The sequence below is a fragment of the Ochlerotatus camptorhynchus genome, unplaced genomic scaffold, assembly GCF_037179485.1.
Source record: "Ochlerotatus camptorhynchus isolate MF236.1 unplaced genomic scaffold, CSIRO-AGI_Acam_v1.1 ptg000109l, whole genome shotgun sequence".
In the NCBI taxonomy this organism is placed as follows: domain Eukaryota; kingdom Metazoa; phylum Arthropoda; class Insecta; order Diptera; family Culicidae; genus Ochlerotatus; species Ochlerotatus camptorhynchus.
This window is the reverse complement of record NW_027040599.1, coordinates 448705-695935: the sequence shown is the minus strand read 5'-3', so window position 1 is coordinate 695935 and position 247231 is coordinate 448705. Positions and strand designations below refer to the sequence as shown.

At 37.9% G+C, this 247231-nt stretch overlaps 5 protein-coding genes across 22 annotated transcripts; 2 read left to right on the top strand and 3 right to left on the bottom strand.

Moving 5' to 3' along the window:
• Positions 1-3953: 3953 nt before the first annotated feature.
• Positions 3954-136648, top strand: pyd (polychaetoid). 18 transcript variants are annotated; one of them, XM_065219729.1, is made up of 16 exons: positions 3954-4281; positions 32229-32286; positions 57063-57603; positions 103156-103325; positions 103401-103737; positions 107085-108860; positions 111539-111769; positions 117780-117954; positions 118014-118470; positions 118589-118722; positions 118781-118919; positions 119479-119686; positions 119774-120113; positions 122839-122971; positions 127841-129816; positions 135824-136648. In XM_065219729.1, the coding sequence occupies exons 1-16, from the start codon at positions 3981-3983 to the stop codon at positions 136045-136047; spliced, it is 7200 nt and encodes a 2399-aa protein (XP_065075801.1). In that variant the 5' UTR covers positions 3954-3980; the 3' UTR covers positions 136048-136648. The 18 variants fall into 18 exon arrangements, with proteins under 18 accessions (XP_065075801.1, XP_065075798.1, XP_065075803.1 ...); XM_065219726.1 differs by having other exon boundaries at positions 122821-122971; XM_065219731.1 differs by lacking the exons at positions 3954-4281; positions 32229-32286 and adding an exon at positions 55638-56163 and having other exon boundaries at positions 122821-122971.
• Positions 136649-176892: 40244 nt separating this feature from the next.
• Positions 176893-181809, top strand: rtp (retinophilin). Its single transcript, XM_065219751.1, has 3 exons — positions 176893-177222; positions 178133-178152; positions 181465-181809. Exons 1-3 carry the CDS (start codon positions 177037-177039, stop codon positions 181730-181732), a joined length of 474 nt encoding a protein of 157 aa, XP_065075823.1. The 5' UTR covers positions 176893-177036; the 3' UTR covers positions 181733-181809.
• Positions 181810-181831: 22 nt separating this feature from the next.
• On the bottom strand, positions 181832-185945 carry Mms19 (MMS19 nucleotide excision repair protein). The gene is made up of 5 exons (XM_065219742.1): positions 185679-185945; positions 184878-185611; positions 183123-184808; positions 182209-182376; positions 181832-182145 (listed from the first exon to the last, which is right to left on the bottom strand). Exons 1-5 carry the CDS (start codon positions 185764-185766, stop codon positions 181942-181944), a joined length of 2880 nt encoding a protein of 959 aa, XP_065075814.1. The 5' UTR covers positions 185767-185945; the 3' UTR covers positions 181832-181941.
• Positions 185946-194847: 8902 nt separating this feature from the next.
• Positions 194848-207642, bottom strand: Tango9 (transport and golgi organization 9). Its single transcript, XM_065219718.1, has 5 exons — positions 207307-207642; positions 207085-207232; positions 206708-206861; positions 195583-195870; positions 194848-195523 (listed from the first exon to the last, which is right to left on the bottom strand). The coding sequence occupies exons 1-5, from the start codon at positions 207381-207383 to the stop codon at positions 195048-195050; spliced, it is 1143 nt and encodes a 380-aa protein (XP_065075790.1). The 5' UTR covers positions 207384-207642; the 3' UTR covers positions 194848-195047.
• Positions 207643-226156: 18514 nt separating this feature from the next.
• On the bottom strand, positions 226157-227246 carry Ddrgk1 (DDRGK domain containing 1). The gene is made up of 3 exons (XM_065219713.1): positions 227097-227246; positions 226526-227025; positions 226157-226457 (listed from the first exon to the last, which is right to left on the bottom strand). The coding sequence occupies exons 1-3, from the start codon at positions 227191-227193 to the stop codon at positions 226191-226193; spliced, it is 864 nt and encodes a 287-aa protein (XP_065075785.1). The 5' UTR covers positions 227194-227246; the 3' UTR covers positions 226157-226190.
• Positions 227247-247231: the final 19985 nt, after the last annotated feature.

Here is a 247231-nt window from a genome sequence, read left to right as displayed (position 1 = left end):
AAGCTTCTTCAGCTAAAAAATAGCTTGTTCAGCAGTTGATCAACTCAAATTGTTTGTTGGGAATGCTTCTTTTTTTTGAAAATTAGCAGTTCTTTTAAGTTGTACTGATTTTATAAATTTTCAAATTATAAATATTTTTGAATTATAGGAATGTTTCCTCTTTTTAAATATGACCAGTTCTTTCAAGTTGTGCTGGTTTCAGAATTTTTTAAATAATTATTATTTTTGATTTATAGGAATGATTCCTTCTTTTAAACATGACCCATTCGGCGAAATGTTCTTCGACGAAATGTCCTTCGGTGAAATGAAACAGCCCCGCTTATAACATGTTATCAGATATTATGTAGATCAAATCTGCTGATCCACAAGATTAACCGAAACGAAATGAAACACGCAGAGGATTTTTGTCAAGTTGTAAACTTATTTTGGATAAATTATTTTTGCTGTTCGGCCCATTCTTACTTAGAACCTAATTATTTGTTAGGGTGGGGGGTCTAAGATTTTAAGACTAGCAATGCATTAGGTATAGGAAAAACGTCACGATAGGGGGGGGGGGGAGTAAATTTCTCCTCAATTTAGCGTGACATAATTAATGCATTGGCCCTTTTCAAATTGTTTTTCAATTCAACGAACAATATTGTATATGTAAAACAACTATACAATCAAATTAACTATTAGAATTAGAAACTAAACTATAGGGGAAATGTATGTAATGTCGGCCTAAGTGTCCCTAATTTGGGCTCATACATAAATTCAGCAATCGACTAAATTTTCAATAGCAACCAAAAATATCCATTAGTACCGTCCCAATGACGCGTTCATCTAGATACAATTGATAAATAGCAGATTTTTAGCGATGGGCCCAATCTTAGATCCATAGGCCAACATTAGAGCCATTTCCCCTATATCCGTTCAAATCAGTTGATAATATCCAAGCGCAGAATCCAAGTAAACATGAAATCATAATTGCAGAGCTCTGTGACGTATGCATAGTTGAATGAACCATCTGAGTGCCGATGAATGCTCCGAGCGCGTATTTTCTTTCTTTCAACATGAGAATATTGTGGTAGAGTTAATTAAAGTAGAAATTTTGTTGGATCGATAAATTTGCTAAAATATTTTAAACTTTCGGATCTGGCCATTGAACAGTTTGACAGTGTACTCACTGTGAAATGAAGTATAAGTATTGTTTTCAGATAGCAATTATTAATCAAACGGCTACGATATTCATCGAACATTATTGTGCGGGAGGAAGTGGAAGTCTTGCTCCTGCAGCCATTACTAGCAGACAGAATGAAATCCATTGATGGACTGAATAAATGGAATAAATGACGAATGTCATTCATTGAAATTAATTCTTTTTATCAATAATGTTTTATAATTAATAACGACTTTCTGGGTTTGTGAACCTAAAAAAGGAATCAAATATTGAAGAAATTTAAGAAAAAAATACCAAAAAACGAATAAAAAAAACAATCATTATCCACTATGTAAATGCATATAAGGGAGCTGCAATTTGAAAAAAAAAACCGTTAAATTTCTTATGGCCACCCTCCAGTTTGATTCATATCCCCAAAATATGAGCCAGTGCGAAAAAAAGAAAGGTAAAGATTTATGAAGATTTCGAAGTCGCACTCAAACCATTTGCGCAACTTCGAAATCTTAATTTATATGGAGATTTTGGTGAATTACTATGGGAAATTATTAAATTTTTCTTGCACCGCTCTAATTTCGATTTGTTTTTAAAGTGTGTACAAATATCAGCTTGTATTGATAGTAGGATTTGAAATTTCATTCTATTGCGATTTCAAGCAGCGATGAACGTGAAAATGGACCATGTCATAAATCTGTGTTATCTTCTAGAAACTGAAATCTCCTCAAAAGATTGAAACATTTATTTTCTGCAACATTATAGAGGTACAAAGGAACCATGCTTGGAAAATCCGTTCAATATCAGAGCTTAGATGCATCGCCAGGACTCAAAAAGTGCTGGAACTGAAGCGTGCGTGCCAGCTGTGGTTAACTTTCGTGACAAATGTGGCTGATAATTAAGGTAAAGTTCTCTGTGGGTAAAGGGAGAGAGATTTGAATTAAAGTATGTTAGGGGAAATGGATGTAATGTCGGCCTAAATGCCCCTGATTTGGGTCCATAAAATAAAAATAAATAAATAAATTGATATATCTGTATCCCCTATATCTGGAATATACTGATATCACAAATTCATGCAAGCGTTCAATCGTTATGACCATTTTTAAAAGTGACAGTTATTCCGAATCACCCTATAAGCACAGAGAACAGCCGTTGAGGCTCGAACAAAATGTATCTAAAAACTAGTGTAAAGATTCCTATACGACTAATTTAATACATACTAATACATTCAAACAGAAGCATTTAACGGGGCTCAATAAACTGCAGTGATTTGAAAAGTTTATTGGACTTAAAATCAACAAAAATGTTGTTGACTCACGACTAACAATATTATTTTTATTGATTCAATAATTTTTGACAATGTTTTCAACAATAAATATAGTTGAAATAACAAAACGTACAATATCAATAATCAAACATCATTAGCCCTGAGCCAACAATATATTTGTGGAATTTTCTCTGCGTCTAAAATTAGAATTTAGATGTTTAAACCTAAATCTTCTTAACATATTTAGTAACCGTCACTCGACGGAAATTTGTCAGAGCGGATTTTTCGTTTCGATTTCGTATTCCATGAGATCCTAAATTTTTCACCAGATAGCGCCCGATGTGATTATTCCCATTTTCATGCTAATGTCGCTATCTTGTGGCAGATTCGTAAGGCCATAGCCTACAGTGTGTAAGTTGAAAACACTTTTAGATCTCAGACATAAAAAAAATATATTCCAAATTTTAATAAGATTCTGAAAATCCAATATACTAATGAATATTGCCCCTGCGTAATAACATACATAATGCAGTGTCTTCCAGTTTTTGGCAACATATTTTGGCTTCTAGAAAATCCTTTATTGGGTTTCTGATTTCACTAGACGTTGGAAATCACCTTGGAGATCCTCTCTACTCGGTATTCCATCAAAAATTTCCGCTAAAATGTGAGGAATGCATTCAAATTCAAAGGCCATGTTACCAAAAATGGGAAGGCCCCACTCAGAGTAGTGGATTTTATTTAAATTCATAAAAAATGTTGTTTTTTTATTGGTTCAACAATATTTAACGGACAATTTCAACAATAAATTTACTTGAAATAACAAAACGGTTGTGGTATCAACAAATGTTTTGTACGTTCAATATTTTTGATTCAATAATCAAATATGAAAGTGCCTGAAAATTTGATTCAATAATCATTTGTAGAAATTGAAATTGCTGATCGTCACTCGACGGTAATTACGGAAATGTGTCAGAGCGGTATCTTTGAGAGATTTTTCGTTTCGATTTCGTATTTCATGGGATGTTAAAATATTCACCAGGTTGCGCTCGAAGTGATTATTTCCATTTTTCATGCTAAGGTCGCCATCTTGTGGCAGATTCGAAAGGCGTGAGAAGTGAGAAAATTCATCATATGGTGTGAGTTTAGTTTGATGGGGTGTGTTATGAATGGAAGCGTGTGGAGAACAACGTTGTAGAGTGAGTTGAGTCAGTTGTGTTGATGGGATTATGTTTCTCTCGTTCGTAGGTCGTTCCACAACACAACACCATAGAGCGGGATACGAAACGAAAGGGGATGCTAATCTAATGCCAGCTCTGCTTAATGTTGTTGGAGCGTATCGATGCTGCATCGACAGGCAGAGGGTAACCGGGCAACATTAAACGTAACATAAATACAGAATAAAAAGTGCTTCGTCGGAAGGAAATTGTTTACAAACAGCAGACGAGACGCTCATTGCGAGTGTGTTGGTTATGCCGTGTGGCGATGTACGACGGCTGTGGGATAGAAGTCTGAGCAGAGGGTCGGTCGTTCAGTGTTCAGTTTTGTTTGTAGCATCCATCGTATATGATGGCCGACGAGTCGGAAGAGGTGCGCTCGTTGCTTTCGAGGCACCGTTTGACCATAGTGCGGGAATTGGTCCAGACAAACCTAGTGCAGATACTGGTGAAAAATAGTGTAATCAATGTCGAAGATGAAGAGCTAATCAATGGTGAAAGTGATTTAGAGAAAAAGTGCGATCATTTGATCGAGATCGTCGCGAAACATGGCTTCGACAAGTTCAAACAGTTTTGCTACGCAATCGAGAATGAATGCAGCCAGCTGATTTCAGATCTGATCAACGACAAACTGTCTCAAAGTGGGGAAGGTAAAGAAGAAGATTCTATCAAATATGGAAATCATTCATTTAGCTTATTAATTTATTATCCATTTGTCGTATTCTCCGTTCCATGAGATCTAAATTCCCATCCTCTTTATTAGTGTTTGTATCTGAAACGAATTCTGACTCATAAATTTATTATTCTGTCTGTGACGTTTTCCTTCAATCATCATCTTTGACCACTTTCAACGCAATTTTGGCTTTGGCTCTCCATCGGCTCAGTAGGTACCTACTTTATACCTATATGTTTCTGCGAGCATTTTTTGGTAGAAACAAGTTCGTCAAGGAAAATTGGCTCAGCTGAAATATCCGAACCAAGTAGTGCAATTTGTGCGTTTCTTTCTCTTCGTTGTTTCTTATATGTGGGTTCTGTGGTTGATCTTGCCGTTGGAATAGTAACAGCAATACAGTCACTGTTGGGTCATTGCCACTACTTTGTATGATGATCTTCTACTCAATGGATTGTTTGTAAGTTAGATTTCCTTGGAAGTTCCAATGAGAAGGTTTTCAAACTAATGCAAACTATCCTACCTTGAATTTCAAAATTCGATTTTTACAATTATTGCCTTAACGAGAACGTTCCTATTTTGGACCTATCTCTTAAAATCAGGTATTTTTATTTAATCAGATTTAAGTTCAGTTAGACTCTAATGTGTCGATGCCAAAGAGTTTGTATAATCATTCGATACTAATGAGAAATTTTTGTAGGAAATTTAAACGGAAGTTGCTGCAAGCCCGCATTTGAGCCATTAAAGGGGTAGCTTTGCTTCGGAAACAATCATATAGGAAATTAAATAATGATTCTTCAAAGTAAATTAAATGTGTAACTTTGTTAATTATGTGACAAACATAATCATGCTCTATACCCAGGGAAGTCGAAAAATTATCATCCCAAAAATTTCCCCGAACGGTGTTGGTTTTGTTAGTTTTGGTGACATTACTTACTAGGACATAAAGATCTCATAACCGATTCAGTTCCAATTGTCTCTACGGTTCTTTAGCCCTTAAATGCATGATTTTTTATTTTAAGGTAATTTTTTTTCTTGTGATATATATTGCGCTTACTATTAAAATGATGTTTCACCATGTTTAAAGATAAACATAGGTATGTTGCCAAATGGCAACACTATGCATTTAGGAACTAATAATATTTTACAAATTTTGCTTTAATCAGAGGCGTAAGACTTTTATTACGCACAAAAATACCCGGGCAGGACAGTGAAAACGATGTCCCCCTATGACTTTGTTGAGCCAAACAAAGATTATTTATGGAACTAAGATTTATTATGATTCATTAAACAATAATTTTCATATGTTTATCAGCTAAGTTTGAACACATTGCTGCACATCATGAAAACTGTTCTGGAATACATACCGAAGCCCAACACGATTGAAAAAGTGTCAAGAATTTGGGAAAATTACCTGCCTCTTTTGGAACAGTTGCAAACCTTAACTTTCAAGGTCCTATACGGAAACAGCCAGTAGCCTGTTGTGTGCAACTTTAAATGGAAGAGGTTAAGAAATGTTTTAATTTATAGATAATCTTTCACGAGGGATTTAAAAACCATTATCTTCACTTTACAGACACAGTTAAGCGGATTTTGATACATAGGTCATGACGATGATGAACATTTTCTTGAAATTGGAGAACTTGATCAGCACTGATACAGAACAACGTGTGAGTTTTAACTCAGTACTCTACAAATGCTGATCACCTGACACAAACCTCAAAATTCTCAGGGTCTTTTGCGTGAAATGTAAGGCTCTGGACGAATTAATAACTTATATAAGAACACATTAGGTTTCTGAAACCGATAAATTTCATAAGTTTCAAACAAAGAAACGAAAGAACGAGGACCATACACGAACTATTTTAGAAATGATGCAACCATATCACATACAGTTGAAGTGACACCCAATTGGTCGTTAGACGCTTTTTATGGTTATTTTATGTGTGGGTGTTATATCCCAGTAACTTCGTGCTCTGCTGAAAGATCTTTTCCAGCAATGAAACATAACAATACGGAATGCTGAATTGCATTGATCTAAGATAGACTGAATCAATGAATGAATATCAATGTCCTACCAAAATAACTGAAGTGGATGCGCCTCTAGCTATAATAGTTAAATATTAAATATGAGAAATATTCGGAGAGATTTTTTTGATTATGTCTAGGATGTTTAAATTTGTTTGAAAATCTGATGTTTATATTGGCGGACTAAACGTGAGCCTAAAAAATACGTTATCAAAAGCTTAAGAGCATTTGGTGAAATACAGAACGCCATATAAAAGGCGCAACAAGTTCTCTAAGTTGTCCGGGATGTTTAGTTTTGAAGATCAATTTGTTCATCAAAGTTTTGCTCGATATCCCAACTCGAGTCTGTAAGGCTTCGTCGAACCTCAGAAAATCACGTGAGATGTATAGTTGTGTTAACAAATTATGTTTAATGCTCCAATTTATCCTGGAGTTCAGGTCTTGATAATCAACAGCTTCAACAAGGTATTGAACTATGTCCCGAATATTTTGGTAATCATGTAGAGCGTCGTAGAACTCTATAATATCATAGTATGTAGTTACAGTACTTTGAGTTCTCCAAATTATTTTGAAGTTAGGATCTTGATGTTCTACAGACTACGATGTCCTGATTTTTTGAGCTTCTTAGGACCTCTATTATTTTATGTATAATTGCGTAGAAAAAATATTTTATAATCTCCAAATCATCCTAAAATTAAGATCTTGTATTCTACAAGCTCAACAAGGTTCGATTGTCCGATGTCTCGACAAAATTTTTGAACCCGTTTAGTTTCTTAATAATCATATGGGATTTCCAATTGTAACGACAAAGTACTTCGGGTTCTTCAGTATTTACCAGACTTAATGCAGAAGTTTCTTCTGACTGCTACAAGGAGATTCTTGCAATTTATCCTGCAAGTTCCTGCTGACTTCTCCCATGAGTCCTACTGACTTTAACCGAAAGTTTCTTCCGCCTTCCTCCGCAAGTTTCTCTAAACTTGCTCTGAAAGTTTTTTAAAACTTTCTCTGTAAGTTGCTTCCGACTTTTCCCAAAAGCACTTTTACTTATCCTGGATATTGATCTGTCAGTTTTCCCTGGATGATTCTTCCTACTTTCTCGGGAAGTTTTTTTTCTGGGAGTTCTTTTAAACCTCTAAAAAAATCCATTAGCATCCATTGGAAATTTTTTGTTCCTGGTCTGTGTGCTCTATTTTCAGTGAAAATGTATATGCCTTTTTTTGGCATTTTTTTTCCAAAATATTAAACTAGCTTTCCTAGAATTTTGGGATCGTCATTATGCCTGTTTGTCACTGGAAGGAAGCACAGGCAGTCTATTGTAAAATGTATAGCTATGATCAATTTTTAAAACTTGAAATTTGGTTTGCACGAACTAGATTTTATGGAACTTTTATTAAATTATACAGAAATCTGTTTAAATACATTCACACAGAAGTATCAAAATGTAACGGATCTCACTAAATTGTAGTGGTTGTGAAAGCTTATTAGACTAGTATTGCTTTAAAATCGTGTGAAAAATTTCAAAATCATGTTGGGATTACAATTCTGCTTAAATAACATCTATTAGTTTTGTTTTGTTTTTCTGTTTAGAAAAACGATTTGAATTTCTAATTATAAAACAAATTGCGGAATAAATAAATAAATTTCCAATCAAATTGATATAAGCATTTAAATATTACTGTATAAAATTTATAATCCCAAGTAACCAACAAGCCCGCTAATTCGCCTTTTGCAATATAATGCTAATACACGACTAACATAGGGCATGCTAAGCTTTATGTTAGCCGCATATTAGCCTTATATTGCAAAAAGGTGAATTCGTGGGCTTGTTGGTTACTTGGGATTGTTGGCAACAAACATAATTTATAGAACTTGGAAATTTTCGAATTATTCACCAGGAAAATGGGGAAAAAATCTAGAATTTAAAAATTGGAATTCAGTTGCCACATGATGCAATGAAGTCCTACAAAGTTCCACGTATTCGTCCAAGAAATCAGTTATTAAAGTTATTGACATAAGAGGTAAAATATCAAAGAATAATACAAAAAAAAAAATACATGCAAAATACTTTGTAAATAACAACGAGATATTCGTTCCTGCTCGGGCAGTCAGTGACAAACATGCGCATGTTTTGTTTGACGCTTAATTTCTAACAAACTTAATTGAGTTAAACAAAATAAATCCATCGATCCGTTGAAGTAGACATGCATCTACGTCCTCAACTGCATGAATAACAATAATGTGAATAGGAATTCTGAAAATTACACTTTTTTTAAAAATCTTGGAATCTTTCAGTGACAATGACAAAACTCAGCACTGATTCGAACCCCAGGTTGATTTGGAAAACTTTCAATACCATGTTTGTCTTGCTTACAGTGTATCTCAGAAGTAAGCATACATTTGTATGGACATTTTTTTGAAACACTGTGAATATATATAGATTTTCGAAGGCTTGGCTGTTGATTGAACAATTACAGGGTGATTCGGAGTAACTTTCACTTAAAAAAATTGTCGTAACGATTGAACGCTTGTGTGAATTTTTGATATCAGTATCAGTATCAAATCTCTCTCCCTTTACCTTAATTACCACACACATTTGCTACGAAAATGGATCACAGCTGGTCCTGCTACTATTATAATACTGCGAAAAATAAATGTTGCATTCACTCGAAGAGATTTTCACGTCCACAAACTGTACAGAATTCACTTTAAAACAAATATACTTGAACATATAAGTGTCAACATTTCAAAGGGGTGTAATTAATTTTATAAACACTGGCTTTAGCCATCGATTTCTTGCGAATAAAAGCTAACACATGAAAATTAATGAGACCAACAGGTAGAGCAATGTGTCCTCTACAAACTAGCATTATTAATTTGGAGGAGTGAACAATTCGCGAGAAATCCACAGCTAAAGCCATTGTTTACAAAAGCAATTACGCCCCTTTGAAATGTTGACACTGATATATTCATTTTACCTATTGAAAATTGCAAACATGTGAAATCGGTGACATATACTCCGAATCACCCTGTATTTATTGATTTATCGCTATAGTCTTAGACTTTATTGGTAGAGCCTGTATGAAGTTGGAGTAATTTTAGTAAAAAGCTCGATTTTCCTTTTTTTCAGTAGACGGATTTTATTAAAATTACTCACATATTGAAGATTTTTATTATGACTACAAATGAGCAACACTTCAAAAACTTTAATTAATTGTATTTCAAGGAAATGTATTTTTTTGGGAAAAGGCCTTTTTCTATAATAGTTCTAATTTATTACACATTAAACCAAATAAGTCCAATACTATACCGATAACCAATAAATGTTTGATGAGCCAGCAGCCAAAAACTAAAAAAATCTTTATTTTTAAATTGTGCTCATAGATGAGAGCAACAAAATTTTTCCTAAATCAAACATTGGATTATTTTACGAATATTTTTGTTTTTATGGATGTTCCAAGAAAATGATTTTTTGGTTCTGCCCATGCTTCGATTTCCTTTTTTTTTCTTGATTTGTTTATCATAGATCTTGTTTTCCGTACTGAGTACCAATGCTACCGACGCTAGGGAGGCAGCTCCTACACCTGGACCCTACCTATCGACCCATCAACTCATGGACCGGAATCCAACGGCTTTATCATAGAGGTAGCTCTAAGACCAGAAGGTCCCGAAGAAACGAGCTCAACTTTTTGGCTCAGCTCTGGTACTATCTTCGGTCCCAAGCTAATCGATGCACCGCTCGAAACATAGGAAAATCCACGAGCCCCTCATTTTATCTGTCAAACTTTCATAGCGAATCAAAACAAACATAGTTTAGTACAACTAGAATTTCGACTGGAATGGTTTACGTTAATCGATTTGCTTGGGACCAATAGGCTAGTCAAGTAGTGAGCCAATTTAAAATCGTTACACCGGTTGGCAGAGATTTAATGCCTCAGAAAATCCTGGCGGCGCAGACTGGGATGGAACCCAGGTCTTTTGAGGTGAGAGGTAATCACGCTAACCACTACACCACCGGTGCCGCTATGCTTCGATTTCCTACACTCAAAAAATTTCACACGTTTGATCGAAGTGTTTAAACACTTGATTTTCTAAATGCACAATCACATTTACTTTAAGTGTATTTCACCTTGGTTCAATGTGTTATACACGTTAATTTATAGTGTTTCAAACTTTGAAATGTTGAAAATCTTTCACTATCTATTCAAGTGTATTGCACATTGAATCACGCTACTGCTCAAAACAGATGGATTTAAAGTGTTTTGCATTTCAATACGATGTGAATTGCTTGCTCAGAAAGGTAAACATCTATAACAAGAGTTGTGACTTTATCCTATCAACCTGCCTCATATATGAGAACAACCGTGGCACAGTGAGATCGAACGAAGACTCCGGCAGCAGCATACCCCAACAGTCCATGATCGAATCCCAAATCAGACCCATTAAAAATATATGTGAAAGCTCTGGCCTCTGGCAGTTTTGTTTATATATTTGTCGATTCATTTTTAGAGTCGGTAAAGTAGAATTCGATAAAGTAGAATATTGTAGAATATTGAACTATGGTGTGCAAAGCTTTTGATATCACCATATGAGGCACCTAGAATCCAAGTGTGTCACAATTCAAATCCATAGTGTTCAGGCATGGTTCATAGCATAAGATTCACACATGAAATGTATGTGTTTCACAATATGCGCAAAATTAAGTGTGAGGCACATGATGATGACGTGTGGAATTTTTTAAGTGTACCGGGCTCCAATCCAGCGCTTACTTTGTTTGTCACCCGCAGATTTTGTTACCGCCCCTTCGAAGTGTGTGGTCAACCTACCTACCTACGCTTACATTCTCGAGTGTCTGTTGATATCGACTTCTGATGACATCGACGATAAAGTTTAGCATTCAGTTTACTGGTCTGCATAACATTCAGTTTGCGTATTACACGAATAAGGCGTAATATTAGCATTGTGACAGGCAATACGAATGTTTCGTATAATTGACGATAAATAGTTTTAGCTACGAAACCCATTTTTACGAAAAGAGCTTAAGACAACTACCAAAAACATGTTATTAGTGTAGAGATTTTGTAACACTGGTCCAAATAATGTAAACCAAAAATTAAAAAATCTTTATTTTTAAATTGTGCACGGACAGCTGTTTTTTCATAAATTTAAGTACAGTTGTAGGCAAAATGTTGCGAAATAACGTACACACTTAAATTTTTTCGCCGAGATTCCCACTGCCGAGTAGTTCTGCAATTTATTTTGCTGAGATTCAGTAAAACAAGTGCCGAGACTCAGCTAACAAATAAGATTTTGCTGAGATATCAGCTAACAAAAAGATATTTTGCAGACATATCAGCAAAAGTAAATGCCGAGGAAATCGGCTGTTGGAGATTTTACCGAGCTAGATTAAGTGTGTAGGTCTCTTGTATTGATATATGTATTTATCAATGTATAGAAACAACATTTAGACTGATTTTTAATAGAAAACTTGTTGAATTGATGCGAGTTAATAATCTCACGAGGTTTGGGAGATTAAGGTGCACAACGTGCTCATAGAAATTCTATTTCATATTTTTTTCCTATAAAGTTGATGTATTATAGAAAAGTTTTGCTGAAGGATGTTCATGATTATCTCTAAACGGTGAACTTTGGCAGCTGATATTATCTGGCATTTAATGTTGGTGTTTTTAGTGATGACATTTTTTATAAAAAGCTTTCAGTAAACCTAGGAGCAACTCGATATACTTTGCTATTTTGCAAAGTCAATTTAACAGACTATGTTGTACCTTAGCTCGATATTAAACAATCCTTCCTACTATTGTGTATCTAATTAAAAATTATCTGTACTTCGCTGATAAATTGATTTCTGACGTGACAGGCAACATTGCAAAAGAATTGTAATTAGTGTCAGCTATAACAACAATAAAAAATGCAAAAGTTATGATTTTCGAAATCGTTGGAAGAAAGGTCGGAAGTCGGAAGTCAAACTTCCTAACTTTAATTTAGTGCTGTCGACACATTACTTTAAAGGTTAAATATCCAAAAATAATCCATTCTTCATGGACTCTTGCAAACTACTACAATGGCTGTGACATTCAATTCTGGCTATGGAGTCATATAAACGACACAAAACAATGAAACAAAACGTTACGCTCCGATGCACATTCAACTTGTACCTACAAAGTGCGACCAGTTCGCTTCACATCATGAACCTTCGGCTACGACTCTACGAGGAACCGAGCGTTTTGTCGAGAGCGTACAAACAAAAGACCCAGTGATCCATAACTGATTGGATTTTTGATGTTTGCTTCTTGATATCGATTGATTGGCTGCAATGTTTCAAACCACAACCCGTTGCCAAAAAGTTTTGGTCAATTTGTGTTTAGAGGAAATGTTGCATGCCGGGACCATCAGTCCAAAACATTATATCAGCCGAAGGGGTGAATCGAATTTTATTTCAAGCAATTGCGATAAGAGTTTGATTGATGGTTGGTTGGAATTCTTTTAAACGTTACTCATGGGATCAAGGGAAGCTCGTAGAACCAAATAGAATATACATAGCAAGAATTCCGATGCTCTTCTATGTGGAACAGTTGGCTCCCTACCAACTTACCACTTGAAGCCTCTTCAGCTCATGTTTCTTCATATCGTTTCTATCCACTTGTTTCCACTGCTTTGGAGAAGAAGCAACAAAACCCTTGGCCATTCGAAACAGGTTTTCTTTTTTCTATACTGTAATTAAACACTTCCTCGACGGCACTTCTCTTATGCTATTCTTATGTTGAGACTTGACTTTATCAGATTTTTTTTTTTTTTTTTTTTTTTTTTTTTATAATGCGTTTATTTTTCCAGGCTCATTTGCTATAGCTTTGCGGAGCCAATATTCATTGATTAGATTACAAAATTACTTAAAACTAACGTTAGTAAAGCGGGGGCCGATTACTCGCGGCTATCTCGAGGTTAGGGGTGACAAATTGTAACAAATGGATGGCAGGGAAGGAATTGTGAACACAAGGTTTGGAGAGCAATGTGCTCTTGATCTCGAACTAAGCGACACTCTGATGAAAAAGTCAAACATGGGGGTACACCGATGGGCAGCTAACAACTTGGGAGAACACAAGATGACACTAACTACTAAATCCTCAGATCTATCCGTTTTAAAAACACATAAATTAAATTCAAATAGTCGAGATCTCGGCTCGCCAAGACATCTCTAACGGGTATCGCGGGTTGTTTTCCTCGGGCCCTGAGGGATGTGGATAACTCAAATCTGGCAACACGGTGTAAAGTACACGACCAAACAACATGCTCGATATCGTGATAACCACTGCCACACGCACATAAATTGCTGCCTGAGAGCCCAATTCGATAGAAGTGCGAGTCTAACGAGCAGTGATTGGACATAAGCCTTGATATAACTCGTATAAAGTCGCGGCTCATGTCCAACCCTTTGAACCATGGTTTGTTCGACACCTGTGGGAGAATAGAATGTAACCATCTTCCCAATTCACCATCATTCCATTTGTGTTGCCAACTGATGAGGACTTGCTGACGAGCAATGGAGAAAAATTCGTTGAAGGCGATTTGTCGCTCAAAAATATCGCCTTCCATAGCGCCCACCTTAGCCAACGAGTCCGCTTTCTCATTACCCGGAATTGAGCAATGAGATGGGACCCAAGCTAAGGTGATAGTATAGGAGCAGTTAGATAAAGCACTCAGTTTAGATCGTATTTCAGGCAGGAAATACGAGGAGTGCTTCATCGGCCTCATTGAACGAATAGCCTCCAATGAGCTAAGACTATCCGTAAAAATGAAATAATGGTCAGAAGGTAGTGAGGCAATTCGCTCTACTGCGTAAAATATAGCTGCGAGTTCCGCAACGTATACTGAGCATGGTTTCTGCAGTTTATAAGAGGCGCTATGAAATTGATTAAATACACCAAATCCAGTGGAAGCATTTATGGTTGACCCATCTGTGAAAAATCTTTTATCGTTACTTACATGGTGGTACTTGATTGCAAAAATTGAGGGAACAACCATCGACCGATGGTGATCTGGTATTCCATGGATTTCTTGCATCATGGTCAGATCAAAATTTACAGAGGAACTATAGAAGGCTTGAAAGCAATCACGATTGGAGATTAATGAAGAAGGGCCAACCTCCAGCGTCATGTACTCATAGTACAAACTCATGAATCTTGTTTGAGGATTTCGGTCGAGCAGCTTCTCAAAGTTTTCTATTATCAATGGGTTCATTACTTCACAACGGATAAGAAACCGGAAGGACAGTTCCGCGAAACGATCTGTCAGTGGGAGAACACCCGCGAGTACTTCGAGGCTCATCGTATGTGTCGAGTGCATACAGCCAAGCGCGATTCGGAGGCAACGGTATTGAACCCGTTGTAGCTTCAGGATGTGTGTTTTTGCCGCGGATTGAAAGCAGAAGCTACCGTACTCTAGGACCGACAAGATGGTTGTTCGATACAACCTGATCAGATCTTCCGGGTGTGCTCCCCACCAAGTTCCAGTAATTGTACGAAGAAAATTGATTCTTTGTTGGCATTTTTGTTTCACATACGCAATATGTTTTCCCCACGTGCTTTTGGAATCGAACCAGACACCTAAATACTTGAAAGATATACTTTGAGTGATTGTTCTACCCTTTAGTTGAAGCTGTAACTGTGCAGGATGATGCTTCCTAGAAAAAACAACCAACTCAGTTTTCTCCGGAGAGAATTCGATACCCAGCTTCATAGCCCAAGTAGACAAATTGTCTAAGGTATCTTGCAATGGTCCTTGCAGGTCCGGTGCACTTGGCCCTATAACGGACACAACCCCGTCATCTGCAAGCTGCCTTAGCGAACAATTTTCATCAAGACAACCATCAATGTCTTTTACATAAAAATTATAAAGAAGGGGGCTTAAACATGAGCCCTGGGGGAGACCCATGTAACTAATTCGTGAAGTTGTCGAGTTTCCATGAGAAAAGCTCATATATTTCTCAGACAACAAGTTGCTCAAATAGTTGTTCATAATTGGTGAAAGCCCACTATCGTGGAGTTTATCCGAAAGGACATCGATACAAACAGAATCAAAAGCCCCCTTAATGTCCAAGAAAACTGAACCCATTTGCTGTTTTTGCGCATAGGCCAGTTGAATTTCAGTTGAAAGCAACGCAAGACAGTCGCTCGTTCCTTTGCCTCTCCGAAATCCAAATTGCGTATCTGAAAGTAAACCATTCGACTCGACCCATTTGTCTAGACGAAAAAGAATCATTTTCTCCAACAATTTCCGTATACAGGACAGCATCGCGATGGGACGGTACGAGTTATAATCCGACGCGGGTTTACCGGGTTTTCGAATGGCGATAACTCTTACTTGCCTCCAGTCATCCGGAACAATGTTGTGCTCCAGAAATTGATTGAATAAGTTCAACAAGCGTCTCTTCGCGACGTCTGGGAGATTTTTAAGCAAGTTGAACTTGATTCTATCCATTCCTGGAGCTGAGTTGTTACATGAGAGGAGAGCAAGTGAGAATTCCACCATCGAAAACGGGGAATCTATTTCGTTACTACCCGACGGACGATCACGAACGTTGGTTTGAACCGACACCGAATCCGGGCAAACTTTCCGCGCGAACCTGAATATCCAACTGTTTGAGTACTCCTTGTCTTCGTTGACCGGTGATGACGCGTTTCGCATTCTCCTGCCGACATTCCAGAGTGTTCTCATGGAAGTCTCTCGCGACAACCCATCGACGAACCGACGCCAGTAACCGCGTTTTTTGGCTTTAATCAAGCCCTTAAAAGTTTTCTCGAGGTCGGTGTACCGCTCGAAATCCCCGACCTTACCGTGTCTGCGGAAGCGTTTAAACGCGGCGGACTTCTCGCTGTTCGCGTCGGTGCAATCCTTATCCCACCACGGAGTGGGAGGTCGTTTGCGAACGGAAACACCCGGAACACGTTTCGTCTGTGCTTGCAGCGCACAATCGATGATTAGACGCGCGAGAAAGGAGTACTCATCCAGTGGAGGAAGTGTTTCAATCGATTGACTGGCATCAATAACCGCGGACGCAAATTTTTGCCAGTCAATGTTTTTCGTAAGATCGTACGCGATGTCAACCGAGCGAGTAGAAGATGAACCATTGGTAATATAAATTTTGATTGGCAAGTGGTCACTACCGTAGGGATCTTGGATTACTTTCCACGAGCAATCCAACGATAGTGAGCTCGAACAGAGGGAGAGGTCTAATCTACTTTCTCTTGCTGGAGGTTTGGCTACTCGTGTTACTTCCCCAGTGTTTAGAATTGTCATATTGAAGCTATCGCAAAGGTCGTATATCAACGTTGAGCGGTTGTCATCGTACAGTTCCCCCCAGCCTGTACCGTGGGAGTTAAAATCTCCTAATATCAACCGAGGCTCATTCCTAGTTGAACACTCAGTCGGTTAACAACGTCCCGGTCTCAGTCACGCGGCATCTAGTTTTTTTCGGAGTTTTTTTCCGCCCGAGCGGTTTTTTCACCCCCCATTGGGTGCCCCAAGTGACCAGTGTGCAACAGAGGAAGTGGAATTCCATGGGCCGAGCCCCTTGGAGTTGCCATCCAGCTTTAATTCACCCCGGTAATCCATCCGGTCGTCAAGCCATTTTTTCATCATCGTGCCGACCCACCAACACCAACATCACCACCAGCAGCAGCAAACGGACCATCTAGCTGCACCGGCTGATAGGTTGTTTACAACCGGCATAAGTATTAGACAATACATTTTGCAAGTCCATTGCCTCCCTATTGTAGTTAAATTTTGCCTCGTGGCGCGTGACTCTGTCTCTCACCCCTGGTAGGGGAGTATGGGTCATAGTAAGACAACTTTTTGCAAGTAGATATAAGTTTTTTTTTTGTTTTTTTTTGTTTCGATTTTTTTTTTTTTCTTTTTGATTTGTTCGTACGTCGGGCAAAAAATTTAATTACTAGTAATTAAAATTAATTAATTAGTGAAGGTTTTAATTTTTTTCCTTCTTAAGTGGTTGCGCACCGCTTTTGCGCAACACTTATGGCATCTTCCGATGCCTACGTTACGCGAACCAGATACTATGAACCGTCTTCGAAAGGACCATGGGTTGTCTTTTTTCGGCCCAAAAATAAACCTTTGAAAACTCTCGACATAACGAGAGATTTGCTGCGTAAGTATCCGGGAATCTTGGTACACAAAGAAAGATTCAACAAACTGCGTGTAGAAGCACCGACTTATGATGTGGCAAATAAAATTGCTGATCACGAGCTTTTTAGTGTTGAGTATAACATCTACATCCCTTCTCGAGATGTGGAGATAGAAGGCGTGGTCTCCGACGCGAGTCTGACTGTCGAGGACTTGAAACATGCCTCGGGAACGTTTAAAAACTCGACATTCGCTACCGCGCTAGTGAAGATACTGGATGTAAGGCAACTGCATTCAGCATCTTTGCTAGACGGTAAAAAAGTTTATAAACATTCAGACTCGTTCCGGGTGACTTTCGCAGGTTCAGTTCTCCCAAACTTTGTTAAAATTGATGGTGCTTTTTTTCCGGTGCGGTTGTTTGTACAGAGGGTATATAATTGTACCAACTGCAAAAGGCTGGGACACTCGGCCAGCCATTGCGGCAACAAAACTCGTTGTGGCAAATGTGGTGAAAACCACAAAGAGGATTCTTGCCACAAAGAATCAGTAAAATGCGCTTACTGTGGCGAGAATCCTCACCCCTTGCAGGAGTGCCCGATGTACAAACAGCACTCCGATAAAGTGCAGCGTTCAATCTCTGGACGCTCCAAGCAGACATATGCTCAAATGTTGAAGGCTGCATCAGCCGTCCAAGATGCAAACCAATTTTCGGTTTTGTCAGTTGAAGAATCGGACTCTGACTCATCCGATGAAGGTGATTCTACGGTGGTACACGCACCTTCAAAAATGGACGGTTCCTCAAAAAGAAAATGCCCCTCCCCGAAAGTGCGCCGTAAGAAAACTAAAGTCACCTCCAGACGATTGCCAAATTCCCAGGGTAATGGGGATGAAAAAACAAAACCGAAGGCTCCTGTTGATCCAATCCCTGGATGCAGCAAGAATTTTCCGCCATTGCCCAACAAAGATAAAAAAAATAAAAAAGCTGCTCCTCAAACTTCTCAAAATAAATCCAAGTCCGAACGAGGTTTGCTAGCTTTTTCGGACATTGTGGAATTCATATTAAACATGTTCAACATACAAGACCCTCTAAGAAGCTTAGTTTCTGCCTTGCTTCCAACATTAGAATCATATCTTAAGCAATTGACTGTTTCATGGCCCCTCCTTGCATCAATCATATCTTTCGATGGATAATTCGTCGAACGAGGTTGAAGATATGATCACTGTGCTACAGTGGAACTGCCGTAGTCTAGTGCCTAAACTAGACTCGTTCAAATTTTTACTTCACAATTCTGATTGTGATATATTTGCTCTCTGTGAAACATGGCTTTCTTCCGATAAAGAACTCAACTTCCACGATTTTAACATTATACGCCTGGATAGAGACGATTCTTATGGAGGAGTACTTTTAGGGATCAAAAAGTGCTACCCTTTCTACAAAATTTCCCTTCCTGCTCTATCCGGCGTCGAAATCGTTGCTTGCCAAATAAATGTGAAGAACAAAGATCTTTGCATAGCTTCAGTATACGTTCCACCAAGAACCTCCATTAGCCGTAGTCAACTCTGGAATCTAGTTTCGATTCTTCCATCCCCAGTATTAATTCTGGGTGATATGAACTCCCATGGTACTGGGTGGGGCGATCTATATGACGACAATAGAGCGGCTATTTTTTACGATTTATGTGACGATTTCAATTTGACTATTTTGAACACTGGTGAAGCGACACGTATAGCAAAACCTCCGGCTCGAGAAAGCCGACTCGACCTATCTTTGTGTTCAAGATCGCTATCATTGGATTGTCAGTGGAAGGTTATCAATGATCCCCATGGTAGCGATCATTTGCCAATCATCATTTCAATAAAGTGTGGCCCTCACTCTGCAGAACCATCTCGGGTTCCATTTGATCTTACAAGGAACATCGACTGGCAGAAATATGCAACGGCGGTGACAATCGGTGTCGAATCAATAGATGCGCTTCCACCATTGGAAGAATATCGATTCCTAGCCGATTTGATTTACAAAAGCTCACTGGAAGCACAAAAAAGAAAAGTTCCAAGTGCACCCTTTAAAAGGAGACCAGCCACACCTGGTTGGGACGAAGAATGCACAAAATTGTATGTAGAAAAATCTGATGCTTTCAAAGCTTTTCGTAGACACAAAACCTCCACTTACTTCGAGGAATATTCAAAGCTTGAGACAAAGCTGAAACAATTAATCAAAGCAAAAAAACGCGGTTATTGGCGCAATTTCGTCGAGGGACTCTCACGAGAAACCTCAATGAACACCTTGTGGAGGGTGGCTCGCAACATGCGTAACCGCTCATCTTTCAATGAGAGTGAAGAATACTCCAACCGATGGATATTCGATTTCGCTAAAAAGGTCTGTCCGGACTCAGTTCCAGCACAAAATATTCTTCGAGAAGCGTCTCCTAGTGGCGGCTCTCTGGATAGACCATTCTCAATGCTGGATTTCTCTATGGCTCTTCTTTCATCGAACAACTCCTCACCGGGAAGCGATATGATTAAATTCAATCTTCTGAAAAATCTCCCAGATATCGCTAAAAGACGCTTGCTAGATTTATTCAATTCCTTGCTAGAAAACAACATTGTACCGCCTGAATGGAGACAGGTCAAAGTAATAGCCATTAAAAAACCTGGCAAATCAGCGTCTGACCATAACTCATACCGTCCGATTGCTATGCTTTCGTGCATTAGGAAATTGATGGAGAAAATGATCCTTCGGAGACTCGATCACTGGGTCGAATCAAATAACTTGCTATCAAATACACAGTTTGGGTTCCGCAAGAGCAAAGGAACAAACGATTGTCTAGCGCTGCTTTCCACAGATATTCAACTGGCCTTTGCACACAAGGAGCAATTGGCTTCAGTATTCTTGGACATTAAGGGGGCTTTTGATTCAGTTTCCATTGAAATTCTGTCAGACAACCTGCACAGATGTGGACTTTCTGGAATTTTAAATAATTTCTTGTACAATTTGTTGTCAGAAAAGCAAATGAACTTTTCCCTTGGACAACTGACAACTTCCAGAATTAGTTACATGGGCCTGCCCCAAGGCTCATGTCTCAGCCCTCTTCTTTATAACTTTTATGTCAAAGATATCGACAACTGTTTGGCAGAACAATGCACGCTAAGACAACTTGCAGATGACGGTGTGGTTTCCGTAAGAGGTCCACATGCCGTGGACTTGCAAAATTCCTTAGATAACTTGTCTTCTTGGGCTATGAATCTAGGGATCGAATTCTCACCGCAGAAAACTGAACTGGTAGTGTTTACTCGAAAGCGGTACCCAGCCCAAATGCAACTTAATCTTTTAGGCAGAAACATTACTCAATCATTGTCTTTCAAGTACCTTGGGGTCTGGTTTGATTCAAAGTGCACTTGGAATGCCCATATTACGTATTTGAAGCAAAAATGTCAGCAGAGGATGAACTTTCTCCGTTCAATTTGCGGCACATGGTGGGGTGCTCATCCGGGAGACCTCATAACGCTTTATAAAACAACTATTCTCTCTGTTCTAGAGTACGGCTCTTTCTGCTTTCTCTCGGCAAGAAAAAGTCACCTAATAAAATTGGAACGAATTCAATATCGTTGTCTGCGTATTGCTCTAGGCTGTATGCACTCAACGCATAACATGAGTCTCGAGGTTCTGGCAGGAGTAACACCCCTCCAGAACCGTTTCTGGGAGCTCTCTCTCAGAATACTAATCAAATGCGGAGTGACGAACACACTTATAATTGCTAATTTTGAAGAAATTCTTGGGCTGAACACACAATCTCGATTTATGAGAATCTACCACCACTACATATCATCAGATATGTGTCTTCCTTGTTATACTCCAGACCGTGTTCACTTCACCAATCGCAGTTCCTCAATTGAATATGATCTGACCATGAAACAAGCAACTCATGGGATTCCCGATCAACTTCGACCTATTATTATTCCGCGTATTTTTACTGAAAAGTACCAACAAGTCAATTGCATGAAAAGATATTTTACAGACGGGTCCCGTCTCAATGGATCCACTGGCTTCGGTGTCTTCAATGAAAACTCTAGCGCCTTCCGCAAACTTCAGGAACCTTGTTCCGTTTTTGTTGCTGAGCTGGCAGCAATCAACTTCGCATTGGGGATGATTTCCAACATGCCCGCAGACCATTACTTCATCTTCTCGGATAGTCTCAGTTCCATTGAGGCTATTCGGTCGATGAAACCAAGTAGGCACTCATCTTATTTCCTTTCAAAGGTAAGGGAGCAGATGTGTGTGCTGGTCGAAAGATCATATATGATTACCTTTGTATGGGTCCCCTCACATTGCTCAATCCCAGGCAATGAGAAGGCGGACTCTCTCGCAAAGGTGGGCGCGCAGGAAGGCGAATTGTATGACAGGCAAATTTCACACGATGAATTTTACCATTTAGTGCGTCAGAGTACCTTTTCGAGTTGGCAAACCGATTGGGACACTGGAAATCTTGGACGGTGGTTACATTCAATTATTCCTAATGTTTCTTCGAGAGCGTGGTTTAAAGGCTTGGGCTTAAGTCGTGACTTCATTCGCGTGATGAGTAGACTTATGTCCAACCACTACTCGCTAGATGCTCATCTCAATAGAATAAACCTCGTGGACAGCAACATCTGTCGGTGTGGAAACGGTTACGATGACATCGAACACGCAGTTTGGCAATGTACGGATAATGACGCCGCCAGAGAGCGACTTTTGAATACCCTCGAGGCCCAAGGAAGACAACCCTATGTTCCTATCAGAGACGTGTTGGCAACCCGTGATCTCTGCTATATGCAGTCCGTTTATGTTTTTCTTCAAATGTCTAGTATAAGAATTTAATTCCTTTTGTCTTTTGTCTCTCTTTATTAGTTTTTGTTTGTCTTGTCCCCCCGTCTCGATGAGTCTCATCGTCGCCCACTGGTCACCCACCACAGCCGGTCGAACTCCGGACGAAGCTAGAACAGCACTACCGTTCATACTGGCGACAACGCTCTGATGAGACAACGAAACCCTACCCCAAGCTCCTCCCCTGATCCTATCCTTCAAAAATGTACCCTTCTAACCTCGAGTAAGCCGCGAGTAATCGGCCCAACTCCTACTAGACATAGAATTAAGTGAATCTTGTTACACACAGTGAACAATGAATTATCGGCTCCGTAAAGCTAACGCGATTGAGCCTTCCAAATAAACGAACTAGATAAAAAAAAAAAAAAAAACCGAGGCTCAGGTAAAACTGAGCAGATATCTGAGAAACCTTGGCGAGAAATCGCAGTTCTCGGAGGAAGATATACTGAGGCAATACTGAGACTTTTACCTCGAACATTTACCTGACATGCAACTACTTCAATGCCTGTCACGGAAGGCAGATCGATTCTATAAAAGGAATGGAGTTTGTTGATCCCGAGAAGCACCCCTCCATACGAATCTGCTCGATCAAGGCGAATAATGTTAAAATCGTGGAAAGGAAGATTTGTGTCTGAAGAGAGCCATGTTTCACAAAGAGCAAATGCATCACAAAGTGAGGAGTGAACTAAAAATTTGAATGCGTCAAGTTTTGGTATAAGACTTCTACAGTTCCACTGCAGAACTGAGATCATATCCCCGACCTCATTTGGAGAATTATCCATCAAAGGATATGATCGATGCAAGGAAGGACCACTTGGAAGCTAGTTGCTTCAAAAGAGTTTTCACAATTGGAAGCACTAAATTAATAATGTTCCTCGTTGAGTCAGAGACATTGAATATATTGAAGATGCTCTCCACAATTCCAGAAAACGTGAACATGGGAGCATGTTCTTGCTGATTTTTCAGCTGTTCTTCTGGCTGAAAAAATGGGATATCTGGGGTTTTAGATGATCCCGGAAGTGGCGGAAAGTCTTTGTTAAAATTACAAACTTTAAATCCCGGTGGTGGGGGTTTTGGTACATTTCCGCTACCTCTTAAATTTGTCAAGGTTGGTTGAGAGTCCAAACGAGAGGCCTTACGAGGTTTTTGGATGACGTTTGTTTTGCATCGCTTCCTCGGGTTGCCGTTAAAGACAAAGGGACGATCCTCACCAACCTCTGAATCAGAGCCCTGATCATCATGTGGCAGGAGGTGGAATGTGTTGTTGCTTTTTTGGGTAGTTTGGGAAGATGAAGCGGTCATTTTCAAAATTTCTGCTAGTGAACGCTTAGAGCGAGCTTCCAATGACCGCTTAAGTTTTTCTCCCTGCTGTTTGTACTTCGGGCAATCACTCAGAGCATGCGGAGTATCCTTGCAGTAAACACATTTTGGGGTAGCACCACAAGGACCTTCCGTATGCACCTCCCCACATTGATCGCAGCGCGGTTTGTTTGAGCAATAGTCTGCGGTGTGACCTAGTTGCTTGCATTTTAAGCAATTCATTACCCTCGGTACAAACAAGCGTACAGGTAGTCGAACCTTCCCAATTGTGACGTAGTCAGGTAATGCCGATCCTGAAAAGGTCACACGAAACGAGTCTGATAAGGTATACCTTTTTTTCGTACCTATGAGCGACACTGACTGCAGTTGAGTGCAGTCCAGTATCTTGACTCTTGGGAGGCAACGATTTTTGAAGATGCCGAAGGATTCGGCGTGCAAGAAATCTTCGCAAGTTAGACTCGCTTCGGTGACCACTCCTTCAATTTCTACATCACAACTGGGGACGTAGACTCGATATTCTATCGAAAAACGCTCGCATGCAACGATCTGGTTGGCCTGCTTCCGGTCGTCAACGGTAACTCGCAGTTTGTTTGGCGTCACCTTAAAAATGTCGGTAACGGCCGAGAAATGTGTTGTCAGATCTTTAGAAATCCGAGTAATATTCAAAGGTTTTTGTTTGGGCCGGAAAAATACAACCCACGGACCTTTCGAGTCATCAGGGTATGCCTTGTGGCGGGGGGTCGCAGAAGTTTTTGGGGGAACGGGTGGAGTAGGGGGAACAGGTAGACGAGGTGGCGATGGTGGAGAAGGGGGAGTAGGAGGAGAAGGAGGCAGTGGTTTGACACTCCCTTTAGGGTAGGCTCCAGTGTTTTTGTTGGTGAGCAAATCAAGTGATTCTTCAAGGATATCCATTTCCTCAGAAGAATCGAGCTTTTCAAATGAAGGAGACTTAATTGACTCATCATCTGAGATGTCAAGCGACAATCCCCCGCCTTTATTTTTGTCATCCATTGCGGTGCCTTAAGGTATCACCGCAATGGAATGTATAGAAAACTTTGATGTTAATAATTCAAATATTTTCCTTGCCACAAATTTGAAATCAATCAATAATTAAAAATGAAAAAAGAAAAAAAAAAAAAGAAGTATATGGGATAGAATCTACCGCACTCTCGGTAAATTGCTCAGCAAAAAAATTAATAATAATAAAAAAAAAACAAATAAAAACAAGGGAAACTAATGTATATAAATTAAATAATAAGCAAGAAAGGGTAAGCAACGCTGTAGGGGAATTAATCAGATCTTAAAAATCGAAAAACAAACCAAACAGAGAAAAAAAAAAACTTCTGATGAAAAAAAAAAATTACTTATCTCCCTATACCGGGATGGCGCGTCTTCCCAACGGAGAAGAAATCCACTATGCGATGAAGCAGTGGGTATTCTATAGATGCAGGCAAAAACACGTGCTGGCTAACAAAGGGCCCGCTTCGATAGCCCGAATCTGTTGTTGTGTTGTGGTACGGCTGATGACCTTGCTGTTGAACGATGCAAATGTGATGGTGCGATCGGATGATGGGATGACTCGGTTGATGGCGTTAAAGTTGGACGGGCGAACCTCCGGTCTCGCCGAGGCCGCTGCTTCCAGAGTAGAGCGTCTTGGTCCGCTAGTGGTACTTTTTGCTTTAGTCACTAGCAGGGGTGTGGATCAAAAAAACCCCGTTCGGGGAAAAAATCCAATATACACAGCGCAGAAAAAAAAACTTGTGACGATGGAGAGTAGCACAAAGTGAACTTGATCAGCCGAACGTTCGACAAGGAATGACTTTATCAGATAAAACAACTGTTTATGTGAAGGTCATTTCCAGCAGTCAACTTTAATTGTTTTTCTAAGCGAAGCGACAGGAGGCCAACCTGCTTGTTTCAAAGCGAAAAGAAGTCTAGAGATGTCGCGATCCAAAATGATTTGCTAATTACATTTTCATGGTACGACAGCTGAGAACAATACAGCCCGTCCAGCGCTTTCTACGAATGTCTGGTCGTCTGAAATTCTCACGAGTTCATCCAATCTCGGTGTGGCGTCGGGTAACTAGCGTTGTTTTTTTGTAGTTTAAAATAGATGGCAAAATAATAAATTATGCACAGAAAATCAAGAAAATATGGAATTATAAGAAGATTTAAGGTAACTCTATTGTTTTGACACGCACTGTATATGCAAACGACTACATGACATTACCCCAAATTTCGAACATTTTCAGTTGGGTTGTTCAAAAGCTTTCATCTTTCAAAGAACTGCTTATGATCCAAAGAAAAAGTCAACTCCAAGAGAATCAAACGACTTATGAACATTGTCAGTTGGTTTGTTCAACAGCTTATACCTGTCAAAGAACTGTTCATGATAAAAAGAAGGAAAATGAACTCTGATACAGATAAATGACTCGTGAGCAGTTTCAGTTGGATTGTTTAATAGCTATTATCTGTCAAAGATCAGCTCATGCTCATGATGTTTAGAAAGCAATCAACGCTAAGAGGGGTAAATAACTTTTTAAAAACTTCAGTTGAGTTGTTCAAAAGTTTTTATCTTTGAAAGAACAGCTGATATAAAGAAGGAGTCAGCTCCAAGAGATAGTAGTGACTTGTAAGTATTACAGAAGTTGAATTATTCAAAATTTGTATGTCCTTTTGTAAACAACGGCTCCATCCACGTATTTTTTGCCACGGAAAGCTCTCCCACGCAATTTATCAGCTCGAAAATAAATTTAGCTACCATGGTGTCACAATGTTTCACTAACAGATGCAATATGCGTGAGTCTTTCTCAGCTGATATCCACTATTATAAACTAGATCTGTTTTCATATTAATGGAACACAGGGATACTCAATCATTCGGAGTAGTAGCATTCGGTGTAATTACATTCGGGGTCATGTTTTTCATGAACACGTTGAAGACCATGATCTCCAAAACCCCATGGAATTATGAATTTGCATGCAATCAAAGAGCTTTCATCAAATAACGAGCCTAAATGTTGTATCTGTATGTTGAAAAAAACATATTGCAATACAAGAGACATCAGCATATTTCAATACAAGAGAAACGCGGTATTAAAAGTTCTCCAAATCATCGTGGAGCTTAGATCTTGAAGTTATACAGGTTCAACAAAGCATTGTATCTTTATAGAGTTTTTTTTTATTATATTTTGACCCTTAGGGGTTAATGAAATTTAATGAAATTCTACACAGCTAAAATTATTTTGTAATTTTACATGAATTTCCATGCACATAAAAAGAGCATGCATATTCATGTAAAATTTAACTTTAAATTTACATGCATGTAAAATTAAACGTCACTTGAATTTAACATGGATTGTTTAGATGGGCTCACCTTGTAATCTTACAGGACAATTAGAATTACGCGCACACGGGAAAAAATCCCATCTCCGAAATGAGAAAAATGACTCATGATTTCATGAACACAGCGTATTTTCATGTTATGAAAATACACCATGAATAATATTAATGATATCATGAGCAACTTTTGCGTAACGCTGCAAACATTTCCAAAATCATGAATAATCCGAGTTGAAATCATGAGCTAAATTCATGGGTTTAACTTTCAACCAAAAAACGCAAAAAGAATAAAATAAAGCATCAAACTGGATTCGAACCAAGAACCTTGAGATCATTGGATTCATACTTTGACCACTAGACTATCAGTACTTGTATAAAATGGAAGACAAAAGGCGTATAAGAGATACCTATGTAGTGCGGTTTATGAATACGGTTTTTCAAGTACGTGTAACGCTTGTAGCGGTCTTGATTCCACTGCATTATGAAATCATGAATTTCCATGACGAAATTATGAATCATTGTTACGATTTCATGGGATGGCAAGTTTTTTCATTTCATGATTTTTTATTCATGAAAATGGAATCGGATTTATTTCCGTGCATTCACTTTTTGAACGAATTTGCAGAAAATCGAACTGATTGTCAAGTACGCGGAATTATCACCCACGCGGAATAACCTGTCTTCATGGCACAGTACATACCCTACATCACTGCACCCCACCACTGCATCAAAACGATCAGTAAGGAGAAAAAAGGAACCACGAGCGCCTTTTGGGAATGTTTTTCTACTTTTCCATATCCAAATTTTTGATTTTCTGAACGAACTAAAGGTGCTCTCTGTATAGAACCGCTTAAATCAATATTTTGTCTGTCATCCATTTTCTATTTGTGGACGCGCGTATGCACGATAAATCGTTCCACATAACCAAAACTGAGCGCACAAAACAAAACAAACCGAGCGTCCGCCATATTAGCTTTCTCAATGTTTGTTGATTTGAATTTACACGAACAGGTAAATTTATAGGTTTTATCGTTGAAAATCCGATGATCTTCGATAAGTTTTTACATCGCGTGGAGAATAATACACTGCAAGAGAAAATAAATCGGATAAACGTGTAATTTTATGAGTTTTATCATGCTCTTTAAATGTGCATGATTTTTAATGTAAAATTAAATTCAAAGATAGCTTAAAGCAATGTAATTTTAAAATGGTTTTCGTTTACATGTCATGTAAAATTCCTTATTTTTTGCTGTGTATGGGACACATAGTTGTGTTGACATAATGTATTAAGTTCATAACATAATGCGAAGTATATAGTTGTGTTATGACAATATCTCTGAATCTCCTAATTGTCTTGGAGTTGAAATCTGGATATTTTACAGGCTCATCGAAATCTAATTTTCAAAATCTTAACTCCAGGATCCTTTAAATAAGCCTCAGAAAAAATGTGACAGAAACGGTTAATCAGATTTAATCTTTAAACTCTAGCTTTCAGAATCATAATGGCATAACTGCAACGACCGATCCTCTCATCCATAAAAACATTTTTTTTTCGTAAAACAAACACTGGATTGTTTTACGAATATTTTTGTTTTTATGGATGTTCCAAGAAAATGATTTTTTGGGTCTGCCTCACCCAACCGGGGGATGTAAGATTCGCTTACAATTATGTGGGATTCATCATCAGAGGATGTTAGTGGAGACCGCATGAACCGAGGATGCGATATACCTAACTGCGGTCCAATGCAAGAAAATTGGAGACCGAAAAATGTAGAGTGTATTAGTGAGGTAAATTAGTTATGTCGAAAAAAATAGGACTCGAACCACGATTATGCGATTATCAGACCTGTGCTTTCTCCACTGCTCTCTCCATGCTCCTGAATATGGATAGCCTAAAAGCAAAGATGAAGCGATCATTTTCTCGCATACTTGACTTCGTATGCTTTTTCTGCTGGAGAGATTCGGTGCAAGTGTGTGCGTCGTTCTACAATGTTCTACAATGTGCGTCGTTCTACAAGCTTACTGGTATAGTCGAAAGCGTAGATATAACACGAAATAAAAAAGACAAAAAACCATTACATTGCCTGCATGTTCAATTTCTAACATTCGTTGCGATGTTCATGAACAGAGGATGATAGGAAATGGAACTAACATTCATTGTAATAGATTTTTGGTTTGCGTGTATGCTTCGATTTCCTTTTTTTCCTTGATTTGTTTTCCGTCGATCCGATGCTAGGGAGGCAGCTCCTACACCTGGACCCTACCTATCGACCCATCATCAACTCATGGACCGGGAAACAACGGCTTGCCTCAGAAAATCCTGGCGGCGCACACTAGGATGGAACCCAGGCCTTTTGGGGTGAGAGGTAATCACGTTACCACTACACTACCGCTATGCTTCGATTTCCAGCCGGGTTCCAATGCTTACTTTGTTTGTCACCCGCAGATTTTGTTACCGCCCCTTCGAAGTGTGTGGTGGACCCACCTACGCTTACATTCTCGAGTGTCTGTTAATATCTGATGACATTGACGATGGAGTTTAGGGGCTATTATGAACCGTAGACCGATTTTAAGAAAATTTTTAGAATCCCCCCCCCCCCCCCGCGTAGAAAATTGTCCATACATTTTTTTTGGAAATTTGTATGGACCATTGTGCCAAATGACACGCAATACGAATGTTTCGTACAATTGACGATAAATAGTATTAGCTACGAATCCCATTTTTATGAAAAGAGCTTAGAGGCTGTTCATTAACTACGTAGACAGTTTTTTGGGATTATTGACCCCCCCCCCCCCCTGCGTAGACAATTGTGCATACAATCAATTTTAAATTTGTATGGGCCGTGGATGATTGCCAACCCCCCTAAGCTGTCTACGTAGTATATGAACAGCACCTTAAGATAACTACCAAAAACATGTTTTCAGTGTAGAGATTTTGCAGCACTGCAAAATGTAAAAGCCGTTTTTTATCCAAAAAAGTGAATTAGCTATTATATGTTTACATTTATGCAAAAAATATCACGGCTCCTACTTTCCGTTGATATTCGTCGTCCTGCTTCCAGTTGGTATCCGTCATCTCATTGGTATTCGTTCTCCTGGTTCCCTTTCAAATCCATCCTTCTGCTTCCCGTTGGTATTCGTCCTTCTGCTTCCATTTGAAACTCCCTTCCTTTTCCATTGGTATTCGTCTTCCAGCTTCCCGTTGTTATTCGTCCTCCTGCTTCAAATTGGTATCCGTCCTCCTGCTGCATCCCGTTGGAATTCATCCTCCTGCTTCCCATTGATATCCGTCCTCCCAGAATGAAACTAAGATTCACAAGAGAAAATTTTTTTTTAGTCAAATTTGGGTGAAATTAATTATTTATTGATTTGGTTGTTCGACTGGTTGTATTACCATGGAGGTAACTCTAAGACTAGAAGGTCCCGAAATAACGTGCTCAACTTTTTGGCTCAGCTCTGGTACTCTCTTCGGTCCCAAGCTAATCGATTCACCCCTCGAAACATAGGAAAAACCAATAACCCCTCATTTTATCTGTCAACATTTCATAGCGAATCAAAACAAACATTGCGTAGTACTAGAATTTCGACTAGAATGGGATACGTTAATCGTTTGCTGGGGACCAATAGGCTAGTCAAGTAGTGAGCCAATTTAAAATAGTTAGATTCGTATTGATTGTTGGTATTACCCTAGACTGAGAAAGCCATAAAAACGAAAAATTAAATATTCAGTTTACCCAAATGTGGGTACATGAAGAGAACCTAACTTTCGTGTAATAGGGAAAATGGCTCTAATGTTGGCCTATGGATCTAAGATTGGGCCCATCGCTAAAAATCTGCTATTTATCAATTGTATGCATTTAAGTAAGATGATCAAGGCATTCTACATGGTGATGATGCACACGTAAATTTGGAATTCTCTCACTACATGGTGCTAGTGTACATGTGAACTTCCTATATCTATAAGCTACACGCAAACCAAAAATCTATTACAATAAATGTTAGTTCCGTTTCCTATCATCCTCTGTTCATGAACATCGCAACGAATGTTAGGAATTGACCATGCAAGCGATGTAATGGTTTTTTGTCTTTTTTTATTTCGTGTTAGCGTGGATATTTCGACTATACCAGTAAGATTGTAGAACGATGCACGTTGTAGAACATTGTAGAACGACGCACACACTTGCCTCGAATGCCTCTATTACAATGAATGTTAGTTCCGTAATGGTTTTTTGTCTTTTTCATTTCGTGCTCTATCTACGCTTTCGACTATACCAGTAAGCTTGTAGAACGACGCACATTGTAGAACATTGTAGAACGACGCACACACTTGTCTCGAATCTCTCCAGCAGAAAAAGCATACGAAGTCGAGCATGCGAGAAAATGAGCGCTTCATATTTGCTTTTAGGCTATCCATATTCAGGAGCATGGAGAGAGCAGTGGAGAAAGCACAGGTCTGATAATCGCAATGGTTCGAGTCCAGTCGGCAACCAAAATTCCTATTTTTTTCGACACAATAAATTTACCTCACTAATACACTCCACATTTTTCGGTCTCCAATTTTCTTGCATTGGACCGCAGCTAGGTATATCGCATCCTCGGTTCATGCGGTCTCCACTTACATCCTCTGATGATGAATCCCACATAATTGTAAGCGAATCTTACATCATTTACATTAAGTATAACACAGCCAGTCAATTTTGATTTCTGAGAGTCACTATCAGAAATTTTCTGATCGCTATAATTTTTCTATTAAACAAAATATGAAAAAAAAAACATCTAATGATTTCAAAATTCCGATTTTTTTAAATCTGAGTATTTCCAACCTTGCTAATTGCCATCCGTATTCCGCAACCTACGACATGTCTGGTGGTTCGCAGCTAAGCTCCGCAAAGCCCTGAAGAATTAAATTCCAAAATGAGACTGATATGCCGTAACAATGCATGATGGGACAATTTCATGATTAAAGTCCTTGGATTTATCACTCAATGTGAAAGTAGATACCAATTGGTAGTGCAACGTGGTGTTATCTCAAAATAGACAGAAATCCATATGGGATTGATATGTAATTATTAGATCAAATGTAATGTCAAACACAAATATTTATGCCATACTCACATTATTCCCTGCTTAGCTACAGACGGCGCATAGCTTTAGGCTTCATTCACACAACTAGATTACATTCACGATCGTAATCAGCTATTTGTTGTTGTTCATTCACATTTCCAGATTCCAACGAGAACGCTTCCATACAGGCGAACGACGACTCGTCGATCAAGAACGGAAGGTAAGTGTGTCATTATGCATGAATGAAGTGAAGGGGCGGTGTGGTGAGAATAAATGGACATAATTGTGCTGTCGGAAGAACTGGTTTAATCTGTTACATATATCCGGTCTTGTACGGTCGTTTACTAGTAGGATACGGACATGGTTGCAGTTTGCAACGTCTGGTTTGTGGGACGGAACTGTTGTTTGATTTTTGTATGGCTTCATTATGATTCTCTACATATTTTGTTTGCTGCAGATGAAGTACCTAGATTGAAAGAGTGAAAATTATTAAATAAACGATAATTTCATTTTCTTCTTCGTGGCTACGATAGTCTTATCTGAAACATCATCTTAATGCCGTGGATACACTTGTATGATCTACTATGAGCGTGAGCATTATTTGTATAATAATTATTAGCGCTGTACAACAACTATACACAAACTATTCAAGTATTTATTATGCAAATAATACTCATGCTCATAGTTTGTCATCCAAGTGTATACGCGGCATAACAATTATTATTTGATCACTTATACAATTGTTAATTGGGAGCTTTCATAGCCTATATTATTATTTTTTCAATCGTCTACTGTATGCCCAGGGAAGACAAGTAATTTCCAATCCGAAAATTTCCTAGACCGAATCGAAAATTGACCAACCACCTATGTTGTTGCTTTCTAGCTGCGCCTATACTAACTAACTACCCATTCGATATTTTTATGTGCACCGAAAAGAATAGATTCTTTAACGTATTAAATGCGACTAGAAAAAGGAATCATTAATTTACATGTTTTATACTTCCATAGCTTTCCAAATCTAGAGCAATGCATGCTCTCCAGACGACAATCCAGCAAATGTAGGTCTCTCGTGCTTATCATGTCTTTTGTAGAAAAATACTAACCACATGCTTCATTATGTATTCATTGCTTTTTCAATGAATGGCGTGCCGTGAATAAGATGCTTTGTAACAGGATTGATGAAAGTCAAACATGTATGCTGTCTTAGAATTTGTCGTGTCAGTTCAAACGATTTTTTTTTATTTCAATTGAAATAAGAAGTTTATTTACTACCAGGCTTGTAATAAATATAAAATTAGGTTAAATTCGATATACCTCATACATATAACTTGACTGCAACAATCTCATGGCTTTATATGAATTTTTATCTATGCAGTGTACGCTGTCAAAAATTCTACACATTTTTATTGGAAAACTTTCATGTTGATATGATATTCATGCGTGCCTGGTAGCAGGTTACTTTTTTGTAACTTGGTCACTTATCAAGCCGGTCACTTTCTTCAGCTAAGAGCCTTTGACTCCGTTTAAATCTTAAACCAGCTTTACCCATATAAAGGTTTTCTATTAAGCGTTTCCTATCTTTAAAGTTGAATAAAACAAACTGTGTGTGAGATATGGACGAGATTTATTTTACGATTGAAAGGCCTATCAATAGCATTATGTATGGAATATGACATTGTTTAAATGGCCGCCTCGGTTTCGCTTGGTGGCGTGCATCCGAGAGGCCCAATTTTCCATGACTCTGCGCACAAATCGGGCTGAATCTCGTTGATGGCTTGAGTAATGTTAGCTTTAAGGGCATCGGTGGTTTGCGGCATAGACCTGCGAATTAACACAACCCCACAAGAAAAAGTCTTTTGGGGGGTTAATTCACACGATCTTGGTGGCCAGTTGACATCGCCATCGTAAAATACACTGAAGTCTTTTTTTATACGGTTTTTTTTTTGTGTACACGAAGAAAACGAGATCATTTCCTTGTTTAAATATTGCATCCATTTATTTTCTTCATTCATTGTTTTCGTTTCGTTATCGAACTGACATTTGCATAGTCAGATTCTAAAACTATATGCCCTACTAATTCTTTTTCGTCACAAATTAGATCAGATCCCAGAGCGAACCAGAGTAGCTCTGAGCAACTCTGAGTAAAAGAGGTACTCAAATGAAAGCCGTCTTCACCCTCGGTTGGACGTTATAGCTCTCCATTGGAATTTGGCAAGACACACTGAATAAATGACAGCTAATTTGACACTTTTAGCTTCAACAATATGGCCGCAATACTTACTTACTTAAGGGTCCTGTGCACCACCAGCGGTGCAAAGGGCCAACGTGAAAGACTTCCATCCTGGGCGGCTGCTCGCTTTTGCCTTGGCCCAGGTCAGATTTCTATCGACTTGCTTAATTTCCTTATTGAGGCTCCGCCGCCATGAGCCCCTGGGTCTGCCTCTGCTGCGATGTCCTGCTGGATTCCAATCCAGTGCTTGCTTGCAGATTTCGTTTCCGCACCGTCGAAGTGTGTGGCCGACCCACCTCCACTTTCGCTCTGGAATTTCTGTTGCTATCGGCTTCTGATGACATCGACAATGGAGCTCGGCATTCGAGATCCAGTTGTGAGGCCACCAGGCACGAATTATATACCGCAGGCATCGGTTGATGCAGACCTGCAGCTTTTGAGTGTTCTCCGCTGATACACACCACGTCTCGCTGGCGTATAACAACACAGATTTCACGTTCGAGTTGAAAATTCGGATTTTGGTGCGTTGACTTATCTGGTTGGATCTCCATACGTTTCGTAAACTCGCAAAGGCAGCCCTAGCCTTCTTGCTTCGTGCACCTATGTCGCTCTTGGTCCCGCCGTCCGACGCTATTTGGCTGCCAAGATATTGGAAACTTTCGACCTTCTCCACTGCTTGCCCCGCTACCGTAAAGTTGGAAGGGTTGCCCGTGTTGATATCCAACGATTTGGTCTTGTTGACGTTGATGGTGAGACCCGCCGCAGAGGAGCGATCGGCTAGGTCATTGAGTTTACTCTGCATATCAGAGCGCCGTTGTGCTAGTAAAGCAACATCATCAGCCAAATCGAAGTCGTTGAGATGCTCCATGGTGATAGGCTGCCAAAGCAGCCCACGGTTCGGTACACGGTCAATTGCACCTACCATGATCTCGTCGATTACGATGAGAAACAGTAGTGGTGATAGTATACATCCTTGTCTCACACCAGCGACTACCCGGATAGGGTCGGACAAGGCTCCGTTATGCAGAACTCTGCACGTGAAAGCCTCATACTGCGCTTCGATGAGGTTGACGATTTTATCCGGGACTCCCTTGCATCTCAGGGCGCCCCACAGATTCTCGTGATTGAGACGGTCGAAAGCTTTTTCGTAGTCAATGAATACCAAATAAAGGGACTCTTGGAATTCATTGACCTGCTCTAGGATGATGCGGAGCGTGACAATATGGTCCACACAAGATCTTCCGGCACGGAATCCTGCCTGCTGCCGTCGGAGAGTCACGTCGATCTTCTCCTGTATCCGATTCAGGATAACTTTGCACAGAACTTTGACAACAATACACAGTAACATGATGGCCGCAATGAACTGTCAAAATTAGGAAATCCCTATTGGAAAACTATGGCTCTATGGCTTAATCGGAGGTGAAGAAATCACCCCCAAAATAATCTAATTTTTTTTAAGAAAATTGTTACTCAAGTTCCCTCTATCCGTTTTCAAAATAAGTTTGTTTGTATAGAGCAATTCTCGCTGAAACCTGCCACTTCATGTTCAAGGTTCTTAAACCACCATTTCTTCCGTACATATTCGATTGCTCTGGTTGTGAACTTGGATAATTCGTTATACAGCATATTGAATCGATGGACCCCTCGTTAACTAGGGGCTCGAACAGTTAAGAAAAAGATCTTTTTTCTTGCAAATTCTTGGATGATCTAAAACACCTAAAATTCTAGTAAAAATCCTAATGTTTCCATATAATTCGAAGGGAAATACCAGGGCTTTCATTTGGCATATTTGTAATTTTAGCGGTCATATTCAATTTAGCCACTATATTGAATTTTTTTGAAGAAATAATTTTTTCATAAACATACCTCCCACTAATTAAAAAAAAATGAAATACATGAAATGCATGGGATTGATGATTGAGGCCTACTGACACTTTTCATTTGATTTCTGTCTAAAAATCGCGCTGGAGGAATATTTAAAAAGCTAGCATCAGAAAATAAGGTTTACCGATAGTTTCTAATAAATAATCGGAAATATACCCTCAATACCTACATAAATGCTGATAGCTTCTAACTTAACAAGATGTTTTCTGATTTTCCATAAACAATAAGCATTGTTTAAGCAGAATCGGGATGATGTGAGCACCCCTCATATTTCAAACATTTTCCAATTGTGCATTGTTTGTTCCTTTTCAAAATGTGACTTTATTTAATAAAAACACGTTTTGAAGCAACTGCTCAATCAATTATAGGACTGATAAAAATGTGGTCTTTAGTGTCGTTTGACAGACAACAAGCCGACCCAATCTTGATACCCGATCCAGGTTGGAACTGAATCAAAAACAAATTCACTGTTAGAATCTCGATAATATTATTTAATTTTGGTTATGTATTACTCGATAGGTCGGTAGGATCTAGACAAAGACCGCTGTCCTTGGTCTAAAGCCTCTTTTGTTGGCTTAGCTCGAGACTTCCAAGGTCGGCTGTAGACAAAGGGTGGGGCTCTGACGCTGATCAGGGCAAAATACTGCTCGGTTAATCGACCCCCTCTATTACTAACTTTGGTAAAGAGTTCTTCAAGTCGGATCTCACGAACACTACGCTATAATATAATTTTACACACACTAATTGTCATGGTACACGGAAAGTAAAAATAAGTAAAATTTAACCCATTTTCAATAAAAGTGACACTACTCATTAATGATTTATTTATTATACCTATTAATAAGTAACTATTAGCAGCCACTCATTAATTGTTAATATAATTTACTCGTTAATGAGTAGAGCAACTTTTACTGAAAATGAGTGAACTTTTATGCAACCAAAACTAGCCATACAAAGGTTTTATAAACTGTTGTAGAACATGTGTGTTGCTTTTATTAGGGTTTATTTTCGTTTTTTGTTTTGTTTTTTTATTACGATTGACAATTCTAACAGCTACTAAAAAATTTCTCATAGCTAACAAAAAATTTAGCGACGTCTCATGACGCTCGAATGAACAGGCTAATGGGTCCTAAGACGGAAATCAGTAGGGAGCTCTCACTTTAGGGATACAACTGGGCATGCGAGTGCTAGGATTGTTTTTATTCGTTTTGGCTTCTAAAAGCGCGACATTTTTCCACTAAATTAACTCCAATGGCTTCACAAGAGCACTCACTTCGAATTATGTGAACTCTTTAACTTATCATTTGGACTTTTATGGACTATATTTCGTGTAATGAGATCTATCGTCAGATAATGCTGAATTGGAAAAGACCCTCCTAGTCAGCCTCAGTAGTGACCCCGCATCTTCCAATTTTGGACCATGATCGCTGTTTCTACTCGTGTCATCCTTTCATTTATTTACTTTTTATTTACTACGTCTATCATTACTATACTGGGGGTCACATTACGAAATCTAAAATGAAGCATGTAACGAAAATGTGGAAGTTTTCAAACGCATATTTCTGAAAACCATTAATAGGAAACATGTGATGCAATATATGAAGAATTTATCCAGAAATTTTTTGGAAAAAAGTACATGTAGCGAAAATAGCTTTAAAAAATTAAAAAAATTTACGAACAAAATACGAACCTTTCGCAAACCAATCATAAGATCAGACGGATAGGAAAAATCTATATTCTCTCGCACGGACATCACTTTCGAGCCCATGCACAAATTTGACTCCCACAACGCTTTTTGGCAAGATAGTCTATCTGATCGGAGCTCGGTTATAACGCCAGAATAGAGAAAGAGGAAGAGCAACGGTCACAAATGGGTTTGCCAAATCGCTACCACCATCAGTTGCTGCCAGACAGTCGAGCTGGTCGGAGCTAGCAGCTAACGTAGAGAGTAGAGGGAAAGGAAGAGCAGTGTTCAGGAAGCTAGAAAAAAAAGCACAAGAAATTAATGTGCACAATTCTGCTCCAACTTTTTTGTGCAGTATCTCACGATCAGAATAGTTTAGCGATAAATCCCTCCAATAAATTCTCGGTAGGTACATCTTTTAGCTACTGAATGAGCAAAAAAGGCTTTTCTTAGATTTCGTGCGTTTTTAGACTTCAGTACTAAGCATTGATACAACCGTACGGTACCTCTATTTACATTTTTTACACCACGGCTCGAAATAATAGAATACGTGCGAGTGCAGACTCGTTCTGGATCCACACCCTAAGCTTTGTTACATCCGTTTGAGGACTCATACACATAGCATATACAATTGCTGACAGGTTGCTAAAGCAGATCAATTTGGGTAATTCAATTCAATCCACCGAATTTCACAGGTTTCCGGTATCACATGCAACGCTCATCAAACATATGTGTGTTTATTATATGATACTGTGACATAATAAATATGTCTGAGAAGAGGCACAGGGCGCATATTTATTTTGCTTTTCTCACATAAAAACCTGTACACCAAGTGAGAACAGGCGCACGATCATCATCATCATGACCACCGTCATCAACAGTGTGTCAGAGATCGCATTTCGTGAAGAGCTCGTCCAAATTAGAACACCACCTCGTCAACGGTTTTTGGTCGTGCGCGCAGCTATGTCTGTCCTGTCTGTCTACCACAGCCGAGAGTCGGGAGAATTTGGGTTGAAATTCGCGTGAGAGTACTTTGGGACGTTTGGGACACGGGATTTTCACTGGCAACCGCCTTTGTCGATTCAGTTCGAATCCTAGACTTGATCGTGATGCACACGCGTTGCCTCTTCTAGTACAATCCGAATGTGCGGACCGCGTTGGTCATCAAATCGATCGAATAGCGCAGTGTTGTCACATCAAATATTAGTTTGCGTTTGTGAGTGAATTATCCCAGTGCGGAAGATGTGGTGGTGGTTACTTGAAACGGTAACCCCTTTCGAGTATTTATGAATGGGACCAAAGATCTGTCGAGTGACGTTCGTTAGTGGATTTCGGTGTGAACGGTGGTTGTCCTCAAACGAGAACAAATACTGAGAAGAAATGATTCATGCGGCGAAGAAAGTGAAAATTTTTGGATTATTTTTGTCCTTCTCATGCAAATATGAATTGTCTACGAAACACAAATTTCACACACATAATCAGATGATTTTTTTAACAATAACACCAAACAACTTGAAATTTCCAGAGATGATTCTTAAGAGTTCTCTACATGAAAAAAATATGTCATGGGTCAACGATTAACTTAGACACTTTATTCAATTAAGAAAACAAAAAGGTGGCTTTCTTATTTTGTACAGTTGTGGAAAAGTGCATTTTGCTCATTTTTACTAATTCGTTGCATTCTTTGTTCAACTTCGTTTTACTGGAGAATATTGTTTGACGATGTTATTGATAATGGGGATAAATCTACTTCATAAGCGCTGCATAAAACTCCTTCAAGAAAACGTTGCTTCACGCATGTTTAATTAATCTTATTCATGAGCACAATAGATCAACAATGTTTCTGTCAACATTGAGGCAAACAAATTGTTGCTCGCGCAGCACGGTGCGTCTTCTTGTTCAAGAATTCTATAAAACCTCGAGTGAAACCCATAAAATTTCATGTTGGTTTAACCCTTTATCTGTAACATGGGGTCAATATGACCTCAGACAATTTTTGAAATCTTGATTATTCATCAAAACGATGTTTTCTCTGACATTTTTGCATTTTGAAGTCTTCTTGATATGTCTGCTTCTTAGTCTAGACATATTATCGAATTTTATTTCATACCCGTTTCTTTTCAGAAGTACGGAGAAAGGTTTATTGGAGAGTGAATAGTTTTGTATTGTGCAATATAATTGTATTTAATAATAATTGACCTTGTTTGATACTAGGTTCACTTATTATTCATTTATCAAAAAAAAATGGCGATTTGGTGATGCTTCTGCAATGAAAAGTTGGTCGTCATACTTCCATGAAGGAAAGTTGATCGGAAATATTGTATAACATATCTGTCAACAAAATGCTGAAGAATTATTTATTATCCAGGTATATGTAACCGAAGAACATCAAGAAGATTGGCAACTCTTCCACTATGAGACATACACAATTGCGTCATCTGCCGCTCAAAGGTAAATATTTCGAACGATTTGATAGCAAAGATTACAACCTCAGAAGAAAGGTTTGTGTATTTGCTAATTTTTCTATGCAGCACTTCCACCTTTGCTTGAGCGAAGCGCTATTGTATTTGTCGCTTGGATTCTGGCAGAGTTGCCAGTTTTCTTGATTTGATGTCTTCGATGTAACTCTATAAGCCATTATTTATTGAAATAATTTGTGATTTTTTAAATTTAATTTATTAATAATCTTTTGATTTTGCCTTATTTCTATGGTGATTTTGTTTTATTTTTCTTCGTTCGTTTATATTTCAAATTTCACAGGTAATAACATATCGTGATGAATAACTTTAAGAACTTATATTGATTCCTACTCAATAAACTACTCATCACTCAAAATTGTTGTTTGGTTCTTGGTATCTGAACTTTCAATTAAAGATATACTGCCCATACGAGCATATCAGTCCCATCTGAAAAAAACAGCAAGTTGAGAAAAACGCTGTTGAACATTTATTTTTTCGTATACTCTTCTGGACAACCTTGGACAACCTATTTTGGGTATTTTTACGATATTTCTTGAACAAAACATGTAACTTTTAGTGCACTGTGTAAAATGCCGATAGTTTAAAATCCATATGGGACTGTTATGCTTTTATGGGTAGTATTATCATAGAATGTTTTATGATGTTTTATTTGAGATTTGTTTTATATGAAGCACACAGCGGTTCATCATTGAAAGGAAAATGTTTACTCTTGAAATGTTCTTCATGAAGCATCGAATAAATCTTTACATTATTCATGTATTATACACAGAAATACACGTTGAATGAAACCTAACAGTTTTAAGTTCATTAATTTATTTCATAAGACTCAATCGAATTAACTTTACAGAGGATTTTTGTTCACTATACAATACATCTTAAAACTATAGTCAAAAGGTACATTTTATCTTCCGCTATCCAATAAGCCTCCTCCACCAGAACGGTATGGCAGATTCGCCAACGGGAAGCAGAGCGCTTCCATTGCAGCAATGGACGCAAAGCGTGGCAGTATTCACACATTCATCACGAAACGTTTGCTTTTCAAAGTCGACGACTGAAAGAACTGCTGATGAAGAACAATGAGGAGGACCACACAATGGTTGCTGAACTGTGGGATAGTTAAGTTTTAAGCCTGGTTTTAATGGATTGAACTAGGGGAAATGTTGGCTTCGGTAATACCTTAACCTATTATCGTCAGGGGGTAAACTACGTCCTTGAGATCTCAATTTTGGCATGTGGATACATTGTGTTTCAGAGCATCAATTGGCCAAATTTGAGTGCTCTAGAACTTTGTTTACCCTCTGACGAAAAAACATTTCCCATATATACTTTCCTCAAGATGATTATAAATTTAATGTTCTTACTTGGGTGTGGCATTGGTTGGCTCTTTAACGCTCAGCGATCTATTTATAGATCAGAATCATGTTAAGAAACTTGTTCACTAGACTATTCCCTTGAAAATAATGTACAGTTTAGTTTGGAATTGATGGTTATGGGTTAATAACTGTGGAAGTGTCTCAAAAAACTGAGTTATGAGCCGACAAATCGCTGTCAAAAGTAGCGTAGAAATCCAAAAAGAAGAAAAATATACACTCCCGATCATAAATTTGGGGTCACCTCCAAAAAAGCATGCAAATGTTTTCTGTTCATATCTCTGCCATTTTACGTAAAATTTTCATTCTCTAAACGTAATTCGAAAGGTAAACTAACTTCCTAGGTATTTTGATACATATTTGTTTAAAATGTTATATACTAGAAATTTACCTAAAGTTACAGCATTTTCCAAAATTAACACTGTATGACATATTTTCTCATAATTGGTTTGGCCAAATTTATGTTAAATCAATAAAATGATGATTCAAGTCATCGATCATATGTTTTGGGCTCATCCAACAGTTCGGTGTATGTATCGCTCAAAAGTTTGAGGTCACCCTAAAAAATAACCTTTAAATAATTATTGTTCATATTAAATATGTGGTATGTGGTATGACTCAACATATTTTTTCATGACTAAATTAGTCCACCAGGTTTTCGCTAAAGTTCCTAGATGGATATGGAATAACGATTCTACTACAACTTTATTTCAAAATTTGGCCGATCTAGTTCTGAGAAAATCAATCATGATTAATTAAGTGTGAATTTTGGAAAATAGCTTTAGGTGAAGTTTTAGTACATAAAATTTGGCGACGATAGTCAACGATCTACTCAATCCGTTTTTGGCCCTTCATACAGCGACATGTTGAGTACAATCAGAGGTTATTAAGCTTGATGAAGACAAACAGAGAAGAGAGCTCACTGCTGTCGGACTTAGTTTCCGTGCTACAATGGGTGGTAAACCACTATCATGCATCATCATAAAATTTGAAAAATATATTGAGCCAAATACCTACGAAATAAGTTTAATTCAATATCTTTCAAATGACCTTTAGAGAATTTCCATATTTTTTTAGAATTTCTTCTTTTCTTTATTTAACGTCGGTCTCTGTTCCGCAATCTAGTGCCAATCACCGACGAACATCGATTGCCATCCATTGACGGCAATCGAATGTGCAGGAAGGCAGCTTCCACACCTGCGTAGGATATCGAACTCATTCAACACACATGAGCCGGGACCAACGGCTTTGCTTCCCTTCCGAAGCAAGACGTGACCAGAGATTTTTATGCCTCAGAAAAATCCCACCGACCTCGGCTGGGATTGAACCCAGACCCATTGGGATGAGAAAGCAGTCACGCTTACCACTACACCACCGGCGCCGGCTATTTTTTTTAGAATGACCCCAATCTTTTGATCGAAAGTGTGCGTTGAAAGGTATGTGTCACTGACAGGTGGATTAATTTGGGCTTTAAGGGGACGACCCCGGCGTAGTGGTTAACATCCATATCTCTCACGCCAAAGTCACGAGTTCAAATCTGATCCCCAGACAAGTTTACGAATAACCCAACAGCGTTAAAGTGAGACTATAATAATTAAAACGATTTAAAGCTTTATGCTGTCCTAGTTAAACAACTAACAAATCAAATGGCCATTTTGGTTTTCTCATGTGATTTACCTTTTTATAATCGTAAAAAAAAAACTGCGGCGTAGTAAGATACTTTAGCCCTATGGTTATTTGTATTTTTGTATAAGGAAAAAAAAATCAAAACCCTGAACCTTTCGCCGATTTTTCTGCACAAACATCTGCTTCGAAAATAGAACAACGCTTTTGATCGAGCGGCGCGGTATGATGTCAACGCAGACGCTGCGAGTGAATCGCGTGCAAAGCGACCGAGATGTCTGAAAATTCGATGAAAATATTTTACTCGCACTGCTGGGCACCATGGGCTGAAATTAAAATTTTGCGACAGAATCAAAAAAGTTTTTTCTAACCAATCGGCTTTTTTCTACTACTCAATCAATCTTAGGTTACCGAAATTAATTCTGGTGTCATTTTAAAATTAACTGTGCAACAACAACTTTTCTGAAGACATCAATATCAGAGTAAACAGTTTGATCGTGGCGCCAACTTTGCGTATGAGTTACGAACTATCTGTTTACGCCAATAGTCTTAGATATAACGAGAAACTTCTTCGATAGTACCAATCCTTGGAAATGGTTCGACATTGGGTCTGCCGTCCAAATTTCATTTGAGACCCAGTGTGCACTGTTGTGCTTCGGTACACCATGTCCACACCGGTTTTAGTTTCTTTCTCATATTATGCTAACATATGTTCTTGAACATATCGACAGACTATTTTCTTCTATCAAGTCTGTGTATTAGGATGAGTTCTATCAAATCTTCTCGGATAGATTTTTCCAACTTGTTTTAGAGTTAAAACATGGCTATTGATAGTTTTTTTTTTATGAACATAACCTTTACTATGATAGTCAGTTAGTGTTCAACATCTGCATTGAAAGTGGTACCTATACCTTACTCAGAATATCATCATTTTCAGTACCTCAATGAAACTATTTTCATCAAGCATGATAACATTTGGAAAAATCAACACCCTTGAAAGAGCAGCAAGGAAATTTTCCGCTCAAAAATAAATTAAATTTAAAAATTATACTGCTGATGAACCATTCTCTGTCAATGAATAAAACGCTAATTGGATCAATAACCATTAGAACACAGAATCCATTTTGGGATATTTATCTACAGCTGTAGTAAATAGTGCACATGAATGCGTCCGATTTGCGAGTTTGTGTGTTGTGATTTACGAGTTTTCCCTGGTAGCCGCAAATGATGCCAAACGCGCCGGTATGTCGTCGCATCGCATCATACGTAGTCCGGTTAGCTGCCGCCGTGTGTCATTTTTCATTTTATTTCTTTATTTTTATCGTGATGCGTCGTGATGGTTTTACAGGAAAAAATATAGTAAACAATTGCAATATATTTTTGCTAAAATAGCGCTACTAGAAATGGGGTTACTGTGCAGGTGGTTTCTGGTTATGATTTAATGCTTTATTTTGGCTTAATTACGTTTGCTGAGTTGATCTGTGGGACTGGTTGGTTATAATTTTCTGAACTGAAAGTAATTTGGATGGATTATTTGAATGAATTGTTCTATAAATCGTGTGCACTATTTTTACCAGCCAAACGTATTTTATCATAATAAATATTCAAATGGACGAAGAGAAATCGTTCGATATTCTGTAAACACATCCAGCGAGATGTGAAAGATTTTTTCATGGACGAAACATTATTGTAATCCCCCCACCCCCAGAATGCATTAATTACTGCTGCATTCACCCGTAAAGGCCCTTCCCAAATGTGATCCGGTTGCTACTTGAGCGGGAAAGTTGTTGATTGCTCAATTCCCATCAGCGTGGTGCGCTGGGTGCGCTCAGCTAAAAACCCAAGCACTACTCACCAGCACCAGCATCATCATCAATTTTCCGACCCTGATGAGATTATACTTTGTCGTTTTCCTCGTTGGCCTCACTCGTCGTTAGTCAGTATAGAAGGTATGGACCAACCACAGGAAGATCAGTGGCCGTCCATTTTCATCGCTGGCTGCAATAAATAAACCCCTTCTTTTCCATCCGTGTTGGACTCGATGTGATGGAACCCGTATGAGATTCCAGTTGATGAAGAAAATTTCACACTTTTACGGTGGGGAGATGGAAATGATTGACTATAGTTAAAAATTGTACGATTATTAATGTTATACCCAGACAAATTCTACGCATGGTCAGATTGAAGAAGGAGGCAAATATTTATTCTAAAGGGAATTTTGGAATCGCCATACCCTACATTCCGCAATATTCCAAAAGTTGTTTTTACAGGGTGGTCAACTTTTTAGTGGTTAGGACAGTAGTTCAAGTAAATAACTAGTCACTATTTCTTAAAACTTAGTCACTAAAGTCACTTTTTTACGACGATCACAGATTGATTTGGTAACAAATTTGAGGTAGAAACATTCATTAAAAATCAGCGTGCAAAGTCTGACAAGAAGAGTAGTGAACAGACAGGGACATTAACCGTCCAATTGATGTTGACGGAATCACTTATATTTGTCTAGATCATAATTTTTCAATTGTTTTCCCTTTCCTGTGATCTCGACATTGTCATGAACTATCAAAAATTTTCTGAGGTTTCGACAAAAAATGCTAGACCCAATATCGAGAAAATATTCATCGCAGGCAGAATTTTCAGTTCCTCTTCAGCCAATTAAATTGTATTTTATTTTTCCCCGGAATTAATCGTAATTAGGAATAAAAAAAAATCTACGTCCTGGTTTTAGAAAAAAATATTTTTGGTCGCTATTGAAAATTTAGTCGATTGCTGAATTTATGTAAGAGCCCAAATTAGGGGCATTTAGGCCGACATTACATCCATTTCCCGTATATTTTGACATATATCTACAGAAATAAAACCATGAGCTGATTTTAGATGCAGATCTCGAATTGGTGATTACATTTTAGCACAGAGAACAGACGTTGAGGCTCGAACAAAATTTCTGTAAAAACTTGTGTAAAGATTCCTATTTGACTTAAGCGCCACCAACGCCGACTTCCCCACTTAAAAACCCTCTTTGACAACATGATGATGCTGGCGTTGCACAACTTACACTTGACACTTAGTGCTGGTAGTGCCGAGTGGTAACGTGCCCATTTATATTTACACAAGTTTCTGGTGGAAGTTGGACGTCTGTTCTCTGTGGTAAGAGGAAGACAGAGGAGAACGAAGATCATTGCGAGCTGTGCGATGAAGACGAGGCGTCTGACGGAGGACAACAGACATCAGCTAAAGGGCTACTGAAGAAAATCGTGCAATGGAGAAGTCCGGAATGGTTGATTATCACAGTCAAGCAGACCAGTTTTGGTGGAATCATTCTATTTTTATCGATAAATTAGGAATTTTGGAAACATTGGAAGGCATTTGGTTAGATCCTTCAATTATACTATATTTGGATTCACTCTTATATGGCTCGGAGCGTTTGGTACAGTATGTCCACGCATCCTTCTAACCTAACGCGTTATCTAACCTAATGATTTTCCAGGATGCTTTCTCGTACTGGCTGCGTTTGTGTTAGATTAGATTAGATTAGATTCAGATTGCTGTCGATCTCGATGGAACCTTGAAGACACCTCAGCGGGAGTTCTGAGATGCCATCCTTCGAACATATCATCTATCGTACATGTCATCTATTATCTTGAATCTGTTAACTGTATTGCTTCCATTTGAATAATGATTTATTGTTGAAATTTGTAATTGATTATGATTCGAGTTGAAAAGACATAGAGGTTTTGTGTCTACGGGAGAAGAGGTAGTAAAATTATTTTCACTCTCGCGAGTTTTCCCATCAATCAATAAAAAAATGATAAAACACAGCATAATTCCTTCCTTTTATGTAGCTACGGTTGTGACAACGATGGTGAGTTCACCATGTTATCTTCATTTTATTTCAGCAACCTTATCTTCCAGTAGACGAAAAAAATCTACATTTGCCAGCAACACTGACTGGATGTATCCTATGGCTTAACTTTCCTACTAACATAATTCCTAAATTCCCGAGACATTTATGAGGGGTCGCAGAGTTCTCTGCATCTCTCTTAAGTAAATGTTGGATTAACATACCTGTCCTATCCCTACCAGTTGTAAGGACGTGGCCAGGACAATCCTTAACTGTTGGAGCGGGATATGTCTTTATCTGGGAGATAGTAATTATTTCCTACTTACTATCTGTCCAGTAATAGCTATCCACCTTGCTTTTTTTTTTGTTTTTTAATTCTTTATTTGTTCCAAATTTAAAATAAATTACATCTTATTTTAACTTAGGTGCTCCAGTTACTACAGTAACTTACCAGCCTTAATTGTTATGATATGTAGCAAAGTGTTTTTACATTGTTCCTGTCTTGGCAATTCAGTATTTTAAACAGGTTTTTTAAACCTGCATGTCAGTATAACAATTGATATATTAAAACTAAAAACTAAAACTAAATCTTATCTAAGTATAAAAGGAATTAATCGTTGCAATTGAGGATTGCAACGATTTTTGCCTGAAATTATTAATTATTTTGTTGGACATTTGTTCTAAAGTCTCAACATTCGAAATTCTATGTACTTCGGTAGTACTGTACCAGGGAGGCAACTTCAAAATCATTTTCAGAACTTTGTTCTGCATCCTTTGAAGTGCTTTTTTCCTGGTAGTGCAACAACAAGACTATATTGGCACAGCGTAAAGCATGGCCAGTCTAAAAACTTGTCCATCTTGCTCTTAATAGTTTTGAATTCATACCCCCTACGATATTGTGCAACTTGTTCGATGTTAATGCTAATGCTAATATTTTGTTGTGAGGCTCTATGGTAAATGAGTTCTAAATATTACCTTTTTAATTATCTGAAACAGACCAGCACATTGTTCGACAAATTTGCAGAACTCTTAACTTGAAGTAACTTTGATTTTACTCCTGCAGCACCACACTTAAAATTGAGTTGAAACTTTATTTCAATTATGTGTCGGATTCTATTTATCCTAGTAGGCTAGTATTCTTTCAGTAGAGCAACTGGTCGACATTAGGTCAGAGGTATTAAGCAGAAAAGTTAAAAAAAAGTAGATGATGATAGCATTGGATCACGACTTTCCTCAGCTACATTTTACTTTTTTCACTTGGTATACACTTAGTCCGGTCTGACTTAACACCAACCAATTAAAAATTCAACCATGGAGCATTCTCTTAGATATTTTATAAGATTTAAGGGAAAATATGAAAGTAAAAATAATGTATGTTGCTTAAACGGCTTTAAAACCCAAAAATTAAAAGAACAATCGTATCCGCCACCATGTAACATGAACAATCACACCATAAGAACACAGTTCAAGTTGTGTAAATTTCAGTTATTATAATGCACATAAATGGAGCGTCATATATCATACAAGTTTACATTTTAGATCGTAGAAAGCTATAATCCAAATATTGTATGCAACCATCCATCTTTATAATCATACAAGTACAAGTTAAATGTTTCACATGCATGGATGTTACCAGTTAAATTCAGATTTTTTTTGGAAAAGGTACCAAGATAAAAACGTCAGAAATTCGTGATTTTAGTTTAGTGCTTGAAGAGTTAAGAAACATTTTTTCAATCCATAAACCCTTAAAAACATTATACTTTTTATCTATTGTCCATTATTATCCATTGTTGATTTTTTATCTATTAAAGCATGGTCCACTTAGAATGGGAACATTTGGGTATATTTCGGATTTGAAAACGGGTTTCACTCAAGTGCATACTATTCCTTATATTTAAAGAAAAAAATGCGAAATGGTTTCGAAGGAATTCTCGAACTTTTCCCTTAATACGACCCATCAAGCGGCGCGCAACGGTCTCGTCCACTGTTTTGGCGATTTTATCCCACCATATTTATAATTGCCCAGTAGTTTTCAATGGGTGTGAACTGGGGACAATTGGGCGGATTGAGGGTTTCCGGAACAAACTGGACTCCGTTGTCATTGTACACCATTAATGTACTTCCCGGCTGTAGTGACAACTCGCAAGATCCGGCCAAAATGTCACCATCATGTAACTGGATAAGTTTTCTCAATGACGAAAGCCTTTGTCTTCTGGCCGCAGCTGCAAATTTCCTGCCATATCATATATTTGCGTTCGAATTTATCCGCAAAAAAAAAATTTGAATCTGCCAGGGACACCTCATCAAGCCTTCGCCTTGTAAAATTCTCTGGTTCTGGATGCTTTCCAAAGTCAGCCTTTACATACTTAGGTTTCATCATCCATAAGTATTAGACCTGTTCATTTTAAACGAAATGTTCGGAATGTAACGGGTCAACCGTGATTACTGTTCGTCATGTTAATTTGAACTTTTGTGCAAATTTTCAGCAAAATCGGTGTTGATTTAGAGGTGCTTCTAGTTAATTTTATGTTTTCAAGGTAATTTACGGCTTATAATATTTGTATCTCGAGACTGAAACAACGAAAGCTGCTGTAACAACTTTCATAGCAAAGCTTAATGTGTTATCTACCAACTTTGTAACCAAAGGTTGACTATTCGAAGTGATTTTATTGAAGTTTGACTTAGTTTCACGATCGAAGATATCTTAAAAAGTGAAGAATTTTAAAGTATTTGTTCTACGAATTTTCCACCCATATGATATAAAAATGTGTAGTGTACGGCATAATGTTCCTCATATTGTTCTAGAAGTTTCGTTCCAACATAGCACAGACAAACAGACGTAACTCTTTGAAAAACTTGTTCTTGAAAACATAGTATCTCAAAACATATAACCTCAGTAACGACATCTATCTGGCTTCTCGCGGAAAACAAGCTTGCTCGCTAACTCGTATACAATATTGCATAAAATTTCTATAGAATATATAGAAACGTCAAAGTGATCCGATGCCAGCGCTGCGGCGAGTAGTTCGCGGAACTGATAATATTCAAATCAACCGTTAAATGCATGAACGAAGATACACAATGAAGAGTTACGTCTGTTTGTCTGTGAACATAGTTTTCGTGTATATTTCATAGATTGAGAGATAAAAATCAGAAAAGAGGCCGTTTAGCTAAAATTCACAAGACAACAGAACTAATAAAAGTCAATTAGATTGACAGAACATAGTTGCATTGCTTTTCAATGACGACCGATGACTGTTTCATTGATATATGATTTTTTCATAAATATGAATCCTCAGTAGACGTGTTTTTTATCAAAGGCAAGTGTCACTCGAACCATAACAGCAATTTATAAAATAACGAACATTTTGAATGGCTCGAGTGACACTTGCCTTTGATAAAAAACACGTCTACTGAGGATTCATATTTATGAAAAAATCATATATCAATGAAACAGTCATCGGTCGTCATTGAAAAGCAATGCAACTATGTTCTGTCAATCTAATTGACTTTTATTGGTTCTGTTGTCTTGTGAATTTTAGCTAAACGGCCTCTTTTCTGATTTTTATCTCTCAATCTATGAAATATACACGAAAACTATGTTGGAACGAAACTTCTAGAACAATATGAGGAACATTATGCCGTACACTACACATTTTTATATCATATGGGTGGAAAATTCGTAGAACAAATACTTTAAAATTCTTCACTTTTTAAGATATCTTCGAGCATGAAACTAAGTCAAACTTCAATAAAATCACTTAGAATAGTCAACCTTTGGTTACAAAGTTGGTAGATAACACATTAAGCTTTGCTATGAAAGTTGTTACAGCAGCTTTCGTTGTTTCAGTCTCGAGATACAAATATTATAAGCCGTAAATTACCTTGAAAACATAAAATTAACTAGAAGCACCTCTAAATCAACACCGATTTTGCTGAAAATTTGCACAAAAGTTCAAATTAACATGACGAACAGTAATCACGGTTGACCCGTTACATTCCGAACATTTCGTTTAAAATGAACAGGTCTAATAAGTATGCAGTATGCACCCACCGGACTTTGTCAGCAGGTTGTCATACAGCATTCGGGCACGGGCTCTAGCTTCTACGGCATTCTGCTTGAGTGATCGATTTGGATGCCTACTGGTGCGGTATGTCTGTAAGCCTTCGCGGTAGTGAATTCGCTGCACTGTACTGCGGGCGGCATCATACTTTTTACTCAAATCGCGATAGGACATATCTGGGTTGCTACTGATGTACCTCACGACCTTCCCATAAATCTGACGGTTGGCAGTTCCACTCCGGCGTTTACATTGAGGCTTCCCTTTCGTCGTCAAGGTTTCCCTGTACGTTTTGAGCACGGTGTTTCTAGGAAAATTCAACACTTGAGCCAGCTTGGACGTGGACCACGATGGATTTTCCAAGTGACTGTGTACGATTTTTTTTCTACGCTTCTTTTGCATGGTGACTGTCTCCAAAACAAAAGCGTTTTATGAACTGAAAAAAATTAACTGTTATTGTTATTGTTGTTGTCAACAAATAGACGTCCACTAGGAGCTGTAGCAATAGAGTTTGTTCGATTACTAAATGGGCCATGGTTTATGTAATGAATTTTAAGGACTTCCGGAACTTTTGATGGCGCACATTTCTGCGATTTTTTTTATCAAAATTCGTGAACTTTCAAATTTGTTCATCCCGAGATTTCAAAATATTCCCTATAGCTCAGGACACACATTTATTTGGAATTACTAACAATACTTATTACTAAATATATAACACGAATATTTACACACAATACACAATACTGTTTTGAGACCAGGCTTAATAACGCTCATTCCACACGAAAATATGTCGGGCGGAATGGGCGTTATCAAGCCTGTCCGAGACCGGATTGACATCGTCATGTTCCAGTATGTTTCGAACGATGGCGTAGGTACAGAGGATCACCGACTTCAAAGTAGTCGGTAATTACCTCTCCTTATTCAGTGCCTTCAAGACTTCCAGCAGCTTCTTCAGCACGGTTCTGGTTGACGAGAGTACGACAGAAACAATATTCGGGATCGCCACCAATCCCCACAATATTAAGGCGTCCCCTTTACTCACTGATACAAGGTGCTGGTATCTCACAATACTGTCTAGCTTTCTAAGTGGGAGTGCAAAGTGCATAGTTTTTATGGAGTGAATACTGGGAGTAGGTAGTGCTGACTCCAAGGGGTCATCTAATACCCTTTTCTCTTCCCAGCATTTTTCAAAATACACAAGCGCATTAAGCAACGTCCAATTATGGTGTGTTATATTTACACCCAACCAGGAATATAATGCAAGGTTTTATTACAGATTTGCATAAAAAGTATACAGAATTTGCAATGTTTTCACTGCATAAACAGATTCTGTAATATGGTTTTTGGTTTGTTAAATAATTTTGTATTTTTTATGTTAGCTAAATTTTCAAACCAACTTTGTTTCCCCAAATACACTGCTGCTAGAAAATCAACTCGTAAAGTTTTTGAACGAAAATCGTAATTCGATATTTTAATGTGATTAATTTTCATGTTTTGATCTAAAATAGGAAAATATATTGCATACAGAATTGTTTCCCTAAATTTCATTACAGTCACTTGAATAGTGCGCTAGTAATTTGAAGTTGAGAGATTAGTGATTAAAAAAATATATTTTTGTTAAATATTGACAACTTCATTGTACTTTAACTCAGAACCCTTTTTATATTATCTTATATCGTCATATTTACTTCAAATATATACCAACAGTGACTATTAACATGTGAAGCTGGACTCTAAAGAATTACATATTTGCTAAATAGCCTATTTTGTTCATTTTCCAATTTTTTGAAAACCATTTTGTAGTTAAAATGGATGCGCAATGAATCAATAATAACAAATCTGTCTTATAAGATTTTTTCTCTTCTTTCATAATACGGCAATAGAATATTGCGCAAATGTGTGCTAGTTCATTATTTCTTTAATTTCTATTGGTATCTCATTATTATCGAAAAATTCGTAGATGGCCCTTACAATACTTCAAATAAACTTTTTTAAACTATACTAAATAAACTTAATTATACAGCATAATAATTTAACAGAAAACTATTTAATTTGGCATTTATCTTATTTTCTCTATTGTAAGTTTTTGAACGAGTTTATTTTCGACTATTATCAACAAATCCTTTTGTTGCCTAAAATTATTATACTTTTTTGTCCATTCGACCTTGTGTTCATTTCGACCTTTTGTCCCTTATATCTATTTTCTTTCGACCTTTTATCCTTCAAACCTGTGATATTGGACCAATGATCAAGACGATGCAAGCATATAAAAAATATAAATGCATTCTCTTTGAAAACATCACATTTATAGTTTTCAAACATGTAACCAAATTTTTGGGAACATTAAAACTTTAGTTTGTGATTCTTTGTTCAGTTATCTTCAGAAAATATTGAAAATAATAGGTCTGGAACGTAATTCCATTTCTTTATGAAAGGCGGCGAAAATTTAAAAAATCTCTTTTTAAATTTTAACTTTTATTTCAAAATTACACTAGACTTTTGTTAATTGAAATAATTTTCATTGAAAGTCCACTAACTGAAAGAAGTTTCAGTTATCGGACACTTATCTGCCAAATTTGAGCATTTTAAATGCATTTGACAGCTGGTTTGACACTTTAAATGCATTTCAGCTAACGAACGTTTAGTGTACTATATCACAGAAGCAACGCTTTGAACTTATTTTCGTTTAATCCATCTTATGTAAAATCTCATCACACTATGATGTAGGGGGAGGCTCGGAGCAGGACTAGTTGATCCTGCATCACTTTTGGCCGTAGGCTCGAAACACTCTTCTCTTTCTCTCTTCAGTGCGACCGGAAAACGTAAGAGGTTGTATCCAAGACACGACCTTAGATTTGATGTACATGCTCGGTATCAATATTCGGCGACTGTGTTAGGGAATCCACTTTTTCCCATCACGGAAACGCTTCATTTTCTGATGACATAATTACGCATTTTCGTGCACAAAACGCACAGAATTTTTGGTTTATTCAGTAGACAACAAAAAAGCGAAAATTGCTGGACGAATTTTATGCTAAAATATTCCATTCGCGAGATATTCGCGATCAATCATATCAATTCGAGATTTTTTTTTTTTGCATTTCAAGCGCCCTGGTGAAAATCCTACCTTTATTCGAAATGATTCTGGTTAATTGACAAGGTCATGTGGTATTCGAACAAGAGGTACATTATCAAAGAGTTTTAATCAGAACTTGGGCTAAGGAATAAAATGGTTAAAACCACAAAACCACAAAATGTGTACATAATTAGCATCAATTTGAAGGTTAGAGTCAAGGTTATTACCATGGATTGGACTTGGGAATATCATTACTTTTAATGGAAGCATGTAAAATAATAGTAATTTTTCAAGAAAAATAATGAAATCGATAGCAGTTTTAAAAATTTTGAAAAAAAATTGCTATGACAAAGAATATTTACCTTTGAGAAAACTGGTATCCAACACTTTTTGATTATAATTGGAATTGGAAACTTTTGATCAGTTTGGGTCTACTTACAAAAATGAAAAAAAAAACATCTTTTTTCCAAGCTGACCAACTTGTTTTGTTGTAATTAATACAATACATTAATAAGCATATTGTGTGAAAATGACAGTAATGCTCTAAGCCCAGGGAAGTTGAGAAAATTTACAACTCCAGCTTGGAAACTGACTAGGCTATCTAAGGCCCCCTGAAATAAGTCTGAAAAGTTAGTCCAAATCGGAAGAGGTTTTTTTCTCAGTCCCTTGGCTCGGAATGACCCATTTACAGATATATGCAGGCAACAATCTTCTGAAATTTTTCAGTTTGGCCCGTCACCATCAAATGAGTCTACATTACCCTACTGTTCCGGCCCCGAAGGCATCCGAAGAATCAGAATTTAGTACAATTCCGATGCCATTCTGTCGCCGCCCATGAACGTAAAATCAATGTAACGAAAACAAATCAGCACAGACTGCGACCGAGAGAATGGGAAATCCAACAAAAACAAGCTGCTTCAGTTTTAAAATAACATAAGTTTTTCCCCAAAAATAACACCGTCTGCTGAAGTGTCTACTTTGGAAAATGAGTAAAAAGAAAACTTTGAATGGCACGCAACTCTTCTCTCGACTTGGCGTGCAGTAATTTGATGGGAAGCGGCTATCTCCCAACAACACTCGGGACCAGTTTGGGAAGCATTTTCCGTCGCCATCAGTGCGTAGCGTGAGTGTTTAGTCGAGAAGTGTTCTGCTCGGATGCATTTTAAGTTGCCAGTGACGATGGTGAACCGATGACGTTTTGAGTATTTGAAGTATTTTCTCCTAGTACCAAGCTAAGTACGATGTAATTTTATGGTTGGCTTCTTTTCTTTATCTCCATCGTATTTATTTGAAAAAGTTTTAAAGCTATAGTGGCTGTGAAAATGTTCTAGACACTAATTTATCACTGATGGCCGTCAACCTGTGAAAAGCGCTTGACACGTGCCCCGTTTCTAAACCGCGTGAAGAGGCTTGAAAATAAAGCAACCAAGATAAACAACAGTTTAGTGCATTGAAGAAAATCGGCTAGAACTAACGATTGCCGTATGTTTGTTGTATCAACACCGAGTGTATTCTGGTGGTGATGATGGAATATCAAACGACCATGCAGCGGCATCAATTTCACCACCAACAGCAGCAGATGGTCATGTCTAATTCCGGTATGGGAATGCCGTGCTATACGGTGCCGGAATGTGTCGGAGACGACGAAGATCTTGATGATGACAAGTGGAATGGCACTGTAACGACTAGCACCACAACAACCGAAGAGGAATATGGGGATGAGACACCGATCCCTACTCCAACGGCAACGATTGGAGCATATCATCCACCAAATAATGGCCCTCCTCAGTTGGGATACTTTGTGCCATTGACACCGGTGTTTTTCAGAAGTCCACAATTCCGTAAAAGGTAATTGATTAAGTGCGGTAAAATTTTCACCTACTTATATTTATATACTAAACAAAAGTTGTCATATTGCTTTCATGTGAATTTTGATGAGATCACATGACTCGAAACCCTAACAAAAAATCTTATCCTAGAATTCATATGATCAGTTAAATATTATTTTAAATTCAGATTAGGGATGCCAGGTTTATCTTCAATGAGATTGACGAAATGTCTTAACATGCCTTCATCTTCGAATTTATAAATCTGAGTCTACTGAATCACAGAAGTTCAGATTCAGGGTCTTAGACTTAGAAGTCAAGGAAAATTCTTAGCAGGTAAAAAAACATTGTTCGATTTCAGAGAACTTCGTGTAAGTTTAGGGAACGTTGTAGGATTTCAAGGAACACGCGGCCGGCACTGGTATTGCCTAATTTAGGATCACCAGTTTTTGTTGGTCATGCTACTTGGGTTTTGTAGTATCACCATAATTTTCAGATTATTATTTTGTTATCAATATTATTTGGAGGCTAGTACTGTTTCAATAGTGCAATTATAAAGCGTGAACAGCGTGCATTTTATTAGCTATGTTTATATGCATTCACGGTAAAAATTAAAGGTTAAATCGACAATGCTAAAACAGCTTGTCAATCATAAACAAGTAATACCTATTTACGAATACCCTTTCCAACAACGTAAAAACACGAACAATCTGTTTAAAATTACTGAACACATATTACAAAATTAGTGAAAAGTGTGATTTAGGTTTGGTTCTCGAAGAGTAAATTTAATTTCCTGAAAGTTTCAAAATAATGGGTTGATAGGCTGATTATTGATGAATAATGTTGTGCACCTAGCAGCCAAGCATGTAAAGTGAAACATACATAACACACACACACTTTTTTTTCTCTTCTATCTTCCAGAGATACGATCGACTCCAACCGTTCTCGTAGATCTACAAGCTACTGCGGCTCAGCTACCCCGACACTAATCAATAACGGCTCGTCCCGTCGTTCGTCAGTGGCATGTACGAGTCCAGTACCTCTCAATCCCATACCACCACCGATTCCTCAACTGCCTGTGAAGCCTCTTCCAGCAACCAACAACAATGCAAGTGATTATAGTAGTAACAAATCCAACAACTATGACCGTTATAGTGAAAGCAAATTCAGTGTGTCCAATAGCAATTTCAACCATGTGGGTGGCAATCAATCAAGCGACACTTCTAGCCCACCGATGCAGAAAACTGTTCGGTCAACGCAACCGTCACCATATTCCTACTTGAACCCCAAGCGGTTCAGCTCTCCTCCTTTCAGTGATTTTTGCTACGACAAAGGTGTGAATGTAAAAAACCGAAATTCCAGCATAATTCGCAGCAAATCCAAGAAAGAACAACGCAATTACCATTCGATGAACGAAACCATCGAAGTGCTAGCGGATCAGGTCGTCGAGGATGAGCGCATTGTGAGTATTGCTTGTTGGTTTCAAATAGGAGATAATCTTATATATTGATAAAAATCAGATATTCATTCATGTATTTAACTGGGAATTACGCGCTGGGTTCTGATGAGGAACACGTGGAAAAAATCAGCAATTATACATTCAAAGTGCTCATTTCCTATAAGGTATGTCTAAAGATGCTGATGCTCTATTTTGTTCTCAATGTAATGTTACACAATTAGAATTTGTTGACAGTTTGAATTACGGAAATTCTGAAGCGTTCTTATTAGAAGCAATATGAAATAACAAATCCGGCTAATCAGAATCCAAGCGTGTTTATAGTACAGCAAGGGTCCGATTTTGGCAACACAATATTTTTTATTACATGTTAATAATTACAAACCTGAATATTTTACGTCCATAAAAATTCGAAACTATTCATTAGCAGGAATAACCAGCTGATGTTGTTGTTAGGATCAACATAGGACCCAATAAATGTCTTGGCAAAAGCCGGTGTCTTCAAAACTTCTCCACATTGTGATCAAACTAAAAGAACTTTGGAAACGAGGTTCAAGGAACACAACGCTGAGGTACAATGCTAAGAAGGAGTTGGACAAAGGACCTCATTATGACTTCAGATTTAAGATTGCAGAGCATATTTTCTCACAAAATTAACAAAGGATACCATTGGTATCCTGCGGAGTGTATCTTCGCCTTGTAAACTCGACGTAGCAGAAAGCTTAGAAATCTTCAAACATAATCCATCCGCTTTGCTTAATAGGGATCAAGAAAACGGTTATGAGGCTTTTTAGCAGACTACCTAACCATAGGCGTAGTCAGAGCGGGACAGGGGGCAACTTCCCCCCCCCCCCTAAACTCAGCAACACAAAGGTTTTCGGTGAAATGGCGTTCGGTGTAATGGCTTTCGGCCAAATTTTCCATAGTATTTTTTTTTGCCCCTCCCTAGCTCGAAACCTGGCTACGCCCTTGTATCTAACACACAACGTGGTAGCCTGTCTAAAACTAGATTTTGTAGGTAGAACTTGTTTAGGTTAACATCATGTCATGTATAAATTAAAAAAAAATAAAGTGCCTATATTAGTATATATCAGGCATAACATTTGATAACGGCACAAAAGCATTTGTAAACAAACTTTCTAAGGCCCTTTACACGTGAACCAAAGTACGCCCACGCAAACCAATAACAATTTCGAAAAGGTGATAGTTGCCCCTATCCGATGATGTTGTTGGTTTGCGTGGACGTACTTTGGTTCGCGTGTAAAGGGCCTTAGAAAGTTTGTTTACAAATGCTTTTATGCCTGATATGTAAGTTGTTTAGATACGATGGATTCTTCAGTGGTGCTTGAGTAATTGTAATTCTACAAGCAGTGCAGGAAATACGCGTATCTGTCAAAAGATGAGCAATTATATCGGAATTAAAAATAATTAACTCAACCCCCTCAAAAGCTTTTTATAAGGAATTCCTTTAAGTGGTTCCCTATCAATGAAAAAAATCAATTTTTTTAATCTTACTCATTCTTTTTCAATTATTTTGCATCCCTATTTGTTTCTAAGTTATATTCGAACTCGCTGTCATATGGCCGCCATCTCGACTTCGGTCCACCAGCTTAGATTGAAATATACCATATAATAATAGATCCCTGATACCAAATATTTCCAACATTGCCATTGGCGTAGGAAACGGGGGTTCAAGAGGTGCTATGCAAAATAATTCCCAGCAAATACAAAATGGAACAACGTTTGCATTGAAAAAATACATAAAATGAAATAGGGGAAATGTTGGCTTCGGCAATACCTTAACCTATTATCGTCAGGGGATAAACAAAGTTCTAGAGCAATCAAATTTGGCCAATAGTTGCTCTGAAACACAATGTATCCACCTGCGAAAATTGAGCTCTCAAGAACTTTTTTACCCCCTGACGATAATAGGTTAAGGTATTGCCGAAGCCAGCTTTTCCCCTAATCCATAAAGTAAAACTTGGAAAAATGTTCATTTACTTCATAGCTACTCAGATACTGTCGTGTTTTTTTTTAGTCAGTGGAGCGGAGCGACGGGAAAGCGTCTATATTTATGTAACTACATCTTTATCTATGCTGCACAGACTTTGAATCACTTAAATAAGTATGTTAGCTGTCATATTCTAGTTTTAAAACTATTTCTACTTATATTGAAGTCAAAAAATTCGGCATCATTCAACAACTTAAAACATGTCTCAAGTATATGGTTTTGCCCGAACACGGTGTGATGTCTAGAAGCCCAGAATAACGAACGTCGTTTAAGATATATACGGCACAGAGGTTCCAGCCTTATCAATCGACATCGATGTTCGTAGGGAGGCAACCTGAGCCGATCATTCCAAGCTAATCTCCGTAGGGCGAATCGAACGCATTCTTTCAATTCGGGCAATATGGGTTTCGTGGTGAGAGATCCAGATTTGCACAACATACTCAAGAAGACTTCGAACAAGTGAACAATACAGACTCTTCAATGCATACACATCACGGAACTCAGATGCATCTCGGCGCATGAAACCAAGTAGGGTAAACGCTCCTATAGTTGCGGTACGTTAGCAGTATTATGTTCCTATAGTTGGTTATGGAGTCTCCATTAGCAATTATAGGAACCTAACGCTTCTAACGTACCGCAACAGAAGTGTTTACCCTACGGCGAAAGCTTTCGAAGTGGTCGTTGCGATGTGTTCGTTGAAACTTAGCTTGCCTTGAGATCATTCCAAGATGTCTACAGAGTTGCTTTCACAACTCCTCTGAATAATAATGATTATATCTGACATTCCTTTGAAGTTTTTAACTATAACAGCCTTCGTAATTCTCGGCATACCACTTTAGAAATCCAATTGCCTTAGTATTCTTAATAATTCTCGCGAAGAACCGCTTAAGTTTGTCTCCATAATTAACTTGAATAGTTACCCTTTACACATTTACGCATGAATTACTCTTAAGAATTCACTGAAATAATGTAATTCTAAACAGCATTTTCAGGTTTTTTTTTTCAGAAAACATTCGCATTCCCAAAGCATCCTCCCAAAATTTATATTAAATTTTCAACAGAATTCATTTGAAAATCTTCTAAATATTCCGTTGACATTCCTCTCAAAATTTGTCAACAACTCTCCTAGGAATTTATTATAAATTCTTTAATGAATTTCCTTGAAACCTACAGACTGCAAGGGTCCAAAGTTATCCGAAATAATAATCTTAAATATCAGTTTTGGTTTTATCGTGATCTTGTAGACCTCGCTCTTGTAGAACCTTGTACAAACTTGTAATGGTATTTGGAGTGTTTCAATCAAACCGGGAAAATTATGTTAAACAACCGGGAAATACCGGGAATTTAAATTCTTTAATCCGAAGAAGAACCTTCTAAAGGAGAAGGTTCTTGAGAAAATTCTAAAAAAAAAGGTGCTTTGAGAAGTTCATTCTAGAAACTTGCCCGTCGCTTCGCTCGTCTGACTAAAAGGGCACGGGCAGAACAGTTAATATGAGTAGCTACGCAGTAAATGAGCATTCTTACAAGGTATATGGAGCATTTTTTCGTTTTAATATTGTGTTTCCATAAATGCCTACTCAGAATAAGCCTGATTTTTAATTTTCTAATTTTAGAATATAGTAGAATTTTTCCAATGCTTTTCAAACCCCACTTTGATTTGATTAGACATGCAACAGTAAACTATCAAATACTCTTCAATCATTTAAATAATCTTAGAAATGAAAAAATTTCTTCGTATGAATGGCAGAAGACTTATAGGTACAAATAAGTAACGATGTAAATTACATTATCACTGTTTTATGACTTAGTATATTTTAAGCAGCATCTTGAAAATTGTTATTTTTTTTTGTTCCTGTTACTGATGGCGTTGATGTGCTGAGTTTTGTATGTTGAAAAAAATGCTGGTGCTTCTGTCGTCGTCCTGCTCATATTTTATACAATCGTCAAGTTGATGTTGCAGTTAATCTGGTGCAGGGAAGTCATTTTTACGGAATTGAATGGAGGCTATTTGCAAAAAATGGCCGCCTTCCATCACATGATTCATCGGATGCAGACTTTCTCACTCAGCGAAACAGGAATAGCGAGACTCAACAAATACAAGGAGACCACATTCCAGGCAATCATCGATAAAAAAAAAGTGAAAATTCTGCAAAGGAGATTATTTACAACAGCACCTGAACCCTTGGAACAAGTGTCCGTTCCATTTGGTCAAGATATTATTTGTAAGTTAAGGGTTAGATTTAGTTTTCAGTTGTGGACAGTTAAAATCACTATTAGGATCCACTAATGACCCAGTTAATGTTTTAGGTAAAGCAGTTGTATATAAAATAAGCTGTAATCAAAAATTGTTGGTGTTTTCAGAAAAGTTGCTTATTTTGATGTTATCTAAGTCTTGTTAGAACATGTTGGCTTGATCAAATATGAATAAAATACTAAATAACAAAAAAAAAAAAAACTAGTTGTAAGGTAGTCATAAGAGAAAACCAATTATATTTATTTAGGGTTAAGATGTAAAAATTTGGTGTCTTTAGCAAAATTTATCAAAATCTAATTTGTACGACTTTGTCCAAGACATAAACAGGTTATCTTTTTTTTTTATCTTTATTTAAGAGATTTTTAGCCATAGGCTAGTTCATCTCTGAAACAGTTTATCTAAAAATATCAGAAAGTTCAAATTTGAATGTGTAATACGAACTTTATAAAAATTCTGGTGACTATTTCAAGATATGTGGAGTAACATTTTAAGCAACTTGTTAGAAGATGTCTTACCTATAAAACGTAAAAAAAGTGTGGAAAGTTTTTGGAGTAAAATGGTTTACTAATTCCAACAAGAGAATTAATGCGAAATTCACTAGCTAGAAAAAGCAATGTAGATGATTGAATTTGATAGTTCCTTTAGCGTACTGTGAAAAAATGTATTGAAGTTGAAATTGATCCAGAACTATTTGAATGACAGTACGAATCAAGCGGGCTCAATTTCAACTTTTATACAATTATTAACACTGCTGGACTCTAATGGGTCTATCAAATTCTATGCTCTTCATAACATTCTCTAGCTAATAAATTTCGCACTATGTCTCATGTTGACATTAGTAAAGCATTTTCCTCCTAATTCTGTAATCGTGTGATCTGATTAGAAAGTAAGAAAGAGGTTTTGATTGTTTCTTTCCGGAACAACTCCCCATTGTGCGCAGCTCTGGAAATATCGAGAGTATTGAAAGTTTCTAAGCCACCTGGAGCTCAATATTTCAAAGATCCTGAAATATGATCCAAAAGGGATGATCTAGAATTCTACAGAATAAAAAAGCTTCCGAAAAATTCTGAATTCTCGAAACACTACCCAAGTAACAATTTGGGCACAGACAAACAGACATAACACTCGTAAGTTGTTCATCGAACAAGCATTTAACTGTTAATTTAAAAGTATCGTAGTTGGTAGTACCGCCACCTGTGGCGCGCATAGTCATTTTCCTTGCGTTTGACGTTTATACACTACCGCCATCTGTTCAGTGTACTACCCACCACAGTGTACTCAACAGATGGCACTAATGTTTCAGCGACGATGTTTTACAGTGAGAAATATTCAATGTGTTATGTCTGTTTGTCTGTGATTTGGGTTTTATGAAGGATATGTAGACCATTATCTAGACTTGTAGAATGCTATAAAACCTCGATAAAACTTGAAATGTTACTTGGGTATACTTCTTTTAGTCAGGATTTTCAAGTATTTTAGTCAGAAGAATATTTCCGGGAGTTTAATATTACCATAGCTCTGAAGTTCCTAGAACTCCTTGAATTTTCCAAAGCTTTCTTAGATCTAAAGCTCTAACAACTTTTAGTACCATGAAATCTCAAACAACTACGAGAAATAAGTCTAAACATCTTTCGAAATTGCGAGCTCCTTCAAAGTCTTAGAAGTCTCCAATTTTACTAGAAGTATTTAAGTAAATAACTCTAAAAACTATCAGCATTCTCGTAATACCTATTATCGCAATTCCTGTATACTTTTGGAACCCTAAAAACCATCAAAACTTCGAGAATTTTGTCTTGAGAAAGCTAGATGGAACATTTGACGTATTTTTAGGAGCTCATGGTACTCCAAGTAACTAACTTTTGAAACTCCGGCAAGTCCAGTAACATTGAGAAAACCTAGAACTTAGACAACTGTCGATGCTTCGGAAACTTGCAGTACTCTGCGTTTGAAAAATCTTACTACGCCAATGGTTACATAGATATTCCTATGATTCGGTTATGGCGTTTAACATTCCACCAAGCGTATCATATATTAGACCCCACTGTTATCCAAAATAACTTTCAAGTCCCGATCCTATCAATTCATGGAATTTAATTGAAATGAGCATATCCATCATATGCAGGATTCGTTAAAAAATACCATAAACAACACCTTTGGTCTGCTGTTGGGCATCGCAGACATCCTCTGACGTGAGTCTGTATCGTTGATCGTCGCCGGTAGCAGGCGTTGATATAATCTGTTTTTAAATATATTCATGCTTCATTGGTGAACGATAAATTAATTGCCAAGCTGCACATAATACCACTCGTTTGTAACGGCTCGGGAACTCGCATATCCGGAAACGATGCGGAACAGGACGATGGAATAAGAAAAAAAATAGACGTCGTCTAACCCAAATACATTCATAAAACACCGAGCGGAGAGGACATTCAACTGTGCAATGTCATTTTACACCTCAGCATACTTACTTGGAAAGATGCCGCTTTGGCTTGATTCCATCTAGTGGCGTTTACACCCCAACAAAGTACGGAAGCGAGAATACAACGGTAACGGTAAGGAACAGGGGGAGGGTTTTTGGCCTGGCGACAGCATTTTTTCGCCTTTGCCTCCAACAACAGTCTCAGGACATGAGACGAATGAATTTACTACAATGGGGTAGAATGAAAACATTTGGAATGCGCATGCCGATGGCATTGGTCCGATAATGTGATTATTGGTACACCGGCGGTTGAAATATCTGGATGGTTAGACCAGTAGGTAGGTACAGCTATTCAGATTCCTAGGGGTTTTGCAGGCGAAATATATCTACCCAGTTCTGAAGCTTCTTTGTGATGATGCGTTATACTTTACGCATACTAGACACACTGATATATAATCGTTGAATTGTGTTGCATGTTATGGATAAACAAAAACGTCTTAACAACATATATAATATACCGTATACACGTATTTTACAATGGACCTACATTAAGCAAAGCATTTTGCGAGCTAAGCGCAAACGCTGTAGTTAGGTGTTTGGAAGGTTCGCAAAATAAAATCGCTAATAGTTCATGACTGCAATATCCCGTTTGCCGAGTTGAATTTAAACTGGAGTTTGAAGTGGCATTTTGAAAGTTATTTTCCAAATCTCTCTGTCGATTGACACAGATTTGATAACAAAAGTAACCGTTTCTACCAAAATTTATCTTATTGCCGTGATTCGCTAAGGTGGAGTCCATTGATTATGTAACGCTAAGAATTTTCAATAGAATTATGAAAGGAAGCTTTAGTGAATACTTAGAATAATAATTTAAAATTATCTTAGGAAGAACTCCATGATTTTTGTTATGAGTGTTCTGCAAATAATTTCTGTACTATTATAAAGAATATTTCAAATGAATCCCAGAGAGATCTAAAAATTTATTTTAGAGGAATTCTGAAAAGAACTATGTAAAGAGAATGATTCATAAAATTCATGATTACTTTCCAAATAAATCCTGTAACGAGGTCTATGCGAAGTCTCATGATGGTTAAAACGTAGACAAATGTGGTTGTCTTTGTAATGACTCATTTAACCTAGTGATCCTTACGGCCCAATTGCACTCGATTTTATGCAAAATTTAAATGTTTATCGAACAACCTGGGAAGCTTTCGAAATTCCGGGAATATTTAAAAAAAAAAACCTTGAAATTTCTCATCGCGATTTTCTGGTTACCATGCAAATTTGAAAATTAATCATACAGTTAAATTACCCATTTGATTTGAATGATGCGGCCTAATGGCGTTCATAATATTGCTTGGACCCAAGTCAAGGTGATAGCACACAGCCACCCAGGATGGAAAACTCATATTGGCTCTCTGTCACAAGAAGGGAGCGTGATGGGGGTATGCTTCAGAGTTAGTTAGAATGACAGTAAGGCTTATGTTTGTGGCCATTGCTTTTCATGCTGCAGTATCTTTTTTTCTTGATTTGTTTTCCATCGATCTTGTTTTCCGTACTGAGTACCAATGCTACCGACGCTAGGGAGGCAGCTCACACACCTGGATCCTACCTATCGACCCATCAAACCCATGAACCGGTGACCAACGGCTTTACTTCCCTTCCGAAGGAAAGCGGGATCAGGGCCCATGCATTAATTATGTCACACTAAATCGAGGAGAAATTTAGACCACCTTCCCCCCTAGAGTGTGACATAATATATGCATCAACCCTCAGAGATTTTTATGCCTCAGAAAATCCCGGACGGCGCTGACTGGGATTGAACCCAGGTCATTTAGGGTGAGAGGCAATCACGCTTACCACTACACCACCGGTGCCGCTATCCTGCAGTATATTATACGCCTTCATTTAAATAAATTTATCCACAATAAATGTCTCCGACTCTGAAGGACGCTGCACGTTTCATCCTCCCACCGAGTGCAACTCGGATGTACACAAAATATGTTATCGTCGGTACCTACCCGCGATAGTATTGGCCCTCTAGTTCATATCGGACCGTTGGGCTTGTAGCATCTACTCAGCAAAAGCATATGCATCCGTTTTTTCGCCATTCTAGTTCAACAGTAGCAAGGGGTGTTTGCCCATTTCACAAATGTAATTAACTCGTGACAGTCGCGTGCCGTGCATCGCGCAGTGTGGGTGATATTGGAGGCGAGGATTTTCTCGATATTGGGGGTGGATTTTATAACAATACTCGGTGTGTTTGTGTTTGAATAGCGCTCGTCAATTAAAGGGGGTGTTGAACGAATTTGAAATTGGCTCATTTTGTGGGCTGTTCGGAAAGTTAAGTGAACGCTTGAAGGAATGTGAAAATTTAATCAACACGGAAAAGTTCAAGAGGTCAACCGTCCGCGGAAAAAATCTATTTTCGTTCCACTTACTTGACTTCGAAGGAAACGGTCAAGTTTAGAAAAACGATGCGTATGGCATAGCAGAAAAAAATCAGTTTGCGTTAATTCAATTAGCAGCATATAAGACATCACCCTTGAACGTTGGTGTCTAAATTAGAAAAACTGTTCACATCGATGAGTCAATGTGTTAAGTTAGTGTTGCCCCAATATGAAACTTCCGGAATGGATGAAACGTGGCCCCAAATCAAATGTGGGCGTAAAAAGTCTGAAGAAATCAAACAGTGTTAACAGTTATCGTGGTTCGCACCGTCACCACAGGCAGTCTAGTACATCTTCCTCGAAAGGAAAGCGAAAACGGAATTCGTATGTGTCTTCTTCGATAACAACGAAGAATTTCTATCCCGTTGAACATTTCTTCAAGTCTGGTCCAGATAACAACGGCTTTTACAATCAACATGCGAACACGCTTCCAGCCAACATGAATGGGTACAATTACCGCAATCAACTTTATCCACCGAAAACGCCTGATGGGCGTCTATACGGCAACACATTAGCCACCTCTACGTATGAAAATCTCAAATACGCTGACTTGTCTAGACCAGTTATGAACGGCATGCAGTACATGCAACATCAACAGCAGCAGCATCGCGATTTTCTTCTCAACAATCAAAATGCGAACCTCGAACAAAGAAGATACAACGATTATCAACAACACCATGTGGTGACGGGCGCCAATCCGATATCAACTATGACGATAGATCGAAGATTTACGCCCACTTTCCGGGCGGCCAATGACAATCATCTCAGTACTCTACCGAGAGCGAATCAGGCCCAATTTGGTGACCACTGGGACACTTGGAAGTACAATCAGCAACGAAAATGGTCTCTATCGGACAAGCGATCTATGATCGGTTCACCACCGCATGAAAGCCTCAATCACATGGAGCCGGGGCAGTTCTCTGCTGGAGCTCAGTTGAGTCATAAGCAGAGACAAATTATCCCAACTGCGGCTACCGGAATATGTGTCAGCAGAAATGACAGCTTCAGGCGGTACAAGATACCTTCGCCAGCAGCAATTTTAGATATGATCAATGATAAATACATAAGCAGCAAAAGGAAATCAAAGGTATGTGCTCACAAAAAGCGTATATGTATGTATGATTGAAAAGGGGTTAGTGAAATATGTTGCGGAGTTCTGGTAGATATTGTGCAACATAAGTTACGTCATTGGGTCAAATCTTTACTGGAAACACGGTGTTTTGATCGCTGGAATTTGTTTTCAATGAAACAGAAGTGACATATTGATTTTGGAGGAATGTACTATTGTAACTAATTTGGTTATTTATTTATTATATTAAAATAGGGTGGAGAACGGCTTCGGCCCCTTCGAGACCACATTCCAAGCATGGAGTAAATAGTAACTTTCAAAGCTCATTTTTTGCAGTATGATGCTTCACATCATAGAGCATCCTTTGGATAGATTTTCGGTTACTTTTCTTTAAAAAAAAAAGTGCTTGGAATAGGGGCTCGGCGCTGAAGCCGTTCTCCACCCTATGTGTAGTGTAATAAATGGCTATCAGCACTTTTGTGTCTTTATTATAAAATCAAAAGCATTATGCGTAGTACCAAACTGCGCCGAAAAGGAGGTGCTGGAAGCAAACTTGGCAACCCTTGGCAAAGTTTATTATAAAATGCTTTTATTTCTAAAATAAAGCTTTTGTTGTTTTTTTTTCAATGATGCTACGGGGATAAAACTCAAGGGCTGCTCAATATAGACGTATTAGGGAAATGGCTCCAGTGTTTGTTTTGGGACGAACAGTTATAGAGCCACAAAGTTATCTTATCGAGATACCCGTGTTCAAGTATGAAACGATGGAAACGGCTTAGGACATCATTACTATTGCGGCCACATACATGTTCAGGCCAGAGGCACGCCACAATAACAAATTTCAGACGGTCCAGTCGTGGTAGTTGAATCACCTAATTCAATATAAAAAAAAAACTGTATAAATCTTATTGCACTTTTCTGTTAAATTGTCTTTACCTTTTGGAGATCCATGGCCATGACCACCTGATTGGCAATTGCTGAATCCCCATCTGAACGGCATTTCAGCCGAGCGTGCTTTGCGTACTCTAAGTGCTTGTAATACTTAGCACATAGATCACATTCCGTGGAAGTATTATTATGTCCAGATACTTTTTGATGATTCTCTAAGAGAGATGAACCAGCCTACGGCTCCAAGTCTCTTAAATAAAGAAAACCAAACCTTGATGATTCTCTGAACTCACGCACACCTCGCATTCTTCGTGTCAAAGCTTAACAAATGCAATATTAATTTCAGTGATAACGCGTGAGTACAGAGCGTAACTAAATTTCCCATCGTGAGTAGTTCGTGCAGTTTAGGTTAAATCTGACTGGTAAAAATACATCAATTCGTAAATACATAAGATTGCATTTTCCGGAGGTCTTTTGAGGCATTTCAGTTCTTTCGTCGATTTTCCTCAGCTGCAATGTGCACATAGCTACGACTAAATACTTTCTGACCAGATGCATGTAGATTCCAGTAAGCCTTAAGAACTTTAACCTTGTCATCTCGAGACAAAAGATCAGCACATTTTTTACGGCATTTGCAATGTGGAGCCGATTTCGAATATTCATCATCAGACCATCGATCCTCAGCCAGTTCTTCATTTTTTCGGTGGTTTACGTCACATGATGGCTCGTCTGATTTTTCTCCCGGATCGAATTCCATGGATTCTTCATATTCGCTATCGTCACTTCCATACGCCCACGGCCAGCGAGTCAATTTTTTAACAAATTTTGATATCAGACTTGTTATTTACACCTTACGAGCTCGCTTACACGGCGTTTTTCGCGTCGCAGTGTAACTTCGCCTTCGACTAATGGGCCGAATCCCACAACTGTTAAATCAGTGACCACTTCATACAAGGGTATTTTTTTTGCTCATTTAATGGGTAGTCCCAGTCTTTCTCGAAAATGCTTACTTTGTACACGCTAAGCAAAAAGTACCCAAAAGTAAGTTCTTTTCACTCATCTCGGCACTATCCACCTTTCCATGCTCGGTAATGGCGGCCTGTTTGCATGAATAAATGTATCATTCACTGTGCTTTTGACACTAACTGGAGGGCATATGTTGTTCCATTTTCTTCTGTTCCTGGGAGAGGGAAAGGGAGGGGTCAAAATCCGAACCTCCAGATAGTGTCAAAAAGCACAGTGAAGGATACGTTTATTCATACAAACAGGCCGCCAATATCGAGCATGGAAAGCTGGATAATGCAGGAACCCAAAAGTCCCGGAAAAAAATAACCATACAATTACCATAAAATAAAATACAATTACAAGCAAATCTTTGCCAACAATTGATCTTATTGTGCATATATAGTACACGAAATTTTAACATATTGTTATTACAATAGATGTACAATACGTCCCATTTAGTAAGAGTTTTCAACAATAGGACAACAATACAATTAATGGTAAATGGCTCAAGTTTGTTCGGGAAAAAGTGATTTTTCGTATGGTTAAAATACATAACAACCCCCTTGTTCTATTGTATAACGCTTTAGTGGAAGTGCGTAGTTTTATTTGTATTATATTTGGATCTGGAATAAATTTTGATATAGTTATGCCATGCGTCCAAATTACCAAACAGCCATTAAGCCAAACGGCGTTCCCCCATGCTGTATTGCTCAATTATGAAAGCTAGTTGTAAATTCTAATGCAAAATATGCCTAAAACACTAAGCCTTCTTGAAATCATCATAATGATGTAGATTTTGAAATGTTGTAGGGCAAGGTATGGGAGTGAAACTGGCAAAAAACGTATTATAATAAATATTCATAATTTTTATAAATTTCGCTGGAAGTGGCTAGGATCGATAGATTTAAACTTTTTATCACTCATCAATAGCAACAATCAAATTTATTAAATAAACTTAATTCGAAAAAAAGAAGCGTTTTAAAGCTTCGCTCCCATAACTCCCCGTGTAACGTTTTAAAATCAGCATCAGGATCAGCGCGAGAGTATTTTGGTCTCTTTAAATAGTTAGGTGTTGAGCTCCATATTTACATATTAAAAGTGAAAAAATCGATAAATTTACTTGTTTTCTTTAACGAAAAAAAATAATTCTAATCGAAGTTAATGAGTCAAACTTCGTAAACTTAAATTCATTGCAAGAGGCAATACAACTGGCAACGCTTGTGCAATGATACTTTTACGTTCTTTAGCAAAGTAGTGGCCTCGAAGTGGTTTTCTTGGTGTTTTATTTCGTTCTCCTAAAGATTTGCAAAAAAGCAGTTTTTAATAATTTCGTGTATTCTATTGGGTAAAATTGTAAAATTCTACGAAGAACACAAGTAAGCAAATGCAGTGAAAGTGATTTACACAGAAAATTATCATTGTAAAATCACGAAATACTTGCTTTAAATTTTTCAGTGAATGGTGGTGGCATATCATAGAAGGAGGATCAAGTCTCCCCTAATAAGGTTATCTGCACAGCAAAAAAATAATTTTAATAGCACCTCAAAGTGGATGCACTTCAATCGTGTCGAAAATAAGGTGTAATATTACTTGCTAAAAAGGACAAATTTATCATTAATACAGTGCATGAACTGGCATTACGCTGCTTTTACTGCATTTTTTTTTTATTTTTGTGGCCATAAAAATTACATGAGATTTTCGACATGATTGAAGTGCATCTTTTTGGATGTAATATTTTTTTTGCTGTGTGCCATTTAATTCTACTTAATTAATAAAAATAATGCAGTGGATTTAAATGGAAAATAACCTTTTTTTCTGTTTCAAAGCATTTCTTTAACAACCCCCAATTTTATTACTTCATCTCCCCTATGTTTAAAACTATGTTTCTTTGCAAATTAAAAAAAAAAAACTTTCTTTTAGAAATTATATGTACATTATGTGAGAGGCTACAGAGAATAAACAAAAACATATGAAAGATCCCTGTGTCCACTGTCCCTTATGCCAGCAAAAGGGGATCAAGTCTCTCCAAATGTTTCGAAATGTGTTGAAAAAAAAACGTACTCTTGAGAATTGATCCAACACTTTAAATATTTATTTATAAAGTGGCATAAGATCAAATTTTGATTTTTTTTTTTTCCACAAGATAGGGGGAATGTCTCTAATGTTGGCCTATGGATCTAAGATCGGGCCCATCGCTAAAAATCTGCTATTTATCAATTTTATCTAGATGAACGCGTTATTGAGACGTTACTAATGGATATTTTTGGTTGCTATTGAGCATTTCCAGCCCAAATCGTTAAAAATAATGTCAATTTTGTCTCGACCCCTTCTGATGTGAATGAAACATTGCTCACGTGTTCGCTGCTACTAATGGTTGCATTTTTCATTTAAATATGATTTTTTCCTCCAGAGTAACTTTTGAAAAGGGCGTATAAAAAAATGGATTATTTTTTTTTCAAAAAATCATAACTTGAAAACTATTGATCTGATCAAAATGGCATATGAGAAGAAGTTTTAGGTAGTTAAATTATCTTTGCGGAAAAAATACACTGAAAGAAAAACTTAGTAAATTAGTATTTAAAAAAACGTAAAACGATGATTATCTCAAAACACCCCCCCTTCGATCTTTATAAATTTTTTTTTCAAGAAAACTGAAAAAATGCCCTAATTTTTAGTGAAGAGTGTATGCTGGTAACTTTCTTAAAAAAAAATCTATATTTTTTGAAATTTTTGTTGGTTTTTACAAGTTGGTGAAATTGCATATTTTTTAGTAAAATAATAATTTATTTGGATTTTAGGCATAATTTTCAAAAACTTTGCATATATAAACTTTTTTCCTTAGTCCAGCCGTTCTCAAGTTAATGCAATTTAAAAAAAATATTATGATAATTTTCTATATATTGGGCCATTTTCAAATGTTAGTCGTGATGTCCAGCAACGAGATGTTTTTCCATGAATAAATATTAAAAAAACAAACAATTCATTCTCAAATATGGTAGCTGTCAGACTTACCCGTTTCTATTTAGACGCAGCGGAAAAGAAACACGTTGATGTGGTCAAATGAAAGATTTGTTGAGATAAGAAACAGTATATATTTATTATTTTATTTTACAACTCATATTATTTGAATACATTGAATAATTTGGGTGTATCGTTTGAATTAGAGAATATTTTTACTGCAATTTGGTTGTTTGAAACTGGAATATAGCAATGATATTTTCGAGTTCCAGGAATTGGTTTCACTTTCTTAAAAATTGGATCAAATTCCGTGTAAGCCTTTTTGTATTCTTCGGTAGAAACATAACAAAATGACATTTTTGTTTGAAGATCTTCTTTACGACTATTTGCCCAGTCGTACAGTTGTTTAGGGTTCGTTATAGGGTGCTCGTGTTGCTTCGCTAAACTTGCTCTGGTTGCCATTCTCTTAAGGGTACCGCCAATCGCATCACAAGGACCTTTGCCGTGTGAAGTTGCAAAAAAATGCCATTCAATTTCTACATTATGCTTATCTTTAAATCCACAAAGGCTAGCAAAATTTTTTATGTTTTTGTATTGTGATGCTGCTCCATCTGACATAAAAATACACTTTTGGACTGTTATTTGCGACTTTAAAAATTCTAATAATTTTGAGATAAACAACTGAACTGCTACTGTGTCATGCTTTGAAATGTCCGAAATAACCACAAAACTTAAATGGTTTAGTGTACCATTATCATTAAAATAAACGACAAATGGATGAATTGTACATTGAGAATTATTCCAATGATAGCTTTGAACCTCATCTTGCAGAACAAATGTGTAGTTTTCAGAAAAGTCGCAAATAACAACGACTTCGCCATCTTCTAGTGTTTGTTTTTTTGTTTTTAAGAATTCTGCCTGCTTATTTTTTATAAAATCGTGATATATTAATTTGTCTAACTTTTCCGTAAAGAAAAATGAAAAATCTTCGGAAGGCAAAGTTTTCAACTCAATATTACACCTATCTGTCGTAGTCCACTGTTCAAATGACACTTCTAATATTTGATTCTCTTCCAATATTTCTAATAATTTTGTTTCGGATAATGACGTATCGTAACAATTCATGCACGTTCGAAGATGGCAAAAGTCTGTTCTAGATTGTAAATCGCAAAGAAGTTGTTCCATATAGATAGTGCGATCACATAATATGCGATCTTTTTTCAGGCTGTTCAACATTAGATTAACATTTTCGTGAATCGTACATACACAAACATTATGAGATCCTGATTTACTAAGAAGTTTACAATTTTTTGGTCGTAAGGCTGCAAATGAGCTAAAGCTAATATTGATATCTTTATGGGTTTCCGCAAAATGCAAGTATGTTTCTTTGAGCGACATTGTTAGTAGACGTTTTTGTATTACCTGGCGTACACCACCCGTCACTACAGAGACATAATCTCTTTGGCCCGGCATAACTCTGCTTATATCGTCATCTTCGTAGAATTTCACAACTGTATCTACTAACTCTGCTCTCAGTCCATGTCCTGCTTTGGAACGAGGGGAACATAATATTCCATCTTCGGCGACCAAATCTTTTACCTGGGAAGAAAGAAAATGAAAATTATTTTTAATTTTTCCTTTATGGTGTTTAAAAAATATATAAATCTTACCTGTGCTGCAGTATATCTGTTGACACCGAATTCATCCATGATTCTTTGTACAGGCCAAGATTTTGGTAATACGGATAATACTTGGGTCTTTTCTTCTCGAGTGCATTCCGGATCTGCGTATTTTTCCTTTAGTTGGCTCATCATTTCATCGTAATCCTTAGCCTTGCCGTTGAGGATTCCTTGGTCATCATCTTCCGAAAGATCGAATATGTGTCGCTTAACCCCATCCATGATTTCTTTGGTTTTCTGTTGAGGATAACACGCGCTTCTCAGCCTCTTTGTCGTAATCGGTGATACATGGATACCCATGATGCCTTGGTTGAATGTCTCAATATTATGGGACAAACAGATTCTATTAACAACAGAATCTGCTGAAGTCGATGAAGCCAGAGACGTAACCGATGGGATGATATTCACCATGGATTCACTCTCGATATCTATGGGTGCTGTTGAGCGTACACCACTGGTAGAAGGTTGTTCCAGATCTTGCTGCATTCCGTCATTCGAAGGCGTTTTGTTTGATGGCAAACGGTAAACTTGAAGACGACATCTACTACAAATTTTTAAAGAACTATCCAGAGGTATTTTACAGCCAAAACATTTTAATTTTTCTATTACTCCATCTGACAAATTTCTTGTATCTGAACAACACTTTTTTGATTTAGGTAGAGGTTTACAACACTTGAAATTGTTATCCATCGTAAAAAACTACTTGCTTTTTAACTTGAAACGCTAAGAGAGATGAACTGAATGGAACAGGTGAAGAACGTCCCAATATATATATATATGACATTATACCTATCTTCATTAGGTACAATTGATTATAGCAAACTTTTTTAAGTGTGAGTGTAAGAAACCTCCACGGGGTGCCTTTTTATGTAGTTGTGATATCGCGGGATGAGCTCTTAAGGCACAATATGGTATACGTCAGAGAAGTACCTAGAGAATTTATCTCAATTACATGTTTAATAACATATTTGTTTACCTGTTTATGTTTTGAGCCTCTGTTATGACATACACAATTCTATCCAGGTATACAACTAATAGAGGACAGAAAAAAGGCACATGAGTGGGTTTGTTGATTATTTGGGTATATTTGAGAGTATTTACTTATAAACTTGTTTCTTTTCCGCTGTGTCTAAATAGAAACGGGTAAGTCTGACAGCTACCATATTTGAGAATGAATTGTTTGTTTTTTTAATATATATTCATGGAAAAACATCTCGTTGCTGGACATCACGACTAACATTTGAAAATGGCCCAATATATAGAAAATTATTATAATATTTTTTTTAAATTGCATTAACTTGAGAACGGCTGGACTTAGGAAAAAAGTTTTTATAAACAAAGTTTTTGAAAATTATGCCTAGAACCCAAATAAATTATTATTTTACTAAAAAATATGCAATTTTACCAACTTGTAAAAACCAACAAAAATTTCAAAAATTATAGATTTTTTTTTAAGAAAGTTACCAGCATACACTCTTCACCAAAAGTTAGGGCATTTTTTCAGTTTTCTTGAAAAAAAAAATTTATAAAGATCGAAGGGGGGGTGTTTTGAGATAATCATCGTTTTACGTTTTTTTAAATACTAATTTACTAAGTTTTTCTTTCAGTGTATTTTTTCCGCAAAGATAATTTAACTACCTAAAACTTCTTCTCATATGCCATTTTGATCAGATCAATAGTTTTCAAGTTATGATTTTTTGAAAAAAAAATAATCCATTTTTTTATACGCCCTTTTCAAAAGTTACTCTGGAGCAAAAAATCATATTTAAATGAAAAATGCAACCATTAGTAGCAGCGAACACGTGAGAAATGTTTCATTCAAATCGGAAACACTCATGTCCAACCGGTTTGCGTTTTGGGCTGGAAATGCTCTATTGGAAATTTAGTCGATTGCTGAATTTATGTATGGGCCCAAATGAGAGACACTTAGGCCGACATTACTTGCATTTCCCCTACATTCAAAATTAAAACAGGGGATCATAAGTGTGTCCGTCCAGTCTCACCCCTACAGTACTGCAAAAGGTTGTGTTGACTAGCAAAAGGATCAGAAAACGCACCGAGAAATGTTAATCCCCTCGAGTTATTAATAAAAGGTACAATCGATGATGAAAATCAATCATCGCAGTAAGGGCCATATGATTCTTAAGGATAGAAAGTAAATGCGCGCTTATCCCATGATGAAATTTTAGATTCATCTTGCTAAACGTGTTGCCGAAACACAGCTAGTTTATACAAAGAGATATGAATGCAGTTCCGTTGAAATACATGTCCTCCACTGAACAAAAGCAAAATCAAACCATGCTTGTTTGATGTTATCGGACTAGTACCTGCTCAAAATCTTCCGAATAGCAAATATAATAAAATTTCAGTTACATTCTTGACCTTAGCACGTACGAAACCTGCACTGGTCCATGGGACCCAACAGGCATGAATCAACCGCTCGGAATGACTCACAAACACGAAAGAATGAGCAAAATCCAAAGATAAAAAAAATGCAAAAAAGAGAAAAATGTGAACATTTCCGGCTTGCTTATTATTCTTATTCTTCTAAATTGTGCTTGCTGTGCCACAAGAATGCAGCCCATAGGATGACTCCCTCTGCAGTCTTACGTATTAATAGATCCATAAAGACTATGGCCCATACCAGCATGTATGTAATCAACAGATCGACGACAATTGGTTTGTTAGCTTATTATCGTGTTTCGTAAATTGGTGAATGCTATGAAGCAAATTAAAGAGTGCTGTTAGATTAACAACAAGTAGGTATACCTATACTGTAATTCAAATGTTCTATACAAAGTTTCAATAGACACGTACGATCATTCTCGGCTTAATCCAGCAAGAGAAAAAATGCATTGGCCGCAAAGCTGTTGCAACAGCATGATTTATTTTATTTTCCTCTCTTCTGATCGCTGCTGTAAGAATTACACCTTGGTCTCGATCGATCTTAGGTCTACCTAATACACGTGTGTTTGTGCAGCATTCCAAACTTTAGCGAAAAGCAGTCGGGATTTTTCTGTCTCCTTTATCGTCGTTCCCAACCAAAGTGCCTATCTCCTTCTTGCTTTCTAGCACCGACTTTATGCCACAAAGGTCACTCACGAATACCTAGGTATGAACTGGTAACATGTGTGTGAGAAAAGCTTTTCAAGTTTCCAACACCAGTTTCGTATACATGGAATGAGCTATCATCATCAACATGTATGTCGAATGTGGTAAATGCAACATCGCAGTCGTACGACAACTTCTCGAATCAAATAAGAAACTGTGATTGTCGGTTTGAAACTTTTCAGCAACGCGCTGCGTCCAGCTATAGACGTGTATATGCGATTATAAAGCTCTTTTGGAGCGTGGAGCGTGGTGCCTAGGTGCTTATATGTGGTTCTGCTCAACAACGGCCACCAACCGTCGTTGGAATCTTCCACGCATGACGTCATAGTTGTTGGTATCTTTCAACTGGAAGATATCGCATAAAATTCTCCGCAGAAAGTCTAAATTTTACAATGAATAGAAAATGGGGAAAATCTTTGAAATAGACACAAGAACGTAGCAACACAGTTCGAAAAAGTAGTGTTAATTTAAGTTACTATGATGCACACATAAATGGAGCGTCATATATCATACAAGTTTACATTATAGATCACGTAAATTTATGAGACATGTCATGAGATATTCCATAAATTATATGCAATCGTCCTTCTTTGTAAGCAACATTTCTTGCAAGTTGCTGGTTTACGTGAAAAGGAAGTTTCATGTGTGTATGCATGGATTTTTACATCACCAGTAAAATTCAGATTTTTGTTCTGTTCACATTTCGAAATAGGGGGAGCAACTTGACAAACCAAAAAAGAATGGTAAAGTTTTTTAGCTGCTAAAGCACATAGGTTAAAAATGTATGTAATTTGATTTAAATTTGGAACGAATGAAGAAAATAATTGCGACCGTAGTCATGAATCCATGACGTGTCTTAATTGTTTCGCGGAGGCATCAAAAACAAAAACAAGCTGCCCTGTGCAATGACTGGGTTTCAACAGTTAAATTGATTATCCACATACCGTTTATATTACTCCATTCTTTCATTCTTGCCTAATGCAATGTTCACCCAGCAAACCGTGGATGGACAGCCACTTGCGCGCGTATCTCTCGGTGATCTCTCAACCATTGACTGTATAGCCATAAGGCTAACATGCTGCCTGCCAAGCATTCTTCTCGTTCTTTGGCCCTTACTTACCTACCTATATATGTTTGTATCTCCTAAATGGTCGCTCTGTGTTGATGGTGAAATCTAAAAAGCAAGAGCAAGAAAACACAGAAGAACTTTGGTTCTTGGTTTCGGCGATCGGCTACTATAGACCATAGAAGAACTGCAAGAGTCACAGTCACAGTCACGGCCCCATCTCCAACCGTTCCAGAGTGGATTGTGTTTTTGTCGCCCTTTGTCTCTTCCTCTTGGTTTTCATCTCTTCTGTGGCTCTTCGGGATGGGTCTGGAAATTTACAGCGGTTCTCTTCTGAATGTTGAGTACGGCACCCAGAGAGCACGAGTCAGGTTTATGCTGGTATTGTCGTTCGGCTCGGCTCATCAATGCTTTTTCGAGCGTTTTGAGTGTGTGTATTCCTGTGTGAAATTTCAATAATTGAAAAAAAAAATATGTATTTCTGAGGAATTTTTGTTTGCATTGAATATGTAAATTTGCGCTAATTAAATGAAGAAGAAAAGTAACGCATTCCACGAATTGCCTATTTATCATCGAAAATAATGTCCCATATTTCAAAAGAAAGAAATATTGCGACATAAATTTTAGTATGTTATGCGTTGTAAAACATTAAGGGGTTGTATCTAGGGACACAACAGCGGTGTTGACATAGGACTTTGAGAATTTCAATTAATCCTTAAATTGTTAAGCGAAATTTATGATTCCGCATCATTTTTGCATTTTCAGTACACATTAGAGGCTCCACCCATTTGTTATAGCATTCGCATTAGGAATTTGATCATCAGCATCCCAGGTGGGAAAAACGGCAAATGTATCTTTTTTTTTTGGATATTTTTGAAAAACGTTAAATTATGCAGGGATCTGGACGAGTTCACAACCGAAGAGGAGCTGAGAAGTGCGCTGATGGTGCATTGCACAGTGGGCCAGAAATAAAATCTAGCAGGAAAAAATATTAACGCTCTGCGATTACATCCAATTGAGTTGATGTCTTCAGCAAATCTTCTTGGCTTACTTTGGTCTACAATTTGGTAGATAAAAATAGTTTATATTGAAGCCGCAAAGATGGTGCAGCGATATAAACTTTATTATTTCGCAAGATAGAAGTTTTATGTTTCTGGCAAAGTTGTAGAACGTAAAATTTAATGAAAAGTTGCCCAAGACATGATATCGGTACACCTTCAAATATCTGACAAATTTGTCTGAAATTCACGTTTTTATAGTAGTTATGTATTTTGAAAATTCATTCATAAGAATACTTTTATTATTTTTCGTCGATCAGTACTGATCAATTCAATATATTCTAGATCAATACTATTATGTTTAGGGTGCTAAAAAATAAATAACACATGAAATTAAAAAAAAAATCATTGATTTTTTTAAATAAATTTTCTCAAAAATGCGCGAGTGAACGCAAAACTTCTTCAATTATTTACATTTTAATATATCAGAAGTATATAGAGGTATGATTAAAATATTTTGATTTGAATAGGATTATTTTAACGATCATAAAATTCTATTTTATGTTTATTAGTTTAATAGTTTAATAATAGGGACTCTTCGTGTAACATGATCCAACGACCTGGAGGAAGGTACGAATCGGGTTGATCATCTCTTTTTACCAAACTGGTGAGGGGTACCCCCCTGCCACCACTGAAAGGACATTCCTCAACAGACGAAATGTACGGAGAGTGAGCATGCATTGTCGGAAAATCCAGTTCGGATTCCGGAAAGTGAGATCAACGGTGGATGCTATTCGGATAGTGATCGAGGGAACCTCGAAATTGTCCAAACAGAAGCGGAGAGGAAATTGTTTTTGCGCTGTGACGTCAAGAATGCATTCAATCGCGCTAGCGGGAAAGCCATCGCCTAAGCGCTGTAAAGAATGAGATTCCATGACTACATGTGCAGGATTCTGAGAAGTTATTTCCAGAATCGGGTTCTGGTCTACGAAACAGAGATCGACGAGGATGACGGTGGGATTTCCAGAAGGCTCCATCCTTGGTCTACCGCTTTTGAACGAGATGTACATCGGCGTGCTGACGCTAAAGTTTCCCAAAGGTGTCGATGTCGTCTTAACAGATTCCCTCAAACTGGGTGAACAGAAAGGATGGAGAGGTAAAATTAGACCTGACGCAATTCTTATACGGTCATGGTTGCTTCAGGCAGTACCTACATCGGTCGGACAACCAAAATCACCCTCTGTCCGAAGTGTGGAAATGTGGAGGAAACATCGGAGCACGTGGCTTACGACTGTCCTAGATTCAAAGCAGTGCGAAGGCAAATGCCTGTCCTTAACACGGAGATTGCCGTCAATGAAATGTGCCGGGAGGTGGGAACCTGGAATGCCGTCAGTGTCAGTGCTCCATTATACCATCTGTATAAGTGGGTGCATGTCAAATGCAGCATAGGTTTCCAACGGTTGCCACGAAAATTTTAAATTTCAAACTGAACTTTTTCAACAGTAAGTGATAAATGGCGTCAATACACAAATAAATTGAAGTCGTCATAGATATGCAAATCAAAATCAAAATCATATTGTACCTTGTTTATCAACGATTTATGCAATATTATGCAAAATAGTTGATGAACAAAATACTATCATTCTTTAATTCAGGAATTTTAGAATATTGAATCATCAATAGATATGTGTTTGTGACTAAAGCACCGAAAATCATTCTACGTCATTACACAACTCAGAAACACCTGAGTATTTTTACCTGTTCGCATATTGCTGTTTTAAAATCTCCATCTCCTTCTATACACTTTCCGATCGTCTCCCTTCATCCGTCCGTCCGTCCATCGCTGCCGTCTTCTCTTGACCGAGTCTTGTGTCTTGTGTAGGACTATACGCACGGCCCCAGAGAGCAGAAGCAAAGAGCAAGTCAGGCAAATACCTATGTAAGTCAGAAAATGATTTTTAAGTTGCCGTCTTTCTCGTTTCTTCCTGCGGGCTTTTGTTGGCTGGATTTGTTGTATATTCGCTAGGCTCTCTCAAAAAGCCCGCTCCTCTCGTCAACTCTGTCGTCGTCATCGTCGCCGCCGCCGCCGTCGTCGTCGTCATCGTCGTCGTCGTTTTGGCTTAACTTTCATTCGCGTCACGAGCCACAACTTGTTTCTGGGCGTCCATTTTATTTCGAACTGTTGAGCCGTGCGCGTTTGAATTTGTAGCTGCTCCTACTCATAGTGACTGGTTGATTCGGCCTAAGCTCTTGTGGAGAAAGGTGCATCTAGTGAAATGCAATCCATTTCGGTATTAGGAATGCGTTAATCACAGAGGATCATTTTCCGAAACGTGCAAAGTAGGCGGTGAGCGTGCTGAATAATCGTGTAAATAGTAGGCTATTATTTGAAAGTGCCATTTATGAGAATAAGAGCGGTGGTGGTTCATTTCGGACAACGTGAGTCGTAGGTGTGGAATTTTGCAGCTTTATGCGCAGCGTAACCAGTTTTCCACCGCGAGTACTTGAAAGCTTCGGCATTCCAGCAACGACGTTGGCCAAACCCCTATTTCAGTAGGGATCTCCGAGTGAGTGTGCAGTGCAGAGTTTTGTGCAGTGTCGTGAGTGCGTCTCGTGTACTACGATCGAGCAATAATTTAAAATTCCATGTTCAATTTCGCAGAATGTAAAGAAATTTTATCGCTCGTTGGCTTTTCGCACAGGTACAGGCATCATCAATTAACCAGCCCACTGAGTGTATTTGTGTGAATGTTTGATTTTCGTTGTGTGTCGAAGAAAGAAGAAGAGAGATGAAAAATGTTGCGCTGAAGAATAAATTACCAATTCAAGGTTTTGGAAACACTTTTGCTGTGGTCATCGTTCTGTGAAAGAAAAAAAAATATGTTGGAATTTAAATCCGTCCCCGCATAGCGATAGTACTTCTGTGTATACGAGAGTGAGTGAGAGAGCGAAAAAGAGCTGGTTTTTAGCTCACACAAACACACAGTCGAAATACGAGAAATACGACACCCAGCATAACATCAGCAGTTTATCGAGTGCCACACGGTCCCCGTATCATATCCTCACATCTTGGCAAGACGTGAGTGAAACTAAACGAAGAAGAGCATGTTTCCAGTTTCGTTTGAGACGAGAAGCTAATCGAAAATAAAAATCAAGATAGCAGAGAGTGGCTGTGTCTGCACTGAGTGGTTGCTTGTTTACCCGTGATTTCAATGCGTGTATGGTTACTGTGAATGGAACCCCACCCTAAAGTGTGCCACATTGTACATTATCGTTCATCTCAGGCAGGAATAGCGTACTTTTCTGAGGAGCTGTGATAACCTGCCTATTTGTTAAATGGATTACCGAAAAAAATTACGCTGTTAAATCTCACCACAATGGATCTGATAGGAGCTACCAATGGACCGCAGCTACCCAACAACCACTTTCACAACGATCCTCAGGTATATAATTTTCAGTGATTAGCATATTTTGTGACTTTTGTTTTTTCGATTCGGAAACTCTCCAACTGACAATCCAGTCAGTTTTTTTTTCGAATTCATTATAGACCATGAATTTTCATTCAAAGTCGAAAGCCACTTCCTCGCTTAGGCAGAAAAAAAATTAATTCGAAATCAGATTGAACCCAACGCAGTTTTGCTCCATGGCCAAATGGAATAATTTTTATTTATCGATCAATAGAAAACGTACCCCTCCTGTTATATGCATGCATACACACACATGACAAACTAATAGATGCATTCCGTTCTCCGCCAAGCCAACCACGCAACAACAACATATGATCGAAGAGAATGTGACCTTTGAGGAATAAATAAAAGAACCAGTTTGTTGTCAGCTATGAATAAACGCAAGCTGGCAATAACTATTACCAGCTGCTGAGGGCTACCGTTCGTTTCTGTCGCAAGCGAATGGATTTTTATTGACTTCCTTCGGAATCCACTCGGTCAGTGTTTTGGCGCGAATGATAGTTTAAACTGTTTACAATCTCATTCGCCGTATCTTATTTACACTCCCTCCACAATTATTTATCAACCATTCAAAAGCTCATTTAACTATTCCGTGTAGGGTAGTTGAACCAGTAGTCGAGGAACTTATAGACTTTTGTTTTTATTAGTTTAGCTTTAAAATGTATTTAATAGTGTAGAATTTCCACAACTCGATATTTGCCAAGTCGAAACTGGTAGGGTATCTGTTCCAGTAATAATGGTATTCGTACACTGAATCAAAACATCTTCTTATCATAGCTTAGCTTGGCCTGACTGCGCATAAAAATGGTTGGTACTTCGTGATTGATCAGAACCATTGAATAATGAAACAACTGAATGGGGTTGAGAGTGACCTTCCATTCTCATTGAAAAAGTTTCAGTGACTCCAAATTTTAAAGATCAATAACGTATTAGCGTGATCTTTGTTGTTTTGGGAACCGTGTTGACCTCTGCGTCCCCAAAAAGGTCACAGAAGGGATATTTTTTTAGTAGCGTGGGTACGTTGTATCAGGATTCACCTTGATGCGAACGTAGTTTTGAAATAATGTATTTATTTCCGAAATTTGACGCGAATAAGACTTGCGACCTTAGGAATGGCTGAAAGGAAAACTATACTGTAATGTAAATGGTCCTCCGATAAAACCCACGGCCTTCTGCTCAGTAAGCAAAAACGGTTGGACTAGATAACCGAGCCTCATTACATAACATAACCAACGACGATTGTTGACGTCCGGTGGCATACAAGCATGCATATATTAACCGAGTTCTATCTCACTAAAGGTTGTCTACATACCGGTGACGACTGTGACCAAGGTTGCAAATACTCATTTCAGCTAAAATAAAGTTTTTCGGAATAATAAAACCAAAAGATGGTATGATGACATGTTTTACTTGTAACTTACAAGAAGAGGTTACAAAGTATGCATTTGAAACATAAAACCTGTAAATTTTGCTTTCTATGAGTCACAATCAGCGAGTGAGTGAGTGTGTGAGTGTGTGAAAAATCGCTGATTGTGACTCTCATGAAGTGAAATAAACAGGTTTAATATGTCAAACACATTCTTTGCAACCTCTTGTATCTTACCAATTCAAAATATTATCATAGCATCTAATTATTTCATAATTTAAAAAAAAAACATTTTTTTAGCTGAAATGAGTATTTGCAACCTTCACTGTCACAAAATAAATAACATTTAAAAAAAAACCAACAAAATCAAAGGACGATCACCTCGAAGGCTCAACCATGATTATCGAGCATTATCTTACAAATCTAGATAGAGCTGGAATTAGGGCGTAACAGCCTTTGTAAACAATGACTTCTCTCGATGATTTCTAGGAACTCAAGGCACGACCAGGCAAATCAATATAACCATCGGGTAGGGGAAGTCTTGCCCTACCCGATGGTGGTGTTGATTTACGTTGGCGAGTCTTAAATTTCTAGAAATCATCGAAAGAAGTCATTGTTTACAAAAGCTGTTTCGCCCTAATTCCAGCTCTATCTAGAAATATTGTACAACTTTTAAACGATCTCGAACGAACTCTAGTGCGTGTTAAAACATTTTTTTCTGTCAAATGATCGAGGTCATACCGGGAAACTAAATGAAATGCGAGAATAGCACACAAAGCACAAGTGAAGCAGCCATTCGAGAACAATGCGCCTAAACTATTTAATTTCATTAGATTAAACTATCGCCATGGGGTTTGAAGCTAATAAAATTCGATCCACGTTCCTTAAAATCACAACCGAAAAACTTATAACCCACTCGAGAACAAAATGCATGCGAAAAACTAATTTAAATAAATTCTCACGCACCAGGCCTGGAGCTAACACAAAACACGACCGTATCGGTCGGCTCTACTCACACCACTATGACCCATAACATCCTCCTATTATAAAATGAAAACTGTCGGCCCAAATGCCCCTGATTTAGGCCCATACATAAATTCAGTGATCGACTAAATTTTCAATAGCGACCAAAAATATCCATTATTACCGTCCCAATGACGCGTTCATCTAAATAAAATTAATAAATAGTAGATTTTCAGCGATGGGCCCAATCTTAGATCCATAGCCCAAAATTAGAGCAATTTCCCCTATCCTTTGATTTTCAATATTTTTTCCAATATTTTTGGAGACATCAAAACGTGCCAGTATTTTCCTCTAAAAAATCACACCTTTTTAGTATCATCACCGATTGTTGAAATTTTTTTACTGACGTCCACTATATCAGCTTCAAATTGAAGTGCTAGTCAGAATGGAAATTAAGTTTACATTAGTGAGATAGAGGGACTAGTGATGAGAGTGAGAAATGTCGAGACTAAATTCCAACTGCTAAATTCAATGATTATCTATTGACACGGTACAGTTCTCAGCCAAAACTCAAAATGTCCTGCCGTGTCCCGTGTGGTAAAACCGTTCAAGGAGACCCAGACGACCCAGCGGCGAGCTGGCAGTGGAAGAAAAGCGAAGACGACCGACCCCGTGTTCGCAAGGAAGGCGAGGGTTTACTTCAAGTTTAATCCGATCCAGTATGTAGCTTTTTAGCGCTAAACCTTCTGGAAGATTTTTCCCGATTGGTTATCTGGTTCCGGAGATATGTCCAAAATGATGATTTTTTTTAAGTAAAACAGTGCTACTCACACACTTATCTCGGCTATGGCTAAATTGATTTGAGTGCAACTGATTCCATTTTGTTTGTATCTATTTCCCATAGAATCTTATTGCATTTTATCTCGATTGGACATTTGGCGATGACTGAACCGATTTGAGTTCCAGTTCCATTTTGTTTTTATCGAATTTCATCTCGATCGGATGTTTGGCTACGAAAAAATTTCAAAGATATTTTGCGAAATAGTACTCACTCACCTTTCTTGGTGATGGATGAACCGATTCCATAGATCTCTAGTGAATTTCATCTCGATCAGATGCTTGGTTCTGGAGATATAACCAAAATAGTGATATTTTGTGACAAAACAGTAATACTCACTTTTTTCGGCGATGGAGAACCGATGACATTTGGGGCAATGTCTATCAGGATAATGGAATTGGGAATAATGTTCTAAAACCAAATACCTATAATACCCAACGTTTAAATGAATACCCAAGATAAATATAAATCCCTAATTTTTCTAAAAAAACGAATGGAAAAAAGACACCAGCAACCAACCGGTTTAATATTTCCCGCAGGTTTGGTGTTTTACTTTGCGTTTTACATAAACGACCCTACCCTCGCAGTCTAATGCAATCAATGCAACAAGTCAGCTTTGGTACGCAGGAATATGTATGTATGTTCATTCCTACCCGAAGGCTGTGACAATGAAGGGTGTGTGCTTTCTTCATACGAGCATATGACGTTTCTGCTGATCCTACGTGTAGGTAAGCTATTCATGCAGCTGTGGATTGATCATAGGTTAAGCAGACATGGGTAGTCAATGAGCTATCGCGAATCGCACAAGTATTCGCCAAACTAATAGGTTTGACTTGAATGCAATTCATCAGATGATCAACAATGCTCGAGGACAGCTGCAATGTTTCAAACCCGCTACCACAATGGAAGTTTCCACTTGTATTGATTGAAGGCAGGGACCAAAGGGAGATCGAAGTGTCAACCGACCATTTCCGCTTACCATCAATGTGTATTGTTGAACGGCTACTTTTGTCGTAAACAATATTTTCCTGGGCATGATGAATTGATTTGCCACATGCTAGCATCCAAGCACTTGCACGTGTCTAAATGGAAAGGAAGTCATAACTTTCTAATGATCAGTTGAAATTTGCTTTGGACACTATTAAACCAATTGAACCGTGCACCAAAGCCTCATGACAGCTCTGGTTTTTTTTTCAAAGGAAAAGAGCAATCGCCACACCGGGCTAGTCGTTCATTACAATTAGTCATGCAGAAAATCAAGCTGCGGTGGAAGCAGGGCCGATTTTGAAAGCGGCTGTGCTGTAAGCTGAAATTATTAGAAATTAAAACATTATCATTTGATCGTATTTGCACCAACATGCATCATGCTCATTTTAACCATTTATTTAATATAAGTGGATGAAAACATATGTGCGCTTCTACATGCTCTTCAGTCATGAAGAAATAAACTTAAAAACTCCTTGATTTATTGCATAAGCTTCCACTCATAACTTAACATAATAAGGTATGCAATGAAATCAAATAAGCAAGCAGTGCAATTTCGAATCTTTCGGTATCCGGGGCACTTAAGACCGTGTGCCAATATAAACGAGTACGCTGTCCGAAACACGCTCGAAGCAATTTTATGTAGCTCCGGAAATTTTGAAATAACAAAAGCAACTTATTTTCTGGCACGGTACCCTTATAGGTAACTGTTGCCAGTCGTCAATTTACATTTTCTCGTAGGCACTCGCGGTCATCGTGGAAGTTGCTGTGGCTAAAACGAAACGAGCGTAAAACCGCTGCAATTATATTGATTTGTTTTGTATTACACGATCGATGTGTGTATCTAATTTCACAACCTGCTGGAGTGCTAATGAACATGTCATTATCTGACGAGAAAATGAATTAAAGTCAACGTTTGTACCGCACGAAGGTAATGTTTATGCACACAAACACATATCTACCTGTCCCCTCATATGCGACGATCGACGACGGTCGTAGAAGTGGCACTTTCAATTTCTAAGCAATTAGGTATGTTGTGGCATTATGCACCACTACCGAAGGGGTTATGATTGACTAGCTTGCAGTTCACGGGCCATCGAGTTGTTCGTTTCTTTTATGAGTTTTCGTTTGGGATCAACATATGCGTATATTGAAAAAAAAAAAAAATACCGTCATTATGTTGTTGATGTTTCATTGACTGTTGAATTCAGTTAGAGTATTTTGCTTAGTTATAGCATAGGAATGTATTAGTAATTAATGTAGATTTTGGGATCGCGACGATCAGTGAAGCATAGGTTTTTGCATGGATATTTTTTTTTTGGGACACTGGAGATAGATTTCTGATATCTTGGTTGCAGGTTGTGGGACGAATTGGATTTTTAAAAATCTTGTACAGATAAATATAACTAGGATAGGATCGTTAGGACATCAATTTAACTTATCGTTTACGAAAACGAATCCTACGACCCAACCCTTTTATCTAACATCCTAGTGATTCCTCGTGGAAGTGCAAAGGATTTCTCGGCGTCCATCAAAGCGAGTGTCACGTCAACACATTTCTACCAATTCCTGTCTTGACCTGCATCTGGAGAGGCCGGCGCTGGTATTACCTAGTTTGAGATCACCAGTTTTTACACATTGAGGATGATTGCTAGTCCCTAGCATCGTCTATTGGTTCTCTGTGTAATTACAGATCATCTGGAAATAATTGAGTAGCATCCGCTGGCGGTTGATCACGCCATTTCCCATTGAACCCTACTGAATTTTATTCCGATCAGACATTTAGTTCTGGAGATATCTAGTCAAGTCTAGTCTACACATTCACAGTCAGTACTTGAAAGAATCCTGTAAAATTATAGAAATACATTTATCATTTTTCTTGTCGATATTAATGCATGTAGAATTCAATGTATAACGTGTCTCATATTATTAAACAAAAACAGTGGTTTACATTGTATCCACAGGAAATCATAGAGCGGACACATACCACACTAACCACTGCGAATACTCGATTAGAACATTAAACAGATGAATCGTTGGAAGTAACAAAGCTATGAACACTAATATACACTCCATCTTGAACTTCCTTAAGCGAAAAAATCCGGTAATCCTGTTCACCGGCGAGAGCATGTTTACCGTCGATCCCGTATCAAATCCCAGAACCGACCGGTATATTATTTCTTTCCGGTAAAAGACGTGGCCGACGAGCACAATATGATTTATAGATAGGGGTAAGATCTTTTCGGCCTACTAAGCACAACCCGCACTTTACCTCTCTTTTTCGAACGGGTTTTTAGACAAAATGGAATGTTTCTACTAAATATGTACCTTTGAATTTTATGAAGAGTCACAAATTGTTGATATTGTGATAACAATACAACACTGCTTCTTGATTTCAAATTCGACCTACGGGTTTAAATTTCATGCAAACACATAAGAACGTCATTGGATTTACGTCGTCGTTCGGATGAATGCAAAACTGGTATGGACAAATTCATTCGCTTGGAATGCTTTTTTGCTTCTGAATGCGCTCTTAAAGGCTTTGTGTATTCTTATTAGAGATTTGAATAAATTTTCTCTTTTACTTTACTTAAATCTTTGGTTATTATTAGTTAGGTAGGTTCCGATTCTATACGTTGTAGTTTCATTTTTATACCTGTGATCTTGACATTTTTAGCTAGGGGATGAGTACTAAAGGGGGTTAGGTTTTTCATAAGTCTTTAGTGAGAATGACACTGATGAAGACTGCACATTGTAGCCGAAATACGTATCTGTCATGGATACCAAAATAAATTAAGTGGAATTAGCAAAGTGTCTAAAGAATCATGCCCATTTCGAGGTCACTTTCTTATTGTATTCGCATGTAAACACCACCGATATCAAATGGATAAGGTTACTAAAAACAACTTTCAGATATCGAAGCATGGTATTTCTAAATGTGGCACGTAGGGGAAATGGATGTAATGTCAGCTTAAATGCCCCTAATTTGGGCCCATACATAAATTCAGCAATCGACTAAATTTTCAATAGCGACCAAAATATCCTTATCTTTATCTTTCTTTATTAAAGAGACTTTCAGCCATCGGCTGGTTCATCTCTGTCCAAAATATCCATTATTACCGTCCCAATGACGCGTTCATCTAGATAAAACTGATAAATAGCAGATTTTTAGCGATGGACCCAATCTAAGATCCATAGGCCAACATTTGAGCCATTTCCCATATTTAGTAATAGTGGGAAATACATTTTTGTAATTGATTTATAATTAGAACGAACTCACCAAACTCCTTTTTTTTCACTCTCGGTAATCAATAAAACATCTCGTTTATGGCATTACCCCAACCGAAAACATCGAAACAACAAAACGCAGTCGAAACGGGAAACATAAGAGAGTTCCATTATATGTGTACACCGAATAAAATGTAACACTCAGGCTGTGAACTATATGCCAAGTTAAATTTAAATCGTGGTTAAAAGGGACCTTTCGAAAATTATTCTCTATGTTCGAAAATCCCTGATAGAATGGCGCCATGGGCAGGCGATAGGGATTACTAAGCTTCCCCTCTCTGATGAACAATTGCATGAGAAAACCTAAGATCTAGTCTAGCAGTGATAGTATCACACTTGTTACTCCTTTGTTTGAAAGCCGCGTTGTAGTACGTATATACCCACTGACGGTGGGTGCGATAGTAGCGGGTTTTTCCGCAAATCACTCTTATTTTATTTATTTTTACGCAGATAGAGTTTTTTTTAGGTTTGCAAGGGAATTATACTATTCACAGCAAAAAAATAATTTTGATATCACGTCAAAGTGGATGCACTACAATCATGTCGAAAATATGGTGTAATATTACTTGCTAAAAAGGACAAAATTATCATTAATACAATGCATGAACTGACATTATGCTGCTTTTACTGCATTTGTTTATTTATGTGGTCATAAAAATTACATGAAATTTTCGACATGATTGTAGTGCATCCACTTTGATGTGATATCAAAAATATTTTTTTGCTGTGTTGAAATATTTCAGAAAGTGCCCAACAGTGCTCCTTCTATTTGCGTGACAAGCTTTCATTGTTGTTTTTATTGAGGTATTACTCAGGAAACGATGTTTAACACACAGCAAAAAAAAAATTTAATATTACATCCAAGAGGGTGCACTTCAATCATGTCGAAAATCTCATGTAATTTTTATGGCAACAAAAATAAACAAATGCTGTCAAAGCAGCGTAATGTCAGGTCATGCACTGTATTTATGCTAATTTTGTCCTTTTTGGCAAGTAATATTACACCATATTTTCGACACGATTGAAGTGCATCCACGTTGATGTGGTATTAAAATTAATTTTTTGCTGTGCACCATTTTTGTACATGGTATTGCAACTAATCTTATATGTGCTTCATTTTGATTTGGGATAAGTGTTTGAACTATGGCTCTGGATTTCCACTGTGGCGTGCTTCTATTGTGATATACCCATACGTATTTTTGTGGTGCGACATAGTGGAAGCGTGTGAGCATAGTTGGAGCCTTTTTTTCTTTTTTTTTTCGTCGCTTCGGTTGTTTCGCAGGGCGTTCGGAATTCGCGCGGTTTTCGCAACTTACATAATTTAGATATTTCGTTCGAAAAGGATTTAATTATTCAATCGGATTACTACGCGGATGTATCTACGCGCACACGTCACAGCATTTTTTCTATAACTATCTTGAAACAATACACACGGAATCCTGTGTTCAAGCTTCCAACATAGGTTAGTCCTTCTCCTGTATTGTCAAAGATAAAGGGTGTCCACGATGAAATTGCCACACACAAAATTGATTCGCAAAATTCGAGTTTTCATCCGATTGCCATCAAATTTTCAGGGATTGAGAAATAACTATTAAACTTCATTTTACCATTTTACTCGTATTTTATTTACAGTCCATACGCAAATGCCCGCACCTTGGCCTTAACCCCGGCCATAAGATTCTGCACAACCTGTGAATCAACCGTTTTTTGCATGTAAACCCATACTTTCTTCAGTTCCTCGACTGTCTTCACTACCTTAGGTCGTTTAAGAAGGTGCTGCTTCATAATCGCCCAGTACTTCTCGATGGGGCGGAGCTCCGGAGTGTTGGGAGGGTTGAACATTTTCGGCACGAAATTGACCTTATTGTCCGCATACCACTTCAGCACGTCCTTGGAGTAGTGGCATGAGGCCAAATCCGGCCAGAAGATTGTTGGGACGTTGTGGGCCTTCAGGAGAGGAAGCAGCCGCTTCTGGAGGCACTCTTTTATGTACACCTGTCCGTTCATCGTGTCCTGGGTCACGAAAGGTGCACTCCGCTTCCCGCACGTGCAGATAGCTTGCCAAACCAGGAATTTCTTCGCAAATTTGAACATCTTCTGAGTGCGGACATGCTCCGGAACGCTGAACTTATCCTTGGCCGTGAAAAACAGGTTGCCGGGGATCTGTTTGAAGTCGGCCTTAACATATGTTTCGTCGTCCATGATGCAGCATTCAACTTTTGTCAGCATGTTGAGGTACAACTTCCTGGCACGGGTTTTGGCGGACTTGTTCTGCTTCTTGTCGCTATTAGGGGCCTTTTGTACCTTGAACGTTCGAAGCCCAGCCTTAGTTTTGGCCTTCTGGACAAAACTTCGGCTTAGGTGCAGCTTCTTAGCCACATCCCTAACGAAGGCGTAAGGCCCCAACTACGCGGTTGTGATTTTTGGTGTTGTACGGAATACTTTTTCCTTCACTTCTGGGCTTCCGATCGGTGGTCAACCGTTCCTCGAACCGCTTAATCACTCGCGACACCGTGGAATTCGCGATTCCCAACGTTTTAGCGATGGAACGATGCGAGAGATCCTTGTTCTCGTGATGAATGCGCAAGATTTTATCACGCACGAGCTGTTCTTTCGACTCCATTTCCGCGAGTTTTGATCACAGGACTTTAAAACTTGCAGGATGTAAATAATGCACTATGAACTAAATCCACCCAAATTTTCATTAAATTCTACCCAACGGTTAAAAAGTTAGAGCAATTTCATAGTGTGGCAATTTCATCGTGGACACCCTTTAGAAGTAAAATTTATTCAAATGGGTCAAGTCTTGAAAACAAAGTTGATGATGATGGTGTAACGCAGCTCCAGCTTGATATTCAATAAAATAAAATAAAATCCCGTGTTAATGTCTGCATTGAAAAAATCGACGTTCTCGTGACGAAACAGATGTCAAAGAAAATTAAAAATGTTAATTGGGGATTGGGGAATAAATGGGGATAACATTTCTAAACTTGAGGCACTACTGTTAAAAAGAACCCAATTGAGCCATTATGTAAATATTCCTAAGACAAACTATGCAATCGTACATACAAAGTCTTGGAATCACTTGAATCGTTAGAATTTCAGTGTGTTAGATTTTTCCTATTTAGCATATTAGTGGTTTGTGGTTAATATGTGATTAGTGAGATTAACAGATGCATTCGGTACAGATATATCCATGCACATCTACATGTGCTGCAGTTGTTTTTACTGCTTTCTTTAGCACGCTTCTGGCAGACGTTTATTTAGAGCATAGACAGATATAATTACGATGAAATTAACGCATTTCACATGCACACATGTGTTCTCATCGGGGGAGATGTTTTCTTACTTCTTACATTTGTCGTTATCGCGATATTGTGGGGCTCGCTAAACAGAGGTAGCGTTTCATGAATCGTCGTATTATGCACACAGAACACCGAAAAGGAAGAAGGGTAGATATACCAGTTATGGCTATGTGTTTCTATTATGGTGTGTTATAATTATGGTATTTGGGAATTCCATAGGCCATAATTGGAAAACACCAAATACATAATATGAACTGTATCATCTACCCTGCCATCAATTGAAAAAAAATATTGTAGTAGTTAGGATCTGTTTATAATTTCTGTTTCATGCTACAAAATCTAAGAGGCTGGTCTGTGTTGTTAAGTATTCTTGTGTATTCAAAGATCCGTGAACGTATTACATCATACCCTAGAATGAGAAATGCAAATTCAAATATCGTAAAGTAAAATAAATAATTTGCCGATCGTTACTCATCGTTATCGAGTTAGACCTAGTACACCGGACATCAGCGAATTCTTGTCCTAATCCTCCAACTTCCAACTTCAAGAGAAAGTCACGATCACACTCGATCACTTGTAAACTTCTCTTCATGCGATTCAAATGTTTGTCGGCATCGGCTATCCCATCCCATCGGCGAAGTATAATGCTCAGTCTTGTGACAGCACGTGGGATCAGTAGAAGTGATACGTTATGTTTGCTTGTTTGTGAAATGTGTTTGAAGAAACGTCTATTACGTCATTGTTTACAAATAATATTAAATACCAAACCATGCAAACATTTCGAATTGCGATTGGTAAAGTTTGTTGACTTACTAACTTGAATAAAATAGACAAAAAAATTGGTGCCTAAGTGCGTTCCGGATGTAGATTGAAGATGCGACCTGCTAGTGGACACTGGAACAATGGTTTGGTTATTCTTAACAACAACATATTTACGACTGGTGCTGGTGTTGAATCTGTGGTAAACATTATTGTGAAAATAAGAGCGAACTTACCACTACATAACTTAATTAACTTTAATTGAAAGGCTTTCAATTACTCATGACCGATGTCTATCTTGCTCCGGCGGAGCACAATTATCATCCTTCTTTCACTCAATTTGACGTTTTACTCATTTAAAGAGCAGATTGGTTTGTGGCATTTTTCATTTATTTTTTATGCTTCTTCCATGTTATATCTTGTTCCGAACAGCATACATACATGTACTGCTGTATGTTTTTGCAAAGCTCTTACAACAAGCCCTTCCGGTTTCGGCATTTATTATTTTTGTTCGTTCCCTCTTTTCTTGAGAGCAAGCATTATGAAAGCAGATGAAATCATTTTCTGAGCTCTCTTCAATTTTTCCTATTCCACAAGGAGTGGAAAACTTACGCACAAAATATTACTTTCACTGCACAAAATTTAAGAGGGAGTGATGTGTTTTGCTTTTTTGCTACCGCTCGGATGGTTGCTTATTGTCTGATGTAAAATACGTGATATAGCCTAACCGTTTCATCAACATTTGCCTATTCAAATATGTACTTGATATTAATTATATTGATTTTACAGTTTTATAGTTCACATAAGTGAAAATGTAGATTATGTAAGATCACTTTGTAAGAAACACTTTTTGCTCAATACATTCACTATACAAATACATCATGAAACTGTGTGCAACTATGTCAGAATCTAACGAACAGATATAGTAGCACTGAACTTGAGCAAAAATGGAAGCAACGCATTGAAAAATAGATAAAGCCCGATTCAAAGTAAATTTGGACGCATTCAAGTGATCATAACTCGAGAATTAAACAACATACACGGTTGATCAAAACGTCAAACAAAAGGGTATTTATTCAGCTTTCAAACGATACATAACAAGTTATTACATTTCACCGTTTCGAACGAACTGTCGCACTTTACTTTCGATCGATGCCATCATGATCTGCACAGTCGCTGGTGACACTGTACCGGCGAACTTATTCCACTTTAAACGCATTTGTTTTGCATTTGTCACTTCTTTACCGCATCCTTGAAGTTTTCGCTTGACAATTGCCCAATATTTTTCGATCGGTCAAAACTCAGGGCAATTCGGAGGATTAATCTCTTTGGCGACGAAATTAACATTGTTTGTAGCATTCCATTCTAGTACCTCCTTAGAGTAGTGGCAGCTGGCTAGATCCGGCCAAAACATAACGTTGGTCTTGTGTTGCCGAATGAAGGGTAAAATCCGCTTTTTCAGACACTCTTTAATGTAAACCTTCGACGTCATTGTGTGAGATGTGATGAAAACCTTGGATTTAAGGCCACAACTGATTCCTTGCCAAATCATTAGTTTCCGAGCAAACTTATCAGCAAAAACAAATTTATACCTGGAAGGGACATCCCTACGACCAGTTGCCAGGTAAAGTTTTCGTCCGGGGATTTGTTTATAATCCATTTTGACATATGTTTCGTTATCCATTAAAATACAGCCATCAAATTTCGTCAACACTCGTTCGTATAGTAATCGTGCTCGCTTTTTGGCCACTAAATTTTGTTTCAGGGAGCGATTCGGATGTTTACTGGCACAAAAAGACTTATATCCCAATATCCTAATATCTTTACCAAATCACGTATGGAGACACCTGGGTTACTTTTCACGTACCTCAACACCTTTCTCCTCAGCTCTTTGCCCTTGTGCCACTTTTATGATAGATGCGCTGTGCTCTATCCACACTCAGAGTATCCTTGTAACGTTTGATTACAAGACTCACCGTTGATTTTGGGAATTTTAACACTTTTGTTATTTTTGAGGCAGACCACTAGATGTTTGTGTACAATTAATTTTCTTTTCTCAAGTTCCATGATCCGTAATTTCGGGATGCGTCGATCAATCGAGAAATTTCTTCGTCAATGAAACATCAACAAATGCCGGTGAAACGTTTTTTGTTCCAACCACCAGGGGCGCGGTGGTGTATTAAACCGTGCGTCCAGATTTACTTTGAATCGAGCTTTAAATACGCAAACCTTGAAATCCTTTCTATAAAATTCGATTGGAGCATTCTTGATATGTTGTTTCTTTCGCTCTGAAATGATTATACACCGTGACAAATATATTCGGTTAGCAAGTTCTCAATATGTTGCATTACCATTTTAAATATTTTACAATATTTTATAACTATTTTTGTAGTTAAACAATAAATAAATAAATGTGGTTTGTTGTATTTTGTTCATTAAGATGTATTAACACCGTGCAGTGGGTATTTGGGAAACAATCCGTTTGTTTACTCGTCTTACGAGACTAAGAATTATAACGACTCTTTGCAAGCGGCGTGCAGGTGCAAAATCGTATACAGTTTAGGTTATTTTTTCCCAAACCTTTGAAACTGAATTAACTTTGAATATTGTAGTCATTTAGTTTTGAAATTGGTTCCTGTTGGTGGGGCATGGAAACAAATATCCTGTTTTATCTCAGGTACTGCTGAAGATGTCTGTAAAAACAATTTAGTAGTTACAGGGCTGTTACAGCATGCGCGGATTTCGCGAATTTCACGGATTTCGAGATTTTCGCGGATTTGTCGCGGATTTGAACTTTCAGTCACGAAAATCGCGGAAACATTAAATGATGTCGCGAAAATCGCGAAAGGACTGATGTGCTGTCACAAAAATTGTGGAATTCATTGTTACCTTTCCGTCCCGGATTATAATTCCCTGAGGTCTGTCCAATGTGAGACATCTTCCTTTTTTCCAATATGAACATAGAAATTTTCGTTGTCAAATCATAAACGAATCGTATAAATGCGAGCGATTGCCATGTATACCGGATATTCTAGGTTCTCCAAATCGTCCTGGAGTTCAGTTGATTTGTTCTACTATATCAACGAAGACTCCAATAATGTCTGTAGTATCGAAATATGTCCAAACAGATTCAAAATGTATATGTGGATTGTAGCCGAACTATTGCTACGTATACAAGATGTTATAGGTTCTGAAATCATTCTGGAGATCAGATTATTTTTCTACTAGATCACCCAAGACTAATCCAATTTCTGTAGTATCGAAATATGCCCAAACAAATTTGTAGTGTCTATGTGGATCATGTAAACCTACTTCCGTGTATGCCAAATGTTCTAGGATTTCCAAATCGATATTTCGATACTACAGATATTATCCTAGTCTTTGTTGATCTAGTAAAACAAATCATCTGAACTGCAGGACGATTTGAAGAACCTAGTTCATCTGGTATACGTGGAAAAAATTAAATATAATCCATATAGACACTATGAATCTGTTTGGACATATTTCGATACTACAGACTTTATCCCAGTCATGGTTGATGTAGTAGAATAAATCATCTGAACTCCAGAACGATTTGGAGGACCTAAAACATCTGGTATACATGACAATAGTTCATGCATGATCCACATAGACACTGTGCATCTGTCTGGAAATATTTCGATACTAAAGACATTGTCCCAATCTCGGTTGATCTAGTAGATCAAATTATCTGAACTCCAGGACGATTTGAAGAACCTACAACATCTGGATTACTCGGAAATAGATCATGTATGATCCACATAGACACTTCGAATCTGATTGTACATTTTTCGATACTACAGACATTATTGCAGTCTTGGTTGATCTAGTAGAACAAATCAACTGATGTTCTGGACGATTTGGAAAACCTATAATTTCCGGTATAGGTACATAGCACCGAAAAGTGCTAGGTTCGTATTAGAAATAAAAAAAAATATGAAAATGTCTCACCATTGGACAGAACCCAAGGAATATCCGTGTAAATACACAACCGCGACGTGACCAACAAATGTGACTTATGAATCAAGGGTGTTTGGTTTTAATAGGAAAAATTGAGAAAACTAGAGCCAAAGTAACTACAACATTTACGACAGCAAAATACGTCAGAGACGCAAAGGTTAATTTTCAAGAAAATTTGCATTTGAAATGAAAATGCATTAATTTAAAAAAAATGTTTAATCAAATCTAGGCCGATATTATTCAATAGAATCTCATAATGTAAGGGTGTTTTATTATTTTCACTAATTACTCAGAATTCAAACTATACCGAAATAACTGAAGATGATACAATGCTATTAAAAAAAATTAAAAAGTTACAAAAGGCGCAGCTACAAAGCAAGTCCATGCTGGAGGCGACTGAGTTCGATTCCCGTCCGGTCTATTAATTTTTCGGGTTGGAAAATGTCTCTACTTTCTTGGGCATAGGATGGTACAGGCATAGAAAGCTCTCAATTAAAATGTGAAAGTACTTCAAAGAACACTAAGTTGAGAACAGGCAAAAATTCAATAAGCTTGTAATGCTATTTTCCGGCAATGAAAACAGTTTTACTGTCGCGGATTAGTACTTGAAGTCGCGGATTTCTGTTGAGAAACCGCAGATTTCGCGGATCAAATTTAGAAAATCTTTTAACAGCTCTGTAGTTATTGTTACTTATGAAATAGTTATTCAATTTATCCATCGAGCTTACTCGAAATCCATTCTTTTCACAAATTTTCACTGAACCACACTCTTGGACAAAAATCCTTGCACTTAATTGGCGGAGCATCAGGACTATCTTTTAACCAGGGCTGCGAAGTCAGGTCGGAGTCGGAGGAATATGTATTACATATAGGGTCAAAATCAGAGATATTATTTCTATTTCACCGGTAAAAACAGAATTGACAGTGACTCTTAGTACGAATCATAAAAAAAAATGCCTCCGACTCTGATCCGACACAGTCTGACTCTGCAGCCCTGCCCTTGACATCATTCCAGTTCCAGAACTCGCCGTTCAGAAGGCGCTAGGACTATCTTTTGACAAAGCATATTTGCAAAAAAAAAAAACCTTCGGCGATTGTTTGGTTCAAACTTTTGTGACAACTGACGTCAAAATTCCACAGCTTACTGTGAATGAGATATCCTCGGAAAAAACAATGGATTTTATCATTTCAGTGCCAACATTTCAAAGGGGCGTAATTGCATTTGTAAACAATGGCTTTAGCCGTCGATTTCTCGCAAATAAAAGCTCACTTATGACAAATAATGACACCAATAGGTAGAGGAATGTTTCCTCTACCATCTAGCATTGTTATTTTGAAGTAGTGAGCTTTAAGATACGAGAAATCGACAGCTAAAGCCATTGTTTACAAAAGCAATTACGCCCCTTTGAAATGTTGGCACTGATTTGTTTTACGTCTTAAACCCTGGAAATGTTCGCCCAACCGATCGAGAAAGTTATGCACCTTATCAACATTCCTAAACAAATATTTTATTTCATTATTATGTGTAAAAAAAAGCGAAAAGAATATACAAACTTCTATGTTCCATAAATCAAATGGGACCAATAAAAGGCAAGTTCACATGTTTTTCAATGCTTAGCAATTTATATCCTGAAGAGAACAATATCGAGCACAACAAGGCTTTTTTGTTACACTATGTAGAAAATAGCCGAAAATCACATAAAAAAAAACAAGATTTGATACGTTTGATTATCTTGACATTCCAAAATGTTGTCTCTTCTTGACATTCCAAAATTTTGAGGCTAGTATTTAAAAAGTCATTAAAAAAAAGTACCTTATATTTTGTATAATATTTATTTTGTTTGTCAGTCATTAAAAATTACCGGACAATCAAATGCTTTGTAAAACTAGTTTAGAGTGTAATGTTTACATGTGCAAAATCTCGTGACAATCTGTCAAGTGGTCATCGAAATGGTTTCCAAGCAAGAAGTGCTTCGACAAAAAATTATGGGATCGGTCGTGGAAAATCCAAGCCAGTCCCACAGGTGGATAGCGAAACAGTTTGGAATCGACAATTCGACCGTGTCCCGTGTGTTAAAATCGTTCAAGGACGGAGGAGACCCAGACGACCCAGCGGCGACCCTGGCAACGGAAAAAAACGAAGACGATCGACCCCGTGAACGCAAGTAAGGTGAGGGATTACTTCAAGCGCAAGCCAAACGTTTCGATTCGGAACGTGGCTAAGAAGGTCAATTCTTTCGTCTGGTTCGTCCAGCAGATAATGAAGCGTGCCGGACTTCATGTCTTCAAGGTAAGAAAGGCGCCTAACCGAACCGATAAACATAATACGTTGGCCAAATCCCACGCCAGGAAGCTGTACCGCAAGTGGTTTGTGCAGCCGAAATGCATCGTAATGAACGACGAGACGTACATTAAAGCGGACGCTAAGCAGATCCCCGGCCTGGAGTTTTTCGTCGGCAAGTCCCGCCTGGATGTTCCGGAGAAGTTCCGGAAGAAGAAGGTCGACAAATTTGCCAAGAAGTACTTAGTGTGGCAGGCGATCTGTGGGTGCGGCAAGTTCAGCAAGCCGTACATAACGACCGGCACCATCAACGGCCAAATTTATAAAGAAGCCTCTAGAAGCGCCTGCTGTCCTTCCTCCGGTCCCACGAAGGTGACACTCTGATGCCGGATCTGGCATCGTGCCATTACGCGAAACCGGTGATGGAGTGGTACGAAGCCAACGATGTTGTTTTTGTGCCGAAGGAGGCAAATCCGCCACACTCGCCAGAACTTCGAACAATAGAAAAAAAGTCTGGGCGATTATGAAGGGCAAGCTCCGGAAAACAGGGAAGGTCTTCAAAAACGACAAGGATTTGAAGAAAGAGTCGATGAAAGTGTGTAAGAAAGATGGCGCAAGTGTTGCACAGGATTTGATGGGTAGCGTTAAGTTCAAGGTGTGGGCATTTAGCCTTTTAATTTTTCTCATGGAAAATGTGTGTTAGTTGACAATTATTTCAATGATTTATGCCAGATAATCATATAACATCAGGTATAAGACTGGGATCAATAATAATCCCAAAAACAAATATTTGTTATTAACTGGTTCGTATCAAGGTTGCAAAGACTCATTTCAGCTAAAATAATGTTTTTCGGAATAATAAAACCAAACGATGGTATGATGGCATGTTTTACTTGTAACTTACAAGAAGAGGTTACAAAGTATGCGTTGGAAACATAAAACCTGTAAATGTTGCTTTCTATGAGTCACAATCAGCGATTTGCTGATCGCTGAGTGAGTGAGTGAGTGAGTGAGTGAGTTTGTGAAAAATCGCTGATTGTGACTCTCATGAAGTGAAATAAACAGGTTTAATATGTCAAACACATTCTTTGCAACCTCTTCTTGTATCCTACCAATTCAAAATTTGATCATGGCATCTAATTATTTCATAATTTAGAAAAACATTGTTTTAGCTGAAATGAGTCTTTGCAACCTTGGTTCGTATAAGGCAAATTTGTATGACTATCTTATGGTTGGGATATATTTGTTTCCACCCGTGAAAAATTTACACACTTAAAAAATCGTCGAAAACTATTCCAACATGATTATCATATAAGATGTATCTAACCGGGAGCATTTTTTTGTTTAAACTTTATCAATGAGATTTTTAGCCACGGGCTAGTTTATCTCTGCTAACCAGGAGCAATATTCATCCCAAAAACTGTTATTTGTTAACGGATTTTCTTATAGTGCATGCTTATATGACTGTACTGCGTCCAATAGCTTCTTCTTCTACAGGTCAGTTTCTAACCCCCTCCCCCCGCGTAGACAATTGTCCATAAACAATTTTTAAAATTTGCATGAGCCGTGGATAATTGTCACGTAGTTAATAAACAGCCCCTAAGTTTATTGTTATTATCTAGTTCATTTATTTGGAAGGCTCAATCGCGTTAGTTTTACGGAACGGATAATACATTGTTCATCTATTTTTTAATTCACTTATTCATATGTCTAGTAGGAGGTAGGCCGAATACCAGCGGCTTACCCGAGGTTAGAATAAGTATATTGTTAATCCACTGTAAGCAACGGTCAAATACCTATAGATTGATGATATCAATAGGAATGCTAATTAATATTCAAGTCAAATATTTATTAAAAGAAAAGTCATAAAAGTATTCAACATTTGATGAAATTCACCATTCCCCAATACATATTTCAATAACGAGCTCACCCATGCCGTCGATGGTACCCCGTCTTAAGATTCCGTTTATTGTTTTGATCATAAATCCAATCGCATTTTAAACCAACTCCTATGAGATACAACTCGCGTGCAAAGCACTACTGGGTACAAGTGCGCTACCGTTGGTTGTGTTGTTTTGGTTGTTTTTTCACCTCACCTCACCGTGTACTGTGCTGACTGAGATCAGTGTGTGGAGCAGAGGCATTTTCGCGTCTAGACACGCCGGTTGAATTATTTAAAAATTATCTCTTCTTCTCTGTTTTGGTATGGACCTACTTTCCCGCTTATCGTTGTAGTTTAAATTGGTATTTTATACGGAATGCGTACGCAGCATGGTACCTATGGCAACGAAAGTCGTGAGCTTATAAGGGAAAATCCTTTATATGCTGCATATGGAAATCACTATAAATCATTTGTACCTCAATTTTGTACCGTTGTTCGGTGATAATAATTTGTATTTTTCCTTTGTTTCACTTACACAGAGCGAGCGGACGTCATGGGACTACAGCACTGTGACACTGTCACGAGTACCCGGATATGGGTTCGGAATAGCAGTGTCCGGCGGACGGGATAACCCACACTTTGCCAACGGTGACCCATCGATAGCGGTGAGCGATGTGCTGAAGCATGGTCCAGCGGAGGGGCAACTACAGTAAGTACAAGATCGATCATTTGCTTCTTGCAGCAATAGCGTACGACGACACATGCTTGCTTACCTACTTCCCAGGGTTAACGATCGGATAATTTCGGTCAATGGAATCTCGCTGGAGAACGTCGAGTACGCGACGGCCGTACAAGTGCTGCGTGATAGTGGCAACACGGTAACGCTAGTGGTGAAACGACGGGTACCGAATCATAGCTTAATGCAACCCACGGGCGGTAACGTCGTGCCCAGTGGGGTGGGTGGCAACTCTCATCAGCACCAGCATAGTCTCAGCTCCACCGGGCTAGGGTTGGGTGCATTAGGAAATAATGGATCTCAACAGCAAATCAAAGTGATTGTTACGAAAGCGAGCAAGAAAGATGATTTCGGCATCGTTTTAGGATGTAGATTATTTATTAAGGTGAGTTGGTGACTATATCGTGAAGCAATGTGGAACTTCCAGTTGAATTGGATAAATGATCCCAGGGACAAAAGGTCGATAGTTTCGGTTTCATCAATATACAGGGTAAATACTTTAAAATCAGAAATTCTCAGTTTGGTTCTCTAAGAACTTGGTAAATTGGAACCAATTACGCTTGAATACTTAGCCTTATTTAGCAACAGATTCAAATGCATGATGGCGAAGGATATAAACTTGATGTAACGGCGCCGGTGGTGTAGTGGTAAGCGTGATTACATCTCACCCCAGCAGGCCTGGGTTCAATCCCAGCCGGCGCCGCCGGGATGTTCTGAGGCATAACATCTCTGATCACGCCTTCCTTCGGATGGGAAGTAAAGCCGTTGGTCCCCGGTTCATGAGTTGATGGGTCGATAGGTAGGGTCCAGGTGTGGGAGCTGCCTTCCTGGCACGTCGGTAGCATTGGTGCTCAGCACGGAAAACAAGATCGACGGAAAAAACAAACCAAAGGATAAACTTGATGTTTTGAGATCTCCCTTAGCTTAGTCAATTAAGGCGCAGGGTGATTTTTTTTTGTGTAATAGTCACTTTAACACTCTTGGGTCATACGTGACTTGTCCGAGGGTGAGATTTAAACTCGTGACTTTGGCGTGAGAGGTATGGATGTTAACCACTACGCCGGGGTCGCCCTCAGGCGCAGGGTTATTTCAAATCCGGGTTCAGGCAAGGGAATTTTGGTGGGAAAAAGAATTAAGGTTCATACACGTGCATTTTAAAGTCACTTTCACAAACAATAAGCCCTTTATGCATATATGTATACCACCTTAATAAAATGGATAATGGTAATCTACTCACAAAAACAAGATGTTTTGGAACCCTGCCGAAACTTTTTAGAGATAGGGGAAATGGAATTCCTTGGAATCTCTCTAGGGATTTATTAGAATCCATGTCTTCTCAGAATCTTATTTGAAATCTCAATTGGAAATTTCAAGAAACCCTTCTGGGATTCTCCGGAATTCTCCTTAGCGTTCTTCCGGAATCCCTTTTGAGATTTTCCAGATTCTCGTTTGGACTCTCAGGTGATGCTGAAGAATCTTCCTTGAGATTGTTAGGAATTTGTTCTAGGAATCCTGAAAATCACTTTAAAAACCGCTAAAAACCGGTTCCCATTTGCCTCGCGTTCTTACTTGCCCTGGTACTTCCAGGGCAAGTAAGAACGCGAGGCTAATGGGAACCACCAAAGTGATTTCTGAATGCTTAAATGTGAGAGCGTTAAAATTCGAATCTCCAGAGAAAAAATATCGTCAACAGCTGTTTTATCTCCTCACACTTAGGCATTCAGAGATCTCTGTTAGCCGTTCTCGCACCCCACGTTCTCACTTGTCTTGAGTACATACTATGTGCATAATAAGTTACCCCCCTTTTTTGTTATAATAAGTTAAATGCTACATTAAATTTTTGAGTTTGCTTCAGCGATCTTGTACTACTCCTCTTTTTGGACATTATTCTATGCAGTGTTGTAAATTCTCAAAATCAATTGAACATACTTGATGAAAGTGAGAAAAGCAGCTTTCTGCTATCAAAGGCACCTCCTTCGAATGGGTGAAATCAGTTTGCTTAGTCATTTGACGAAGGGGATCATTCTCATTTTGAGAAACGCTTGATTTAATTGAATTGAGTGCACGCAAACCAAAAATATATTACAATGAATGTTAGTTCCGTTTCCTATCATCCTCTGTTCATGAACATCGCAACGAATGTTAGAAATTGACCATGCAGGCGATGTAATGGTTTTTTCGTCTTTTTTATTTCGTGTTCTATCTACGCTTTCGACTATACCATACCAGCTTGTAGAACGACGCACATTGTAGAACATTGTAGAACGACGCACACACTTGCCTCGAATCCTTCCAGCAGAAAAAGCATACGAAGTCGAGTATGCGAGAAACTGAGCGCTTCATGTTTGCTTTTAGGCTATCCATATTCAGAAGCATGGAGAGAGCAGTGGAGAAAGCACAGGTCTGATAACCGCAACGTTCGTGGTTTGAGTCTAGTCGGCAATCTGTTTCCTATTTTTTTCGACATAACTAATTCAGGCATAACATTTGATAACGGCAAAAAACCATTGGAAACAAAATTTCTAAGGCCTTTTACACGCGAACCAAAGTACGCCCACGCAAACCAACAACATCATCGGATAGGGGCAACTATCACCTTTCCGAAAGTGGTATTGGTTTGTGTGGGTGTGCTTTGGTTCGCGTGTAAAGGGCCTTAGAAAGTTTGTTTACAAATGCTTTTGTGCCGTTATCAAATGTTATGCCTGAATTTACCTCACTAATACACTCTACATTTTTCGGTCTCCAATTTTTTTGCATTGGACCGCAGCTAAGTATATCGCATCCTCGGTTCATGCGGTCTCCACTAACATCCTCTGATGATTAATCCCACATAATTGTAAACGAATCTTACATCTCCCGGTTGGGTGTGTAATGTAAAATCTGGGTCAACCCGACACCAAGCTGACTTCTACCAGACTCCTTACCCGACATATGTTTTGACATTGGGTATGCGTCGACCTAAAATTGGCCTTACATTGATTCGACATCGGGTCGACATGTCTGTTTGGGACCATTTTTCTGAGTTTCTTCCATACTCCACTGCTGTATATCAATTGACAGTGACGATGAGGTTCGTTTGAGGCTGTTCAAATGATGGACATGAGCAAATTCGTTGCGCAGAATTGATTGAATGGTTGTATTGGTTCATCTTCAATCGAATAATAAAAATTAACAGCAATGAGTTCTATGATCTTGTAGTTTTGCCAGGCTCTTGGAAATATTCGCAACGCCAACAATTTTCTTAATCCATTATCTTGATTGACTATATTCTTCTGTACTGAAAATGTATGTTAAAAACTATCACCAAATGTCCAATACTTGGCATGTTAGAAGGCTAACACTTGACTCGACCTTTTGTCCTTTTTCGAATTGTTGTCCAGGGTTATTAATCGATAACCGTCGATATGGTCAGCGTTAACATCTGTAATGGTGAATTTGCATTGCCGACGTTAACGCAGACGTCATCGACGGTTATCAATTCGCAATCCTGGTTTGAACCTGTGATCATAGATTCATCGTCCTTAAGGACAGGGGTGGTAGAGTCCACAAATTGCCGTTTGCCTTGTAAAATCTGCCATGAGATCGACAATTTGTGGATTCAATCAATCTTGTCCTTAACAATCCCTAGGAATGAGATAACAATAAATAATATATAGAATTTGCAACACTTATCAGGATCTAACAAGGAGAGCACAATAATATTCTTGAGTAATCTATTTTTTATTCTGCCAGGAAATTTCGTCCAAGACGAAAGATCAGCTAGCTGCCAACGGTTATTCATTGCAAGAGGGCGACCTTGTAACAAGGATACACAATACCAACTGTAACGACTCGATGAGTTTAAAGGAAGCGAAAAAGATCATCGACGGTTGCAAAGAACGATTAACGCTAGCCGTGCTGCGGGACTCCACCAGTGCCACGTTGAACGCAGGTCTCGGTGGTGGAACCAGCTCCGGCATGCAATCGCCTGTCTATTCCCATACAGCTCAAGTGTCAAACTGTAGCAATATGGATGAAAACTATCTTAACGGAACCGGAGGATACTCCGGACAGAACCTGTATGTTCAACCGCCTACCAGACCTTCTGCCATGAGTACGTTACTAGTAGATGATAAAAGCAATCTGACGCCACGGGGAAGATCACGAGGTCCACTAACAGATATTTCTTTACAACAATTAGACAGACCCAGTACGCCTCCAGGGGCGACAAGTAGCAGAGTAGGTGAAGGAGCAGCGAGTGGGAGTGGACATAGTCGATCGCGTAGCACGGTTGATGAGCCACCCCGACCACCTCCCCCACGAGGGGAGGACTTTTATAGCACGAGACGGCCATTGCATGATGAGAAGCCCACTTCGGAGCCCCGATACATCACATTCCAGAAAGAAGGTTCCGTCGGTATCCGTTTGTCCGGAGGCAACGAAGTGGGTATTTTCGTCACAGCAGTCCAGCAGAATAGTCCAGCGGCTGCTCAGGGACTTGTGCCGGGTGATAAAATTCTGAAAGTAAACGATATGGACATGAACGGAGTTACCAGAGAGGAGGCAGTACTCTATCTGCTCAGCCTGCAAGATCGTATCGATCTGATTGTACAGTACTGTAAGGATGAATATGACAACATCACCGCACAGCAACGAGGAGATTCATTTCATATAAAGACTCATTTCCACTGCGAGAATCCATCGAAGGGAGAGCTATCGTTCAAGGCAGGTGACGTTTTCCGGGTGATAGATACTTTGTACAACGGAGTAGTTGGTGCGTGGCAGGTTCTACGCATCGGACATGGTCATCAAGAGTTGCAGCGTGGTGTGATACCTAATAAAGCGCGAGCGGAAGAGCTCGCAACGGCGCAGTTCAATGCCACGAAGAAAGAGATGAACGCTTCCGAATCGAGGGTCAGTTTCTTCCGGAGGCGAAGATCCACGCATCGTCGTTCAAAGTCGTTATCGAGGGAAAACTGGGACGATGTCGTATTCTCGGATTCCATATCAAAGTTCCCTGCCTACGAACGAGTTGTTTTACGACATCCTGGATTCGTTCGCCCTGTTGTTTTGTTCGGACCGGTCGCCGACATTGCCCGGGAAAGACTCGTCAAGGACTTCTCCGATAAATACACGGCTCCATTGCAAGATGATGACAAGGGATCGTCGAAATGTGGCGGTATTGTGCGACTATCGAACATCCGGGACATCATGGATCGTGGCAAGCATGCCCTCTTGGACATCACACCCAACGCCGTGGATCGGCTAAACTATGCACAATTCTATCCGATAGTCATCTTCCTGAAAGCGGACACCAAACATAGCATCAAGCAGCTGCGACATGGTTTGCCGAAATCGCAGCATAAAAGTAGTAAAAAATTGTTTGAACAGTGCCAAAAACTCGAACGCCTGTGGTCTCATGTGTTCAGCACTACGATCAACCTGAACGATCCGGATACGTGGTACAGGAAACTGCGGGATTCGATCGATCAGCAACAGAGCGGTGCTGTGTGGATGTCCGAGACGAAGGTATGATTTGTTTCAATGATTGTTTATAGAATGACATTAGTTCTCTGGTATATTGTAGCTTTTGATGTTTAATGTGTAGTTTAAAATCTTGGTTATGGTACTTTAAATGATAGCTTTGGAAAGATTGTAGACGTTAGCATTGTGTGCATTTTTACAGTTATATATTAAAGCATCATCCAACTTCTGAACGTGATCGATTCACTCTTATTCAGTGACTCAAAAAGGTGACTCACTTAGTAATCGATAAATCCATAAAGGAGGGGTTCGATCACTTTTGAAGAATTGTACACCCAAAAACTTGACTGCAGCTCTGACAGAATTTCATGCAGAAATTGAGCTTTCATAGGTGAAATGCAGAAATACATGGCTAATGGAGGAAAAAGTTTCAATCAATTTCAATTCAGTTTCAGATCGTGCTTCGTCAAGCTTCTACTAGTGCTTCGCGTATTCTCTGAAAATTGATATTTGGGAAAGTGAAATAAAGATAGTAACCATTCAACCCTCGTTGTACGATCTACCAAATCGACCTCTGGCCCTGGGCTTCACTGCCGGTGGACGTATAATTTTCCATGTGTATATGAAACTGTGTAGAATATGCGACAATTAACTGTAAAATTAATATGCGACTACCACCTAGTCTGGTAGTTCAGAAAACACACCAAAAGTTGGCAAATTTTGTTTTGGGTTGTCCTAGACCATCCAAACTATCCTCGAATGCTAACCCATGACTATACCTCTTAAAAGCACCAGGCAAAAGCCTAACTTTGTTACATACTGACCAGGGTATCAAAACACAGAGAGCAAGCTACAAATAGACAAAATACTTGCGACGATTGTCATGACAAACTCTCTCAACAGCATAGCTTAATCGGAACGGTGTAAGCAAAACGATAAAACTGTTTGCAAGTTTGCTTGCAACGCATGGAGTTGATGATACATGTAAATCAATTGGGGAAATTTATGTTATGTCATTCTACCGTTTCGATCAAGTTATGTCATCAACCGCGTTTGTTGCAGAAAAACATGCACATAATTTTATCTGCTAAGATGTTCTGCTATAAACATGAATAGCCCCATTCTCGGAAATGAACCACTTAGTGAGGCTTTAGCACTTGTTTTCCATCAGGTGCGGACGTGTGTGCCGACTTCTATCGGTACTTAAACAAAACTATTTTGCGTGAGAGTTACGCGGCCGTTGCCTTTCAAAATAACATAAATAATGCAGAACACAGCATACTGCTAAGTTGGCACAATCCCGTGTTCTAACATTTGTGCATTATCTGTGTTACAATGTGATGTACAGTGGAGCTTATTTAAATTGAAATTTCTGATTGATTCAAGTGCCATTTTTTGTTTAGGGAATATTATCGAAGCTTGCCTTGATTCAATATCTGGTCAGGATCACGATAATTCCGCAAAGTCGCGCCTCAATAATTATACAAGCCTGTTTCAATAGATCGATGCATTTCGTCAATTTTGTGGGTGTACAATCTCGAGTTTCAACAAGCATAATGTACTTCTAGATTCTGGTTATGGGACAAACAATAATTTCGTTTACTTCCTCACGTTGCTTCCTATATCACATTCAGCGGGTGGAATTCACATCGGACATATTTCTACCTTATCTTCAACCACCTTGTCCGCTATCGTGCTGCAGCTATGTGCCATCTCCTAGTAGATATGTGAACTATCCCCGTTACCCATATCGCTATTCAATGCCAGTAAATTGGCCATCTTCATCTGCTAATCAATATCCGCACCCCCAACTACATTCTGTACCCATACCAACTGTACCCACTGTGCCGTCATATCAACAAGGCGAAAATCAATTACAACATCCTAACCCTCAAAGTGCATCACAACCATCTGCTAACCCAAACAATAACTATCTCCCAATGCCCATACATAACCAATTGAGCCACGCCACTTCAATGCCAAGACTTACGAACCCAGCAAGGCAACCTTCATCACTAAGTTTGCAAACGTCATTCGGGAAGTCTTCCACGCCAAGCGTCGATCAGCTCTCTGACATTGACAATAATATACGCATTGAACGAGCTACTCCTTATTATAACAATCAATCTCCCTCAATTGCCCCTGGAACTGATTCTAACAATATGACTAACCATCCGTCGGTGTTGAATGGTGATACTAGCAATGAACAAGTAGTACAGAACTGTAGAATCACTGACATCAATCGACTTAATATCCATAATGCTAAAATTAATCCACATCGGAAGTCTAACGGTCTCGTGCATGACAAACACGGCTTTGCATACATCGATAACTGAAATTTAACTCAAATATAACGTCATATATCGTCTTAAGCTTAATTTCGTTTACTGAAATATTTTAACAGATGTACTTACTCTGCATGAATTAAAGCTAACCTAATTCTAACATCATTATAAAGCGTACATTGTTTTATCAAACGATTTTGTCCAAGGAGTCTAACAGTGTGATTTTTCTCTGTTTTATTTTCATATATTCGTCCCTGCTTTCTACAAACAAAACAAATTCAACACTAATAATAATGAAACAAAATTACACAAAATCATATTTTTCATCGTCGTCATTACTCATCTCAACCACCCGTACGTGTATTCCACCATCTCATGATTTCTAAAACCTCACTACCTCAAAATCAATTCCCTTGTATTCGCTTGTATCGCGAGCAGCCAGTAGAATCCCTGTCCGATGATTTCCTATTCCCCATGACCACCTCTCGACTGTCCTACGCCTCAAGTCCGGAATCGGACCTGGAACTGAGCCCGGGACCATCGGCCTCATTATCATTAGGCAACTTACCGCAATTGGTGAAGTCAAGCTCTGACCCTTCGATCGCCACTAATCAGGATAACTTGGATAGGGATAGAGAACTCGGTGACGGAATGCCACCACCATACACGGTAAGCTAACAGCATCCCTGTTTATTATTATATATATTCTTTTCTATTTTATCGCTCAACTGTGTTCCCCATTCATACATACATCTCATAGAATAACTGTTGAATTTGTACATTTATTCATTCGTAACATTTCACCTATTACAGTCCGTCTAAAGGCCCAAATATTCATTCGTATTCCTACGTGTACATTTAGTGTCAAATCAAAACTTGCTGAGCTTTTATATAAATAAAACATTAATCCAGCTTTCGTGCCTTCCTCGTAAGTAAGATGCGTAGAAATAAGTGGGTAAATTTAACTATTTTTGTCATATCTCCGGAACCAAATGTCAGATCAGCATGATATCCAAACATGGATCATTCCAGTTCAAGTTTATACAAAAAATCCAAAAACTGTAACAAAACCTCGCCAAAACACTCATTTTAATATGTTTAAAATCTGCCTTTTCGATTTTGCCCCAAAGGGTTTGGTTCCTTCTGGGGTACAACCATGGATTTTCGTGATTTTTGGAATAACGTCTCTAAAACACTGGGCAAACTCAATTCTAACTTTCGTCGTCGTCGTCGTCGTCGTCGTCTGCGAGGGATCTTAAAATATCCATATTGTTTGATATCTGACTTTTAACTGGACCTGAAGACACCGTATTGGATTCCAAAATAATGTCGGACATCAACGTTTGACCTCTACACGTCATTTTTGTTCCGAGGTATATTGACACATTTTCGGACATTGGCCATCACAATGACTTCTGTCTTAAATGTTCGACCTCTGCATTACACATAAATGTATAACTGTCCCATATGAATAGTTAGTCAAGCAGAGATGGGACAGTTATGCTTTTGTGGACAGTGCATTTCGTTCCCGCTCCTAAAATATCCATAAATTGTAGGGTATCTGATACATTTTCTGAAAATTTACCAAATTTACTCCAAAATTATGAGAAACATACAGTTTTCAAATGGCTCGCTAATGCCAATCCGGACCAGATGTCATAAGATTTGTTAACATACAAAATGTGTAGTCAATATGAACTGTTTATATTTTTAAGCTCGCAGAGGGGATGACTTCAAAACAGTCTAGCGCTGAAATTCGAATGAGTTCGGATGTTTTTTTTTGCAACGTAATTGTATAAGTAAGATCTTTTATGTGGTTTTAAGTTTCATTAACTTGATTACTCCCTTTTTTGTGGATTTAAAAAAGTAAATATTATACTAAAACAGATGTTTCCTAAATCCAAATCAATTAATGATATTATAACATGATGCATATATGCTTATGAATACTGATGAATCATGCTATAATCTCACGGAACACTTATTTGTGAAGAAATACGTACTGGGGAAAAACGTTTTAAAAAAAGTGCCGGAATAAGCAAGTTTACTCGATGCAAACAAAGACAAATAATAGATTTGTGTATAAACATTTTCGTGTTTTTCACTTTTGACCAATCTATCTTACATCCTCTGTGCGCCGTCTCCGTGGAGCACTTTTTATGCGAATGGGTGCTCTCCGTAACCCCAATGGGTGCCATGTCAAAGTCCCACCCATCGTTCAACACTTTCCAAACCTAGGATACTTAACGAATTGATCTCGGAGTAATCTGGCATCACTGGGCCTCTCTTAAGGGAGTAGTACACTTTTAACGTCCAAAAAGTAAGGCATTTTCGTTAATTTTTTTAAGCAATAAAACACTCAGGGAGATATGTTATAACCCATTTATTAGTCATCCTTCGAACTACAATTTGTATTTTTTGAACTCGATTGGCGTCTCCCCGTGGCCGGTGCACCAGGTCGCGCGGAAGTCGGAAAACGGCGTGGGAAAATACTCCTTTCCATGTGATCCTGGAACATAAATCGAACAAAAATCCTGATTAGCAATGAAATTTGGGTTAGAAATACGTATTCCGATTTTTTTTAAATTAATTTTTTCAAAATTTGTGGCCTTAGGAAAAAAAAGTTTTTTTTTCCCCTTAAAATGCTTACAAAATCGTGGATTAAAAATCCATTTTTGACAAAATCGAAAATGTGGATACGTATTTCTAAGCAGAATTTAATTCTGAACAAGAAAACCTAGGCGATATCCAAATTTGATGATAACTGGTTAGAGTTATTTCCCACGCCAGTTTGAAAAACCCCGTTTCGAGATAAACGCGTTTAAAGATAAAATTGCTCTCTCAGCGCGCCGGTACATGTTTTAGGAAATCGCTTCGTAAAGCGGTAAGGAATATTCTGGCGGACTTGGAGTCTTTTCTAAATTAACTTATACATCCCAAGAAACATTTTAAGCCAAAAAAAATGCATTTTTTTTAAATCAAAGTGTACTCCCCCCCTTAACGAAAATGGTACAGGCTTAGAAAGCTCTCAATTGACAACTAGAACACTAATTTAATGGCCGGCTTAAAGTCCCAAGAAGAAGAAGAAGAATGTGCCTTCTCCGTTCCAAAAATATCCATATTGTAGAATGTCTGACACATTTTGGAAAACCGGAAGTCGCATAATGGATTCCTGGATTCTTGGAAATTATCAAAACATGATATGAGTGCTGATATACATGTGTGTGTGCGGGTATTCAATCTATCCCTATAATCTATTAACGCACGCACACTAACGGGCACATCATTTTCCTTGGTTACTGTAGTAACCTCAAAATGTATAAAACTCAATCGATCGAAATTAGTGTGGCAGTGGTTTTTTTTCTGTATTTTTCTCGGATTTATTTACACGTGAGAACCTTTCATCATTCATCAGTTACCGATATCCTCAATGACCTTTGCAAAAACCACATCCTTAAACCAGCTTTGCAAAAACCACATCCTTAAATTTCGCAAACTTTCGAAACTTATCGAAAAATAATACTTTTTTTTAAACTTATTCCAACTGCTAATTCAGTTAGTTAAAAGCTGAATAAGCTTGTATTTTGCTGCATAAAGTAAAATTTGGCGATATCAGTTGTTCTGCAGTTAAAATTGTTTTTTATTAAGCTCTATCCGATACATTTTAATATTATCCTATTGTTGAAATTTATGATATCACAGAAATGCATTGTAAACTCACAGACAGTATGTGGTACTCTTATTGAGGTAATACTATGATCATGCAATACAATAGATTTATTGTAGAGATAACTGTGAACAATAGGATGTATGGTTATGTTTTTGGTTCCACAACCCACCTCCTTCTGCGGGGAATTATTGTATTCCCATCAGGGGTTTATAAAGTCAACGAAAGATTATTTTATTCATCAACATACATGTTTTAGGAGAAAATAGATGAGAATTTTCAACGTCAAACATATTTGTTTCAACTGACCCCACTGTATGGGGTAAGATGAATTAAAACACACTACTATATATTTGTATCCTTGTAAACATTTAAGTTTCTTCGTTCTTAATTATAATTTTTTTTTTCCATGATAGAAGACGCTTTCACGAAAAAACCCGGTGCCCCGGTGTACATTCCTTTCTCCTTCTTCACATTTCAAGCTTATAGCTTATCGCATATTAGCTTATTGTGTGCTCTCAACTTATTGTTCTAGATGCACTTCCACAGTTATTAATTGAGAGCTTGTGTGTACTATTTTTGTATTCGTATAATTGTGTGCCAAGTACAATTATACAATTATAACCAGTAGACTGATGCAAAATTTTAAATTTCCGCTCCACAGTGCTCAAACGGTTTCAAATTGGGCCCTGATTAGCTTCCCAAAATTTGAACTCATGTAGTGAGAAACTGACTTGGCACAAACGATTTGAAGTTTATATGGGAATTACTATAAAGAAACCATAATTTCGATTCATATCTATCTCAAAATTCACCCGTTCACTCTACTTTAGAAAACAATAGCACTTTTCGATCAAATGTAAGGAACAAAAATTATTAATGATTCAAGTCACTGATGTCTTATGATTATGCTCAATCAACTGTTCATCAGGCAACATTGGTGTTTATGGTGCGTAGAATAGAGGACAAAAATCATGGCTACTATGTCACACTGCAGAATACAGTGTTGCCAACAATACAGTTGCTTAATCTTGCCATTTTATTTGACGTTTGGCTGAAAAACGATTTTCTGCAAAGTTGTAGCTGATAAGAATAGCAATAGAATTTGTTAACAGTACAATATGTAAAAAAGGCTAGAAGACAATGAACAAAAAGTTTTGTTTTCCCATAGTAATTTCCATACAAACTTCAAATGGTTTGTGCCAAGTCAGTTTCTCACTAAATGAGTTTAAACTTTCGGAGGCTAATCAGAACCCGATTTGAAACCGTTTGAACACTGTGAAGCGAAAATTTCAAATTTTGCATCAGTCTAATAACCAGTCTTCACTGTGCAGCCTAGCAACGATGTGCAGCAGGCTTTGAACTAACATAAGCATGCACTCTGCATTCACGCGTGCACTCCATCAAACGAACACACACCTCAACGTGTGTGTTGAACGTACAATGTTTAAGTTCGTACGTCGTTTGCTGCAGCGTTTAAACATCGTCCGAGAACTCAAGTGCAGCAACCAGGCGTTGGAAATAATGAATAATATTAAAAAGAAGTATAAATGGTAACAATTCAGGCTCGAACCATGAACTTTGGGTGTATTAGACCTGCATGTTCACCACTCGTCTGTCATTCATTACTCTGAAAGACGTGTACACGGAGAAAAAATATTACCCAAAATTTGAGTTCTTTTTACTTAATATTGAGTTCAGCCTCTCACTTGCACTCTTTATTGCTGTCACAAAAGGATCGAGAGATTCGACCCAACGATATAGTTTAGTCCAATAAGTTACTTTTGAGTAAATTGCATATTCTCAAATTTACGTGAATTAAACTTAATTTTGGGTAGAATATACTTAAGAGTAAGTATTTTTTGCTGGTGTTAAATGGAAACTACTATATGTGATTTTCTCTAATTTGGGTTATTGGGCTGAACCCCGGAATTGAGGGAAAAGTACATAATTTTGGGTAGTTTTCATCTCCGTGTAGGCTAAAGGCGTATAAGAAGCGTTCATCGATTTCGTCTGCCCTTTCTGTTGCAACATAGCAAGCCTCGATGTTCACACTTCCGTACAGGTACGAAGTATCACGTTTGATTGTAAAGTACACCTGAGTTCAAACCACAACACGTGCGTTCAGCTGACGCGTGGTGAAGAAATTGGAACTCAAGCTTAACGCTGCCTGTGTTTCGTGAAGACTGATTATAACTCTATGCCCAGGGAAGTCGATAAAATTTCCAACCCGAAAAAAACTCTAGACCGAACCGGGAATCGAACCCAGCCACCTCCAGCATGATCATCTGAGGTAAGGGAGGCCCCGGTGTACCTTATCGAGTCTTATAAAGAGCACGAACCGATTCGACGCCAAAATAAGCGTGGAATTAAAGTAGGCTATCAATATCTGTAACTACACTGTAAGAAAAAAGCACCCAAAAGTAAGTTCTTTTCATGCATCTCGGCACTATAGTGCAGGAAGCCAAAAGTAAGTAAAGTGGGTCAAAGTAGTTTACATTCACTTGTGTGTAATTCGTATGGAATTTTACACTCGCTTTCTACCCAAAAGTAAGTTAGTTGTACCCAAAAGTAGGTAAATATGAATATACTGATAATGACAACATTAGAAGGAGAAAAGGAGACAAACAAGTCAAAAGTAAACGTGGGTCTTTTTTCTTAGTGTGTAGGTTTTTAAACAAATTATTTCAATAAAAATGTCGCAGGGTGAATTTTTCACCCGAATTAGATTTTATCCACATCCTCCCGGTCAGATACCTTTTTCAAATTTAGCCAGTTTGGCTAATAATGGATCTTAGTCTTGAAATTGATCGAAGGAAACCCTTTTTGGTCTTTTTCAAGGTATTTCAGAATTTGCTGTGCCCTGTTATCAGCATGAGTTTTGATAAAATGAGATATCATATCATTCATGCTCTGTAAATACCGAAGTAGCGGAGGAATACAATGAAAATTTGGGCAGATTCATGTAGTTTCTTGCAATATTTAACATTACTTTATTTACCACTTACGAAGAATCCATACGATCACTCGGCTCACCCACGGCGGATGACCGTAGACAACAAGTATGGGTTTTCGGCAAAGGGCAATATAGGAGCACCGTTACCACCTGAAGATGCCATATATGGCTCATCAAGGCCACCGCCTCCCATACAACACAATAGCTCCGTGGCGAGCCATTTCGGTCCAGGTAATACGCAAGTGGACTAAGCTCCAAAGCCATGAAGTAAATGAAACTTTCAACGTTAGTTCCAGATTTACCGCCCCGGATAGACCGTGCATCGAAGCCTCCAAATACAACCACACCCAGCACCCCAGGTTCGTCGCTTCCGTCCAGAAACTCCAGTACCGGTGGTACACTTGGTCGATCGGCCCAGGAACGGTTATTCGGTAACAAAGCGTCCACAGACAACCTGGACCAAACGGCAGATGATTATGCCACCCGAAGTCAGATGCTCGGTCCTACCCCAGAGAAACGAGGCACCATTACAAATGGATTGAGTTCTCTGGAACGAGCACAGAACTCATCACTGGATCGAACACGTTCCAGTCAGCCGCCACCACCAGGTAATCCGACCACGCCGAACAAAGCGAACGGATCATACGATAGTGTATCGAGTTATGATTCGTACAACACATCACAGCTGACGGCGCAGAATATGAGGTTAGGACCCAATGCACCCGATGATCTTAAATCGGTGCCGAAGTAAGTCTTATTACGTAATGGCGTCAGGGACGGTTTTCTTTAGGAATTTAGATAATATCAGTTATTTGCGTAATTCAATTTTAAAGTTAATGAATGTATCCTTTGTATCACTTTGCAGTGCTCGAAACGGCACCGGTTTGACACCAAACCAGTCAAACGTATCGGACTATAACCGCAGTGCAGGCAGTAATGATCTGCTTATGACGCCTCCCAGAGGTGGACACATTCATCCAGATAGGAACAATTTTAATGGTAAGGATAGGTTGATTTAATCACATATTTTACATGGTAATTCGTCATTTCATTGAAGGTGCGCATGATCCACTAACGCCAAGGAACTCAGGAGAACGCCCAGGTGGCATGAATATTCCTCAGCGTCCATCGAATTTGGCTCTTGAGAGTCCAAGAAAACATATCATTGAAACCAAAACAGATTATGGAAAATACAGGTTAGTAACAGAATAAAAAAAGGTCAACAGTTCTGCATACTCTCTATGAAAATTAAGTATGGCGAAGAGAACGTTCTGGTAAACATGGGTTTTGTCTTTTTCACGCTGCAGAATGCGACAACAGTTCAAAGAGAATCTATTCAGTAACAAATCGCAGCCAAACCTACACTACTATAGCTTATGTTGTCATAATCGTAGATTGATTTACTCTAAATATGATACCCTTGTTTGAAGTGCCTTTCACAAATACATATGCATTCCTCGAAAATCAGACGAATAAATGTTATTCACGGTGCTATCGTAGTATTTCAACCAAAAGCCCGTCCCTCTATCCACTAAAATTTACCACAAAATCTTTCTTATTGCACTATCATAAATCTCGACTTCACTTCCGCCGCATCTTTCTCGTTCACATTGTTACCCTTAGTTATTGAAAAATGTTCCCACAAGTGCATTATTGTTTTTTTGTTAATCGCATACATTATTTCGGTTTTCATCCCTTCCGTTTCATATACTATCCATACACACGCATACGACACGCAACTACCCCCAACAACAGCCGAAACAATTCTGCCACACAAGCGGATTACTCCAAGCCAAGCAAGGTTCCGCCTCCAATGCTGGGAACTCCTCCGGCAAACGGAAACAACGGAATGCCATTTAAGCCAGTGCCACCGCCAAAACCTAAGAACTACCGTCCACCAATCGGTGGCAGTAATGGAGGTCCCGGTAACGGACCGATGAGCTCCGGTCAATGGGATAATGGGGTAAGCTTATGCCTGGAAGAAATCTAGAAGAAATACACTTTACAGAACAATTTTTGAGCTAAAATTCTTCAATAACTTCCTTTCCAGGAACCAATATCCCCACGATCGCCGAATGGATTTTACTACCCATCGATGTCATCACACTACCAACAGGGTGTGGCTCATAACGTACCAAGTTCACCCAACAATAGTCACATGATGCCTGGAGGTGGAAACCATCCATCGCAAATGCATCCCTATGGCCAATATGGCGGAAATGTCTACAATGGATACAACGGTACCAGCAATGGTGCACAGTCACACTACATGGGTAATTCCGGCCGCGACATGGGAATGGGTCATAACAATGGTTATAACAGTAACGCACATCATCCTTACGGAAATAACTACATGCATAGAGGTAGCGGGGGCCCAAATCATGGAATAGGTAACACATACACACGCACACCAACATACTATACTAATCCTACTGACAAACTTGACAAATCAGTAACAACATGTCAAAATGTAAACAATGATATCGATTTTACACGAATCACAACACATCCACGCAAACGCAAGCGCAAGCTTGCAAGACATCCATTGTGAGTTTTGAGTCATCGGCGTTTAAAGTCATTGCTTACATTTCGAGTCTGGCCTTTCTGACAAGTTGTTACTGAAATATTAATTTCCAATGCACTCTCACTACATGTGTCGATAATTGCACTATTGAATATATTCATTGCACAAATTCACCAAAATACCATTAAATTCGAATAAATTAGTAGCACTCACTGTATCCAGCGCACCTACAGTGGCGTATACGTTCGTCGTGAAAAACTTCCATCCTGGGCGGCTATTTGCTTTTGTGTTGCCCTGGGCCCAGTTCAGATTTCTGTTGAATTTCTTGATTTCTTGGTTGAAGCTCCACCTTCGTGAGCCCCTGGGTTTACATCTGCTGTGATGTCCTGATGCGCTTGCTTGCAGTTTTAATTTCAGCCACTGGTAGTGTATGGCAGTCGGCTTCACTTCCATCCATTCTCGAATTTTCTGTTGATATCAGCATCAGATGTAATCGACCGTAGAGAGCTCGGCATTCGGAATCCAACTGTAAGGCCACCAAGCACGAATTATACCACAGGTATCAGTTAATATAGACCTGCAGCTTTTGAGTGTTCTCTGCTGACACTCATCATGTTTCCCCGGCGTATATCAGAAAAGATTTCTCGCTGGTTTGAGTGGGTCCACTAATATGATTTGATTTCCAGATAGTTCGTATGTTCGCAAGGACAGCCCTAGCCTTCTTGATTCGTGCTTCTATGTATGCCTTGATCCTGCCGTCTGCTTATTGCTATCGCATATTAGCTAATTGCGTGCTAGCAACTTAATGTTCTAGATGCACTTCCACAGTTATTAATTGGGAGCTTTCGATGCTTGTACCATTTCTGCATTAGTATAATTGTGTGGCAAGTACAATCATAGTCTATGCCCAGGGATGTCGAAAAATTTGCCCATACAATGTACACATACATGATGCCTATCGAATTGTCACATTGATTGGGACGTTCAATCAGACCCCTGTATCTAGTTGGTTGGAAAAGTCGCGGTGTCCCAGATATGTACTAGTCTACGTTGGTTGACGAAATAAATAAATAAAATACAGAATAATTTAAGCAACATTAGTGCAGATAGCAAAGGGGGTAAGCTTTGAGTATCTCTGCTGATATGCGATCGAACCCGGAAGCCTTGCTGAATTTCATGCTATGCATAGCTGCTTCTATCTCCTACAATGATGGAGCCTCGAAGCTGATACAAGTGATGCACCGTACCCTTGGTAGATCATGCCAAGATATTGATGGCTGCTTGGCCGTCGAAACTCGAAGAAGTTATTCGAAGTGCTCAAACCAACGCACAGTGGGTCAGAAACTCAATTTAGACGACAAATCCTCAACAAAAAGTCTCAAAAACTCTCTTCCGAGGGTTGGTACTTTCGAAGAAGTTTCACGTTATAACTAAAAAATCTATTTGTGTAAACAGATCGTTCACCACTCATCCGCAAAGATGACGCCACAATCTAACTTTTTTTCTCTGAAATTGTAGAAATTTTATGTATTTAGAAAAGTTGTATATCTTAAGAACAACTCTTCTGAAGATAGTAAAGTTCCATAACCTGCCGTTTTCGAGTTATTTGGAAAATAAAATCATTTTTTTTTTGGACATGATAAAATGGTAAGTAAAAAGTAAACTTCCATTATTTCATGATGTAGATGCATCATAATCTGAACTTTTGCTCAGGAATAATATGGTTTAAACCACAAATTTTGGAGAAAATGTTGGAAAATTCCAAAATATATCGAGATATTGTAGAGGAGTTTTATTTCTTAAGGTAGTCTGTTAAGACCTTATTTGGTGAATCTCTTCTTCGTTTACATACTTGCTGCAGTGGTTACATTTGGAAAGCGTGACGTTTATGTACTTTCCGAAATTTTTACCCTGGAAAATTTTAAGTGATAGTGCTACTCCATCAAGGATGTCCTCAAATTGCAACAACGCAAATGTCGTATGATGAATAGTAAACAATTATACAAGCTTCGGCCTGACGGAGTTTGGCCTAATTATCCATCACCTTCCTTTATTATAAGAATTAAAGTTAGCAACTATCACAACTACTGGAACAGTATTCCTATTTGTGAAGGACAAGTGTTCGAGAAATGTATACAATTTAATTACAATGTAATATTTTTCTAGCAAAACAGAGGTTGAAAGCTATAGATTTACGTATAAAAATTGCATGCAGATCGTTTATTTATTTAATAATAAATTAATTTTCTTTGTTTCTCCACTACTGGCTCACCCACCCTATTTCTCTGAACACAAACCTGATTTTAAAATTAACGATCATAACCTCAAAAGGAGGATGTTCAACCCATTTTAGTAAAATGTCTTAGAATTCCAAACTGCGATCGATTTTTAATCTTTGGAAATATTCATTTCGAAAGGATCCCGTCTAAACATCATGTTCAACGTTCTTGATGACATTAACATATGAATCGATAACATGGTGTGTTATATTTTAAAAATACGATCACTAATGAATAATAACATTTAAAATTATCATAATCATCGAAATGTCATTGAAAAGATAATTCTTATAGTTAAACCATCCACATCAGGTAACATGGCAGCACTACACCCATCGGAACGTCATCCGCTCGATTTGGCTGGCAGTCGGGAACAGAGAGGATCGGCATTCGAGTTATACCGAAAACCTCAGCTTGGTACCGCCGGGCACCATCATAACATACGGTAAGTGATTCACAAATTCAACAATCGCTGCTCCAAATACCAGCCTCTGTTTGTTTTTCCTTTTGGACAAGTTTTATGCTCTTTTTGAAACCCGTTTACTCCTAACAAAACAAAAATCATAAAACGAAGTTCCTTTAACCTTCTACAGCATGCTTTTCAACCTTCCGAAACCCGTTACGTTACCGGATAGCAAGAACAAAAACTATCATGACTTGTCCTAATTCTACTAATATGAATTATCATCTCTTTCTAACCGTTACGGAGTTTCGCTAACCTATTTAAATTACATATTGAAAAAGCTTCCCATTTCCCAAAAAAAACAAGAACACATACACACCTTTTTCTGCCAAACAAAAACAAAAACAAAAAGAATCAAGGCAAGACAAATCGCACTAACTTTTACCCTCATGTTTGTTATGGAAATGAACTTCATTGAAAATCATCGAATCAAAATTTCGTTTCGTGTGTCTAGCAAATCCAAATTGTGAAATTGATTACGTGGGACAACTCGATCTATCAACCCATTCGCTACATGGAAACATGTCATTTAATAATCGTATTTCTGGTAGAAAGGTACTACTTATTTACTAACAATTGAGTCCGCAGATATTTATGAAATCTGGTTTAACCTGTCCATGTATTAATCCCTATAATACAGCTACAGTTGATTTTCTTGGATTGAAATGTTTGAATAAACAAATGCTTCTTGCCATGGAAATATCAGATGGAACTTACTATTAAATTTAATGATTTCTGTTTGATAAAAACCGTTTGCCATGCATCATTTCAAAAGTGTATGTGCACCCTAAACCCTTCGAAAATCGCTAATTAATGTAATACTCCGGTCACACTATAGCCTTTATCACGTGATATAGAGTATATTGATATCAAACATCATACACATTATTTCTATGAAAACTAGATATACAGTGTGAACGGGGTGTAACTCTGTATACTACTGCATAGCTTCCCAGGTTTATTACCCGTGTTACTTAGTTAGAGTAGCGTAGCGACGATAAATTGAAAAAAAGTTGAACACTCGTAAACTTCTAAGGAAATTTTCGAGAAGATTATTTTAAAGACATTTTCTAAAAGCAACTTTACGAGTATTCAACATTTTTTGTTTACCCATCGCTACGCTACTATGCACTAAGTAAAACAAATTGAGACTCGGAATTTTTTGTCGGATTCCAAGAGCTTTCATCATTTGCGAGGGTTTTTCATATTCCGGACTTAGAAAATAAATTTAACAGTTCAAACTTGGATAAATATCTAAGATTCTGGAGTTTTTCAACATTTCAAGATCATTGGTTTTAATAAAAAAAAAATGGTTAAGGGAAAGTACTAGCAGCACAAATTTGAAGAATGAAATAACGGATGAGGCTGTGTTGCCAAGAACGTTTATAAATGTATATTGAAAAATCAATCTAGATTGTGGAATCTCGAGCAAGATATCCTGGTATCATGCATAAATTAGTTTAAAAAATCTTGGAATAAGATATTTTGCTAGATCTCTAGATAATATATATTCCGATAGAGTAAATAAAAAGCTGGTCCCGAAAGGGTTAAGTCAAGTTTATGATTTTTCGTAAATTTATAGTTTACGATCGTTCTGTATCCAAATTGATGTGAAGAAAAATCCTTCAACAACCCTCAAACGTTTATAAATTTTAAACTTATCAGTATTCGGCCAAACAGCATTCGACCAAATGACCTGGAACATCTGAAAACTAAGTTATACAAAAAATGTTTAAATGATTTCATTTCTGAATATCGTCAAAAGTGATAATGGAACTAATCCATAAACAATATTACCATATTTCTTTCGCAAAGTTTGTACTGTAACTTCTTCGTTTGATACATTTAAAATTGGTCCATGTAAGGGCTAAGTCAATTTTATGATATGCCGAATACTGATAAGATTCAAATTAATAAACAAAGAATGAGTTGGTTTTCTTTACTGGGTACATTGAAGGTTTAAAACTTAACATACGAAAAGAGGCTATTTGTAACATACTTCCAAGAATTTTTAAATTTATAGGGAATGACAAAAGTAGCTGAAACGACTTGAGACAACTAAATTAATTTATTTTCCGGCTCCGTGAGCTACTGCGAATGAGCCTTGTCAAATAAACAAATTAAACAAAATTAATAATTTAGTTGAACATACGATAGGGATTTTGTAAAATTCGATCAAAAACTTGATATATTTTTTTATTATTAATTTCTATTCAATAATTTAAAACAATTTAAACCTATTTTAAACCAGCTTGAATCAAGGAGTTTTCCACTCTGCACACATCAATCTGTATCAGATAGTTTAGCTGTACCAAGGGAAGTGCCGAAGTATGTCTATCAAGTTGTCAATATTCCTTGAACTAGGCAACCCTGAAATTCTCGCGTAACATTTGAAAATGTCCTATCATCTTTTGTTAACAACACTTTCAAAGCCCTTTTCACGTAAACCAAAGTACGCCCACGCAAAGCAACAATAATACCGGGAAGGGGAGAATTTCCCCTACCTTAAATTTTTTATCCTCACCGGATATTTTTATCTAAAATCTACCTACACCTTAAAAAACAAACATTTAAGCTGTTTGTTAGCCATTTGTTACGTACAAAAAGGCCAAATACTTGTATATTTTTCATGTGGACGGAAAACTGAATATTTTGTATTATATAACATTCGATGCATTTCTCATCCATGTGCATTAAATATCTGTCTGTGTAAAAAAGTGTTGTTGTTATAAAACTCTCTTGAACTTCAAAAAGATTTTCAGGGCATTATTTAAGACTTCATTGAGCCTGTAGAACTTCAAGATTTTACCACGAGAATAGTTTAGAAAGCATTAAATATCTTATTGAAACAACATAATATTGTCTAAAGGCTGCCTTGAACATCACGGACTCATAAAGATTTTTCGGACATTGTTCAAGACTTCATTGAGCCTGTAGGTATTCAAGATTTTAACTCCAGAATGCTTTTTAGAGCAATAAATACATAATGGTGCTTCTACGAACTCATACAGATTTTCAAGACTTCATTGAGCCTGTAGATGATTAAGATCTTAACTCCATAATACTTTGGAGAGTAATAAATATTTTAATGATAACATTCCATGATGTATTCCATGAATCTCATAAAGATTTTTAGGTCATTGTTCCAGGCTTTATTGAGCCTGTAGAACATCAAGATCTTAGCTTCCGAATAGTATGGAGGGCATTAACTATCTTAGTGTTACCACTATATGATGTGTTGAATAAATCGGAAACGTGTGTATAAACCCTGAGTCTATATAAAATAAAGATCTTGAACCAGGAAATTTTTGAGAACCTAGAAGACATCAGGGCCTCAAAAAGATGTTTAAGTATTACTGTAGGTACATAATACAAAACTTGTCAGATAATACAGCATAAGAAAAAAAAATATTCGTCCACCGCCTGGTATGGAGATTCCCCAGTGCACAGTGGTCCATACGGTGAAAAACGTGATCGCATGGAATTACTTCATAACCGTTCATTTTAACAACATAAACAACTCATTAGAACATGAAAAACAGATTTTTACTACCCATAATTGCATATCAGTCCCATCTTTGCTTGATTTCCTATCCATATGGGACTGATATGCGATTATGGGCAGTTAAGGGATCGTCTGTCTTCACAAAAGTTGCTTGTATTGTTATTACCTGCAACTACTGCCGAAGACATCAGAACCCTCTATTTCCACTTTACAAAAAACTTAATTTTGTGTCTCACTTTTAGGGCGATTAATCAAACAACGGATACCAGATATGGAAAGATAAGGCTTTGCAAGCCTAGAAACTTTTTTGAAGTCACTTTATACCTCAAATGAATGGTTTTGGAGTAATTCCACGCGATCACGTTTTTCACCGTTTGGACCACTGTGCAGTGATGCCATTTTATATAATTTTGTTTGTTGTTTTAACTTTTCAACGTGCCGAACAGTGTGCCACTGTCATGCTGTGTTTTGGCACAGTGTGCAGAGTTGATTACCCTACTCTGATAAATCAACAATTTCCCAAGGAGGGGTTGAAAACTAGGACATGGTTAAATGGAACACAATTTATCTAAAAACTCCAAATACCTAACTTATCCTCGTTCAATGATCTGTTGTTTCAGTTTGATTGAATTGTGTCAAAAAGATAACGGTAAAAATGGGTGTTTGATATTGTCCCTTGTCTAGTTTCCTCAAAACTTAAGTTGTAGAAAGTATTGGGACTTCTGAACCGAATATCAGACTGTTTCTATCATGGACATATCGCTAGAACTCAGGCTTAAAACATTTCTGTCCAATTCTGAAATTTAACTGAATGGATTGCTAAATATCGTTGGCATGGGAAAATTGTGGGTTTTGCCGATAGGCCCACAACAGAAACACAGACCGCAATTAGATCCATCCAATTTCGCAATGACTCAATATCTCTGATAGGATTTCATCACTTCCTCTAACCCGTTTAGCTATTTAGTAACCCCTTAATTCAAAATCGGTGCCGGTACAGAATGTGTATGAATGAGCTTTTGCAGCAACTTGTATGTGTGTATGTGTGTAGCTGTGCGAGTGCGATATTTGAACGATGTCTTTCTAATTATGAACTCGAATCTCTCACACGGTTAACATGTAACGAACGATTGAAGGAAATACAAATATAGCTTTGCGTAAGTACACTCCCATTCGCCAGTAAACTTCACGAAACCGTTAATCGAAATGGGGGAAAAGTTAGTGCATGTGTCATGCATTAATTTCATTGAGCAGATATCCCTTCCTCTTGAAACTAGCCCAAGAAATCAAATCAATCGATGTCCATAATCAAAATTTATTCCATCACCTAACGAATACTTCCGCAGCGAAATGGAGCCGATGATGTCAATACACGAGTTCAACCAACATCAACAGAACCTTATCTATCAAGAACGTCTTCGCCAGCAGCAGCAGCAACCTCTCCCTCCAATACCAGGAACATCCGGTTATGATCCGTACGTACACAGAAATATGCCTCACCCCTCACTCCCACCGGAGCTTCCGGCCAAACCGCCGAGAAAGAATATTCTCAAATCTCCCCTGAAAGCGATCAAAAATGCATTTATCAAATCAACTAGACCATTACGACGGCAAGTGAGTCTTGCCGAGGCTGACAAGAAGCTTCGACCTATATTGAAGCGGCAGCATTCCATGATGGATTCACGTTCCGCACGGATCATCGACACACGGTTCCAAGAGCCACCGTATGATCCACGACAGCAGTACTACGCACAGCAGTATTACAATGATCCGAGGCAACATATGTCGCCACCACCACCGCCACATCATATGCAGGAATACCAACGGCATGAGCCCTACTATCCCAAAGATCCGAATAGCACCTACCAAAATCTCGAAACTGATTCCATTTACGACAACTACGGTGGAGCAGGTGGATACTACGACCGAGAACAGGAAAATCTGTACGCAAACAGAGCTTTGATTGAATTGGAGCGCTCGCGACCGGCTCTAATGCCAGGTTCAGGATCAAACACGACTGGTCGAAGAATAGTCCGTCGTCACAGCATGGCTGATCGTAGCGTTCCATCGCCGAGCTTCAGCAATCTAAACCGGAGGAGAATGGGATCCGATAGATACCGTTTGGAGATGAACACGTCGTTGAACGACGAATCCATCTACCAGAGCAAAAGCGGTTCGTACATGTACAATGAAGCTCGCGATCACGTCCGGCGCTCCACTGATGATCCCGTCTATCAGAGCCGGAAGGAAATGCACAGAGATCATCTTTACCAGAGCAAAAAACAAATGCAAGATCGTATACAGCAAAGTAGGTTGGAGATGGTTCAAACTCAACAGCATGACCGTAGTAACTCACCGAGTACCTCAAGTCGCGTGAAGGAAGCAACTGAATCAAGCTCAAGTTCTCCCAATTCTCCGGCAAGTTCTACATATTCCACGCGAAAGGAAATGAAGGAAAAAGGTATCAAACCTCGCACGCAACTCAGAGATCAAATCTACCAATCCAGACGGGAGGCCATGGAATCTATGGCAGAGCCAGAGTATTCTTCGAGAAGGGAACTCAAGCACGAACCAATTTACGAATCTAAAAACGAAGTTGATGGTGCTTCCTCACTGGACTTGAGTAGTTTGCAAATAAGTGAGAACAAATTGGAGGAAAACATTACTGAAGACGATTCCGTCAATAGAACGGTTGTCAACGAGTCAGACCATGTTGAAGCTACCGAGATGAACTCCGATAATGACGAAACGACCAAGGCGCCTTTGGCAATATCGGAGGACGACGATGATGATGACACTCTCACTAGAACAAACGAGTCCGACCTTCAGAAAGCGGCCGCTGTCGCCAGTCAGATAAAAATCACCTCACCTATCAATGCACGTTCAACACACATTTCAAACTTTTTGAAACGTACGGCTCCTCTGTCGGCACCGCCAGCTTTTCAACCTCCTCCACCACCTGTATCCACAACTGACAGCCCCACAACCAGCTCAAATATACCACCGGAAGTCTACAACAGCCGCACCTCGATGGAAACTCAGTATACCTCGCAAATGAGTCTTCCGATAGGGCCCCCGAACGCTCACAGCACACCATTTGCAAGTGAAATGTCTCTGGGCCTTCCGCCTCCGAGGCAACCCATTACTCGACGAGGACTCTTTGACTCTTCCGGCGGTATCCTGGCGGATCCGATTTGGAACGTATCGCTTCAGATTCCACCGGGAGCAATCGCTCCCGGCCTCAAGCAGGAAATCTACTTCACCGTAACTGATCCACGACTGAGCGAAAGCGTTGGTGGACCGCCGTTGGACATGGAAAACGGTTGGTGTTTTTTTTTACGTCTGATACTAGGATATTTGATTTCATTATGTTTACACTTGTAGTGTTTCGTTTTTTTTTCGTATCCTTCACGTTCACAACATGTATACTCTGTTTGCCTATCTATTGAATATGTAATCATCATTTTTCGTTGTTTTCGTTTTTTGATAACATATCGTTTGTTTCGTGTTTTTTTTTTCAATTTAATAGTTCATCGTTTTCATGCTTCCGTGATCTAATTCATATTAAAAGTCTCCGACACATATAATTTGTGTATGCACTTGAGTGTGTGTGCGAGTGCGTGTGTTTGTGTGATACTGTTATTCATATGCATGTTATACTTACCTTGCCTTACCCTAGATTAGTGTAACTGATCATTTGCATTGATTTTGCGTGTCTAGCGTTTTGGTTTAGATTTCAGCTTTTTATTTCGTTTAATCTGTAAAACAACTTATAGGTAGATGCACATTTATATGCTACTCACATAAACAAAATACAAACCCTTGCTTAAATTATGCAGAAATGGCAATAACATGCGCTGACAATCTAACTAACAATTTTAGCTGCAGATTAGCCTATACCAGCAAATATTGACTTATGGTATGTAGCCATTTGGTTGAATCTCGTTTTCCGATTATCGTTTGGTCAAATCACTACGTAAATTCACATTTAAGTTTATTGCTACATGCACTATACTATCTACGACAAAAAACAAAGGGCAAAATGACGAAGGACAAAAGGTCGAAATGGACAAAAGGACGAAGGACAAAATTTAGAAATCTTCATCATTATGACGTTTTTCAAGATTTCCGCGAGAGCCAAAGTTGTTTAGGTCTATTAAGAACGCGTCAACTACAAGAGTAAGAAATAACTTACAAGTATTTTAGTTGAATTACTCAAAGTCGAACTATGATTTACTTAGTATATTGACTTTCCTACCTTTTGTTATTTTGTTTAGTTTTAGTCAGATAAAAGTAATTCGACCACTTCGACCTTTTGTACATTTCGACATTTAGAGAATTCGATCTTTTGTCCCTTTAAATTTCATTCGAAGTTTTGCGCATTTGTTTTTATTTTCATTTCTAGCTTTTGTTCCTTTAAATCCATTCAACTTTTTGTCCCACTAATTTGCATTCGACGTAATGACCATTCGATTTTTTTTATCCCTTCAAGCTTTTGTCTTTTTGCCTTTCGATCAGTTGCCCTTGGATTTTTTTTTTCAACTACAATGTAAATACAGACATTTTTAAATATGTGTACAGTCACCTCAGTATTATGGGTCACCCACAATTATGAGCCACTTCCATTTGATTAACACGCAGAGCAGACTGATCCATACTAGTACAAGCTGGCTAATACTGGGGTGACTGTATATGGATTCTAGCATGCTGGCATCAAAATCTATACGTTTCTTTTTTCCTTGATTTGTTTTCCGTGCTGAGCACCAATGCTACCGACGCCAGGCTTGCAGCTCCTACATCTGGACCCTACCTATCGACCCATCAACTCATGAACCGGGGACCAACAGCTTTACTTCCCTTTCGAAGGAAGGCATGATCAGAGATGTTATGCCTGGTGTAAAAATTACATACAAAGCGTACTTATAAAAAGTTCAAACATTTTTCATCCAAAATCTTCAAAAAATTTGTCAATTTTTAAGTGATAACGAACGATAAGTAACGAACATTTTGAGATATTTGAAAAAAAAATAGTTTTGTATGTTTAACCAAATTGCTTTAAAAATTTACCGTGTCTTAATTTTGATCAGAAGTAACGCTTTCGTGCTAAAATTTAATGAAAATTATCAAAGGCTGCATTTTGAAAAAAAAACATACAGATACAAAATGGCCAAATTTGAGCAAAAATGTGAATGATAGCCTATAATATATGGAACTGCTCAATTGAAAATTCTTCCGAATGCCTTTCAAGCAGACATGTGAATGTCTTGTAAAAATATCTACATGAAATCTTCGATTTGCTGTTGGTCTTTTTGATTTACCTACCATTGTGAGAAAATATCGAAAAGACAACATTAGAATTTATGGTTTTTAGATTTTCAGTATAATTAACTTTGATCTTGGAAAATATCCAGAAGACTGGATTGAAGTCTTCGATGAGCTGGAGATTTCTTGATGCCGTCATGGTAGAATATCTGAGAGACGTCGTTTGTATTGTTGAACAGTTAGAAATCTTCAACCTGAAGTCGCGCGATATTATTCCAGAAGACTTAACTGAAATCTTCGTCTATCTGGAGATCTTTTGAATACCTTCTGATCAAGCTGCTGGGTAGGAAGAATATCTGAGAGAATGTCCTATAACTTATACAATGCACCCTGAACATTTATAAAATTCCCTTAAGATCTATAAAATTTCTATCTATCAATGAGTTTAGTTTAGCTAGTTTTCTTTATTATCGCTCTATCTATGAAGTTCCCTGAACTTTTTTCAAGCCTCATTTTTTTCCAAGCTCTTTTAATTCTACCAATATCTCGGAACATCTATGAGCTCCACCGAACTTACGAAAATAAAAGCCTCATCATTTTCTACTCGCATTTATTCACGAACATCTGGAAAGTTTCCCAAAATTTTGAGAAAGTTCCCAAAACATCCAGGTAGTTAGCTGAGTTTTTTTGAAGTAAGATTTCTGATAAACTGCTACGAAGTTCCCTAACATGAAATAAAACTACTTATTTGCTGAACTTTTTCGATTTTTTTAAAACTTCTACAAAATTCCATGAACATTTTTAACATTCAACACGAAGTTGTATGCATCAACATCACCGATTAGGGGAAACTTCCCCTTCCCGATGATTTTGGTTGGTTTGCGTGTCGAGAAAAGTGCCTACAAAGATTTGTTTACAAAAATGCCCTTTATCATGTGGCTCTTGATGTGAAGACTTGTGAAGACATTTCGTCGATCTTGATGAAGATGTTTTCTAAATACACGTGATATCGGAAATCAACTGAGTAAGATCAAAACTAATCAAACTATTCTATACTTGAGAAAATTTTCAAGCAGTTTTCCATTGGCTTGCAAAATAAAATCAATTTAGTATGCTTGGCCACTAGGAATCGAAGCCGGAAGAAGTCATGTTTGGCCGCAGTAAAGCTATGCAGGTTATTCTTAGTGTATCCCAAATGCATTCAAGAAATAGTTAAAAGAGATAGACACAATGTCTATTTGAGGACAATTATTGATTATTTGCTACTTTATGTAACCTAACCCGGATGTTTACTTTCTCATAATACGAAGTTTGCGACACATGAGATTGATGTGAATGAAATTATTATGTGAATATTTTACAAATTGTACTTGTTATACATATATTGCCATCGATCTATTCCGGATGTTTCGAAATCCAGTTCCGGTAGCCTGGATCAAATCACATCAAGTTGATGTGAGTGAAATGAATCTACGAATATTTTACAAATTTTGCTGATGTTATGTTACCAGTTCTCGGTGTTCCGGCTACCAGTTTCGATGGTCACCAGGGATGGATCGCTCTTTTAGGATTTTTTCATTGCTTTTTACTATAGAATGCTTACGTTAAATCCAATTGAATTTTTAGTTAACCCATCTTTATATAGACAGTTTAAGAAAATCAAAATTACCCCATAGCAGAGCCACACTCTATGTTTTCACTGAAGGTACACTTTAGAGCGCTCTCGAGTGCACCTTCAGTGAAAACTCAGAGTGAGGCGGTACGGTGCGGAAATTTTGCATTTTGAAAGGGAGACTAATAGCACTAAACTATCGGTTTACGATGGGTTAACTGAAAATTCAACCAGATTTTAATAATTATATAATCAAAAGTAATGAAAAAGCCACAAAAGAGCAAACTGGTGGCCACAATGGACACCCTCGTAATACTAAATATGCAACATTAGATTGATGTCTATGAAATTATTCTGTGATTATTTTACAAACTTTTCTGGTTATATATGGTTATCGATCTATTCCGGAATCCAGTTCCGGTGGCCATAATTAACTTTTTTTATAATTCTAAGCAGGGTTGGATCGCTTTTTTGAGACTTTTTCATAGAATGCTTACGTTAAGTCCAATTGAATATTCAGTTAACCCACACTGAGGCACATAGACTTAATAATTTCATAAGGCCCGACACATATGAATTTCGGAAGCGCGACTTATGAAATTTTTTTGTCCAACATAAGGTAGCTCTTATACGCCTTTAACCCACTCCATTTCCAAGCATTGACAGACGCGTACACGTAATCGCAACGTCCATGGTTCGGTTCCAGTCTGCTCCGTTTTATTATTATTTTGTAGACATAATTTTTCATAGGGCAAATCAATGAAATTCATACCGATTTCTTGTGGCTAAAATTCATAAGTGGTTCTTATGGAATTCTTACATTCTTTTGCCTCAGTGATCTTATAATACATAGTTTAGTGCTCCCTATCAAAATTCAAGAATTATGTTGAGTAAACTACTTTACAACCGAAATTAGTCATATAAAGGTTATATAGACTGCTATAGAACATGTGTGTTGCTTGGGGTATAATAAAAAGTAATAAAAAAAGTCCCAAAAGAGTGATCCATCACTGATTCTAAGCATGTGGCACCTCAAATCACATCAGATTGATGTGTATGTAAAGGTAATGCTAATATTTTATAAATCTTTCTGATTATATGTAGCCAGCGATCATTTTTTAGTACTATCAGAAAGTCAATTATGGGCCCAAAACCGGTATCTGGAACACCTATAATAGATCACATGCCACATATTATCAGCAAAATTTGTAAAATGTCTGCAGAATAATTTCGTACACATCAATCTAATGTGACTTGATGTATCGGAAGCTTAGTATGGAGCGAAAATCGATTGTAGCCACCAAAACTGACATCCGGAACATTCAGAATAATAATCACATATAATCTGGAAAATTTATAAAATATACGGAAAATCATTTCATACACATTTGTGATTTGATGTGTCGCGTGCTTAGTATTATGGGGCTTATTACGGATGTCACTTCATGGTGAAAACTTGTCACTTGTCGTCACGGTGAAGTGATTCCCATTTGATTTGTACGGTAATCACGGCTCTTATTCTGAGTATCACTTGCTTATCACCGTGCACAGCAAAAAATAATTTTAATATCACATCAAAGTGGATGCACTTCAATCGTGTCGAAAATATGGTGTAATATTACTTGCCAAAAAGGATAAAATTGTCATTAATACAGTGCATGAACTGACATTACGCTGCTTTTACTGCATTTGTTTATTGTTGTGGCCATAAAAATTACATTAGATTTTCGACATGATTGAAGTGCATCCTCTTGGATGTAATATTAAAATTTATTTTTTGCTGTGTGTAGTGACACCCGTAATAAGGCCCTATGAGAAAGCGATTGTGGCCATCGGAACATCCGGGTTCCATAATGCTGGAACATCCGGTTCCATAATGCTGGAACATTCGGTTCCATAATGCAGGAAATAATCAGTCCTCAAATAGACATTTTTTCTATTTTTTTAAAGTGTTTTAATATAAATTTGTGATGCATGATGAATAACCTGCTGACGGCGCCGGTGGTTGAGTGGTAAAAGTAATCCCAGCCGAGTAAGTAAGGAAGTAAAGCCGTTGGCTCCGGCCCATTAGTTGATGGGTTCGATAGGTTTCAGGGCATAAATCAGCTTAAAGTATGACCAATGAGCAAAGATACAGTGGTTATCACTGCTGTACTCATCGACTATACTCAAAGTGGTGTGCCTAAACTTAGTTGGTTGGTTTTCTCTATTTAAGAGACTTTCAGCCGTAGCGTGTCTAAACTTGGTCTATATCGACTCAGTTATATCTTCTTTGTAAAACTCATACTTTCTCAAACTCAACCGAATTCATAAAAATATACTTTTTGAAAAGCATACCTAAACTCACCTGCTTTGCATGCTTCTACGAATGCCTAATCCATTTACCATCCTTGAAACAAAATAATGCTAAAATCCATTTTTGTTTTGTTTTCCTTACCATAAAAATCATCTCCAGGTGAAACAATGCTTTCGCCGCTCGTTATGTGCGGTCCCCAGGGAACGGAATTCCTGCAACCGGTGACACTCAACATTCCGCACTGTGCCGGCCGGACACCATCGCTTGGAATATCATTGAAGGCAACGGATAGCGAGAAGCATCTACAAACCGACTGGGACAACATCGAACTGCCGAGCAATGCCGCGGCCCATACCGTATCCGTCAAAGTGGACCATTTCTAAGTACATATATAGCTTTTAAGCCCTCCAACCAGAACGCACGTAAGTGAATGCTTTTTTCATATATAAGATTATTAGGATTGTACAGCAGGTTATTTTTGCAACTGTATAGCGAAGCAAATGTTTTATGTGCCTTTATTTTACTCAAACAAGCTTTTGTGCAACCGAGTGGCGAACGAACTTACACTGCTGCTATATTTAGGTGTTGCACAAACTCTACCATTTGCCATCAAACCAGTATGACATATATTGTAGCGATTTAACGTAAAACTTTCAACAACAAATTATTCCCATTGCCATTGCGTATCAAATTTGTATATATTTTCTATATTTTATGGCTCGATCAACAGGCTTGCTATTTCCACTTTTAAACGAATCTTGAAACCCCTTTAGTTCATATTCTTCGTTGAAACCTGTAGATCTTATACGTCTACATAGTTCGGGCGACATCATAAGCTGTAAAAATGTAAGACAGACTCAAATTTTTCTTTTATAGCATGCCTAGGGTGTAGGAGAAATTTCAGTAGAAATGCAATATATTCTTGTAAATTTCATTTTCAAAATGCTCCGAAAAGTGTTGAATAAAATTATTTTCTGAAAAACAAACACGGAACATTTCCTCCATTATCGCTTCGAAAATCCATAAATTTTAAATGGTTAGGTTATGAATCAGAGATTGACATTGATGACACGCAGCCTGAAGTTCTTGCACCAAGCACCGTACTCAGCGGCTGAGGAAGGTGGCATTTGGCACCCAAACATTCTTGAGGGCCGGTAAATTTGCTTGGATGTCACAGAAAGATTTCAATTTCACTAACAGGTTGTTCAGAGAGGTACCGTTGTTTGCGGATGGAGTTTTAGCCGGTATCTTTTTCTAGATTCCTTGATCCTTGTTTTTGGTCAGTATTCTTACTACCAATTTGTACCAAAGTTCAGGCAGCTAAGAATTGGGAAAAAGGAATATCTCTCTGTATGCGATTGTGCCACATTACTCCGAGTGTAAAAAGAACGAGCAGCAATCAAAAGAAAGCAGCATCTCAGTCGGGACCATTTTGGGTAATAGCAACCGGTGGAAACAAACGATTTTAAATTGGCTCACTACTTGACTAGCCTATTGGTCCCAAGCAAATCGATTAACGTACCCTATTCTAGTCAAAATTCTAGTACTATACAATGTTTTTTTTATTCACTATGAAAGTTTGACAGATAAAATGAGGGGTTCGTAGATTTTCCTATAATTCAAGGGGTGCATCGATTAGCTTGGGACCGAAGATAGTACCAGAGTTGAGCCAAAAAGATGAGCACGTTTCTTCGAGACCTACTAGTCTTAGAGTTACCTCTATGGTAATAGCGTTCGGGTGAGTAACATTCAGGGAAACAGCATTCGAGGTAAAGGAGCCATGCATTAATTATGTCACGCTAAATTGAGTAAAAAATTACCATCTCCTATTATTCGGCGCGTTTTTCCTATACCTTATGCATTGCTTGTCACATAATCTTACACTCCCTCCCCTTTTGAGCGTGACATAATAATTCACAGTGGGGTGACCCCATATAAAAAGCGTCAGTAAAGATATTTATAAAAAATCTGAAAGAAATTAAAAATCATATACTTTAGGGTAGATATAAAAATTGTATGATGGGGTTTTTTATTGCAAATATCAATTAAAGTTAAAAATAATAATGGTATCTTTTTTTTGTCGTTGCCTAGATTTCAAGCTGAACATTGCACTAGGTCCTAAGTAACATTGACAGATTCTCTTCGTCGACTTTCTCTTTGCATCCCCACGGCCATGTAAAGACATTTCCACTTATTTTCAGCTCACAGATCGATAAAAAAAGCTTTTAAGTAGCATCTAATACGTCAACCTGATCAAGAAACGGTTATGTGCTCAAGTTATGAACGAAAGAGAAAGTCGATGAAGAGAATCGATCAATGTTACTTAGAACTTAAAGCAATGTTCAGCTTGATTTGTTTCAATATCATTAAACGTTTTTAGCACTCTAGCTCAAAACTAAATTGAAATCCTAGGGTGATTACTAAATATAACCCAAAACAAATTATCAATTTTAACATAGAAGCACAAACTTGAGCAAAACTTGGATATTTAGAAGAGTCTTGAAAGCCCCTTTCAGTCAGTACAGTATGGACGCAATTGGGTGCATTTATAGATTTCTAAAAATAGTGTTCAATGTAAAAAAGTGATTTAGGCCCTGTTCATAAACTACGTAGACAGTTTAGTAATATAATAGCGTTGGTAAACTAAACTAATAACGAATTTTAGGTGTTAGTTTTCTCGTTAATGATGAGTAAAAATGATGATGGTAATACCATTGAAATTAACTATTCATATTCATTGAATTTCTTGTAAGAGTTACCATCCCTTGGTCAAAACTTTACGGTTTTTCAACGAATTTCCTTCTACGCACCTAATTCAATTCTCGTTGGATTATTCTGAAAATTTGCGTTTGAGTCTAAAATCTATATGAGAATCTGAAAAAAAATATTATAAAAATAATAATTCATAAAAAAAAAACAATTTCGACTGGCTTCGCCCACATCTGCAAGATAGAAAATATATTCTGGCAACCATGGCCCATTTCTATTCTAAACCCGTTTGGTTGATTGCAGTGAACTCCAAAGGACCATTGACGTAACATATTTTTACCTATGTTAGACCTGCCCCTCCCCCCATACGTAATACATGGCCAGTCACAACTTCTGATTTTTTTTTTTTGGCATTGCAAAATCATTTAGGAAATTCAGCTCAATTTTTGTGAATAATTAATTATTTGGGCATTTTTTAGTTATAGTTGCTTGTTTTGGCTTTTTCAGGAGAGAGGTTTTGATTCGAAAACTTAAAAATCGATTCTTTTGGCTCGATTAATGGAATTATTGAATCGATCTCAAACATACCAAAAATCGACAGGGTCGATCTTTTTTGTCGATTTTTGTTCCGGTACAAACAAAAAAAATTTTGCTTTGTATTCGCATTTGAACTATCTCAGTTTACAAACAATCGGATTTCAAAATAGCATAGAACATCGATTGTTGGGCCCATAGAAATCTTGGATTCCTAAATGACGTTAAGCATCGGCGTCCACGTTCCGAAAATTTCTATATTTTTGAATATTTGTCAGTTTTGCAAAAAACAGCTTAGAGTTTAGAAACAGGAAGCCATCATTTTGGGTTCTTATTTGGCGCCAATAATCAATTTGTCATCTCTCTTTCCAATATATCGAATCCGTATTGTAGGATATTTAGCAATTTATCTAAAAGCGGAAGTCTCCTTCATGGATTTAAGAAAATCACTAGTCATAAATGTCCGGTTTACACTTACTCTTAGTTTTTTTTCTGAAAATACCCATATTGATGCGTATTTGTCAGTTTTTCAAAAACCGGAAATCACCCAACTGGAATTTACAAAACCGGAAGTTTTTATGTTAGACTGGAAGCTGTTATCTTGCATTTCAAAATTACGTTAACCTTCACTTCCTAGCCTCTACATGTAATTTCCATTCCCAAAATACCACATTAAACATTTTTTTTTCTTAAACCGAAATACGCCATCTTAAATTGCATTGACGTTTGTAAAGCTATGCTTGGCCATTTTGGTAATTGAAGGCAAGTTAAACTATTTATTTTCGTTTTCATGATTATTTAGGGATTTCCCGCAGCCAGGTTTTTATTACCATTTCGTCGTTTTGAGGTGCTTTTCTATTTAAATTATAAATTATTATTATTTATCTTTATTAGGGAGGCTTTCAGCCTTGGGCTGGTTCGCCTTTTAAATTATAAACTGTTTCTCTTCTTCTTTTCTTTATTGAACGTCGGGCTCTGTTCCGCAATCTAGTGCCAATCACAAACGGACATCGATTGCCATCAATTGACGGCAATCGAATGTGCAGGAAGGCAGCTTTCACACCTCATTCAAAACGCAAAAATCAACATTTCGTTTTGTTAGAGTCCAACTTTTATCATGATGAGCATGAGTATGAGCATGATTTATCGCCCACGATTGCTACTCTGTTATTGCTAGACCAGCTGTAATTACACAGAGAACCGATAGACGATGCTTGGGACTAGCAATCATCCTCAATGTATAAAAACTGGTGATTTCAAACTAGGTCATATCAGCGCCGGCCGCACCCGAACACAGGTCAAGAAAGGAAGGGGTAGGAATGTGTTGACGTGACACTCGCTTCGATGGAAGCCGAGAACACCTCTGCACTTCCACGAAGAATCACTGGGATATTAGGTAATAGGGTTGCGTTAGCAGCAGGGTTCGTTTTGGTAAACGATAAGCTGAATTGATGTCCTAACGATCATATAACGCGCTGGAGCTTGATATTGAACCCACGGTCTTCTGCTTAGTAAGCAAAAACGTTTTCCACTAGGCAGATCGAGTTGCTGTTATTACCATGTAGTCATGTTAACAAATAAAACGATTGACGAATCTTGAATGTGGATGGGCTAGAGATTAGACTCATGATGTTTTGTTCAATAAGCAAAAACGGTTGCTCTAAGGCCACCGAGCCCCTCATATCACATTATACCGTTACTCAAGTTGTTATATGGTAACTATTCAAACCCGCCACCGACGTCAACGAAAAGTTTTACAAAATACACGATAAACAAGCCATACATTTTTAATATGAAAGGATCTGGGACCGCGTTTTTCTGCTCAGTAAGCAAGCCATTGCAACCGACGATCTTTCAAATCCGAAAACTAAAAGCTACGAAAGAGTACTTAGGCCTTCATTAAGTTCCACTTTCACGCGACGTTCACTGTTTCGATTTGCTCTTTACACATGGTTCAGGAAATCATAACAAGCTATGACTGACGTGACGATTGTTTAGGCCCTGGTTAAACAAGCTATTCAAATGAAATTACGTTATCGAATTTCGCTTGGTATGTAATGAACAACAGAAATACGTGATAATTCATATAGTTTCAGCGTTTTACTTCCTGCATTGCCATGGTCATCTAGGAGGAGGTTCGCGTTAGTGCTTTCCCCAGGAACCGCTCACGACCAGCAGCTACCACCCATCCAGTCTTGGGCGTATCCAACGAGGCATCCTTCAGCTTGCTCACAATCTCCGACACTGGCGAGAGACCAGCAGACGAGCACTTTTGCAAGCCGTAAACTCACTAATTCACGGCAACGTCGGCCACCGAATCATCACCAAAACTCGCGGCGGACACATTATCAGCACTTTCCCTAGCTAATTTACCAACCGTACCGTGTTCAAACTCGCACACGGTGACTCTCGATACTCTCGATAGACCTACACGCCGAAAGCGTAACATCCGAACACGGTGACCCGGCCTTCCGGTACGCAATAAAAATCACAAGCACACTTACACACCGCTGGTTACAAGAAACACACCCGTGCAAAGAAACGGATCCAATAAACGTCACTCTCGCGAAAGCAAACCCGTCGTCTAGAACGGCGAAAAAAAAGGAACTCGGTGAGCAATTTTGTGATACAAAATTTCCACTGGAAATCAGTCGGGAATGTACGAATTTCACCACACCCAATTGCGAAACACGTTCAGAAGCACTTTTGATACACTTTAGGTATCAATTTCGGTCGAAAACACTTAATTTTTTTCCGAATATAGTTGCGAGCGAATCAACATCGACACCGACCGTGCCGAGCTCTTTCACGCACCTTACAGCGCGTAAATAAACTGAAATTAAAAAAATATCACAAATAAAAAAATTATTAAAAAAATATCATATGCCACAAATTTCTGGTCCGGGAGAAAAAAAAAATCAAACAACGCAGATCACTCCAAAAATTTTCTTGATCTAGCGGTGTTTAGAACCAAACGGAATGTTATTATCACTGATGGCTTCCTAATTTATATACCTTTCCGTATGTACCGTAAGATTTGATAAAGAGAAACAAATGGTTGAGATATTGTTAAAAGTCTAACACTGCTTCTTGACGCCAAACTCGGCCTACGGATTCTAAACTTGGCCTAACACATTGAAACGCTAATGAATTCACTTCGGCCTATATCGTATGAAGATAAAAATTGATTCGGTCGGAGCGCTTCTTTTGTTTTTGGGAATAATGGGTGTACGTAATTGACTTCGTTCCGTAGTTTATTAACTAAAGTATCGTACCAAACGCATAATTTACTTGTTAACTCTGAAATCATGGATTTATTTGAAGTTTTCTGCTCGATAGGCCCAAAATGGGCGCTTAGGCCGAAATAGTTCTCAACCCTATTGTTACATGTAATTTTTGTTATCTTATGCCAATATTTAAAAAAAATAAATAATCCTAGCCAGAAAAAATTGTGTTTGGGCGCTAAGCTTCCCGTTGAAGGGACTTCCGCTCCGAAAAAAATAATTACGTTTTGATTTTTTTTTTCAAATATTGGAACAAAATACTAAATAGGGGAAATGGATGTAATGTCGGCCTAAATGCCCCTAATTTAAGCCCATACATAAATTCAGAAATCGACTAAATTTTCAATAGCGACCAAAAATTATCCATTAGTCCGTCCCAATGGCGCGTTCATCTAGATAAAATTGGTAAATAGCAGATTTTTAGCGATGGGCCCAATCTTAGATCCATAGGCCAACCATCCCCTATATAAAAAAATCACATTTTTTTCTAATTTTCTAAAGAAAATCCATGTGCAAATTTGAGTGTCATCATGGCATAAAGTTGGACTCAAAAAACCACAAAACATTTACTTTTCGGTTTTGCTGAGAGTCCATTTTTTTTTCATGATGAGATAGAAAAAATAGTTTTACATGTAATTTTTCTCAAGAATCTAAGAAAGACACTGATTTGCGTGGATTTTTAAAAAAATTCCCAATATTAAATTAAAATATTTTTATTTTAAGAGGAAGCCATTCTAGTCTTTGGGTTTAGGCAATCAAGCTGTTTGAAGATTTTTTTTTGTGATTTAACCATTATGTGCGGGTGTGAAGGAGTACTAGAGTACCCAGTCCCATTTAACACGGTATAGGAAAAGTAAAAAACCCTCACGCACAAAAGAGTCATTTTGGAGTTTTTAAGATTCAATTTACTTTGATGCATATTCGAAAAATTCAAAAACAGTTTTTGTTTAATACGTAATTCTATTCTTTTTGCTATTTTTCATAAAATGTTTTTATACAAATTTTTAAAGTGGGTCGCAGTCGACAAAAGATCACTGAACAAAATACTGAAAAGCATCTTTCCGATGTAATTTTTTACATCATTTTGGTAAGTATATTTGAAAAGATGTACACTGAAGTCCTTTTTTACACGGTTTTTCGCGATTTACACGGTACGTTTTTAACGATTTCTCGACAACAATACAACCTATCGACTTGATTCCAATCACATTATCCGTTTCAAGCTATAGGTAATCAAATGGCATACTTTAAAAAAAAATCACAATTTTTGGTGTAAAAACAGAAATTTTTAAAATATGTCTATATGAACCATAGCATGCTATAATTACAAATGGCATCAAAATCCGATTTTTTAAAAACATTTAAACATGTGAAAAATCAAAATCTTGTAGACTTGGAGACATACTTCAAGTCTCCGCGTACATCGTACGGGTTAGGCAAAAGATGTGCGTCTATCTTTAAAAACTGTCGCATTAATGGCCCTTCGCTCATTTTCAACTTCTATTCAATTTTCATACTGCCGTACTCTAACGGAACTATCCACCTACCCTCTTCTAAAGATCATTCTCTAGCTAATAAATTATCACACTAAAGCTTCATGTTAGCATTTCCAACCAACTCTGAAAATCTCGTAGTTTTTTTTTTACACGGTACGTATCCCCCGTGTAAAAAAAGACCTGAGTGTATTCCACCTTTGTGCAAGAATAATGTGACATTTAATAATGACGCTCTGAGGCATGTCACACCCAGGGGACAGAAAAACTTGTCTGAATATTTATTTATTTTTTATTTCCATTTTATTTATTTAAACTTGAAAACAAAAGTATCCGTAGAACAAACAATATTCAGCTATTAGTTCAGTATTAGTTTACAAAAATACTTAAATTATTTACTTTTATATTTAGAAATATTTGTTGATCTAAGTTGCCTTGTCCCTTGGTCACACCTTTGTTGTGGGACATGCTATCATTTTAATACAGAGCATACTGGCCCTTTGTTATAGGTGGCTTATTATATTATAGATCGAGCAATTAGCCCCGCCTATGATTCAGGTGTTTGTGTAACGAAATAATGTTAGGTTTTAAACGCTTATAACGTGGCCATTTATTGATGGATTTAAATTCTTTTCAAACCATTTGATTCAGAATTGATGTAAGATTTGTTTGGTATTAAGATTATAGTAATTTATCATTAGTTAACTAGTGAAAGTTTATCTAACTTTTAGGCCGCAATCAACCAATCCCGTGCTTGCTTGCTATGACTATCGAGAGAACAGAGAGAGACGACCGGTTGTGAGGTTATACAAAAAAATCTTACCTGTACGTTTTGCTTCAGATCGTCTCAAAATTGAGTAAGATTTCTCTCAAAATAGTAGAAAGTGAGGCAATTTTTTCTCAAAAATCTGCTTGAAAAAGTAGAAAAAATACGTCTTTTAAGTTTATGAGTATACTAGTACACGACCAATGAGATTAACTCAAAATTGAGTCGAATTTGACACAAAATATGCAAAAAAAGGGGTTAATAGAGAATGAGTAAATTTTAACTTGATTTTCTAGAAACTTCTAGAAAAAAAACATCTTGGATACCGTAGAACTCCGTTGAATAGCTAAAATTGCATTTAAACAGCGCTCACTTTGAATTTGTTTAACGAGTTTTCCTACAGTGCCCAATTGAGTTCTCCAAGCCGGATCTCACTAACACTACTCTAATAACATTATTTTTCACACACTAGCGTATACTGTCATGTGCACGATAAGAATCAAACATCCATTTATGAGTAAAAGTGAACCCATTGTCAATAAAAGTGGCACTACTAAATAATGAGCAATTTATTATGCCAATTAAGTAGTAACTGTTAGCTACTGTTAGCAGAAACTCATTGTTGTTAAAATAATTTACTCATTAATGAGTAAAGCCACTTTTATTAAAAATGGGTTAAATTTTACTCATAAAAGGGTATTTGACTGCTACCGTGCAAGCGTAGGGTTTGTTTTCGTTTTGTTGTTTATTTTTACTTTAGAATGACAGTTCTTACAGCAAACAAAAAATTTCTCACAGCTAACAAAAAATTTCATCTCACTAACACACGCAAATCGCACCAATACGAATCCGCCTGGAGAGGACTATGGCCGTACGCAATGTAATGCAATTGTAAGTTGAATACGACACAGGTATTGAGTTTTTTTTATCGGTCGTGTAGACCAGGTAATTTTTTCTCGATATTCGTCATATTCGAGCAGTGTTTTGAAGAAAATTTGACTCAGTGCGTAACCCCACTTTCACGGTTTTAAGCAAGGTGACTATATATAGGTGTTATAATGTGTCAAATTCATGATTCAGTCATGTTGAGTTTTTGTATGGGACAGCGACCGAGTTTGTTTACAATTTGCTCTAAAACCGCACTTTTACCCCGCGACCTCCTCGCCCATATAAAAGCTGTATCACCATGGTTTTAAGTGATATGTTCAGTGATGTCATGGTGGTTAGAACTGGTGACGCTCCAGGGTAACCAGTTATTGAAAAAAAAATTATCTTTATTTCCTCCAAGGGCGCTAAGGGTAATTCTAAATGAGAAACCAGTTCCAAATTTACCATGAAGTGAACCCTACACGATTGCTTTTATTGACAATAATCGTATTGTCAATACATGCTATATTGACGTCAATATATCGAGATTGACAATATTTCTGAATTCACATCATCAATATTATTGTCAATAATTCCCTTTCGCGTCAATATATTGATGCGTGTGGGGTTTGCTTGACATCACTGCGTTGCGGTGTTCATCAAAGCTGTTCAGATGCATAAGGCGTATTTAGAAGGTGAACAGTTGAGTTCAGAATTCGTCTTCGAGGTGGCACTACTAAATTATTTGCTTAACTTAACATCTTGACTAGATAACTTGCTCTCTTTGGAAAAGTTTTGGATGGTGTACATCACACTAGTATACTTTTTAACTTCTTATTGCTAGTATACCATTTCACTTCTTATTGCTTTAACTCTCGACGTCGACTAGATAGAAGGTAGTGGTCTTTGACAAAGTTGTTCTTATGAATAAGACCTATTGGATGATAGACAGCTCAGCTCAGCTCAGAATTCACTCACCATTTGACGCTAGGTACAATTTGACATCTTATTGTTTGCTTTAACTTGAAAGTACGACAAGATAGAAGTTTGCAGTCGTCAGTTCTGAATGACAAGACCTATTGTATCTCACTAACCGCTAGTGCCATTTAATGCTAATGGCTTGTTCAAGTCGACATCTCTTTTCAAATCATTTGATTCAAAATTGATGTAAGATTTGTTTGGTATTAAGATTATAGTAATTTATCATTAGTTAACTAGTGAAAATTTAGCTAACTATCATCTCGACTAGAAAGAATGTTGCTGTCAACACGACCTATTGTTTAATAAACAGCTCCAGGGCTCTACATTTTCGAAGCTCTAAAATGAGCTCGAGTTTTGTTTCTCTCATACAAACGTGTTCAACGCTTCATTTCTATAACGCCTAGCTAGTCTATCAGCAAGAAATGATAATGAAAAAGAAGCACGCTTAGAAGGAAACGCTGGCTGTGGATCTTCTCGTCTCGTCTTTCAATCCCCTTTCACGAACACTCTATCACCGCTCTTTCAATTTGTTTAAAATGCGTTATGTCCCGTTTTCGGTAATTTTTTTTAGATAAATATGTGGATGGAAGATAAATTAAACATATTACGTGTAATTTTCAAGTGTTTTCACGTGAGAAATGCTTTAAATATTTAATTTCATTTTCCGTCATATAGGGGAATTTACGTATTCTCGGCAACCTAAGCAGCGACCTTCTTTCTATAGCCTTTTTCTCTAAGGAACGCACACATATGCAGTATTGGTTTGTTTACAATCTATTGCTGCCAGCTGCTCTAACAATTTCAGTCGAAAGAATTGTCAAAAACTGTTTTGAAACGCTTTTACAAAGCTCCAATCTTCTCTAGTGAGAGCGAGTATTGTCGGCAACCAGTTTTTCTTCGGCAACCGTTCCATTTGAACTGCATGTAAATCTGCTGTTCTATTATCGGCAACTCGAAATCAGCTACAATTTGTAGTGCGTGTGTTTCAACCTTGCTAGATTGCTTTTTCTCAGTGGTAAAAATATAGTCAAATTGAAGCTGAAAGCATAAAGAATCGTTTGCATGCATTCAGCGAAGTGTTTTCGTAAGAAAATCCAGTGAAAATAGTGTTTCAATTTGGGTTGCCGAAAATAGTGTGTCATGCCGAAGCAGTCATTTCCTCTACGTCATGAAACCTCTGTTGATGTGTTTCATGAAAGAGAAAACTATCAAAGTCGAGCGCTCTTTCGCTCATCCGTTTCACAGAAGCTTGAAAGGAAGAAAGAGAGACAAGCGATTGAACATTTGTTTGTGCACGCCGACTGAGGTTCTAGAATGCTGCGAAGCTGTTCGACTTTAACAGAAAAAGAAAGCCAGCAGTCTCTTCGTCGCATCGATTTGGTCGATTGAAGCTGATATTGTGACGCCCTGAACAGCTCAGTTCGAAATTCTCACACCAGGGCAGGCGAGTATACAATTTGGCTTTTAATTACTTGCTTTAACTTGAAAGCTCAACTAGATAGGTGGTTGCTGTTTTTGATAAAGTCGATCAGATTCATAAGACCTATTGTATGATGAACAGTTTAGTTGAAAATTTCTTCACCAGTGTACGAACTGACTTGCTACCTTTGGCCGAGTTGTTCAGATGCACAAGACCTATTGGATAGTTCAGAATTCTGACATCAGGAAAGTAAACTGCCTCTAATTGCATATCAGTCCCATGTGGAAAAAATAAGCATTGAGAAAATGAAGTGCAATTCCCATATTATTATTTGAAACATCATAGTAGATTTATGAATTATATATTCAAGTTAAAATCAGTTGCAATGAACCTTGCATGTTTTGTTATATCAGTGAAAAATATGGCAATTCGATAAACAGAACTTTAACTTCAACTATGGACGATTGAATTTAAGGATGGAACTAATATGCGATTATTTTGCTTGATGGGACAAACTGACTCGATGTTGTTTTCACATTTTTCATGGTTAAAGTCCGTAGTTTTATCACGTAATAAAAAATAGATGCCAATTAATAGTGGATAGCGTTGTTGTATCAAAATTGACGAAAATCCATATGGGACTGATATGCGATTATAGGCAGTAAAGGTGGCTGTGAAATAATAATTCTTTGAATCGAAATTATGATAATTTCTTATTATTATTCATAGTTCTTACATCCCAACTGGAACTTTGCTTTTGTCTTCAACTTTAATTTCATCTGTTGTTTTGGGAGTGCCGTCGTTACTTGTGAAATACGAATGTAACGTATTGGCTTGTAATGTATTGATTTGTCAGTATACGATTTGCAACTTTCATGGCATACATCAGCGAAACAAAGCCGGACAAAGACTTATCAAAATGGTAATATAATGTTTGCAAATTTAAATACAGCCCTTGTGCCTTGCGAGGATTGAGCAGTTCAAACTAACAAAAAAATTGTTTAAATAAAACAATTTAATTGACGTTAAATTTATTGAATTACAGCGTTCGCTATTTGATAGATTTTTGTTTGAACACAGATAAAGGACAAACTCAAATGCGATGCAGTTTATCTGTCATAATTTTGCAGCATTAAAATGTAATATTATGGTTTGACGTACTTATTTGTATTTTAAACCGGTTTGTTATATGAAATGCATTTTAAATAGCGAATTTTCACTTCGGTTACTGTAAATAAACATTATTCATTAGCTACCTGAAAATTGGTTGTACATGTTTGGAACCTAATTTTGAATGGGATAGTAACTGAATTATGAAATATGAAAATTGAATTCAATTAAGGATATTGAATGTCCTCTAATTTCAGAACTTTGATTTGAATGTTTGTTTATTTTAGAATAAAATTTATAAATCAATAATTTTGCAATTAAATTATTGAGCAAAAAACAATCTCGTAGTCCTACGTCAATAATGCGGTCGTGCTTGGGACACAACCCTTATTTTTTATTATTGATTTGCGGCACTTGACAGCTGTCAAACTTGGAGTGGTCTTATTAAATATTTGGATTGCCCTTCAGTTTTGCATACAAATTAATCTTGGATTCGTATAAATGCAAAGGGGGCATTTTATACAACTAGGTACCCAAGCTGTTAAGAAAAACTCTTCGCATATTCCATGATTTCACAAATATGACTGAGATAAATATGTCGCTGTCATTGTATTGATACTTGGGCTAAAATATTTGCACCAAACCAAAGCATTAATAACTACCCCAACTATGGTGAATCACTGTTACTCAACATTTCAAATTAACGGCTTGACTCAACATACCTTCGATGGGCATAATAACATAAATTGGAATGTATAGGAATCCCCCGAATAGCGTGGTGGGTGGACTATTTCTCGGCTGTCCTTAATCCAATTGAGCTGATTTTTTGTTTGTGATGATGCTCAATCATATACTAATTATCAACCACCAAATCAGCTCAATAGGTTGGATGGCAACCAAGAAATAGCGGTGGGTAGACTGCACTACCCACCAAGCTATTCGGAGGATTCCTGTATTTCAATTAAATCAATCAAATTCAGTTGAAACTTAAATTACCGATGTGAGTTGTACCTTACTGATATGAAAGCATTTCGCACGCATGTGAATTTCAATCACCGACTTTTCGCCGTTTCTGTTTTGCTTCCTGATTCGCTGAACTCATTTCGTGTGGTCGGCAGCTTTTCAAGCAGTGCGCGCACATTTTGGTTGGTAGGTAGGTAGGTAGGATTGCTACTGCTGATCTTTTCCATCTTCATGGTCATCTCAGTGCATGCTTCATGTGGATTGTGTTTACCTCAAGCCATCGGCCATTGCCGCTTGTGCTGTAACCGCTTGTATCACTTCGAAGCAATCTTTGATTTATTATCGTTATCTCAATATTACTTCATCTACTGTGGTGATTTTGCTTTGTTTTGTTTTGTTTTTTTTTTTCGCGCTGAAAATGTGGGTCATGCTAATATATTAGGGACAACCAAAATTGGTTGAATGAACTTTTATATTTTTGTGCGGATTTTAATTTAGCATTATGCATTAATTGTAGGCTTAGGTTTAGTACTCAACAAGAACAAGAAGCGCTACACTGCCGTGAGATTACAAAGTGACTTAAACGCCAGCAAGAATTCACTAAATAGATTTACGTCACATTGTCATTTCACGGCAGTAGAGTTAGCAACAGTTTTTTCTCTTCGATCTTCCGAGAAAGGGACGTGTGGGATCAATGTGTGTTATAAGGACTAAGTTGATCAGGGTGGATCAATTTGTGTTTGTTAGTCATGTTGAATTTTAAACTCACTAACTTATGGCTTGTTTATGTTTGGAACCAGTTATACAAGGTAAGCGACGATTGTTCGAATTTGACAGACACATCCCACCCCTGGGATGATTTCCTCGAGTTTCTTGATTTCCTTGTAGAGGCATCGCCCTTGTAGTGCCCCTCAACCGTATGAAAAATTTATGTAAAATTCTGCGGTACATAGCGCATACGTTATTAACGCTAGATTTGGCGTAATTGTACATGATATTTCATGTAAATTGAGGCGCAATATCACATAAATCTGCAATATTGTATACAAGCTTGCAAGCAATTTCGATGTTTATGCCAAGTATTTGTGAGAGCGGTTAGTGAAAATCCGAGGAAAATACATAACAAACTCATTTTGACAGATCTAATTTCATACATTTTTTAGGTTAGCCAAAGGAAAATAATAAACAACTTTACACGGCGATCCACCCGCAAGTGTGCGTGTGTTAAACGTCATCAATCTCTATAGCGCAAAATTCTGTTTCATTTGTATGCGAGTCCCCCCCCCCTGCTGAGAGGGAGGGGTCTCGAACCATCATAAGAACCTTTCCTGGCCCCAAAAACCCCTGCATACAAATTTTCACGCTGATCGGTTCAGTAGTTTCCGAGTCTATAAGGGTCAGACAGACAGACAGAAATTCATTTAATCTGAACGATACTTCGTGGATATTAACAGAGTTCATTTTTAATTTGAACTTCCAGTAACCCTACTACCTCAGCCAAACAGACATAGCACATTGAATATTTCTCACTGTAAAACATCGTCGCTAAAATACTACCACCATCTGTTGAGTACACTGCGGTGGGCACTACGCTGAACAGATGGCGGTAGTGTGTAAACGTCAAACGCAAGGGAATTGACTATGCGCGCCACAGGTGGCGGTACTACCAACTACGATACTTCTAAATTGTCTGTTAAAGGCTTCTTCGATAAGCAACTTTCGAGTGTCTGTTTGTCTGTGCTACTTCCATGAGAAAAAAGAAGTTTCTGGTAACCCAATTTTATGTTTAGTTGAGTCTGCTTTCCGTTTCGCATAGTTCTATTTTGCTTCACTCTATTCCATGTTTTTTTTTCCTTTATTTAACGTCGGTCTTTGTTCCGCAATCTAGTGCCAATCACCGACGGACAACGATTGCCATCCATTGACGGCAATCGAATGTGCAGGAAGGCAGCTTCCACACCTGCGTAGGATATCGCACCCATTCACAACACACATGGGCCGGGACCAACGGCTTTACTTCCCTTCCGAAGGAAGACGTGACCAGAGATTTTTATGCCTCAGAAAAATCCCACCGACCTCGGCTGGGATTGAACCCAGACCCATTGGGGTGTTAGAAAGCAGTCACGCTTACCACTACACTACCGGCGCCGGCTATTCTCTATTCCATGTGTTAGGTGACGTTTGAGCCATTTTTAATTTGTACGATGTGCAGATTAGCGGGGTTTAAACTAAAAAGTGTTTAGATTAAGAACGGTCAGATTACCGGGGGTCCACGGTATAATCCGCAAAAAAAAAGTTAAAGAGTATCAAATATTGGTCTACGTGGATTATGAATGACCCCCAGGCAAAATAGCGATTCGTCCTTCTCCGACTTGAATGAAACTTTGCGTAACTGTTATTTATGGGCATAGATTAGCTAAAAATCGGCCATTTTGGATCTTTTAAAATTTTCAAAATGGCGTCCTGGAAATTTTCAGGACGTCTGAGAGAAAGTTGTAGAGAAAAAGTATGTCTTTCTGGGAAAAATAAACAAAATATGTATTTTATTTATTTTAAGTAAAATGATTTAAAAAAAAATGAAGAACCCAAATATCTCAAAATGTTCTAGTCCGATTTTTGATTTATTTTTATTTTGTAAATCTTATAAAAATGCAAACTTTGGATTATATAAAAAATCGTAGAACATAAACTTTGGATCGAATTTTTGAAGTTAGTACGCTTTTTTGTGTATTTTTTCTTAGAAAATGGTATAAAATGTCTCAAACTTTGTTTTTTGAGTATAAATTACTTTTTTGTCATTAGGGTGACCATATATATGTTAGAATGGTCCAAAAACTCTTAAATTCGATTTTTTTTAAATTACTGTTTTTTATTCATAACTTTTGAACCATCTACATTACCTATACGTATATCAATTTCTGATCCTACGGATCTAATACTTTGCGATAAGGAACAAAACTACCAATTTTTACGAAATTTTAAGAACCACTATGACATATTGTTTTGCTATGGACTGGCTGTATTAAGAAATGTTGTTGAAGCAACCTAAAATATGGTAGTTCTTACCATACTTTTATCTCTGTGTATTACAGAATAATTGATGCAACATTTTTGCGGAGTCAGCTTTGAATATTTCTGCTATACACTGCACAGTCTTACAGAATGCAGATTTAGGTGGAAGGATATGTTTTGAGCCTGAAATTGAAACCTTAGACTAAAAGTCCATTCTACAAAGTTGTTCCTTATAGTTAGGCCCTCATTTTTATGACAATGAATTCTAGTTGGTTCTTATTATCACTAAAATAAACAATCTAACTTTTTTGTTTAAGAAATTAAGGTAAACATTCTTTGGCAAAGTTATAGCTGAGCTAATTTGTGTGCGTAATTTGGTTCGCGTGTAAAGGGCCTTAGAAAGTTTGTTTACAAATGCTTTTGTGCCGTTATCAAATTTTATGCAGGGTTGGAAAATCATTTACATTCATTTCGTGCATTCATTTACATTCATTTGCCTCTAACTTTTTTCATCAACAGAATACCGTAAAATGATGTACATATAAAGTTTTTGTAGCTTTTGACATGAACTACAACTTTTGCTAATAACTAAAATCTTTATCTCTTATGCATGACGAAATAGAGCCGACATAACATGTTATTGTTTTTCAGTGAATGCAATTTACTTTTTTTCGCCACGAGCTGTCTTCGGGCGCGGACGCATTTGCATTTTGGTCCGCAAGTAATTTGTATATATATATATATTTTTTTTTTTACACTTCGACAACGACGCGTGTGGGTCTCGCTGGCCATTTGTACCTTATAGTATCGCGTCGAATATTTAAAACATAAGCAGTTATGCCGTGCGGTGTAATATCATGCAGCATCAACGACGACCGCTTTCTATGGAAGTGCGAATTTTGCAACAAAAAATACCATGCTGCCTGTGTCGGAGTACAGCGACAACGGGAGCATTTCATCACGGCATTCATGGTGCCTATGTGTGCTGACTGCCAGCACATTTTACGGAAGGAAGCCGACGTGAGGAAGCTGCTTCATCAACAGGAGCAACTTGTGGAAGCAATCCACTCTCAAACGGACGCGAACCACCGCATTGCTGCTGACCTAAAAAAATTCTGCTTAGTATCAGAATTATTCGACAGCATTGAGCACCTGCTAAATGACGTAAAAGAAACGTTGGCAGTAATAAATAAAAACAATAATAACATGTGCAGCGCGGTCGGCCAGCATATGAAAACGTGTGATTCACAAGCGCACGCGACAATAACCGGCATCAACGAATCAAATTCGTTGATGTCACAAAAAATTACAAAATTACTTGACGAACGGCTATCAAGCTTATCTAATGACATGGCACTTTCAATAAAAGGGGCCGAATCATCACCTCATCATCATCATCCAGAGCCGAAACTTCTGGAAATTCTTGAGGAAGTGAAATTTGTATCTGGGGCTGTTTCTAGTCTTCAGATAAATGCTGCAGAACCTCATCAGAAGACCTTGGAGGAAGAGTTAGCTGAAAGTCCTCCAGTACACAAAAATACAATATCTCCAAAAACTGACCATTCATCTCCTGGATGGCGGTTTTTAGGCAACAAATGGCACTGGAAGCAGGACTGGTCTAAATTTGACGCAAAACAACGGACTCGCAGGTTGCAGGAAAAAGCTGCTGAAAAATCCAAACGCAGCAGAAAACGACGAAAACAACAACAAATCCACACCAGCAGTACCAAAAACATCATCCAAGGAAATGAATACAGCCGCGCCAAGGGATCGGACAAGCAACTACTGGCCACAGCGAAAGTACAATTTGCTGGTCCGCCATTGACCACCGACCACCCAATTGCAGCCCTCTCGGTCCCAAAATTCATCAACTTCAGGAAGGGTGAAACCATCAACCAATACCGGACAGAAAAGCAGGTACAACACAACAACAAGACTGAAACGCCGTCATCATTGCAATCAAATACAAATACATCAAATCAAACATCTGGATGGTCACTCGACCCTATGCGCCCACCCATCGTAAGCTTGACGCAGCAATCAGCTGATGGGGACGGGCGTTTCCTGAAAGCACGACTACGGGACACAAAAATAATGTACATCGTTCGCCTTTATTTGGCATATATGCATGACAAGGAGCCATCGTTTTGCCATGAAGGAATGACCACTACTAGCATCAAAATTAATTTGGCATCCGAAGGACTACCGACTTCAGCGGAGGAACTTAGGAAAATCTTTTTCGAGGTGCATGAAGAACATGGTGTACCAAAACAGGCGGCATCTGACGATTTGGAATCCTATCGGCGTCATCTTAACAACCAGAGGATCCAACACCTGCAGCGTATAAGGGAAAGCGCCGACAAATTTCACAACCCGAATTTTCGGAAGCAATGACTCCTTTCGACGAGAAAGAGGTAAATAATAATACCAATGAAAATATTTTATCAACCGACGTACTTCCAAAGATCTCTTCACATAAACAGAATGCGACTGAAATTTTGATTTACTGTCAAAATTTCAATCGCATGAAAAGCCCAGCTAAAATGAAGGAAATCTATCAAAATTTATTATGCTCATCCTTCTCGGTCATTCTGGCAACTGAAACAAGCTGGGACGAAAGCGTGAAAAGTGAAGAAATCTTTGGAAATGCTTTTAATGTATTCAGAGACGACAGAAATTTTCATGCAACTCAGAAGAAGTCAGGCGGTGGAGTCCTTATAGCTCTTTCGGCCAATTTTAACTCAGAAATTATCTTTACACCAAAATTTACAGAATTTGAGCATATTTGGGTGAAATCACACATAGCCGGTGAAACGCACGTGTTCGCCTCAGTGTATTTTCCACCAGACCATGCTCATAAAAGCACTTATGAAGCCTTCTTCCAAAGTGCTGAACAAATTCTATCTGAGCTTCCTCCTGAGGTTAAAGTTCACATCTATGGAGACTTTAATCAACGCCATGCTGACTTCATTCTGGACTCTGAAAATGAATGTATCTTACTCCCAGTCGTTGGGGATAATGAAACATTGCAGTTCATTTTTGACAAAACTGCTAATTTAGGACTGAACCAAATTAACCACATCAAAAATCAACAAAATTGCTATTTGGACTTTTTACTAACGAATATTTATGAAGATTTCTGTGTGACCGAATCATTAAACCCATTGTGGAAAAACGAAGCGTTTCACACAGCAATTGAATATTCTTTATTTGTACACGAATACCAAAGACCCAACGACTGCGAATACGAGGAAGTCTTTGAATACAAATTAGCAGACTACGAAAAAATCAAACATAAATTAAACAGCGTCAATTGGCAAATAATTCTAAGGAATGAAGGAAATGTCGAAACTGCTGTAGACATCTTCTACCAAATTTTATCAGGAATAATTTTGGAAGAAATACCTTTGAAGAAAAAAAGACGCTACAGAAGCACAAAAAATCCAGTCTGGTATAACAGACAAATAAAAAACTTAAAAAATCGCAAACAGAAAGCACATAAACATTACAAAAAACACAATAATAGTGAAAATTTGGCTATCTATTTGGACTTATGCGATCAACTAGATTTAGCCATCAGTAATGCATTTGAAGAATTTAATTCAAAAACTGAACTTGAAATAAAGTCCTGCCCAAAGAACTTCTTTAATTACGTAAAAACCAAATTAAAATCTGACAATTTTCCATCAATAATGCATCTTGACGAACGTGTCGGGGATAGCTCGGAAAAAAATTGTAAGCTTTTTGCAATTTTTTTTCAAGAAATCTATACGACATTTTCCGATGAAGATCGCGACCGCGATTATTTTGCATTTCATCCAGAATTTTCAAGGGACATTGGCGTCAATCAACTTCAAGTGCAGGATATTTTGCAGGCTTTAAAGAATTTAGACGCCTCAAAAGGTCCTGGACCTGACGGAATTCCTCCAGTATTTTTAAAAAGTCTAGCAATGGAACTCACTGCTCCATTGTTTTGGCTTTTTAATATGTCACTGGAATCCGGAACCTTCCCAAAAATATGGAAAAGCTCATTTTTAGTACCTATTTTTAAATCTGGCCGAAAATCTGACGTACGTAATTATCGTGGAATAGCCATTATCTCTTGCATTCCAAAGCTTTTCGAGGCAATTGTAAATGAAAAATTATTTCTTCAAACCAAAAATAGAATTACTGACATGCAACACGGCTTCTTTAAAGGACGTTCGACCTCGACAAATTTACTTGAATTTATAGACTATTCATTAAATGCAATGGATAATGGAAACCACGTAGAAGCTCTCTATACAGACTTTAGCAAGGCATTTGACCGAATTGACATACCAATGCTTCTTTTCAAATTGAAAAAAATTGGAATTGAGCCAGGACTCCTGAAATGGCTTGAATCATATTTAATTAACCGCCAACAAATAATTAAATTCAACGGAAAGAAATCGACCCCAATTCAAGTCACCTCAGGAGTCCCGCAAGGCTCTCATCTGGGACCTCTTCTTTTTATTCTGTACGTAAACGACATTTCCTTCATTCTCAAAAAAATAAAATTGCTAATCTATGCCGACGACATGAAGCTCTTTTTGGAAATAAAAAATGATGAAGACATCAATATATTCCAGAGTGAAATACACATATTCTACACATGGTGTAAAAAAAGCCTATTAGAACTGAATGTAAAAAAATGCAACTTAATATCATTTAGCAGAAAAAGAACACCATCAAACATTTCAATTGCATTAGGAAATCAGAATGTAGAAAAATGTGAAAGAGTCAGGGATTTAGGGATTATCTTAGACTCCAAACTAACTTTCATAGACCATTACAATACAATTATTCACAGGGCAAATAACATGCTAGGCTTTATCAAGCGCTTTTGCTATAACTTTCAGGACCCATACACAATTAAAACACTATATATTGCCTATGTGAGGTCAATACTGGAATATTGCAGCATTGTATGGTCTCCATTTTCAATCACGCACGAAGAAAGATTAGAATCAGTACAAAAGCAATTTCTATTATATGCTCTTCGTAAATTAGGTTGGACATCATTTCCTCTTCCATCATATGAAGCACGCTGCATGCTTATAAACATACAAACATTAAAAGAGCGTCGTGAATATGCAATGGTTTCGTTTGTAAACGATATCGTTTCGCAGCGCATTAACTCAGCAGAACTTTTATCAAAATTAAATTTTTATGTACCAACTCGACAACTCAGAAATCGAAATTTATTTGCCGTAACCCATCATCGCACAAATTATGCAAAATTTGGGCCATTAAATCGCATGATGGCGTCTTACAATCAATACTGCGAAACCATTGACTTTTCAATGTCTCGGCATAAACTAAAACAATATTTTAACTCCATACGGAATCATAACTCGTAGGAAGTAAAAATATAATAGCTGACAATATATTTTTTAATATTCTTAAGAAAAACAAATTTGTATATGTATTTGTACTAGTCTACATCGGTTGATGAAATAAATAAATAAATTCAATGGTGGGTTCTTATCGCTCTGAGTAATCATGCATAAGAGATACAGATTTGAGTTGTTTATAAAAGATGTACCTAATATCAAAACCTACAAAGTTTGAAACACTATTTTATGGAATTCTGTTGATGAAAAAAGTTAGAGGCAAATGAATGCACGAAATGAAAGTAAATGATTTTCCATCCTATGCCTGATATCTCTTGTTGGGGCAAACAAAAAAAGTTTGTTAACGGCATTAGAAATTTTTGTGCAGAAAAAAATTGCGCCTTCTAAGATCTAAAAGTTATATGTAGACACTTTTGCTGAGAAATTTGAAATAAGAAAACTAGAGCAAAACAAATGTTTTCTTAGAGACACCCTAACTAAATTCAAGAAAATGGCTCTAATTCGGTCAATTTAAGAGATACAAAAAAGTTCTCTCCAACAAATTTGCTTTAAATCAGCTCAGCTATAACTTTGCTATAGAATGTATACCTTAATTTTTTTAAACAAAAAAGTTAAGTTTTTTTTCATTTTAGTGATAATAAGAACCACCAATTTATTGTCATAAAAATGAGGGCCTAACTATAATGAACAACTTTGTACAATAAACTTTTGGTCTAAGGTTTCAATTTCAGTCTCAAAACATATTCTTCCACCTAAATATGCATTCTGGACCACTGTGCACTGTGCTTGTCTTGAAATTATTTTTTTCTATAGGATGGAAAAATCTAATCATTTTTGACTATATTGGGGATCCATTTTTCCTTGATTTGTTTTCCGTGCTGAGCACCAATGCTACCGACGCCAGGGAGGCAAGCTCCCACACCTGGACCCTACCTATCGACCCATCAACTCATGAACCACGGCTTTATTTCCCTTCTGAAGGAAAGCGTGATCAGAGATGTTATGCCTCAGAACATCCCGACGGCGCCGACTGGGATTGAACCCAAGCCGGCTGGGGTGAGAGGTAATCACGCTTACCACTACACCACCGGCGCCGCTGTTGGGATCCCTTCGTTTTTTTAATCGCTTTATTATTGAGATTTTTATCACTTGGCTAGTTCATCTCATACTAGGGGGTGGAGTCTAGAAAAATAATATCCCTAATAAAAATAACCATATGAAAATGATTAATGACGTGTATCATCCAAAATATTTGTGGGATGTCACACGTCACGTTTGTCAGGTACCGTCCTCTTTATGAATTGAGATATTATTCACGACTTTTACCATTATAACAACAAAAAATCGAATAATGTTCAGTTTATTAATGATAAAATTTACAAACTACCTGTCAGAAGTTTTATGAAGCTCAGCTACTATTACGTATGATCGCTTCCCCATACTGTACGCTATAGACAGTTCCTCCAACAACGCAGTGGATAATTTCCTTCAGCATGTAGAGCGAAGACAAACGTTGGATGTTTATTTATGCCTATTTACAAGCCCACCCCGTCGACCGAGCTCGTCATACCCATTTTCCAATTCTGTTGGCCACACGCGCTTCACTCACGATCCGGCAGTCAGATCAACGCAACGTGTACACTAGACCGCGTCGGTTGCCAGTCGGTTCGCAAGAAGTCCGCGCGCGCGTGTCTCGAAGCTTCCTTCAAAAGCCACCTCCTCCTATAAGTGCCCACATACAAACAACATCACGACGCGTAACGCTCAAAACAACTCGAAAAGCTGTGCAGTTAATCGAATATGGATCGTTACATAAACTAGAATTGCCGGATAATTGGCAGCAACAGTGTAAGTGAAACTGATTTCCACGATGATAGTGAAACTCTGATGATGCGATAAACGGAGAACAGGTTCAATTCAGTGATGAAGTTATTTCATGGATTAGTGGAACATATACGCAATGGAAGTCAATTGAATCAGGAGAAACCTCAGTAATAATCAACTAATAGTGAACTGTGACATGAGATGAAACCAGGGCCCTGGTAGCCGTATTCGAATATATAGGCTTAAAAAACTTGGCCAATGAAAATTTGGCACGGCGAGGTATGGTATGATATCTTAAAATGCTTCTATTTCTCAAATAAAGCTTTGATTTTCTTCGAAGATGCTACGAAATATAAAACCCCAAGGGCTATTAAATATACGTATTCCATTAAATATTCAAAAAATTTAAACATATTTGCTGGTTATAGATAGATAGATAGATTTTGACTTTTTATCACCCATTCCTGTTCCTTATTCGAAAAATAGAAGCGTTTTAAAATTTCTCTCACATACTATGCTTCACCGTGCAAAATTATGAAATCTGCATCAATATGACGGTTTTCAAGATGGTCGCAAGAGGCCATGTTTTTAAGCCAATTTCAGTGAGTTTACGTCTCGCGGGTCATGGACATGGACACCTATCAGGTCCCTGGATAAAGCATGTCAGAAATGATGTGTAGTCTAATTGTGGTTATCATTATATCATGGGCGTAGCCGAGAGGGGACATAAGGATAAGCCCCATTCCTAATATAGTAATTAAATACTATTACTATTAAGAGTTCGATTTCGACGAGGTAGGGCCATTAGGCCGAACGCCATTAGGCAGAATGGGTAATTAGGATGCATTTTGAAAAGTAACTGATTGTACTTTAAGTATTCTTTTCTCTTTGGAAACATTTTCAACACCTTGAAATGCATTCCAAATCTCTGTCTGAGGAGGGATATTGAATAAATCATAAAATCTTAATATGTATTGTATGTATGTATGTATGTATGTAAGGTAGCCACCATCCCTTCAAGACTTGTCTTGTATGCAGCTCCACTTAATAGAAAGATCAATTTGAGCTACCGATCTGAATTCACTATATCGCTGTATGAAGGGCCAAAAACGGAGGGGTGGACCCGTAAGCAAAGACACTTACGCGAAATCCACGGGAATTTAAGAATCTCCTTCCAACGATACGCTCCAACAAATCGAATAACACAATTCGCAATACTTATTAAGCTTCCTACTGGATGGTTTGTTAAGAAGGGCGCGTCAATCGCCCTGAAACTGTTGGAGTAGAATTCACACCACCACAATCGAATCGGTAGGATAAAGAAAATGATAGTGTTTATTCCCTCCTAGACTCCGGCTGTCAATCATACCATCGTCCAGTTTCAGTTTGAATGATACCCTGATGCTCCCTCCCAACCCAGAATTTATTTATATAATAAAAATATATGCAATGGAGAAATTAAATATATCAGAACATTAAAATATGACATAATGAAATAAATGTATAATATAATATAGTTGCTACTGCAATGAAGAAGTATTTTACATATAATAAGATGCAGCTCTACACCTCCTCAGCTCACAACAGGTGGATGCAACACTGAAATGTATAGGATATATTATGCAATTAAATATATTTTGCTCGAATGATACTAACAATAATGCTAAACATTGTGATGAATAACTAACGTGACGAGAAATAACCTGCTTAATAATTATAAACATATAATATTATTTAATGTTTCTGCTTCATCAGCTTCATATTAATTTCGATGACTTGCTTGGGTAAACTGAAATATTAAGCTAAAGGTAATAGTATATCATGAAATGTATAATTTATATAATATATGTAGTGAAATGCAAAATGTATGTATGTATGCAGGTATTTCCTTAAAACACAGAAAATATAACAAAATACCAGTGGCGTCCCGTAACCTCACTATTTACCTGTGCACCAACTTTCAAAACCAGATTTAATGCCATATTCATATTCGAATCGGTTGAAAATACACTCAATCTTCTAGTTTACTCGATATCTATCTATTGCAAGCAATATATTGATTATTATTTATGTTTTGAGAGTTGGTACATAGGTAGATCGAGGTTAAGGAAACACCACTGGAAAATACAGAAAACCTTGATATTAGTCACTCAAATTCTTTACACTCAAGCTAAATATGAATATTTTAATTGCATGGTATGATTGAACTCAACTTTGCCTATTTAATGAATCCACAATTTAAGTAAAGAATCAATTTGCTAAATAATCGTGGTTGTTTGAGCATACAAGAGTTATAAAAATAAGCATCAATGATTAATTCTTGAAATAGCAAAACTCTGCAAAGGCAAAACAATTTAATAACATATGGTGATATTCAATTTATTCTCTGGGTAATCCAAATTCTGAAAACCATAGATATCATATTATATTATTATAAAATAAATGTAAATAACAATGATTTGATATTTGATACACCTTCTGTAAATGAAAATTATAGTTACAATGATATAATGAGATTTTAAATATGTGAAATAAAAATAATTTACTAGTCATGCAATATATAAAATATAATGAATGTAAAATAAACAAGTACCGTAAAACAATGAATGTTTTTCAAATTTTAGATTTTTAAAACAAGTACTGAGGATCCAAGAGTTAATTCGTTAGTAATATGTTGAACGAAAATTAAAGCATTTGCACTTTTTTTTTTAGTTTTGTGACCTAACTTCTGCATTTTGATTTGGGGTTACTTTGATAATGCTCGATGAATGTAGAAAAAAAAAATGAGTGAAACTCAAACAATTTAGTTCTTTAAATATGAAACTTTGAATGAGTATATAATCAGAAAACTTTAAAAGCAATAATAATTCAACATTGAATTTGTGATGGCTGCATCATAAAATCTTAATATGTATTGGAAAAAAATCAAGAGTCTGGATTTCTTAATACATATCATAATCCTACACTTAAAATAATAAAGCTTTGGAGCAGTTCCACGTCAACTAGAATCGATTTTATTTTTCTCTCTCCGAATTCCAAATCCTTCTATGAGCAATGAACCAAGTTTGTGCTGGAATTTCCCGACGAATTTTTTAAAATGGCGTATTCGTTATTTTTTCAATAAAGCATAACACGATAATGGCTCATCTATTGGAAATGACGTCTGAGACAAAGTTATAGGAAACTGCCTTTTTAGAAATAAATGCACACTGAAACTCAAAACTAAACTAAAACTAAAAACGTCAAAACTAAAAAAAATATTATTTGTAGGCACTTCAAAATTGACCAAAATCGTTGAATCAACTGTTAGTACAAATTTTAAACTTTTTCTACACAAATATTTCTTTGTCCATACAATCGTTTCCTGTGTGTGTATGTGTATGTGTATTCAATCTAACTTTCACCACAGACAAACAGACATAACTCTTCATTCTTGAACATCGTTCACGCATTTAACGATTAATTTGAATAGTATCAATCACTTTGACGTTTATATATATATTCTGTTTAGCTTGCATGCAACATTATTGTCGACTTAGCGAGCTAGATTATTTTCCACGAAAAGCTCGAGAGATTATATAACTTTAACACAGAACACTTTACTTGTTAATCCTAATTCTAAAATCTTTCACAAAACATATTAAAGCCTATTTAAAAGCTATCTTATCAAGCTATCTTTTGGTTACTGAAGGATTGTGGGCAGATGTGTCCGTCACATGTTTTGTTTAGTTTAATGTGAAAAAGGATGTTTTTTGATTTATTTTTAAATTAGAAACTGTCACTTAAAACAATGCAGACACTATTTTTACTATCTTTTTGACGTGAAATAAGGCGAGGCATTACGATTTTTTTCGAAAATTCTAATATCGCTACCATGCTTGGCATACACAGTTGAACACACCAACTGCTCATTTGTTAATAACTATTTACTCAGTTGTTGAAATTTGTTTTTCTTTAAATTTATTGATAGATTAGGATCATACTTACTATAGATATGCAAAAAGTAGATAAATCTTAACATTTTAATCAACACCAATGAATTTTTACTCTTAAAGTCCGAGATGTGAAGCGAGCATTTCTCACTTCAATTTTACAACGCAAAAACAAATACAGTTAATTACTAGAATTAAAATCTACTTTGTTCTATCGACTGCTTCAAAAAGGACTATGTTTCGTCAACTCTGTGTAAAGTTATAAGCAAATGAGCAGTTCGTGACCAAAACTGTGTATGCCAAGCATGATCGCTACCCTAATTTAACAACCATACAAATAATTTAAAAATAAAATCAAAAAAATATCAACTTTCATTTTTGAGGTTTTTACTAGCCAGGATCCACTGTGCACTGTTCAGCTGTGATATTATGGCAAACATTTGTTTGCAAATATTTTTAAAGTGATACCCTAGTAGCGCCCTTGTCACAAACCGGTTGAGGTAACTGCAATAGAGCTCATTTTAGTCACAATCAAGTTGCTGCAACTTTGTGTGACAGATGTGTGCTACTTGGGTACTAATGAATCATATCGTGAAGCCTTTGTCCACAGAGATGGTGGTACGAAGTAAGAAAAATCCCATACATAAATTGAGAGAAGTTGGAATAATTCGCTTTCGATGCATATTCAGGTCAAAAAAAGCTAACGACAAGCTAAAGAAATCAGTCGTTCAGTTTTTTTCGCCGACATTGTTTTTTTTCTTTGATTTGTTTTCCGTTGATCTTGGTTTCCGTGCTGAGCACCAATGCTACTGACGCCAGGAAGGCAGGTCCCACACCTGGACCCTACCTATCGACCCATCAACTCATGAACCGGGGACCAACGGCTTTACTTCCCTTCCGAAGCAAGGCGTGATGCCTCACTCAGAACATCCCGGCGGCGCTGACTGGGATTGAACCCAAGCCGGCTGGGGTGAGAGGTAATCACGCTTATCACTACACCACTGGCGCCGCTACAGACATTGTTGTTAAACAATTAAATAAAAATAATATTTTCACATTCATTTTTTACCCGCTTTACTACAAGTCCCAAGAGAGCCAAAAAATTCAAATCCAAGAGCAAAAATTTTTTTCTCAATATGCCATGTAGGGGAATTTACGTATTCTCGGCAACCTAAGCAGCGACCTTCTTTCTATAGCCTTTTTCTCTAAGGAACGCACACATATGCAGTATTGGTTTGTTTACAATCTTTTGCTGCGAGCTGCTCTAACAATTTCAGTAGAAAGAATTGTCAAAAACTGTTTTGAAACGCTTTTACAAAGCTCCAATCTTCTCTAGTGAGAGCGAGTATTGTCGGCAACCAGTTTTTCTTCGGCAACCGTTCCATTTGAACTGCATGTTAATCTGCTGTTCTATTATCGGCAACTCGAAATCAGCTACAATTTGTAGTGCGTGTGTTGCATTTCAAGAAAACCTTGCTAGATTGCTTTTTCTCAGTGGTAAAAATATAGTCAAAGTGAAGCTGAAAGCATAAAGAATCGTTTGCATGCATTCAGCGAAGTGTTTTCGTAAGAAAATCCAGTGAAAATAGTGTTTCAATTTGTGTTGCCGAAAATAGTCTATAATGCCGAAGCCGTCATTTCCCCTATATTGATTCCCTTTCACAGACTACAAAATATTGTACCTAGCCGTGACAAAATACTTTAACCCTTATTTATGCAATTAGATTTTCGCGTGGCGGAGCTTGGCAAGTTTTTTTGTCGTCGAATATGTAAAGTGTAAGATAGGAGGGACGCCGGTTGTTAATCTAATTACATATATAGAGGTATCGTAAAACGGGGTAACATTGATAGTTTTTTAAAGTATATTCTAAATATTTTTTACAGCAATGACTGTTTTTTCAAATTTTGTATTTTTAAAACAAGTACTGAGGATCCAAGAGTTAATTTGTTAGTAATATGTTGCACGAAAATTAAAGGATTTGCACTATTTTTCTAGTTTTGTGACCGAACTTCAGTATTTTGATTTGGGGTTACTTTGATACTGCTCGATGAATGTAGAAAAAAATTAGTGAAACTCAAACAATTTAGTTCTTTTAATATGAAACTTTGAATGAGTATATAATCAGAAAACCTCATAAGCAATAATAACACAACATTGGATTTGTGATGGCTTTCGAACGCCTTTGGATACGGTTGTGTGTTAAGTTCGTTCTCTGTTTTGTGCGTGCATTCGCTTTCGTAGTTTTCGGCTGCATTTGCGGGTTAGCGCTGGCACTCTGCCTCCCGGACGGTTATACGTGTGTGAGTGGTGGTTTTCTCGCTTTCCGAGAAGTTTTAGAATCGAGAAAGAAAACATGATTCATCATGTTTGCAAAATTGCAAGCATCAGAAGATTTGGCGCTGCGTGGTTTGATTGTTTCTCACGGACCAGAAATTTGTGGCATCGCGAGTGAAAATTTTAACTTCTGTTTATTTACGCGGTGTTGAGAACGGTGCTGATCTATTGTCAGGGTTTTGCGATGTGCATTGCTTTTGTGCACGGAGTTAAAGAGACTGAATTTATAAAGAGACGACATGTCAAAATTGGAACAATCGAATGTTTTTCAAAGTCATAGGAAAAGTCATTCCAATCGAGCAGAAGACCTGAGTAAGATGTCGCCTCTTTATAAATTCAGGCTCTTTACACGGAATGACTTGAAAAAGAAAAGTGATATTTGGTTGTTGTGTGGTTGGAGTGGAGGGAAAAAAATATGCGTGGAAGCATAGGGAATGCGCTCCCGGGTGAAGTGATTTGGTGAGTACGTTCCAGTTGAAGATTGTTGACAAGTGTATTTGTGGTGATGCAAATTATGGTTTAGATGACGCATGGCTTCAAACATTTTGTGTATCCAAATAAAACATATTACATACTAAATACGCACAGGGCATCGTCTGCTGACCATTGCCGCGGGTATATCGTGGGAGTCCCAGGTACCCGGTTCAAGCTTTAGTTGGCGGCGGTGGCTCTTCTTGACCTTCTACCCCCTGAGTAGTTAGTGTGAATAAGGGCGTCTATGTGATGTTTTGCTGTACCTGTTGTGGAAATTTAGTGCATCCTGTTCCCTTAACTTGTTGAGGACACCCTGTCTTGCCTCAAAAGTTACCCTTTTTGAAGTACTAGTCTTCACAACATAAAGGGCACCATTACGGAGCATGAGATTTGATCAAATTATTCGCAGTTCTACTTGTCCAACGCCCCCGGCTGGGTGAGGGATAGAGGATGACACACACACACACACTTCTTCTTCTTCTTCTTCTTCGCATTTCAAGCTTATTGCATATCGCATATTAGCTTATTGCGTGCTCTCAACTTAGTGTTCTAGATGCACTTCCACAGTTATTAATTGAGAGCTTTCGATGCCTGTACCATTTTTGCATTGGTATAATTGTGTGGCAAGTCCAATCATACTTCTATGCCCAGGGAAGTCGAGAAATTTTCCAACCCGAAAAATTCCTAGACCGGACCGGGAATTGAACCCAGCCACCTCCAGCATGGTCTTGCTTTGTAGCTGCGCCTTTACCGACTGAGCTAAGGGAGGCCCACACACACACACAACATTGAATTTGTGATGGCTGTATCGGAAAAACATTTCATAAGTGATGGTTTGAGTGCTTTTTCAAAAAGGCGAAAAACACGAAATTGGTTTTTTAATATTTTTGTAAAATATGTAACACATACTATATAAAAACTATATACCATATCAACGGAAATACCCTAAGCTACAATATGGAACCAATGTTTCTTATTTGGAAAAAGCACAGCGAGTAAATTTATTCTTTATATTATACTATCAAAGTTACCCGCATTATCAAAGATACCCCGTTTTACGGTACCATATATGTTTTGACCGCACATTTTCTCTGCTTGACCGTTAAGCAGTTCGATTTTTATTCGCTCGTTGACGCGACTGCTGTTCCGGCAGGGAAACGATCCCGATTAGACACCGCCAGTGCTCAATTGACATCGAAGAAGTTCTTGGCGAACAATCGTTACGCCATCCTGGTTCCACCGTTCTTCGTAAGAGGATTTCCGGAAGGCTTGGAGGAGAAAATCGACTATTACATCGGTAAAGGTCTCAAGTGCACCATGCGCCTGTGCACTGAAGGTATCAAGCTGATGGTTCCAGCGATGAACCACTACAAGGCCGTCGAGGTGCTGGAGTATTTAAATAGTAATAGTTTGTTGGTACCACAAAAATCGGGATATTGGGAAGGTCATTCTTGTGAAAAACGTTGATGACTCAGGGTGGCGTCTTTTGGGTACGAGGAGGGTCTGGAAGGCAGACTGGTCAGATTACGACGCGCGCAAATTACGACGGCTAAATCAACAAAAACATGCTGAAAAAGCTAGAAGGCAAAGAAAACAAAAGACAGCACGAAATTATTCTAACGTAAGGAACAACATACACAGCAACAGTTTAAATCCTCGTAATCATCGAAACATGAATTCCGACAATGGTTACAGTACCAATCACAGCAACATTTTTGGCCATCGGAGCATAAATCGACATAACAACCAGGACAACATTAACAGCAATAGCAAAAACAACAGTTCCTATCAGTTCCACATCAGAAATCATGGCAACCCCCGTTTTCTTCCACCTGATCGAGAGCTTCTTTCAGCAGCAAATTTTTTTTTTTTTTCTTTTTGGTTTGTTTTTTTCCGTCGATCTTGTTTTCCGTGCTGAGCACCAATGCTACCGACGTGCCAGGAAGGCAGCTCCCACACCTGGACCCTACCTATCGACCCATCAACTCATGAGCCGGGGACCAACGGCTTTAGTTCCCATCCGAAGGAAGGCGTGATCAGAGATGTTACGCCTCAGAACATCCCGGCGGCGCCGACTGGGATTGAACCACCGGCGCCGTTTGCAGCAAAAAATGTCTTCAACAGACCGCCGGTTAATTATCAACCTACGATGCAGTTTGAAAAAGGGGAAACCATAAACCCGTACCCAGTAAGCGGTTTTCCGAATTCACATGGTATGGCTCAGGGGAATTCTTCCTCTATATCGTGTCAGCCGTGCACATGTAGACATGCGTGTTTTCGGCGCAACTGACGCACTCATCTGAGGTAGAATATGACAACACAACTGAGCTTGAGGATCATGGCATCTCACATAACTTGAGGGATGTCGGGCAGTATGCAGCAACTTCACCCCCTGACCAGCACGACGTAAGTGATCATGTCACTAGTTTATCAAGTAGCTCTTTTTTAAATGAAACTACAGTCTATTGCCAAAATTTTAACCGTATGCGTAGTGCGTATAAAATAAATGAAGTTCAAAATAAAATAAGCGGCTGCACATATGATTGGAACAGAAACTAGTATTAATAGCGAAGAGGTCTTTGGTAGTAAATTCAGTGTGTTTCGATGTGACCGCGATTTATCATTATCAGGTAAAAAATCAGGTGGTGGTGTACTTATTGCTGTGAATGCTACATTTCAACCTGAACAAATTGCTAGTGAAAAACATAAAGAATTTGAAGATGTGTGGGTTAAAATTTTAATAAATGGTGAAAAACATCTTCTCGCTTCTGTCTACTTTCCTCCACACTTTTCCAAAAAACCACTTTACGAAAAGTTTTTCACTATTGCAGAACTGAAAATTCAAAGAGAAGATCCAAGAAGCAAAATTCATATTTATGGAGATTTTAACCAGAATACTGTTAATTTTATTCAGGATAGTGATAATAATTCTCTGCTGTTACCAATTGTAGGTGAAAACGATACTTTGCAATTCATCTTTGATAAAAGCACTAAAAGCAGCCACTTAGGACTTCATCAAATTAACCATGTTCGTAACCAGCTCAATTCCTATTTGGATTTTATGTTTACTAATTGTACAGAAGATTTTTGTATTGTAGAAGCAGCAGTTCCATTATGGAAGAATGAAAAAAATCATACGGCTATTGAATACTCAGTGTTCACAGACTCGCATCGGTCACGCCCAAGCTTTGTCGATTTTTAATTAGTTTATGATTTTAAAAATGCAAATGTTCCTGAATTTCACAGCAGACTGAATAACATAAATTGGCAAAACATTTTAAAAGATGAAAACGACATGGGCAAGGCTGTCGACATATTTTATACTACCTTATTCAATATCATTGAAGTATTCGTTCCTAAAAGACTAAAGAGAATAATGAACAGCACCAAATATCCTGTGTGGTATACACAAGAAATCAGAAATATTAAAAACAGGAAGCAAAACCCGAATTTATCCACCTATGGTGTGATCAGACCCTTCTTACTTATTCAAGTTTATTTATTGTATTGTCATTATCAGTGACCAAGCGCCCCACCCCCGTGTCATCCAGTGACGGTACGCCACTGCCTGGGGGTACCCGGAATATATCCGGGTGTAGTCTATTTGGTGAGGCTACCAATCACCTTATCATCGTATTTTAATGTGATTTAATGGGTTTTAATTCAATTCATATTCAAGCAACTCCCCCGGGGTACCCGGAACATGTCCAAGTGTGTCCAATGTGGTCTGGAACACTTAACACGACTTGCATTGATCTTATTTTTGAATTCTGTAGTAATTTGATGTGTCGCATGATGGTTTTGATACGTTTTCCGTTAAATTCAGCGTGAAGGCCCATATTCACCGGATCTTATTCCGGCCATATCTCCGGAACCGGTTCACCGATTCCAAAACCGTTCAATAACGTTCAAGACCTATCATTTGGCGCCGAGTTTGTCCAAATCGGTTGAGCGGTTGCTGAGAAACGTGAGCGCATTCATTTCGTTACATACACACACACATACACACATACACACGTACACACACACACACAGACATGTTCCGATCTCGTCGAGCTGAGTCGAATGGTATATGACACTCGGCCCTCCGGGCCTCGGATCGATAGTCGGTTTTTCAAGTGATATCTATACCCTTCTTTGTAAGAAGGGTAAAAAGCACACATGTCGTATAAAAAGTTTAAAACGTCACAAAATTTAGAAAAATACGTTGTTATTTGCAGAGAACTTGAGGCAGAAATATCGTCAACATATGAGAATTACAATTCAAAAGTAGAGAACAATATAAAATCTGATCCCAAAACGTTCTATAACTTAGCGAATGAAAAAATGAAGTCATGTACATTCCCATCACGCATGCAGTTTGAAGAGTTTGATAGCACTGATAGTGAGGATATTTGTAACCAATTTGCTCGCTTTTTTCAAAACATATATAAGAAATCCAGTAATGCTCTCGATTTGAACTATTTTTCTTACCTACATGAAGGGGAAAATGACGTATCAGTTAATAATATCACTGTTCAAGAAATTTTTATGACTCTTGAAAGTCTCGATGCCGGCAAAGGACCTGGTCCTGATGAAATATCTCCATTTTTATTGAAAAAATTGCAACTAGTTTTGTTAAACCATTGTTTTGGCTTTACAATTTATCTCGCAAAACAGGTGGTTTTCCAAAAAAATTTGAAGAAATCATTTTTAGTCCCAATATTTAAATCAGGCAAACGGTCAGACATTAAAAACTATAGAGGTATTGCAATTATGTCATGCATTCCTAAAATGTTTGAAGCAATTGTTAACCCGAAAATATTTAACCAGGTTAAGCATCGCATTTCAAATAATGAACATGGTTTTTTTAAGGTCGGTCAACGTCTACTAATCTGTTGGAATTTGTAAACTTTTCTATTGAAGCAATGGATAGAGGTAATACGGTTGAAACCTTATACACTGATTTTAGTAAGGCCTTTGACAGAGTAGACATTCCCTTACTTCTTTTTAAATTAAAACGTTTAGGTATGACAAGTACACTTTTAAAATGGATTGGATCATACTTGACAGAAAGAACACAGATGGTCAGCTTTAAAGGAAAAATATCTTCGCCAGTTAATGTTACCACGGGAGTTCCACAGGGATCTCATTTAGGTCCTTTATTATTTATTTTATTTGTGGATGTTTGTGTTAAATCGTTTAAATGTGCTCATATATGCTTCGATATATGTATAACTGTACATGGAAATCTTTGACAATTCTGATTTGCTACACATTCAAAATTAAATTGATGTTTTCTACAATTGGTGCGTTAAAAGTCTGTTGGACATTAATGTTAAAAAATGTAATATTATATCTTATTCCAGAAAACACACTACTCTAGATTTTACATGTACTCTAGGAAACCAGCTGGTTGTAAGGTGCGATAAAATTAGGGACTTAGGAGTAATTCTTGACTCGAAGTTGGCATTTGTAGATCATGTGAATACCACAATTCACAAAGCAAATATTATGTTGGGATTCATAAAAAGATTTAGTTATCATTTTAAAGACCCATATACCATCAAAACACTTACGTGAGATCAATTCTCGAATATTGCAGTGTGATTTGGGCTCCATATCATGAAACTTATATAAATCGTATAGAATCAGTTCAAAAACAGTTTTTGTTATTTGCTCTTAGGAAACTAGGCTGGACCTCTTTTCCCCTTCCTTCTTATGAGTCCCGTTGCATGTTGATAAACATTGAAACACTTAAGAAACGAAGAGAAATTTCCATGATTTCCTTTGCTAATGATATTATCTCACAACGCGTAAATTCAGAAAAAATATTTGCAAGCTTAAATTTGTACGTTCCATCACGCATGTTAAGAACTCGAAATGTGTTTCAACTGGCACCTCACAGAACGAATTATGGTAAAAATGGACCAATCAATAGAATGATGAGAGTGTATAATAATTATTGTGAGCGTATAGATCTAACGATGTCTAAAGATACAGTAAGGAGAACACTAACTGCTAGGCTTTCATCTCGTTAAGTTTAAACAATTTTTATTTCTTAGATATTTGTATATGTAATTTACATTTATTGACAATTTCAAATCAAACGTTTGAATTTAAATAGCATGTAAGGCAACAGAACTATTGTAAAACGGTCTACACTGATTGACGACAAATAAATAAAAAAAACCGCGTTGAATTTGGTATTAGCGAAGTAGAAAGATAAACTGGAGCGTTAAGCTACGATTGTTGCTGTTTTTCGGGATCTAAAACGCGCTTTTGAAACAATAGGTCGTATGAATAAAAGCGTTTACTTTACTTTTCCGGTAATAAAAGCACGGGAAAGTAAAGTACACTCTTTTTATTCATACGGCCCAATGTAAACTTACATTCTTACATATTGTAAATTATTCTACGCTTTCTTAATTTGTTTGAATTGAAGATCGCGAATTACTAAGTACCAGCATTAAAAAAAGTCCAATATCTCTAAAATGTATACCAGAATCTTGCAACTTTTTTGGAGATTTTAGGAAAAAATTTCCTCGTTCCAGAATAAGAATAATTTTTCTTAGACTACGATCCAGAATAGTTGTCTATGTTCCAGCGATATGAAAACTTGTCTATGGTTGAAGTTTTTCAGAAGTTTCTATATTCGAGATCTTTAAAATTGCTTGTCTTCAAATTGAAAAATTTGTCCAAGGCTTCGACCATTTTCTCTGCGCCTCAATTTTTTTCAATTTCAAGATTTCCTAGTAAATTTCTATGTTCATTCTTTCATATCCCGAAATTCAACCAATTTTCGATCTGAATCTAAATTCAACTTATTCAACGGTTGGTTTCCAAAAAAAACGTGGCAGAAAAATGAGTACTGTGTGACGAAATGGAGGTTAGAAATTAAACTACTGATTATCCAATAAATACTGATTTTACAAAAACAAATTTATAAGATCCTTCAACCATTTATTTTATTTAAAAGAAAACTTGTAAAATGCTCTGGTGGTTTGGGAATTTATAATATTTCTCAAAGCGGATCGCATTCAACGACAGATTGGATATCAGATTGGATCCATATCTTTATTATCTTTCCGATCAATAAATGCCACTATTGATCACTTTTTATTGTTTTAATGTCACTATTTGGTCACTTTTTTCGTTATGTAGTTGTATAAAATACCCACTACCTGCCCTGCATGTTGTAGAGGAATTCTGCTGGCAAAATTTTATCATTATCTCTAAAAGATTATTTTTGAACGCCTTTTTTTGATTAAAATGTAGATTTTTTTTTAACCGGGAAAAACGAGAATTGAAAAATTGAATTTGAATGGACACACTGCATCTGTTAAATTTCATAGTTATTCATACAGTAGTTCCAGTCATGTCCTCGAAACAAGAAATTGTCCGTGAAAAAATGTTGTACCCTTCAATCAAAATCCAGAGGCGTCCCATCCCCCATGGATCGCTAAAAAGCTTGGAATTCCAAATACAACTGTGCCTCGTGTGATAAGAACCTTCACGGAGTGTCTAAGTGCCCGAAGGAAGCAAGGGAGTGGTCGTAAAAGTGGTCCAATGGACAGTAAAATGTCCAGGATTGTTGTGCAACACTTCAAGAACCGTCCAAACATGTCAATTAGAGATGTCACTAAAAAGTCCAAGGTGTCAGTCGGTTTTATGCAGAAAACTAGAGTCGGTGTATAATGAGTCACGCCAAGAGTGAAGCCAAGTTTACCTATTAACTGTCAAACTGGCTACCTATCATGCAAAATAAATAAACATTACAATGCTATGAAAGCTACACGAAAGGTATTGCAATAAAATATAAAATTTAATCGAAGAAATGACCATAAACACGCAGTAATGATCAGTAATGAGAGTTTGTAATATATGTTGCTGATTTAATCCGACAAAATCACTAATGTAATAATTTACTGCAGCCGGTTATTTAATTTCTCGCTAGAAGTCCTTTGAAGTTGATGCAGAAGTCCTCTGTTGCCAAGTGAAAGGGAAGGGAATCTTTCGAAAACCGTGATGCGAGTTCCACTGTTTTTTTTCAAGGCGTGTCTCAGTATACACCGACTCTACAGAAAACCATGAAGCGTGCTGGGTTACGTGTTTACAAGGTGCAAAAAGCCCCAAACTGGAATGAAAAGCAAAACATCACTGCGAAAACCCGCGTCCGGAAACAACGAAGTTGCTCACCAAATCGTGTTGCATCGTGATAGTTGGTGAAATTTACGTCAAGGCCAACTTCCGTCAACTTCCTGGGCAAGAATATGTCGTTGCCAAGTCTAAGTTTGATGTTCCGGAGGATGTTCGAAAGAAGAAATTATCGAAATTTGCAAAGAAGTTCCTGATCTGGCAGGCAATTTGCGAATGTGATGAAATTAGCGCTCCCTTCATCACTACCGGAACAATCAACGGTGCGATTTACACGGAAGAGTACCCTAAGAAGCACAAGCGAAGTGACAGACGGAGCGGCTCGAAAACTTTGGTGACTAACCTGCTATTGCAATTTTTCAGTGTACCACATGGCAACACCACTACTACTGGATTGTACCACATGGCAACACTACTACTAGATTGAACTAGCATTTTCACCAAATGTACTAGAATGTTTTGGTTCTATCTCTTTCACTCTACTCAAAACTGAAATGCATAAAAAAATGACAAAATGATACGCACTCTTTGCACACTGTCAAAGAATCATTGTACACAAAATCAACTTTGTTCAAATCAAAACAAAAAAACTAACCCATCTGGTGGATGATGGCACAAGCTTCCAAGAAAATTCTATTACAGTGAACCACATTATTTAAATGGATTTCTTCGCAAGTTAGTCGTCTATCACTTCGTTTGTGCTAAGAAGCGTCTCTTGTCATTAATAAGGAAGCACAAAGGATCAACTCTGTTTTGGCCTGATCTAGCATCTTGCCACTATCGCTCGAAACGTATTGGAGTGGTATCGAGCCAACGCAGTCAATTTTGTGCCAAAAAATATGAACACACCAAATTCACCGGAACTTCGCCCAGTTGAAAAATTCTGTGCAATTATGAAGACTTCGCAAACAACCTAAAATTTTCCACAGGCCAACATCTAGGCTCGTGGCTTTTGGTGCGATAATAACTCTATGAATGTTTCAGCTGTTTTTGACGTTACAAAGCCTGGTGCGTAGAGGTGTCATTTTTCATGTATTTTATGCAAATTCCCCATACAAAATTCAAACTAAAAGCGCCAGCTCATCCTACAAATGAGCTAAGACTTTCAGTAAATGGCTTTCTAACCTAAAGGCACAAATCTAGATATTGGCCCGTTGAAATTAGAACTTTTATTATTGTGGGCCACTCCACTATACACCTATAGGATATAAACATTAAAAATGTATCACGCTTGTTCCTCTAGTCAGCCCACGGGTATCTCCGCTGAATGATAACATTGGCGAATTATAAATCTCATTTTTTTTCTCTGTAAAAAAATGTGATTCATATTTCGAACAAGACAGTTTTATTTATTATTTAATAATTTCATAATATAAAACGACATTAAACATGAATTCGAATATAACGTATAACGTATAACAATTATTGATCAGCTAAAAGCAATTATGGATCAGTCAGTCTAGCATTTTAATCAAATGGAAGTGATCCGTAATTGTGGAGTAAGTATATAATAAACGAATAAAATGAGATTATACAATCATTGCTATCGTACGTAGTTTAAAAATCCATATACAAAATTTCGTGTCCGAAATTTGAATCTTTTCTGTCCGAAATTTTAATCTCCTCAAAGACAAGTGTCCGAAGTTTGAATCTTGGTAGCCTTAGTAAAATAACACTTTTTTTCCGAAAAGTTCTGATATTTACTTTAAAATATCATCTCAGATTGCTCAATTTAAGAATACTTCACAATGTATCGAAGAAACAAAACTAAATAATGTGTTACCATAAATTATATGTCCGTTTTATGCATCACATGCCTTAAGTGTTCGAAATATGAAACAGAACGGTATACAATGCAAGTCTTCGTTCTGAGAAAAAGCCCATTAAATGATTCCCCATGAGAAATGAATTCATGTGATTAACATATCTTAAGTCAATAATCTAATTAACATGAGCAGAATATATCGAAGTTGTATCGATTTTCCCTCTAATTGAATTAACTGTCATCACCAGGAAATCATCGCGTCAAGCACAATACAACGCAGAAGAAAAACGGCCGTTCGACCACCTCTGTCTGGCTGCAGTCAGACGTGTAATGCAGTTCGGTCCGTGCAGAACGTGCCTTAAAACGCGGTGCTAATCAATATCGGAGTGACCATGATGGAAGGAATTCAAAGTGGTGTAGTCAAGTGCGGTGGGTATCGGTACGACGACGGGACGCGCTACATCGGAGACTGGAACCAACGTGGTCAGAAACATGGCATGGGCTCGATGATGTTCTCCGATGGAACGCGCTACGACGGAGCCTTCAGCAACGGTGTCTGTTCAGGATTGGGAGTGATGGTAAGAATCTAACGAAAAAGTTTATAATTAGTATCATAAGCCGTCAAATTTTCGATTTATGGCCCGGAGGGTCAAGTGTCATATAACCCTATTGATTTTGTCCCAATCGGACATTTGGATACGGGAGATATGACCAAAACATTGAAATTCATTCCGAACTGAAAGCGTGCCTTGGAAGCCATGGGCAAAAATGGCCATCGAATTTCACATGTGCACCACATTCAAAAGTTTATTTCCTCGAAAGAAGACCATGTGCAAAATTTGGGATCAATTGCAAAACAATCAAAGTTTGATTTTCTGATGGTGACCGGCAAATCTCAATTAGAATTTTGGAAATTTTCCCGTTTAAATTAAGCATAAGAACAAATGCGATTGAGCTGAAGAAATCACTAGGTTAAATGGGACATTATGCGTTCGAAGTCGTCTAAATTTTTCTATGAAAATTCGATCAAAACTTTACATGATTTTATTTGATTATTCTCAAGCATTTCCTTTAAAATCATTTCCCTTGACAGAGTTCATTTAAGACTTCTTCTAAAGTAAATTTGACATTCTCTCTAAGAATCCTTTTTAAATGTCTTCCAGAATTCTCTCATGGTGACCAGTGAATACCAAATGCCGAATCAGTTTCCCGTTTTTTCCACGGAATTTTGGAAATTTTCTCTGTGGTTCGATATATGTATCTTTCATTGGATATTTCAAAGCGATAACTTCATTGAACATCCAATGATATTTAAAGAATTTCACCATTGGCATTTATGTGAAGTGCTGCTTCAGTGTAGGCATTACTGATAAACTGAAAAAAGAAAATCAAGGAAATGTTGACGGTTTATACTGAATGTTTGTTTATCCTTAATGTAGCTTGTCACATTTGTTTAATATCTACCTATTTCTTGTTTTTTTTTTACAGTGTTTTCCCGATGGTGCCAAGTAAGCTTATTTTTGCAAATATAAATCGACCGAGAAATCGACGGTTTTTGACTCCTTTTAAGCATAATAATAACCACAGACAAACAGACATAACACAAGGAATATTTATCACTGGAAAACACCATCGCTAAACCAGTATCGCCATCTGTTGAGTGCACTGTCATGGGTAACACGCTCAATAGATGGCAGTAGTGCTTAAACGCCAAACGCCAAGGCAGATACCTATGAACGCCACAGGTGGCTATGCTACCTACTAAAGAAACTTTAAATTAACCGTCAATTGCTTATTCAATGAAAAGTAGAAATACTCAGAGGGAGAATTGGGCAGAGAAAACAGAATACAATTCGGCAGCAGGGATTTGTACCTAAATAATTTTGCAATCCTGGCTAGCTTCTGCATTTCACATGACTGTTACTTTTGATTCGATTTACGTGCAAAATAATGATTGATTACATCGCAATATTTTGCACATTTCTTTGTGCCATTAATTAACCAACTAAGATCAATTAATCAATAGAGTTAGAATATTGTTTTTTATTCAAAAATATAGTTGAATTTGAGAAACACACGAAACATAAAGGTGATTGAATTTCTGTTCGATTGCAATACTCTCAAATTTAATCTAGTAAGAATAAGAAATCCTCGGTTTTCCTAATGGGAATGTTCGATTGGCTCATATTTTGACAGTTCATTTGGGTCAAAACATTCCTTCCGCTTATCTCTCCCGCTGAGTATTTCTAATGAAAAGTATGCGAGTGTTATGTCTGTTTGTATTCTTCACTGCATACACACTAAGATTATTTTATCGAAATCTGTGAAATTTTATCGAAATCTCAACAGCTGAACGTTCGGTAAACAGTCCGGTGATTTTTCATAGACTTTTTTTTACCGAACGTTCACACTTAATCTAGTTCGGTAAAATCTCCAACAGCCGATTACTTCGGCATTTACTGTTGCTGATATCTCTGCAAAATATCTGTTGGTTAGCTGATATCTCAGGAAAATGTTATTTGTTAGCTGAGTCTCAGTATAAGAGATGAACTAGCCTTCGGTTAAAAATATCTATAACAAAGATTAAATAAAAAACTGAGTCTCGGCAATTGTTTGACTGAATTTCAGCAAAATAAATTGCAGAATTACTCGGCGGTTGGAATCTCGGCGAAAAATTTTAAGTTTGTTCAGCTCAAAGGGTACGTCACTCAGCACATTGTGCAGAAATTAGATTCGGCACAGCTTGGGCACATCCATCGGCACACCTTCGACACACCTTTGGCACACATTCGGCAAAATCTCGTAGGCGTTGGATTGTTGTAAATAAAATGGGAGCACTGCTGGACAACTGTCATTGAAGTTGTCACAACATTACGTGATGTTTGACTGTATTTTTAGGAACATCCTCTAATTGAGTATACCAGAGGAACTCCTCAGACCAGCAGTTTACTTATAGATCTAAATGTGAAATGTAGGTTCTAGAGTGGGCTCAAGAGAAAGAGGTAGTTAGTACCCTTAATTCAAATAATGCTGCAACTCACACAAAACAAACTAAAGAAGTCCATTCATCATCCTCTATAATCGGTCTCCATCAACAATTCTCCCCATCGGTTCCAACTCTTTCTGGCCGCTGATAGACCGATGCTTTTCACATCACGAAAAGCTAGGTTTCTTGTTTGCCTTTGAGGGTAGGACACAGGACTTTTATTACCCTTTCGAACACAAAACACCAAAATTTCGCACACCCGCCACTTCCCGCGTCATCCTCAATCCGATTTACCCTTGCGATTTCAAACCAAAACATTCAAGGTGTCAGAAATACCGGGTTGCCGGGATGGGTATTTTACAAACAATCGCGGCTTGCTCTATGACCGGCAGAATCTGAACACCTACGGCACATTTGAGGCACACTGACAAAAAATGACCAAAGATTGGTGTGCGGAGTGCCAATAAAGCTAATAAACTATAGAGGAAGAATAGCACTGTCGTCGCTGTCGAAACATCTTTTCCTTACATTCAATAGGGACACAACTGTCAAAGCGAGAAAAAACTATGCAGTTTGACAGTTGACAGTGACCCGGTATTATTCAACATCGGAAAAAAGGGAACACCAGCGCTATTCTTCCTCTATAGTATATTAGCTCTATTGGAGTGACCGACCCCTTGGTTCAGCTGTTGAGATTTCGGTAAAATTTCACAGATTTCGGTAGAATTTCACAGATTTCGGTAGAATTTCACAGATTTGGGAAAAATAATCTTAATGTGTACAGCGTAAATATTTACGTTTTGTTTTTAACAATACTCAGGTAATCATGACAGATTCTGACGCAGTATACTATAGGTCTCTTTTTTTTCATTCGCGTTGTTATCAAAGATAAAAATGTCATCATTAGCTGAGATTTGTCAATGATATAAATATCATGCATTGAAGAATGTCTGATAACCATTATTTTTTCAATCTTTCCGTTCCAAAAAAAAAATAAAACAAATTTTAGATGTAACCTCTCAGAATTCCATGAAACTTCGCATAATTGTTCAACCAAGTTTAGGTTGGAATTCGACCATTTTGATGGCTGTTTCGATATTTCCTAATAACTCATTGCTTTTTTAGAAAAAAATACACACGAATAAAAAAAACATTTAAAAAGAACTTAAAAACTTAAATAACAAAAAAGTACATTTTTAAGATTTATAAACTTATTTTTATTCGCTAGCCCATGTAAATTTTCTTTAATAGATGCAACGGATACTTCAAAATTGACCAAAATCGTTGAACATTAAATTAAATTTTTTGAACTTTTTTCCACAAATAATGTGTATTGGTTTTATGCAGAAAACATATTTTATCGATCTTCTATGATTTTGGTCAATTTTGTAGTGTCCGTTGTGTTCATTTCAGAAAAAGTTAGCATTTTGATAAGCTTCCAAATGAACATTGAAAAATCTTAAAAATGCACTTTTAAACAGTGTTTTTCATTTTTTAACAAAATTTGTAAATTTTTGCGCTATATATTTTTTTTTTTTTCATAGGCATTCAAGTTTCTTACAATTTTGACAATTATGACTAAATGAGCCGTTTTCGTACTATGATTTATTGAAAATATCGAATTCGCGGATTTGAAAAATTAGGCGAAAATCAAAATGGCCGAATTCCAGCACAAACTTGGTTCCCTAGTGAACAATTATGGGAAGTTTCATGGAATTCGAAGAGCGAAAGTCGATTCGTGGAACTGCTCATCTGAAAAATTACTGTACTGGAGAGTCGACCAGGTTCCATTTCGATTACCTACCCACATTTCATGCGCTATTCTCATTGGCAGATACGAAGGCGAATTCATGCAGGGCTGGTTCCATGGTCACGGGGTTTTCTGGCGATCCGACGGCATGAAGTACGAAGGTGAATTCCGTGGTGGACGTATTTGGGGCCTCGGTTTGATCACGTTCAGTGATCAAAGTCACGGATTTCCACGGAACGAAGGATTTTTCCAGGACTGCCGGCTGGTGCGTAAGAAGCGATGTCCAGAGGTGATTCAACGCGCCCAAAAAGTGGCTCTGATGGCCAGAGCGCAGTGCGATCAAGGGAACTGAAAGCCGGAATTTCAACTCAATTTCAAAAACATGCCATACGGTTTGGCGTACATACGTCAGTGTACCAATCGGATGAAGCAACGACAATGCTTTAATTAATTTTAGTTACGATTTTTATTTGCGTCTGTATTACATAATAAAGTGGTATCTTTACAATGAGCTTACATTTTATTGTCTCTAAAACCTACGAAATGCAATCAACTTAAGGTTTATTCACCGGAAGTGCTAGTCTCACCACTCCCGACCACAAACCACTGGAGTCGCGCAGCGACAGCAGCATTCCTTACCAAACGCTTATGGTCATCCAATGCTGGTTGTAACTCCAGTACAACATCTTGCTTGAACGGCAGCAGTAGAAACGGAGGATATTTGGTTGTCTGCAGAAGGCACTCCAGTGCATCTATTCGTACTTTCTGTTCAACGAAGGAAGAGTGGCATTATTCAACAGAACTTTAAATAAAGACTGTTTCACTTACCATTGATGACTTGTAGACTGTGAGTTTCAGTAGCTGAGGAATCAGGAACTGCAAGTGATCTTGGAAGAATGAATCTTGTTCTTTTATGAACCGCAATGTAATCTCCAATGTCATTTCCAAAGCTTTATCGTTTGTCAGTAGTAAGCATTTGAGCAGTATCGGACCGACCTACAAACAGATAATTCTAAATGTTCATACGTTTTGTCCTCGATTGTTATGTTATAAAAAGGAGGGATAGGGCAAATTACAGCTTTGTTTTGGCAATACCTTTAAACGGATAAACGAACTCATTGAGCGGACATTTTCTGCATAAGCATACATCATTTTTGAAAGCATTGATTGACCAAAATTGAGCACTCAAGTACTGCATAATATCCCCTTGAGATAATAGGTCCAATAAGGATTTGTGGAGGCCTCCCTTAACTCAGTCCGTAAAGGCACAGCTACAATGCAAGACCATGCTGGAGATCGCTGGGTTCGGTTCCCGGTCCAGTCTAGGAATTTTTTGGGTTGTAAAATTTCTCGACTTCCCTGGTATGATTGTCTTGAAAAATGGTACAGGCATCGAAAGTCGAGAGCACACAATAAGCTAATATGCGATAAGCAATAAGCTTGAAATGCGATGAAGAAGAAGAAAGACTGATTTGTGTTGTTGAGTACAATGAGTGTGTCGAGATTTCCAGGGCAATGGTATTACAAACTGTGCTGTAGCGGATTGAAAAGTTCAAAATTTGCGAAAAATGTCAATGTCCCTTTTTCTTAATGAAGCATACATAATAATCTCGTCGCCCTACGTCGTATCTCGGATCCAAACCCTAACTTTTTTTATGTAATTATGATTCTTTAAAAGACGTTTTTAAAACTAGGAACATCGTCAATATTAAACCAATGCTTTTCCGCAAGAAGACACCTACCTTTTTAATGTTCATTTTCAGCACCAGGTGGGGTGTGGGCTTAAATACATATACCAGGGCCTTCAGATGCGTCTCTGCGTACTGTTCTGCTGTCTGTTCCAGTTTCTTCATAACGAAAACGAACAACTTCTGCTTGAACAAATTCTTCATCAGAGGTAGATGCAACTGTGGGAATTCCGCCGACAGCACCTCGAACGCAAGTGCAGCAGCATGACCCAAGGTGGGATGGTCAAGCAGGTCTGCAATGTCTTCCACTATTTCCCCAGCTTCCGGGTGGCCCCGGGCTAATAAACCTTTTCCAATCCATGATAGGATGCTGACAACTTGTTTGTTATGACTTTTCAACTCCTTTCGAAGCATTTTCAGCAATTTGATCAAAACGTTTCGATGGTGCTCATCATCTGGCATGCGGTTAAAAAGACTACACAACAACTGCTGGCTTAGTAATTTGACATGCCCGTCTTCGTTGGCCATCGCTAGCTTGGTCAAATCATCTACTAGATTCTCGAAATGGTCCTCAATCGATACCGTTTCATCCAGATACCCGAGAATGCCAGATGTTAGATAAAGGTCATTGGTCTTGGCCAGATTCATCAATGGCAGCTGTTCGTTCACAATTAGTTTCTGCCTTTCAGGGGGCAGTTGCTTCATCATATCTTTCATGGCATTCGATAGAGCGTAAAGCAAATCAGATGAATGTGTTGATCCTTCTTTATGCGCCAAAGTTACACATTTCTCGATGAATTTATATTGGTCACACAGTTCCTCAGCAATCGGTTTTCCTTCTGGACTTTCGAGAACCATTTCCAGTGTGTTTAGCGCTAAAATCGCAATCCCCTCATGATCAGATTCGTCGAAAGCAAGATCCAAAAAGAATTTTAATATTTTTCCTTTCACACACTCTAGTGGTATCAACTTGGCCAATGCGTGGAAAACTCGCTCTGTGGATGACGAAACCGTTTCGTACTTTTTGGCAACTAGTTTGTCTACAATAACGTTCCCCACCTCAACTCCATAGTGTACGGCAAACTGATACAGGCAATCCTCAACGTTCAAGCGCTCATCACTCGAAGATAACAGCACATGGATAATGGTAGTGTAGACGACAAAGCGGTTCTCATCCACTACCGCTTCTGGAATCCTCGTTATACAGGATAACGCAATTTTCTTCAGTTCACTTGCATCGCTTTCCTGCACTAAAATCTGAACAAACTGCTTCTGAACCGCTCCAACCAATTCTTGATCCATCTGCTTCATGATGTTCTTCGCTTTGCAAATAAGCAGAGTTCGACTTAAGACATCTATCAACGAAATTTTCTCTTGTTCCGTTATCGTATCTCCATTCAACTGCGACAAAGTCATTGGCAGCAGTTTATTCGCAACGAAATGAGCTGACTCAGTGGTAGCAGCGGCGCAAACTAATGCCACTTGGATGCCACTTTCAAACAGTTTCGACGCAACGTCAGCTATGCTTCCCATTACGGTCATGAAAATTGTAGTCAAAAAGTGCTCTCCGACTTTAGGTTCCGTTTGGGTGAACGCTACAAGTTGTTTCGTCGTCTCCAATGCCAGCTCGAATATTTCTTTGTTACCACCACCAGGCATAAGCTCTAACTTTAGTGCTTTCCACACATCCTCTAGATGTTGGTTCATATCCGACAGGGCAAATGCTTGGGTGCAATTAATCTGAAAAAGGCAAAAAACAAAAAACAATCCTGAATGTTATATCTCAGTTACAGCTTGTCTGCCACATACCAACAAGCGTAGCGAATCCAGCTTGGCCACAACAAGCTCACTATCCAGTTTTTCCAGCAACAATGGGACGCAATGTTCGGCAAAGTCTTTGGAACCACATAGACATGCTTTCAATTGTTCTGCCAGCATGTCTCTTGTGATAGGTTCCGGATCGTTTTGATTAGGATAGAAATCAATCGGAAAGTAACACGCAAAAACTTCAAACATTTCCTCTTCCAGGTGGAACAAAGGATAATTTTGCAAAAACTGAGGCATATACTGGAACAAAAATATTAAATTGCGAGGATCCCGTTCACCATCGATGGCACCAATGACCCCGTAGACAAAGTCAGCTCCCATGGCCTTCAGCTCAGCCTGGTTATTCTCTGCCAGTGTGCTAATAAAGCGGAAGTATTTGGCGCGCTCGTCCTTCGCTTGGCTCTGGCAAGGAATATTCAAGAACAGCGCACTGGATAGCTTACTAGCCGAACCTTGGGGAAAATTTTTCATTGATGCCAACGTCAAGATTCCTTCCAGTATGGCTGGAATCACAGAATGGTGATCCTTCATACGATCACAGTAGAATGTCGTTAAAAATTCCAACTGATGCTCGTTCAACAAATCTGACGGAAGATCTTTCAAAATCGTTGAAAGTAGCATGGTTGCCTTCATTCGAATGCTATGATCCTCGTGAGTCAACGCAGGTCCCAGTTCTTCAATAAACTCGGAGATGTCCAACCTTTTGTTGGAGATATCTGAAAGTATTGGAAGTCTTAACGCTGTACCAAGTGCTTTGGCCGTGAAGTCTTAACAATTAGGTACCTTCACAAAGTTTATCACATGTGTGGTGAAGTTTTGAGTCACTCTTCAGCACATCGATCAGCGTCGAATGTGACCACGGGAATTTCATTGTTCACTGGGTAAATATAATTATGGATATTCAGAGACGGCTTTATCAATTCACTATTATAAATCACTTTGTACAAACGGTCAAGCACGAGGACAAAGTTGCAATAGTACGACGAACGATGCAAAAAGTAAATAACCTTCGTCAAACGCGACGATTTATAACACAAACCAGAACAAAGGAAAACAACAAACACAAAAGCTGTCATAATGCACACTGACAGCAGGGACATGTTGTAAAGAAAAATTATATACGTGGGAACACAGTGAAAATAAAAACATCGTTTCACCCATACACTGAACCAAATCATCATCCTGGGATCGAATGATTATTGTCTCGATCTAGCCCACCCTCAAATATCAAATGTTTTGCGCATTGTACCTCGCATTGTGCACCAAAGTAGACTTCAGACATTAAAAATTTCGCACATATACTAGAAACATAAATAAAAATAAATAATGTTCAACGTTCTTTCTCCAGTGGGATGTCGATTTGATGGAGTATCTCCCCGCTCATCCGACAAAATTATAACCGGGCAATCAGGGTTTAACTTCCCTACACGGATAGAAATCTCCTTATACCTTTTGGCAAATTTCTATTGCTGATTATTCATAAAATGTATAAGTCAACTAATAAGCAGACGCCTTGCAAAAAGTTAATGAAGATCATGCGTCAAATGAAATGTATAAGCGGTCACACATACCTTTTATGCATTCTTATAGGACCTATGTGGTTTGTCTTATGGGCTGATGTTTTGGCAAAAATGTATAAGTGAAACACATGGATAAAATAATTGATTTTCGTTTCGTGTAATAAAAATAATCCATAAACGAACGATAACCTAAATGATAGATCTATTCCACAACTGGTTTGGGTGATACACCGAACACGTCGTTAAGCAAAACCATAAAACCACAGACAAACAGACATAGCAAATTATTTATTTTACACTATAAAACATCGCCGCAAAAACACTACCGCCATCTGTTGAGTATACTGTGATGGGCAGTACGCTGAACGGATGGCGGTAGCATAGATGTAACTCTAAAGGTCGGGGCACAATGCATATGTTTTCGGGTTTTTCGACAGATAATGCATGGGCTAACTGTCAAAAAACCTGAAAACGTATCTATTGTGCGCCGGCCTTAAGACTAGAGGACCCTCGATGAAACGTGCTCAACTTTTTGGCTCAGCTCTGGTACTATCTTCGGTCCCAAGCTAATCGATGCACCCCTCGAAACATAGGAAAATCCACGAACCCCACGTTTTATCTGTCAAACTTTCATAGCGAATCAAAACAAACATAGTGTAGTACTAGAATGTTGACTAGAATGGGGTATGTTAATGGATTTGCTTGGGACCAATAGCAAAAACGAAGTGACAGACGACTAACTAGCGAAGAAATCCATTTAAATAATGTGGTTCACTCTAATAGAATTTTTTTGGAAGCTTGTGCCATCATCCACCAGATGGGTTAGTTTTTTTGTTTTGATTTGAACAAAGTTGATTCTGTGTACAATGATTCTTTGACAGTGTGCAAAGAGTGTATCATTTTGTTATTTTTTTATGCATTTCAGTTTTGAGTAGAGTGAAAGAGATAGAACCAAAACATTCTAATACATTTGGTGATAATGCTAGTACACCGGCAAGGGAAGTAACACGGATACGAATTTTGTTAATTTAAATCAAAAATATGAATGTTTATACCACAAACGAAGTGACAGACGGAGCGGCTCGAAAACTTTGGTGACTAACCTGCTATTTCAATTTTTCAGTGTACCACATGGCAACACCACTACTACTGGACTGTACCACATGGCAACACTACTACTGGATTGAACTAGCATTTTCATCAATTGAACTAGAATGTTTTGGTTCTATCTCTTTCACTCTACTCAAAACTGAAATGCAAAAAAAAATGACAAAATGATACACTCTTTGCACACTGTCAAAGAATCATTATACACAAAATCAACTTTGTTCAAATCAAAACAAAAAAACTAACCCATCTGGTGGATGATGGCACAAGCTTCCAAGAAAATTCTATTACAGTGAACCACATTATTTAAATGGATTTCTTCGCCAGTTAGTCGTCTGTCACTTCGTTTGTGTTTATACTCTAAACATATGAATTATTCAAAGTATATTAAAGGATGTTTAAAATTAAAATACTTATGTTTGAATTAAATTCAAAAGCATGTTTATTTCAACAATATCGAAATTTGACTGAAGTGTTTGTGTTTGACTGACAACGATCGGTTTCTGTACGTTGCGAATAAGAATGGAATCATTGGCCGGCGCCGGTGGTGTTATGGTAAGCGTGACTGCTTTCTAATACCCCAATGGGTCTGGGTTCAATCCCAGCCGAGGTCGGTGGGATTTTCTGAGGCATAAAAATCTCTGGTCACGTCTTCCTTCGGAAGGGAAGTAAAGCCGTTGGTCCCGGCCCATGTGTGTTGTGAATGGGTGCGATATCCAACGCAGGTGTGGAAGCTGCCTTCCTGCACATTCGATTGCCGTCAATGGATGGCAATCGATGTCCGTCGGTGATTGGCACTAGATTGCGGAACAGAGACCGACGTTAAATAAAGGAAAGAAGAAGAAGAATGGAATCATTGGTGGTGATAAAGGCGCAGAAGATCAAGCAGAAAACGGTAGTTCTTTCGCTGGTCATTTTGCAGGATCTGGTAGTGGTCCATGAGATCAAGAACTGGACGAAGCGACACTGGAGCTGGTGAACATTCGTTGTTACCGGGGGTTTTCCGGAAGATTACCCATCATTCGTGGTGAAGGACTGGTCTCTGGATGAAGGGCTGATCCCTGCATATACGGATGTGATTACATCCGGATCATGTGACGGCGATGATGCAAATAAAAGCGCACGATTGGTGATTTGCACTAATCGCGCACTTTTATTTATTTCATCGCACATTCGAAAATAATTTATAATATTAAATAGAAAATCGTGCTATACATTAAATACGTTTAAAAAAAACTTCAAAATCATGTTTAAAATAAAAATGTTTATTTTTGATTCCAAACCTATCAAAGCAAAAAATATTCACGTTTATTTTCAACACGAATATTTTTAAAATAAACGTAGCAATACTTAAATTGATGTCACATTACTTTAAACATAAGTTACATTTGAAATAAATCTAATTTATTTTTGTGGCCAGAGCAAACTGAGTTTACGTTTATATTTACCTGAAATATTGCCTTCCTGCACATCTAAATAGCTGCCTTCCTGCACATTCGATTGCCGCCGTCCGAGATGTTTTTAAGACAGGTGGGCAGGAACTCACGGTCTCCCAGTGTTGGTGAGTTCTTTGCCGTTAATGTTCACGAAAAGTTCACTATTTTGCCATACAGAAATTCAAAACAAAAATTTTTATCTGCGGATTTCGACTGTTTTTGACCTGTTTCGTACGACCGAAAGGTGTATGCTGGTCACGAATGCTGTGCTAAACTGATTTCCTACGCAATTAATCAATCTTTGATGTGAATTACACTAATAAACACGAGGAGCATTTCTTATAGCAAACTTGCCATAACAAAATGGGCATGGTTCATTTAAGTAAACAAACTAACACTTCTTCCGACTGTGGCACCTCTCTTACTAGCCTGGGCCGCCGTCGCCGCCGTCTGAAGTGCCGATTTTTGATCCTTAAAATTTGTCTTTGATCGGCTGTAAAAAATTGAAATTAAATGATAGACGAAATCCGAACGATCGTGGACTGCACAAAATAGTACTGAACAGAAATCAAAACGAATCGGACGAATCGAATGTATACATTTCGAGAAATTTTTGGCACCGGTTTTGAAAATATGATTCCGAGATAATCGCGTTTAAAGTTTCAAGTTGGGTTTAGTCCGAGGGGGACGACTCTATCTACGATGCAGGAAATATTGTGTTTTGCTGTGGCTAACTGCGCGTACGCTGAGTAGATAGAAAGAAGATTTATCACGATTTTGAAGATTTCCTGCAAAAAGATGTTGTGCGATGCAAGTAAATGCGAGAAATGAAAGAAGATTTTTCGAAGATTTATTCGGTAGTGTGAGATTTGTTGAGCATCTAGAATTGAGATTTAGATGTGTCGCCCCCCTCGGTTTAGTCCACTATAAGCGAATATTTTTGTACGTCGCATAACTTTCACAATTTTCATCGGATCAACTTGATCTTTTGAGGAAATATTCTTGACTTTATATACTTTCGATTAGGACAATAACAAAAATCGATTTTTTGAAAGTTTGCAGGTAGGCGTAACCCCTTAACGGTATCGAGGATTATCGAGGCGTCGGATGAGCGGAGCGATACTGTATTCTGTTGTAAAATATAGCACTATGGGGTGATGTACATATTATGTCACGCTCTAAGGGCCCATGCATTAATTACGTCACGCTAAATCGAGCAAAAATTTACCCCTCCCCCCCTATCGTGACGTTTTTCCTATACCTAATGCATTGCTTGTCACAACATCTTAGACCCCCCCTCCCTCCTTAGAGCGTGACATAATATATATATCAACCCTAAGGGAGGAAGGGGAGTTTATGGTTTTGTTACAAGCAATGCATTAGGTATAGGAAAAACGTCACGAAAGGGGGGAGGGGAGTTAATTTTTCCTCAATTTAGCGTGACATAATAAATAGATCGCCCCTATGTTACAATCAAAATGGTGAATTTTAATTATTGATGGACTGAGCGAAAACAAATCTGGGGAGTCTACTTTGGAGCAAAATGCACAATTAATTGGGTATTGTTACGAACGCGACGAAAGTGCTAAACAATATCAAATTTAAGAGTATTCTTACGAATCGTCCATCATCACTTGAAATAACAATAAAAACAAAAGCAGTAACGTTTCGATCAGATTATAACCAACAATACCACAGGAAGACGGTAATAACCGCAAAATAATACAAATCTAACTAAACTAGGTACCCTAAGGAATGTATACCTGGTAAGGTGTTTCGCTGTGAGATCCTTACTCTCGTAACCACTTCGAAACTTTAAGAGCACAAATATCAGCTTCTACTATACGTACCACAATGAAACTGTTACTCCACGTTTGCTGTACTGCAGCATACATGAAATAGCAATTTCAGGTGAAATAGGGGCATTAATTTCCGAGATGTGTGTAATTGATCAATTTAGATGGTCAAGTTTTGAACCCACCACAGCATGCTTTTGGTGCTACTGTATATGGACGATCAAATGTAAAATACTGTGGTAGCCACAGCATAGTTCAGTCAAAAACTCATCATTTTCATTGATCTACTCATTCACAAAAATAGCGTCAGGTGCTTGGTCAGGTCTAGATACAGATGCATCATAACCTTAAGACCAGAAAACACGCCGAGATAAGGAGAGAGCCATGCGTAACACTAATAGAATACCAATAAATTAATTCCAAGCTTGAGTATAGTATAGATATAGATCAATGGTATCCGGTTAGGGAGAACGCAACCTGAAAGGCCTACCATGAAAATAGAGAAACACGCGTGGGAGAGTGAAAGTAATAACATTTTGAGGCACATAGAATCAACAAAGGCGCGTTTGGACAGGATCCAAGAAAAATCTGAGCATTAGAAAAACAGGTGTCCGAGCCGGGCGTACGATTGTGGGAAAAAAGTAATAAAATTCTCTGAGGAAACTAAAAATAAGAGAAGTAAGCGCTCGAACCCGAAGCGTCAAAACAGGACTCGAATATGTACAGTCGAAATTCGCTGGTTGGGCCACCACCTCGGCCCAACTAGTTTGATTCGCTAGTTGGGCCAACTGACAGAAGGCTAAAATTTGTTGAGGGGTGTGCGCATCCTTTGTTGAACAGATTTCACAAAAAGCGGATTGAAGCAAGTTGCTTGAAGCAGAGTGGAAAAAGCAAATCATTAAGTACACAATTTTTGTTTTTGTTTTCTTCTAGAATTTTAAATGAAACTCAAATGTTTCGAGCAAATACCAAACGTTAACATTCATTACATATGATTCGCAGTCCTAACCGCATATGCTTACCCCCTGGAAGAATTTATGATCGATTATCAAATCCAATTTGACATGAGATTTTGACTTCCAGTTGCTTTTTAATTGGGTCATGGCCCAACCAACGGAGGCACAACTAAAAAGCAGCCCAAGTATTAAAAGCCCAACCAGCGAATTTGGACTGTAATGAGCTCATAGGCTGTCCATAAGGGCCCATGCATTAATAATGTCACCCTAAATAGAGCAAAACATTATCCCCTCCCCCCATATCGTGACGTTTTTCCTATACCTAATGCATTGCTTGACCCCCCTTTCCCCTTAGAGCGTGACATAATATATGCATCAACCCTAAACTACGTAGCCAATTTGGGGGAGGGGGGGGTACGTTGGCAATTATCCACGGCCATACAAAAAAAAAATTAGCTATGCATAAACAATATGTATTTTTTAAATACTTTTTCGATTAGCTTACCTAAATTAACTTTAGTGTCTTTAATGTCTACTTCATCACTTCTTCTTGTGGCGCTTGTTAGAGCTGAATAATCACTTCGAACTGATTTTCATTTTATTTTCTAATACAATTAGCTAATAGCGAAGACCTCGGCGAAGACTGGCAACTCTACCATTTTCTCATACGAACGCTATGAGATCGCGTCATCTGCCGCGAAAAGGTAAATGCTTCGAACGAATTGGATAGCAAAGATTACAACCTCAGAAGAATGGTTTGTGTATTTGCTCATTTCTCTATGCGTTACTTCCACCTTTGCTGATATGTTGTCTTCGCTAATAGGTCGTAATTACACGGATAAAAATCTCCTTATACCTTTTGGCAAATTTCTATTGCTGATTATTCATAAAATGTATAAGTCAACTAATGAGCAAACGCCTTGCAAAAAGTTAATGAAGATCATGTGTCAAATGAAATGTATAAGCGGTCACACATACCTTTGATGCATTCTTATAGGACCTATGTGGTTTGTCTTATGTAATGTATAAGCACAGACAAACAGACATAACACTCGCAAGTTTTCATCAAACAAGCATTTAACGGTAAATTTAAAAGTATCGTAGTTGGTAGTACCGCCACCTGCGGCACGCATAGTCAATTCCCTTGCGTTTGACGTTTACACACTACCGCCATCTGTACTGCGTACTACCCACCATAGTGTACTCAAAAGATGGCGGTAATGTTTTAGCGACGATGTTTTACAGTGAGAAATATTCAATGTGTTATGTCTGTTTGTCTGTGGTATAAGGCTGATGTTTTGGCAAAAATGTATAAATGAAACACATGAATAAAATAATTGATTTTCGTTTCGTGTAGCTTTGTTTCTGGCTAATATCCTCACTATGTGTTCAACCCACAGATTGAGGCATGAAATTATTCCATGAAATTAAATTGATTTGTTCTTCGATGCATAAAACATGCATGCATTTTGTCAAATTTAACATTTAACGATTTTAAAATTGGCTCAATTTAATCGATTATTAGGGGAACTAGGGCCATTATTGACACCCGGGGCAGATTTTTCAAAATATCAACATTTTTTTTTTTCAATTTAGATGCAACAGATATTTCATTCCTCCTATGAATGAGTAATTTAACGAGTGAACTAATTTCAATAATGTTCTCAATCACCGTAAATCCTGGAAAAAAACATGGGCTTGCTGTGTGCTTTTTTCACTTTAAATGATCTATATTTCTTGAATTTGTGTGGTTTACATGCATAACTTATCAAGTGACACAGATGCGTCTTTTCAACTTTAATTCCTTTGAAATTTCAATTATTATTAATTACAGTTCCTAGTCCTATCAGGCCTGTTTTAAGAATGACCACCTTGTTGGAATTGGTTTGTTTTATGCTTGCTGTGTGCTGAAAGTTATAATTCTCACGTATCACCAAATAAGATGCAGCGAGCAGATGATGGTAATTAGACTGCAATTATCGTTTGTTGTGGAATATTCAATTGTTTGTATTGTTCCCACATAATATAATTTTCGGTAGGTGCATTAAAATAATAAAAACTAACGATAAAATATCTTCTCCCGTTGGGGTAGACTTTAAGGTGTCCATACTGCCGCGTAGAGATGTCCACTTTGCCCCGCTAGCTTTACGATGCCAATGTAATGTAATAAATTTTCAAATTGTTTTTTAAGAAGAAATAAGTTTTTTTTTATTTGCCACAATGAACTGTTTAAAGACAAAAGTTTGTAGTAAATAACACATAGCGATATTTTGATTCCTATCAAGTCAAACTTGGCAAAATCCTTAGGGTGTCCATAATGCCCCTAGTTTCCCTACGTTACATCAATATACCAGGATAAATCATTGATTTTCAATCTGGTCGGTAGTAACCAAATTAAACTGGTCAACAACATATTTAATACAACTAATAAGTTCGACAAAACATTCCTTAGAATGCTCTTAAAATGCATACATTTTAGTTATACTAAACATAAAATATACACAGCGAAGTGCCTGTCAAAATAACTTAAAGAAGTATAAATTTGACGAAAAAGTATGCATAGCAAATGTAAACTCTATTTACACAAGCCAAACCAGTTCTATTCTATTATTTTATACATAGAGTGAATTAAACCGGTGAGACAGGATTTTGCATAGAAATATGTCTAAATTTACATTTTCTGTCTTTTTGAGTTTGGTGAACATAGCGACGGAGCCTCAACAAAAAGGAATCAAGAAAGTAGTTTTCTTCTAGTTTTCGGCTTATATTTGTATTGAACTTTTAAGTGCTCCTCTTTTGTATGTTTTGCATAAAAACGATTTGTAATAAGTACCAAATCTCTGTATAGAATTGATATATTACAAAGACTATTATGGAGTAATTGTTTATCGATTGTATTAAATGAATTGTATTCAATTAAATCAAGAAAGTCGACAGAAACCTAACCTGGGCCGAGGTCAAAGCAAAAGCAACCAGCCGCTCACAATGGAAGTCTTTCGCGTTGGCCTGGAGGTGCGCAGATTACTTGGCTGTGTCTCTGATCATATTGCCATTTAAAAAAATCCATTCAGAAATTCTGTATTGTGATATTACGTTAATGCATGCTTTTAATTTAAAGACAAGTAGCTTGTTCACAGTTAGTTTTGCATTTTTATTATTCATTTAATTTTAGAACATAAATCAAATTAAGTGGATCTCAAAACATAGTAACAATATAACTGTTTCGAACTCGGTACCAGATACGAAACTAAAATGATTTGTTTTTCTTAACATTTACTTCTATCTGATGTAATATAGCATATTCTCAAGCATTTATCACTTATTAGTTATTTTCAGTCTAACAATCCGGCTCATCCGCACGTCTATTTATAATAGCATCACTTTGACCATCATTTTCGCGCCTTCGAATAACAGCATTGTGGATACGGTCATATATTTGCAGAATAAGTATGTTATTGTACAAGCACATTCCAAACAGCAAACCACCAAATCCAAATATTTGCAAGTAATGGAACTTTTGCCAGGCTAGCATCAACGAAACCATCCAAATAACCAGAGTTCTTACGGAGTCCAATACCATGCGAGTGGTAGCGGATATTTCCTTCGTCACACTTATGCCTGCAAAGTTGAAAAATGCTATTGACACGACCGTTCCCATGATCGCTAGGATAAGCTGGTAATTGTTCTTCATTTGCACTAGTGCATCTAGTACATCTTCCAATACTCCACGGGCGTTGTTGTTGAAAGGAGGGCCCACATAGATGTAGTACATGGGAACAAGTAGAGTTCCAAGCACACTGAAACCGAAGAATCCTGAAATTTTAAAGATTTAACTATGTTCTACGACAAGTGAGTTCAAGCATATGCCGTACCTTCCCACCCAACGGCTTGCAGTGCCGGGATGTCAAGTCCAGCCACATAACGTTCCTCGTATACCATTTGTACTGCGGTGATAATCTGGGCCAAGATAATCAGCAAATCACCGGTGATTACATTATTCCGGGTATACGAAGAACCAGCTCCGTCATTTGATACGAAGTCAGATAGACCTACTACACCAAGTCCAACAATGATAAACAGGATGCCAATCCATTCACGGCTCACTAGGGTGCGGTTTAGGAAAGCTACGCTGAGAATCCCGACGAAAATTATAACAGAGCCTGCATAAGTAGAAATAAAAAAATATTGGATAAATTAAACAACATAAATTAGAAGATAACCTCATTCCTCGCCGATAGCTTGAAGTAGCCGGACGTAGTTTGTTCGTGTCTCCGTTGCGGGTATTAGTTTCGTAGCCGGTGGAGTTTTTTTTCCCACCATAGTGGTTTTTTTATATCGCGCGTTTTACCTACCGTGGACGAAGTTCAGTGCCCAAGGCAACCGCAGTCAGCAGAGGAAGTAGCCACCTTTAGCGACGCTATAGGTGGACTATCATCTCACCGTCATCATCTCATCACCACTCCAAAGCAGCAAGCAACAACAACAAAGCAGCAAACGGAGTGGCTGCACCAGCTCACACAGCCGGCACCGGCCGGTGTTAAGTATTCTATACAATAGTCTTCTCTAGCCCATTGCCGCGCTTTTGTTATTGAATTTTGCGCGTGGCTTTGCCCTCTCCCCTGATAGGGTTGTGAGGGCTATAGTGGTGCAACTTCTTGCAACTAATAAAAAGTTCTTTTTTTTTTTTTTTTTTTTTGATAATTTTGTTATTGTTTTGTTTGGTTGTTCATACACTGGGCAACAAAATATTAACAACTAGTAGTTAAGTAGATTAATTGGTTAAGGTTTTTTGAAGTATTTTTTTTTTCCTTTTTAAGCGGTTGTGCACCGCGTTTGCGCAACACTTATGGCGTCTTCAGATACCTTTGTTGCGCGAACTAGATACTATCAACCGTCTTCGAAAGGACCATGGGTTGTCTTTTTTCGGCCTAAAAATAAACCTTTGAAAACTCTCGACATATCGAGAGACTTGCTGCGTAAGTATCCGGGAATCTTGGTACATAAAGAGAGATTCAATAAACTGCGTGTAGAAGCACCGACTTATGATGTGGCAAATAAAATTGCTGAACATGAGCTGTTTAGTGTTGAGTACAACATCTACATCCCTTCTCGAGATGTGGAGATAGAAGGTGTGGTCTCCGACGCGAGTCTGAGTGTCGAGGATTTAAAACGAGCATCGGGTTGCTTCAAAAACTCGAAAATCGGTCAGCAGGTACAGATACTGGATGTCAGGCAACTGCATTCAGTATCTTTGCAAGATGGCAAGAAAGTTTATCAGCATTCAGACTCGTTTCGGGTGACTTTCGCTGGTTCAGTTCTCCCAAACTTTGTCAAAGTTGATGGTGCTTTTTTTCCGGTGCGGTTGTTTGTACAGAGGGTCTATAATTGTACCAACTGCAAAAGGCTGGGACACTCAGCCAGCCATTGCGGCAACAAAACTCGTTGTGGCAAATGTGGTGAAAACCACAAAGAGGATTCTTGCCACAAAGAATCAGTAAAATGCGCTTATTGTGGCGAGAATCCTCACCCCTTGCAGGAGTGCCCGATGTACAAACAGCACTCCGATAAAGTGCAGCGTTCAATCTCTGGACGCTCCAAGCAGTCATATGCACAAATGGTGAAGGCTGCATCAGCCGTCCAAGATGAAAATCAATTTTCGATTTTGTCAGCTGAAGAATCGGACTCTGACTCATCCGATGAGGGTGACTCTACGGTGGTACACGCACCTTTGAAAACGAACGGATCCTCAAAACGAAAATGCTCCTCCCCGAAAGTGCGCCGTAAGAAAACTAAAGTCACTCCCAGAGGATTGCAAAATTCCCAGGGTAATGGGGATGAAAAAATTAAATCGAAGGCTCCTACTGCTCCACTTCCTGGCTGCAGTAAAGATTTTCCGCCATTACCCAACAAAGAAAAGAAAAACAAAAAAGCTGCTCCTCAAACTTCTCAAAAGAAATCCAAGTCCGAACGCGGTTTGCTAGCTTTTTCGGACATTGTGGAATTCATATTAAATATGTTCAACATACAAGACCCTCTTAGAAGCTTAGTTTCTGCCTTGCTTCCAACATTAGAATCATATCTTAAGCAATTGACTGTTTCATGGCCCCTCCTTGCATCAATCATATCTTTCGATGGATAATTCATCGAACGAGGTTGAAGATATGATCACTGTGCTACAGTGGAACTGCCGTAGTCTAGTGCCTAAACTAGACTCGTTCAAATTTTTACTTCACAATTCTGATTGTGATATATTTGCTCTCTGTGAAACATGGCTTTCTTCCGATAAAGAACTCAACTTCCACGATTTTAACATTATTCGCCTGGATAGAGACGATTCTTATGGAGGAGTACTTTTAGGGATCAAAAAGTGCTACCCTTTCTACAAAATTTCCCTTCCTGCTCTATCAGGCGTCGAAATCGTCGCTTGCCAAATAAATGTGAAGAACAAAGATCTTTGCATAGCTTCAGTATACGTTCCACCAAGAACCTCCATTAGCCGTAGTCAACTCTGGAATCTAGTTTCGATTCTTCCATCCCCAGTATTAATTCTGGGTGATATGAACTCCCATGGTACTGGGTGGGGCGATCTATATGACGACAATAGAGCGGCTATTTTTTACGATTTATGTGACGATTTCAATTTGACTATTTTGAATACTGGTGAAGCGACACGTATAGCAAAACCTCCGGCTCGAGAAAGCCGACTCGACCTATCTTTGTGTTCAAGATCGCTATCATTGGATTGTCAGTGGAAGGTTATCAATGATCCCCATGGTAGCGATCATTTGCCAATCATCATTTCAATTAAGTGTGCCCCTCACTCTGCAGAACCATCTCGTGTTCCATTTGATCTTACAAGGAACATAGATTGGCAGAAATATGCAACGGCGGTGACAATCGGTGTCGAATCAATAGATGCGCTTCCACCATTGGAAGAATATCGATTCCTAGCCGATTTGATTTACAAAAGCTCACTGGAAGCACAAAAAAGAAAAGTTCCAAGTGCACCCTTTAAAAGGAGACCAGCCACACCTGGTTGGGACGAAGAATGCACAAAATTGTATGTAGAAAAATCTGATGCTTTCAAAGCTTTTCGCAGACACAAAACCTCCACATACTTCGAGGAATATTCAAAGCTTGAGACAAAGCTGAAACAATTAATCAAAGCAAAAAAACGCGGTTATTGGCGCAATTTCGTCGAGGGACTCTCACGAGAAACCTCAATGAACACCTTGTGGAGGGTGGCTCGCAACATGCGTAACCGCTCATCTTTCAATGAGAGTGAAGAATACTCCAACCGATGGATATTCGATTTCGCTAAAAAGGTCTGTCCGGACTCAGTTCCAGCACAAAATATTCTTCGAGAAGCGTCTCCTAGCGGCGGCTCTCTGGATAGACCATTCTCAATGCTGGATTTCTCTATGGCTCTTCTTTCATCGAACAACTCCTCACCGGGAAGCGATATGATTAAATTCAATCTTCTGAAAAATCTCCCAGATATCGCTAAAAGACGCTTGCTAGATTTATTCAATTCCTTGCTAGAAAACAACATTGTACCGCCTGAATGGAGACAGGTCAAAGTAATAGCCATTAAAAAACCTGGCAAATCAGCGTCTGACCATAACTCATACCGTCCGATTGCTATGCTTTCGTGCATTAGGAAATTGTTGGAGAAAATGATCCTTCGGAGACTCGATCACTGGGTCGAATCAAATAACTTGCTATCAAATACACAGTTTGGGTTCCGCAAGAGCAAAGGAACAAACGATTGTCTAGCGCTGCTTTCCACAGATATTCAACTGGCCTTTGCACACAAGGAGCAATTGGCTTCAGTATTCTTGGACATTAAGGGGGCTTTTGATTCAGTTTCCATTGAAATTCTGTCAGACAATCTGCACAGATGTGGACTTTCTGGAATTTTAAATAATTTCTTGTACAATTTGTTGTCAGAAAAGCAAATGAACTTTTCCCTTGGACAACTGACAACTTCCAGAATTAGCTACATGGGCCTGCCCCAAGGCTCATGTCTCAGCCCTCTTCTTTATAACTTTTACGTCAAAGATATCGACAACTGTTTGGCAGAACAATGCACGCTAAGACAACTTGCAGATGACGGTGTGGTTTCCGTAAGAGGTCCACATGCCGTGGACTTGCAAGGACCATTGCAAAATTCCTTAGATAACTTGTCTTCTTGGGCTATGAATCTAGGGATCGAATTCTCGCCGCAGAAAACTGAACTGGTAGTGTTTACTCGAAAGCGGTACCCAGCCCAAATGCATCTTAATCTTTTGAGCAGAAACATTACTCAATCATTGTTTTTCAAGTACCTTGGGGTCTGGTTTGATTCAAAGTGCACTTGGAATACCCATATTACGTATTTGAAGCAAAAATGTCAGCAGAGGATCAACTTTCTCCGTTCAATTTGCGGCACATGGTGGGGTTCTCATCCGGGAGACCTCATAACGCTTTATAAAACAACTATTCTCTCTGTTCTAGAGTACGGCTCTTTCTGCTTTCTCTCGGCAAGGAAAAGTCACCTAATAAAATTGGAACGAATTCAATATCGTTGTCTGCGTATTGCTCTAGGCTGTATGCACTCAACGCATAACATGAGTCTCGAGGTTCTGGCAGGAGTAACACCCCTCCAGAACCGTTTCTGGGAGCTCTCTCTCAGAATACTAATCAAATGCGGAGTGACGAACACACTTATAATTGCTAATTTTGAAGAAATTCTTGGGCTGAACACACAATCTCGATTTATGAGAATCTACCACCACTACATATCATCAGATATGTGTCTTCCTTGTTATACTCCAGACCGTGTTCACTTCACCAATCGCAGTTCCTCAATTGAATATGATCTGACCATGAAACAAGCAACTCATGGGATTCCCGATCAACTTCGACCTATTATTATCCCACGTATTTTTACTGAAAAGTACCAACAAGTCAATTGCATGAAAAGATATTTTACAGACGGGTCCCGTCTCAATGGATCCACTGGCTTCGGTGTCTTCAATGAAAACTCTAGCGCCTTCCGCAAACTTCAGGAACCTTGTTCCGTTTTTGTTGCTGAGCTGGCAGCAATCAACTTCGCATTGGGGATGATTTCCAATATGCCCACAGACCATTACTTCATCTTCTCGGATAGTCTCAGTTCGATTGAGGCTATTCGGTCGATGAAACAAGGTAGGCACTCATCTTATTTCCTTTCAAAGGTAAGGGAGCAGATGTGTGTGCTGGTCGAAAGATCATATATGATTACCTTTGTATGGGTCCCCTCACATTGCTCAATTCCAGGCAATGAGAAGGCGGACTCTCTCGCAAAGGTGGGCGCGCAGGAAGGCGAATTGTATGACAGGCAAATTTCACACGATGAATTTTACCATTTAGTGCGTCAGAGTACCTTTTCGAGTTGGCAAACCGATTGGGACACTGGAAATCTTGGACGGTGGTTACATTCAATTATTCCTAATGTTTCTTCGAGAGCGTGGTTTAAAGGCTTGGGCTTAAGTCGTGACTTCATTCGCGTGATGAGTAGACTTATGTCCAACCACTACTCGCTAGATGCTCATCTCAATAGAATAAACCTCGTGGACAGCAACATCTGTCGGTGTGGAAACGGTTACGATGACATCGAACACGCAGTTTGGCAATGTACGGATAATGACGCCGCCAGAGAGCGACTTTTGAATACCCTCGAGGCCCAAGGAAGACAACCCTATGTTCCTATCAGAGACGTGTTGGCAACCCGTGATCTCTGCTATATGCAGTCCGTTTATGTTTTTCTTCAAATGTCTAGTATAAGAATTTAATTCCTTTTGTCTTTTGTCTCTCTTTATTAGTTTTTGTTTGTCTTGTCCCCCCGTCTCGATGAGTCTCATCGTCGCCCACTGGTCACCCACCATAGCCGGTCGAACTCCGGACGAAGCTAGAACAGCACTACCGTTCAAACTGGCGACAACGCTCTGATGAGACAACGAAACCCTACCCCAAGCTCCTCCCCTGATCCTATCCTTCGAAAATGTACCCTTCTAACCTCGAGTAAGCCGCGAGTAATCGGCCCAACTCCTACTAGACATAGAATTAAGTGAATTTTGTTACACACAGTGAACAATGAATTATCGGCTCCGTAAAGCTAACGCGATTGAGCCTTCCAAATAAACGAACTAGATAAAAAAAAAAAAAAGAAGATAACCTACACAGTTAAGTCAAAGAACAATGCTAAGAGGAAACAGTCGGAATAAAAAACTTGCTATTTTATGTCGTTTTCGTTTTTGCGGTGTAGCTACACCGGTGCTACACTGCCGTACACCGAAATATTGTAGGGTATAGATATAGGATGCACCTTTGCTTACAAACAAATGATGTTGAGCTGTCAAAGACTCGCGCTTATTCCTGCTTACACTACATCAGTGCTACAACGCAAAAACGAAAACGACATCAGTGTCCTCTTTCACTATCCCTTGCATCCAATTGACTTCTCTACGTAAGATCTCACTAATACAACCTAGTGAGCTTAGTCGTGTAAAATCGATTTGTTTATTATTTTCAACCACAAAATCAGCTGTCAAAGTGTTCGACTTGACAGCGGTTTGTTTTTTATTTTCAACCAGTAAAAGGCATGTATTAGTGAAACTTCTCACTAATACTAACGGTGGCAGAGAACTCTATGAATACCCCCGTATGCAGGGTGTTTTTGTGCTTATGCTACCCCCTCGGTTGAGTTGACAGTAATAGCAACAATCAATACGAAACTAACAATTTTAAATTTGCTCACTACTTGACTAGCCTATTGGCAAAGATATCTAATTAACAAGATATCCCACTAATCAATTCCTCATACAAGGCATATAATTACCACCCGTATGTGATCTCAGTGCCATCTGTTGAGTGCACATTGAAACTGTTGGGATTTCCCCGCCAACTTCACCACCTGGGCTCAATAACTGACAGGTGTCAGCATGATAGATGTCAATGCGGACGTTGATGATCAGCCGAGGAAAGAGGACGATATCATCCTCGAAGTCATCATCATTATATTGCGATAGCAAGATTCTTACTTAATTACAATTACAATTGTTTGTAGAACGGCGCCGGTGGTGTAGTGGTAAACGTGATTACCTCTCACCCCAGCAGGCCTGGGTTCAATCCCAGTCGGCGCCACCGGGATGTTCTGAGGCATAACATCTCTGATCACGCCTTCCTTCGGATGGGAAGTAAAGCCGTTGGTCCCCGGTTCATGAGTTGATGGGTCGATAGGTAGGGTCCAGGTGTGGGAGCTGCCTTCCTGGCACGTCGGTAGCATTGGTGCTCAGCACGGAAAACAAGATCGACGGAAAAAACAAACCAAAGAAAAAAAAAAAAAAAAACAATTGTTTGTGATTGTTCCGATTTTCAATCATTCAATCATTAGTAATTGATGATTTGCGGAGCTGATGCTCAAAAGAATCTTAATAAGTATAGAACTAAACAAGGGAAAAGCATTCACTCTCTCTAAAGAATTATTTCAACACCCCAGTCACTGGAAATGCAACGTATCGAAATCATTGCTAAACGTAATAAAATATGTCGTCTTCTTTGGCCAACGCAGCACGCATTCTATTCAAAAATTGCATTGGAATAATCATTACTTTCCTATTTTATAACGTAGGAAGTATTTGTCAACGCCGGTGAAAGCAAACGCAAGCGGAAGAAGCCGAAGCTGAATGAAGACGCTGAGTGATGACACCGCTTCGTGTTTTGATTTGCACTGTACCGTCCGCTCAGTTGTGTGGGTTCGTACATGTATATATGTTGGTGTGTGTGTTTTCTTCCAACGCTGCAGTTCAACGTTGTCTCGTCACAAATCGTTTGGCGCTGTTATCTGTCTCTAAAAAATCCAAAGAGTGAAGGGGGTCTGCCTTTATGCAATGATTGATTATCTTAATTGATTTTCTGTTTTGTCAATAACTCAGCTGGTTGAAAATATATCGGAGCGTTTGTTGTTCTTTTTGCTAGCCAAAAGAAACTTTAGAAAAATCTCGGATATTTTTCATCTATCTGTCAATTCAAAGAGAAAACCCGATATAGATAATCGATCATTCAGGCGTAACATTTGATAACGGCACAAAAGCGTTTGTAAAAAAACTTTCTAAGGCCCTTTACACGCGAACCAAAGTACGCCCACGCAAACCAACAACATCATCGGATAGGGGCAACTATCACCTTTCCGAAATTGGTTTGCGTGGGCATACTTTGGTTCGCGTGTAAAGGCCTTAGAAAGTTTGTTTACAAATGCTTTTGTGCCGTTATCAAATGTTATGCCTGCATTGTTGTCCTTATGATTAAGAATGCGAAAAAATGCATTTGTTTGAAACATGGCTCTCAGTTTGATGTTAAAATTTCTAAAATGTGTGGGGACGCCTAAAATGAGGAGGCCCGATGGCCAGGGCCATGCCCTCGTCCCGTAGATCCGGACCTGCATACAGTCTAACATGATCGAATCCATAAAAAAGTCTATGTTTTAAATCAATAGTATTTTAATTGGTTTTCAATAGCATATCAGTTGACATAAGGACGAGAATAATGAGCACACGGAGAAGCTTAAATAAGTATTTGGGCTGTGTTCCGTTTGGTGAATTTTCACTTAAATTTGACAGATGGAAAATTTTCAAATAAACCTGCTATTGTACCAGACTTATTTCTGACAGACCAGGAATCAACAACAACAGAGGGATTTTCAAACAGTATAATTAATTTTCGAAGTATCACATTGAAGTGAAAATTCACCAAATGGAACACAGAATTAAAATTTATTGAGCGGTTTTTGGTCATTACAACATCCTTTTACTTTTGTCTTGTTTAGGATTAATTTAATTGTAAAGGGCTGACCACATGTGGACAGCTTTTGAAAGGTTTTGGATCAAATCATGCATACATTTTTTTCGAATTTGTATGGACCATGAATTTTCCGCTCCCATCTAAAGTGTCTTCGTGGTATATGAACAGCCTCCAAGAAGGATGTATATTACACAAAGGCGATGTATATTGCAGTATTTTTCTTGCATAGCGTATAAGTTACCATAGCGAATGATGAAAAATAACATAATAATAAATAACATAAATTTCGAAGGAAACAACCAAAAATATCCATTTGTATTGTTCAGATGACGCTTGTTCTACGAAAAATTGAAGAATAGGATATTTGTATCGATGGGCCCAATCTTCAGATCCATAGGCCAACATTAGCCAACATTTCCCCTACGCCATTTACATTAGGGGCTGTCCATAAATTTCGTAGACACTTTAAGTGAGGGAGGGTGGTCTTTATAAGTGTGTACGGCTCATATTATATTAGTGGCCATTTCGGTCACTAACCCCCTCAATTCCCACGAAAACATGTTTATGTTAGCGAACATTCAACTAATCTTTTTGTGGAATTTACCAACCGTTTTTCTGCGTGTATGCGTAGCATAACCAATAATTTTGAACGTATCTTGGCTTGGAAATCATTTATGCCAAACGACCATTAACCAGTTATGAAAAACCGGATTATGACAAACGTTAATATGCCAAATGGTGTAATCCCGATTCAGCCAATAATAATTGTTGGATACGCGCTCTATGTACGATATAATTTATTTCATTTATACCTACAAAGGACAGATAATCCACCGACGAAGTTAAGCGTCCAATTACTAACAAGATTTTAAAGAGCAATTCTCAAATGTATTAAGAACATAAAATAAAAAAGGTATAATTATAGCCCGTTGATTCTGAATGGTGGACAGTTTTCTGACTTGCTACTCTGATATTTGATCGATCCAGCAAAGTAAGAACTAAATTAGCCGATGAATCAGTCCTCAGCCAGTTCTATAGAACCGCCCCAGTTACTGTTGCAAAACTAATCTGATTATGCTTCGCTTCACAGAACGATGTAACAGAACACAAAATTAGTCATAGGGTTACGGTATGTAATGTGGGTCTAGTCCTTTCATTCGGCCTATCACGCAAATAAATAATTAATTAAGGAATATTACACAAAAAATAAGGAAAATATTGATCACTGATGATTGATAAATGTGTACCACACACAAATCAATTTATATCACAACATTTCAATACATTTTCAGCTCTCGTAAGTAATAAAACTGGTTGAGAATATCACTCTGTTCGGAGTTTTTAGCCGCCATGACTTCTAAGGTTAAGATGGGAAGGTTGCACTGACGATCATCAAATGGCCTGATTATGGCATTTATTGAATGGAATTACCTGATAATACACACTAGACGTAAAACTCACAGTTACTGTTTGAATATTTTATGTTTATTTTAATTGTTTAACAACGTTTTCACAAGTAAATCATGGACCCAACTTTAGGGACACATTTCTTTTCTATGTTCCTAACTTTGGCCCATGAAATTCATTTGACAGCATATAGCAATAAGAGTAACGTCAACAATGTGGTTTGCATTTGGATGATAAGGAACGAACAGGAAGGGAGATTTTTTCTGCCAAATCTGTATAATGAACATCACAATGTTTTGATTTAGATATTCTGCGGTCGAAAGACGATAAGCGAAATTTTTAATTTTTAATTTTTAACTTGAGTGATTTAATGTAGTTTTCGTAAAATTTTCTCTAAGAAATGTTTTGAGGAATGAAGAGTATTAAGTTAACAGTGATAGTGATAAAAAAAAATACATAAGAAAACGTTACCAAGAGCGTTTTTTTTGAGAATCAAACAGGATAGGACGAAGTTGCATCCATAAATAGACCCAATTTGGGGACAATAGACCGATATTACATACATTTCCCTGGTGAGTTTTTGTCTTAAAAAAAGTAAGTTTTTCAACTTTTTGCGGTTCCTGATAGCAAACGACATGATAAGCATATCTAAGCATACCATTTAGCAGTAGAATATCGTTTGCAGGTAAATTAATTGATGAGTTATGATTAAAAACGTAATCTATGGCTGCATATTAGACCGAGGTTAGGGACGTATACCCTACTTACCGCGCAACATTTGAAAGCTGGACGCATACGTGAGATTCAGTCCAACATACATGATGGAAGTTGCAATCATATCGCACATAGCCGGCACAAACAAGATGAACGGACTGAACTCTCTGTTTCCTTTTACAAGATCGTGGCGATCCTCGGCTCCATTCTGAAACGGGCAATTCGCTGGTTAGTGGGCTGAGTCTGCATATTTTGTAGATAACAACATCGATCAACCCAAACAAAACAAAGCTACAAAGCAAGACTAGATCGAGGGTGGTTTTTTATGTGTGCGCACAATACAAGCACATCTTTACTATGCGGGTCAAGAAAAATAAAAACAAAAACGAGGAAAAAAGAAAATTCGGAATAATTCTACTTCTTTCACTTACATTTTTCCTACGAAAGTGATAATAAAGAGCCTTGAACGTCAGCAAACAAAGGAATTCTCCCATAAACATGGCACATGCTTGAACAAATGGATGCTCAAATGGTCTAACTTGACCATCGGAACTCTCCGATTGGATGTTATCCGCCCATCTAGGGAAAAAAAATAATGCAATTATGTCAATGTCAATGCATTCCCGCATTGCCTTAGCTTGCTGATAACTTACTTGGTACTTAGGGTGTTGATTGATCCGGTAATGACGAGGGTAAATGCCAGCATTACTTGATGCTTCGTCCAGGCCATTTTCTTTTATATCACTTTTCGGCTTGTCTGTGTGAGATTGTCCTTTGTGCGAATTCAGTCGGATGTTGTAAAGTGTTCTTTGCGATTCATAGATATTAACTGCACAATTAATACACACGATGAGATCACAGTTATCACGGTTACGATTGAAATGTCTCAAAAAATGTTAAGACGAAATAAAAGTGATATTTTTCTAAAATATCACACTCACAAAAAGGATGTCATAGCTCTATGACCTTAAACGACAACAGACAAAACGCAACTGAAATTGTTGTTCGTTCTGTCAGTAGCACTGTGATGATTATTCCAATGTCATCGATATGTATCGCTTGTAAGTATTTCTCGATGAACATTTCAAATGGTCCTATCTGCTTTGATCGATTCTCTTCATCGACTTTCTCTTTTGATAACCACGCCTACGCAAATGCATTTGATGCTAATTTTGCCACACAGTTTGATAGCAGCAGTTCATATCTTGTGCTTAGAACGTTGAACACAGCAGGGAATGCTTTTGAAGTTGAGTTATTAATGGAAGAGAAAGTCGATGAAGAGAATCGTTCAATGCAAATAGGACCTTTTGAAATGTTTATCTAGATTTGTAGTTCCTAGGCAATGAGTACAGAGAGAGGTGAAGCAGATCGTGAAATAGGGTTGTATTAGTAAACCAAAAAATCAACGTAAACGCAAGTAGTGACGTCACTACTTGCGTGTACTTGCGTGTATCGTACAGTGGTTGTGTGAGTGATTGCTTCACCTCGGTAATCCAGCTCATTGGTTCCTAGGGTGCACAGAATGAACTCAACGAATAAGATGTTAATGGTGCTGACAATGTTTTAAAAATGTATCATATTTAATTAATCCAAGCAAATGCATGAATTAAAAAATATTAAGTTTCACATCTTGGTTTCATTTTTCAGCATATCTTAGATATGGATAGGATCTTTTTCGGTGTTATTTTTAATCCAAAAACTAATTAAAAAAAACAATAATGTTAAAGAACTTATTGTGCTGTATGAATAAAAAGAGTTTACATTTACTTTGCCGTACGGGGAAAGTAAAGTAAACGCTTTTATTCATACGACCTATTGTGATTGCCTAGGTCATCTAAACTATCCTGAAGTGCTAACTCTTGACTATATCGCTAAGATAGCTACTATATTAACCACGACTGGTACACTGTACTTAGCAAAGAAACATGTCCAAGCTGATTCATAGTTTATGGATTTCATTAACAATCCATTTCTATATATGTAGGTATATTAAATAATCTATGAAGTACAGTCAATTTTTTAGAAGTCCAGTGAACTTTGTATTACCTTGATGAATGTGCGGAATACCTGTGTACAGAAAGAGAGAAGGATTAGTAATTTCCATTTAATTTCACTGCCTTAATTGCTTATCTTTGACAGAAACGCGTATTTCGTCTACAATGTGCAAACTTCTTCAGTGTCTTGAAACTCGACTCTGTGAACTTTATCGAATTTTGTAGAAATTCTGGGAGCTTCGTTGAAGTTCAGGGATTTTTGTCTTCAGCGAATTCGGGACTATTTACTAAGATACTTATAAAGTTTTTTTTGTGAACGGTTTAAAGAGCAATAACTAATCCCTTCCACGCACTGACAACCACCAAATTTGTATTTAATGTATTCTGAGATGTGCCATAATGTTCATTTTTCAAAGGCGTGTCATAATCAGCTGACATGAAACAAAACAAGTGAAAGCAAATTATCGTAAAATAAACACAACTGCGTATTTTCTCTCCAGACGAAATTCAATAATCTACTAAAAAGTGAAATTATGAAACAATGGCAAAATGTCACTTCAAAACGTGCTAGCAATCAGTTCTCTTATGTCGCTGGGAATGGCCAGTCTCGCAACAGTGATCCATTTTTTCCAACGTGAAGCAAACTATACCGAATATGAGTATTTACAGCAGCATGAAAACCCTGAAAGTTTTCGCCCCAACTATAATCGTGTAACTTGGAATGGACCAATCGGGGAGGATAGGTTCGAATTAAATGTAAAATGCTACAGGCACATATGTTGCTTACCAATGTATTTTTTTTTCAGAAATTTTTGTGCGATTTGCAGGACTCATATTAAATACAACAATAAACGCAAAACTCTAGAATGCCAGCATTGCTTTCATGAAAAATGCATCAACCAATGGCTTATCGTGAAACGAACATGTCCAATTTGTAGAATGGTATTGACGAATCCAAGCTAGCAATTACTTTTCTTTTGAGCTGTATTCCATTGTACTTATGTATATAAATCTATCTTCTGGTGTTGAATTTGTAATTTTTGTAGTTAGTAGCTGAACTAAAACCAAGCAGTTGCAGAACTATGTATAAAGTCAAGAAGAATTTGAAATTCTGCGTATAAATAGTAAACAAATCGACAAACAGATAAGTTGTATTCTTATCTGTAGAAAGATAATAAGCGTTTTGTGAAAAAATATATAATATAACGGAATAAAAACGACATTAAGTATTACATCCCGGTTTTTATTTTTTTTACTAAATCTTACACACTGAGGCCTATTCTGCGCCACGAGTGAGGTGACTCTCCATTTGATTTTCACGGAGAGTCACCTCACATGAGGTGATTATTGTCTCCTCACTAGTGACAGCGAGTCACATCACCTCACTCGTGGCACACAATGAAGAGTGTAACGAGCAAGTGTAGAAGAATAATGTTAGTAAATTAATCATCTATTTTATGTTATTTTTGCAGCTTACTCTCACATGAAGCCCTGATATTGTTGAGTTTACTTTGCTTTGCCAAATATGAATTAAAAAACTTCACGGTTGAACCCTTGCATTTAGTTTTACACTACTTCTTGAGATTTCTCGTGATGATTGTTCAATATTTAAAAAATGGCCGAAGAATAATTAATTTAGCGGGCTCTAGTTTTTGGCTATACTGCAACGTTGTTTGTTTCATACAATTTTTATGTAACTTTACCGCAATGACAAAACACTAGATCAGGCAAATACAGCTTAGGGTATCATGGGTTTCAAGTGCAAATAACTTGCCCACCCTAACGAAAAAATACCTTAAACAAATGGTACCCCAAATGGTTCAACTATTCTACAAATGGTTTGGATGATAGCCAGAACACGACGTTAAGCTAAATAACCATAACAATTTTATTATGGCAACCAAATAGTTTTCTTCAAATTTCCATCTGATTTTTTTTTTGCCTAAGTTGCCTAATTAGTTCTGTTCCAGCTGCAGTATAAAATTCATGACCAGGAAGCTGTTTAAAATCATCCTTCACAAAGAACGTGCGTGCAGAAATTTTTAAAATGCTGTTTCTCATGTTTGTGAGCCATCTTTAAAACTGATTGCAAAATTCCAAAACCAAAATGGCAAGAGATTTCGTAGACACACACCTTCGAAAATCAACGATTGTATTTTTTAAAGTACACGCTAAACAGAAATGTACTATATTTGAGTTGGCTACTTTTTTCTCGATCCACCCTTTAGGCCTCACTGGGGGTTATTCCGAGAGTCGAAGTGACTCTCTGTCACCTGAGTACTGCGACCTCAGCCGATTTTATTTTTCAAGTGAGTTAGAAAACATCTTGAAAATCTTTCGAAGTTTCAAATTGTTTTGCTGAAACAGCTCACGAAATTGTATATACATGCTGTCAAATGAACTCTTGGCTCCTCCTCCTCTGCTCCAGAAATAACGTATACATGGTGATGGGAGTGCACCTGCCCACAAAGCTTACATGACTCTTAGGAAGTTTGATTACATTATTGTTGCAGCAACCCAGTTTTGGCATTATTAATATCAAATAAAAATACTTTTTCGAGCATCACGCTCGATGATTTACATTATCCGCCTACTAAGGTTGACGTTTCAACAGTTTCATAATTCTTAATTTGTTTTCAGTAGGTGGCAACACCTTTACTTGTGGTTCAAACAGTAATTACCTACGTGACTTCTGAGCTCTTTTGAATGTTTGGCTCCCGTTTGACAGTTTGACTCGGCTCCCAGATGACAAGCATTTTGAGTTAGTTCGCAGTACTCAGTCTGTCACTAGTGAGTTGACAAAAGTTTATACATTACATCGTAGTTCGAAATTTTTTTATAAAAAAACATCGAAATGTTAATGCGTTGCTAATTTAATTTTTTTTTTTTTATAATGCGTTTATTTTTCCAGGCTCATTTGCTATAGCTTTGCGGAGCCAATATTCATTGATTAGATTACAAAATTACTTAAAACTAACGTTAGTAAAGCGGGAGGGGGGGGGGGGGGGGCGATTACTCGCGGCTATCTCGAGGTTAGGGGTGACAAATTGTAACAAATGGATGGCAGGGTAGGGATTGTGAACACAAGGTTTGGAGAGCAATGTGCTCTTGATCTCGAACTAAGCGACACTCTGATGAAAAAGACAAACATGGGGGTACACCGATGGGCAGCTAACAACTTGAGAGAACACAAGATGACACTAACTACTAAATCCTCAGATCTATCCGTTTTAAAAACACATAAATTAAATTCAAATAGTCGAGATCTCGGCTCGCCAAGACATCTCTAACGGGTATCGCGGGTTGTTTTCCTCGGGCCCTGAGGGATGTGAATAAATCAGATCTGGCAACACGGTGTAGGGTACACGACCAAACAACATGCTCGATATCGCGATAACCACTGCCACACGCACATAAATTGCTGTCTGAGAGCCCAATTCGATAGAAGTGCGAGTCTAACGAGCAGTGATTGGACATAAGCCTTGATATAACGCGTATAAAGTCGCGGCTCATGTCCAACCCTTTGAACCATGGTTTGTTCGACACCTGTGGGAGAATAGAATGTAACCATCTTCCCAATTCACCATCATTCCATTTGTGTTGCCAACTGATGAGGACTTGCTGACGAGCAATGGAGAAAAATTCGTTGAAGGCGATTTGTCGCTCAAAAATATCGCCTTCCATAGCGCCCACCTTAGCCAACGAGTCCGCTTTCTCATTACCCAGAATTGAGCAATGAGATGGGACCCGAGCTAAGGTGATAGTATAGGAGCAGTTAGATAAAGCCCTCAGTTTAGATCGTATTTCAGGCAGGAAATACGAGGAGTGCTTCATCGGCCTCATTGAACGAATAGCCTCCAATGAGCTAAGACTATCCGTAAAAATGAAATAATGGTCAGAAGGTAGTGAGGCAATTCGCTCTACTGCGTAAAATATAGCTGCGAGTTCCGCAACGTATACGGAGCATGGTTTCTTCAGTTTATAGGAGGCGCTATGAAATTGATTAAATACACCAAATCCAGTGGAAGCATTTATGGTTGACCCATCTGTGAAAAATCTTTTATCGTTACTTACATGGTGGTACTTGATTGCAAAAATTGAGGGTACAACCATCGACCGATGGTGATCTGGTATTCCATGGATTTCTTGCATCATGGTCAGATCAAAATTTACAGAGGAACTATAGAAGGCTTGAAAGCAATCACGATTGGAGATTAATGAAGAAGGACCAACCTCCAGCGTCATGTACTCATAGTACAAACTCATGAATCTTGTTTGAGGATTTCGGTCGAGCAGCTTCTCAAAGTGTTCTATTACCAAAGGATTCAATACTTCACAACGGATGAGAAACCGGAAAGACAGCTCAGCGAAACGATCTGTCAGTGGGAAAACACCCGCGAGTACTTCGAGGCTCATCGTATGAGTCGAGTGCATACAGCCTAGCGCAATACGAAGGCAACGGTATTGAATCCGTTGCAGCTTAAGAATGTGTGTTTTTGCTGCGGATTGGAAGCAAAAGCTGCCGTACTCTAAAACCGAAAGGATGGTTGTTCGGTACAACCTGATCAGATCTTCCGGGTGTGCTCCCCACCAAGTTCCGGTAATTGTACGAAGAAAATTGATTCTTTGTTGGCATTTTTGTTTCAGATACGCAATATGTTTTCCCCATGTGCATTTGGAATCGAACCAGACACCTAAATACTTGAAAGATATACTTTGAGTGATTGTTCTACCCTTTAGTTGAAGCTGTAACTGTGCAGGATGATGCTTCCTAGAAAAAACAACCAACTCAGTTTTCTCCGGAGAGAATTCGATACCCAGCTTCATAGCCCAAGTAGACAAATTGTCTAAGGTATCTTGCAATGGTCCTTGCAGGTCCGGTGCACTTGGTCCTATAACGGACACAACGCCGTCATCTGCAAGCTGCCTTAGCGAGCAATTTTCATCAAGACAACCATCAATGTCTTTTACATAAAAATTATAAAGAAGGGGGCTTAAACATGAGCCCTGGGGGAGACCCATGTAACTAATTCGTGAAGTTGTCGAGTTTCCATGAGAAAAGCTCATATATTTCTCAGACAACAAGTTGCTCAAATAGTTGTTCATAATTGGTGAAAGCCCACTATCGTGGAGTTTATCCGAAAGGACATCGATACAAACAGAATCAAAAGCCCCCTTAATATCCAAGAAAACTAAACCCATTTGCTGTTTTTGCGCATAGGCCAGTTGAATTTCAGTTGAAAGCAACGCAAGACAGTCGCTCGTTCCTTTGCCTCTTCGAAATCCAAATTGCGTATCTGAAAGTAAACCATTCGACTCGACCCATTGGTCTAGACGAAAATGAATAATTTTCTCCAACAATTTCCGTATACAGGACAGCATCGCGATGGGACGGTACGAGTTATAATCCGATGCGGGTTTACCGGGTTTTCGAATGGCGATAACTCTTACTTGCCTCCAGTCATCCGGAACAATGTTGTGCTCCAGAAATTGATTGAATAAGTTCAACAAGCGTCTCTTCGCGACGTCTGGGAGATTTTAAAGCAAGTTGAACTTGATTCTATCCATTCCTGGAGCTGAGTTGTTACATGAGAGGAGAGCAAGTGAGAATTCCACCATCGAAAACGGGGAATCTATTTCGTTACTACCCGACGGACGATCACGAACGTTGGTTTGAACCGACACCGAATCCGGGCAAACTTTGCGCGCGAAGCTGAATATCCAACTGTCTGAGTACTCCTTGTCTTCGTTGACCGGTGATGACGCGTTTCGCATTCTCCTGCCGACATTCCAGAGCGTTCTCATGGAAGTCTCGCGCGACAAACCATCGACGAACCGACGCCAGTAACCGCGTTTTTTGGCTTTAATCAAGCCCTTAAAAGTGTTCTCGAGGTCGGTGTACCGCTCGAAATCCTCGACCTTACCGTGTTTGCGGAAGCGTTTAAACGCGGCGGACTTCTCGCTGTTCGCGTCGGTGCAATCCTTATCCCACCACGGAGTGAGAGGTCGTTTGCGAACGAAAACACCCGGAACGCGTTTCGTCTGTGCTTGAAGAGCACAGTCAACGATAAGTCGCGATAAAAAGGAGTACTCATCCAGCGGAGGGAGTATCTCAACCGAATCAGTACCACCGAGAACCGCGGACGCAAATTTTTGCCAGTCGATGTTTTTCGTGAGGTCGTACGCGATGTCAACCGAGCGAATGGAAGATGAACCATTGGTAATAGAAATTTTGATTGGCAAGTGGTCACTACCGTAGGGATCTTGAATTACTTTCCACGAGCAATCCAACGATAGTGAACTCGAACTGAGGGAGAGGTCTAATCTACTTTCTCTTGCTGGAGGTTTGGCCACTCGTGTTACTTCCCCAGTGTTTAGAATTGTCATATTGAAGTTATCGCAAAGGTCGTATATCAGGGTTGAGCGGTTGTCGTCGTACAGTTCCCCCCAGCCTGTACCGTGGGAGTTAAAATCTCCTAAGATCAACCGAGGCTCAGATAAAGCTGAGCAGATATCAGAGAAACCTTGGCGAGAGATCGCAGTTCTTGGAGGAAGATATACTGAGGCAATACTGAGGCTTTTACCTCGAATATTTACCTGACATGCGACAACTTCAATGCCTGTCACCGAAGGCAGATCGATTATATAAAAGGGATGGAGCTTATTAATCCCGAGAAGCACCCCTCCATACGAATGTGCTCGATCAAGGCGAATAATGTTAAAATCGTGGAAACGGAGATCGGTGTCTGAAGAAAGCCATGTTTCACAAAGAGCAAATGCATCACAAAGTGAGTTGTGAAGTAAAAATTTGAATGTGTCAAGTTTCGGTATAAGACTTCTACAGTTCCACTGAAGAACAGAGATCATATCCCCGACCTCATTCGGAAAATTATCCATCAAAGGATATGATCGACGCAACGAAGGACCACCTAGAAGCTAGTTGCTTCAAAAGAGTTTTCACAAATGGAAGCACTAAATTAATAATGTTCCTACTTGAGTCAGAGACGTTGAATATATTGAAGATGCTCTCCACAATTCCAGAAAACGTGAACATGGCATCATGTTCTTGCTGGTTATTCAGCTGTTTTTCTGGCTGAAAAACTGGGATATCTGGGGTTTTAGATGATCCCGGAAGTGGCGGGAAGTCTTTGTTAAAATTACAAACTTTAAATCCCGGTGGTGGGGGTTTTGCTACATTTCCGCTACCTCTTAAATTTGACAAGGTAGGTTGAGAGTCCGTACGAGAGGCCTTACGAGGTTTTTGGGTGACGTTTGTTTTGGACCGCTTCCTCGTGTTGCCATTAAAGACAAAAGGACTACTCTCACCCACCTCTGAGTCAGAGCCCTGATCATCATCTGGCAGGAGGTGGAATGTGTTGTTGCTTTTTGGGGTGGTTTGGGAAGATGAAGCGGTCGTTTTTAAAATTTCTGCTAACGAGCGCTTAGAGCGAGCTTGCAAAGACCGCTTTAGTTTTTCTCCCTGGTGTTTGTACTTCGGGCAATCACTCAGAGCATGCGGAGCATCCTTACAGTAAACGCATTTTGGGGTAGCATGACAAGGACCCTCCGTATGCTCCTCCCCACATTGATCGCACCGCGGTTTGTTGGAACAAAAGTCCGCGGTGTGACCTAGTTGTTTGCATTTCAAGCAATTCATTACCCTCGGTACAAACAAGCGTACAGGTAGTCGAACCTTCCCAATTGTGACGTAGTCAGGTAATGCCGATCCTGAAAAGGTCACACGAAACGAATCTGAGAGGGTATACTTTTTGTTAGTGCCTATGAGCGACACTGACTGCAGTTGAGTGCAGTCCAGTATCTTGACTTTCGGGAGGGCACGGTTTTTGAAAATGCCGAAAGATTCGACTTGTAGGAAATCCTCACAAGTCAGACTCGATTCGGTGACCACTCCTTCAATTTCTACGTCACAACTGGGGACGTAGACTCGATATTCGATCGAAAAAAGCTCACAGGCAACAATCCGGAAAGAGCAAATTTTTCGACGGTGCCGTCAACGCCAATAGGGACACAACTGTCAAAGCGTTCTGTACCCGGTATTATCATAGAGGTAACTCTAAGACCACTGGGTCCCGAAGAAAATCATTATTATTTTTGGCTCACTCAGTACCAGAACAACGGTCCCAAGCAGTCCCAAGCTATTTCACTCACCCCTGCATGTTCTGTATGAATCCACACACCCCTGATGTTATCTGTCAAACTTTCATAGCGAATCAAAACAAACATAGTGTAGTAATAGAATTTCAACTAGAATAGGGTACGTTAATCGTTTGCTTGGGACCAATAGGCTACTAAAGTGGTGAGCCAATTTAAAATCGTTAGTTTCGTATTGATTGTTGGTATTATTCAACATCGGAACAAAGGGAACACCAGTGCTATTCTTCCTCTATAGTATATTATAGCTCTATTGTTTTAAGCTATCTCGACCGAACTCTTTTGCATTTTAAAACGACTGTTTTCTCATTGATATTTCGTCGTCAAAACTACCAAACCCCACAATCAAAAATGACCCACCGTGACTAACCTCAGTCTTCAACCACAGCCCTCATGATCATGTTAAGGACACACCTAAGAACACAACCAGTGCTGAGATTTGTCATTGTCATTGACAGACTTTCGCGCCATATTGACAAAATTGTTCGTCACATAGTCACTGGCAGACTTCATCCTCAAAAAAACCTTCGTCGAAATCTCATTCTTTTTTTCTTCAATGATAAAGATTCACCTGGTAACAAAAAGTGTAATTTCGTACATTCTGTGTCACATTATTGTTATCCAAGTAGTTTAGGACGTAGATGCTTGTTCACATTAACGACTCCATGTAATTGTGTTGCTCAAGTAATTTAATTTCGTTTAGTTAATATAAAAATAAAAAATAAATCAAATTTAGTTAATATACACATGTTCGACAGCATTATCATTTAAAATTGACATGGTTTGCCTTGACTATGACTGTTAGCTCAAATTACTGACCAAAGCAGAATTGTCAATATCACCGTGTTTTATCGAGATTTTACAGCACTGAACACAACAAAAACTAATCGGTCAAGTGCCAAGCTTGCATGTGCGATCGCGACATTTATTTTGTCAACGAAACATGCTTCAACTTGAAGAAAAAAAATCATAATGAATTATTCGTAGACACCTAACCGTAAAAACTCAAGGAACATGCTTCATGCGATCGAGGTCATCCCTCTGACAAATGGGAACGATGAAAATAAATCTCGATTACTCCCCGAACAATGAGGTATACACAGCAAAAAAAAATGTAATATCGATAAATGTAATTCAAGCTGATGTATGAAATAATGATGTAATAGCGAAAAGCAGATACAATATTACATAAATGGATGTAATTTTGTTCGCAAAATCGATGTACATCGTACAATGTGATATTACACAACCGATGGATTGACCTGGTTGCAGCAGTTTCGATGTAATATTCAACAACTTTTTTTGCTGTGTACACCAAGGCAAAAGCTTATTCAAAATTCTGTCAAATCCGACATGCGATATTACAAGCGTGGATTTGGACGAGGATTTGGATCCAATTGTGGATCAACCACTTGAATTGCCAAGTGCTAAATTGGACGATTTACGCAAACTGATGCCATATGTCAAGCAAAAAGATTATTTTGCAACATTTCTCAAATACTTAGTTCCTGAAAAAAATTAAAGGGTTGTGTCCTAGACACGATCGCAGTATGACCAACAATCAATACGAAACTAACGATTTTAAATTGGCTTACCACTTTAGTAGCCTATTGGTCCCAAGCAAACGATTAACGTACCCTATTCTAGTTGAAATTCCATTACTACACTATGTTTGTTTTGATTCGCTATGAAAGTTTGACAGATAACATCAGGGGTGTGTGGATTCATGCAGAACATGCAGGGGTGAGTGAAATAGCTTGGGACTGCTTGGGACCGTTGTTCTGGTACTGAGTGAGCCAAAAATAATAATGATTTTCTTCGGGACCCAGTGGTCTTAGAGTTACCTCTATGGTATGACGTAGAACCACACAAAATTGATGTTTTTCATGCATTTTTAACTATTATACTTTATCTTAAAATTTTCAAGTATTTCAATGTTTCGGTTATGGTTGACTCAAAACAATTTACACATTTTTCTTGACAAATATCCATGTGAAATTCCACATGATTTTCATTTGACCAGACATAAACAGAATCCACTCAGAAGTACACATGAAATTTATACGCAAATGAATAGTATGTGTGGTCACGCATGGTTTTTATATCTTCATTCCTTTATTTAACGTCGGTCTCTGTTCCGCAATCTAGTGCCAATCACCGACGGACATCGATTGCCATCCATTGACGGCAATCGAATGTGCAGGAAGGCAGCTTTCCACACCTGCGTAGGATATCGCACCCATTCACAACACACATGGGCCGGGACCAACGGCTTTACTTCCCTTCCGAAGGAAGACGTCACCAGAGATTTTTATGGAAAGGTTGTTGATGAGTGGGTTAGGAGAGGTTTTTGATGAGTGGGGGGGGGGGGGAAGGGGAAGTTGTTGAGGGGGGGGGGGGGAGATTGTTGTGAAGGGTGGTGGGGAGAGGTTGTTGTGAAAGGGGGAGGGGGTTTACATCATTACTTTTCCTCATTGTGATCACGCCGTGAACCCCCTTTAGCCGCTGATTTGGTCCTGCTTACTGCAGGACCAAGTGCCACGCCGTCCGAAGCGACAATGAGCAAACGCATGACAGCAGCGCTGTTTTATATCTTTTCAGGTTCAGAACCTGATAGGATTTCCCGCCGTTTTTTCATGAATGGGGCGGAGCAAAAAGTTTCTTTTGTGCAGAATATGTAAAAAAGGATGGACTTTGGATGTTAATATAATTGCATATATAGAGGTACCAGATATGTTTTACAGTCAGTTGTTGGTAATTCATCGAGTATATGTCCCTTATTAGGCAATATTTTTTTTGAAAATGTTGGCTCTGCATGTAAAAAATTAATTGTCCATACATTATTAGGGTTTGCTTAAAATTTATTTCCCGAAAAAAAATGATCGTCAAAGTCCATGTCTTTTTCGGGTTATTGTTAAAAGGGAGGGGGAGGGGGTTGTTAAGCGGGAGGGGGTTTTACATACACGTTTTTTCAAGTCTCATTCCTCATTGTGGTGGACACGCCGTAATCCACCTTTAGCCGCAGACCTAGTCCTGCTTGATGCAGGACCTAGTGCCACGCCGTCCGAAGCGGTAATGAGCAGAGGCTGGAGAGCAGCGCTGATGTATATCTTTTCAGGTTCAAGCAGAATGATGTGCAACCAAGTGGTATTCGTTTATGATGACTGGGTTTGGGAAAAAGGCTTATTTCATGATATCAGTGATAAAATTATCATTTGTACATTTTAAATAGTTTAATCACATAAAAATTGGAAAAATATTTATTTCATCAGGTTCGTAATGTAATATCCTATCGATTGGCGTATTTGGATTTAAATTTCATCTATAAATGACAAAGTTACAAGCGTTCAAAACCTAACACTCCTTCACCACACATATTTTTTGATTTGCACCCCAGTATAGTCGACAAAGACGTAGTTCTACGTCAAAACAGGAAGAAGAACAATAATACCGTTGTAAACCACTTTGATGTGGATCTCGCTCGGGATCTCGATCCACTGGAGGACAGCGATGTAGATTTGACCGAATAACATGAATGAATGTAAATTATTGATGAACAGCTTGAGCTAATAAATGAAAAACGAATCATGTAGAATTAAAAAAAAAAGTTTGTGATTAAAAATATACCGAATATTAAAAAAATATGCAAATTTTCCATACACTTACATTTTTCCTGCATACATCAGAAAAAAATAATGGACAAGTTCTTATTATAAACGTTGTTTACTTAATAATTCTTTTTTTTTTAAATTATAGTCACTTTAACGCTCTTGGGTCATTCGTGACTTGTCCGGGGGTGAGATTTGAACTCGTGACTTTGGCGTGAGAGGTATGAATGCTAACCACTACGCCGGGGTCGCCCCCAATCTTACTTACTTAATAAATTGGCAGAATGGTAGTTTTAAGCTCGGTTTTAAGCCCATCAACAATTGGGTTCTTTAATTTTGAAAAATATATCGGTTTTTATATATCATCTGAAAGAGCTTCGTTTTCTGAGCACAGCTATATTTTTTTCGAACCCACACACTTCCATCTAGATTTTTAAATCAAGATTTAAAGCAAAATAATAACTTCACTGTTTGACACTAAACTGACCAACTGACAGCTCGCTCCCATATAAAGTGACACCGAGGGGCGCTAATAAGGTGATTTTTGCAAATGTAATTGTACATATTTAAAATAGTTCCAGTGTACCAAAATTGATGAAATTTTGGGTTTGGGTTCCATTTTTAATGCAGATTACGAATATGCATTTACCTCAATACCCTTAAAGAACCCAATTACAAATAATGTTGTAGTTGTAATTATCTGACCTCTAAACCGTATTCTTACCAAGGTCCTAAGTAACATTAATCTTTGCAATCAAACCAATTTGACAGGTCCTTACTGATACTGAAAAAAGCCAAAGGTCCTATGTAACAAAACCACGAATTTAACCTGAAAATTATGAATAAAACGAAAAAACATACACTTCAGTCGAATTCTATGTGTTTCTTATGCTTTTGAGAAAACAAAAGATTATCGTTTTATGTCGTAATTAAAAATGGCATTTAAAAATATATTGCAAAAATTCAAATCAATTTTTCTCCAATCAGCTTCAATGACAGATAGGACCTTTTGAAATGTTTGTCTAGAAATAAAAGCACGCGGAGCAAAAACCCACAACCGTTCTCCAACGCTTCTCAAAGCGGACTTACGGACGGATTACTTTAGACGTCAAGTTCTCGAGAATAAAAAGTCACACTTGTAAATTTACTATACTATCAAATAGAGGAATGTTTCCTCCACCAGCTGGTATAGTTAGTTTGCAAGGAGTGAGCTTTTATTTGCGAAAAATCGGCCGTTGAAGACATTGTTTTTAAAAGCAGTTTCGCCCTAATCAAATGTTGGCCAAGGATTTTCTTTTGAAGGCGCCAAACTTGGGTAGTGAACCGTATCACCAGTTCATCAGAGTGTCAATCAGTGTGATGAATTTACTCGTGAATTTATAACAAGATGCAAAAACAAATATTCACATACACACACATACGCATATCAAGCAATAATATTTTGCATTTTCAAAGCAAGCTTCGTAACGTTTCCTAAATTTCTTAACATTAAAATAATAATTTTGGTTCTGCAAACTGACGGTTATTTTATGAAACCGACGAAAAATCATCACCAGGACGAAGCTGACAGAACGAACTGACAATGGTGCTACAAGGATTGCTAACGTTTGCTTCCTCACTGGTTTTTGGTGCTGTCGCCCTCGTAGGTATTTGCTATACTGTTAATTACGTCCACAATCGCCTTCACTACGAGGAACCTGTGCGACCGCCTCGGAGCAACCAATCGTCTTCTAAATGGAACGGATATGATAACTTTGAATTGTAAGAAACCCCATCTTTAAAAGAATGACGGTATTTATTAATGCATTTTTGTTTCATTGCAGAATCACTTGCACGATTTGCTTAACCCCAATTGAGCCGAAATCCAAGAGGCAATTGCCTTGTGGTCATCAGTTCCACGAAAGCTGCATCGCTGGCTGGGTTAGCCTAACGAACCAATGCCCAAATTGCAGAAAAACAATTGCTTCTTGAATCAGAATCTAGCGGGTGTAAAACTAATCCGTTCACTAATACTTCTCTTCTACTTGATAAACGTTAGTTGGATTTGATACAGCGAATTACCGATATGATTGAAAATAAGCTTCGAGCTGAAGCAAGATATACTAAATAAATACGAAACCATAATATTATAGTAGAGTTGAATGGGAATTAAATTTCTTTCCTTTTCGCTTTAGTTATTATAGGCCTTCGATAGGAATTAATAATTAAATTAGGCTTGTGATTATGAGTAATAAAGCATAAAATTACATTAGAAAATGTCTATATTCACTTGTTAGAGAAGGGAATCCGTTGAAATAATTCATCTCTGTTGAATTCAAAGCATCATTCTGTTTTGGAAGAAAGGCATTCATAAAGTACGATGCGATGATTGTACCATTACCCAGAATCCATTGACCATTTTGAAAAGTTAATGATTTTAGTATTCTTTTCGTAATTAAATATTCGAAGAAGGGAATATTTCCTTTACTAATATTCTCTATTATGTTTTAAAAGAAGGAAGTAATCTAATTTTTTTATGCTTTATTATAGATTTTTAGCCGTAGGCTAGTTCATCTCTTAAATTACCCCGAATGTCACGTCCCCGACCGGTCTTCATTTGATTACTGTTCATTCTTTTAACATCATTACCGCTGGGTAGAATGAGCAGTAATCAAATGAAGACCGGCGCGGACGTGACATTCGGGGTAATTTAAGAGATGAAGTAGCCTACGGCTAAAAATCTCTATAATAAAGCATAAAAAAATTCGGGGTATTGCACAAAGCACAACCCATTATTGTAGTCATAAATTGACTAGTCAAGTTTTTATCACTAAAATTAATCACTTAATCAGGGCTGCCTTTCTAAACATGCTTTTTTCAAATGACTTTATCTATGTTCGATGAACATGTTTCAGGCTGCATTTTATTTCTTTCTCATCCATTCTGAATAATATTTTTTGTAGTAAACACAGTGGCAGCACGCCTACCAACACCACTAGCAGGTAGAGGAAAATTTCCCCTATCTGATGATAGTGCTAGCATGCGTGGACGAGCCACCAGTTACGCCAAATCGAAGATCAAACGCACCGCCTACAAAAGCCGATACGTTCCCTTGAAAAAGTTATCGAGAATTCTACTAATTAATGAATTATTGACAATTACCTACATCATGATCCTTGGCTCCACTATGATTTTAACTTACCACTTTTTGATTATTTATCAAATACCTCTCCGAGTATATAACTTTTTTTTTTTTTTTTAATTCTTTATTTAAGAGATTTTTAGCCTTAGGCTAGTTCATCTCTACTGAGTATATAACGCTCCGATGCCTTGTTGGCTTCTGGTCTCATTTGGATTGGTCCTGAATTTGTTTGATATCCTGTTCAAAGTAATTCTATTCCTTCTCCTTAGTCCATTGAAATCACGTTATTTCTTTGAGTTCCAGCTCCATATGATTCGCCATTCATAAAGATAATGGGTTAAAATGGAGTAAAACATACATAAAGGTAGATTAGTATTAGTTGTACTTGATCCAAACAATAGAAAGAAGCATAGATAAATTAGTAGGAAAATAAAACTTATATATAACTAAAAGTGCAATGGATGAGTGTTAGTTCCGGGATCATTTTAGTGTTAAGAGTAATGTTAGTTTTGATCCGTCCCTGATCAGTCCCTCCAGCACTATTTACAGCAATTGTGATAAGACTATGTGACACTGCTACTACTACTACTATGTTAGATGTATGACTTGTCAATTTTCGCTAGAGAAGAATACTGTTTTCTAACGCAACGCAATGTTTCAATGAAGGTGTCTTTCAATAAATCACTCAATTAGATTTTTGAAAATTTGCTCAAAAAGGTTTAGTTGACACATCATACCTTACCGAAAACTAAAGCACAACAATCCTAATTCTTATTTCAAACCTACCAACATATTTAACACATCTTTCCTAAAACTTCACTTATTCGTAAAGCCTGATTGAAGATATGACTTTTGCTATTGACATTGCCTGTAATTAACAAATATATTGAATAGGAAGATTTATTATACAACTTCAAAAGCTAGTCGTCTCCCTAAGCGGGTCCCCCGCGTCCTATCTTCTATGTTAATTGACTTTCTGAATTATCTTATTGAAGTTCATTTGATGATTATTTAGTCTTATTTAATAAATAACTAAAATCTCGAATCTACCCACACTATCATAACTCATGCTTGTAAACTAAAATTAAATGTGTTTCAAGTACTTCTGGCTTTGACATATATTAATTATATCTTTGTTCGTCCCAAGTGACACCTTCAAGTGACTAAAATGCTTCACTTTGAAGTTAGTTTCCTAGCTAATTTTAAATTGTATATTGTATAGGGTATATGTGCCAATTACGCTCTCACGTTTCCACTATGTCGCACCACAAAAATACATATGGGTATGTCACAATAGAAGCACACCACAGTGGAAATCCCGCATCATAGTACAAACCCTCCCAAATTAAAAATGAAGCACATCCCAACTTAAAAATGCAGCACATATAAGATTAGTTACAATCCCATGTACACAAATGGTGTTTAACGTTGTTCCCTGAGTAATGCTTCAATGAAAACAACAATGAAAGCTTGTCACGCAAGTAGAAGGAGCGCTGTTGGGCACTTTCTGAAATATGTCAATAGTATAATTACCTTGCAACCCCAAATAAATCTATCTGCGTAGAAAAATAAGAGTGATTTGCGGCAAAACCCGCCAGTATCACACCCAACGTCAGTGCCTATACGTAAGCGTACAACGACGCGGCTCTCAATCAAAGGAGTAACAAGTGTGATACTATCACTGCTAGACTAGATCTTTGGTTCTCTCATGCAGTGGTTTATCAGAGAGGGGAAGCTTAGTAATCCCCATTGCCTGCCCATGACGCCATTCTATCGCGGCATGAGCCAGCAACGCCGGCCATAAACTTACCGTCTCCAACACTCCACTATAAAGTATGAAATTAGGCCCGCCCACCAACAGCAAGGTGCTAAAACTAGCCAAGGGGAGGGTCATCCATTCTGAATAATATTGGACTAAAATGGTTTCATTGCTGAGATCCAGAGACCACGTCCGGGACACGTTGGGCTGCGCTGCACTAAGGGTATGCACATGTTTACACGACTCGGAAGTTACGTTTTATTATGTCAATTTGAGATTTGTGAAAAAATAGAATATTAAGGCCTATTCAGCGTCACGAGTGAGGTGACTCTCCATTTGATTTGCACGGTGAGGTGTCGCGGTAACTTTTGTCACCTCACCTCACTCGCGGTGCAGAATAAGGGGTTACTTTCCGGGAAACAGTCCCCCTTATCTGTGAGGTGAGGTGACATGCTGTCACAGGTGAGGTGCAAAAACTCAAGTGGAATTTCACTTCGCTCGCGGTGAATATTGTCACCTCACAGCGAGTAACCTCATCTCACTCGCGGCGCAGAATAGGCCTCAATACGTTCCAGGAAATAGTTTTCTGAGGAACGGTACATTCCAGGAAATGACGTACAATTACAAACCTGATCTTGATGGCACTTTTTGGGACCTTATCCACGACGGCATTTAGTTGACTGTAGAAATTTGTAATACATGGCCGGTCACAAATTCTGAATGCAACGTCATTTATGTTCCCTAATCAGCATCAATGTTTATCAAGGAAAGAAACGTCGCAAAAGTTGTATAGGCTTTCTTTCGCTAATAATTGAACAAGCTACCAGCTTTAAACTCACACATGTAATTACTTTACCTAGTCAAAAGAATAACAAACTTTCCCTCATTCAGAGCCAACAGCAACTGGGGTCAAGTTTATCAAACTGCTGCTATTTTCCGCGAGTTCCGTAATCGAAACTCTGCCGCGTTGTTTGATAAACTTTGCAACAGCATTGAGCTCCTCTTCAGAAATGTAGATAAATTTCCCTCGGTCATCAATCACACCGCTAAGCCGTCCTTCCTTTTGCAGATCAACAATCCTGTCGATGGCCGCCTGAGTTTTGAGTTTAAACTGGACGGCTAAATCTTCCAGAACAACAACCTTGTTATTCTAAAAACAGAGAAAATAGATTCATATAATCGATATTGCCAAAAAACAATAGCATCAGTTCGACATACTTTTACAAAATTAATAAACTCCTGCACCATGTTTTGTTTGCCAACTTCTTCCTCGTGATCGAATCCTTCTTCTTCTACGCTAAATGCTTCCTTCATTTTGAGATACTCTTCGTGCTCTTTCCTTTCCCTTTCTTCACGAGCCTTCCTTTCGACCTCTTCTTTTTTTCGTTCCTCTTCGGCTTCCTTATCTTCCTGTTGCTTACGTTCTTCTTCGGCCAGTGCATCTATTTTCTTCTGGTCTTCTCGCATTTTTAACTCCTGTTCCCTTTGAGCTTTCTTTTCGGCCTTAGCTTCAAGTTTGGCTCGCTTTTTGGCTCCCATTTTTTCAGCGCCCAAGTCCTGAGCTGCGTGTGGGATTTCATCATCATCGTCGTCTTGGTCAGCCGCGACTTGCTCTTCTGGTGCTGCCGCTACTACCCTAGCACGATTACGCTGGTTTCGGACCACCTGCGCACGACGTGGAGCATTAGCTTCGCGTTCATTTTGCACCTGCTCTGCACCTGGGTCAATAGAAATATTAACAATAAAAAAAGATGATTTCCAATGTTCAAAGCTTATTATTGAAACTTACCCGTCTGAGATTTGGTCTTGCCTTTTGAAAGAAATAATAGTGTCAATAAAACTACTAATAATGCAACAGCAATTCCGATGAGCAGATATAAATCCATCTTGAAAGTTCGAAGGATCACAAAATAATGCAAATTTCTACGTAAAACTCCAACTCTCAGGATTCGTGTCGTGTCAATATTTTGAAAATGTATCGATCATTTCCATAATTCTCGCGTCACTTTTCAAATAGACCAATCTACATTGATCGATTCTCCTCATCGACTCTCTCTTTCGTTAATAACTCGGCTACAAAAACGTCTCCTTTCGTCTTTGTCATATTAGATGCTATTGTTGCTTCTTTCATCAACTGTGTGTCGAAAATATTGCTGATTGCATCTGAAACTGGACTGTACCAAAAATGCAAAAAGTGCACGTTTCCGTCAAATCGTTTTGATGCTTTCGGAGCACTTACTGCTTGCATCATACACGGAATTTGAGTTCTTTTTACATAATATTGACTTCAGCCTCTCACTTGCACTCGTTATTGTTGTCAAAAAAGGAACAAGAGATTCGATCCAACGATATAGTTCAGCCCAATAAGTTACTTCTGAGTAAATTGCATATTCTCAAATTTACGTGAATTAAACTTAATTTTGGGTAGAATATACTTAAGAGCAGGTAATTTTTTTGCTGGTGTTAAATGGAAACTACTATATGCGATTAACTCAAATTTGAGTTATTATGCTGAACCCCGGAATTTAGGGAAAAGTACTTAATTTTGGGTAGTTTTTCATCTCCGTGTAAGGAATAAGTGCACCGAAGACACCAATGGCGGTAAGCTCCAACTCGGATTAACTTTTAATACCGTCCCTGTTTGTATGATCTGAAAAATGTTTGCTCAGAGTTATGTTGATTAACTCTGATGTCAACATCAAACCAGCCGGACATTCTTGATCGGGATTTAATCCGAGGATAATACCGGTTGGAGCTTACCACCACAAGACGATTAGACGTAAACTTGTAGTTTTATCACACTTTTTAATAAGTGAAAATGCGCTTATTAGTCCAATTTGGTGTGAAACGCGCAATATAGGGGAAATGTAGGTAATGTCGGCCTACATGTCCCTAATTTGGGCCCATCGCTAAAAGTCTGTTATTTATCAATTTTATCTAGATGATATGGATATTTTTGGTTGCTATTGAAAATTTGGTTGATTGCTGAATGTATGTATGGGCCCAAATTAGGGACACTTACCTGCATTTCCCCTACATAATATACATATTATACATTATCATAAAATACATATTATCTTCTTTCTTTCCTTTATTTAACGTCGGTCTCTGTTCCGCAATCTAGTGCCAATCACCCCAATCACCGACGTACATCGATTGTCATCCATTGACGGCAATAGAATGTGCAGGAAGGCAGCTTCCACACCTACGTAGGATATAGAACCAGATAGAATCCATTCAACATACATGGGCCGGGACCAACTGCTTTGCTTCCCTTCCGAAGGAAGACGTGACCAGAGATTTGTATGCCTCAGAACAGAAAAATCCCACCGACCTCAACTGGGATTGAACCCAGACCCATTGGGGTGAGAAGCAGTCACACTTACCACTACACCACCGGCGCCGGCTCAAATACATATCAAGAGCAAATTTTCATTACGTCGAATGTAACAAAGGTAAACAAAGTCGAGCTATCAGTGTCAATCGATTCTCCTCCCGCATAAGCGCGAACCATAAATTGACCTTACCTAAAATGGTTATAAATTGTTTATAATCCCTGTTAAACTTCAACTGAAATGGTTATGGAACTTTACATGAACGTTTAATGATAAAGTTTTAACCTTAAGTATTATAGTTTTTTGGAAGTGGACCTTACAAATAATGGGTTGTTAAGAACCATTACCATTCAAAATTCTTGTTTTCTCCATACATTTTCGGAAAGAAAACTATACTTAAACCTTTTAACTTATGGTTTGAGAACATTAATGGTAATGATTATGGTAACCAGTAAGGTCCATGAATGGTTTTGTAACATCTATCAACTTTATGTGGAATATATCGCGAATTGGTTGCCTGTAAATTACTGATTACCAATTCACGATATATTTCACGTAAAGTTGAGCGATAATACAAAACCATTAATGGACCTTACTGACTACCATAACCATAACCATTAATGTTCTCAAACCATAAGTAAAAACGTTCTAATATAGTTCTCTTTCCGAAAATGTATGGAGAAAACAAGAATTTGGAATGGTAATGGTTCTTAACAACCCATTATTTGTAAGGTCCGCTTCCAAAAACCATAATACATAAGGTTAAAACTTTATCACACAAACGTTCATGTAAAGTTCCATAACCATTTCAGTTGAAGTTTAGCAGGGATTATAAACAATTTATAACCATTATCGGTAAGGTCATGTGATGGTTCGCGTTTATGCGGGGCTGCTATTACACTATGGGCCGTATGAATAAAAAGAGTTTACTTTACTTTCCCGTGCTATTCTTACGGGAAAAGTAAAGTAAACGCTTTTATTCATACGACCTTATATATCATACAACAAGAGCAAATTTTAATTACGTCGTAAGTAACATTCGCACCGATCCGAGAAAAATAAAGTTTTGTTTTGATGACCGAAAAGTTATTCCTATTTCCAATTAAACACATATAATCTCATAGTGATAGCAATGTTTAACATATTTAGCCGGGTTTTAATGATACAAAGGCAAATCGCTAGCTTTCATGCTAAGAAATACTGGTGTTTGAGTCAAAAGCTATTATACGTCGTTTGGTGGCCCCTATTGTTACTTAAGTCAAAGTGTATTTACCAGGATATTCGGGAGAATTATCAATTACGTCTCCTTACGTGCAGCCTATTCATCATTTTAGGACCACCGAAATCATCTTAGCAACAAACAGTTCGATTTATTCACTTTAATAATGAGAAAGCGAAACGACGAAAGTACACTTTTCACGGGTTTCTCAGTGCTGTTACTTAAGGCAAACGGCATCTCCATAGAAATCGGGTGACTTAAGTAACATCGAAAACTATTTTGATCGGAAGGTGATTACGTCAAAAAGCAATTCGACTGGTAAATAAATTTAAAAATGGGATGTGATCCTATATTCGGACAGTATATAGTGTAATAGCAGGAGCATCGATTGACACTGATAGCTCGACTTCGTTTACCTTTGTTACATTCGACGTAATGAAAATTTGCTCTTGACATAGACGAGTGCACGGGTGAACTTTTGTTCATCTACTGAAAAAAAATTGACACAATTGATCAGTTCACGAAGATTTGCCGCACTCTTCTCTCACCCGTAAGTTTTGACAGTTTTGGGTGGTTTGTTTTGGCTCCCATTCGTTGCTATCTCTTTTACTCAGAAGCAAAATGATAGGGAGCAAAAAGTGAGGTTAGGGACCGTGCACTGATCTATTAGGTTCTGCAGCGTGACGTCACAAATGAACTCAGTGTTAATTATAGTCGCTATATTCATAGTCTGGCGGATAGAATTTCGATCTATCAAAAAGTGGAACCAATTCAATATATTTTAGACCAACAATGGAAAAGGTACTATCAACATTTATAAACAAACGTAAATTATTCTTTCTACGCCAATCGAACGCAAACTACCGGCATCACCGGATAAGGGAAACTTTCCACAACCCAAAGATGATATTAGTTTGCGTAGGCGAGCTTTGAGTCACGAGAAAATAGTTTCCGACGTTTTGTTCGCAATAGCTGATGTGCTCTTTTCTGTTGTTAGTCGTGATTTGCTCAATTGGTTCCGCTATTTGACAGCTCAATTGGTTCCCGAGATTCTATCCGCCAGACTATGAATATAGCGACTATAAGTGTTAATAGGCTGAACCTTTTTGACAGTTCAGTGGTACTGTTTACAAGCACTTAGTCGTTTTTTCGAAAAAAAATTTCTAAAGTTTCTGAATTTTAACTTGAAAATTGTCGAGGAACAGCGCGTTGCAAGGATGTTGCTCGTGAACATTGCAGAAATGCTGTGTACATCTCACTGCAGTCTGAAAAATTATCGAAAAAATCCACCCAAGAAAAAATCGACTAAGTCCACGTAAACAGTACCACTGAACTGTCATCAGATTGAGGTTAACCCCGACGGTGCAAAACCTAATAGCGGGGCCCTGTTTACTAAAAATGAACACATGAACACGTGTAACATTTGAAAAGGGCCTATCAACTTTTGTAAATAATTTGCTAGGTCTTTTTCACGAGAACCGAAGTACGTCCACGCGAACCAAGAGCACTATCGGGAAGGGGAGAATTTCCCCAACCCGATGGTGCTGTTAGTTTGCGTGAGAGTATTCGGTTCGCGCGAAAAAGGCTTAACAAGTTTTGTGTTCAAAAGTTGATAGGCCCGTTTCAAATGTTACGTGAGTATTATTCATGTGTTCATTTTTAGTAAACAGGGCCCCGCTGTTGTGTCACTTTTCGTCAAGTGAGTGAACTCAAATCCATCCGTGCACTCGTCTATGTGCACGGCCGTGGCGATTCAAATACAAAATCGATCAATGTAGATAGGACCTATTGAAAAGAGATGCGAGAATTTTAGATTCCCAGACTTGACAACCTGCACGGTAAGAAAAAAAGTCTTACTTTTACCTGCACGGTAAACGCCAAATACCCAATAATGACTATAAGAGACTCGATATTGACTAAAGTAAGCATTTTCGAAGGAGACTAGGACTACCCATTAAATAAATAAAATATTACCCATTTATGAGTATTTGTTACTCAAAAATGAATACTTATTACTTATTTTTGTAGTTGTAATTACTCATAAATGGGTTATATTTTACTCATTTAATGGGTAGTCCCAGTTTCCCTCGAAAATGTTTACTTTGTCGTCATTATTGGGTAATTTTCGGTTACCGTGCAACTTTTGACTAGTTTGTTTCCTTTTCTCCTTCTAATGGAGGAGCAAACCCAGCAAAACCATCCGACAGGGGTAGTAAAGTGTGGGAACCCAACGTTGAGTATTAGGTTTTGCACCGTCGGGGTTAACCTCAATCTGATGACAGTTCAGTGGTACTGTTTACGTGGACTTAGTCGATTTTTTCCAACTCCCCGGCAAGGTGACAGATAATCTTAGTTTCACGTACACGCTAACTTGAAAGTATCCATTAATGGTTGAAAAAGACCCATTTTGAAGAAAAGTGGCTTAACTCATTAAATGAGTAAATTTTTTACCCATTAATGAGTATCTGTTACCCATTAATGAGTAATTGATAATCAATAATGGGTAACAGATACTCATTAATGGGTAAAATTGTTTAATCATTAATGAGTTAAGCCACTTTTCTTCAAAATGGGTCTTTTTTTACTCATTAATGAGTACTTTCAAGTTAGCGTGTACCCACTTGCAAATAGTAGATGTCGCCACACAACGTAAACAAAGGGACTGCCCTTCACCGCCGCAATGGTATTTCTCTATGGGAAGGCAACTTTTTGTTTCACGATGTGTGGATGTCAAGCAACAAGCAAGAATGCCATGTGAAAAGAGCGATTTATGATTTTCGTGGTGAAATGAAATAAATCCAAACAAATTGGAACAGATTGATGGAAGTTTTTCTTATATAATCAAACAGAAATAAAAACACATTGGTTAATTCTATTATATTTTGCTCTTGAATATTATCAGTCTTGAGAATAATGTTTCTGAGCATACTTGTGCGGTGAAGACTTGCAATAAAAAGCCGTATCATTAAAAACAGTTTACTTCCCCATCTTTCTATTGAAGGGTGAAAAAAAAAATACAAAATTGATTCTTATTCGCGGTGAGTAGCAGGTTTGCTGTGTGAACACTAACATTTCGTATATTCATTCAAACATGAAGAAATAAATAAAATAAATTAAAATAAGCGTCTCTCAACAAAAGATATTCATAATGAGCTTCTAAAACGAATAAATTTCAGTGATTGTCTTTTGTTACACCCGTCCGTTTAATTAACATTGTTCCCCACCAACTTGAAGTTTCAAGAAACAGATGAGGCTATCTGTTTTTATGTTCAGTATTTTATTTACTTTATTTACATATCTGCATGCGCCCTATTCAGATAACACTTCTGAAATTTGTGAGTTTGACAGAACCACCAGCACCAAATTTTCGGAGTACACTGGAAATGTACTGGACTTGTCAAGTTGCCCCCGGGTGATTTTTTCTTGGGTGGATTTTCTCAATAATTTTTCGGACTGCAGTGAGATGTTAACCTCACTTCTGCAATGTCCATGAGCAACATCCTTTCTACGCGCTGTTCCTCGACAATTTTCAAGTTGAAATTCGGAAATTTTTGAATATTTTTTTTTTTTAAAACGACTAAGTGCTTGTAAACAGTACCACTGAACTGTCAAAAAGGTTCAGCCGGCTAACACTGAGTTCATTTATGACGTCACGCTGCAGTACCTAATTAGGTTCTGCAGCGTGACGTCACAAATGAACTCAGTGTTAAACGGCTGAACCTTTTTGACAGTTCAGTGGTACTGTTTACAAGCACTTAGTCGTTTTCTCGAAAAAAAATTTCTAAAGTTTCTGAATTTTAACTTGAAAATTGTCGAGGAACATTGTCACACGGAACATTAATGTTCCGTGTGAATCTGGTGCCCTACTAGGGAAATTCAATTTTGAATCGATGATCAAATGAAACGGCATTCTTGTCCGTTGGAGACCTTCCGTTTGAAGTCCAAATTAGGCTTTTCCGGTGGAACAACCACAGCTGATGCAGTGAGCTTACTCCATCAGTTCCGCCGGTTGTGGACGATGGGATGGAGGAAACTGTTTCGGGAAAACAGACCTTCAGTGGGAGTCTATATGAATGTCGAAAAACAATATAAATGTGAGTTTAATTGTTTTCCCAATAAAGAGATCCATTAAACCGAGCATTAAACCAACGAAACCAACAATAACTTCAACGATTCACAGATTGACTTACTTTTACAAATTTGTTGTCCCGAATTTCTGCAGCAGACGGCTGACCAAATTTCCACTATCGGAAAAGGCAGCAAATGAGAGTTCAGTGCTGCCAGTAAAAACGACCTCTAAAGATGTATTTTTGACAGTTGTACGACTTTACTTTCAAAAAATGCACTTTTAAATTTACAAGTCGGAAGTGAAAGAAAAACTTTTAAGGCGAAAAGATAAATTTTATGTTTAATATTTTCGCAGTTGAAACTACGGATTTTGGGAAACTTTTAATTTGAAAATGCATTATATTTATTGATACAATTTTAGTTTTTTGTGTGTATGGAGAAAAAAACTATTTTGAATGTTAATGGTTCTTAACAACCCATTATTTGTATGGTTCACTTCCAAAGAACCATAATACATAAGGTTAAAACTTTTCATTCCCCGAAAAAAAATAACAACAAAAATACATTAAAAAACAATGTAACAATAAGACGAAAATTATTGTCTTAACAATGATTTATATTGTTACGCCTACAATAAATTTATCTTGATTTATGTTGTACAAAACAGTAAATTTCATGGTAAATGGAAAATTTACAATAAAAAAGGGGGGTTGTTAAGTATCTTAACAATGAAATTTTTATAACATGTTATAACTCTCCAGTCTGTACAGCGTTTAACATTATATATTATTGTTATTTTACTGTTGGTTGACGAATTTATTGATTAAAAAAAAATAACAGTGTACAGTCGCGCACGGAACCCCTTTGGATACGGTTGAGTTTGTTCTCTGTTTTGTGCGTGCGTTCGCTTTCATAGTTTTCGGCTGCAATTGTCGGATTAGCGCTGGCACTCTGCCTCCCGGACGGTTATACGTGTGTGATTGGTGGTTTTCTCGCTTTCTGGGAAGTTTTAGAATCGAGAAAGAAAACGTCAGCGTCAGAAGATTTGGCGCTTTCTGAGTTGTTTGATTTTTTAAAATCCCCGACCAGATATTTGTGGCATCGCGAGTGATAATTTGTAATTTCATTTCATATACGCGCTGCAAGGTGCGTGATAGAGCTTGGCACGATCGGTGTTGATGTTGGTTCACTGCAACTATTTTTGCAAAAAAAAAATAATTAAGTTTTTTCGAAAGAAATTTATATCGAAAGTGTACCAAAAGTGCTTCTGAACGTGTTTCGCAGTTAGATGGTGAAATTCGCTGTTGTTTTCAGTGAAAATTCCGTATCACAAATTTTCTCACCGAGTTCCCTTCTTTTGCCGTTTGACGACATCAGGAATGCGCTCCCGGATATATTGATTTGGTGAGTACGTTCCAGTTGAGGATTGTTCTTGTACATTCCTCGATTGCATTTTCGAGGGGACGTGTCTGCTTTTGTGGGCAGTGCGTTTGATGGTCGGTTTGGTAGTATCCTTTTAAATATAATATCTCATGTCCAAATAACCTCGATTTTCGGTCTATTGATTCAATACTTCAGTATTATATTTTCAAAACATACAATTATGCATTATGTCATTTCATGGCACACAAAACAAAAAGTGTGTGTATAGGACCCAATAATCTAGGTTATTTGTATTTTGTAAAACATCTTTATTTTTTATTATATTTTTCATTTTACTACATATTTTATATTCATTATATATTACATGATTATATATAAATTCATAATGTAAATTCCAATAAATACTGGGAGGGGAGGGAGCATCAGGGCATCATTGAAGTTGTAACTGGACAATGGAGTGGAGTGCCAACCGGAGTCTAGGAGGGAATGTGTACTGTCATTTTAGATAGTTACATTTCACTCCAACAGTTGCAATGAATTTGACGCGCTCTTCTTTAACAAACCATCCCGTGGAAAGCTTAACATGTATTGCGAATTTCGTTATTCATTTTGTTGGATCATATTGTTGGAAGGAGATTCTCTTATTCCCGCGGGTTTCGCGTAAGTGCCTCTGCTTACGGGCCCGTCCAACCCTTTTTGGCCCTTCATACAGCAGTATGTTGAATTCAGAATGATGACGGCATTTGATCTTGCTGTTGAGTGGAGCCGCATGCAGGGCAAGACCCAAGCTAGGATGGTGGCTACTTACATACATACATACATACATAAAAAAAAATAACAGTGTACTTCAGAGTGTATGTGTTGGCTTAGCAGATCTACTTTATCGACTTTAAAAATATATCGAAAAAATAAAACATCGCCCCGGGAAGGGAAGGGGGTGGTATGTCCGTAGATGAATGCTAAGATGAAACTGTCGGAAGAAAAACTTTCTATTTTAGTGTCCTCTTTCACGGTCCCTTTCATCCAATGAATACACCCCATATGCAAGGTAATTTTGTGGTTTTGCTGCCCCCTCGGTAGAGATGAAATTTTGCGCTCATTTTTATCAAAACAATCACACCAAAATCAGAGATGTGTGTGTGTATTCAATCTAACCCCCACTGGCCGGCAGTGGTATTATGGAAGAAATTTGCTTACAACAATCCTTGATGTAATAATTTAAAGCAAGTTTAGTTCGGGAGTTAGAAAGCGATAGCTCTACTGCAGATTCAGCAACCCATTTCAGAATGCCTGGTAATTCACGTCCATTCCGAGGTTGTTTCTGTGACACTACCCCGAATGTCATTACCCCGAACGCCATAACTCCGAACGCCATTACCCCGAATGCCACTACCCCGAATGTCCTACTACCCCGAATGGCCATTACCCCGAATGCCCTACTACCCCGAATGGCCATTACCCCGAAATTAAGACAAATGAAAGAACAGCAAGGGGTCAAAAGAAGGGTACATTTTTAGAAGGAAATTTCGTTTTGGAATTTATATATATATTTATATATATTTATATTATTAAATGAGAATTTTTTATTGGAATTTTGAAGCTTGCAAGCGAGCAAGCTTGTTTTACGCGAGAAGCCCAAGAGATGTCGTTACTGAGGTCCTGTTTTGAGAAACTATGTTTTCAAGAAAAACTTTTTCAAAGTGTTATGTCTGTTGTCTATGATTAAACTCTCTGATTAGTTTCACTTTACTAAATTGATGATACACTACGTTTACTTTTATGGAACTATGTATTTATCAATTCCAAACCATTTTAAAGCTCTTTAGAAAATGACAACCTTCAAGTTTTCGAGCACTTCGTTCACCATTTAAAAAGTCAAAGGGTCTAATATGCAATCCAATTCAATATGCAATACCAGTCGGAAACTGTTAAACCTTACCAAAGAATTGTTCGACCTGAGTCTAGACCTGAGTTGAAGAATTTCTCGTTATGGATTGAAAAATCGGTGCATGGAACGTTGGACTATCCATTACAAATTTATAACATTATTCCACACGTTATTATCCCAAATGGTCATTACCCCGAATCCCTTGCCAAAAGCTATTGATTACATATTTTCCTTATATATTAAAAGAAGGGAATATTCCCTTCTTTATCGTTCATCCAATAATTAATTATTTACTTTTGTTATATTTTCAAAGAAGGGAATATTCCCTTCTTTATCATATATTTAACGAATTGATTATTTTCTCTTTTATATATTAAAAGAAGGGAATATTCCCTTCTTTATCGTATATCCAAAGAATTAATTATTTCCTATTGTTATATTTTCAAAGATGGGAAACCCCCTTGAGCCATTAAGGGGCTGTTCATTAACTACGTACAGTTTTTTTTGGGATTCTTGACCCCCCCCCCCTTCCCCTGCGTAGACAATTTTCCGTACAATTTTTTTTTAATTTGTATGGACCGTGCACAATTGCCAACCCCCCCCCCCCCCTTCCCTAAACTGTCTACGTAATTTATAAACATATCCTAATAAGTTTTTCTTTTCTTTTTATATACGCGAAAGAATATTCCAGGAATGACTATAATAAACAAAAATAGTCAATCTAATACATGGCATACTTTTCTGGGGAATGGTACATTCTGGGGAATGGTTCATTCTGGGAAATGCTTTTCTGGGGAATGGTGCATTCTGGGGAATGAGATTCTGGGGAATGGTTTTCGGGGGAATGGTTTTCTGGGGAATGTTATAGAATCCTATCATTTGTATTCAGTATAAATTGACCACTTTGTCAAGCAGTTTTGGCGTGACTTTCTACCAGCGATTTCACAAAACTGGACCAACTAATTTCTATTTTTAATTATAAAACGCACAAATGTTGGCTACTTTTCTCGAGGTTCTAGAAGAAAAAATCTCAAAATAATGTTTTATTTCAAAGTTCGAGTGGTAGTAAACGTCATTTTAAGTGCTCGAATGAAGTGGTTAATTAGAAAAGAAAATTTCCTTCTCAAAAATTTATCCCTTGCTGTTCTTCTATTTGTCTTAATTTTGGGGTAGTCGCCATTCGGGGTAATGGCCATTCGGGGTAGTGTACTATTCGGGGTAACGGCGTTCGGGGTAACGGCGTTCGGGGTTATGGCGTTCGGGGTAGTGACATTCGGGGTAGTGTCACAGAATCTCCGAGGTTACTTTCACATACAATAAGCCCCGCATGTAAACACTACCGTTATCAAATGAATAATGGTACTGCAAACACACTTCCAGATTTCGAAATGTGATGTTTCGAAATCTGGCGCGTATTTAGTAATATATGGAAATGTGCATTTATGATTGATTATAAATCAAGCAAACCCCACACGCATCAATATATTGACGCGAAGGGGAATTATTGACAATAATATTGATGATGTGAATTCAGAAATATTGTCAATCTCGATATATTGACGTCAATATAGAATGTATTGACAATACGATTATTGTCAATAAAAGTAATCGTGTAGGGTCCACTTCAGATGGATCTCACCAAATTCTGGCGCCGAAAAAGGACCGGTTTCTTCACTCGCGGTAATCGAAAAAAAATTTCCGCGTTGTTTTTACAACGCAACACGACATTTTGAATCACATTCGAAGTTTTTCATTTGCACCGAATTTTTGCTTGGAAGGCAGAACGCCAGCACAAAGAAAAGAAAAAAAAATAACCGGTAAAACTCTTCTTGGAAGGGAGGCAAAGCACCAAAAACAAGCGAAATGAAAAACCGACCGACGCGACATCACAGCAACACAGCTACTCGAACAAATTCTTGTCCCAGATTTTTCACGTTAATTACAATATCACTAAAAAAACTGCTTAAGACGTGATAGATCTTAATTTACACTTATCCACACGCGAAAACTAATATTGGTTTGATTTGGTACAATTAAAAAATATGCGAAAAACAGATGAAATCAGCGCCAGCGAAAACAAAACCAACCGTTCGCGGGCAGAGCCTACTGCGTTTTTTTCAATCACACCAAAATCAGAGATGTCCCATTTTTTAATTAACAACTAATCGATTATTTTTATTGTTCGCTGTGCTGCTATTTTCCACCAATGATAGTGCACCCCATGTTTAAAACGATCGGTGATGATCCTCTGGAGATGTTAATGCTTATATCGGCATGATAAAACCGATTACACATATTTTACTTTTCGGTTCGTTAATCGATTAATCGATTATTCGAATGAAAATTGGCCATCACTAGATGAATGTGAAACGTCATTTCAAATAAAAGGACCGTACATAAATATTGATACAATTTGAAAGGGACCGGGCCTAATCACAAATTACGTCCCCACGGTAACTGAAATAAACACGAGTGTTGGTATGTCTGTTACGGGTGAGTCCTTTTTTACTGGTTATGGATTGAGATTCGATCCGGAACTTGTGAGAAATGGAGGCCAACTCCCCTGCACTCGATCTCTCTAGGTCACGTCTCCTTGGTGGTTGAGCGTCGTTGATAAGTTAATGCATTCTACTGGAGAGAATCGCCCATGAAATATGCTTCCACCTGAGAGTTCCTTCCTGACATCTTCAAGTGGTGGAATTTTTTATTATTATATTGTATGATTATTGACTGCACGGAAAAGGTCTACATTAAGCGGGATTTAGATGAGGCAGGTGAGTTGAATTGGGTTCTTTAAGGGTATTGAGGTAAATGCATATTCGTAATCTGCATTAAAAATGAAACCCAAACCCAACATTTCATCAATTTTGGCACACTGGAACTATTTTAAATAAGTACGATTACGTTTGCAAAAATCACCTTATGAGCGCCCCTCGGTGTCACTTTGTATGGGAGCGAGCTGTCAGTGTGTCAGTTTAGTGTCAAACAGTGAAGTTATTATTTTGCTTTAAATCTTGATTTAAAAATCGAAATGAAAGTGTGTGGGTTCGAAAAAAATATCGCTGTGCTCAGAAAACGAAGCTCTTTCAGATAATGTATAAAAAACGATACATTTTTCAAAATTAAAGAACCCAATTCAACTCAAACCGATCTGGTCGTAGGCGTTCAATTGACTTCCCTAATAAAAATTGTTTGGTTAATTTGCTTAACGACGTGTTCTGGGTATCATCCAAACCATTTGTGGAATAGTTCAATGATTTGGGTTATCGTTCGTTTATGGTTATTTTTTTATTAGGGTTGGCAACGAATAGAGCAAGTCCGATATAGGTCAGATTTCTGGACGTTCATTTCGCAGTTCAATTGAGTTGAACGCTGAATTGAACCATCTTAACCCAGCTTTAGAGAGGGTCTAGGATAAGAGATGAGCGGACGCGGACTGGCTGCCCGAAAAAAAATTATAATAAAACAACGAAATTACAATGGTTTTTACTTTTGAATTTTGAGTACATTAAAATTTATTGTTAAAATATTGTACGATACAATGCTCAAACAATAAAAAATAGTGTGATGAGGTCAAATTGTTCGGGAAAAATTACTTTTTTATATTGTTAAGATGCTTAACAACCCCCCATTTTTACTGTAAATTTTCATGATTTTCATTGTTGTGAACCATGAATTTCGTTGTGATTTTATGGTAATGGACAAAAATGTCCACTGTTTTGACAGTAAATATTATGGGTACAATGACAATGAAAATCATTGTATTTTTATTGGATTTTTTTCACGGGTGGTTTTGAGCCAAACGAACTGTCAAAGCCAGAGCCATACGAGCAGCGCCTATCTTGATTATATTGGCAGTGTTGCTGACCCTCTTATAGTCTGCATGCTTCAATCAGATTTATTTTTATTGTTCGTGAAGTAACCCACAATGAAAACACACCAATATTTAATGTAACAACAATTTTTATTGTAATAGAGTTGTTCATTATTGTTCATGATCGAATCATGTTAACAATGTAATAAATGAAAAATACGATAAAAATCATTGCAACAACATTTTATTATGTTCATTCATTGTACATCTAGGTAGCAGTTTTGTCGTTTTCGGAAGAGTACAACATTATAACAATCATTTTTATTGTCGACAATAAATATTAATGTTAGAGCATTGTTTCCACTGAAAATTTCACTGTATTTTTTTTTCGGGTCCGTATCGAGCGCTGAGCCAGTTAACAGCGTCCTGGTCTCTTCATACGACACTCGTTTTTTTTTACCGCGTTTCCATCGCTCTCGTGTTAAAGAAAAAGTGTTCAGGTGAATCGCGCACGGTTTTCGGAAGCAGCTATCGTAAGCTGAGTCTTACCTTTACCCCAGTGATCGATCATCATCAAATCATCACCATCATCATCGTATCATCTCCGTCAATAGCCGCATCGTAGCAACAGCAAACGGAAAACCTAGCTGCACCGGCTGATAGGTTGTTTACACAACCGGCTATTGTAGTTTTGTTTTGCCTCGTGGCGCGTGGCTCTGTCTCTCACCCCTGGTAAAGGAGTATGGCTCATAGTGAGACTAGAAATAAGTTTTTTTTTCGATTTTTTTTTCTCTTTAATTTGCTTGTACGCTGTGCAAAAAATTTAATTACCGTAAAACGGGGTATATTTGATAATGCGGGTAACTTTGATAGTGCATAAGACCATGTATATACACAGCAAAAAAAAAATGTAATATCGATGAACGTAATTCAAGCTGATGTATGAAATAATGATGTAATAGCAAAAAGCAGATATAATATTACATCAATGGATGTAATTTTGTTCGCAAAATCGATGTACGTCGTACAATGTGATATTACACAACCGATGGATTGACCTGGTTGCAGCAGTTTCGATGTAATATTCAACAACTTTTTTTGCTGTGTAATGATTAAATTTACTCTCTGCACTACTTCCGAATTGGAAACATTGGTTCCATGTTGTAGTTTAGTTTATTACCCTTGATATCGTTTAGAGTTTTATATAGTATGTGTTACATATTTTTCAAATATCTGAAAAATCAATTTCATTGATTTTCGCCTGTTGGCACTGAAACAATCACTTATTACATGTAATTCGGATAAAGCCATTATAAATTCAATGTTGTCTTCATATTGCTAATGATGTTTTATGATTATATACGCATTCAATGTTTCATATTTCTTGAACTAAATATTTAAAAACATAGTTTTTCTAATAATACACAAAACTAACAAAATTCAGACATAATTATATCGCTTTTAGGTAGCCCAGTCTAGAAGCTAGGTCGACTCCGATGTTATGAATTGACCACCATCTATCAAAAACCTGTTCTCATTCGTAAACAAAACATCACGTGTGTCTATTCAGTTCTGCAGTTTCGGAAGATTTTAGTCGGATTTCGGTAAAATACTAGCCCTTTCGTGTGCAAAATGCCTCAAGTCTACGTGAAAAAAGTGGATGCAAGAACCTATTCACGATACACATCCGAAACTTTGCAAGAAGCGGTGGATGCAGTGCAGAAAAACGGGTCATCTATTGTCGCAGCCTCCCGTTCTTTCGGAATCCCGTATGGTTCTTTGTACAATAAAGTTCATGGATTGCATATGAAGAAACTTGGTGCCAGTCCTGTGTTCACCGAAAAGCAATAAGACGAGCTTGCGGAAGTGATTCGAGTATCCGGCATATGGGGGTTTCCGCTTACTCCGGCTTGCATAATAAACCTCGTGCAACAGTTTGTGACTTGCAACAAAACAGCCACCAAATTCCGAGATAATACTCCCGGGAAGGATTGGATCAACTCGTTTCTCAGTCGACACAATCTAGTTTCCCGGTTGTCACAGAATGTTAAACGAAGTCAGGCCAAAGAGTTAGCACAGCACTGTATCATACATACAGTACTGTACGTTTTATCACTGCTAAGCACAGGCAGTGTATAAAAAGAGGCAATAACCAGCTAGGGTAGATTTTTAGGTAGATTGAGGTAGAAAAATAAACTATAAATATTTCCCATGCCGACAGAAGCAGGCAGATTCATTTCGACAGTCAAAAGGAGTGGTTTCCTCATTAAGAAAGAAAAAAACCATAACTGGCGCCCGAATAGAGACGTGGGCAAGTGTAAAGTGAAGTGATATAGATAATTAGTGATTATCGACGCACGGCCATCTATAAATCAACATTCATCGCGAAACACAACATCCTCACGTCTACAAACCCGCAGCATCCAGGTTGTCAGGACTTATAAAAACCAGTTCGGATCCCAATTGGAAGACAGGTGGAATTCACGTTAGTAGCAAGCCAGCAAACGCGTTAAACGAAACCATCTCGAGAAGAACAAGTAAGTCATAAATTAAGCACAAACCTGAAAGCATAATCGACTGAAGAATCGAAATGGCTGTAACTCTCGAAAGCCTGAACCGAGCTATTCAAACGTTAAATAATCAATTAACTAGTATGAATCAGCAAATCAATCCTACTCCGGAAAATAATTACTCGCCCTTTGAAGTAAGGAATCCGACTAATGGACAAGCTGTCACTGTGTCACATGACGATCCTATAAAACTTCTAAAAACAATTGGAAATTATGATGGAAATTCCAATCTGCTTAATCATTGGCTTTCGAAAGCTAGGCGATTGAATAAAATTTATTACGCTTCGAATACCGACACACAAGAAAAACAAGCGTGCTATTACACATTCCTTTTGGGAATAGAAACGAAACTTGTAGGAGCAGCTCAAGAAGTGTTAGCTAAAAATAATTATGCGTCTAATTTTTCATTGTTGGAGAAAATTTTAATTGACGCATTTGGTGATAAAAAAAAGATTGAACATCTTTTGTATGAAATATTAACCGCCGAACAAAAAAATAAAACCAGCAAAGATTACTTTGACTACATAAACATGCGGCTAAATCAAGTCATATCATCTACCATATTAAAACATGGAAACGACGGCGCAAAACCATTGATAGAACAGTACAAATCTCAAGCCGTGTCAGCCTATCTTCGAGGACTGAATGGAATAAATGGTTTAATTGTCACAGGATATAATCCTCAAACATTAGAAGAGGCTTATCACCATGTCAATACAATAGAAGCAAATACGAAGATGAGGAACGACGTAATTCATACACCGAGATTCAACACAAAGAGTAACCGACGAGACTTTTCACATCAACAACCATCATCAACACCAAGAAGGAATAATGTTGATCGAACAAATGGACAACTCGAGCACAACGTTCCATTTAATTACTACCAGCAGAGGACTTTCGCGCAGAATCAACAACCCCATCAATTCGCGCCATCTTCACGCTCGCGATTTCAACCATTTCAACAACAACAACAACAACAAGGACAACAATACCAACAGCAGCAGCACCGCGACCGACAGATTAGGAGCCAGGAACCGATGGATGTGGATTCTTCAGTACGTTCCAGACAAGATCGTTCAGTGCGATCATCTCAAGTGAATTATAATCGTGATTTAATTAATAATATACAAGAAAGAGTTGAAGTAGAAGAAGATCTGTGTGAACTTTATACAATTTCAAGAAAAAGTCTACCGTACTTGGAAATACAGGGTAAGACTAAATTAAGAAAGTTTTTGATCGATACAGGATCAGAACACAATTTTATTAAACCAGGAATTGTTGATAAAACATTTCCGATTGGAAAAATAATGCAAGTCGAAACAGTTAATGGCATAAACGATATATTACAATACGCTATGCTGAAAATTATTCCCACTATCGAAAAAGCACAAAAGTATTATGTTCTGCCATCACTCAAAAGATATGATGGAATAATTGGTATCAGAACACTTCAAGACATAAATGCAATTATAAACACGAACGCTAATACAATTTCTCTAAAAAGAATCGAATTAAAACTGAAAAATGATGGAGACAGTATAGAGTCCATAAATATGATCAGAGATTCACATCTCACAGAAATCGAAAAAGAAAAATTACATGAAATTATTGATCAGAATAAAAAGCTATTCACTGATGACGGTATGCCGATGATAACAACTCCTGCTAGAATTCGAACCAAAGACGATTTCCCTATTTACACAAAACCTTATAACCCCCCTCAACCAATGAAGCAAGAAGCACATAAACAAATAGAAGAGCTTCTACAAAAAGGAATTATTCGACAATCTCAATCACCTTATAACGCTCCATTGTGGATTGTACCGAAGAAATTAGATGCTACAGGAATTCAAAAATATCGTATGGTGATCGACTACAGGAAATTGAACGATAACACTAAAGAGTACAAGTTTCCAATGCCAGATATTAATAGCATATTGTCTCAGCTGAAAGGACAAAAATATTTCACGACTATAGATCTTAAAAATGGTTTTCATCAAATTAAACTTGATGAAAGGGATATCGAAAAAACAGCATTCAGCACTGGCACTGCGAAATATGAATATCTCAGAATGCCGTTTGGTCTTAAAAATGCACCAGCTTTATTTCAACATGCAATCAATAGTATTTTAGGGGAACATTTGAATGTTATTTGTTTTGCTTACATAGACGATATCATTATCTACGGCAAAAATTTAGAAGAACATCTTAATAATATAGATACTATTTTCAAAACATTATGCAAGCATAATGTAAAGATTCAAATTGATAAATCTGAATTTTTACAACAAGAAGTCAACTTTTTAGGTCATTTAATTACACCTGAAGGAATAAAACCAGATCCCAAGAAGCTGGAAGCTTTGAGTGAATTTCCTTACCCTAGTACCATTAAGGAACTGAGAGGATTTTTGGGATTCAGTGGATATTATCGAAAATTCATTCATAAATATGCTCATATATGTAAACCTTTAACAAATTATTTGAAAGGTATTAACAACAAAAAAAATAACAAAACCAACATTAATTTAACATCTGAGGCAAAACAAGCAATAGATACTATCAAAACTGCAATTTCTAATGACGCAATATTAGAATATCCCGATTTTGATAAGGAATTTTACCTTACCACCGATGCAAGCAATGTAGCCATTGGTGCAGTTCTTTCTCAGAAAACTGATAACGGGGAAAGACCAATTACATTTTTGAGTAGAACTTTGAGTTCCACTGAACAGAATTATTCAACCATCGAAAAAGAACTACTTGCTATCAAATGGAGCTTGAAAAATTTAAAGAATTACATATACGGACAAAAGATCATTGTTTTTACAGACCATCAACCGCTTACTTACACTATTTCACAAAACAACGATAATCCCAAGCTTAGGCGATGGAGATCAGCAATCGATACATATAAAGTTGAGATACGATACAAAAAAGGAACTACTAATGTGGTAGCGGACGCTTTGAGTAGAGTCCAAATAAATACCATGACAGCTCACAGTGCAGATGATTCAGACGAATACTTTTTTCCTAGTTCTACTGCACCCATAAATGTATACAAGCTTCAAATTATTTATATAGAGGTAGAGAAAGCTACGCAAACCACGCCAGATGGACGAAAACGAATATATGTAAATTTCACCAATAAGACAGATGATCAAATACAACAGGAATTCAAAATGATCATAGAAGACCGCCTTAAAACTGGAATAAAAGCCCCAACTAGAATTATTCAAATATTGCAAGAATTTTATAAGGAACACTTATCCAACGGAAGATATAAGATATACTATGCTCCTAAAGAAGTCCAAGAAGTACCAAACGAAGAGGAACAATTGAAGATAGTGGAGGAAATACATGAGTACGCCCACAGAAATGCAAAGGAAAATGTGCAACAAGCCCTTGAACATTATTACTTTCCTAAAATGAGAAAGCTTTTTGAAAGTTTTGTAAAAAAATGTAAAAGCTGTACAATACATAAATACGATAGAAATCCCATACAAGAAAAGCCAACAAACACTCCTGTACCAGGAAAAGGCACACACTTGCATGCAGATTTGGTATTTATAAATGAATATATTATACTGGACGTAATTGATAAATTATCAAAGTATGTGACATACAGATTTCTCAATACAAAAAAT

Excerpts from the sequence above, each read along its gene's own strand:
- Ddrgk1 (XM_065219713.1), bottom strand. The coding sequence starts at position 227,193 with ATGGATTTATATCTGCTCATCGGAATTGCTGTTGCATTATTAGTAGTT. Across the intron at positions 227,026-227,096 it reads CAAGACCAAATCTCAGACGG|GTGCAGAGCAGGTGCAAAAT; the intron begins GTAAGTTTCAAT and ends CTATTGACCCAG. Across the intron at positions 226,458-226,525 it reads AGTTTATTAATTTTGTAAAA|AATAACAAGGTTGTTGTTCT; the intron begins GTATGTCGAACT and ends CTCTGTTTTTAG.
- pyd (XM_065219723.1), top strand. The coding sequence starts at position 66,901 with ATGAAACTTCCGGAATGGATGAAACGTGGCCCCAAATCAAATGTGGGC. Across the intron at positions 103,738-107,084 it reads GATGTAGATTATTTATTAAG|GAAATTTCGTCCAAGACGAA; the intron begins GTGAGTTGGTGA and ends TTATTCTGCCAG. Across the intron at positions 129,817-135,823 it reads GCCGTTGGACATGGAAAACG|GTGAAACAATGCTTTCGCCG; the intron begins GTTGGTGTTTTT and ends AATCATCTCCAG.
- Mms19 (XM_065219742.1), bottom strand. The coding sequence starts at position 185,766 with ATGAAATTCCCGTGGTCACATTCGACGCTGATCGATGTGCTGAAGAGT. Across the intron at positions 184,809-184,877 it reads TGGATTCGCTACGCTTGTTG|ATTAATTGCACCCAAGCATT; the intron begins GTATGTGGCAGA and ends TGCCTTTTTCAG. Across the intron at positions 182,377-183,122 it reads TGAAAATGAACATTAAAAAG|GTCGGTCCGATACTGCTCAA; the intron begins GTAGGTGTCTTC and ends ATCTGTTTGTAG.
- Tango9 (XM_065219718.1), bottom strand. The coding sequence starts at position 207,383 with ATGGCCTGGACGAAGCATCAAGTAATGCTGGCATTTACCCTCGTCATT. Across the intron at positions 206,862-207,084 it reads ATCACTTTCGTAGGAAAAAT|AATGGAGCCGAGGATCGCCA; the intron begins GTAAGTGAAAGA and ends TGCCCGTTTCAG. Across the intron at positions 195,524-195,582 it reads GCAAGCCGTTGGGTGGGAAG|GATTCTTCGGTTTCAGTGTG; the intron begins GTACGGCATATG and ends TTAAAATTTCAG.
- rtp (XM_065219751.1), top strand. The coding sequence starts at position 177,037 with ATGATGGAAGGAATTCAAAGTGGTGTAGTCAAGTGCGGTGGGTATCGG. Across the intron at positions 177,223-178,132 it reads GTTCAGGATTGGGAGTGATG|TGTTTTCCCGATGGTGCCAA; the intron begins GTAAGAATCTAA and ends TTTTTTTTACAG. Across the intron at positions 178,153-181,464 it reads TGTTTTCCCGATGGTGCCAA|ATACGAAGGCGAATTCATGC; the intron begins GTAAGCTTATTT and ends TCTCATTGGCAG.